The sequence below is a fragment of the Centropristis striata genome, chromosome 9, assembly GCF_030273125.1.
Source record: "Centropristis striata isolate RG_2023a ecotype Rhode Island chromosome 9, C.striata_1.0, whole genome shotgun sequence".
In the NCBI taxonomy this organism is placed as follows: Eukaryota; Metazoa; Chordata; class Actinopteri; order Perciformes; family Serranidae; genus Centropristis; species Centropristis striata.
Window position 1 is genome coordinate 5,224,941 of NC_081525.1, and position 237,954 is coordinate 5,462,894.

The window sequence follows — 237,954 nt, forward strand, 5'->3', positions numbered from 1 at the left end:
TGATGTCAAATGTAAGAACAGACACGGAGAGGGTTCACAGGTCTGAGATCAAGTACTGTAATAGTCTTTTTATCTTGTTGAGGCATCCGCCTTTTTAATGGTGTGTAAGACTGTGGTATGTAATAATATAGGGTTATAAAATTGTGAAAGTAGTTTGCTCTCTTCTTACAGGTGTGTCAGTTTAAAAGGTCATACAAGCCTGCACATTACAATATTCATATGAAAGAAAAAAACTGTAAGCAGGCTCACTGGTGCAAGAAAAACATTCATCACAACAACACATGACGAGGCGGAAAAAAGCCCCAGGTGTTGTTAACCATCCAACCTGAATGAATGAGTCAGTTACCTGATGCCCAAATGAGACTGAAAAGCAAATCCCTGGAATAAATATGTTAATGTGGGCAGTAATTATGACAGGCCGTATGGGCCATAATTCATTCTTTCCTCTCACATTCACAAAAAAAGGGGGGATGTGAGAGATAAAATTGTCAATGTGAGAGGTATTTTCTGCATGTGTGGGGGAAGAATATATTATGGCCCACATCATTAATTTATGATAAATGGTAATAATAATAAGTAGTGCACTGTAGGCCCCTGTGGCGCCGTGGCATAAGCTATTGTCCTTAATGGCATTTTTCCCTCTTCCATTATTTTTACTTTTATACTTTAGATAGTTTTGAAACCAGTACTTTTACAAATTTTACTTGAGTAAAAAGCTTGAGTTGATGCTTCAACTTCTACAAAAGTCTTTTTAAACCCTAGTATCGATTCTTCTACTTGAGTAAGGAATGTGAATACTTTTGACACCTCTAGTTGTAAGCGGAATTGAAGATGTGCGTTTTATACAGTCTATGGTTTTGAGGGATTTCTTGAAGGTGGAGAGTGAGGGGGAATCTCCATTAATAGCTATGTTGGCCCCGTACACTGCAAAAAAATGTTGGGTGAACTCAAAATTTCAAGGCAACAAACTTCGATAAAATTTTAAGTTGGACAATTAAACTAAATTTTTTAAGTTTTGTTTTTGAGTTTGCTCAACTCAGAATTCAGATTTTTGTCAACTCAACTGTAAATTGTACTAACTTATAATTTTACATTGTAATAACGTTTAATCCTTACTTCTGCTAACTTCTGCAATGGCCACTCTTGTAGCTGTAACAAGCAGCGCCGCTAGCATCGGTTAGCCGCTAGCATCAGTTAGCCACTAGCATCCGTTAGCCGCTAGCGTCAGTTAGCCGCTAGCTTTCGCTAATGACCGAATTTCACCGCTTTCCCACATTTCACAACAAAGAAATAAGAGTTAGCAGAACTATTGTCCCTTGTTGTGAACCCCAACTTATAGATATAAGTAACAACAACTCAACTTGTTTTTGAGCAGACAACTGGCTTCCTTTGTTGTGCTAACTTACATTATTGCCCTAAATGTCAATAATTTATATTTCAAGTTTTACCAACTTAAATCACTGTTTTAGGCCAAAAAATACAAGTTGCCTTATTTGCAGTGTAGGAATCAGCCGTTGGGCCCGTAGGAGCCAGACGGGTTTTTTTGTGCCTAAATCTTCTCCTCATGACGCCGGCTACCTATGGTAAAATCGCCTACATCCTCAGTTGATCAGATCATGTGATTTTACCCCTTTAAGATCATCACTTCTTTGACAATTTGCCACATTCATTGGTATCAGATAGGAACCCAGCAAAGAAGAGCTAGAGGGAGATGTTTAGTTATCAGTTTAGTTTATCAGTGTTTTATTTATTTATTACACTTTACTCTAAGGTGTCTACATAAGAGTGACATGAGCGTGTCATAAACATGACATGGGATGTGTCATGAACATTAATGACACTTTGAAGTAACATTAATGCTCATGATACTTGTCATGTCATGTTTCTGACAGGCTTGTGTGACTCTTATGTAGACACCTTCAAAATAAAGTGTTATTATATCTTTTAAGTCACAAAGGCATGTTCAAAAAATTGCCTAAGTCATTTATTTCTCTTAAGTTACATAATATACTCACGGTGTTATTACTATGCCAATAGCCATCCTTTGTTACATCTTTTTGCAAAACTTGAAAAAATGAGTTAGGCGATTATTTTAACAGGGTGATGATATAAGGAATACGTCTGTCAATTAGACTTCTATCAGTGAATTTGAAGAGGAAGTTGAGATTGGTTCCTTATCAGGAACCAGCCCAAAGGTTCACGCCTCCTGAGTGACTCCTCTTTCCTGCAGACTGAGAATGGAAACCTTATGTAATGAGTAATTCTGGTAAGTCCTGCTGAATCTGGTTAGTTATTAGATGGAGGGATTCTAAAGAGATAACGTGATCATCAAAACAGGCGTGGATTATTACTATAACATCACCAGCTTTGCTGTAAGTTTATTTTATAAAACAACTTTGAAAGGGAAGCAGTTGCACTTACAAGGTATGTGATTGATAGACACACGGTAAGAAATACATTTTTTTTAAATAATTTTTAAAAAGTCTAGCAACATAAGTTGCAATTAATAACTGTATTTTAATTATTTGTATATGTGTGTGTGTGTGTGTGTGTGTTTGTGTGTGTGTGTGTGTGTGTGTATTATACAGGCTATGGGTAAAAAATCAAACACATGAGTACAATTATCTGTATTTTAATTTTTTGTATATGTTATATATATATATATATATATATATATATATATATATATATATATATATATATATATATAATAGCTAATAACTTTTTTTTTACTTTAATATGACGGTAAATGTTTTTTTTGCTGGCAGACCTTTTACCTTTTTTATTAGATTTCTTTTTAGATTTTTTTTATACATAAAATTTTAAGTTTTACTGTAAAAAACAGAAAGTTGCCTTAATTTTACATTTAGCCAAATGATGTGTATTTTTACATAGACTTCACTGTAATTTTATGAGTCAATAATACTTAAATATGTTAATACACACCTACAATGCCATTGTATTAATCTACAGAATACAACTTCAATTTTATTGTTAATATTTTTAATGAAAGTAATTTACTTTTTTAATGGCATTGTTTGCACTTAATGTAGAAAAAAAGAAAAAAGAAAAAATCCTGTAATAATACAGTATATTTCTGGAATATAATAAATTTAAAAAAGTGATATTCATCATATTAAAGTTACTTGGCAGATAAAGCAAATTGGATAAATGTTGGGGTTTTTTTTTTTTGGATGATTAATATTTTTTTCCTGGAGACGGTTTAGAAGTGACTGACAGGGAACAAACAAGCATTAGAGGAAACAAATGCACATGGAATCGACTGCTTGAGTAAACACACCTTGTCCTTCACATAGTAATTTGGTCTTATGATTTTTTTCCAGGGTTATTCGTTATAAGGGCAATAAATCACGTCATCGTCTAAATATACCCGCTCCACATAGGAGTGCTGTGTAATGTTTAAACTTTAAGAGGACAAGTGTTGATAACCGTGTGTCAGCATTTCAGCTGACTTCATTGATGTAACTTATTACCATCAGTGGTGTAAGAGAATGTGTATATAAAGTAGAGTGAATATAATAAAAGTTTCCACATGAATCAGATTCATAGACTTACTTCACAGATACATTTTGACTAGCAGAAAGTTTTACACTTGTGTGTGTGTGTATATATATATATATATATATATATAATACAGTATATAATATTTTGAGAAAAAAGTTGCAAATTCACTAGATTAAAGCGGAAAATCTGCGCGAAAAAAGTTGCAGATTTACAAGAAAAAAAGTGAATTCACCACTTCAAAACTCATGAATCTGCACATTTTTTTCTTGTAGATTTGCCACTTTAATCTTGTCAATTTTTTTACCATTGATCTGAGATTTTTTGGTCACAAATTGGTCACAAAGCACACACCTTTTTTCTAAGTCTATTTAGCCTACCTATCTTTCGGAGTGTGCTACAAGGTTCGATTTCCCAATAATATTTGAATAGTTTTCAGCGAATATGAATGTTCAACGAAAAATCTACTTAATCTCCCACTGTACGAATACATACTTCCTACAGGCACTGCACTAGCTACTAGAAACAGAGAGAATAGATAGTCATTTATATTTAAATAAGATGAGACTGTAATCTCATTTTGTACTCTTCTGCCTCAAAGCCAAATAAATACAATCATCTTTGATTGATTCTCAGTGTATAAAGCCTTTCTTTATATACAAATGAACTACTCAATAGGATGTGACAGAACTATATATTCAACTTAACCCTCTGGAGTCGACAAAATCACCGGAGCACGACTTCTTCATGACGTCACAACGTAAAAAGTTTCCATGTCCAATTTAATGCATTAACCCTTTTTTAGCAAAGGTAAAAACATTTTTAAAAAACACCTCCAAGTGTATTAACATGATTTTTTCTAATTTAGCTTTGTGCATTTAGCATTTGTAATGTAATCTTTTGTGTTTACTGTTTTTTTTAAAATACTTTCTTTGTGTTTTCATCTGGGGTTTTTAGTAATTTATTTGTGTTTTTTCGTGATTTTTATGTGTTTTTTGTAATTTTTACATTTTTATTATGTTTTGGTGTGTTTTGAGTGTGTTTGTATGTTTCTTTTGTGTTTTGTGTGTGTTTTTGGTGTGTTTTTCATGTTTTATGTCTGTTTTTTGTTATTTGTTTTGTGTTTTTTTGTGTTCAAAATGTTGATCCAGTAAGTCAAAATGAAAAAAATAAAAAATAGCTTCAAAATCCAAAGGGTTAAGTAATGTGAATGCTTAGACTTCGAAGGATTAAAATAGCTTCTCTCTATAACTGAGAGTTCCTCTTGCTGTCAGCAGTGCCTCCTCTCCAGCATGGTTCAGAAGGTGGCGGTGATCGGTGCAGGGATTTCTGGTCTGACCAGCATCAAGGCCTGTTTGGAAGAAGGTCTGCAGCCCACCTGCTTTGAGAGCAGCCATGACATTGGGGGCCTTTGGAGGTTTAAGGTGAGGATCATAGCTAATTAATTTAGTGTGCCTGAAAAAGCACACTATATGTTATTCACCGGGCTTCGATTTTATTCTTCCGTTTCTTCCGTGTTTTTTCTTCCATTACAAACACCCATGACCCATCCATTATGTCTTTGCCATGCCTTTATTAGTCTTATTTTGTTTGCTTATTGATATTAAAATATACTTTATTGCTCATCTATTATAAGTTAACTATAAGTTAACTATGCTTTTTGCAACTATCGGATCTAAAGTGAGAACAATGCCTTATTACTTGTTAATTAATGGTTATTAAGGACCTTATTATAAAGCGTTACCGAATAAATTATTACAGTGTATGGAAGCCCTGAAGTCATGACAGCAGCATACTGAGTTGTTTATGTTCACCACTTAGTTAAAAAAAATAATAATTGTATCTCTATCTGTCCATTTTTTCCTCTGTCTGACATGGTCTGTCTGCAGGAGCAGCCGGAGCCTGGACGTGCCAACATCTACCAGTCTGTGATCATCAACAGCTCCAAAGAGAGGATGGCCTTCAGTGACTTCCCTCCTCCAGCTGAGCTCCCCAACAACATGCACCACTCTGAGATGCTGCAATATTTACGTCTCTATGCTCAGGCCTTCAAACTGCTGCAACACATACACTTCCAGGTTGGTGACCATTGTCAAGAGTAGAAGTTCCAGTTCAGAGGCTGCATCGTCATTCACAATTTGTCCATGCACATATATCAACCTGGTCTCACAGGAATCTGTGAAATAGCCACGGATTTGCTTAACTCAAAATCCGTGGAATAGCCACGGAATCACTCAAATTTCTGTGAAACTGACACGGATTTCGCTACAATGCAAGTTAATGACAGTCATATCCCGTGGCTATTCCAACATACAAAGTGATTATGTACATTCACTGAGTGAATATTTAGAAAATAAAACATATATTTCTCGCTAGAAATATGATCAAAATCCATTTTTATGCAGAAACTAAGTCAAAATATTGATTTTTTCACTAAAAATGAGAGAACTGTCCGCCATGTTTTTTGTTCTGACCGCCGGGACCTTGAAAGTCACGTGACTTGGAACAAACCAATAGGAACAAATATCCATGGAATAGCCACGGGATATGACTGTCATTAACTTGCATTGTAGTGAAATCCATGTCAGTTTCACGGAAATTTGAGTGATTCCGTGGCTATTCCACGGATTTTGACTTAAGCAAATCTGTGGCTATTTCACGGATTCCTGTGAGACCAGGTTCCATATATTCTATGTATTCTCTGGTTGTGCATGATTGTGTCAGACGTCCGTGGTCAGTGTGAGGCAGACGGCGGACTTTGCAGCGACAGGCCAGTGGGAGGTGGAGTCAGAGAGGAGAGAGGGTCAGAGGGAGACTCGTGTTTTTGATGCAGTGATGGTTTGTACCGGACACTTCACCCAGCCTCACCTGCCACTCAGAGACTTCCCAGGTACCAGATTTACTTTTTTGTGGTTAAAAATACTGCACAATAAAATGTGAAATTCTGTTGTAATTAAAATATTAACCAAATAGTATCAACATACGTAGACATTAACCAACACCCACTGATGTTTCTGTGATCCTTTTGTAAACCTGTTTGTAATGTTTTGAGTGTCCCAGTCTCACATCTGACACATAATCAGTATTACAGTTTTTCTCAGTCGCTTTGGTGCATTTCTCACATCACTATTAACATTTGCACAACAGTTAATGCATTTGGTAACACTTTACAATAAACAACTAAGTAATATATATAGATGGTTTATAAACCAATTATTAACCATTTGCAAAGTGCTATACATATTAAATCGTTGAATGTTTTCAACCAATTTCTTAAAGGTATATGAATCATTTCAAAATCATTAACATACTTAATATAGTGTTACAAATGTTATAATGAGTGCAAGTAAAACCATTTATGAACTATTAATTATAATGCAAATGATGTAGTTACTTAAACATTAATAAATTATGTATTTACCATTCTAAATGGCCTATATACAGTTTATAAAGTATGATTAAACATTAATAAACTATCTGTTTACCAATTATAAATGATGGTTATTGTAAAGTGTTACCATGCATATCTCAAAACAATTAGTACAAACTGCAAAACCTAGTTGATAACCTGCAAAAGCATGTCACTTGCTCAAAATGGATCACAGCTCACTCCTCAAAAGCAAGTATTCATGTCAATGAAAGTGTCAGTGACATCAAGATGAAAAGTCCTGACACCATGTTTATGAAAAAGATAGTCAAATGTCTCTGTCATGTTTTCATTATGACAGTTTACTCTGTAAATGTTTTCCAGTGCAAAAAAAAAGTCAGATCTTGGTGACGCTACCTGAAAATGCTCAAGACAGCACTATATGCTATTTGCACAGCCATTTGAAAACTACAGTACAGTTACACATTACTGTATTTAATGAGGTAACTGAGTACAACACACTGGATATGTATGTTTCATATTTTCATTGCATATGCTCTTTTCAATTCTAATTTGTTTACAGCATTGTGCAAAAGAAGAAAAACGCCCTTATTTACAACAAACATAAACACCCTTTGGGTAGAGCTGTGCACAACTGTAAACAATATTGCAGACATACAACATTTCTCTCTGTCTGGTCCACATAGTTTCATCTACAACACAGCCAATACCATGATTCACCATTTTTGTATGTAATGACTCAAGCAATGAAATGAGGACTATTAGTTTTATATGGAATGACTATTCAGCATTCACAAGTACACTGCAAAAACGCTACTTTGTATTTTTTGGCCTAAAACAGTGATTTAAGTTGGTAAAACTTGGAAATATAAATTATTGACATTTAGGGCAATAATGTAAGTTAGCACAACAAAGGAAGCCAGTTGTCTGCTCAAAAACAAGTTTGTGAGTTGTTGTTACCTATATCTTTAAGTTGGGGTTCACAACAAGGGACAATAGTTCTGGTAACTCTTATTTCTTTGTTGTGAAATGCGGGAAAGTGGTGAAATTCGGTCATTAGCCAAAGCTAGGGGCTATCTGATGCCATCGGCTAACTGATGCTAGCGGCTAACTGATGCTAGCGGCGCTGCTTGTTACAGCTACAAGAGTAGCCATTTGCGAATCAATGCTAACTCAAAAATTGTGGTCGCAACATTAGCTGACATTTCATAGCGGCGTTACAATTGTGCCAATTCAGCACATTGCAGAAGTTAGCAGAAGTAAGGATTAAAAGTTATTACAATGTTAAATTATAAGTTAGTACAATTTACAGTTGAGTTGACAAAAATCTGAATTCAGAGTTGAGCAAACTCAAAAACAAAACTCAAAATATTTTGTTTAATTGTCCAACTTATAATTTTATCGAAGTTCGTTGCCTTGAAATTTTGAGTTCACCCAACTTTTTTTTTTTGCAGTGTATAGTTAATTTTGACTGACATGACATAAGCAAATGATAATGTTATAAAACAGCAGAGAGTTGTATGGAAGCAATTGATGACCAAAAGCATTTGCAATTTGTTGGAAGGAGAAACTGCTACTATGATGAGCACAAATGACTAAATGTTGTGGAGGTTGAACTAACTGTTGTGCAAATGTTTATAGTGATGTGAGAAATGCACCAAAGCAACTGAGGAAAAACTGTAAGTTAACAGTTGAATCACTGGTTACATTACATTACATTACATGTCATTTAGCAGACGCTTTTGTCCAAAGCGACTTACAATAAGTGCATTGGTTAATTTATTGTACTTTAATTGCTCATTTCAGGTATTGAGAGCTTTGAAGGCAGATATTTCCACAGCTGGGATTATCGCAACGCTGAGGGTCTGCAGGGGAAAAGAGTGGTGGTGATCGGGATTGGAAGTTCTGGAGGAGACATTGCTGTGGATATCAGTAGAGTTGCTGAGAAGGTACACAACTGAACTAAAATTTCTGTTCTGTGGATATTGACGGGCCGCTGTGGCTCAGGAAGTAGAGCAGTGTCCTAGTGCAAGACACTAAACCCCAAATGTCTCCAGATGGCTGTGTGTGAACCAAGGTTATAATAGTTTGGGATTTTTTATTAGTCTTAGTTTTAATTTCGTTGTGAATTTTTTTTTTCAAATTCAGTTAGTTTTAGTTATTTTTTAGAGTGAGTTTGTTAGTTTAAATGTCAGCTAATGTTGCGATCACAATTTTGAGTTAGCATTGATACGCTAATGGCTACTCTTGTAGCTGTAGCAAGCAGCGCCACTAGCATCAGTAAGCCGCTAGCATCAGTAAGCCGCTAGCATCAGTTAGCCGCTAGCATCAGTTAGCTGCTAGCATCAGTTAGCCGTTAGCTTTCGCTAATGACCGAATTTCACCACTTTCCTGCATTTCACAACAAAGAAATAAGAGTTAGCAGAACTATTGTCCCTTGTTTTGAACCCCAACTTAAAGATATAAGTAACAACAACTCACAAACTTGTTTTCGAGCAGACAACTGGCTTGCTTTGTTGTGCTAGCTTACATTATTGCCCTAAATATCGATAATTTATATTTCCAAGTTAAACCAACTTAAATCACTGTTTTAGGCCAAAAAATACAAGTTGATGTCCATTTATTGTGATTGTGATGCTAAAAGGTTTTATTAAGGACATGGATATATTTCTCCTCTCTGTGCTGATCTGATATGCAGGTGTACCTCTGCATCAGGAGCGGAGCGTGGGTGGTGAGCCGTGTAGGACAGGGGGGGCTCCCAGTAGACATGTTAGGGACGTCCAGGATGGATAGCATGCTGCAGAAGCTCTTCCCCTCGTGGAGCGCCAGGATATCAGAAAAGAATGTGAACAAAGTACTTGATCATGAACTGTATGGCCTGAAACCAAAACACGGGTAAAAAGAAACATATTTTGGTCAGAAATACAATAATCCAAAAACAATTATATGATACATGAAGATAAGATTAAGCCTATATTAAAAATCCTCCATGACCTTCTTGAACAAGACGGCAAGCAGGTGCATTTGACCACTTCTTCTGAACATGTTAAATATTTTAGATCTCTTCAGACGAACCTGGTCTCACAGGAATCCGTGAAATAGCCACGGAATCACTCAAATTTCCGTGAAACTGACACGGATTTCACTACAATGCAAGTTAATGACAGTCATATCCCGTGGCTATTCCATGGATATTTTTTCCTATTGGTTTGTTCCAAGTCACGTGAGTTTCAAGGTCCCGGCGGTCAGAACAAAAAACATGGCGGACAGTTCTCTCATTTTTAGTGAAAAAAATAAATATTTTGACTTTCTTATATATTCTTATATATATTTTTATGTTTCTGCATAAAAATGGATTTTGATCACATTTCTAGCGAGAAATATATGTTTTATTTTCTAAATATTCACTCAGTGAATGTACATAATCACTTTGTATGTTGGAATAGCCACGGGATATGACTGTCATTAACTTGCATTGTAGCGAAACCCGTGTAAGTTTCACGGATATTTGAGTGATTCCGTGGCTATTCCACGGATTTCGATGAGACCATGTTGCTTTAGACTTAATGTGTCACTCCTTGTACATTATCCACGGTTCACTCTGATGCTCTGTTGGCAGGATTTTTGCACAGAATGCTGTAGTGAGTGACGACCTGCCAGCTCGGATCATCTCAGGTCGTGTTGTGGTGAAACCAAACGTTCAAGAGTTCTGTGGTTCCAGTGCGGTCTTTGTCGACGGGAGCATCATAGACAAGGTGTTTAGCACAGTAACATTGCTAAATCCATAAAAAAATATCAAGTCTGTATCGTATAACAAGAATGAAACTGGTATACTTGATCCTATAATACATATAACATATTCACCTTCTAATGCACAACATGGGTCAAAAATGACCTGCATTAATTTCCCATGTTTTAAACTATGTTTGTCTTATTTTTAAGGTTTAACTTTAAAAGAGTTGTTAGAACCACCAGATCACATTGGAAAATCACATATTTTAACATTTGAGACTTATTAGAGCCACCAAATAATAATTTCCATTGGAAAAACATCAATTTAACAAAAAAGGATAGTTAATATTTGTGTCTTCTTTGTCAGGTTTTAAATAGGTGACAACATATAAACACCTTCTAATGCACAACATGGGTCAAAAATGACCTTGTGCATTAGAAGCGTAGTGATAAAAAAAGGGGTTTTATTCAAAAAGTAAGAAATGAAAACAAAATATTAGAACGTATGATGATCAAAAACAACATATTTGAGGACAACCTGCAATACTGAATGATGAAATTAATTTATTGCAAAGATATAGAATATAAAAACTTATCGGGTCACTTTAGACCCATGTTGTGCATCAAAGGGTTAACAGAATCAATAACAGATATGTACAATCTTTTGATCCTTGGGCTGTGTGTGTGTGTGTGTGTGTGTGTGTGTGTGTTTGTGTGTCTTCCAGGTGGATGTTGTGGTGTTTGCCACAGGATACAACTACAGCTTCCCCTTCCTGCCTCCAGCTCTGCAGGCTAAATGTGGTTACAGGCTGCGTCTCTACAAGCACGTGTTCCCTCCCGCACTGACCCAGCCCACGCTGGCGGTGGTGGGCTTCATCCACGGCCTCGGATCTATAACCCCTCTGGCTGAGATGCAGGCCCGCTGGGCTACAAGAGTGTATAAAGGTGAATTTGATTCTAGTTTGTGCCTGATTTTTTTTTCTTAATCAATCATCTTAACAGAGCTATACTGACACCCACGGGGCAACCTCCAGGTCTAAAAAGTGAAGCCATTGCAGAAGTCCCTTAAACCTGCATTCTTTCTAATGGCCAGCAGGGGGCGACTCCACTGGCTGCAAAAAGAAGTCTGATTTTTGGCTGCAATCACAACATCCTGCTGCATAATCCATCTTGTAAAACTGCAAACAGTCAGCATTGAAACGCTTTCTGTCAAAATGAAAGACAGATAAATGCAGTTATTAAAGTAGAAAAGCCAAATAATCATGTTTTTAACGTGTTTTTCATGTTATTGCGACAGTAAATATATAAATGTGAATAGAAAATGCATTCAACAAGTGTTGCATTTCACTTATTTTGTTGTTAGGATTTGTTTTCATTTAGGCATTTTAAAGTGTTCAGATCAAAGGGTTTGACTTCAGTGTGAATGACAAAGGTTTTAGTTTCAGACTGATTCAACCCAAATTTTCTCTAGGGTTAACAAATTTACCGTCTGAAGAAATAATGCTAGAAGAGATTGCTAAGGACACAGCAGCCATGCATCAGAGGTAAGCAGTCAAGCATTTATAATATATTATGTAATATATTATATACTCTTTAACACTTGTGTTTTAAGGTGTGTAGAACCTGATAATGTAATAAATTCCCGATAATGTAATAACCCCAATAATGTAATAAAAATCTGCACTTGAGTCCATTGAAAATGTAATAAAACCTGATAATCTAATAACTTCCCGATAATGTAATAAAGTGCATTTCCCAATAATGTAATACACTTTTCACCAATAATGTAATAAAGTATAACACCAAGCACCTTTAGATTTCAAGAAGCTGTTGAATGCATTCGTGTGTCGTCATGGATACCTCGTTTGTGAAAAACGGATGAACGGGTCAAAAGTGAATAAACATTCAACTTTGACCTGTTGGTGGCGCTAGAGCTCTTGAGCTAGAGTTGATACACAGTATCACCACTTGAACCCAAGTAATGGGTGGTCTGCTGTTAAATTATTACAATGTTGGGGAATTATTACATTATCAGGACCTGTGAAATTAGGCTAACCTGATAATGTAATAACCTCCCATTAATGTTATACTTTATTACATTATTGGTTAAAAAAGTGTATTACTTTATTGGGAAATGCACTTTATTACATTATCGGGAAGTTATTACATTATCAGGTTTTATTACATTTTCAATGGACTCAAGTGCAGATTTTTATTACATTATCGGGGTTATTACATTATCGGGAATTTATTACATTATCAGGTTCTACAAGGTGTAATATAGCAACTTTTTAAACTCAATTGTTCATCTCTTTTTCCTTCTCTGTCTATTAGATATGCCTGCTCTGAACGCACCCCCATCCAGGTGGACTACATCCCTTACCTGGACTCTGTGGCAGAGGAGGTGGGAGTTCGACCAAACTTACTGTGGCTCTTGCTGAAGGATCCCAGACTGGCGCTGCAGGTTTTTCTGGGTCCCTGTACTCCTTATCAGTACCGCCTGACTGGACCGGGCCAGTGGGCCGGAGCCTGTCAGGCCATCCTCACTCAGTGGGAGCGGGTGCTTCAGCCTTTCAGGACCAGAGTGGTACCAGAACCAGAGACCAGACCCTCTTCTAGAAGGAGCATCGTGGTGATTTTCTCAGGTGCTGCGTTGCTGTGCTGCTTCTTCTACAATAAAAAACACTCCTCTGTTTTTTCTCCTCTATTCTGCAAATCTGCTTTCTAAAAGCAGAAGTGTCATAACCTTTGTGTGAAACCTCCTTTTGTTTTGATATGTTTTTGTGTTCAACCACACTGCAAGAAAAGAAAAGTTGGGTGAACTAAAAATTTCAAGGCAACAAACGTCGATAAAATTTGTCCAAGTTGGACAATTAAACTAATTATTTTAAGTTTTATTTTTGAGTTTGCTCAACTCTGAATTTCTCTGGCACGATTGTAACGCCGCTATGTCAGAAAATGTTGTGACCACAATTTTGAGTTAGCATTGATACGCTAATGGCTACTCTTGTAGCTGTAACAAGCAGCGCCGCTAGAATCCGTTAGCCGCTAGCATCAGTTAGCCGCTAGAATCAGTTAGCCGCTACCTTTCACTAATGACCAAATTTCACAACAAAGAAATAAGAGTTAGCAGAACTATTGTCCCTTGTTGTGAACCCCAACTTAAAGATATAAGTAACAACAACTCACCAACTTGTTTTTGAGCAGACAACTGGCTTCCTTTGTTGTGCTAACTTACATTATTGCCCTAAATGACAGTAATTTATATTTCCAAGTTTTACCAACTTAAATCACTGTTTTAGGCCAAAAAATACAAGTTGGCTTTTTTGCAGTGCATCATGGTCTATAATATAATAATAATAATAATAATAATAATAATAATAATAAAACAGAACAACATGGTAGCCCTCCTTATTCACTCTGAATACCCTACTACTGCCCTGGTACAGTCTGAGAACATCAGGTCCCAGTTTGATCTGGTTTGGAACGATCCAGATTCCAAAATCAGCTCCAAGACCTGCTAATCCATTTTACACTGTGTGAAGTGTATAGACTTTGAGGGACGTCTTTTAGTGGAAGTAAAGAAAAGAACTTTGATGCTGATCTCAGTGCACTGCAACTGCAAGTTAAAGTTGTCTCTGCTTGGTTTTAATGTTTTACATTTTATTTTGAAGAACTTTGCATGGGAACTCTAAAAATAAGACTCTTCTACAAACACTGGGTTTACAGTTCATATAAATATTTTTAGGTCTTTAAAGTTTTTACCACATAACATCAAAGTTTTATAAGAACCACCAAAAATATGAGTAGATGGCCCAAAAAAGTGAAGAGATAAAATACTGCAAAAATGCCCTGGGAACAGCAGGTGGTTTGAAATTTCAGAAATTAAATTGTTCCTCCTCTTAACCATGACAGTAGAAAAGTATTTCAGAGAATGTTTATTCACTGAAATTATTCATGTGAATTAATGTCAGTGAAAAAGCTTTTGTAGATTGAATGCTGTGTGTTGCCATATATTAGCAGTAAACAGACATCAGAGTTTCTAAATGTTGTACCATGTTGAGGTTGCACTTGTCTCATGTGGAGCCAGTTTTGCATCATCTTGTTACTAAATAAACAGGTGCCACTTTTCAAATTTACAAATATATATAAATATACAAATTTCTTTTGTATTCGAATGAAAAAGACATCATATTAAATTGCATTTTCTTTTTTTTGTCATTTATTTTTTATTGGTTTTTGAAATGAACAAACAATCAACATGAAGACCTATAGACAAACACAGAAAATATCAAGGAAAAAAGTAAAAGCATACAAAAGGGATTGGAAAACACCCAAAAATAAATGAATAAATAAAATAAAATGGGGAAAGGTACAAAGAAATGAAAGTATTCTGATCGTCCAATCTGAGATTACCCGAAATCCGGTTTTATGGTAGAGACATATGTAATCCATTTTTGCCAATTTTCAATAAATACCTCTTTTTGTGTTCTTAAATTGAAAAAAATTCTTTCCATTACAAAGATGCTGTACACAATATAGATCCATTCATCTGCACTAGGTGCCTCCCTCTTCAGCCATTTCTTCGTTATTGATTTCTTACAGGCCACCAGTAATATTCGAAGTAAATATTTATCTTTATTCCTCCACTCCAGTTCCTCTAGATCCACTAAATATAACAAATTGAAACAAAAAGTTATTTTTGTTGAAAACACAGTCATATTAAATTGCATTTTCAAATAATGAAAATAATAAATAATAAATAATTTGATAATAGCTTCAAAAATCATGCTTAGACTGAAAATGCACTTCCCAGGTAGGAAAGTTTGTGCCAAATTTCCTCGTGTCTTCATTTGATCTGAGGACCCACGATCGATCAATTATTAACCAGCCCTGTTTTTTATTATCAAACCTGACTGATAAACACATTTGAAGAGTGGAGCATTAGTCCATCATTCCTCTCTCGCTGTGTAGAAGAGGTAAGGCTGACTCCAAATTTTATTGCTGGTGTTGGTTTGTTTGTTGCTTTGTGTGGTACAAGTACTTACATGTTTCTCAGTTGCCGTTATTGTAGCTATTGTGTGGGTGAGTGAAGGTTGTGTTTGTGCATGTGTTTCTATGTTGGTGAGAGAGGTGCAATAGTCTAGTGAAATAATAAAGTCAAGCTGCAGATTAACTTCTCTGATATGATCATTTGTATGTTGGATTTTACCCGTCAGACACAAAACAACATTTGAATGTGAGTTTTCTTCTGCCACGGTGTTGCTTGTAAGCCCATTAAAAGTGTGAGACACACTGTTTTCAAAAGGAAAACTTTATTAAACAAACTGAGATTCATTAAATACAAATGAAGTATAGGTGGAAGTCAGTAGAATCAGTAGTGCAGGGTCTGCATGAGACTAAATAGAGTGTGTCAGTGTTGTGGGGTGCAAATAAACAAAGTAAAGAAAAGAGGTAAAGGTTAACTAAAGCTGCACATGATCCACTGCCAGTGAATAACTCTATATAAGTCCAATGGATGGGGGTTGGTAACATTCACATTCACCTTGTTGATATAAATACTTGATCTGCAAATCTGGAAGATATTTAGGTATGGCCAAGCCACTGTTGTATAAATCAGCTATTCTCAACCTTGGGGTCGGGACCCCAATTGGGGTCGCGAGATGATTTCTGGGGGTCGCCAAATCATTTTGGAAGTCAGCTCTGTCTCCACTGTGTTAAAGTGTTCATGTGTTAATGAGTTTTAGTCTTTTTTGTCATTTTGTGTCTTTTTTTTTGGTCTTTTTGTGTCTTTTTTGGTCATTTTATGTCTTTTTTTGGTAATTTTGTGTCTCTTTTGGTCATTTTGTGTCTTTTTTTGGTCATTTTGTGTCTTTTCTTTGTCATTTTGTGTCTTTTTTTTGTCATTTTGTGTCTTTTTTTAGTCATTTTGTCTTTTTTTAGTCATTTTGTCTTTTTTTAGTCATTTTGTTTCTTTCTGCATTATTTTGTGTCTTTTTTTAGTCATCTTGTGTCTTTTTTGTTCATTTTGCGTACTTTTTTGGTCATTTAGTGTCTTTTTAGTCATTTTGTGTCTTTTTGTGATCATTTTGTTTGTTTTTTGGGTGATCTGAACTGTGCATGTGAGATTCTGTTCAGTGAGCGGGGTCGCGGACAACATGCATGTTAAATTGGGGGTCGCGACTCAAAAAGGTGGAGAACTACTGGTATAAATGACATGATACTATAACCTTGTTTAGTTCTGATCAGTCACATACCTACACCTTTCTTCTTACTCCACGTCTAATAACTTTATCAGATCAGAGAGTTCCTCTTGCTGTCAGCAGTGCCTCCTCTCCAGCATGGTTCAGAAGGTGGCGGTGATCGGTGCAGGGATTTCTGGTCTGACCAGCATCAAGGCCTGTTTGGAAGAAGGTCTGCAGCCCACCTGCTTTGAGAGCAGCCATGACATTGGGGGCCTTTGGAGGTTTAAGGTGAGGAACAATGCTTTTACATAAGCGCTTGTACATTATGAGCTTTTTTTCTTCATCTATGCCAGGGGTGTCAAACTCAAATATACAATGGGCCAAAATTTAAAACTTGAATAAATTTGCGGGCCAACATTGAACAAATAAACCTTTTAATATATACCAAACATGTTTTGCTTTAACATTAAATATGGAACCAGCAATGCTTATAAACATACAATATATAACTTAATAGTGCAGACATGCAAAATCAAATTTCAAATAAAAAACACATCAGTGTCATTAATTTATTAAATAAAATTTTTATAAAAATCGTATGCCTCTTTTCTATTTGCATCCTTCTGATTTAAATATCAGAATAAAGTTTTTCAACAGGTTAATACATTTAAAAATAAAATAACAAAAATAAATCTAGTATTAGCGGTAAATGCGCCGTATAATACCGGCGGGTCAGCTTTTATAGTACAATAATAATATAATAATTTGGTATTGCCAAATTTGGCCCGTGGGCCAGAGTTTGACACCCCTGATCTATGCCATGCATCGCTGCCAATTGAAATGATAAAATGATGTCTACATATTGTAATGTGAGGGTTTGATGTGTGGTGGTTGGATCACAATTTATAAGGAGAGACAGCAAGATGGAGACAGATAACTTTCTTAAACAGCCTTTTTACTCAGTCACCAAACTTCATAACAACTTTACTTCCTGGTTTCTCACATCCCACCAGACTGAATTAACCAATCAGAAGCCAGTCCTAAACTGTCTTAAAGACGCAGCTGCAAACATTCAACATGTAAATATGTAAATAATAAATGTGCAACATAAATGCACAAACAGCCAACTGATGAAAATGATAACATTGTAAAAGCATCTTTTAGTAAATTAACTCAAATATAAATTATATTAACTTCTGAACCTTCTTAACCTTACAATATTGTCCTTCTTTAGGAGAAGCCAGAGCCTGAACGTGCCAACATCTATCAGTCGGTGGTCATCAACAGCTCCAAAGAATATATGTCACTCAGTGACTTCCCTCCTCCAGCTGAGCTCCCCAACAACATGCACCACTCTGAGGTGCTGCTGTATATGCGCCTCTACGCTCAGGCCTTCAAACTGCTGCAACACATACACTTCGAGGTCAGTGACCTTCAGGGTTGGTGATTAAAATATTAGGTACCTTTTCTGAATGGAAGGGCCAGAGAACACCCAGGATCATCCCAAAAGGGATGAGAACACGACCAACCACTCTCAAATGGTAAATGCTGATTTCAATTAAGAATATTTAACACTGTGTGTTTGTTTGTGTGTCAGACGTCCGTGGTCAGTGTGAGGCAGACGGCGGACTTTGCAGCGACAGGCCAGTGGGAGGTGGAGACAGAGAGGAGAGAGGGTCAGAGGGAGACTCGTGTTTTTGATGCAGTGATGGTTTGTACCGGACACTTCACCCAGCCTCACCTGCCACTCAGAGACTTCCCAGGTACCAGGAATCATTATATACAGACACACTGCAGCTGCTCCACAGAAGTTACACACTCAGTGCTTGTAGAACCTGATAATGTAATAAATTCCAGATGACGTAATAACCCCGATAATGTAATAAAAATCTGCACTTGAGTCCATTGAAAATGTAATAAAACTTGATAATGTAACAACTTCCCGATAATGTAATAAAGTGCATTTACCAATAATGTAATACACTTTTTAACAATAATGTAATAAAGTATAACACCAAGCACCTTTAGATTTCAAGAAGCTGTTGTCATGGATACCTCGTTTGTGAAAAACGGATGAACGGGTCAAAAGTTAATAAACATTCAACTTTGACCTGTTGGTGGCGCTAGAGCTCTTGAGCTAGAGTTGATACACAGTATCACCACTTGAACCCAAGTAATGGGTGGTCTGCTGTTAAATTATTACAATATTGGGGAATTATTACATTATCAGGACTTGTGAAATGAAGGCTAACCTGATAATGTAATAACCTCCCATTAATGTTATACTTTATTACATTATTGGTAAAAAAAAAAAAGTGTATTACATTATTGGGAAATGCACTTTATTATATTATCGGGAAGTTATTACAATATCAGGTTTTATTACATTTTTAATGGACTCAAGTGCAGATTTTTATTACATTATCGGGGTTATTACATTATCGGGAATTTATTATATTATCAGGTTCTACAGTGCTCTTTATCCAGGGTACAGCTATGAAAATAATAGACATCTTATTTATATGCAGCTGCTGTACATAATGGGCACCTAAGTAAGGGCATTAACCCTTACTTAAATTCCATTTCAGGTATTGAGAGCTTTGAAGGCAGATATTTCCACAGCTGGGATTATCGCAGCGCTGAGGGTCTGCAGGGGAAAACAGTGGTGGTGATCGGGATTGGGAATTCTGGAGGAGACATTGCTGTGGATATCAGTAGAGTTGCTGAGAAGGTACACAACTGAACTAGTGTTTGTAAATCTAAAAACCTGAGCACATGAATCTTAAGACTTTATGTGCTGCAGGTGTATGTCAGTACCAGGAGTGGAGCGTGGGTTATAAGTCGTGTAGGAGTGCGGGGGATCCCAGCTGACCTTGTTGGGGCTTCTCGAATGGATGTTTTGATCCAGAGGCTCTTCCCCTTGTGGAGCCACAGGACTTTGGAGAGGAAGCTGGATCAAGCGTTTGATCACAGACTATATGGTCTGAAACCAAAAGAAAGGTTTAAAATACTTTGGATTTACATCTTTATTTTAATGTGTGGTCAACGATTCAGTTAAACGACTTAGAACACAATGTTAAAGTCCATATCATATCTAGCAAGACCTCCAATGGCAATGACTTTCTATGTGTGCATGTGTCAATGTGTGTCAATTTTTTGCCTCTGAGACAAAGATCTGCTGTCCTTTTGGCAGTTATTTTACAAAGAACCCCGTTGTGAATGATGATCTGCCAGCTCGGATCATCTCAGGTCGTGTTCAGGTGAAACCAAATGTGAAGAAGTTCTGTGGGTCCAGTGTGGTCTTTGATGACGGTAGCATCATAGGTAAGGTGTGTATCAGTATAAGAGTTTGTGCCTGATCTTGCATATATATATATATATATATATATATATATAAAAGAAATACTAATGCATAAGAATTCAGCACCAAATGCAGCCATCACATTTAGATGCTCAACCAAAACTGTTTTACAGGAGGATTTTAAACAGCTGTTCTATTGCATCTATTGCATTTTTTTTTTTGTCTTTTCAGTTCTTTTTTTTTTGCAAACCTTGTCTTTACTCTCTAAAATAATCAAGCATCCACATAACTTTTCATTACATTTTTTTTATTTTCCTTATTATTTCAAGTAAACCTTTTACATATATTCTAACTGCTGAGAGGACCTTCACAGTCCCGTACAGTCCTCCTGCAGCAGTCTCTCCCAGCTGCAGTCACAGAACCAGAGGGGATGTTAACCCCACAGCGTCCAGTCTGCTATAGGCTAACAGTTAGCTCTGTAGCAGTACAGTGTGCTGCTGCAGGAGGTGTTCACTTAGCGATCTCTGTTTGTCTACAAGTACCGGACGCTTTGTGCACAGTAGCGATAGTTAATTCACGATCACAATGTTTATGATCAGCGGAGACGCTGTGCATAATTAGCCATGCTGGTTTGTTTATGATCAGCTGCTGACGTTGTGCACAGTTAGCGACGCTGCCACAGTTGCATCTCCCGTGTTTAATCCGTCGCATATGTGATCACGGTCGAAACTATCGCTAATCGATTAACCTACGATCAAAAACCAAACGTCACCTCCGGAGACTTGTAAATCCCTCTGGGGCCCTTTTTGTAATGGAGACACACTGAGTGAGTGGACATTTGAGAGGGCGTGGCCTGAGACTTTCCCAGCGGCCACTCTTCCCACTAAAGGAAACACGGCTATTGATCTCATAAGTGGCCTCTGTGAACTCCAAATGACGTAAATCCATCGTAGCAACAGAGAAATTTAATCAATGTTTATATTGTTGCATTCCGTACTGCATTCACTTTTGGTTTCTGCACACAGGACAAAGTGCAAAGTCTGGTTAGTAAAATGAATTAATCAAAAAGTTATTAAACATCCATCTAATCTTTCAGTTTCATGTGTGTCTTCCAGGTGGATGTTGTGGTGTTTGCCACAGGATACAACTACAGCTTCCCCTTCCTGCCTCCAGCTCTGCAGGCTAAATGTGGTTACAGGCTGCGTCTCTACAAGCACGTGTTCCCTCCTGCACTGACCCAGCCCACGCTGGCGGTGGTGGGCTTCATCCATGTCCGTGGGGCGATCAACCCTCTGGCCGAGATGCAGGCCCGCTGGGCTACAAGAGTGTTTAAAGGTTAAGTAAAGTGCTCAGAATAACTATGAGTTTAATGCCGAAGTGTAGTAGTAGTAAAAGCAGTAGTTGGGCCTGTTAACCCTTTATCAGGCAAAGAACTATAACTTCAGGTAATATCTCGAGAAAAAAGTTGCAAATTTACTAGATTAAAGTGGCAAATCTACAAGAAAAAAAGTCGCAGATTTAAGAGTTTTAAAGTGGCAAATCTGTGCGAAAAAAGTCGCAGATTTACGAAAGTGGGAAAAAAGCTACTTTCACCACTTTAAATCTCATAAATCTGTGCATTTTTTTCTCGTGGATTTGCCACTTTAATCTCGTAAACTTTTTTCTCAAAATATTATTTTCGTATGTTTTTTTACACATTCTGGCTGTATGTAATATCCTCCAATATTCTCTAGGTTTGAAATTTCGAATTTGCAAGTATTTCAGTGAGTGCCCTATTAAGGGTTAAAGTGGTGAATCTGGGAGAAAAAAGTTGCTTTTTTCCCACTTTTTTCTCGTAAATCTGTGACTTTTTTCGCACAGATTTGCCACTTTAAATCTCATAAATCTGCGACTTTTTTTCTTGTAGATTTGCCACTTTAATCTAGTGAATTTGCAACTTTTTCTCGAAATATTACCTGAAGTTACCAAATATTGTTCTCTGCCCGATAAAGGGTTAAAGGGGGACTTGGGTTTTTAGCACCCCAAATTCAACAGTAGGGTAAAGATTCCTGTAAAAATCTTTTTGTGTGTGTATTTCAAGCGGACTGCTTTATTCATGCAGGCTTGACTAACCTCCCCTCAGAAGACACCATGATAAAGGAAATTGAGAAAGACACAGCAACCATGCATGAGAGGTACAAAATAAGTGTGAAACTGAATTGTAGATCCATAATAAGATGCTGAGATCATCGCAAGTAATGCGTCCTTTGTTAGATTTGTCCTTTCAGACCGTAACCCTGTCCAGGTGGACTACATCCCTTACCTGGACTCTGTGGCAGAGGAGGTGGGAGTTCGACCAAACTTACTGTGGCTCTTGCTGAAGGATCCCAGACTGGCGCTGCAGGTTTTTCTGGGTCCCTGTACTCCTTATCAGTACCGCCTGACTGGACCGGGCCAGTGGGCCGGAGCCCGTCAGGCCATCCTCACTCAGTGGGAGCGGGTGCTTCAGCCTTTCAGGACCAGAGTGGTACCAGAACCAGAGACCAGACCCTCTTCTAGAAGGAGCATCGTGGTGATTTTCTCAGGTGCTGCGCTGCTGTGCTGCTTCTACAATAAACACTGCCTCTCCTCTGTCTTCTCTCCTCCATTATTCAGATCTCCCCAGTAAGCTGCATGATTATGTACATTAATGATAACATTATGGAGGCTGCAGTGAACTCATTCTCTATCTTTAAGGATTGCACATAAGTATGTTTTTAGATTGTACTAAATTGACCATTTTAATGGGAAACAAAGTCTGAGAGTATATGTCAGGACATCATGCATTTCATCACTTTTAATGTTGTTAATGATGTAAAATGTAATGACTTGTTGAATAAATGTTTATCTTCACTCTGTCTGATCTTGGTCCAAAGAAAACCTTTCCTTAGGCCCCGTTCACACGAGGACGGTCTGAACAGAAGACGCGAAAGTGGCGTCGCGTCTTCACTTTTTATTCCGCGTTTAGACGAGCATTTTCGGGAGGAAATCTGCGTGCACACGGTGACGCAAAAGTGTGTGAAATTCGATTGTATGCATGCCAGGCGGCATCACTTAAAGCGATAGGAGCATCTTTGGGCATGCAGAAGTTTTCACGCCACACATTTTCATCAGCTACTCCTTCCACAAAGTTCTCCACCATCACTAGATCTCCCAGGTCTCGTTCACAGCCGTCTGGCTCGCCTCCGACGAATTGCTGCATCCAAAATGTGATAGAGGTAATTCCAGATCCTTCTCTGTTCACTAATACTATCTCTACATATCCTGTACATTTGGTGGAAAGACTCCTGTAGGTTTATTAGAGCTGCCAGAGCAGCTTGAAGGTCCGACGCATGGAAATAATCCCACGTTTGTTTATTTTCCTGTACTGGAGCATGTATGTGACGTAAACACATACGTGACGTGAGCAGATCAGATCAGAGTTTTGTGTCTTGGCGTGTAGACGGACACGATACGGCGGAGCGTATTGATTTTTTCCACTTTGGAGGGTGGTTTCAGATTTTTGCGTCTTTAAGCTCCCAAAACGCCGTTACCGTCTAAACGAAAGGCACTTCTGATAAAATATTTTGTCGTTTTTACCCGCAAACGGGGCCTAAGTCCAGAAGTTTTATTGTTCCATGTGATTGCAGAGGGGTTCCACTATGATTTAGACAAAATGACTGGAATGCACAGAATCAAACTAATAAACCTTGTTGTGGCCTTTTAATTTCACAGCATTTTGGCTTTCATTCTCTATGTTTTAGACTGAACTGTACTAAATTGACAACTTGAATGAATAAACATACCAGTTTGGGCCAAGTCTGTACAGTTTTCTCAACAAGCTCAATGACTTCTTTGTGAAGGTACAGTTAGCTGGTAAACATAGTGGAGCATTTAGCAGCTAAAGAGAAATACATTTTCCTCAGAAGTTGGTGGAAAACAAAAACAGAGTAAAAAAGAGAGGCAGGAATTTAATTTGCCAGGTGGCCAAAACACGATGAATGTTAATATTGCTCCATTACTACTAGATGTGTAGATAAGAAACATGTTCACCAATCAGCTTAAGAGATAATTGTGATACTTTGTTTACAGCTTGTTTCTACATCCTTGAGATGGCCAAAATGGGATATTACAGGTTTAAAGGGTTGACAGAAAAACCCCCACAATTTAGCGGTTGCCAGACTTACCAGTAGTGAAGTTTGCATGTTTGCCCTGATGATGGCGCCAGAAGAAAGCTTAGCACATGACAGCAATGGTAGATGAAAGATCATTGTCAATTATTCCAGAAAGTGAAACTTGTATATTATATAGATTCATTACACATAGAGTGAAATATTTCAAGCCTGTATTTCTTGTAATTTTGATGATTATGGCTTACAGATAATGAAAACACAAAACTCGGTGTCTCAGAAAATTAGAATAATACATAAGATAATACATAAGCATATTTTAAACACAAATGTCAGGCTTCTGAAAAGTCTCTATCTTCATTTCTATACATCAATACTTGGTTGGGCTCCTTTTGAATCATGAATTACTGCATTAATACTTGGTGTCATGGAGGAGATCAGCCTACAGCACCATGTTGCTTTTATAGCAGCCTTCGGCTCATCTGCTTCTGGTGTGTCTCACCTTCCTCTTGACAACAGCCCATAAACTCCTATGGGGTTCAGGTTAGCCGAGTAGGTTTGCCAGTCCAGCCCAGTAACACCATGGTCACTGAAGCAGCTTTTGGTACCTTTGCCAGTGTGGGCAGGTGCCAAGTCCTGCTGGAAAATGAAAGCAGCATCTCCAAAGAGCTTGTGGAAGCATGAAGACTCTAAAATGTCCTGCTAGATGGCTGCTATGTTGACTGTGGACTTCAGAAAACACAGTGGAGCAACAGCAGCAGAGGACATGGCCCCAAACCACCACTGACCCAGGACGATCATATTGAACTCTTTCACAATATTCTAATTTTCTGAGAAACTGAGTTTTGGGAATGTAATGAACCTATAAATGTATGAGTTTCACTTTTGGAAATAACTGACAAAAAAATGTTGAACTTTTTCATGATATTCTAATTTTTTTAGATGTACCTGTACTGTCACTAGTTGTCAACTTTGCCCTTTACAGAAGTGTTAAGAGCACAGGTTTGAATGGCAAAAAGACAAACTGATACTGAACCACCTTCATCAAGGTCAGCAATTTTGAGATTTTTGAGTCTGTGGCCAGACCAAAAGGAAAACCCTCAGCACAAAAATCTTGGAAGACCCTCAAAGAGGTGGGTAACCTGGTGTACTGCCCCTCTCTCTGGAGGGCCACTACATCTTAGGCAACAGAAAGATTTCAACTTACTAAAGATGCATTGCTAATGTGATTAGACTGCTTTTCCTGGTTGGGTTTGTTTTTGTTTTTTACAGCTGTATACCCTGCTAGAACATATTATACAATATACTAGAGAAATGTAATCAAAATCCATTTTTATGCAGAAACTAAGTCAAAATATTGATTTTTTTCACTAAAAATTAGAGAACTGTCCACCATGTTTTTTGTTCTGACCGCCGGGACCTTGAAAGTCACGTGACTTGGAACAAACCAATAGGAAAAAATATCCATGGAATAGCCACGGGATATGACTGTCATTAACTTGCATTGTAGCGAAATCCGTGTCAGTTTCACGGAAATTTGAGTGATTCCGTGGCTATTCCACGGATTTTGAGTTAAGCGAATCCGTGGCTATTTCACGGATAAATAGTTGCAAAAACAAAGTATTTAATGATAGTGATAGTGGTTTCGCAGGAGCTTGAGCTGGAGCAGGGCAGAGGTGGTTGCTTGAGCTCAGGGGGGAGCAGGCACAGGCAGGAACTGAAAACAGAGAATGAAGTCAGGATTAGCAGGGGAAAATAATAAAAAAAAATATGTAGCAATTCCAAAACTACAGAGCCGAAATACATCACACTACCACAGAGGTAAGGCGACAATCTAGTGGTGAGTGGTGAACTGAAGCAGGCTTATGTCCAGGGAAGAGTGGCTGATTGTTGGCAGGTACGTGGCTTGATTGGAGATGATTGAAGGCTGATGGTGTGCAGATATATGGTAAGCTCCAGCTCCGCCCAGCTCCAGACAAACACACACAAGACAGGGGAAAACAAGACAAGACACGCCCACACAAGGGAAGGGAAAACAAGGAGATACACTAGGATCCTTACATTAAGTCAAGAATACCAAACGAACATTTGGAGAGGGTGGAGCACCGGACGCCAAATGTAAGTACTTCAATAATTTATGAGCTGTTATATTTCAAATGTGTTTCAGTCAGATTTTAATATACAAACAGGGCATTGATTGGGATCCCTTGCTCAGGAACTGGCAGGTTGTCAGGAGGGACTGGGAAAACCAGTTTTTGGCCTGCTAGCAAACTGCTAACAGGTACTTTTAACATATAGAAACGGATGATGAAGGCAGCAGTGAAACAGACAACCCCTTCTTTATCTTTTAAGAACTGTAGGCAGAGCATGTTGGCTGCACAGTGTTCTTTTGTGTTTAAAAACAAAACCAACTGGAAACAGGTTAACAGGTAGGAGGCTCTTAACATGTTGAAACTGTTAACGCTGCAAGTTCCAGCCATAGACTGTATATAAATAATGGACGTAGTAACAGGGACGTCACCCATTGGTTTGTGGACTGACCAATGGAAGCATCGAGTTCAGCGTTACACTCGTCGCCATCTTGCGCCGCCATCTTGTTTCCGATACGAGGAGCAGACCATATTTGGACTGTGGAGGAGGAGAGGGATCTGATCACTGACTACAGCCTCTCTACACCTCAACCTGACTGAGAGAAGCTGCTGCTAATTCATGTTAGCATTAACTGGAGCATTAACTGGGATGTTCATTTTGGCTAACAAAAACAAAATGTTCGTTACTGACCTCAGAAAACTGAACAGCGACTCCTTGGAGTGTCTGTTAGTCCAACCAAACGCTGAACAAGACATTTTTACTGAACAAAACGTTCAAATAAACTGTCATTAAGTGAAAATACAGTGAAAGGGTCAAAGTTATGAGACCAAACCGGTAAACGTCCTTTTTTATATCTATATAAAGTTATATATAACTTTATTGACAAGTTGCCGTGGATACGCATTGTTCTGCTTCTCTCCTGATGGCGGCTCGCCTTGTTAGCCACCTGTCAATCAAAGGTAGCCCCGCCCCAAATCATATGATTCTTTATCTTCTATTTTCTTCTAAATGTGGCCATTATATGAACTATTAACATCAAATTGTCTTGAAAAAGATTTTTTTACTAGCGATTGAGACCATAGTGTTTCTATTCTGAGGTAATAAATCAAGTGAGAAGTTTTCTCATTTTGCATTGAAATTAATGACCCGGAGGTTGCCCCCTGGTTCCAACAGGCACAAAATGCATTGACTCCATATGTGTGTTTGCATGATAAGAGTGTTTCAGAGCTACAAATGACTACACAAAACACTGGCTTTTCAGTAAGGTGCAGAAGAGAAACATCCTGGGTCTGCTGGGTGATCCCCAGTGCTTCTGTTCCTATTTGTTCCTCATCTTAACCACGATAGAAGAAAATATTTTTATGGGTAGTATGTAGATTTACATTAATTGTGTGAATTCAGTGACTGTTTTTCAGATTAGTCCTGGCCTAAGCTTTTATAGATTGCCATGTATGCAGTTTCTCAATGTTGTACCAATATAAGGTCGCACTTTGTCTCCTGTTTAGCTAGTTTAGCATCATGGTACTGATTAAACAGGTACCACTAACCACCATTGTCAGTCTTGTGACCCCCCATTCCTGGTCCTTCACCATGCGTTCCAACTTACTACAATATCCATATGAATCAGACATTATATTATATTGTATTTTCCAGTGACTTCAAGGATAATGCATGGTTAGCCTGATTATTCACATCCCATGAAGAGAAGTTTGCATTTTTTTTCTTGCATAAGACATCTTTTCTGGATTTGAGGACCCAGTTGATAAATCATCAACCTGACCTGTTTGTATGTTAAAACCTGGCTGAAACCCACATGAAGAGTGGAATTCATCATTTCTTCTCCCTGTGAAGAAGAGGTAAGACTGCATGTGTGTTCATGTTGGGGAGTGTATAGTTTGCAGTTAGTGTTGTACAAGTACAGGCGTATTGAAGGTTGTATTCTGATAAATTACTGTAATTATCAACTGCAATTATTGAAGCTGTTCTGTAGGTGAGTGAAGGGTGTGTTTGATGTGATGCGTTGGTGGGAGAGATTTGCAGCAGTTGAAGCACAAATGCTTATAAAGTACAATTATTAAGTCTAGCTGCAGATTTACTCCTCTGTGATAATCGTTGGTACATTTAATTTTACCCGTCTGTCATTTGAAATACAGTTAACACTTAATGTCTTCATTTAACTGAGAAAAGTCTCCCGTTTTGAGTGCAGTTGTTTTAAACACACAAAAAAATGGTAGTTCAACTGGTGTTATCTTGGGTTGGATTCAAACCCGGGCAGCTCTTTGGTGCATGCCATCCCTTTTTCTCCCTTTCTTGTCTATCTTTGACTGAAATATTAATAAAAGAAAAAAAACAAATCTTTATCTTTAAACAACAGAAAAGTTTGTGAAATGGTCAACTTTTTGGTAATAAATGCTGAATTTCTGACCACTCACCATGATTAGAGCAATCCAACCAAACTATTTAACGTATATATTTTTAATTAAATATTTATGTGATTGATAGGTTTATATACTCATTTTCTTTACATGTAATCTTAGATCCGTCGCAGCCTGGCTCCACCAGCCGAGACGAACTGAGACATATGCTGTGCTCAAAAGTTAATCATCAGTTTGTTAAATAAACTTTTTTTTTTTAAAACAAACTGACACGCATTAAAAACACAACAAGAGCACACGAAGAGTCCAGGTCAGTAGACTCAGTAGTGCAGGCAAGTAAAGTAAGCTGCAACATAACCAAATGTGTGCCTGCAGAGAAAGGCAAGAAATAGATTTAAAAGTAGGAGCAGGTCCAGGTGTTCCCACTTGGCATTAATGACACCTGCCATCAGATATCTATCTATAAACATAAAGTGTGTGTGTGTGTGTGTGTGTGTGTGTCTAGGGCATATCTCACTGACCGTTAGTCAGACTGACCTTAGATTTTGTATGTGTCTTGCGCATGGCACGAAGGTGTGCCTCCTTGATTTTGAAGATTTTTGAATTTATTTTTCAAAATATTTTTATTTACGTAGGACGTGTTGCGGCATTGCACTGTTTCCTATCGGACGACTTTTAGGGGAGCTCCTCCCCATTGTGTGATAGGCCTACACCTGGTCAGTAACACAATTCTCTCTGGATTTCCACCCTGACTCATCTCATCTAAGTCTATTTAGCCTACCTATCTTTCAGAGTTTTAAAGTGCGCTACAAGGTTCGATTTCCCAATAATATTTGAATAGTTTTCAGCAAATATGAATGTTCAATGAAAAATCTACTTAATCTCCCACTATACGAATACATACTTCCTACAGGCACTAGGATAGTCATTTATATTTAAATAAGATGAGACTGTAATCTCATTTAGTACTCTTCTGCCTCAAAGCCAAATAAATACAATCATCTCTGATTGATTCTCAGTGTATAAAGCCTTTCTTTATATACAAATGAACTACTCAATAGGATGTGAAAGAACTATATATTCATCTTAAAATAGCTTCTCTCTATAACTGAGAGTTCCTCTTGCTGTCAGCAGTGCCTCCTCTCCAGCATGGTTCAGAAGGTGGCGGTGATCGGTGCAGGGATTTCTGGTCTGACCAGCATCAAGGCCTGTTTGGAAGAAGGTCTGCAGCCCACCTGCTTTGAGAGCAGCCATGACATTGGGGGCCTTTGGAGGTTTAAGGTGAGGGACAATGCTTTTACAGAAACACTTGTGCACTTTTAAGCTCATGTTTTCATATATTTAATACCTTATGAAAGGGCCGTGTGGTTTGCTGATGCTGATATAACATGCACTGCAATCATTCTTTCATTTACAGTATGTTTTTAATGTAAACCATACAGGAAGACACATGTAAAATTAAAAGAAGATGAAATAAAATACAACTTCTAAGGATCTCATGTTGTTAGAAGATTATTTATGCATAGAAAAAAAGAAACACCAGAGCTGTCATTCAGTCCAACTTTAATTTTCCGTATTTGGGAACCCGGTATGGTTTAATCCAGTATGGTAAATATTTGATAATTGTTTTTATTTATTATCATTTAAATGCCAATTTATGGCAGCAACAAAATCCATACTTTGGATTTTGCCAGTAGCTGATAAGTGTTAGATTCTACACTGCAAAAAAAGAAAAGTTGGGTGAACTCAAAATTTCAAGGCAACACACTTTTATTTATAAAAATTAAAAGGACAAAAAATGTAAGTTGGACAATTAAACTAAATATTTTAAGTTTTGTTTTTGAGTTTGCTCAACTCTGAATTTCTCTGGCACGATTGTAACGCCGCTATGAATGTCAGCTAATGTTGTGACCACAATTTTGAGTTAGCATTGATACGCTAATGGCTACTCTTGTAGCTGTAACAAGCAGCGCCGCTAGCATCAGTTAGCCGCTAGCATCAGTTAGCCGCTAGCTTTAGCTAATGACCGAATTTCACAACAAAGAAATAAGAGTTAGCAGAACTATTGTCCCTTGTTGTGAACCCCAACTTAAAGATATAAGTAACAACAACTCACCAACTTGTTTTTGAGCAGACAACTGGCTTCCTTTGTTGTGCTAACTTACATTATTGCCCTAAATGTCAATAATTTATATTTCCAAGTTTTACCAAATTAAATCACTGTTTTAGGCCAAAAAAATACAAGTTGGCTTTTTTGCAGTGTATAACTGTCCTGAATTTGGGAACATACAGCAAGTGGAATTTTACTCTAATGAAACTATTATCATATATTTGCTGTTGGAAAAAAATAAAAGGAGCTAAGTGAAATGATCAAATTGTGTCCAATATTGTCCTTCTGCAGGAGAAGCCGGAACCTGGGCGTGCCAACATCTATCAGTCGGTGGTCATCAACAGCTCCAAAGAATATATGACTTTTAGTGACTTCCCTCCTCCAGCTGAGCTCCCCAACAACATGCACCACTCTGAGTTGCTGCTGTATATGCGCCTCTACGCTCAAGCCTTCAAACTGCTGCAACACATACACTTCGAGGTCAGTGACCTTTAGGGTTGTTTGAAAAAAGGGGAACTTAACCCATAAGATATATACCACAGACCAAGTGGACCACATAGAACACATTTATGATGGTTTTTTTTTTTATTAAACTCTACCCCTAAATGTCAAAGATCTGTGATGTGACATAAACGTTACAATGGGCGTTGATGGAATTTATGTTTATGATATTTCTTATTTTAAAATGAATAAACTAGACACCTTTTCTGCTTACAGAGACACAAATTTGCCTTTTTCTGACGCATACGTCACAGGGATATTTTTGTTACTTGTTTTATATTCATTTGTTCAGGAAATATGGTCAAAACAGGTAAAATGCAATACAGGACATTAACGGGTTAGAATTGTTAAATGGGTTTAAACTTAGCCTCGTAACAAAAAATACGCTTTTTGAAATTGGCTACATTTTCACATTTCTGTTTCCAGTCACAGCCACATTTTGGAGAAGTCACTTCTTGTCACAGTCAAACAGTCTCGCTAAGGGACTTAATGGTTTAAGGTGAAGCATAAAGCTGAATGTGGGAGATTCTAGAACATTTAAAGTATTTTTGACACGCGTGTCACGTTGGGTTCTTATGGGTTGAAGTAAAGAATGTGACAGAAAAATTTGAATATTACTGGAGAAATATTCAACACTGCTTGTTTGTGTGTCAGACGTCCGTGGTCAGTGTGAGGCAGACGGCGGACTTTGCAGCGACAGGCCAGTGGGAGGTGGAGACAGAGAGGAGAGAGGGTCAGAGGGAGACTCGTGTTTTTGATGCAGTGATGGTTTGTACCGGACACTTCACCCAGCCTCACCTGCCACTCAGAGACTTCCCAGGTACCAGGAATCATTATATACAGAGACACACTGCAGCTGCTCCACAGAAGTTACACACTTAAGCTGGGCTTACACCAAAAGATGTTCAGTGTCCCAGAATGAAACTGAAAGTCTTTAGTAAATTTAGGAGTTTTACTGGAGTTACAGCGCTCCCGTCATCTCCATGGTTAGTTTAAGGTAGTAATCTGCTCTGTTTCATATCAGTCTTTTCCTAGTCTTGGTTTGGATCATATCAAACGTGTTTGATACTATCTCAAGTCGCAGTGACTTAACACAATCAACAACCAATAGATGAGCGGGGGAAAGGTCCCTGGTTCCAGACCGGCCAGTAAAACCACTTCGGCAGGAAAAAGTAACATCACAATAATGCTAGTAAGCTCAGTCCTAAATCAAATTATAGTGATGTCATATATTTACGGCCACAAGCAGGATTTTGGGGGGCGCTGTTTCTTAGTAAAGAGAACAGTAAGAAGACCCAGTTAAAATATAAATAAATACATACATAAATAAGTAATTGATGATTAATGTATGATTAATTAAATGAAAATTGATAGAGCTGATAAATATAATTATTCAGTTAAACAAATTATAATTAAATAGGACATAAATGTATATCATGAATTAATTTCTAAATTTTCCTTTCCTTTATTCTTCCTTATATCTATTTTTACTGTAAAATAGTCAACTTTTCATGTCAGAAAAACAGAAACCCTTTTGCATCTTTGTGAGGGGCATTTTGTGGCGTCTTCTCCTCTCCTTTTTGTTGTTGTTGGGGTTTTTTTTTTTTTCAACACAAACCACTGCACACACTAGAGCAGCTGTAGCCAAAAGCTGCCTCTCCTCCATTTTGTAAGTTTTTACTAAAAGCATGATGGGGAAAAAATGCTAAAAGAATCTAGTTGTAGTCTTGTAAATAGTTTCCCTGCAAGATTGACAGTCCGTCTAAAATCTCAGTCTGAGACTAAAAACTCTAAACACTTGTCTTTAGATGTGAGCTGATAGTTTTCCGGGAGTCTTTTCCAAATCTTTTCAAAGTCTTCTGATGTCTAGGTAGCATTAGTGCTCTCCAAATAGGGTATAACTATGAAAATAATGTTTTTTTTTAAATTCCTATTATTCCAATACAGGTATTGAGAGCTTTGAAGGCAGATATTTCCACAGCTGGGATTATCGCAGCGCTGAGGGTCTGCAGGGGAAAAGAGTGGTGGTGATCGGGATCGGGAATTCTGGAGGAGACATTGCTGTGGATATCAGTAGAGTTGCTGAGAAGGTACACAACTAAACTAAAATTTCTGTTTTCAAATCTAGCATTTCATGTTAAACAATGTAACTACTGCTTTTGGCTGTTTAAAAAAGTGATGCAGCAACAATGTAAAAGCTCACCCTTATCTGCTGGCCTGAATTGCAGGTGTATCTCAGCACCAGGAGCGGAGCGTGGGTTGTCAGCCGTGTAGGAGAGCGGGGTATCCCGGGTGACCTGGTTTCAACCTCTCGAATGGCTGTGATGATACAGAAACTCTTCCCCTCATGGATCAGCAGAATGATCGAGAAGAAGCTGAACGAAGTGTTTGACCACAGAATATATGGTCTGAAACCAAAACATGGGTAATATGAAATTTTAGACTTTTTTTTTCTTACTGTGTGGTCAACATTTTCCACAACTAGTGTCCTCATCCTATGTTACACCCAGTTATATGAAAGCATGGGCAGAGTGCACACTCTCCAGGCTAAACAGAGTATTCCAGATGTCCCTTTTCCCAGCAACGACTTCCAGCTCCTCCTGGGGGACCCAGAGGCATTTCCAGGCCCAATGAGACACATAAGGCCGCGTTCAGACTGCAGGCAAATCTGATTCAAATCAGATTCCTACTCAAATCTGATTTTTAGGGCTGACTGTCCACACTGTTTTTAGCAAGTGTCCAAATCGGATATGGCTCTGTTTAGACTGGGCCACATTATTGACTGATCTGACAGGTTGCTATAGTAACGGCATCTGACGCCATATAATTGCGACAGCGACAACAACAACAAACATGATGGAGGCAGGTTACCTCAGTATATTGGCCTAATCACTGTCCAGATGCAGAACATATCAGACGCACCAGGGGAGAAACCGGACGGATGGACGCCCCCGTCTGGCCCGTATGAGTCGGGCGTGGCTGCCGGTGGACACCTCGTCTCCGCGTCCCCAAATGCGATCTGAAACCACCTCCCGAAGGTGGTTTTGATCCAGTCTGCAAAAAATTTTCAGATCGGATTTCATGTGATTTGTGACTGTTCAGACTTCAAAACAGCCATCCAGTTCCAATCTGGATGGGCTAAAAATCTGATTTTGGCTGGCAGTCTGAACGAGGCCTTAGTGTCCTCATCCTAAGTTACACCCCGTTATATGAAAGCATGGGCAGAGTGCTCACTCTCCAGGCTAAACAAAGTATTCCAGATGTCCCTTTTCCCAGCAACGACTTCCAGCTCCTCCTGGGGGACCCAGAGGCATTTCCAGGCCCAATGAGACACATAATTCATCCAGTGCATTCTGGATTGATCCCAGGTACTCTTAACACAAAAAGCCTCTAACAGGATGTACCTGAACCACCTCAGCTGGTTCCTTTTGATGCAGCTCTACTCTGAGCTCCCTCCAGCTCAGCTGCTCACTACAGACGCTGCACCAAACCAGCTGTCCATCTCATGCTCCATTCTACCTTAAGTCATGAACAAGACCACAAATTCCTTCACTCAACTACTCACTCATGACCTGCAGAGGGCAATCCACCGTTTCCCAGCAGAGAACCACAGCCTCAGACCTGGAGTTGCTGACCCTCATCCCAACTGCTTCACAACTGACACTGTTAAAAGGCCGCTCCTGTGTGCATGCACCACTCAATAGTTCCCCTTTCGGTGCGCCTCTGTAATATGCCATCTGGAGCAGAGTGGACCGGAGGAGTTCAGAGCGTTATGTGTGTGTGGTATTTCAGCAATGACGCACACATAACGCTCTGAACACCTCCAGTCCACACACTAACCGAGACATAATTGAGATCAGGGGCATACAATTATGAAATTTCCTCAGTTTATAAGGGTCCAGAAATTCAGAAACAGATGATCGCAGAATGATACCAATATGAGAAGCTCAAATTGATCTCAAGGGACGAGAGCTATGATGCGAATTCATCAAACCAAACACCTTCCTCTCTCCAGAATCGGAGAAAAGGTACAGCCCTGGCAGAAGCAAACACCCACTTAGAAGATGATTGATGCTGTGCCGAGTATACGGACACAGCTGGCACTTTGCTTTTATAACCGGATGGCTTGTAACAAAATGCATGGTGGCCCATACTCTCGCAGTACACCCCAAAGGTCTCCCCAGGAAAAACAGTCTTAAGCCTTCTTCAAGTCCACGGAATCTGAGGTTCAACTAGAAAATTTCCTCTGGGGAAATTTTGAAAGGGCCACGGGGGTTACTGCCGGTGTGTGTACACTATGATGAGAATCTTCAGAGATTTCAAACTATGCCCTTTAACCTCAAAATATGTGTGTGTGTGTGTGTGTGTGTGTGTGCGTGTTTGTAATTAAAATCACATTTAAGTTACGTGTGTGTGTCTGGTTGGATGTGAACCAAGTTGATGTGTGCACAGAATGTGTTTTTGTGTTTCTAAGACTCCACATATACTGTCGTTATCTAACATGGCTTTGCTGTCCTTTGGCAGTTTTTTTGCAAAGATCCCTGTTGTGAATGACGACCTGCCAGCTCGGATCATCTCAGGTCGTGTTCAGGTGAAACCAAATGTGAAGGAGTTCTGTGGGTCCAGCGTGGTCTTTGATGACGGGAGCACCACAGACGAGGTGTGTGTTAGAACAACTCTTAGGCTGTGTTAAATGTAACCTCTGCGTTGTGTATGAAGAATGTAGAAGAATCCACACTTGCTGTCTTTTAGTCAGATTTATTCTGGTAACGCAAAGGGGACATTTCTTCATTCATATTTCAGCGCTGACAGAGCGGACAGCGCTGGCTCTTCGTCGTATTTGACTCCGTACAGCAACAATAATGATAATAATAATAATAAGTGTGCCCCAGACCCCCCTACAGTGGTTCGGTTTGCAAGCATGGTGTGTGTTTAAGATAGAGCACTGGTCCCTACAGCTATTGCTGTATGGGAGCAGTGCTCGGTGCGATTGCCCCGAGGCCCTAATTAGCGACCTAGTATGCTAAGCTAACTAGCATGACCTAAGCACTTTCTGTACATTGGATTGAATAAGCATTTCTGACAGTGTAAATAGCGTCGCTACATTACACGGGAGCATGCATTATCACATTAACATTGTATGAAAATGAAATGTAATTACAATAAACAATCAAAATGTGCTTATGACTGGGTGCGATTCTGACACAGCTCAGTCACATACAAGGGTATATATTTACAGAGGAGAAACCCACTGACCAATAAAAATACAGAACTTTAATAAAACTTGTTGGTATTGGTTGATTAAATCATGGCAAGTGGAACCACCTAATAACTCTATTACATAAAGAATATATATATTAGTTTTCGTTAACTATAATAACCTTGCTTCCAGGTGGATGTTGTGGTGTTTGCCACAGGATACAACTACAGCTTCCCCTTCCTGCCTCCAGCTCTGCAGGCTAAATGTGGTTACAGGCTGCGTCTCTACAAGCACGTGTTCCCTCCTGCACTGACCCAGCCCACGCTGGCGGTGGTGGGCTTCATCCACGGCCTCGGAGCGATCAACCCTCTGGCCGAGATGCAGGCCCGCTGGGCTACAAGAGTGTTTAAAGGTTAAATACAACAAAAAAGGACTATTTTCTATGTGACATTTTATTCATTTTATTTGTATTCACATTGAGATCTACATAAAAACTGAAGCTGCATGATAGACATTTTGTGTCTTTTTTTTTTTTATCATTTTGTGTCTTTTTGTCATTTTGTGTCTTTTTTAGTCATTTTGTGTCTTTTTTTGGTCATTTTGTGTCTTTTGATCATATTGTGGTCAATTTGTGTCTTTTTTTGTCATTTTGTTTACTTTTTTGGTCATTTTGTGTCTTTTTTTGGTCATCTTGTGTACTTTTTTTTTGGTCATTTTGTATCTTTTTAGTCATTTTGTGTCTTTTTGTGGTCAGTTTTTTGGGTGATCTGAACTGTGCGTGTGAGATTCTGTTCAGTGAGCAGGTGTCACGGACAACATGCATGTTAAATTGGGGGTCGTCCATCCACTATGTTTGACCCTCAAAAAGTAATACTTCATTTTCTGCACTTGCCTTTTGATAGAGCAGTTCAAAATGCTCTAATTAAGAGTCATGAAGCATTGAGCAATTGAGCAACCCCAAACAGAACATTACGGTTAAGATAACTGTGTGTGTATTTCAATTTGACATTTTTTGTTTGTTTCACGCAGGCTTAGCCCCTCTCCCCTCTGAAGAGACCATGATGAAAAAAATTGAGGAAGACACGAAAACCATGCATCAAAAGTAGGAAATTATATATTTTTTAAAATGATTTACTTAAACATTACAATAATTAATATTGAGCCTAATATGCCTGTTAGCACCTACCTCCTATCAGACTTCAATTTTACCTTACGGCACTTACTCGTGTTGTTATCGTCAGACTAGATCATTGCTTGTGTCGTATAACTCTCAGATGAATAAAAGCGCCTGTTGTTTTTTTCCTTCCTCTGTTAGATTTGCCTGCTCAGAGCGTAACCCCCTCCAGGTGGACTACCTCGCTTACCTGGACTCTGTGGCAGAGGAGGTGGGAGTTCGACCAAACTTACTGTGGCTCTTGCTGAAGGATCCCAGACTGGCGCTGCAGGTTTTTCTGGGTCCCTGTACTCCTTATCAGTTCCGTCTGACTGGACCGGGCCAGTGGGCCGGAGCCCGTCAGGCCATCCTCACTCAGTGGGAGCGGGTGCTTCAGCCTTTCAGGACCAGAGTGGTACCAGAACCAGAGACCAGACCCTCTTCTAGAAGGAGCATCGTGGTGATTTTCTCAGGTGCTGCGCTGCTGTGCTGCTTCTTCTACAATAAACACTGCCTCTCCTCTGTCTTCTCTCCTCCATTATTCAGATCTCCCCAGTAAGCTGCATGATTATGTACATTAATGATAACATTATGGAGGCTGCAGTGAACTCATTCTCTATCTTTAAGGATTGCAGATAAGTATGTTTTTAGACTGTACTAAATTGACAATTTTAATGGGAAACAAAGTCTGAGAGTATATGTCAGGACATCATGCATTTCATCACTTTTAATGTTGTTAATGATGTAAAATGTAATGACTTGTTGAATAAATGTTTATCTTAAGTCCAGAAGTTTTATTGCTCCATGTGATTGCAGAGGAGTTCCACTATGATTTAGACAAAATGACTGGAATGCACTAGCCTGGGTATACCCAGACTGCCTTGCGCGCTCGAATTTAATTTCGAACTGCGGCGGAGTCTGGAAACCAGGAAGCATTCTTAGCCCTGTTTTAGGGATCCAATCACAGAGCGGAGAGGGACGGCAAGACGATGACGCGTACTACTCGGCACTTGGAAGCTTGTAGTTTTCCGGATCCAACATGGCTGCTGCAGACGCGAAACTCTCTTTAGCTGTAGATGGTGTTTTAAATAGTTTAGAGTGAAAGTTGAAAGGCGAAAGGTCTCTCGGCGGCACCGCTGAGATCACCGGCGTTATGGTAGCGGGGCTATTAGCGTCGCTAGCGGCTATTAGCGCCGCTACCGCGGACAGCGGAGCCGCCGAGAGGCCCGCAGCAGCCTGTTTATTGCCCATAAAATCAGTGGATGTGTGTGGCTGAATGACATGAGGGGGAGTAAAGCGTGAAAATAAATAATCTTGCAGAAAGCGAGAACTGGAGAAGCAAAGCAGCAAGCAACACTCTCTCACAGACACACACACAACAAACATCCATTTCTGTTGCTCTACTACGTCATCTGGTATAACTGATCTGATTGGCTAAGAGCTACCTACAGACGCTTTTGACAGACATTCTAAGCGCCCAATAAACGGCTCTGGAGGATCGTAAACCACACCTCCTCTACGGAGAAATCCATTGCTCGTTGCCAGACTAGACCTCATTTGAGAATAGTCTGGTGTTAGCCAGGCTAGGAATGCACAGCATCAAACTAATAAACCTTGTTGTGGCCTTTTAATTTCACAGCATTTTGGCTTTCATTCTCTATGTTTTAGACTGAACTGTACTAAATTGACAACTTGAATGAATAAACATACCAGTTTGGGCCAAGTCTGTACAGTTTTCTCAACAAGCTCAATGACTTCTTTGTGAAGATACAGTTAGCTGGTAAACATAGTGGAGCATTTAGCAGCCAAAGAGAAATACATTTTCCTCAGAAGTTGGTGGAAACCAAAAACAGAGTAAAAAAGAGAGACAGGAATTTAATTGGCCAGGTGGCCAAAACACGATGAATGTTAATATTGCTCCATTACTACTAGATGTATAGATAAGAAACATGTTCACCAATCAGCTTAAGAGATAATTGTGATACTTTGTTTACAGCTTGTTTCTACATCCTTGAGATGGCCAAAATGGGATATTACAGTTTTAAAGGGTTGACAGAAAAAAAAACACAATTTAGCGATTGCCAGACTTACCAGTAGTGAAGTTTGCATGTTTGCCCTGATGATGGCGCCAGAAGAAAGCTTAGCACATGACAGCAATGGTAAATGAAATGATCTTGGTCCAAAGAAAACCTTTCCTAACTCCAGAAGTTTTATTGCTCCATGTGATTGCACTGGAGTTCCACTATGATTTAGACAAAATGACTGGAATGCGCAGAATCAAACTAATAAACCTTGTTGTGGCCTTTTCATTTCACAGCATTTTGGCTTCGTACACCACAATGGATTTGAAATTAAACAATCCAGATGTGCTTTAAGTGGAGGCTTCCAGCTTTAATTTGAGGGTATTCACCCAAATCAGGTGAACAGTGTAGGAATTACAACACATTTTATATGTGCCCTCCACCTCTTTAAGGGACCAGAAGTAATTGGACAATTGGCTGCTCAGCTGTTCCATGGCCAGGTGTGTGCTATTTCCTCATTATGTCATGTACAAGGAGCAGATAAAAGGTCTAGAGTCCATTTCAAGTGTGGTATTTGCGTTTGGAATCTGGTGAGGTCAACTCTCGACTTGAAGTCCAAAGCGCTGTCACTATCAGTGAAGCAAGCCATCATTAGGCTGAAAAATCAAAACAAACCCAAAATACTAAAAAAAAAATTATTGCATAATCAGCAATCCAAACAGTAGTTCTGTATTGTCCAAACTGAGCTGAAGTACTTTGCTTCCCAACAGAGAATGCATGGGGACAGACATTAACTGATTTAATGAATCATTTATAAGGGGAAATCTATCTATCTAATCTATCTAGCTATCTAGCTATCTATCTAATCTATCTATCTATCGCTAGATATTAGAAGAAAATACTTGGTAAGCTTAATGTTTTTTGCAGTCAGTATGTGAATAAGCGTGGTGCATGCATAGCTGAGGCTTTCATGTCCCGGCAGCCTGCAGCAGCTTGTACTTTCTCACCAGCTCAGAGAGAATCATCTGGGTCCTTGACTCAAACTATCAAGCAAAATCACTTGTTGTTTTTCCCATTGGCTCAGCCAGCTGAAAACCGCTCCGGAGACTAAATAAGACAGGCTGACTAGCTCTGTGAAGACGTGTAACTGGACAATGAGGGTTGTTCTGTTGTTGCTGCTCGGCTTGTGGGGCTCAGGGGCTCAAGAGATAGCTCCCAGAGATGCCGCAAAGCAAACCACCCCTGACATCTGGGTGGAGGTGAGGGCACTGAGAGACATGGTTGTGGAGCTGAGAAACATGGAGACGAGAGTGAAGGAAAGCGAGAGTCAGATGGATGAGCTGAAAGCTGAGCTGATGATCACCAAGGTGCATGTTGCGCTGCTGCAGAGAGAGAATTCAGGTACAGGCTTTACTCTACTTTTCATGTTCAATGTTCATGATTTTGTCCTTTAACCCTTTATCAGGCAAAGAGCAATATTGGGTATCTTCAGGTAATATTTTAAGAAAAAAGTTGCAAATTTACTAGATTAAAGTGGCAAATCTACAAGAAAAAAAGTCGCAGATTTAAGAGATTTAAAGTGGCAAATCTGTGCGAAAAAAGTGGGAAAAAAGCTACTTTTTTCTCCCAGATTCACCACTTTAACCCTTAATAGGGCACTCATTTAAATACTTCACCCTATATAATATTGGAGGGTATTACGTACAGCCAGAATGTGTAAAAAAAAACATACGAAAATAATATTTTGAGAAAAAAGTTTACGAGATTAAAGGGGCAAATCCACGAGAAAGAAATTCACAGATTTATGAGATTTAAAGTGGTGAATCTGGGAGAAAAAAGTAGCTTTTTTCCCACTTTTTTCTCATAAATCTGCAACTTTATTCACACAGATTTGCCACTTTAAATCTCTTAAATCTGCGACTTTTTTTCTTGTAGATTTGCCACTTTAATCTAGTACATCTGCAACTTTTTTCTCAAAATATTACCTGAAGTTACCAAATATAGTTCTTTGTCTGATAAAGGGTTAAGAGTCAGATTAATTGTGTGATGTTGTGCTGATTATCACTTTGTAGTTGTATGTCTATTTGTTGTCTTTTTGTGGTTGTTTTATATCTATTTGTAGTCATTTTTATAGTTGCTGTGAGTCTCTTTGTGTTTCTCTGTATCTGTTTGGTGTCATTTTGCCATTGTTTCATTCTCTTTAGGGTCTTTGTGTCTCTTTGTAAGTGGTTTTGTAGTAGACATTTACAATAGTTTCTAGTACATTGTTTTTAATATTAATTCAGAGAATGAGTTGTTTAACAGGTTGCTCTGCTCATTGCATTAACTCCAGAGCTGCAGACCAGACTGAGCAGCACTGAGAGTGAGCTTCTCGTTAGCAAATCCAGGATTGACCAGCTGGAGAGAGAGAACGCAGGTTACGTTCATATTTTCCTATTCTCAACACAACACTTTTGGCCTGCCTGTCTGCGCACATTAGTATAATTAATAAGTACATTTTTAAGTATTAATTCAACAAATGAGTTGTTTGACAGTTCTGCTTTGTAAATCACTGTTGTTGCTTTAACTCCAGACTTTCAGACCAGACTGAGCAGCACTGAGTCCAGGATTGACCAGCTGGAGGAAGAAAATGCAGGTTACGTTCATATTTTCTTATCCTCAGCACACACCTACACACACACCACCTTGTACTTCGATCTTTGAGAGGACCCTTCACTGACACGATGCATTCCTTCGCCCCTTACCCTAACCCTCACCATCATAATTAAATGCCTAACCCTAACCTTTATCTAAATGTAACCTTAACCTTTAAACCAAGTCTTAACTCTCTCAACTAGCCAAAATGTCCTCACTTTCCAAAAATTAAACTTATTTAGTTTAACCCTTAATAGGGCACTCATTGAAATACTTGCAAATTCCAAACTTCATCCCTAGAGAATATTGGAGGATAATATAAGGGTAATATTTTGAGAAAAAAGTTTATGAGATTAAAGTGGCAAATCTACAAGAAAAAGATGCGCAGATTTATGAGATTTAAAGTGGTAAATCTGCGAGGAAAAAGTTGCTTTTTCCCCCACCTTTTTCTCATAAATCTGCGACTTTTTTCACACAGATTTGCCACTTTAAATCTCTTAAATCTCTTAAATCTGCAATTTTTTTTCTTGTAGATTTGCCACTTTAATCTAGTAAATTTGCAACTTTTTTCTCGAAATATTACCTGAAGTTACCAAATATAGTTCTTCGCTCGATAAAGGGTAAATGATTTTTAAAAAGTACTAAAAGGCCAAAGGTGGCCTTCTACAAAAAATGTTGGACCATACAACACAGACATCATACTGAAATACAGCAAAGTCTTCACCAACATTGGCAGTGCTTACAATCCATCTACAGGTAATACACTACAGCTGACATGAACATGTTTTGTTGTGTACATCACATTATTGGTAAAAAAAAAAGTGTATTACATTATTGGGAAATGCACTTTATTACATTATCGGGAAGTTATTACATCATCAGGTTTTATTACATTTTCAGGTTCTACAACAGATCTTGGTCTTATTGGCTATACTGTGTTTCTTTTTGAAATTCTGACATATCTGCAGCATTTCCTGGTAGACAAATGACAAATGTACACTTCCTGGCCACTTTAATAGCTAGCAAGGTGTACCTAATAAAGTGGCAGTGTGGTCTTTGCTGCTGTAGCCCATCTGCTTCAAGGTTGGACGTGTTGTGCGTTCAGAGATGGTCTTCTGCATACCTTTGTGGTAACAAGTGGTTATTTGAGTTACTGTTGCCTTTCTACCATCTCAAACCAGTCTGACCATTCTCCTCTGACCTCTGACCTCTGATCTCTGGCATCAACAAGACATTTTGTCCCAGAGAACTGCCGCTCACTGGATATTTTCTCTTTTTTCTGACCATTTTCTGTAATTCTAGAGATGGTTGTTAAATCAGCCATTTGTGAAATACTCAGACAACAACCGTGTCACGTTCAAAGTCACTTAAATCTCCTTTCTTCCTCATTCTGATGCCACTTTGAACTTCAGCATTGAGTTGCTGCCATGTGATTGGCTGATTAGATATTTGCAATAACAAACAGTTGCTTCTACCTAATAAAGTGGCCAGTGAGTGTACATTTACTGCATGTATCAAATAGTGTGGTTTTTAATCTGACTTCCCTCTTGTGCCATTACATGAAAACAACATTCAAATAAATTAAATACATTAAAGATTCAGTTCTTCATCTTTCAGTTCATCACAAGCATTTAAAATCAACACATCTGGAGATACGTGGTTTTCACTGACCAGGAAGAGGATTGAAAACTTTAGTCGGAAAAGTAACTTAAGCTGCCAGATAAATAGAGTAAAAAAAATAAGTAAAGTACAATATTTGCCTCTGAGATTTAGTGGAGTTGAAGTGTAAAGTTGTATAAAATGGAAATTGGAGGGTAAAAAGTACCTCAAACTCTTACTTGAGTACATCACTTGGGTAAATGTACTAGTTACACTCCATTTCTCCATATTTGAGAAGTGTGTCCATGATGCTGCTGTCACTGTGTTTGCACTTGCTCTTTAGCACATATACTACACAAAGGTTGCTGGCAGCCCTCATTGATACTCATTGATAGCTTTACAACAATCAGGATGGGGAAAAAGGGTTCCATTACATTAGAGAAGCAAAACAAAAAAATTAAGTAAAATATAAAGTTAACCCTCTGGAGTCCATCTATTTATTGAAAATACACGTTTTATTCACAGTAATAACTTTATTTATATATGATATGTAGACAAGCTGAGAAAGCCAGTTGAAAGTGCAATCATAGGAGCTTTCACAGTGTGACATTTATGTTTAAAAATGTGAATTTTCTTTCTACAATGAAAACTATTTTTATTATCTATTTATTATTTATTATTATTATTATTTATTTAATTATTATTAACTATTTATTATTTTTAATTTACATGCAAATAGACTGTTTTGTAGTTGTATTATTTATTATTTTATCTGCTGTTTTTGTGTATAAATGTTTTTTTAAAAAGGTGGTGCATTTCCATAGACACCTGTGTCTTTTGTTTGTATTTTCGGTTCCTGGCAGCTTTAAACTTTGTTGATTAAATAAAATGAAAAATCTGACTGATAGCCAAGTTTGTGTGGAGAAAAAGGAGCCATGCATGTGATGTAAGGACAGACTGAAAGATGCTGAACAGAGAAGAGAAAATTAATGCATAGGAAGTTGACAAATTTGAACCAAAATTTCCTGGACTTCAGAGGTTTAAAAAATCCTTTCCTTTATGTCCCAAAACTGTTTGTAGTTTGTAGGGAGAAAATGACAACCAAAAATGACTACTTGAATCCCTATGCAAATGTGAATTTATAGTTTTATTATTTATTTTAAGTTACTAGCAACCTGCAGCAAAATGTGGTTTAAATACTAGTTTAATTGCATGTCCACTACCCTCTAATAATGTATAATAGTATTTATAATTGGATGATCTTGGTATAACTGCAGACTTTGAACCCGTGTGATCATTGGTTCCCAGTCTGAATATTATCTATTTTGAATTATAGTTTAAGATAAAGCTTGTTAAAGCTTGCTAAATATAGCCTTGCATATGGTAAGTTGTTATCGATCAGATGTGCTTACTGTGTTTGCTTTTCCCAACGTTTTCCACTAGTGAAAAAAACAACCTCTGACACAGTTTCAGGGGTCATTTCAGGAATCAGGATACTGATAAATGTGCACAGCCCCTTTTTCTTTCACTCCGCCCACTGCTGAGGAACGTTCAGCACGGGGAAAAGCTGTTTTCTTCCTCGAATCGCAAAAAGGTAAGTTACATACTGCTACAGATCGCTAGTCTTAAATGCATGCATGTATGATTAAAGTCCTGTAAAAAGACAAAAAACATATATTTTTTTAAAAAGAACTCGACGACTGTTAGTAGTTGGAGATTGTTGTCACCGCGCGTGCAGGGCGTAAACTGTTTTTAATATGCATGTTCAGTGGCGCATTAAACAACAAAATCAAAGTTTCGTGGTCCGTGAATGCATCTTCTTGTTTACAGATTAACACTTTATCTGGCAAATAACTATATTTGGTAGTTATAACTACCAAATATAGTTATTATATTACTATATTTGGTAGTTATAACTACCAAATATAGTTATTTGGTATATTTATTTATATTTATTTGGTATAAATAAAGGGAAAGGGGATTTGCCAGATAAAGTGTTAATCTGTAAACAAGAAGATGCATTCACGGACCTGCAGCCTCCCTTTTCCTTGCTATAAAAATAAGGATACTTTTTGCTTTTTATTTGGTAGTTATAACTACCAAATATAGAAAATATTACCTTAAATATAGAAAATTTTGGGAAAAAAGTTGCAAATTTACTAGATTAAAGTGGCAAACAACAAAATCAAAGTTTGGTGGTTGCAATAGTAGGTTTGGTTTGGTTGGGTTTGCATGTAAAAACATCCCTCACAACAGTAAGAGTTGATTGTAACTAGCTACATATTAACTTGAGCTTTGATTAGGTGTGGCACAGATCAAACTTAAAGATAAATGTTCCCAACGCCAGCTTGGACTAAATTAAAGGACGCACTTGTGTCCTTTATGACAGTTTCTCCTCTAATTTTAGTCAGATATTCTGCAAAAAGTATCCTAATTTTTATAGCAAGGAAAAGGGAGGCTGCAGGTCCGTGAATGCATCTTCTTGTTTACAGATTAACACTTTATCTGGCAAATAACTATATTTGGTAGTTATAACTACCAAATATAGAAAATATTACCTTAAATATAGAAAATATTACCTGACTCTATAGAATCAGGTAATATTTTGAGAAAAAAGTTGCAAATTTACTAGATTAAAGTGGCAAACCTACAAGAAAAAAAGTCGCAGATTTAAGAGATTTATAGTGGTGAATCTGCGCGAAAAAAGTTGCAGATTTGCGAGAAAAAAGTGGGGAAAAGGCAACTTTTTTCTCCCGGATTCACCACTTTAAATCTCATAAATCTGCACATTTTTTTCTTGTAGATTTGCCACTTTAATCTCATGCATTTTTTTCTCAAAATATTATTTTAGTATGTTTTTTACACATTCTGGCTGTATGTAATATCCTCCAATATTCTCTAGGGTTGAACTTTGGAATTTGCAAGTATTTCAATGAGTGACCTATTAAGGGTTAAAGTGGTGAATCTGGGAGAAAAAGGTTGCTTTTTTCCCACTTTTTTCTTGTAAATCTGCGACTTTTTTCGCGCAGATTTGCCACTTTAAATCTCTTAAATCTGCAACTTTTTTTCTTGTAGATTTGCCACTTTAATCTAGCAAATTTGCAATTTTTTTCTCGGAATATTACCTGAAGTTACCAAATATAGTTCTTTGCCTGATAAAGGGTTAAACTTTTTGTGTGCCCGATCTGGTCCAGAGCTGAAGGATGACTCGTCGTGTGGCTGTGATTGGAGGAGGTTGTTCAGGTCTGACCTGTATCAAGACCTGTCTGGATGAGGGGCTGGAGCCTGTCTGCTTTGAGAGCAGCGATGACATCGGTGGACTGTGGAGGTTTAAGGTCGGTGTTAATAATTAATTCAGTTCAATTTTATTTATATACTGCCCTACAAAGCCTAACTGCAGTAACTACATTTTGGGTGAGATTGAGTTATAATTAAAAGTGAACTCCTTGATGTCTGTTTTAACTTGTGACAAAGTGTTAGATTTAAATTTTGCTTTATTTCAGAGAAATAATGATATATTAAAAAAAATATGTATATATATATATATATATATATATATATATATATATATACAGTACAGGCCAAAAGTTTGGACACACCCATCTCATTCAATGCGTTTTTCTTTATTTTCATGACTATTTACATTGTAGATTCTCACTGAAGGCATCAAAACTATGAATAAACACATATGGAATTATGTACTTAACAAAAAAAGTGTGAAATAACTGAAAACATGTCTTGTATTTTAGATTCCTCAAAGTAACCACCCTTTGCTTACTAGAATATAAGACATGTTTTCAGTTATTTCACACTTTTTTGTTCAGTACATAATTCCACATGTGTTCATTAATAGTTTTGATGAATCTACAATGTCAATAGTCATGAAAATAAGGGAAAACATTGAATGAGAAGGGTTTGTCCAAAATTTTGGCCTGTACTGTATATATATATATATATAGTCCATTGAAAATTTAATAAAACCTGATAATGTAATAAGTTCCCGATAATGTAATAAAGTGCATTTCCCAATAATGTAATACACTTTTTACCAATAATGTAATAAAGTATAACATTAATGGGAGGTTATTACATTATCAGGTTAGCCTTCATCTCTCAAGTCCCGATAATGTAATAATTCCCCAATATTGTAATAATTTAACAGCAGACCACCCATTACTTGGGTTCAAGTGGTGATACTGTGTATCAACTCTAGCTCAAGAGCTCTAGCGCCACCAACAGGTCAAAGTTCAATGTTTAATCACTTTTGACCCGTTCATCTGTTTTTTACAAACGAGGTATCCATGACAACGAATGCATTCAACAGCTTCTTGAAATCTAAAGGTGCTCGGTGTTATACTTTATTACATTATTGGTTAAAAATGTATTACGTTATTGGGAAATGCACTTTATTACATTATCGGGAAGTTATTACATTATCAGCTTTTATTACATTTTCGATGGACTCAAGTGCAGACATATGTGCCTTTTATACAGAACAATCAAGTTATTTTATTTCTAAAATGTATTCATAAAGTTGTGATGATTATTGCCTTGTTGTATTCTCCTGCAGGAGAATCCTGAGGCAGACAGGGCCAGCATCTACCACTCTGTCATCATCAACACCTCCAAGGAGATGATGTGTTTCAGTGACTTTCCCATTCCTGGACACTTCCCGAACTACATGCACAACTCTCTCATCATGGACTACTTTCGGATGTACGCTGACCGCTTCCAGCTCACCAAGCACATACGCTTTAATGTAAGTGTTATAAATTCCCTTTGTGACCAGCAAATACACCCTATTAATCTGTTAATTTGATTATATTGATAATGTTGATTTAAACAGGTTAATAATTTATTCAGGCACTTTTTAGTTCAGTCTGTTTGAGTCCGGCAGTTTACAGGGCAGCTATGTTTACGTTTAGGGGTCCTTAGAATCAGCATGTGTTGAACAATATGTGTGTGTACTGACGTGCTACTGGAGTACGCTCACGGGTGAAGAGTCCCAGCACAACACTTTCCCCCTATAGTTCTTTAATAGTAAACATGCTTCACTGACTTCCTGCCTAGAGTTGGATTTCTCTGCAACATTTTTCACCTAATGCTGGACTTACACCAAAAGATGTCCACAGTCCCAGACTAAAAACTGAAAATCTTTAGTAAATCTAGGAGTTTTACTGGAGTCATGGCTCTCCATGGTTAAGTTTAAGGTAGTAATCTGCTCTGTTTCATATCAGTCTTTTCCTAGTCTTGGGTTCGCAGTGACGTAACACAATCACCAACCAATAGATGAGCGGGGGAAAGGTCCCCGGTTCCAGACCGGCCAGTAAAGCCACTTCCACAGGAAAAAGTAACATCACAATAATGTTAGTAAGCTCAGTCCTAAAAAAAATATAGTGATGTCATATATTTACGGCCACAAGCGGGATTTTTGGGGGCGCTGCTTCTTAGTAAAGAGAACAGAAAGGAGACCCAGTTAAAATGTATAAATAAATGTGTACATGAATAAGTAATAAATAATCGATGATTAATGTATGATTAACTAAATGAAAGTTTATACAACTGATAAATATAATTATTCAGTTAGACAAATTATAATTAGATAGGACATAAATGTATATCATGAATTCATTTCTAAATGTTCCTTTCCTTTATTTTTCCTGATATCTATTTTTACTGTAAAATAGTCAACTTTTCATGTCAGAAAAACAAAAAAACCCTTTTCAGCTTTGTGAGGGGCATTTTCTGGCGTCTTCTCTTCTTTTTTATTCTTTTTATTTCAACACAAACCACTGCACACACTAGAGCAGCTGGAGCCAAAAGCTGCTTCTACATTTTGTAAGTTTTTACTAAGAGCATGATGGGAAAAAATGCTAAAATAATCTAGTTGTAGTCTTGTAGATAGTTACCCTGCAAGATTCACAGTCCGTCTAAAATCTCAGTGTGAGACTAAAAACTCTAAACACTTGTCTTTAGATGTGAGCTGATAGTTTTCCAGGAGTCTTTTCCAAATCTTTTCAAAGTCTTCTGATGTCTAGGTAGCATTAGTATCAAATGTAAAAAGTCTGTTTTAGCCTTTGTACAGTTAGCAAATTGTTGTCCGATTCTGCCTCTCTGTTGCTCAGACAAAAGTCCTGCAGGTGAAGCAGAGATCCGATTTCTCTCATTCCGGCCAGTGGGATGTTGAGACAGAGAACAAGGATGGCAAAAAGGAGAAGCACATTTTTGATGCTGTGCTGATCTGTATTGGACATCACTGCCACCCCAACATGCCACTACATGACTTCCCAGGTGACTTTTACAGGTTATACATCCTTGTAGAACCTGATAATGTAATAAATTCCAGATAATGTAATAACCCCGATAATGTTATAAAAATCTGCACTTGAGTCCATCGAAAATGTAATAAAACCTGATAATGTAATAACTTCCCGATAATGTAATAAAGTGCATTTCCCAATAATGTAATACACTTTTTACCAATAATGTAATAAAGTATAACACCAAGCACCTTTAGATTTCAAGAAGCTGTTGAATGCATTCGTTGTCATGGATACCTCGTTTGTGAAAAACGGATGAACGGGTCAAAAGTTAATAAACATTCAACTTTGACCTGTTGGTGGCGCTAGAGCTCTTGAGCTAGAGTTGATACACAGTATCACCACTTGAACCCAAGTAATGGGTGGTCTGCTGTTAAATTATTACAATATTGGGGAATTATTACATTATCAGGACTTGGGAAATGAAGGCTAACCTGATAATGTAATAACCTCCCATTAATGTTATACTTTATTACATTATTGGTAAAAAAAAAAAAAAAAGTGTATTACATTATTGGGAAATGCACTTTATTACATTATCGGGAAGTTATTACATTATGAGGTTTTATTACATTTTCAGTGGACTCAAGTGCAGATTTTTATTACATTATCGGGGTTATTACATTATCGAGAATTTATTACATTATCAGGTTCTACAATCCTTCAGCTTAAATCGTTGATAGTGCTTTAGCAATACGAAGAGGGAAGAGAGTAGCGTCACACGTCTTTGTCTTTTATCTTAATTTTTCAGGAATTGACTCTTTCAGGGGAACGTACTTCCACAGCAGAGACTACAAGACTGCTGAGGAGTGGAGGAATAAAAAGGTGGTCGTGATTGGAATAGGAAACTCTGGAGGAGACATCGCAGTGGAACTGAGCAGAGTCACCAAGCAGGTTTGAAGGAAATGCCTACATATAGAAGTCAGACAAAAAAATGTGCTGAATAAATCCACCGTACAGCAATAAGCCAAACAACCTGAAAGTTAAATTGAAGATAAAGGAAACACAGAAAGTATTAAACTTGAGTTTAGTGAAATAATGTGCCACTAAATGCATTTGACAGATATAACCCCCTATTATGAGTCCACTAAACTTCTATATTAATATTTCAAATACTTAATTTTTTGCAAACTATTGATATTACAATCCCAATTCCTAAAGATGGGACAAGGTCTGAAACGCAAATAACACAGAATATGATCATTTACTAATACCTTTTGGCATATGTTAAATTATAAACTGATATATTTATGATACAGTCTGATGTTTTTATTTATGTTGTACACTGTGTCCAAAAATTTTTCAGAATCTGGGTTCTAATGAAGATTTCTAATGTACCAGTTTAATGACCATGTGTTCTTTTCTCAGCTTTACCTCAGCACTCGAAGAGGAGCCTGGATTTTAAATCGAGTTTGGGACAACGGGCTGCCCCTTGATTTGGGTTTTAACAGAGTGAATACTGCTCTGCAGGATTTACTTCCCTTTGGTTTTGTCTGTAGTGTAGGAGAGAAAATCCTCAACCAAAGAGTTGATCATAGTCTGTACAACCTCAAGCCAAAGCACAGGTACTATACTCTTTATCCAACCTGGTCTCACAGGAATCCGTGAAATAGCCACGGATTTGCTTAACTCAAAATCCGTGGAGTAGCCACGGAATAACTCAAATTTCCGTGAAACTGACACGAATTTCGCTGCAATGCAAGTTAATGACAGTCATATCTCGTGGCTATTCCAACATACAAAGTGATTATGTACATTCACTGAGTGAATATTTAAAAAATAAAACATATATTTGTCGCTAGAAATGTGATCAAAATCCATTTTTATACAGAAACTAAGTCAAAATATTGATTTTTTTCACTAAAAATGAGAGAACTGTCCGCCATGTTTTTTGTTCTGACCGCCGGGATCTTAAAAGTCACGTGACTTGGAACAAACCAATAGGAACAAATATCCATGGAATAGCCACGGGATATGACTGTCATTAACTTGCATTGTAGAGAAATCCGTGTCAGTTTCACGGAAATTTGAGTTATTCTGTGGCTATTCCACAGATTTTGAGTTAAGCAAATCCGTGGCTATTTCACGGATTCCTGTGAGACCAGGTTCTCTTTATCTGTTTTTACAATTCTGTCTATTACAGCTGTAGCTTAGCTTGACACTGCAAATATGAGCCAAATCACACTTGCTGTAGTTATTCATGATTCTCAAGCAGTGGAGCGAAACCACCAATGCACTCCCTTGACATTTCCTCGGACCACCAACAGGAAAGGGAAGTGTTTTTGGGCTTATACAGGCTACGCCCTACTCCGCTCCACTAGACTCTATGTTTAATGCTCTCCTCCAATCACAAGCTTGCATTCTTCCACAGAAACTTGCATAAATGTAGCTGGCAAAATCAGGATGTACCTACCTTTATACACAGGGTACATCATGCAGCACTCCTATGGTTTTTCTCTTCAGTGAACAGCAATTTTCCCACTGATCTGCTTTCTCCACTGATGGTGCCACAGGTTCATAATTCCACTGCTTCAAGTGCCTCTTTGCAGACCATATACAGTACAGGCCAAAAGTTTGGACACACCTTCTCATTCAATGTGTTTCCTTTATTTTCATGACTATTGACATTGTAGATTCATCAAAACTATTAATGAACACATGTGGAATTATGTACTTAACAAAAAAGTGTGAAATAACTGAAAACATGTCTTATATTCTAGTAAGCAAAGGGTGGCTACTTTGAGGAATCTAAAATACAAGACATGTTTTCAGTTATTTCACACTTTTTTTGTTAAGTACATAATTCCATATGTGTTTATTCATAGTTTTGATGCCTTCAGTGAGAATCTACAATGTAAATAGTCATGAAAATAAAGAAAAACGCATTGAATGAGATGGGTGTGTCCAAACTTTTGGCCTGTACTGTACATAGGGCAGCTTTCATCTGGCCCCCTCTCCATCATCCCGGCAGCAGTTGCTAAAGACAAGAGCCCTGGTTGCATGTCTGTGGATTGTCTCAGAGTGTATGGTTGCATGGAGACATCCTGGTGTAACCCCATTGATGAAGGCCTTGCAGCTAAGGTTGTCACGATACTAAAATTTTCAACTTGATACCGATACTCAGGAAAATATTCTATACTCGATACCATTTTCGATACCACAAGGATAAAAACAAAGGTCCAAACATTTAACAGAAATATTTTCATTAACAAGAAAAAAAAAACTGCAAAAAACTACTATATATTAACAGAACCACAGGTTAAATATTTATAATAAAAAACAGTTATGCAAAAAGAAACTGCAACTATGATACGCTTCAGGTCTGAGGTTGTGCAAAAATAAATAAATACAATAAACAACAACAATTAGAATTTTCAGCTGTGTGTGTTGCTGTTTGGTTGCAGGTCAACTTTTCTCTGCTTCAGTCTGTGAAAATAACACTTTTCAGTCACCAACCAATTTATGTAAACTTATTAACTCTATGCTTATGTATACTGACACTGTGTATACTGGGGGTATCGATACTTTTGAAAATGAGTATCGTATCCGGATACAACTTTTTAGTATTGATACTTTTTTGAGTATCGATACTTTTGACAACCCTACTTGCAGCTCACCTGCTTTTTTGGTCATTATGCTGGCATTCCCTTGGTTAAATGGTTCAGCCAGGCAAATGGTTCACCACAATCTGCTTAAACCGAATTTCCCATTTCATGATCAGCACTGTTTGGTGTGCCCCAAATCAAACTGGCAATAGATCATTTGGCATATCTGTAATGGTGCCAAGTTGGGCCAAAACAGGGCTAAAGTTGTAGCCCACAGCGTGACTCAGATTCCAAAGAACATGATTATTCCCCAAAAGTACAACTTACAAAGCATGGCAGTAATAACTGTTAAAATCCATCAATATTTTGATCGTTCCTGTCAATATGGGGGGTGTTTGGGAGGCACTGTTGCTTAGTAAAGAATGCTAAATATAATAGACTGATTGTTGAACACATGTTAATGGCAGTCTGCACATTAGGATACAAGATGGTGTCGTCAGGGTGGTGCTGAAGAAAAACTCACATGCTGATTGGCTTGCTGCGTTTATGCATGCTCATGATTGAAGGAGAGTATTGCACACAGACTTCAGTCACAAACTACACCTGTCCTCATAGAACTAAGGTTTCAATACTGTCACTTGTGATGCCGTAGACTTTTGTTCTTGTTTTAATTAAAATAATTGCACTATTCATCAGGCTGTAGAGACATAACTAACCTGTTTGAATATGCATCTCAGGTTGTTCAGCCAGCATCCCACAATGAATGATGAGCTTCCCAACCGCATCCTATCTGGAACAGTTCAGGTGAAACCCAACATCCGCAGGTTTCAGGGGTCCAGTGTGGAGTTCGATGATGGAAGTGTTGTAGAAGATGTTGACCTGGTGGTAAGTTTCATGAATAAAAGTGTATATTCACACAAACACACACACACACACACATACTGGTTTTCATAAATTATGGGGACTCCAGTTTTAATCATCACTTGTGGGGACCACCCTTTCTAGAGGTTGTAGAGAGCTGAAAAAAAATGAGTAAACTTGCCATAGCTTAGTTAGCCTATACGCACCTTCAAACCTCTGAAATGATGAAGTGATGTTTTAATCAGGCTTTATGGAATCATCCGGAAAAACCAGTAAACATGCTTTCAGGGTACATCATTTACATTAATTAGCATATTTCACACAGATTACTTGGTGACTAATGGGGACCTACTTTTACATAAAACAATGAAAATTAGATACTTTTCTAAGAAGCCAATTCTATAATTGTGGAATTTGCAAAAATTGTAAGACTTCAATTCAAACCTTGAAGCAATCTCTCACACACAAACTCACACACACACACACACACACACACACACACACACACACACACACACAGCAGTATAGCTGACATTACATTACATTACATGTCATTTAGCAGACGCTTTTGTCCAAAGCGACTTACAATAAGCTGACCTGTGCCTGAGATGAGTCCTCTGTCTTGCAGGTGTTTGCCACAGGTTACAGGTTTTCCTTTCCATTCTTGGCTTCACATGTGGTCTCAGTGTCAGACAACAAAGCCTCTCTGTACAAGTTTGTCTTTCCTCCTGAGTTGGAGCGCCCCACTCTGGCCATCATTGGTCTGGTGCAGCCACTGGGAGCCATTATGCCCATCTCTGAGATCCAGGCCAGGTGGGCCACACGTGTCTTTAAAGGTAAAACAGGTTATCATCATTCAGTCCTTTTTAATAGAAGTATATTTTGTTGAACCTGGTCTCACAGGAATCCGTGAAATAGCCACGGATTCGCTTAACTCAAAATACCTGGAATATCCACAAAATCACTCAAATTTCTGTGAAACTGACACGGATTTCGCTACAATGCAAGTTAATGCAGACTTTCAAGGTCCGGGTGGTCAGAACAAAAAACATGGCTCATTTTTAGTGAAAAAATCAATATTTTGACTTAGTTTCTGCATAAAAATGTATTTTGATCACATTTCTAGCGAGAAATATATGTTTTATTTTCTAAATATTCACTCAGTGAATGTACATAATCACTTTTTATGTTGGATGTCATTAACTTGCATTGTAGCGAAATCCGTGTCAGTTTCACGGAAATTTGAGTGATTTTGTGGCTATTCCACGGATTCTGAGTTAAGCAAATCCGTGGCTATTTCACGGATTCCTGTGAGACCAGGTTGGTTTTGTTTGAGATGATCACTCTGGCACAATTTCTCCTTTCTAACAGGCTGCCTCAAGCTCCCCCCAATGGCCTCCATGCAAAAAGACATCCAGTGTAAGAAGGACATGATGGCTAAAAGGTACTGCACTGGATTAACTCAGAACTTTATGATTATTTACATATTTTGGGTTTAAAATGCTCCAATTCTATCAGGCACAACATGTTGAATTCAGGTCTCTCTTTCAGGTACGTCACCAGTCAGAGACACACCATCCAAGTGGACTATGTCAACTACATGGATCAGATAGCAGAGCTGCTGGGAGTTAAACCCAACATCCCAAAGCTGCTGCTGACTGATCCCAGGCTGGGACTGTCTGTTGTGTTTGGTCCCATTTCTCCGTACCAGTATCGCCTCAGAGGGCCGGGGAAATGGGCCGGAGCCCGCCAGGCCATCCTGACCCAGTGGGATAGGGTGGCTCAGCCCATGCAGACCAGGCCCTGTAATGATCCCAAACCCAAGAGGTCCTTTATGTGGCCTCTGATTCTGTCAGCTGTTGCTGTGGGCTTAGCTGTCTACGTTAACAGAAACAACCTTCCAGCTTTCCTCCAGGATCCAACTGCACTGTTGGACAAGATGAAGGTTTACCTGCCTTCATACTGATGTGCAATTTTCATTGCAACACAGATGTTGCTCTTTTTACACAGTATTCACTAATTTATGCAGTTTTTACACTATACTACACCAACCCCAGTAATGGACATATATAAATAAATATACATTAGTCAATGATGTCACCTCATGGTGGTTAAACATATTCAACATATCCCACTGTGATTACTTGGACCCTGGTCTGGGATCTCTTACTAACAAAGTTATATTCTCACACTAGTTATTGAATATCTATTAATCTACAGCTTTTATTCTTGTATTCATACTCATACAATCTCCAGATACGTGATCTTTGCTTCTCTCTGTAGTGTGGTGTTGAGATATCATAGTGACTTCATACAGCGCTCAAAAAATCAGATGAAGTTGGATGATACAGTGGCTTGCAAAAGTATTCCTCCCTCTTGGATGTTTCACCCTTTTGTTGCTTTTACACATGAAATCATGGTCAATATAATTTGGCCTTTTTTAAAAAAGAATGCAAAAAAACCTCTTTAATATCAAAGTGAAAACATATTTTTACAAAATAATGTCAATTAATTCAAAATATATAAGGTAAAATAAATTATTGTATAAGTATTCATCCTCTTTGAAGTAACTGAACTAATTCAGCAAATAATTTTGTCAGTAGTGTGTCCACTGAGTGTCAGTGGATATTAAAGAGCCACTGTAAATGCCAGCGTTTATAGTGCAGTACTCTCGGACAAAGATTGTCTAATGTTTTTAATTTGCATTGAAGATATCAGGGAAAAATATAATTGAAGCAAAATCCGATGAAGGAAAATCACAGATGACACTTTTTAAAAGATTTATTATGGCTTTAAAAGCAATGCTGGGAAATGAAGAAAAGGAAAGCTGAAAGGCAAATCTTCTACATTTCATGTTTTTTTTCGATTATCAGTTCTCTGTTTTAATATGATTGTTTAAGTTTAATTATTAATCCATATATAACTTGCCTTGCCTATTTGCTTTCTAGAGAAGGGATTGCTGTTTGCACACTCTGTTTTGACCAAAACTGATGCTCTATCTGAATAAATGTACAGTCCATGATTGGAGGAAGTAGTCCAACCATTTCAAATCACAGGACTGAAAACTTTTTCTGATTTCTAAATCAGTCAAGAGTTGTTTTTTTTAATTATGAATTGTTTTTCTAAAGCAGTTAAAGTTTATCTGTTTGATAATGGTGTTTGTAAACAAATTTTAAGAGAATAAAAAAGAATAATAATAATAATATTTGAGAGTAATACTAACATGTTTTAATTATGTATGAGGTTAAGTTAAACAGAAAAATACACCCAGACTGATATAGATAATGAATAACACAAAGCACTACATGATTGTGTAATCACAGCATGCTTGTTGACATATCACATTAACATTTAGGTTGCCAGGTTTGGCAGAGCTTGTAAAAGTTCACTCTCTCCTTTATTACCAATAAGAGTTACTTTAGTTCAGCAGTGTAGCCTGCATGATAATCATAAAATCATTAGATTTTTAGACCAAAAGTATCCCAAGTTATTGTCTGCAATAGTCATTGTAATGATAAAGACAAAGCTTCAGTAATTTTTCTGGTTTAAAGCTTTAAAAAATAGTTAATTCCTCAAAGTTAACTTTGATTTTCAATTAAAAACAATTGCCTTACAAACTTAATAAACCTATATTAATTATTATTGTCAATGTGTTACAATGCATTTTGAGGTAATCTCCCTTTTTTAATACTAGTTTTTCATTTTTATAAACACAAACGTTAGAAACAAACAAAAACAAACCAGACAAAAAAAACACAAAACTAAAACAAAAGAAGTGCTATATATTTCTATTTTTACATAAAATAAGTAAGTAAATAAAAAGACGATAGGAGACAGGTAAACGAAGAGCACATACATAAAATAAATGAAAGGGCAGTCCTGATCTTCCAGGGACAGATGAAGAGTTATAGCTTCTGTAACAAGGAATGCAATGGTTCCCAGATCCTCCAGAACTTGTCCGATTTGTGATTAAGGTCATGAGTCAACTTCTCGAGAGGAATAAGAGCAGAAATCTGTGATATCCACATGTCGACTGTAGGGATCTGGGGAGTTGACCACTGCAGCAAGACACATTTTTAGCCAAAAACAAAAGATTTATCGACAGAGATTTGGTGTCCATGCCCGAGAAATTGTCTGGAGCATGATTAAGTAGAAAGGAGTCAACAAAAACTGTTTACCAGTGACCTTACCAGTGATTACAGAGTGAACCCCCTTCCAGAAAGTCTGGATGCGGTCACATGACCAAAACAAGTGGATAAATGTACCTTTGTGAATATTACATTTATAAAAAAGGTTGGAAATGTTAGGGAACATTCTCTGGAGGTGAACTGGTGTGTAATAAGTTCAGTGAAAAAATGTAAAGTTCTGTTGATGCATTGAGATGGAAGTACATTTAGGGAAAATTTCTCTGTGTGGATGCTCCCACAGGTTGCTTTTTCCTCATCCGGATCCTCGGTGCCTTGCCATGTCTCTACACTGTCAATCAATATGTGCTGTGTGTGAGTCTGAGTGTGTGTTTGTGTGCGTGTGTGTGCATGTTTGTGTATGTGTACATACAGATCAAACTTTATTTATTTATATAGCGCTTTTCATACATAGAAATGTAACACAAAGTGCTTTACAAAAAATAAGGATAAAAACAGACAATAAAAATGACAGAACCCACCCCTCCCATCCCCACATACACATCTGTATGTACACACACACGCACATAGACACGCACGCACACAAGCACACACTCAGACTCACACACTCAGACTCACACACAGCACATATTGATTGACAGTGTAGAGACATGGCAAGGCACCGAGGATCCAGATGAGGAAAAAGCAACCTGTGGGAGCATCCACACTGAGAGGTGGCAGAGCCCACAGCCATAGAGGACGCCGTCACAGAGACCACCAGGACCCGGGTAGACCGGGGCGGACTCCACACATGGTGCAGAGCCGCCTAGTCCCCCGGGCCCAGGGAGTCTCCAAGACCACATCCCCACGGGCAGACTGAACACACACCCCTCAGTGAGGAGGCCCCCATGAGGAACACTGGAGCTAAAAACTAAAAGACTAAAAGACAACAGGACAGGATAAAAACTAAAAGACCAAAAGACATCAGGACAGGATAAAAGCTAAAAGACATCAGGACAGGATAAAAACTAAAAGACATCAGGACAGGATAAAAACTAAAAGACTAAAAGATGTCAGGACAGGATAAAAACTAAAAGACTAAAAGACAACAGGACAGGATAAAAACTAAAAGGCTAAAAGACATCAGGACAGGATAAAAACTAAAAGACAAAAAGACATCAGGACAGGATAAAAACTAAAAGACTTAAAGACGTCAGGACAGGATAAAAACTGAAAGACTAAAAGACATCAGGACAGGATAAAAACTAAAAGACAAAAAGACATCAGGACAGGATAAAAACTAAAAGGCTAAAAGACATCAGGACAGGATAAAAACTAAAAGGCTAAAAGACAACAGGACAGGATAAAAACTAGAGTAATCAGTTAAAAGCTAGACCAAACAGGTGGGTCTTGCGCCTCCTTTTAAAAACATCAACAGTCTCTGCGGTCCTGATGTCCTCTGGCAGGCTGTTCCATAGGCGCGGGCCGTAATGGCTGAATGCAGCCTCCCCGTAGGTTTTAGTTTTAACTCTTGGAATAATTAAAAGGCCGGTGCCAGAGGACCTCAGGACCCGCGAGGGTTGATATGATAAAAGCATATCCGATAGATAAGATGGCCCAAGACCGTTAAGACATTTAATGCAATTTAAGATGTGTATGTGGGGAAGGGGGTGGGTTTTGTCAGTTTCATTTATCCCAAGCTGGGAAATTACAGTGTAATGTGAAATTATTGTTTGTTTTTAATCTTATTTTTTGTAAAGCACTTTGTGTTGCATGTATATGTATGAAAAGCGCTTTATAAATAAAGTTTGATTGATTGATTGATTGATTGAACTATAGTGTTTTCCAGCTCTGACAGTCATGCGGATCACGCTTGTCCTCAAGAGAGACCCTATAGAGTGACTTATTTGGAGATAGGTAATCTCCCTTTTAATGTTTCCAAAAACTGCATTTTTTTTTCGCCTTAAGGGACCTGTGGGCGTGCTGCCAGCTACTGTATATGCTAAAGGTCAGATTGCAGACAAAGCATTGAACGGTCTTGAATTTGTGCAGTGTCCATTATTTCTTCGGCTGCTCCCTATCTGTGCTGCAAAACAGGTTAGTGATTCAGGAAAGACTGGAAAATGGGATCGGGCTTTGTAGTGTCCACTGAGTGTCAGTTTTCTTGATTACTTGTTTTGGGGTGAAACGGCTTTCAAGCTCAAAGTAACACACAGTTTAGACAGAAAAGAAATCTGTCTGTCTTCAAGAGGTATTTTGTTAAAGCAAAGTTGCAACAAGCCATTATTTAAACTTTTGCTTGTGACCAAATGCATTCAATAGCTCAGTGCATGTGAGGGCGACTGCTGCAGTTGTATATCCTGTTACTTTTCAGAGCAGCAGTTTGTAGAACAGAAGTGCTCGTCATCCAATCGCTGAAAATACAGAAATCTCCAAAATGACAAAATGAAAGTTTTTAAACCCAAACCTCAGCATTGATTCTTCTATGTTGTTCCAAAAGGTCTTTATATATTGATGTTATATTCTGGAGTTTTTCTCTGACCATTTTTATCCATTCTGGATATGAATAAAATTGCATTATTGAGCACCAAATGTGTGTAACAAATGGTATCAACCCAAAAATTGCTGCAACAACTTATGGGACACAGTTGAACCTGGACTGGATTTTAGAAAGCGAACCCTAATGTTATGACCCTTCTTCACCATAATAGGCTTCAATAAATAAATAATTAATTCATTAAGTTTTAATTAGATATTCTTGACCAGAACAACTTGACACACAGTGCTGAGCTTCATCTCAAATTAATCTTCAGGTTCACAGCTTTCAGATGATATCAATCATTTCTATGTGGCATTTATTGCTGCTATCTCCCCCGAAACATCCACTGCTCACAACCAGCAAAAAGGTATTTGAACAGTAACAGGATATTGACATTTTATAGCCATGGTCATATATTTTGTTGGGTCTAATTTAAATGAACTACTCTTCAAAGTATTGCCACACTTGCCATCTTTCTCTTGTGTGTAGGTACATGAATTGTTGTTTACACGTGAAACATTTTCCAGGCTAACGTGGGTCATCCCTCACAGAGTTTAAATATGACTGGTCGTGTGGCTGTGATTGGAGGAGGTAGTTCAGGTCTGGCCTGTATCAAGACCTGTCTGGATGAGAGGCTGGAGCCTGTCTGCTTTGAGAGCAGCGATGACATCGGTGGTCTGTGGAGGTTTAAGGTTGGTCACGTTACCTACATGTTGGACTTTCTTTTACTCATTAAAAATACATTGAGAGAGTGAGGATGAGTTCCCTTTTCCCGGCTGTTCCTGCAGGAGAATCCTGAGGCAGACAGGGCCAGCATCTACCACTCTGTCATCATCAACACCTCCAAGGAGATGATGTGTTTCAGTGACTTTCCCATTCCTGGACACTTCCCGAACTACATGCACAACTCTCTCATCATGGACTACTTTCGGATGTACGCTGACCGCTTCCAGCTCACCAAGCACATACGCTTTAATGTAAGGATGCTTCATTGACTTGCAGAAAATTATATAACTCTGTTCTTTAACCCTTTATCAGGCAAAGAACTATATTTGGTAACTTCAGGTAATATTTCGAGAAAAAAAGTTGTGAATTTACTAGATTAAAGTGGCAAATCTACAAGAAAAAAGTTGCAGATTTACGAGAAAACAGTGAGAAAAAAGCAGCTTTTTTCTCCCAGATTCACCACTTTAACCCTTAATAGGGCACTCATTGAAATACTTGCAAATTCCAAATTTCAGCCCTAGAGAATGTTGGAGAATATTACATACTGCCAGAATGTGTTAAAAAAAAAAAACATACGAAGATTACGAGATCAAATCTACGAGAAAAAAATGTGCAGATTTCTGCGATTTAAAGTGGTGAGTCAGGGAGAAAAAAGTAGTTTTTTTCCACTTTTTTCTCGTAAATCTGCGACTTTTTTTCGCAAAGATTTGCCACTTTAAATCTCTTAAATCTGTGACTTTTTTTCTTGTAGATTTGCCACTTTAATCTAGTAAATTTGCAACTTTTTTCTCAAAATATTACCTGAAGTTACCAAATATAGTTCTTTGCCTGATAAAGGTGATGCATCAACTTCATCTCAATTTCAAATGTAAAATGTTGCGCTATTTAAGAAGACAGTCAGTAAACGCAAATATATTTGCTTGTTTCATTGTGTCTGCCTCTCTGTTGTTCAGACAAAAGTCCTGCAGGTGAAGCAGAGATCCGATTTCTCTCATTCCGGCCAGTGGGATGTTGAGACAGAGAACAGGGATGGCATGAAGGAGAAGCACATTTTTGATGCTGTGCTGATCTGTATTGGACATCACTGCCAGCCCAACATGCCACTACATGACTTCCCAGGTATAGTTTACAAGCAATAAATCAACCTGTTCACTCACAAATGTTTGTGCAGCAGAACATGAGAGGAAGATTACACTGTAATCCATGAATCAACCTTTGGCACATCAGAAGCACCTTATGAGAGGTCACAAGACATACACGAAAAGAGCACTGCCCAGTATTTGTTGTTTGCACTCCCACCTCCTGTATGCCATGTCACAATAGACCATGGACCAAAGACATCAAGGCCGACACTTGTGAACGGTGGCTCTGTTATTAGTCTGTCTGCTGGCAAATCTGCCATCTTCTGAGCTTGTAATGCACCTCGAAGTTTATGACAGATGACACAGTTATGGATGACAGCAGAAATCAGACACTTGCCTCCGATGATCCAAAATCCTATACAGCCATACGGCCTCCGACCCAGAGCAACCCATCCTCATTGATAACAGGATTGAGCTTCTTTAGTGCACTGCAAAAAAGCCAACTTGTATTTTTTGGCCTAAAACAGTGATTTAAGTTGGTAAAACTGGAAATATAAATTATTGACATTTAGGGCAATAATGTAAGTTAGCACAACAAAGCAAGCCAGTTGTCTGCTCAAAAACAAGTTGGTGAGTTGTTGTTACTTATATCTTTACGTTGGGGTTCAAAACAAGGAGCAATAGTTCTGCTAACTCTTATTTCTTTGTTGTGCGGGAAAGCGGTGAAATTTGCTCATTAATTAAATCTGTCCTTCAGGAATTGACACCTTCAAGGGAACGTACTTCCACAGCAGAGATTACAAGACTCCTGAGGAGTGGAGGAATAAAAAGGTGGTCGTGATTGGAATAGGAAACTCTGGAGGAGACATCGCAGTGGAACTGAGCAGAGTCACCAAGCAGGTTGGCCAGTTATGGATCATAACAGGCACCATAGCACCTTTAAGGGGTGCATGCATGATGATTTACTTCCTCTATTTTATATATTTGCAGCTGTATCTAAGCACTCGGCGGGGAGCTTGGATCTCACATCGAGTTGCCAACAATGGTCTTCCCCTGGATATGGTTGGTACCAGGGTGAATCATTTCTTGCACCAAAACCTTCCCTTTGGATTATCCTGCAGCATGAGAGAGAGAAAACTCAACCAAAGATTTGATCATCGTCTGTATAACTTGCAGCCAAAGCACAGGTACGGCAGCAACAGTGTAGCTTGGTTCTTACCAAGATTTCTTTTAAAAACCTTCGATTTAGAAGTGTTAGATAATTGATGTTGTTTAACCCATTGACGCCTAAAACTTCCTGTAAAACCTCTGGGCAATTTTAAAATAAGCCCCTAAAACCTGAAGTTTTTCTGGAAATTCAACAGAAGTGTCAACGCTTCTACTAAATAATAGATTTTTCAGCCTCTGTAGCAGATACAAATGAAATTCAAAAAGTATTTGAGAGCTTATACAAATACTACAAAACGACGTATCCGCTTTCCAGGCTTCAATGGGTTAAAGAGTTAATTTCTTTTTTTAAGTGTTCAACATGCTTATTTCTAGATTTAACAAACTTAATTCAAGAAATCTTGTCAAGTGAAATTATCTGTCCATGCAGCAAGATAATTTCCCTTCAGATTTAGTGTTTTTATCTTATTTTTATACACACCTTTTTTGCAGTGTGGCTTTTTACATGTTTTATGACTGACGTGCTTGTGGTATTACTGATCATTGTGACTATAAATCTCAGGGTGAACAGCCAGCTTCCCACAGTGAATGATGAGCTTCCCAACCGCATCCTATCTGGAACAGTTCAGGTGAAACCCAACATCCGCAGGTTTCAGGGGTCCAGTGTGGAGTTTGATGATGGAAGTGTTGTAGAAGATGTTGACCTGGTGGTGAGTTTAATTATTACAAGTGTATTAGAACACACAGCAGTATGGCTGACCTGTGCCTGAGATGAGTCCTCTGTCTTGCAGGTGTTTGCCACAGGTTACAGGTTTTCCTTTCCATTCTTGGCTTCACATGTGGTCTCAGTGTCAGACAACAAAGCCTCTCTGTACAAGTTTGTCTTTCCTCCTGAGTTGGAGCGCCCCACTCTGGCCATCATTGGTCTGGTGCAGCCACTGGGAGCCATTATGCCCGTCTCTGAGATGCAGGCCAGGTGGGCCACACGAGTCTTTAAAGGTAAAACAGGTTTGTTTGTTTGTTTTTATTTAAGAAGTCGATGAAGATGTAACCAGGTCATCCGATAAACGATTGAATCAAGATTAACTAGACTTGGTTGAAGATACTTAAAGATGTTTCGCCTCTCATCCAAGGGACTTCTTCAACCAAGTCCAGTTGCCTTTGTTTCAACTCTGTCTCCAAACTTCTTTCAGAGAAATACATTGAGTTTTAAGATGTCAATTCACACACCATCCCTCTCATTATAAACAGACAGTATCAAGCTCCCCTCCGTGACCGCCATGCTAGAAGACATCCACTGTCAGAAGGAGGAAATGGCCAAAAGGTAGAATTGGGGATTTTCCTTACTTCATGATTGTCCTTTTAGGAACTGAAAGGCACCAAATCGTGTTATGCACAAAATGTATAGCTCAAGTTTTTGTTGCTGTTTTTTTTTTCAGGTACGTCACCAGTCAGAGACACACCATCCAAGTGGACTATGTCAACTACATGGATCAGATAGCAGAGCTGCTGGGAGTTAAACCCAACATCCCAAAGCTGCTGCTGACTGATCCCAGGCTGGGACTGTCTGTTGTGTTTGGTCCCACTTCTCCGTACCAGTATCGCCTCAGAGGGCCGGGGAAATGGGCCGGAGCCCGCCAGGCCATCCTGACCCAGTGGGATAGGGTGGCTCAGCCCATGCAGACCAGGCCCTGTAATGATCCCAAACCCAAGAGGTCCTTTATGTGGCCTCTGATTCTGTCAGCTGTTGCTGTGGGCTTAGCTGTCTACGTTAACAGAAACAACCTTCCAGCTTTCCTCCAGGATCCAACTGCACTGTTGGACAAGATGAAGGTTTACCTGCCTGCACACTGATGTGCACTTTTTCATTGCAACACACACTGCAAAAAAAGAAAAGTTGGGTGAACTCAAAATTTCAAGGCAACAAACTTTGATAAAATTTTAAGTTGGACAATTAAACTAAATATTTTAAGTTTTGTTTCTGAGTTTGCTCAACTCTGAATTTCTCTGGCACGATTGTAACGCCGCTATGAAATGTCAGCTAATGTTGCGACCACAATTTTGAGTTAGCATTGATACGCTAATGGCTACTCTTGTAGCTGTAACAAGCAGCGCCGCTAGCATCAGTTAGCCGCTAGCATCAGTTAGCCGCTAGCTTTCGCTAATGACCGAATTTCACAACAAAGAAATAAGAGTTAGCAGAACTACTGTCGCTTGTTGTGAACCTCAACTTAAAGATATAAGTAACAACAACTCACAAACTTGTTTTTGAGCAGACAACTGGCTTCCTTTGTTGTGCTAACTTACATTATTGCCCTAAATGTCAGTAATTTATATTTCCAAGTTTTACCAAATTAAATCACTGTTTTAGGCCAAAAAATACAAGATGGCTTTTTTGCAGTGCAGATGTTGCTCTTTTTTACACAGTATTCACACATTTATGCAGTTTTTACACTAAACTACACTAACCCCTGTAATGGACATATATAAATAAATATACATTAGTCAATGATGCCACCTCATGGTGGTTAAACATATTCAACATATCCCACTGTGATTACTTGGACCCAGGTCTGGGATCTCTTACTAACAAAGTTATATTCTCAGACTAGTTATTGAATATCTATTAATCTACAGCTTTTATTCTTCTATTCATACTCATACAATCTCCAGATACGTGATCTTTGCTTCTCTCTGTAGTGTGGTGTTGAGATATCATAGTGACTTCACATAGCGCTCAAAAAATCAGATGAAGTTGGATGATACAGTGGCTTGAAAAGTATTCCTCCCTCTTGGATGTTTCACCCTTTTGTTGCTTTTACATATGAAATCATGGTCAATATAATTTGGCCTTTTTAAAAAAAGAATGCAAAAAAACCTCTTTAATATCAAAGTGAAAACATATTTTTACAAAATAATGTCAATTAATTCAAAATATATAAGGTAAAATAAATTATTGCATAAGTATTCATCCCCTTTGAAGTAACTGAACTAATTCAACAAATAATTTTGTCAGTAGTGTGTCCACTGAGTGTCAGTGGATATTAAAGAGCCACTGTAAATGCCAGCGTTTATAGTGCAGTACTCTCGGACAAAGTTTGTCTAATGTTTTTAATTTGCATTGAAGATATCAGGGAAAAATATAATTGAAGCAAAATCCGATGAAGGAAAATCACAGATGACACTTTTTAAAAGATTTATTATGGCTTTAAAAGCAATGCCGGGAAATGAAGAAAAGGAAAGCAGAAAGGCAAATCTTCTACATTTCATGTTTTGTTTTTATTATCAGTTCTCTGTTTTAATATAATTGTTTAAGTTTAATTATTAATCCATATATAACTTGCCTTGCCTATTTGCTTTCTAGAGAAGTGATTGCTGTTTGCACATTTTTGAAACTCTGTTTTGACCAAAACTGATGCTCTATCTGAGTAAATGTACAGTCCATGATTGGAGGAAGTAGTCCCACCATTTCAAATCACAGGACTGAAACCTTTTTCTAATTTCTAAATCAGTCAAGAGTTGTTTTTTTTAATTATGAATTGTTTTTCTAAAGCAGTTAAAGTTTGTCTGTTTAATAATGGTGTTTGTAAACCAATTTAAATGAATAAAAAATAATATTTGAGAGTAATACTAACGTGTTTTAATTATGTATGAGGTAAAGTTAAACAGAAAAACACACCCAGACTGATAAAGATAATAAATACCACAAAGCACTACATGATTGTGCAATCACAGCATGCTTGTTGACATATCACATTAACATTTAGGTTGCCAGGTTTGGCAGAGCTTGTAAAAGAGAACTCGAAGGAGAGGAGTGTTCATATAACCAATAAAGTTCACTCTCTCCTTTATTACCAATAAGAGTTACTTTAGTTCAGCAGTGTAGCCTGCATGATAATCATAAAATCATTAGATTTTTAGACCAAAAGTATCCCAAGTTATTGTCTGCAATAGTCATTGTAATGATAAAGACAGAACTTCAGTAATTTCCTCAAAGTTAACTTTGATTTTCAATTAAAAACAATTGCCTTACAAACGTAATAAACCTATATTAATTATTATTGTCAATGCGTTACAATGCATAATGACGTAATCTCCCTTTTAAGGTTTCCAAAAACTGCCTTAAACACCTTTTAGGGTTTGTTTTTATTTTATTTATTTTTTGTTTTTGTTTGTTTTTGTTTTTTGTGGCTGTTCTGGTTCTGTGGGTTGTTCCGGTATGCAGCAATACTTCCAGGATCACTCTTGTTTTTTGTTGTTTGTTTTTTCTATAAGAAAAAAATGACTAATTTACTCTTTGTATGTTTTAATACTGTTGTACTCATCTACAAAACCCAATAAAAAAAGTTTGAAAAAAAAAAAATAAACACCTTTTAGGGACCTGTGGGCGTGATGCAGGAGGTTTTTCATGCATATGCCAACTACTGTATATGCTAAAGGTCAGATTGCAGACAAAGCATTGAACGGTCTTGAATTTGTGCAGTGTCCATTATTTCTTCGGCTGCTCTCTATCTGTGCTGCAGAACAGGTTAGTGATTCAGGATTGCATGGAAAGACTGAACAATGGGACTGGGCTTTGTAGTGTCCACTGAGTGTCAGTTTTCTTGATCACTTGTTTTGGGGTGAAACGGCTTTCAAGCTCAAAGTAACACACAGTTTAGACAGAAAAGAAATCTGTCTTATAGCTTCAAGAGGTATTTTGTTAAAGCAAAGTTGCAACAAGTATTTATTTAAAATATTGCTTGTGACCAAATGCATTCAATAGCTCAGTGCATGTGAGGGCGACTGCTGCAGTTGTATATTGACATTTTATAGCCATGGTCATATATTTTGTTGGGTGTAACTTAAATGAACTACTCTTCAAAGTGTTGCCACACTTGCCATCTTTCTCTTGCAACCTGGTCTCACAGGAATCCGTGAAATAGCCACGGATTTGCTTAACTCAAAATCTGTGGAATAGCCACGGAATCACTCAAATTTCCGTGAAACTGACACGGATTTCGCTACAATGCAAGTTAATGACAGTCATATCCCGTGGCTATTCCAACATACAAAGTGATTATGTACATTCACTGAGTGAATATTTAGAAAATAAAACATATTGTTATGACAAAGTGCCATGCATATGCCTTTTCACATAACTCTCTGAACATTTTCACATGACTTCATATCCCTTTTAATTAATTTTATATCATTTTCATGCGAACACAATCCGCCCTGTTCATCCTGTAAGATAACATGTCACAGTTGCTTCTACTTGTTCTTGCGTAGGATGCCTGCTATCTCAAGTCCTCAAGGTCGTAAGGCTGTACCTCCTTAACCAATACACACACACTCATTGTAACTCTATAAAAACTGTTAGCTCTCTTTGTCTGCAGATTCACTCTGTGCAGACCTTTTTGACTGTACCTTGTGCTCTCCTAATTGCAATTAGAATAAACCTTTTTTGCTTATACTCCAACGACTCAGTGATCTTTCCTCCTTATAACGATTTTTGCCACTACAACTTGGTGTCAGAAGTGGGATCGCCCGAGAGTCCGTCGGGATCGTCGGGACGTCGGGGGTGGCCACCTGATCTTCAGGATCATCCTCTAACTTCCAGTCAAAATTCAGAGAAGGGAGGACCGATGTCCTGGGGTCGACTGGCTGGCTCCGGCGCGATCCCCAACCGAACCTACACTCTCCTGATTTTGGTGAGATGTTGAATCTCCATTTTCTAAAAATTGTATGATTACTAATTCTGATAATTTTGGCAGTAATGATGAATTGAATGACATTGGTAACGTAGTATTTCTGAGTCTTTGGAGTAAAGCATTTAGAATTGGTCTGGTGTACTTCCCGTTCACTAAAACAATTTACTGCAGTCTAAGATTTACTCCTACTGAGACCAGGTTGAAATCCTGTGAAGTAGCCGGGTGTGTTTTATATTAAGACCAGGTTAAAATCCTGTGAGATATAAGGTTATATTACGACCAGGTTAAAGTCCTGTGAGATGTAAGGTTATATTAAGACCAGGTTAAAATCCTGTGAGATATAAAGTTATATTAAGACCAGGTTAAAAAATCCTGTGAGATATAACAGATACATTTTATATCAAAGACCAGGTTAAAGTCCTGTGAGATATAAAGTTATATTAAGACCAGGTTAAAGTCCTGTGAGATATAAAGTTATATTAAGACCAGGTTAAAAAATCCTGTGAGATATAACAGATACATTTTATATCAAAGACCAGGTTAAAGTCCTGTGAGATATAAAGTTATATTAAGACCAGGTTAAAGTCCTGTGAGATATAAAGTTATATTAAGACCAGGTTAAAGTCCTGTGAGATATAACAAAAGCAGTTTGAAAAATAAAATAAATACTAAATAAATAAATTGAAATAAATAAAATAACGGAAACTGAATAAAATAAATAAATTGAATTAAATTAAATACCAGAAACTGAATAAAATAAATAAATTGAATTAAATTAAATAACAGAAACTGAATAAAATTAAATAAATTGAATTAAATTGAATGAGTAAACAATGGGTTCCCGAGGCAGTAAAGCTGAACAATGTGATCCAAACAGTCCGATAATACAACAAATGAAAAAGAAATATGGCCCTGAATGTTGTGAATGCTTGCCATATTGGATAAAAAAATACAGGTTCCCCAAAGGGGGATCCCTGAGCAAAAATCAGTTGGAACAATTACGAACAAATTTACAGACAGCAAAAGATGAGTTGATGAAAAAAGGCAAAGTTAAAACTGAAAAAATCAAAGAACTTGAGAAACATGTGGAATGTCTGAATGTGTGGGAGGATGAATGTGAGCACAGGGAAAGAAAGCAGGGCTTTAAAACCATGACACTGTTAAAAGCTGAAGAGGGATCACAAACAGATAAAGTTGCAAAATCAAAGATTAAATCCAAGTCTTCTCTGTATCCTTCTCTAACAGGTCATGGTGGCGGGCCTCTGAGCAGCGACACTCTCCTCGATCTGCCCCCCCTCTACAACCCGCCTGCTGACGCCGCCTCCCCTCAAAGACAGCCTCCTCCAACCCCTCCAGTGACATCACCACCAACCAGCAGTGCCCCAAGCAGCGCCAGAGACCCACAATCACCACAGCTGCCTCTGACTTTGACTCCACACCCAGGCCCAAGGCTAGCTCTGTGGGACCCCAACAACCCACTCCCACAGCCTGCCTTCTCCCCAATCGCTGACCACACTAGGTCCCACGACAGGAAGGATGACACTGGCAGGGGAGGAGAAACATTCACACTCCCAGTGGTCAAAGTGATGGGACATGAAGGCGCAGCTGGTTATGTCTACCGCCCGTGGACTGTAGCCGACCTGCTCCAAGCAGCTGAACACCTCCCTAAAGCCACACAGGGAGGTCAAGTCCTCGGTGACGCAGTGATGGCCTTTATCAGAGACTTTACACCAACTTCCAGTGAAATGGGCCGCGTTATGATGAGGAAGCTGTCCGGAGCAGATTTTGCTAAGATCAGACAACACTTCACTGACCACATCCAGTCCCACCACTGGACATTGGGCTAGAGACTGTCCCTATCCCAAAGCCAACCGTGGGTGCGGACGCGGAGGACATGGAGGACCGCCTGGAGGCGACGGTGGACACCTCAGCCAGACACAGGCCTCAGACTGACCGTCCGGGGGTAAGGTGGAGGAGGAGGTGCCCGCTGACCAGACGCCCAGCCAACCTGCTCCAGAAAAGGGAAGTGAAAACATGCACACGTGCACGCTTACACGGCAGCAACAACACAAGATATTGACAGAGGCTATCACTCATTTAGAAAGGAAAATACAAACACAGCCTGTTGGTACATATGTACATCTTACTGATGAAAGTGTGCAAAAATTACCTACTATGACTTTAGAAGTCCAAGGCCAAAATGTTGATTTCATTGTTGACTCAGGTGCTACTCACTCTGTTTTAAAACAATCTGTGTTTCCACACATAAGGTATAGTGGCAGAAACATAATTTCCATTGGTGCATGTGGTAACAGGATCAGAGAACAGTTCACCATTCCCATTTCATGTGTACATCCTGTACCTTTAACCAAAATTAAACACTCTTTTCTCTTCTCTGCTGTCTGTCCTTTCAATCTGATGGGACGAGACCTGATGATGACTCTGGGAGTGGACCTCATCTTGACACCAGATGGCGTTAAAGCCGTGCAGAGATGCTCCTCCACCTCCCCCCTGCAAAGTGACCCCATGGTAACGTACCAATTAGCCAGTTGGCTACCTGAAAACCTGCTCTATGTGTACCAATGGAAAATCCCTATTGATGTAGCACAGCCACTGACAGCACGTGCACGTGCACTGGTTAACCCGGCTTTGCAGTTTTTGCAAGCTGAGGCTCTCCATGGCACGTCACACGTGGCTCATGACCATGACCTCGACTTTGAACACGTTTTCTTTGCTGACATCAATGACAACCTCATGACTGACACCCTCTACTGGTCGCAGACGAGATGTGCACTCTCAATGACGTTGACTGACGAACAGTTACCCTTTTACCATGTACCAGGTTCACATCCACATATTTCACTCTCCAAACCAAATTCTGATCAATGGAGAGACTTGGGCCCATGGGTAAATTTTTGCGCGACTTTTTCCGATTGGACACGAACTCCTGACCCTGCTGTGATGTATTCATCAAAAGGGGGGGTTTACAAATAATTTTGCAAACTCAGTTTCCCCTGCCTCAGATCAGTGCATGTACTGATTGATGCAGACAGGGTGGAAGGGGAAACTGCTGTGTTACTGTCTGCTACTGAGGTTCACCCTGCCTTAAAGGAAGTCTCTGACTCCTTATGAGCGAATGGCAAATATGATGTAGGCCTGATTAAAAACTGCGAACCTGTTGTTGTTACACCTAAATCTGATTACAGGCCCTTTGGAAGCATAGGGGCTTCCTGAAGAGTGATGGAGAGCCCATCCCACATCACTCTCTCATTGCTGACCTCCTAGAAGCTGTTTTGTGTGTTGCTGTGTGTAAATGTGCTGCTCACACTAACTCCTTTGACCCTGGTTCCACAGGAAATGCACGAGCAGGCTGCGTCTCTTCTTCTGCTCCCCCAGCAGGCACACACACACACACACACACACACACACACACACACACACACTCTCTCAGCTCCCTCTCTGTCCCCGACTCACTCTCTGCAGTACAGAGTCTAGCCTCTCCTTCTGACGAGAAGCAGTGGCAGTCTGTTTCCCCATTATGCTAAGTTGACACATGGTCTTGACCATGCGTAAAAAGGGGGAATGCAGGTTATGATTGATCAACATTGGTTCACTAAAGATTTTTCAACCTATGCTCAAAAACATTGCCAAGCCTGTGTCATTTGTGCCTACCACCTGGCCAGTGGTGGCGCTGTTGGGTGTGAGAACGGGACATTGAAGAACAAATTGGCCAAATGTTGTGAAGACACAGGCCTCAAATGGACACAAGCACTCCCTCTAGTGCTTGTGTACATGAGGATGCGCAAGCGACCTAATGCTAACCTCAGCCCTTATGAGATTCTTTTTGCAGCTCCTCCCTTTGTAGGTGTGGACGCCCTGAAGTTTCCAGCTCCATCTACCACTGTGTGAAGATGCTATGCTAATGTATTGTGCTAACCAAACACCTTGCAGACATTAGGAGACAGGTGACTGCTGCCCTTCCAACTCCAGCCACCAGTCCTATCCATCAGCTCCACCCTGGTGATTATGTGGTGGTGAAAGACTTCAGGCGAAAGTCCTGGAAGAATAAGAGGTGGCAGGGCCCATTCCAGGTCCTGCTGACAACCCATACGGCCGTGAAAGTCGTTGAGAGGGCCACCTGGATCCACGCAAGCCTCCAACTTTAAGGTCCCGCCTCCTCCGGACCCTCTGCAAGCCAAGGTTGAGGCATGCCAAGCCTCCTACTTTAGGGTGAGGTGAAATAGCGCTCCCCTGCGACAAGATCAGCCAGAGGTGTAACAAGCGCTCTGACTGCAACACGTGGTGCCAAGCCACTAGTCTAGGCTCTGTCTCTCCCCCCTCTCTCTTCAGTCCACAGATTTACACACCAACACACTGGACTCTGACACACGGTGTTGAGAGTGTTGTGATTAGCAGGTTGGCTTAGCAACCTGTGACATCACAAGTGCCAGTCCCAGGCATACGCAGTTACACTGCTCTCACACCCCACCATAGTTTCCTTTTGCGACACCTACGGCGAAGGACAGGTGACACATTTTTTCTTGTTGTCTTGACTTTCTCTTTAAGTTTTGTTTTAATTTGTCTTTCATTTATTGCTGTCTTCCTGATTCTCAAAGCCCTTAACCTTTAGGCTATGGAGTGCCACCACCCCTGGCATCCCTTTCGTGCCCCTGGCCTTTGTGGCCTCCGTGGTACCCTCTGTTGCTTTGCCTGCTCGCTTTCCTTATAGTGTTCCCCCTACTCTATTTCCTACACCCTCCTTCCCCACCTTACGCTAACTCCTCCCTCTCCCTTAACCACTCTTCCTCCTGCTCCCCACCTCCGTGTACGTCCAATTCTGACCTCTTCCGACTCTAACGTTACCTCTCTTGCCTGGCTCACACAGGGCTGCCTGTTAGGACTTTCTTCTGATGGCTCCAATTCTTCCTGTTTGTTACTTGTGTTGTCCCCCTGCTTAAAGGCTTTGTTTCCTCCATGTTCACTACTCAGCTCCTTAGGAATTAACTCATTCCCTTGCCTGACCCCACCCCACTTTCTCCTGCTTTCCAGTCTGCCCTTGCCTCTGATGACACTTTCTCTGAATCCTCTTTTGACTCTGACTCTGATGTTAATGATGATGCTGATATGTAGGTTGACTTTATGCCCCACTGTGCTTTGTTCATGACACGAGAAGACTGTCCTCCTTAAAAAAACAAACAGCGTTGCTCTCTCCCTTGAGTCTATTTCACTGTTGCCATTATTGATGATGATTGGTCTTAAACCAGTGCGGAATGTTCAGTCTGATACTGTTTAATGGTGATTCTTTTGTACATTCCTTTATGGGTTTTTTTTGTTTTCCTTGTTGGTTGTGTTTGATCTTCTCTGTAGTTGATCCTTACGGATCAAAAGGGGGAAATGTTATGACAAAGTGCCATGCATATGCCTTTTCACATAACTCTCTGAACATTTTCACATGACTTCATATCCCTTTTAATTAATTTTATATCATTTTCATGCGAACACAATCCGCCCTGTTCATCCTGTAAGATAACATGTCACAGTTGCTTCTACTTGTTCTTGCGTAGGATGCCTGCTATCTCAAGTCCTCAAGGTCGTAAGGCTGTACCTCCTTAACCAATACACACACACTCATTGTAACTCTATAAAAACTGTTAGCTCTCTTTGTCTGCAGATTCACTCTGTGCAGACCTTTTTGACTGTACCTTGTGCTCTCCTAATTGCAATTAGAATAAACCTTTTTTGCTTATACTCCAACAACTCAGTGATCTTTCCTCCTTATAACGATTTTTGCCACTACAATATATTTCTCACTAGAAATGTGATCAAAATCCATTTGTATGCAGAAACTAAGTCAAAATATTGATTTTTTCACTAAAAATGAGAGAACTGTCCGCCATGTTTTTTGTTCTGTCCGCTGGAACCTTGAAAGTCACGTGACTTGGAACAAACCAATAGGAAAAAATATCCATGGAATAGCCACGGGATATGACTGTCATTAACTTGCATTGTAGCGAAATCCGTGTCAGTTTCACGGAAATTGTTGTTTACACATGAAACATTTTTCAGGCTAACGTGGGTCATCCCTCACAGAGTTTAAATATGACTGGTCGTGTGGCTGTGATTGGAGGAGGTAGTTCAGGTCTGGCCTGTATCAAGACCTGTCTGGATGAGAGGCTGGAGCCTGTCTGCTTTGAGAGCAGCGATGACATCGGTGGTCTGTGGAGGTTTAAGGTTGGTCACACTACCTACATGTTGGACTTTCTTTTACTCATTAAAAATACATTGAGAGAGTGAGGATGAGTTCCCTTTTCCCGGCTGTTCCTGCAGGAGAATCCTGAGGCAGACAGGGCCAGCATCTACCACTCTGTCATCATCAACACCTCCAAGGAGATGATGTGTTTCAGTGACTTTCCCATTCCTGGACACTTCCCGAACTACATGCACAACTCTCTCATCATGGACTACTTTCAGATGTACGCTGACCGCTTCCAGCTCACCAAGCACATACGCTTTAATGTAAGCATGCTTCACTGACTTGCAGAAAATTATATAACTCTGTTCTTTAAGTCAGTGGTTCCCAACCTTTTTCTTGAGGGACCCACATTTTTACCATTGTAAACTTTGGCGACCTCCCCATTGTCCATTGATTCTATGAAGCCGAACTCAATGTGACTTTCATGGTACCCTCTCTTTTTCTTTTTGAGATATTCAGCATTTTTGTCTCCCTGACGCTTTGCCATTTTTCCATTAGCACTGTGTTTCTGTTGTTAGGAGAGGTTACCGTTAGGTGAGGTTACCGCTAGGTGAGGTTACCTCTAGGTGAGGTTACCGCTAGGTGAGGTTACCTCTAGGTGAGTTTACCTATAGGTGAGGTTACCGCTAGGTGAGGTTACCGCCAGGTGAGGTTACCGCTAGGTGAGGTTACCTCTAGGTGAGTTTACCTATAGGTGAGGTTACCGCTAGGTGAGGTTACCGCTAGGTGAGGTTACCTCGAGGTGAGGTTACCGCTAGGTGAGGTTACCTCTAGGTGAGGTTACCGCTAGGTGAGGTTACCTCTAGGTGAGTTTACCTATAGGTGAGGTTACCGCTAGGTGAGGTTACCTCTAGGTGAGGTTACCTCTAGGTGAGGTTACCGCTAGGTGAGGTTACCTCTAGGTGAGTTTACCTATAGGTGAGGTTACCGCTAGGTGAGGTTACCGCTAGGTGAGGTTACCTATAGGTGAGGTTACCGCTAGGTGAGGTTACCTCTAGGTGAGGTTACCGCTAGGTGAGGTTACCTCTAGGTGAGTTTACCACTAGGTGAGGTTACCTTTAGGTGAGGTTACCGCTAGGTGAGGTTACCTCTAGGTGAGTTTACCTATAGGTGAGGTTACCGCTAGGTGAGGTTACCGCTAGGTGAGGTTACCTGTGTATACTGCAGGAGTGATGTTACACATGTCCCTATTCTCACCTTATAGCCTATTTTTAAACTTTTCTATAGTGATTTTTCTATTTAAATAAATGAGTAAACGTTTAATGTAGCCGTTATTTAGTTGTTTTTGTCCCACAAATGAATTAAATGCTGACTCATCTATATTTAACACATTAGATTTATTACATCCCTTAAAATCAAGAGGGCTTCGCAACCCCCCATGGATCTTTGGCACCCCCCTGGGGGGGTCGGGCCCCCCCTGTTGGGAATCACTGCTTTAAGTGATGCATCAACTTCATCTCAATTTCAAATGTAAAATGTTGCGCTATTTATGAAGACAGTCAGTAAACGCAAATATTTTTGCTTGTTCAATTGTGTCTGCCTCTCTGTTGTTCAGACAAAAGTCCTGCAGGTGAAGCAGAGATCCGATTTCTCTCATAGCGGCCAGTGGGATGTTGAGACAGAGAACAGGGATGGCATGAAGGAAAAGCACATTTTCGATGCTGTGCTGATCTGTATTGGACATCACTGCCACCCCAACATGCCACTACATGACTTCCCAGGTATAGTTTACAAGCAATAAATCAACCTGTTCACTCACAAATCTGCAGCAGAACATGAGAGGAAGATTAAACTGTAATCCATGAATCAACCTTTGGCCCATCAGAAGCACCTTATGAGAGGTCACACCTTGTCATTGTGGTTTCATAATAATAAAAAAGTAAGTCTGGTAGTCACCACATAAAATAATTAGTATATAAGTCCTTATCTTATCTCCAGTCTTGTGTGAAATTTGTTATAGACGTTTTGGCTTGTGACTCCTTCAGATGAAGCAATGTTTTCTTTTTAGGCAATGTTTTCTTTTTAGGCCTTTTTTCTTGCAACCACTTAACCCATGTTAAGTGGTTGCAAGAAAAAAGGCCTAAAATGCCTGGAAAAATGCCTGGAAAACCTCTGGTCGATTTTAAAATAAGCACCTAGAACCTGAAGTTTTTCTGGAAATTCAACAGAAGTGTCAACGCTTCCTACTAAAAAATCGATTTTTCAGCCTCTGTAGCAGATAGAAATGAAATTCAAAAAATATTTGAGAGCTTATACATGTGGCTTTTGTAATAAGTTGGGTTTATTTGTCCAAACCTTCGCATTGCGACACTCCCACATGTATTCTGATGCATTTCATTGGCCAAGAGACCAGAAATAGGTGGAAAAAACTACAAATACTACAAAGCGACGTATCTGCTTTCCCGGCTGTAATGGGTTAACACAGGTTGTGAATGTCAATGGCTATTTGAGGTCTAAAATCTTCACTTTTTCCCTTGAAAAAGACCAAGACCAGGGACAAATAAGTATAACAACCTGATGAAACTATTATTGTTATTTAAATAACAGAGTTAATACAGTATTTCATAACATTAAACGCCACTCAATTGCTTTACAATTGAAACAAGACAATAACACGGGTATGAACAACACTAATGATTAATGATAATGAATAAATAAATAAATAAATAAATACAAGTCATGCAAAAATTAGGTTAATAAAGGTTAAAAAACACACAAAATATAAAAAATAAAATAAAATAAAAAGTAAAAAATGTCATGTTTTTTATTCTGATTAAATTATCTTAATACATCTACTTATATACATTTTTTAACTAGGCTATATAACGCCGCGCTGTGCCATTTACTCTTATTTTTTACTGAACTGTAGATTGTCTTTTAATCTTTGCACCTCTTATCTGCAATATTGCTGTTTTTATAAATTTTTAATTGTAAAAATTAATGATTCAATTAAGACCTGTGATTAAGTTTAACGGACCCAACATAAAAAAATAAGTACTTACTGATTTGAATAATAAGTTCTATTACAAATGTTTATCCTTTTTCTTTCATTAATTTCTAACTCTGTATTGTGTTTGATTCTTACTTTCTCTTTAAAGCACTTTTAAGTGCACTTGTGGATGAAATGTGCTATACAAATAAAGCTGCCTCGCCTTGATTGTCACAAATCTGTCCTTCAGGAATTGACACCTTCAAGGGAACGTACTTCCACAGCAGAGACTACAAGACTCCTGAGGACTGGAGGAATAAAAAGGTGGTCGTGATTGGAATAGGAAACTCTGGAGGAGACATCGCAGTGGAACTGAGCAGAGTCACCAAGCAGGTTGGGCAATTATGGATCATCACAGGCACCATAGCACCTTTAAGGGGTGCATGCATGATGATTTACTTCCTCTATCTTATATACAGGTACACTACTGGTCAAAAGTTTTAGAACACACCAACTTTTACAGAATTTAATTGAAAATGATGCAGTTTAATGTCTCAGTGTACTCTGAAATGAATGCACATTTGCAACATTTAAAATTCTTTATTGAGCATGATAGTGTTTTGAAAGTAAAAAAAAGATTTAAAATCACATTTTATGTGGACATTTTATGTGGACTAAAAAAAGACACAAAATGACCAAAAAAAGACACAAAATGACCAAAAAAAGACACAGAATGACTTACAAAGACATGAAAATAATTCAAAAATGGACAAAATAGCCCAAGACTCCATAGAGTTAAGTTGTTAACCCATTTCTTGTTCCCTGGAAAAGGCCTACTTGTATAATTCTGAAATGTACATTATTTTTCAGTTTTGGTTAAGCTTACCTTTTTTTATTTACCTCTGGCAGTTCACCACTTATCTTTGTACCCTTTCAAGCTGTTCATTTGACTTGAACTGCTTGAATTTCAATAAAAAACTGGGAAAATTGGGATGTTCTGAAACTTTTGACCGGTAGTGTACATCTCAAAAAAATTAGAATAACATGAAAAAGTTCAATATTTTTTGTCAATCATTTCAGAAAGTGAAACTTATACATTATATAGATTTATTATGCAAAGAGTTAAATATTTCAAGCCTGTTTTTGTTGTAATTTTGATGATTCTGGCTTAGAAATAATGAAAACACAAAACTCAGTGTCTCTGAAAATTAGAATATTGTGAAGAAGTTCAACATGTGGTTCCTGGGTCAGTGGTGGTTTGGGGCCATGTCCTCTGCTGCTGTTGGTCCACTGTGTTTCTGAAGTCCACAGTCAACATAGCAGCCATCTAGCAGGACATTTTAGAGTTTTCATGCTTCCACAAGCTCTTTGGAGATGCTGCTTTCATTTTCCAGCAGGACTTGGCACCTGCCCACACTGGCAAAGGTACCAAAAGCTGCTTCAATGACCATGGTGTTACTGGGCTGGACTGGCAAACCTAATCAGCTAACCTGAACCTCATAGGAGTCTATGGGCTGTTGTCAAGAGGAAGGTGAGAGACACCAGATGAGCTGAAGGCTGCTATAAAAGCAACATGGTGCTGTAGGCTGATCTCCTCCATGCCACCAAGTATTAATGCAGTAATTCATGCAAAAGGAGTCCAACCAAGTATTGATGTATAGAAATGAACATACATTTCAGAAGCATAACATTTGTGTTTAAAATATAATTTTTCTATTTTGATCTTATGTAATATTCTTATTTTCTGAAACTGAGCTTTGTGTTTTCATTATCTGTAAGCCATAATCATCAAAATCACAAGAAATACAGGCTTGAAATATTTCACAAAAATATTGAACTTTTTCACAATATTCTAATTTTTTGAGATGTACCTGTGTTTGCAGCTGTATCTAAGCACTCGGCGGGGAGCTTGGATCTTACATCGAGTTGCAGACAATGGTCTTCCCCTGGATATGGTTGGTACCAGGGTGGATAATTTCTTGCGCCGAAACCTTCCCTTTGGATTATCCTGCAGCATGAGAGAGAGAAAACTCAACCAAAGATTTGATCACAGTCTGTATAACTTGCAGCCAAAGCACAGGTACGGCAGCAACAGTGTAGCTCAGTCAGAGACATGGCTTTTTACATGTTTGATGACTGACGTGCTTGTGGTGTTACTGATCATTGTGAATATAAATCTCAGGGTGAACAGCCAGCATCCCACAGTGAATGATGAGCTTCCCAACCGCATCCTATCTGGAACAGTTCAGGTGAAACCCAACATCCGCAGGTTTCAGGGGTCCAGTGTGGAGTTTGATGATGGAAGTGTTGTAGAAGATGTTGACCTGGTGGTGAGTTTCATAAATAAAAGTGAATATTCACACACACACACACACACACACACACACACACACACACGCACACACACACACACACTGGTTTTAATAGATTATGGGGACTCCAGTTTTAATCATCACTTGTGGGGACCACCCTTAGTTAGCTTATACACGCCTTCAAACCTCTGAAATTATGAAGTGATGTTTTAATCAGGCTTCATGGAGACATCCGGAAAAACCAGTAAACGTGCTTTCAGGGTACATCATTTACATGAATTAGCATATTTCACACAGATTACTTGGTGACTAATGGGGACCTACTTTTACATATAACAATGAAAATTAGATACTTTTCTAAGTTGTGGAATTTGCAAAAATTGTAAAACTTCAATTCAAACCTTGAAGCAATCACACACACACACACACACACACACACACACACACACCTGCCTGAGATGAGTCCTCTGTCTTGCAGGTGTTTGCCACAGGTTACAGGTTTTCCTTTCCATTCTTGGCTTCACATGTGGTCTCAGTGTCAGACAACAAAGCCTCTCTGTACAAGTTTGTCTTTCCTCCTGAGTTGGAGCGCCCCACTCTGGCCATCATTGGTCTGGTGCAGCCACTGGGAGCCATTATGCCCATCTCTGAGATCCAGGCCAGGTGGGCCACACGTGTCTTTAAAGGTAAAACAGGTTATCATCATTCAGTCCTTTTTAATAGAAGTATGTTTTGTTTGAGATGATCACTCTGGCACAATTTCTCCTTTCTAACAGGCTGCCTCAAGCTCCCCTCAGTGGCCTCCATGCAAAAAGACATCCAGTGTAAGAAGGACATGATGGCTAAAAGGTACTGCACTGGATTAGCTGATAATTTTATGATTGTTTACATATTTTGGGTTTAACCCTTTGATGCACAACATGGGTCTAAAGTGACCCGACAGAGTTTTTATGTTCTATATCTTTGCAATAAATTATTTTCCTCATTCAGTATTCCAGGTTTTCCTCAATTAGTTAAATTTCCTTTATTCATTTTTGAATAAAATCCCTTTTTGTGTCACTACTCTTGACTCATATCCATTCTTTAGCTAAATAGCTTGCTAAGCTAACTACTTAGCTCACTTCTTGGCTAAGTATTAACTAAGTAGCTTGTTAAGCTAACTACTTAGCTAACTTTTTGGCTAAGTAGTTAGCTCAGCAAGCTACTAAGCGAAGTAGTTAGCTATGTAATCATACAAAAACTTTTTTTCTTCATAAAGTATGAGAAGCAAAATGGAAATAACGATCTGTTGTTATCAAAAACAAGATATTTAAATAATTATTGGAATATTCAATCATAAAATAAGTTGAAATCAAAAGATAGAGCACAGAAACACACAGCAGCATTAAATAACATGGGGAATGAATGAGGGTCATTTTGACCCATGTTGTGCATTAGAAGGGGTGTCAATATGTTGTGCATCAAAGGGTTAAAATGCTCCAATTCTAGTCAGGCACAACATGTTGAATTCAGGTCTCTTTTTCAGGTACGTCACCAGTCAGAGACACACCATCCAAGTGGACTATGTCAACTACATGGATCAGATAGCAGAGCTGCTGGGAGTTAAACCCAACATCCCAAAGCTGCTGCTGACTGATCCCAGGCTGGGACTGTCTGTTGTGTTTGGTCCCACTTCTCCGTACCAGTATCGCCTCAGAGGGCCGGGGAAATGGGCCGGAGCCCGCCAGGCCATCCTGACCCAGTGGGATAGGGTGGCTCAGCCCATGCAGACCAGGCCCTGTAATGATCCCAAACCCAAGAGCTCCTTTATGTGGCCTCTGATTCTGTCAGCTGTTGCTGTGGGCTTAGCTGTCTACATTAACAGAAACAACCTTCCAGCTTTCCTCCACGATCCAACTGCTCTGTTGGACAAGATGAAAGTTTACCTGCCTGCACACTGATGTGCAATTAATATTAAGTTCATATCTGATGTGATTTATAACTGTATAGCGCATGCTTACTTGCTGGTAGAGTTAATAATCAGCATGGATGGCATTTTTTTTTAAAAGGACAAGATCATTAGATGTTCAATTATTTTAAAGGGTTTAATGTTCCAGCTGGTCTAATTGGTCTGCTATTTCTAAATTAATTCAAAAATAAAGTGATGCATTACATTTCATAAGCTTATTAAGATAAATGGTTATCTATAAAAAAAAAAAAAGAAAAAAGATGGTAGCAGGAGTGCAACAGTGCTATATCATTCACAAGATATACTCAAGTTAAAGTGTGTTAAAATTGCATTAAATCACAGTGCATCAGCAAATGTATATTACTTTGCACCTTTGACAGTTTCTACAACCCCAAGTGAGACACTGTGTAAAATTTAAATAAAAACAAAATGCATCAAATTCAGAATGAGTGTATATTTTTACAAAAAAAAACATGTTTTTTCAGTTTTAGTATCACTGTGTTCAGTTGAATGTAGATTTGCAAATTATTGTTTGTTTTTATAACACAACATCCAGACCTTTTTTGGAATCAGGGTTGTATTACATTCCTCCAGGCTAGACCTTCAACTGGGATAATATCAATGATGCCACCTAATGGCAGCTTCAGAACGTTTGAAAAAAAATGTAATGACACAATGTATTGTATAGTCCTTTGTGTCTCACTGTATTATGCTTGGATAATATGATTTACTCTTATCCTTCCAACAAAAATAACATACCAGGACCTCCGACTGGGATTATTAGATGTTATTAGTTGTGTGAATAATGATATCTATCTAATATCATGAAGTCAAAGTCTGTGGTTGAGACTGTTTTTTCTTCAAGATGACATGCACCGTAAAAAAAAATAAAAAATTAAAAGTTGCCAAACACTTTCCGTCATATAACGGCAAACAACCGTAAATTACTTTACAGATTATTTCTGTAAAAAAAAAACACAGACAATATACATGAAATATCTGTATTTAAAAACAAAGCAAAACATATCTTTAGAATAACAAGTTGTTGTTTTTTACTTTTATATAGACAATAAGTGTGTGTTCTCAGTCATGTTTTTACATTAAATTTAAACTGTTTCCCTGTAATTTAACATTCAAGACTATTAAGCAATTAAATTATACTGTTTAAAAAGTATATTATTATTAAATATATTAGGCTATATTCATTTAAATATTTCAACTTTTACTTTTCGTTAAATATTTGTAAGTAAAGTAATTTACTGTTTTATTGACATTTACATCAAATGTAAAAGCCATTTCAATATCTGTAAAATAACTTCCCTTACTTTACAGTGTGATATGCAATGAATCAATTAAAAATCAACAATGTTGATGAATATGGAGCAGAAAAAATTATCATAGATTAGATGGATGGATGGACGGACGGACCGATAGATAGATAGATAGATAGATAGATAGATAGATAGATAGATAGATAGATAGATAGATAGATAGATAGATAGATAGATAGATAGATAGATAGATAGATAGATAGATAGATAGATAGATAGATAGATAGATAGATAGATAGATAGATAGATAGATAGATAGATAGATAGATAGATAGAAAGAAAAGGAAAGGAAAGGAAGAAAGTCTGTCTTCAAACGCCCCGCTACTCTAGAAACACCGGTAGACCCCGGAAGAAGAATCGTCCACGCGTGACTCGTTAACATTTGGGTTGCCAGGTTTAGGGACACCGTGGATATCAAACATTTCCCCACCGCGGATAACAAACTAACCTGTGAATGTGTCCGTCCGTTTTATTCAGGCTCACTCCTAAAGCAAAAACACGTATAGTGTATGGGAAACTTGCCAAATATTAATCAAGTTAGCCTGCTACTATTTATTAACAATATAATAGTCATATCTCGATGCATAATGTTTACAGAAGTCAGATAATTTGGTTCGCTTATTAGTAGATTACCTAGAAAACCACCTTAAATTCTGATGAGTAGCCTAAGTGTTGGTTTTAGACCTTGTTTTGATGTTTCTATAAAGAAAATATGTTGCCAAGAACAATACTTTAGAAACTTTTACCTTCAAACACACCCAAAAAAATTGTGTGCTTGTTTATTTATTTAATTTTTAAATTTAAGATTAAATCAATTTATCATATGTAACTAGTTAAATGTGTGATAAGCACAGATGTTTGTGTGTGTGTAACAATGTTGGCTTATTCTTGTGGCTGACTGATCTTTAATATATGTTATATACTTTATATGTGTCAAAAAAAATGTCTGTTATATGACTAGGTGGCACACAATGGCATAGTGTTTTTTCAGAAGGTATTGTAGGAACATGCTGCTTTCACTTCAGTAAAATGTCGAGTTAAAGTTAAAAAAGTTAATAAAATACAACACCATACAACCATTTAGGTTTATTGTTATAGCTGCAGTACCAAAAAGAGAATATCAACATGCACGCAAATCAGTGATTTTTCTAAATATGGCATTGCCAATCTTAGTTATCTCAGACAAATAAAAAAGTGTTGCTTCATGCAAAGGACAAATGTAGCAACAATGCAATAACATGTTTGTTGACTGTCAATATTGAAAGAGCCCAAGATGTAAAACCTTATTTGTCCCATTTTGCTTCAAGTCCCAAATTACCTGACTACTTTGCATCTCAATTTCTGTGTTTTTATCCGTTGTTATTTTTACTACTGCATATAGCTGCTGATATTAGGCTGATTATTGATACTGATTATCTGTTACTCTTACCCTGTGGTAAATCTTAGCTAAAACCACAACCACAAAACCAGCTGAATATATTTATAGGACAGATGTATTTTTGTCTTTAAATGTGTGCTTATCCACATTACAACTAGTAAATCTACATAGAATTGAAATGCCATGAATTTGTTAACAACATTATATTCATATCTGAATGCATAAAATTTATAGAAGTGTAGGCCTCTTCACTTGTTATCAAATTGTTATTGACTAGATAGTGAAGTCAGGTAATTTGGGACACTTTTTGGTAGATTTTTTTTTAAAAAACACCTGAAAGTATGAAAAGTATGTGTTGGTTTTAGAACTTAATATATACCTCTGATGTTTCTATGAAGAAAATATGTTGCCAAGTACTATACTGCATATAGCTGCTAATATTAGGCTCAATATTGATATTTTTTAACTTTTATCCTATTGTAAATATTTGCCAACAAACAACTGTAACCAGCTGCAGGACAATGTCATTAGATTAGATTAGATTTAACTTTATTTTTGTTGCGCATGTCACAAGTACAAAGCAATGAAATGCAGATAGCATCTAACCAGAAGTGCTTAAGCAGTAATTAAGTGGATCATAGTGCAATATATACAGGAATGAATTATATAAAAAAATGCAATATATACAGGTATGGATTATATTAAAAAATGCAATATATACAGGTATGGATTATATTAAAAAAAATGCAGATCTAATTCAGATCTAACTGTACTATATATATATATGTGTGTGTGTATATATATATATATATATATATATATATATATATAGATAGATAGATAGATAGATAGATAGATAGATAGATAGATAGATAGATAGATATAGATATAGATATATATAGATATATAGCAGCAATATGTGCGCTGTGGATGAACAAGGTGAAAGTGCAGTTTATTGTGTAGTGACGGTTACTGTATTATCTTTGGCCTTGAATGTTTTCTTATCAGTAATAAGTCCATATCGAATTTAAATGCCATCAATCTCAACAAGCAATGAGTTTGAAGAAAGCTGAATCTGGGTGGCTCATCCTTCTCTGAATGAGAGATGTTGATAGCAACAGATTTGTGGCTGAGCACCTGCGCAGGGGGTTCGGGGTTGAGAGAGGGGGATGCGAGCGGATAAATCTGGCAACTACAATCTGCCATCTTTGATTGTGCGACAGGCCGCAGCGCGAGCGGGGCCTCACACAAGTGGAGAAAACGGTGTGACACGAGATAACGGGTGGGCAGAGACACGGGACCACGGGACGACTGCGTACCGGTTCCCAAAGTGAAGGCCGAACAGAACCGGGACAGACTGGCGGCTTGAAACGGCGCGGAAGATCCAAAACCAGCCGCCGTGCATGTGGAGAGAGCGGCTCGGCAGCTAACGAGCAAAGGAGCTAGCCACCGTTAGCCGAGCTGGGCTAGCGGGCTAGCCAGCTTTTGTAATCCGCCGGCCAGACACATACTCGTCCACCGCGAACCGGGCCGAAATCGGATTTCAAGTCGGGGCTGCACAACAGCTGAAAAGACAAAGAAGGCACCAGCGGTGGCAGGTGGGTCCGCACGTCATTCACAGAGAAATGTAGAAGCTAATGTGTTGGGGTTAGCACAGAGCTAGCTGGTTAGCACAGAGCTAGCTGGTTAGCACAGAGCTAGCTGGTTAGCATGCCTTGGCCACCGAAGGGCTGCAAGTGAATGTGATGGCGACTAGTGAGAAACGAAACTATGCCTGCTAGGCGGCCTGCTGTCTTTATAGCTCCATGTTTTATCTAAAACCAGTGTTGATGGCTGTATTATAATGTTCTTTTTTTTGTAGACCACTTTAAGTGTTATCTGAGCCCGGTCTGGGGGAGCTTCAGGCGAAGAGGGCCTTTCTTTGCCGGTATTAGCCACCCAGCCCACCATATAGTTTGATCCATGATGAAGGATGGCCTGTAGACTCATCGGTGATTTTACATAAAAACTACCGTGTTATAAAATTGCCTGTCATCGCATTCGGTGTTCTCTGAATGGGTGAATGGTTTACCATGGTTTTAATCGTGGTCCTTCATGATATGGAGTCTTGTGTACTGATTAGCACCGTGCTTTCCTTCTCAGTCATTATACATTTCAGATCCAGCAGATGTGGTCTTAAAGGAGCACATTTTTAAGGTGTGAGTCTGTACATTCAGGAGCTTGGCAGCGTTGTGGTGTGAAAGACTCAAAAGTGTGTCATAAGCTCTATTTGCACATGTGGAAACCACCTTGGGTAATGGGCAGTGTAGTATTGTTGTATATTATATATTGTATGTATATATATGCTCCATAGTTGGACATGGGTCTGCATCTGGCTAGTTTCAGGGAGGCCATTCGCATATATTGATTGATGTAGTACATATTGATTGGCCAGTCAGTAACATGGCCTCATCATTGATCTGTTTCTGAAGATGGAAGTATCTTTTGGAAGGTTCAAGCAGTGATTTAAAGACAAAAACGATATTAATGGTTTCTGTGTTATGGTTCTCTTCGTAATAAACAGACTTTAACAAGGAGAGATATCAAACTTTGCATGTTATACACTGCATTGGTTAGTCCCTTGCATATATTTCAAACTGGCAATTTCAGGAACAACTGTTTCATTTGTCTCTTGAATGTAAGCATTTAAGCGTCCAATGAAAGTAAACACAACCACCCTCCAGTTTCTCCTGTGTTAAATGAAATTACCAACAAGTCCCAAGGGAGACCATCTTGGTGGTATTGATGGCCTGCTGTTGGGAGAACCGCAATAAACTTAAGTGCCTCCAATCCTCCTCTTATTTCATGCCTTTTTGTAAGAAGCCCCTTCCATTGACCCTGATCAAAATGATCATTAGTAAGTAGATGCTGAAAGTGTTCTAATCACTTTCAATTACGGATACATCAATATATTTCTCTATATGCATATTAAAAATGTTATTGCTGTAATGTTGGCTCCTACAGATTAATATAATACTCAACATTGTGACTGTAGAGATTTTGGACCACGGGTCAGCACTCCAGACAGTATTACAAGACAAACCAATAGGGACAATGAAATACAAGCCTCTACTGTCAGCTCCCATCATTTAGGCCATCTACAGTCAGTCCCATGAGCCACTGTAAACAAAAGATTGGGGTGCTTGATCACTGTACAGCTAAGTCATCTGAGCTGACCAGCAGGTTGAACCTGGAAGTAGATCCTACAATGCAAAATAGTTGTAATGGGCTATTTGGGCGCTCCCTTTTTGTGCGTGTATAAGCAACAGTTGTTCAGTCATTGTTAAAGTGAACATGCTGTACAGTGGGACACTTGACTGCATGCTGATATCGTCACCAAGATGGAAAAGTAAATTTACTGGTCACATTGTCTGACGGGTGGAGAAATGCAGCCATATTAGTTTCACTAAACAGCCAAAATCTCTTAGGTAAATTCTTAACGTATGAACACTACACATATAAACTAGTTCTTGCCTAGCAGAAACATCCAAATGTTGGTGTTCTGTGAGTATTGTAAAAGGGCTAACGTTGGTGGATGCACTGTGATGCAGAAGTAGTTGCAGGGGTGCTGGGTCATAATGGAGGTCGGGGTGAGCTGATTGAGGCCAGGAAACGGGAATGCTTTAGTATTTGGATTCTTTTTCTTGCGATCACTGGATACGAGCTTCTGAAAATACTTCCAATACAGAGTCAAGGGTGTCTCCCCTTTGCTGTTAGTGAACATATGTTGGCTTGAGAGTTTCAGAGATGGAGTCAGGAAATGTCACAATGTGAGAAATGCAGCAGTGCAATGCACGTCTTGTGCTTTCAGTGCCCTTGTCTGCCTGTATATTTACAGTGAGCCCCGAGAATAATGTGGCCCAGGATCCATATTTTTGTTTTATTTGGGGAAGAGTGCTAACAATTGACTTTGTCCATTTGTAAACTTGAGCCCAAATCATCTACTAGATTAAATTGACATGACCTGACCCCGGCCATACATTCACACTTGCTCCTCTCTGTGAAGTAGAAAGACAGACATTTCTCAGACCCTGTTTCCATTAAGCAGTAACATGTGGTCTGATTCATCCGAACACAAGTGGACAGCTCTGTCTGTGTGTTCTCACCTGACGGTAGCATGCGTCTCCACATGTGTCTTCAGTGACCACTTGTGATCCGATTCCACTTCCCCGCACTTTATGTAAATTAACGCGTACATCATTCCAAATGCGTCGCTGTTTTTAACCGTATATCGGCCAGTTGCGATACAAATCTTCCTTAGCCAAAATAAAGTTTGAGAAATGTCTGCATGGAGCACAGCTGCATAATAATAATAATAATAATAATAATAATAATATAGCACTTTTTTTTAAACGGCAGTTTACAAAGTGCTTCGACAGAGGGCAGTTAATCACAACGAGAATGACGCCATAAGGCTAAAAACAATTCAAAGAACCAGACAGAGCAGGAACAATCTCAAGACATTCTCAGATACAGAAAATAAAAGCTGAGAGCAGTGGTGAGAAGTGCAGCTTACAGTACCTCATCGCTCCCTGAGCCACCATCCAATCCTCCCTCACTCACGCCCTGAGTGTCCTGGATATATCCCGTGTTCTATGATTTTCCTCTTTTCATTTCTAACAGACCCATTTCAGTTTTTGCCCGTACATGCCCGGTGTCTCCTCTCTTTCTCCCGTCCATAGATGAAATTAAAACATTGTGATAATTGCTCAGAGCACAGCTGGACTCAAACGTCTGAGACTGTCTTGGCCGTTCGAGTGTACTGTGTACATGAGAAACAAGGCAGTTGAAAGTTGTTGTTCCCTGTTTATCACAGCACAGCTCGCTCGGAGCGTTCAATGACAGAAACATGGTATCAAATTGTTTATTTTAATCAGTATGCGCTTAGAGAGACGGGTGAGCGAGAGAGAGGTCCAAGTTTTGGGTCATTTACTTAATTTGTAATGTGTAGGTATGTTTCATGTTAAAACTGAAATAGAAATACTTAAGTAGTTATGTCTCGTATTAGTTTGTCCTCTCGCTATTGACATAATGTGCATGCGCATATATTCAAATTGTATTCAAATGTGTTGTTTTTTTTTTACAGCAAATATTTAAATGTAATTTTGGAGCAATTTGACAACCCTAATGAGTATGTACTTCTGCTTTGGCAGGGGCCAGCAGTTGAGTAGGCAGTCCCTAATGTGGACAAGAGTCACATACCCGATCTCAGTACTATCAATATGGACACATGTGGCCTGAACCACCTCCGAATTTGGTTTTTGACATCCGATCTCAATGCGTCCTGACAGTGTTTTCACCTGTATTTTGAGCTGTCCACTTGTGTTTGCATCACTCAGACCACATGTTACCGCTAAATGGAAACAGGGTCTGTGTGTGGGGCTCCGTAATGGTTAAGTCTTGACACCTCTACGCAGTAGGGGACTTTAAAAAACCCTCTGATTTGTATCAGCCATATTTAATATAATTTTTTGTGTGTCTTCTAGTACTTGGGTGTCCCAGTCAAACATCCTCAATCGCCACGAGAATATTACTTTGTAAAATGCATCACTGCAGCTGGACCAGCAAAGTACTTAAAGATGATTAAGTGTTCCTGCTGCATTCAAATCATTTTGCCTCCACAACTCCTGTCAAGCATCACTGTTGCACATGACAAAGTTGTACTCAAAACAATGATTATAATGATGATAAATGCACCTGTTTACCTTGTGGATTTCTCAAACTGCTGACCTTTGATCAGTTCCTGTCAAATTTAGCAACCACACTTTATTCCACTACACAATCGACAAGCATGTGGTCAAGGTGCTTTGAAGTGCACAACTTTAGCCCCTTCCATAGTGCGGTCCCGCAAATGTCCCGCTATATTGCCAGAAAGATCTGTGCTGACGCAAAAGGCGCGATATTCGTGCCCATTCATAGTGCAGTCCGGCATCGCAGAACGAGGTGGGAGAAGACGTTGGAGACGTGCGACGGCTGCACAGTAGCTAATATGTAGTGCTAATATGCTACACAGTGCTAAAATGCTACACAGTTAGCTCTGTAGCAGTACAGTATGTCTGTGCTACAGCAGGATGTGCTCACTTAGCGACCTCTGTTTGTTTACAAAGAGCACCGGGCACTGCACAGTTTTTCCGGTTTGTTTACAATCAGTGGCGCACACCACGTGTACAGTTAGCATGCAGATTTGTTTACAATAAGCGGCATACGCTGTGCACAGTTAGTGGCGGCGGCAGCAGTTGTTGAAGTGGGAGGCGTGTGTTGGACGTCACGCGCGACGTCAAATATTCCGCCTTACTGGGATGGCCCGTTCATAGTGGTCCCGCTTCCAACAGCCGTTTCATGCTGGGACATTTACGGCTCTGTAACATTTCACCTACACTATGAATGCGCCCGAATTGGGATGCCGGGATCAAATGATCCCACTAATTTTCTGCCTCCCAGAGGTAGTCGCAGAGGCGGAAAATTGGTGGGATAATTTGTTCTCATGGTTTGGGTCATTTAACAGAATTTTACAAAATAAGAGCCAGGTTTCAAACAAAGGGACTCTTAAGTGGATGTTCCTTTACAAGGTGCTCCAAGGCCAAGTTTCAGATAGAGCCTGAGCTCATCAGAGCTGTCAGCTCCCCCCAACACACATACACACTCACTGACACTGTTCCACCACTGCTCCATTAATAATAAATGACCTCTGTGTGACTTAGGAAAGAGACTGCAGTCCCGAACATGCTGTCTCTCTGTCCATGGTACTGCTCACTCTAATTCACTTTCTGCCTCAGGTTTCTAACTACCCCTCCCGAGTAGCCATCAGTGCCCCTAACAACAGCCAGTGTGTCTTGATCCTTTGGTAACTCAGCTTCATACTGAATACGCAATTAAAATGATCATTTTGACACTAGTGAACATGTCTAGGTTTGGACTGGTATCCTGGGCAAACTTATACGTTTAGATTTATTAGACTTCAGTCATGTGTGCAAGCCTCAATTAGTTTTGCACAGTTGAAATTTAGGGGTTTGCCAATCCGCCTGATGCAGTTTTCAATTGAATATATGCCAGAAAGACATGGCAAATTGTCATTCTTTTTATCTCCCAACTTCTTTGGAATCAGGGTGTTACTTTTTGTGTTTATCTACTTAAGGCTTACCTTTTCTTCCTAAACCACCTGTCTCCACAAAAGCAGCTTGAGGGTTGAAGTGTTGGTGGACATCACAGAGGGTTTGGATATCTCATAGCTTAGTGTCCAGAGCCAATAACCTCAATATTTTTGGTGTTTGTCTATAGGAGGCTGGTTCTGGGGGCGAGGCCAAAGGACCAGACTCAATGAGTTTCCAGCGACATGTCCGAGAAGTCAGGGCAGAGCACCAAGGCAAAGGATGGCAAAACAAAGTATGCAACCCTTAGCCTCTTCAATACCTACAAGGGTAAATCTCTGGAAACCCAGAAAACTGCAGGTAAGACCCCAGTATTATTCGCTGTTAGTCGTGCACAGTATTGCATGTGATAGCTAATGAGAGAACTGTATTTGGAGTATACAGTACAGGCCAAAAGTTTGGACACACCTTCTCATTCAATGCGTTTTCTTTATTTTCATGACTATTTACATTGTAGATTCTCACTGAAGGCATCAAAACTATGAATGAACACATATGGAATTATGTACTTAACAAAAAAAGTGTGAAATAACTGAAAACGTGTCTTGTATTTTAGATTCCTCAAAGTAGCCACCCTTTGCTTACTAGAATATAAGACATGTTTTCAGTTATTTCACACTTTTTTGTTCAGTACATAATTCCACATGTGTTCATTAATAGTTTTGATGAATCTACAATGTCAATAGTCATCAAAATAAAGGAAACGCATTGAATGAGAAGGTGTGTCCAAACTTTTGGCCTGTACTGTATGTGTATTGCTTGTTTTGTCTTTATTGATTTCAGTTATCAATGCTGTATAATATATCTCTAAGGATGATCAAGTGTGTTCCCGGGCCTCCAAAAATCTAATATTGCACTTCTTTCTTTTAATTCTTTCTTCATTCCAGTGGCTGCTAGACATGGGCTCCAAAGTTTGGGCAAAGTTGCTGCTAGCCGGCGCATGCCCCCTCCGGCCAACCTGCCCAGCCTGAAGGCAGAGAACAAGGGAAACGACCCCAACGTCAACATCGTCCCCAAAGACGGCAGCGGCTGGGCATCTCGACCTGAGGGAGGGGAGGAGAGGTAAATTCAATACCTTGTGCATAGACCAAGATTATAATAGTTTTGGATTTTTCCTTAGTTTTAGTTTTAATGTCGTTGTCAATTTTTGTTTTCAAATTCACTTAGTTTTAATTAGTTTTTAGAATGAGTCTGCTAGTTTTAGTTTAGTTTTTATTAGTTTTAGTGTTAGTTTTTTTTTTTTGTAATGGGGTATTTGTTGGGTGGGAGATTCAATAAGGTCATAATAAATGTTTCCTTTGTCTGATCCATCTCAGCCCCAATAAGTTTATTAAGTCATAAATCCAGATAGATGAAATTTATTTGATTTAAATAAAATTTGATTTAAATTTGATTTAATATCAACCAAAAAGGTTTATGTATGAAAAAAGTTGACAAAGACGAAAACTAAGGACATTTTCACTATATTAGTTAGTTTTTGAACTGCAAAATACAGTTTCAGTTAGTTATCATTTTTTAAAAACTCTCATTTTTATTTTTATTTCAGTTAACGAAAATGTTTTTTCAATTCTAGTTTTCGTTATTTCGTTAGTTTTTGTTAACTATAATAACCTTGGCATAGACGCACTAAAACTAAACACTAATCCCTTTTGTTAGCGTTCTTCTGCAAATGAAGGTCCATGTTAAGAAGAATATCTGAAAGTGTCTAAGTTTGAGAAGTCTGTCTTCTATATTTCAAATTATGAATGTTGTTGGAAATTATCCCATTTTATGTGCCACAGGCAACAGGAGACGCCCCCACCTCAGATCAAACCAGCAGTGCTCCAGCCTCCAGAGCCTCCTATTGGGGGCAGCCGATCCTGGGCCAATAGCAAACCACCACAGCTTGACGGTAAACTTGCTCTTAACTCGCTCCCTAAACGTTACACCTACTCATAAAATGCAGATTACCTATTGGTCCTTCTTCACATGTATGTAGGAGTTTGTGGAAATTATCCAGCACTTTTCCAACTTGTTTCCAAACAAACAAAAGCACACTCTTCAGTTGGTTTACAGCACTCCACAAATTGAATGACTGTGATTTTTACATTTTAAGCTGATGTTTGCATATGTGATCTTATTTAATGCATGTTGTACTGAGCTATTAGATAACTTATTCATTATGTGGAGCAGAAAAAACATACATACCTTGAGCCACTTCCCATATTGTCTGCAGTTTTTTCTCCATCTGATGTTGAAATTAAAAAAGGGGACATTTTCTGATTTGTATGATTAATATCTTGTCTTCTCGTTTGATTTACATGTCTTACACTTGAGGGCATCATACCAACTCTCTCACAGAATTGTGGCTGGAAGAAGAAACATGTTTCTATTTGTTTTTATACCATATACTTTGTTGAATAGAAATTTATTTCATCCCAATCGTACTGGGGTGTTGGCAGAAATCTCAATGGTGAAAATGTAAAAACCTCAACAAATAAAACCAAAACTATGTCCATGGCTAGATGGGTCATTTCCTCTTTTTTGTGCTGCAAAACTGACCACATGGACTTAAACCGATAATAATAAATAACAAATACACTGTCAAACTAAAAAAAAAAAAAAATTATTACAGCCTATATGGACCATTTGATCTCTACAAAATGTGATGTTGGGTTGCAGGGGGTGCTGTACACCAAATAAGGATTAGACCTTTCAATACTTCTCTGTAAGTCACTGCATTGTATTCCATTTTAGGATTTCTGTCCATTCATAATAATGTGCTTATATTGTACAGGAGCTCCACGTGTGAGCAGCCATTTTCACCAGGAGTTCCCCAGCTTACAGGCGGCTGGTGAGGCTGAGAAAGGGGACGGTCAAGAGGAGGAGCCTTATGGACCAGGCCCCAGCCTCAGACCTCAAAGTACGGCCACAGTCATGCTCATAAACATATTCAGTGTTTGCCGATTGCTCTGTTTTTCTGGTCTTACAGGTATTTTAAGTTAGCTGAACAATAAATATCCCTCCTTCTGTCTTGTTAGATGTTGGCAGTTGGCGTGAGGGTGGAGGCAGGAATTTGAACACTGCGCCCAGCCCCCCTGAGATGGAGAACAGGGCTCCAGAGGAGGGTAGTCCAGCCCTTGGGACCTCTACGCCACCAGGGGAAGCTGATGAGCCTGTGCGAAACGTCACCACGGAGGTTCTAAGGGAGAAGCGGGACAGCAGGGAGAGGTTGCCCCCCACTGCTCCCCCTCCTCAGCCTAAACTCAATGGGGGGCAGCAGCCTCCTGCTGGGGTGCCAACTCACTTTGACCCTGCTTTCAGGAGCATGATGCCACCCTACGTGAGTCACAGTTTGATGTTCTTGACAGACCACATTATCAGAGCTATCAAAGCTACAGTTTCAAGCTGTAATGGTTGTTTCTTCTTGAGCCTGCGTGATCATTGCTGTGTTTGTCTTTTTTAGATGTTTCACGCCTATCCTCAAATGACTTTTGCCCCGGGTCAAGGAAACTTCCGCTACCCTGTACCACAAGATGGAGCAAAGTGAGTTCCCATATTCATGACTAAGCTAAGATTACACAGAAGCACATTATTCATATCATTATATAACAAATGTTATTGCTCAGTTTTGAGTCCTGTGCACAGATTTGGAAAATGGCACATAACACTGCCTGTAAGAGCCATTTTGCTTTGATTGTTTAATTGTTTGTTTGTTTTGCGCCTCCCACCACCGGGTGGAGAAGAGCGCTCATTATGGGTTCTGATGTCACAAGTTAATAAATGCACCGGTGTATGACTGATTGTTGTGAGATGCCCGGGAGGCACACAGTTTTTTGACTTTTGTAGTGACCCGATTGCTACCGTATTTTCCGGACTATAAGTCGCAGTTTTTTTCTTAGTTTGGCCGGGGGTGCGACTTATACTCTGGAGCGACTTATGTGTGAAATTATTAACACATTATTACCGGTATATCATTTCACATGTTATTTTCACACTAAACCGCAAGAGGGCGCTCTAGGCTGAGTACGAGGATGAGTCTGACGTAAGCGACGTAGAAGAAGAAGCGCCGCATCTTCTACCTCCGGAGTTAGCGGAGTTGTTTAAAAGTGACACCGAGGATGCAGATTTTGGATTTTAGTTATTTGCAGTGACACGGATGGTTTGGTAAACTTCTTAGCATGTTATTTATGCTATAGTTATCTGAATAACTCTTAATATGTTATGTTAACATACCAGGCACGTTCTCAGTTGTGTCATGTAACGTAAGCATACCGTACAATTATTCAGCCTGTTGTTGCCTCTATTCTATTTTTATTTTAAATTGCCTTTCAAGATGACATGTCTGTTCTTGGTGTTGGATTTTATCAAATAAATTTCCCCCAAAAATGCGACTTATACTCCAGTGCGACTTATATGTTTTTTCCTTCTTTATTATGCATTTTATGGCTGGTGCGACTTGTACTCCGGAGCGATTTATAGTCCGGAAAATACGGTACTTGAAAAAGATGCCACTAGTATGATGAGACCCCTTTCAAAGTGTTTTACGTGCTGAAATGTGATGTATAAGTTGGAAGATATAACTTTATTTGTTTAAGAAGGAAGTATACCTTTGTTTGGAGACGCTATAATAAACTGAGTTAATTGATATACCGTAACTGGACATTTCATTTGTGCGCGTAAAACACTTTGAACGGGATCTCATCATACTAGTCGCATCTTTTTTCGAGTAGCGATCGGGTCACTACAACTGCCCTCATGTCTCAGTTCCTTGTATAGATTTGATTAGAGGTAATGATTATAGTACTACAAGGTTCCCATGGTCATGAAATTCCTGGAAAAGTTATGGAATTTAAAAAACAGAATTGAAAAGTTATGGAATAAATGGACTGTTTTGGAATTTTTTTGGAAATATGGCTATAATGTTTTGTCTAATGTTTAAAATGTAGTCTATAGTTACATTAAATTCCATTCCATTCCATTAATGTCCAGCATTATCGCAAAACGAATCGTACTGGTTCAAAGCTAAGTCATGGAAATTTGGTAAAATATCATGGAAAAGTTATGGAAAAGTTTTGAAAATTCATTGGTGAAAAAGTGTGGGAACCCTGGTACTAGACCAGATGCCATAACAACCTTTCCGCCTTTTTCGTTCTGTTGGATGGTCAGGTGTCCTCGCTCAGTACGACCCCAGCAGGCTCCCCCTCAGTCCTGGCTCCAGGACCCAGACAGACCCTCGATCATCAGCGCAACAGAACTTAAAGAGCTGGACAACTTGGACACTGATGCTGATGAGGGCTGGGCAGGTTAGTAGCAAAACCTGTAAATGTAAGCGTTAAACTTACAGTTGAAGTTAATTTCACTGTAATTATGGTTTTTCATCAAACGTGTCTGTTGGTTACTGCAGGAGCTCAGATGGAGGTGGATTACAGTGAGAAACTAAACTTCAGTGATGATGAAGAAAACCAAGCTGCTAAAGACAAAAGAGAAAACTGGTGAGTATTTCAATCAATGGTATCGTTTATACAGTACAGGCCAAAAGTTTGGACACACCCATCTCATTCAATGCGTTTTTCTTTATTTTCATGACTATTTACATTGTAGATTTTCACTGAAGGCATCATAACTATGAATAAACACATATGGAATTATGTACTTAACAAAAAAAGTGTGAAATAACTGAAAACATGTCTTGTATTTTAGATTCCTCAAAGTAACCACCCTTTGCTTACTAGAATATAAGACATGTTTTCAGTTATTCCCTTTTTTGTTAAGTACATAATTCCACATGTGTTCATTAATAGTTTTGATGAATTTACTATGTCAATAGTCATGAAAATAAAGGAAAAACATTGAATGAGAAGGTGTGTCCAAACTTTTGGCCTGTACTGTACTTAATTACATGTTTAGTGAATGTATTATATGTGTTGTGATATTCAAGAACAGGACAAAATATTATGTAAATTCATATATATTGCAGCTAGAACACACTGTGTAATAGATTATTTAACATATTACAATTGGCCTCACACCTGGTTGCTGAACTGGGGAGGTTGTCAGTTGAATTGAAACTTAAATATTCAAACTTTATTTTTCAGGGAGTGGATGGGTAAAGTGGAGCGTATGAGATCTCGACCACCAGATGGCCAGGAGGGCTGGAAGGAGGGTGCTGAGGACCGCGGAGGCAGTAAAACCTCATGGGCTGATGCTGATCCAAGAGCGCCATCACCTGGCAGTATGGGGCAGTACAATAAGGCAGCTGCTCCACAGGACTACCAGGTAGAGCTGGATACGTATTACACAAGCCTCACATCATGTCTGCACAGTTACCTTTAATGTGATGAGTCTGTATCTGTACAAATTTCTCTTTTCTCTAGGGTGGCAGTCGTTCTGTCGCTGGCGGAGCTCCACGTGGGGCCAAACCACAGGCTGTAGCCGCCCCTGGTCCAGACGAGGACCCTGAAGCCTGGAGACAGAAGCGAAAGAAGGCTCCCGAAGTCTCTGAAGCCGTAGAGCGAGCGAGGCGGCGGAGAGAAGAAGAGGAAAGGCGGATGGAAGAACAGCGGCTCGCTGCATGTGCTGAAAAACTAAAACGTCTCAATGAAAAGCACCGGCAAGCAGCCGAGGGCAAACCTGCCCTGCCTCAGACCACCAACGATGAAGCAGAAGCTGCCCAAGAGGAAGAGTCCTTATCAGTTCCTCCTCCTGTATCCAGTCCTGTACCTTCGATCCCAGTTTCACAATCACAGGCCCCAATCATACAAGCTCCTCTACCTGAGAGGGTGGATCTAGAAAGGGAGAGGATGGAACGAGAGAGTGTAGAACCAAGCATCGAGGAGGTGGAGGAGGAGGAGGAAGAGGTTCACTTGCCTCTGCAGCCCAGCCCTCCCGTCCAGAGACCAGTGGCCGTAGCTCCAGAGCCTCAGAGCGAGGGAGAGAGCCCCTTGGTTGAGGTGGGCCCCCTGATGGAGGAGAACCAGGCAGACAGGACAACAGTGCCTATCCGAGACTATTTCAACATGGAGGACAACAGAGGTTAGCATGCTCACTTTTTTTTCAAATCTGCCTGTAAATAATCCTTGTATCGTTTTTTTTTATTTATTTTTTAAACATATGTTTATTGCACACATTGCACATACAAGAAAAATAACAATAATGATAGCAATAATTATGATAAAGAATAAAGGGGGGGGGGGGGCATTTATAACCACAAAATAAATAAATGGGGAGAAAAAAAGTAAATATATACATACATATGTCTATATACACACACACACACACACACAGATACATAAACATTTCAGCAAAGCTCTAAATGTGTATGATAAATCAAGATAAAATAAAAAGATAAATAAATCTTCAGTTCAGCTCATCATTCCAGCCGTCTACTTCAATATCATTTTTCTCGAGGAAATTACAAAAAGCCTTCCAGATTTTCCAAAACTTGTCAAGCTTGTTTTTCGTGATGTAGATTTTTTTTAGTAGAAAGACATCCCTGTTAGCCGCTGCGAAGTAGTACAAGGTTTATCAATCCTTGTATAGTTGCAACTGACTTGCCATTTTCAGTCACAGACGCCAAATACTGTTGGTTTTGTTTTCCTGCAGTGGATGAGCCCCACCTGTCTCTGCCTCACATGGACACCCCGAGTGGTGAGGAGGTCCCTGTTGTACCACCACAGCTGGAAGGAGAAGCAGCAGCTGCTATGCGTCCCGCTCTCACCTCAGGCTATTCCAAACAATTTCAAAAATCTTTGCCACCTCGTTTCCTCAGACAGCAGGTAAGGATGTCCACATCAGCCATTTTTAGTTAATAACGGCTAGGGTGTGACTTGCTAAATCATAAAGTACTTATAGTTACAGTTCACTTATTGCACAGTAATACAAAGGTACTGGCACACATTTCTATATTTTAAAGCATTCTTATTTTACAGCATTTGTTCACAACTGCACAGTACTGTATATAATTTTACTTAATTTCTTATCATTTTTTAATCAAAATGTATGTTTAATTCATGTTTAATTGAACCTATGGCTAACACTTTACAATAACAACTAAATAATGTTTATAGATGGTTTATAAACCAATTATTAACATTTACAAAGTGCTATACATATTTAATCTTTAAATGTTTTCAACCAATTTCTTAAAGGTATATGAATCATTTCAAAAATTAATGATTAACAATGACATTTCGTGATCAGTGTTACAACCATGATTACAGTTGGGACACCTGAAAATGTAATGTTATAAAAGTAAATGCAATGATTTGCAAATCCTTTTTGACCTAAATTAATTTTAATACACTACAAAGACAAGATATTAGACGTGCAAACCAATTAACATTTGTTTTGTTGTAATTATTATACACTATTTGGGCGATTCTCATGAAGCTCTCTAAACTCTGTCTGTGAAGATTATAATGACATACTTTATTAAACTAAATATGAATGAACAATATAGCCATAAGGAGGCACAATTCATTGTTTTGTGTTAAAATAATCTATATTTTTAAACATATTCTTGATTCACAAATTAATTACCGTAATGGGTCCAGATTAAAAATGTCATGGATTCCCCACACTTGTATACAATAAATATTTAATAAACTTAAAAAATAAATATACATTTGTTTAAAAAATGTATAAATTAACAGAATATAATCAAATAGTTTTTAACAATGTATAAAGAACAAAATCTGAATGAAAATTGATGAGGAAAAAATGGTTAAATGTTACGGTAATGATAGAATTGTTTGCATTAAAATATGTGTATATTTTAATAAAATACCCTTGAGCATATTTAAGTGCTTGCCAAAGAAAAAAAAAAAAAAAAAACTTTTGTTTTTTTATTTAAAAATGTGTTATGGTAATGAATTTTGCTCAGTGTCTCTAAAAATGTCAGAAAATACCTTCACATTTTCAAATGGATTATAAAGTCATATTAAACAGTGACTTTGGATTGTATATGTTATAAAGGGTCAAAGAATTTTTGCTATGAGCTGCACCATGTTCATGAGAATCACCCATTTAAATGTTGCACAGCATCCCAACTAATTTGGATTTGTGTTTGCATAATGACAGCCACTTATGGAAATTGTCTTTGTTACTATTTCCTGTCGGACTTGTAGGAGCAGATGAAGCAGCAACAATGGCAACAGCAGCAACATCAGAGTGGAGGGTCTGTGTCCCCATCAGGTGGTGGCGGCGTGCCAGCTCCCCAACAACAACAACAACAACAACAACAACAGCAGCAGCAGCAGCAGCACCGCTCCATGTATCAACCCATGGGCCCCCACCACCAGCACCTGGCCTCCATGGGGTTTGACCCCCGCTGGCTCATGATGCAGTCCTACATGGACCCCCGCATGATGTCAGGACGTCCTCCCATGGACATGCCAACTAACATTCACCCTGGTAGGGATTTATGTGCTTATATTTTTAAGAGCAAACTGAAGACTTATCTTTTTAACTTGGCTTTTACCTGAACCATTTTTAGAGATTTTTCTGCTCATGCATCTTAGTGTTATTACATCTTCTTTTATTTATTCACTTATTTATTTGCTACTATTTATTAGTCTATTTCTCTCTCTCTCTCTCTCTCTCTCTCTCTCTCTCTCTCTCTCTCTCTCTCTCTCTCTCTCTCTCTCTCTCTCTCTATCTATATATATATATATATATATATATATATATATATATATATATATATATATATATATATATATATATATATATATATATATATATATAAATAAAAAATCTCTTTCCATTGTCATTATTGACTTTTACTTTTTTATTTTATTTTTTTATTATATATATTTTACTTTTATCTTACTTTATTTAATTTATTTCTAACCTGCCTCCAGTGTTTCCTCACTGCTCCATGTTGAGATGGCGCTTTCTCAGTTTGTGCTTTGTTTTTAATAAGATGGGTGGGGTGAAGGGTTGGGGATGGGCGGAGGGTGTTTGTTTCTATGTTTCGTTATCTTTTTATTATTATTATTTTCTCCTTTTTTTTTTTTTATGTAAAGCACTTTGTGTTGCATCTCTCTTGTATGAAAAGTGCTATACAAATAAAGTCTGATTGATTTATGTGGAATAGAAAAGGAAAATATGTGTTTCCTTGTGATTTATGTATCGACAAGCTGACAAGCAGGCAATCTGTTTAAAGTCGCTCTGTTTTGTCCTCTCCAGGGAGGATGCCTCCTAAGCAGATTGTGCGCAGAGAGCCTGGTGACAACTCCAGCTCTAGCTCCGACTCCTTTGACCATTTAACACGACCGATTCGTGACCATGGCCTGCCGTCAGACTCACGGATGGTATGGGGATCAGACCCTTACCCACAGTCGGAGCCGTTACCGTCTGTAACTCCTCCAAAAGGACGGGATGATAGCAAGGAGCCAAGGTAAAAAAATAATAATAATGACAACATAAGACAAAGCCGTTATTTTTTTCATATGACACAATAAATGTTTTGTTTCTCTAAAGGATGGACTCTGGTTTGGATCTGGATAGGGGTCTCCCAGCTATGTATCCCCAGGAGCACAGTGCATTGGACTCTCATAAAAGTAACTTCTTCCAGGACCCTACAGAGTCTCTTTCAGCATTTACCCAGGGTCCAGAGGATGTATCAGGGCCTTTAGACAGGGTCCCGGTAGGCTCAGCCTTTGATCCCGAGGAGCCAGGCCTTCCCAGTGGAGAAGAGGTAGAAGCTCTTGGTCAAGCTATGCTCCAGAGGAGTGTGTCTCAGGGCTCGAGTCACTCCCTCAAGCTGGATGAGCCCAGGTTTGATGGGCTGTCCCTGGGAACAAAATCACTTGAGCTACAGGATGCAGGAGAACGGGCTGATGATAAGCCCCAGAATGAACTCTACCCCCAATCTGCGGTGACTAGCAACAGGACTACACCTCCTGCTGATGGATTACACAAACAAGAGAAGCTGCCTCTGCCAGCCCCTAGCAAGCAGAAAGCTGAGCTGCGCTGGGGTGGAAGATCAGGAGCCGGGCGCAGAGAAGGACCAGGGGGAGAGAGGCCTGTCCGCAGGTCTGGGCCAATCAAGAAGCCTGTCCTAAGGGACATGAAAGAAGAGAGAGAGCAAAGAGAAGAGAGAGAAAAGCGTCACGAAAGAGGGGACAGAGGAGACCGGTCCAAAAAGGATCAGTCGTCCAAAGCTCCTTCTGCAGCTGCTGCTGTGTCTGAGGGCTCCAGACCTCAGGGCGAGGGGAAGAGAGAAGCTGCTGAGGCTGATGAAACACCGACGGGACATCCCAGAGTCAGAGACTCCCAGCCTTCATCTGGGCCTCCCACCTCCTCTTCTCAAGAGGAGAAAGCAGACAAACTGCCGAGCAATGACAAACATCCAGAACCCAAACTTCCCTCCAGGAAAGAGTCCAATCTTCCTCCACGTGCCTACCGACGAGAGGACAGGGAGAGGGAGAGGGACAGAGACAGGGACAGGGACAGGGAACGAGAGAGAGAGAGGGAGAAGGAAATGGACAAGGACCGAGAGTGGCCTGTTGACTCAAATTTCAAAGGACGTGGCAGAGGGGAGTATTACTCAAGAGGACGGAGCTACCGAGGGACTTACAGTGGCAGAAGCAGGGGGAGTCGTGGTCGGAGCCGGGCAGAGTTCAACTACAGAGAGCCTCGATCACGCTCCGACTTACCTTCTGCTGGAGGCGCTGCTGCCTTTCGCAACAGGGAAGAGAGCGAAACGCGCAGCGAGAGCTCAGACTTTGAGGTTATACCAAAACGTAGACGGCGACGTGGTTCAGACACAGATTCTGAAAGTGAAGGCGGGAGAGAGTCTGCCAGTGATACTGGGCCTTCTGACCGCGAACCTAGCACCAAACCTAGCCGTCCATTGAGACGAGAGCTCCCGGGGGAGGCCCGGTCTGGGCCTCACAAGCCAGGTTTTGGGCCTCCTCACATGGGTGATAGGGTCGGACCCAGAGGGGATGATGAAGGCAGACCCAAGCCAGGATTCCTTCCTAAAGGAGAGCCTTCTCGGCGAGGAAGAGGAGGGTTATACAGTAGACGAGGTGGTGCAAGGGAACGTGGCGGCCCTCGCGCAGGCCCTCTTCGGCGGCCAGGAGTTAGAGAGTCCTCTTCACAGTGGCCCTCTAAACCCATGGAGACATTCAGGCCTGAAGACACTGAGTCCGGACCAAGATATGACAATCCTGACAGACGACCCCTTAAGTCTGATGGCAAAAGATTTGGGGACGGGGCTCCTCAGAGCAGTAGAGAGAGGCCTCGTCGGTCCAGGCCGGCACGGCCTCCGAGGCAAGATAAACCTCCACGCTTTAGGCGATTGAAGGAGCGGGAGGCTGCAGTGTTAGCTAGTGGAGAAACGGCCCCAAGTCCACCTGTCCCTCTACTCCCAGTGCCTGCTGCTGCTGTCCCTAGCTCTGCCCCTGCCCCAATCTCCCTCTCCCCAACCCTGTCTAGAGCTCCAGGAACCCCTGTAACTGTGCCTGCAGAAGTGGCAGCCACTATGCCCGCACCTGACCTGTCCTCTTCTCTAGAAACACCTCTGCCTGAGACCAGCAGCCCCACCATCACTGCAGTCGGTACCAAGTCGCCTGATTTGTCCAACCAGAACTCTTCAGATCAAGCCAATGAGGAGTGGGAAACCGCCTCGGAGAGCAGCGACTTCAACGAAAGGAGAGAGCGGGAAGAAAGGAAAGGAGCCCTGGAGGCTGCTAATGAAGCAGCCACTGCCTCTGCCCCAGCACCGGCACCCCCACAGGGCACTCTGACCCCCAATAAAAGCCCTCCTGACGGAGGGGTGACTCCTAAGCGTGAAGCGGCTCCTGCAGCCAAGAGGAGTTTCTCAAGTCAGAGGCCTACAGAGAGACAGAACCGTAGAGGCAACAGTGGAGCCAAACCAGGCCGGAGCTACACTGGGGGCAAGGGGGAGAGGAGGGGAGGGGCCAAAGCCGGCCGCAAAGGGTGAGTTTGAACAATCAAGCTTTTGTCTGTTGTTACGCATTTACTTTGTCTGCCTACATTTGCACTTAGCACAATGAAGTTGACTCAATCAACAGTGTACGGTAGAATAATACTGTAGGTTCATTCACACACAATAAACCTTTTGTGTAGTGTTCTTACTAATTAATTGTTGCACTGCATTTCACTAAAGCACAATCTACATATTTCTGTGAACTGTTGGTATTGTCCATACAAATTGGCTTTGGCTGTTTAAGGATTCTCCACTTTGGTAGATTATACTACTCAAGTTTACTATAATTGGTCATCAAAGTGGTTGGTTAAAAATGGCTGAATATAGCATCAGTGTGGTATTTTTATACTCTAGCTGGACCTCGGAAGAGAACAGAGTGAAAACATTTCCTCCCTTCATCAGTGTATTAACACTCTTCCCTTCTTCAGAGGACTGATTTAAAAATGACAAGAGAGGCATAGTTATTTTGCACAAATCTTATGTCATTACAGAATTAATTTACATGTTAAAATTTATTACTGACTTTGGCTTCCATTGTTCTATAACCAACATATAAATGTGTCACATAGTTTTCCTATTTTGCCTCAGTTTTTTGTCTCCAACATGCATCTTTTTTTTTTTTTTTTCAACAATATATTTATTAGAGTTTTTACATAGATATACAAAGTACATAGACAAACATATTCAAACGCTATACAAACATTGGGTACATTCAATAAGAGCACTTGAGTCCATGAGAGTTCTTACAGATGATATAAAGCAATCTTCAGGATGCAGCATATGATTGTGGTCCTGTACAGGGAAAAATTATGCTGTCCCTGTTTCACACAGTACATCAGATAAATCTTTGTTCTTAATATACTGGATGTAGCACCCCCATATTTTCTGAAATATTTCTTGTTTATCTTTTAGAGTATATGTAATTTTTTCTAATGGTAAACATAAAGACATTTCTTTGAACCAATGCGTAATACTTGGTTTGCCAATATTTTTCCACGTTTGAGCTATCACTCTCTTTGCTTGTAGTATTCCCATATTTATGAAAATTTTTTCAGAGCCATTTATGTTATGTCCTACAGGATATAAGCCCAGTAGGAAAAATTTGGGTTCCCTCACTAGTCTAATTGATAAAATCTCTTGTATTATTACTCTAACCTCTTCCCAACCAACATGCATTTTTGATGCCAACAGCCCTGCAGCCCAGCAGAACTCAGAGGGGGCAGCACAAACCGCTGGAGGAGCATCCCAGAGGCCAACAAAAGACCAGTCTGGCCGTCGCAAAGATGAGTCCAAACAGGCCGCCAAGAAACCCAAAGAGAATGCTCTTTCTCAGTTTGATCTTAACAATTATGCCAGTAAGTAAACACGCTCATGCCCTTGAAACTTCACTCTTACTGATGAGCCAGGAATATATAGCTGTCTCTAGCAGCTCTTTACCTGAAAATTGAAAGTTAAATGTCTTCTGTCATCCCTGTAGGTGTTGTGATCATTGATGACCACCCAGAGGTCACCACCACAGAGGACCCGCAGTCAAGCACCAATGATGATGGCTTCACAGAGGTGGTTTCGCGTAAGCAGCAAAAACGCCTGCAGGACGAAGAGAAACGGAAAAAGGAAGAGCAGACTACTCAGGTAAGGGATAGCTTGTGCCACATAGTTTTTTTTAAAGTAGTTTAGAAAGGCATGGATAATGAGCTATACTTCTTTGATCTAGTATTACCTCCTCAAACTCATACTATGCTCAATCGATTCTGGCTGCCAAGTATTGATATTAAGCGTTTTGGTGGCGTCAGTATTTTCACAGTTTTTGTTCCTTTTTGGAGGTCGTAGCGGGCTCACTTTTAGGAATACTGGAGACACTGGTATCATATGAAACTACAAGATTTACGGAATCTAGAGGCAGGATATAATGTCAGAAAGTTTGATCAAATGCTGCAGTTGTTGTCGTCCATACATGTTTGATATCAGTTCAGTTTGACTGAATACTTTGTTGGTCAGTCTGTGGGTTTGACTCCCATTGTGGAGAAATAAAAAGACTGAAGTGAGATGAATGGACTGAGAATTTTTCCTGATTGGACAAAACAAATTTTGATTGAATTCAATTTTGTGGACAGAGAATTCAGTTAAAACAGTTAATTCTCAATATATTGTATCGCAATACTCACCATATTGCGAAATGCTTAAAATCACAATAAAATCGTATCGTAACTCAAGTATCGGGATTAAATCGTATTGTGGAGCCTTTGCTGATTCCCAACTCTAATGCTTCCACAGAATTGGAATAAAAAAGGCTCTGGTGAGAAGAGAGGTGCTGGAGGAAAGCTGCCACCAAGATTTGCTAAAAAGCAGTCATCACAACAACAACAACAACAGCAACAACAGCAGCAACAACAACAACAGCAGCAGCAACAACCGGCTTCACAGCCTCAGCCTCCTGTAGCCCCCACACCTCAGGCCCAACAGCAGCCCCCCATTTCTGCTCCTCAGCATCCTCACCTCGCCCCCTCACAGCCTGCTGCACCCCCGCAGACTCTGGAGGGAGCAGTGGCTCCACTGGCCTCCATCCCGCCCGCCACTGTGGACTTTACCTCAAAGAGCCTCCCCCCTGCAGCTCCACAGACACACAGCACGCTGGGTACAGAACTGTGGGAGAACAAGGTAGCAGGCTCTACTGTCCTTCCTGATGTCAAGAAACGTGAGTAGAAGTCAACTCTTGTTTTAAAAAAAATTGTCTTCACAATTTATCAGTAAGCACTAGGGTTGTCAAAAGTATCAAAACTCAAAAAAGTATCAATACTAAAACGTTGTATCCGGATACAATACTCATTTTCAAAAGTATCGAATATCTGAATCTTGTTATTTAAGTTGCAGTTTCTTTTTACACAACTGTTTTCATTATAAATATTTAACCTGTGGTTCTGTTAATTTATTTATAATTTTTTTTAATTTAAACAAAATACAACATAAATCACCAATGGACAAACACAGTAAAAAAAGAAAAAGAACAACAACAAAATCACAACCAACCTAAATAAATAAAAAAACAACAATAATAAATAAGAACTTTAACACATTAAATAACATTAAAACTAAAACTAGACACAAAAAAAACATCAAACATAATTACCACATAAAACATACAGTATATCAGTTCCTGTTAAATTTTGAGGTCTTTGTTTTTATCCTTGTGGTATCGAAAATGGTATTGAGTATCAAATATTTTCTTGAGTATCGGTATCGAGTTGAAAATTTTAGTATTGTGACAACCCTAGTAAGCAATTAAAAGTCTAAAATATGTCATTTGTATATTCCAGTTGGTCCAATCAGCCCTCCCCAGCCACCTTCTGTGAGTGCCTGGAACAAACCTCTTACCTCCTTTACTGGCACTGTCTCCTCTGAGGTATGTTGATTAAGTCTGTCTAATCGTTTGTTCAGTGTGCAATCCTTTTTGCTTAATGATAAACCATGAAAAACATTGTGTTTCAGGGCGTGAAGCCTGGATCAGAGGGCAGTGTGGAATTGGCGAGAGACACTATTCAGTTTGGAGCACCGTCATCTGCAGGCAGCACTGACAGTGATGGAATTCCAGCTTTGCTAGAAACTGTGTCTGAAAACAAACTGCCTGCCCCCAAAGAACAGAGACAAAAACAACCTCGAGCTGGCCCAATCAAAACACCGAAGGTAACTCAGCTTCCCTTTAAAAAGTTGCTCCGATGTCCTGAGATGACAAAAATGGCTGTCATTAGTATTATTTTCCACCTTCACTGAGTTAAATCTCTCAGACATCTCTCCTGTTCATAACTACCAGATGTTAATTTTCAGAATTTTAAAACTTGAATGCCACTTTGTTTACATTGTGCCACTGTTTTTTCAAAAGTGCATACACTGAATGTTTAATCTCTCCTTCTCCCCAGCTTCCTGACTTGGAACCAGTGGAAACCAAGGAGTACAAGCCAGGTCCCATCGGTAAAGAGCGTTCTTTAAAGAACCGCAAGGCCAAAGACATACGTGGAGGAGAAGGCGAGGGGATGGAGGGAGTCGTGCCTGGAGGAGGCGTCAGTAGAGCCACAGACTCAAGTCCTCCCACCAGTGATACCACAGTACCAGAGCTGGGCGGAGACATTGAGGGCATGATCACAGTCCCCTCAGCAGAGTACAACAGTAACTCTAAGGTACATCAGTGTCACATGACCACACAGCTAGGCTTGTTTTTTTTTAATTACACTTCTATGATGGTTGGATTAAGCTAGGCTGCTAAAAAACTGAGCCCGGACCCTTGTACAGAGAACCAGAGCCGGCCCAAGCCTCCATGGGGCCCTAAGCAGAATTCGATTTTGGGCCCTCTATTTCTGCCAATAACAACAATAACAATTTAATACCATAAATAATACCAATGCAATAATACTACAAATAATACCAATAAATGAATGATGTCCAGGGTGTCGCATATGGTTTTTAGTCTCAAAATGTAGCACATTCAACTATAAAAGCAACCTGGGATTATAAAAACAAAAATAATATATATTACATACATTTATGGCCCATTTCAGAATTGCGGGTACATTTGAAGTTTAGAAAAATTAAGAATTTTATTTCATTTTTTTCCATAAAACCTTTTTAATTCCCATAGAGAATACTTTAAATTTAACACTTCCAGCATTTGCCAAGCTTAAACATGTAAGATTTAAAATATTTAATCTGAAAATCATCGTAATGACAGTAAAATCAGTCAACTCTGTTGCAGACAAATTGGGGTAAATATGTATAGTACTCAAATGTAATACAGTTTAAAACCATGTCTTTCCTAAGAGAACTTTTGTCTTTACATCAGCTAATTCAACTTTAAATTTTCTAAGATAAAGATTCTTTTTTCAGGAGTAAAATCATTGACACATTTAATTGGAAAGTTGCCAAGACAGTTTGGATTTTCTCTAAATATTGCTCCAAAAATTAATGAAACGCTTTGAAATTTCATGTATAGTGAGAATGTTAATTATGACACAGCTTCTGGTTAGTTTGTCAACAATAAAACATATTTAATTCACATTTTTTTAAATAAAACTGTGAGAAACAGAGTTGACGCCTATGTAAATGGAGTTGACATGAATAACAGAGTTGACAAACTATGTGTAAAAGGCCAAAAACAATAACTCTGTTATCATTGAAATTTTGAAACATGTAACAGAGTTGACAATAACAGAGTTGACATTTTACACCATTTTGTGCTTTAGCTCCACATGCTAGCTTAAAACCAGATACCACATGTCATGAATAAAACCATAATTTTATGAATTTTCATCATATAATTGTTTTAAAAAAAATGACTGACAGATTCACTAGAATATCCTAGTAACAGATTTGACATTTAATTAATCTACTGTTGGTGTATTCTCAACATTTTGTACAAGTTAATGAGAGAGAAAGTTAACATCCCATAGTTCCCTCCAAATCTTCTCTGCAAGAGGAAGTGACATCACTGGGTGCAGGTCTCATGTTTTTATTTGAATGCTGTAGGGTTTTTTATGTGGTTTTATAACGGCGATAACAGAGTTGACCGGATCATAGGGACAGATAAAAAATATATATTTTTAATGTTGAAATCCCATGTATTACAGAAAATAAATACTCTGTGCAACTGTAAGTATAAGTATTTATAGAATTAGCACAAAAAAACTGCTAATTTTAATGAATTATTTTATGTTAATTCAATATGAACATGTGAATCACAAGCTGAAGACAGCCAATAATTGGTGGGTAGGAATCATTTAATGAATATTTTACATATAAATTGTGCCTAAAATACACACCAATCATTATTATTGGGGAACATTCAATATAATTAGCAATATTATTTAAAACAGATCCAGTAAATACTTTTTTAGGGGGAAATAATCAAAGGTTTTCCTGGGAGACGCGAAATGTACCCGCAATTCTGAAATGACCCTTATATACATATAGGCCTACATCAGCAGCAGCACTCTGTTGACACATCTTTGATCATACAGAAATTGCTCATACATGCAAAAAATAAAAAAATATGGTTTTTAGTCTCAAAATGTAGCACATTCAACTATAAAAGCAACCTGGGATTTTAAAAACAAAAATAATATATTACATACATTTATATACATTATATTATATTATATACATATAGGTCTACATCAGCAGCAGCACTCTGTTGACATATCTTTGATCATACAGAAATCACTCATACATGCAAAAAATAAAAATATATTATTGGTTTTATGATTGGTAATTGCTCTTGGGGGCCCCTAGTGGCCACGGGGCCCTAAGCAGTCGCTTAGTTCGCTTATGCTTTGGGCCGGCTCTGCAGAGAACCAAAAGAAACTAGTATTGCTGCAGTATAACATTTTAGTGCATGTACTAAATGTTTGTCTTTTCCTCTCAGGAGTCTGTCACTGACTACACCACCCCCTCCTCCTCAATGGCTGACAGCGTTCCTACAGTGGTGAACAAAATTGAAGAGAGTTTGGTGGCAAATGTGAGTGCGCATGTTTTTAATTTATTGATGATACATATGACACATCTGTGCCATACAGTCGTTCTAGTTGGTGAAAAAGCTCTAATCCCAAACACTGCTCTGCTGTGTTTCAGGTGGCGCTACCCCACTCATTGCCCCTCCCTCGACGAGAGACCCTGCAGCAGACCTCCAGCCTCAGCACTGTGTCTCCTGCTACTGTTGACCTGACACTAAAGGTGATAATAAATGATGCCTGGTGTGGGCTGTGCTTCCATGAAGAGTTTCAGTGGAACATTACCTAAACACTTTCTTCGTTCTCAGATGGAATCGGCTCGTAAGGCTTGGGAAAACTCCCCGAGTCTGGAGAAGAATTCTCCAGTCACTTCCTCTTCTTCCCCCATCACCTCCTGTGCATCCTCATACTCCACCTTCTCTTCAGCCTCGATGCCACAGATCCCTGTGGCCTCTGTTACCCCCAGCACCTCACTGTCAGGTAATATAACTCCCCACTGTAAATCTCCAACAGCATTGTGTTTCAACCCCGTGTTTACCTTCCTTCACACTGCTGACATTCTACAGTACAGACTGTTTGTTTTGGGATATCATGCATAGATGGATGGATGGATGGATGGATGGATGGATCGATTGATTGATTCATCCCCGAAGGGAAATTCGGTTGTCACAGCAGTCCGGTATTCAAGTACAATAAAATACAATAGAATAAAATACTGAGGTAGCATAAATAAAAACAATAGAAAAAAACACAGAATAGAACAAGGACACTTAAGAAGTTTAAAAAAAAGATCAGTTGGTAGGATGGTTGACAAGATGATGGTAATTATACTGGTGATATGATGGCAACAATGCTATAGTGACTAGACGGTATATAATAATAATAATAATAATAATAATAGTACAGTATATAATAATAGTAATAATAATTAGTAAGGCCGGTATAATAATAATAGTAGTATATTACAGTATATAGTAATAATAGTAATGGCAGCAACAGTATATATAATAATAATTATAATAGTAGTAGTAATAAGTGCATCAGTTGTATCCAGGCATCCATGAAGATCTCTGGTATTCACCATGCGTTTGTCTCCATCCTGCAGGTTCTGCCACCTATACAACGTCATCCCTCAGCACAAAGACCACCACAGCCTCTGACCCCCCTAACATCTGTAAGGTGAAGCCCCAGCAGCTGCAGGGTGGAAGTCTGTCCTCCTCCAGCAGTAGCAGCAGTAGCAGCAGCTTCTCTCAGTTGGGCTGTGTGCCGACCCTCCTGCCCCAGCAACAGCAGACGCCACAGGTGTACGTCTCTCAGTCTGCAGCAGGTGAGTTAGTCGTGCAATTCATGTTGCCTGCATTGAAGTTGTTGGGGTCACATTTGAACCAGAACCTCCTTGTTCTTTTATAGCCCTGATATGTTGACTGTTGACTAAGTTACAAATCACTAATATTCAAACCTATGTATGTTGAGGTTCTGCAGCTCAGATTCCAGCCTTCTACATGGACACTAGCCACCTTTTCAGTACCCCCCACCCTCGCTTGGCACCACCCTCGCTGGCTCAGCAGCAAGGCTTCCAACCCGGCCTCTCACAGGTTGGTTTTTCTTTTGGTCAGTTACACACTACAGGGATGTTTTTGTAACGTTGGAGGTAAAACTATGCGTTGGAGCCATTTTGTACATTGTGGAGAAGCTGATAAATTCAGATTTGTAGTTCATAGTTCTTTATTGAGGTTGTAGGAATGCCTATTGGTTAGTAGTAAGTGCACTCTTCTTATTGGCTGTGTGTAATGTCATAATTGCATACTTTGTTTTAACCCATTGAGGCCTGAAAAACCGCTGGGCGATTTTAAAATAAGCCTCTAATTTTCTGGAAATTCTGGAAAAATTCTGGAAAAAAAGTGTCAACTCTTCTACTAAATAATAGATTTTTCAGCCTCTGTAGCAGATAGAAATGATATTCAAGAAGTATTTGAGAGCTTATACAAAAACGACGTATCTGCTTTCCAGGCTTCAATGGGTTAATTAAGATTATGGAGACGAGGAGAGCACACTAGTTTTTGACCGTGCTCATAATTATTATTATTTTTTGGATTGCTGCAGTTTATTGTTTGTCATGCTCAAACGAAAGGTTTTCAATAAACCATAAGAAAGAAAATGTGGAATTTTTTCAGCTTAAGACACGCGCCAACTACATCCTCACGCTCCATAAGAAGTGTGCGTTTTAAAAGTAAAACTAGACGGAGCCACACTAACACTGTGTCTGTGATTTTGTTTTTCCCACCATTTATAGCCGACAGCAGTGCAGCAGATTCCCATCCCTATCTATGCTCCACTGCAAGGCCAGCCGCAACACCAACATCAACACCAACACCAACATCAGCATCAGCACCAACACCAACATCAACACACACACCAGGCTCAGCTAGGACTCAGCACTGGACCTCCAGTCTCGCAGCCACAAGACCTGTTCAGCTCCTCCCTGCAGCCTTACAGGTACACACAGCATCACAGGTATTCACTTAACACACCTGAAGCATCACTATTTTGAGGTACCGTTGTTTTGTCATCTGATCTGATCCTACGTCCCGATGTGTCCTCAGGTCTCAGCAGGCGTTCATGCAGAGCAGCCTGTCGCAGCCCTCCATGATGCTGTCAGGACCTTCTCTGCACAGCTATCCCGGCGTGCAGGCGCCTGAGCTGGGCAAGCCTCAGTCTAATCTGGCCTATCAGCAGGCCTCCTCCACCCAGCACATCCCCATTCTGTTTGAGCCGCAGCTCAACCAGCCCTCTGGTATGGGAGGCTCCCAGCTCATTGATACACACCTGCTGCAGGTAACCAGTTTTTCTCCAAAATATTGCACTTATTGGCTAGAGCACATGTGTCAAACTGATCCAGGAAAGGGCCAAGTGGGTGCAAGTTTTCATTCCAACCAAGCAGGAGCACACATGACTCCACCCATCTCATCACCTGGGCTGTCTTCACTCGTTTGATTTGTCGTATCAGGTGTGCTCTTGCTAGGTTGGAACAAAAACCTGCAGCCACTTGGCCCTTTCCTGGATCAGTTTGACACATGTGAAAGCACATGTGTCAAACTGATCCAGGAAGTGAAGACAGCCCAGGTGATTAGATGGGTGGAGTCATGTGTGCTCCTGCTTGGTTGGAATGAAAACTTGCACCCACTTGGCCCTTTCCTGGATCAGTTTGACACCCCTGGGCTAGAGTCTTGTCACACTAACCTCTGTATTAAATGTTTTTTTGTATATGAGAAGTTTGACATATGTCTTTGGCTCAGGCTCGCCAGGGGATGAGTCAGCATTCAAACATGTACTCGGGGCAGGTGCAACAACATGGCCAGAGTAGCTACTACAGCAACACTCAGTCGCCCAGTTCTGCAATGCAACAGGTAACTATATGCAAACAATAATAGACACTTACTGTTTATAAACCTCTTATATTGCTTACGGTATTTCCTCAATTTAAAGCCGGGCCTCTATTAATGACCGGCCTCATTTAGTAACCGGGTGTAAAAACAATTCTTGGTAAATAAAAGCCGGCCTCTTTTATAAGCTGGGTGTCTTACTGGTGTTATGTCAAAGTCTGTTCCCCCGTCGATATGTGTCCCCCTTACCTTAACCTGCACCAACCTGACCCCTGACCCCAACCAGTCCTCCTTTAACCCATTGAAGCCTGAAAAGCGGATACGTCGTTTTGTAGTATTTGTATAAGCTCTCAAATACTTACTGAATTTCATTTCTATCTGCTACAGAGGCTGAAAAATCTATTATTTAGTAGAAGAGTTGACACTTCTGTTGAATTTCCAGAAAAACTTCAGGTTTTAGGGGCTTATTTTAAAATCGCCCAGAGGTTTTACAGGCGTTTTAGGCCTCAATGGGTTAAGTTGTTACCATGACCCCAAGTTTACCTGAACCCCAAACAGTTCTCTCTACAAGGCCTAACCTTGGGTTAGGGTTAGCTTAAATCCTAACTCCAACCACGGAGGTGATGCTACGGAGAACACCATTCAGGAAACATCATTTGACGGGTTAACAGATTTCGACACACCTGTATTTTTTGCCACACGAGTTAGTACTGTAGGTAAATATGGTTGTTTCTCCCGCTGTCCTAGTCATTCTCTGTAAAGTCGAGCCGTTTACGCACGTTCTTCTGGGCTTTTTAGTAGTTTAGACATTTTAAATCCTGCTTAAAATGAACATTCAGCGTGCTGTTCATTGTTTGTTTACATCCCAGTACTTCCAATATGGCCAACATCCGGCTAACTGGCTACAATGCGCTGTGTAAAACACTCTAAAAAGTGCCGGTCAGGGCTGCTCTGATTTTCTTTTTTTAATAAAAGCCTCCTTCAAATAATAGCCTGACCCTATTATTAGCCGGGTCCCAAACTGATTTTTTATTAACCCATTGACGCCTGGAAAGCGTTTACGTCGTTTTGTAGTATTTTGTATAAGCTCTCAAATACTTTTTGAATTTCATTTCTATCTGCTACAGAGGCTGAAAAATCTATTATTTAGTAGAAGAGTTCACACTTTTTTTTCCAGAATTTTTCCAGAATTTCCAGAAAATTAGAGGCTTATTTTAAAATCGCCCAGCGGTTTTTCAGGCCTCAATGGGTTAATAGAAGCCCCAGCTACTATTTGAGGAAATACGGTATCTTGTTTTACATATATTCAGTTTCCAGTGGTGTGAAAAAGAGAGTTTTCTGAATCAGTGATTTGATGTTGTTAGTCTATAACACAGTGTCTCTCTTTAGGTGACCGTCCCTTTGCCCAGTTCTCAGTTGTCCCTGCCAAACTTCGGCTCGGGTGGAGGGCAGCCTCTCCTGGCGCTGCCTCCCACTCCTCCACAGGCGCAGCCCCCAAACATCAACAGACAGCCCCCGGTGTCCCAGCCGTACCGAGGCATCATGGGCCCCAACCACAGCATGATGCAGCCTCCGACCAGCAAGGTACTGTAGAGTGTGCATGCGTGACTCCGAGACACACACACAGGCTGATTCTGGTTTATAAAAGTGGAGTTGTTAGTTTTTTTGTGTTGACACTTTGCAGATGGACATGGATCTGAAACTCTTCGGCAGTGGGATGGATGTGAAGCCTGGAACCCCTCCTATAGGCGCCAGGAGCACCACACCCACCTCCAGCCATTACAGGTACAGAGGGGCGTAAAAGTAACTACATTTTCAATTATAAAAAATATTTGTATAAAATAAGTTTGTAGGGAAAAAAAAAACAGATCGAGGTCGAGGGGGTCAGGTGACAATTCTTATTTACATATTGACATTGATTTGTGTGTTTTTTTTTCTGTCAACTCTATATTTTACTGCATTTTATCCCTGATGTAAAGCACTTTGTGATTGTATCTATGAAAAGTGCTCTATAAATAAATTTTACTTACTTACTTACTTAAATTAATTTACATTCTTTACACCAGCTATTCTCAACCTTGGGGTCGGGACCCCAACTGGGGTCGCGAGATGATTTCTGGGGGTCGCCAAATCATTTTGAATACAACATTTTTTGTGATTTTGTGGGGTTTTTTTGTGATTTTGTCCTTTTTTTGGTCATTTTGTGTCTTTTTTTTTGGTCATTTTGTGTCCTTTTTTTTGTCATTTTGTGTCTTTTGGTCAATTTGTGTCTTTTTTTAAGTCAATTTATGTCTTTTTTTTTTCATTTTGTGTCTTTTTTTTGTCATTTTGCGTCTTTTTTTGGGTCATTTTGTGTCTTTTTTTTGGTCATTTTGTTACTTTTTTTTGGGTGACCTGAACTGTGTGCGTGAGATTGTGTTCAGTGAGTGGGGGTCGTGGACAACATGCATGTTAAATTGGGGGTCGCGACTCAAAAAGGTTGAACTACTGCTTTACACTACTTCAAAATTAATTTACTCAACTATAATTATGAGATACTTATACTTGCTTTCTACAGCTTTAGTTACTTTTCAACAATCCAACACATTAACACATTTAACCCATTATGTGTCATTTTGATGCAGCTTATACACATGATTTCATGTTGTCCCTCTCCTCTGCCTGCAGAGCCAGCTCCACGTCTCCGAGCAGCCAGTCCAGTAAGATCAACAGCATGCTGTACCAGAAGCAGTTCCAGGCGAGCTCTGCCGGCATGAGAATGACGCAGCATTTCCCCGGCCAGTTCAACCCACAGGTACAGCAATACTCTGAAAACCTGTTTGTCTAAATAGTGTAAAGGTGCTCCAACTGACCAATATATGCTCAAAATAGTTTGATCGGTTGTCTCTACACAGGCTGACCAGAGGAGCCGATCAGATAGGAAAAAAAAGAGACAAATTCTCTCTGCCCCGCTAAAATGCCTTCACTGGTGTTTGAAAAAGACATGAAAATTGTAACATCAGACGAGCAACTTGTTAAGTTTAAACAAATGGCTAAAAACGTATTTTTTATCATTTTAACTCCACATTTTCCCCCCAAACATTTTACCATTATCATTCTGTTTTTTAGAATGAGAACATTGTTATTGTTCCTTGTGTCTTCTGTTTTTAATACCCATCTTTCTGTCTTGTATCTTTTGTCTCTAAAAGTGCTTTTTTTTGTTATTATGAAAGGCTTAAATTTTTTTTGTTTAGGATATTTCCTTAATATTCATTTACTCCGTTTATCTCCAGCACATCAGGATGAATGGTAAATAAATGTCATATTATTGGATAAGAATAAAATAGAAATAAACAATGCTCACAGATAAATAGAGGGCTTCGAATTAGGGTTGTCACGATACTAAGATTTTCAACTCGATATTCGATACTCGATACCATTTTTGATGCCACAAGGATAAAAACAAAGACCCCAAAATTTAACAGAAATATTTTTATTAACAAGAAAAATGCAACATGTAAATATGAACTTATAATACTTAGAATAAAAAATAGTTGTGCAAAAAGAAACTGCAACTATGATAACAAGCTTCAGATACTTGATTAAAATGAGTATCGTATCCGGATACAATGTTTTAGTATCGGTACTTTTGACAACCCTACTTCAAATACAGTTGACCCTGTGATCTGTATCAGTTCATACGACTTCCTGCGATCAGTGATAGTTCTCAACAATCTATACTATACCATCTATTTATTTCTGTTTGTTCCTCTTCATTTCAGATTCTGTCTCAGCCCAACATCGTCTCTCCTCTGGTTCGACCTCCTCACGTTAACTCGTTTGCTGGAGGTGTCCAGCGCTCTCCCATGGGCCCTCCGATGTCCCCCAACGTGGGCGGTGGTCTTATGCCCCATCCCCGACCTCAGCACCCACAGCACAGCCAGCACCCTCCCCGGGGACCTCCTGTTCCCTCGCTCGCCCCCAGAGGCACACAGGCGGCTCTGAAGGCTGAACAGGACCTAAAGGTCTGCTTCTCTACTTAATCTGCTGTTTCTGTGCATCTGTCTGACTAGTGCAGTGAATGTATTCGTGTTGCGGTGCGAATTGCCATTTTGCCAAACAAATCCACACAGCGATGGTTTTGGCTAATGCCTCTTGCTAGTGTGACCTCAGATAACACAGGAACGCTATCTTTCCGTCTGTATTATGCTTAGCTGTCAGTTAATAAAGTTTTGTTTTCACTGTTTTCAATGGATCAAACTGATGCGGAGGAAAGGGCTTAAATATCCGCTTAGCATGCTAATCGTGAGATAGCACATTACGCAGTATGCTGCACTAAAAGTACATTAACATGAACCCAGTTAGCTGATATTGCATGTAAGTATCTCACATCTAACGATTTATAGGCATTGCGCTTAGCAACATGAATGTCATCCCTGAATTACATAGTAATGCAACATAAGAAGTGAATAAAGCTAAATTTCCGCTTGGCATGCTAACTGCAAATAACAGAATTTGCACATTACATGCAGATCACAACAACGTCTGCAACTCCATGAAACACTTACTTTTCATAAGGTACCACACCATCCAGCACATACACATTGAACATTGATATTTGCTGGAAACGTTTCAAATATTATTGGAAAATTGAACCTTGTAGCGCACTTTAAAACTCCTAAAAATAGGTAGGCTAAATAGACTTACAGATGAGATGAGTCAGGGTGGAAATCCAGAGTGAATTGTGTTACTGACCAGGTGTAGGCCTATCACACAATGGGGTGGAGCTCCCCTAAAAGGCGTCCGATCGGAAACAGTGCAATGCCGCACCACGTATAAGTAAATAATGATATTTTGAAAAATGAATTTAAAAATCTTGCACACCTTCGTGCCATGAGCAAGACACATACGAAATCTGAGGTCAGTCTGACTAACGGTCAGAGAGATATGCCCTAGACCAGCTGTTCTCAACCTTGGGGACGGGACCCCAATTGGGGTCGCGAGATGATTTCTGGGGGTCGCCAAATCATTTTGGAAGTCAGCTCTGTCTCCACTGTGTTAAAGTGTTAATGTGTTTTAGTCTTTTTGGTCATTTCATGTCTTGTTTTGGTCATTTTGTGTCTTTTTTTGATCATTTTGTGGTCATTTTGTGTCTTTTTTTTTGGTCATTTTGTGTCTTTTTTTTTTGGTCATTTTGGGTCTTTTTTTTTTGGTCATTTTGGGTCTTTTTTTTTGGTCATTTTGTTTACTTTTTTTGGTCATTTTGTCTTTTTTTTGTCAATTTGTGTCTTTTTTTTTGTCATTTTGTTTCTTTTTTGGGTGATCTGAACTGTGCGTGTGAGATTGTGTTCAGTGAGTGAGGGTCGTGGACAACATGCATGTTAAATTGGGGGTCGCGACTCAAAAAGGTTGAACTACTGATCTAGACACACACACACAGACGCTTCTTGCTTTTATAAATAGATGAGATAATCTTTTACTGATCGATGGTTTTGCTGATTTCGATTTTTTTTTTTCTGATCTACAGGCAAAGCAGCGGGCTGAAGTGCTCCAGTCCACCCATAAGTTCTTCTCCGAGCAGCAACAGCAGCAACTCAAGGCCCCGCAAGTCAACAAAGTGTCTCGGCTCGACCAGGGGGGGAAACCGCCACTCGACACCTCTGCCCCGAACCACCAGGCAGTCGGCGACCGCCCAGATTCTGACAAACCTCCAATCTCCACGGCCAAGCCCATACGGACTGGCCCCATAAAACCGCAGGCCATCAAACCAGAAGAGGGCAAGTAAAGCACTATCGATCCTCTTCGGATGATGAAATGAACGGATGGAAGAGAGGAGGAGAGAGAGAGAATCTGGCCCCATTCACTCAGTCACCACCTCATATCAGCGCTGGGGGGGACGGTGTGGGGGAGGAGGATGAGTCGACGGTAGTGGTTAATGCGTATACATAATCCTCTTCCTCTTCTTTCTTCCCCTATCTTGTCCCACTGTAGGTGACGGCGTTTGAGTTGGATTCTTCCATCACATTTAGATGCCGATAAAATGGCTGCACAAGTTGTTTCATAAAAAATCTACTGAGACGGTAGATAAGAGGAGAGCGAAGAATTGAAATGAGATTTGCTGCTGAGTTTGCCATTTTTTTTTTATAGCTCTTGATTTATGTTCCTTTTTAATTTTATCCCCAACCCCCACCCCCCGACCCCGAATAGGATCACGCATATTATAGGAGAAATCTGTTTTGTTAACGAAAGAATGAATCAGTTTTGTTTTTGTAGTCAAAACAATCTTGTTAAGGAGATGTCATTTAGTGAAGCACACTTTTTGTTGCCCTATCTCCCATCAACTAATCCAGAGATTTGTGCACGACGTGGAAATGCACCTCATCACCACACGCTCACTCGAACGGTTACCGCACAGAGACATGAAATCAGAAAATTCTTGTCATTTTTGTTTTTCTTTTACCAGAATGGAAATGTGAAAAATTACAGCAGTTGATTGATTTATTGATTAGTCTGCCTGTGAGCCTTTGCTCCTGCCTTCTGCTCTCATCTCCTTGCCTGAGAATTACTGATGTGTTGGGACGTGTGTGTGTGTGTGTGTGTGTGTGTGTCGGGTGTGTGTTTGTGGTATAAACCGGGGTGGGGTGGGAGCTTGAAGCTGGACTCTCCTGTATATTTAGCCAAAGGTTAAAGCAGTGCAGAGATGATGTCACAGCCTTTTAAGGTTGCTGCAGTTATGGCAGCAGAGCTTTTGATTACAGGATCACACGGATGATGTATGATCGCTACATGCAGCCGTTTCAGTTTCGGAGCTACCGTCACAAAAAACCTTTCACTGCTTTCTCAGCCATCCTTGCTGTCACACAAACACACACCGATACACACGTCACTGTAAAGCACCCAGGCCTGCTGCTATTGACTGATTTCAGTGCCCTTAGCTAGAGTAAAAGCAGGACAGGGCAACTTAGAGGAATAGGAACGGTGAGGAGTTGAAACAGTAGAAAACTTTTGAGCGTGTGCATGTCACATTCTCACCAAGAGGGCAAACAAGAACAGGACAAGGAGGAAAAAATGATGAAATGAGAAGCCTCAAGTTCAGAAGCGTTTGGGCAGAAAGACACTTATTGTTTTGTTGTGTTTTTTCTGATGAGAGCAAATCAGTGCTGTTTTCTGTCTCTGCCTCACCTCTTGCTGGCTGTCCCACCCACAATGCTTTCATCTCGGGGTTGTGGGCCAAGGGTCCTTCAGAAATGTACAGTAGTATGCACCCTGAGGTGGGGAGGGTCTCCTCCTCACCTCTACTCTAGCAGGGGGAAGAGTCCTTGCTTTGGAGGATGGATGAGGGAGGGAGGGTAATGATTTTTTTTTCTTTTGTTTTTTTTTGTTGAACTTGTACAGGGGTTTGATCGCTGTATTAAAATATGTACGGTCTTATTTACATTCTCTTGGTTTGGTTACAGAAACTAATAAAATAATATACTGTTGAGATGTTTTCACTGATGTTTGTATTTTAAGATGTCTTCCACAATTTTTCTCTTCATTTTGCTCTTGGCATGGATTTCATTTTACCACAAGGTGGCACTGCAACACTTGCCTACTTGAATAAGCATTTCCTTTTTTTTTGTCATTTACTTTTTATTGTTTTTTGAAATGAACAAACAATCAACATGAAGACCTATAGAAAATATCAAGGGAAAAAGTAAAGGTGTACAAAAGGGGATTGGGAAAACACCCAAAAATAAATGAATAAATAAAAAAAAAAGGAGAAAGGTACAAAGAAATGAAAGTATTCTGATCGTCCAATCTGAGATTACCTGAAATCCGGTTTTCCCTCTTCAGCCATTTCTTCGTTATTGATTTCTTACAGGCCACCAGTAATATTCTAAGTAAATATTTATCTTTATTCCTCCACTCCAGTTCCTCGAGATCCACTAAATATACAAATTGAAACAAAAACTTATTTTTGTTAAACACAGTCTCTAGAATTTGATGTACGCTCTGAATAAGCCTTTCTGATTGCTCTGCTATGGAAAAACGCACTCAAATGAGTGGGGGGCCCCTTTATCAGTGCTTGATGAATTAATTATTAGTGCTCTATAGATGCCCTGCAGTACACGGTCTTATTAGGGCTGCAGAGCATCTAGTCTACAATAAATGTATTAGCAATTTATTGAAAATTAAATCTTCAGACCAGGGTTAAGTCTAAAATACGGAAGTAGTTGAATCGAGTTGTTAAACACTTAAATACACTAACATAACACATTCCTTTTGAAAATGTTTATTTACTGAAAACAAAATATAAAAGCTGAAAGAAGACAACATTTTTATTCGAACCTTTTACAGCAATGCAAAAGCAGAGTGCAGTAACTAGATTTTTAGAGTCAAAGGTCAAATAAATCATGATTTTTGAGCATAAAAATGACCCCAATACATATACAAACAGGTGTCACTTACCTACCTATAACCCATTTGGCTGGCCAGTTTTAAAACGTTAAACTTTAAAGCAGTTTTTCTCTGTTTTACCCTTTGCGTAGTTACTGCAGTTAGACTTTGTAGGGCAGTATAAACATGCTAAATAATTTACTAAATGAATTAATTCATGGTCTATAACTGAGTGTGGTCTATAACTGAGACAGACATACATGATAATTTTCAGCTTAGTGACTGGAAGTGTTAGAACATATTCATACACTTGAGTATCACAATGTTGTGTTTTGTGATACTCTATTGATTTTAAATAATTCTGTATATTTTTAAATAATAGTTTACAAAAAGTACTACTATGATGTTGGACGATAGAGGGACTGATAAATGTGAAAGCACAAATTTTAGACTACTTTTTTACTAATGTACTGTTTTTTTTTTTTTATTGTTTCTGCAAAAAAAAAAAGATTGAAATCATGATATATTGCTTGCATACAGCATTGCAATATATAAACCCTGCATCATAAGTAAGAAGTTCTTAATCATCAGATCTAGATCCAAAATTCCTAGTTCACAAACCATTTATACAGTGGGGCGAAGACTTCTCTGAGGGATATAATACCATAAAAAAACCACAAACAGTTGTGATTTAGGAAAAAAGTTTATTTCATGATTTTGAACATTACGTCATTATGCTGACTACAGTGTACAAGTACATGCAATATTCAAAACATGCTGAGTGAGAGAGCCGTTTATTTAATAGGAGATGTGACCGACTGTAGGGAGTTTGTGTTGTAGATCGTATATTCATTTTCCCACTTAGCTTCTAAAACTCATCTATGCATTCCTCTTTCAGTCCTCAAACATATATAGCTTATCAAGAAAACAACAAAATTATACATCTGAATTAAAGGCGGTACAAAAATAATTCCTCTAAAAACATTTCTGTGGGCCATGCCACAGCAAAATCCCACCCATTGGAGAAAAAACAAACAAAATAAAAGCACACCTGTGGGGGACACTGTTCCTTAAATGTCTTCATTTCATTTTGGAGTTTGGTAGTAAGGGTCTTCTACATCAGTAGTTCTCAACCTTTTTGAGTCGCGACCCCCAATTTAACATGCATGTTGTCCACGATCCCCACTCACTGAACAGAATCTCACACGCACAGTTCAGATCACCCAAAAAAAGAAACAAAATGACCAAAAAAAGACACAAAGTTACTAAAAAAAGAGACACAAAATGACCAAAAAAGACACAAAATGACCAAAAAAAGACTCAAAATGACTTAAAAAAGACACAAAATGACCAAAAAAAAGACACAAAATGACTTTAAAAAAAAGACACAAAATGACCAAAAAAGGAAACAAAATGACCAAAAAAAGACACAAAATTACTTTAAAAAGACACAAAATGACTTAAAAAAAAATGCAAAATGACAAAAAAAAACAAACACAAAATGACTTAAAAAAGGAAACAAAATGACCAAAAAAAGACACAAAATGACCAGAAAAGACACAAAATTACCAAAAAACAGATGCAAAATGACAAAAAAAGACGCAAAATGACTTTAAAAAAGACACAAAATGACAAAAAAAAAGACTCAAAATGACAAAAAAAGACACAAAATTACCAAAAAAAAGACACAAAATGACTAAAAAAAACCCCAAAATGACCAAAAATGTTGTGTTCAAAATGATTTGGCGACCCCCAGAAATCATCTTACGACCCTAATTGGGGTCCCGACCCCAAGGTTGAGAACAGCTGTTCTACATGGTGATACTGATGGCTTCATAACTACTACTACCACACACATTAAAGCTCCTGGAAGCAGGAACAGGTGAGCTTTTTTAACAGTCACGTGTGGCGTCCTCAGTTGGCCTGCTGGCGGCCCAGCCTGACGTCATAGGACACCATGTGGAAGTTGTCCCAGGCGAACAGCTTCCTCTGAGCCAGGTTATAGTCGATCATGCTGTTGTAGCGGTACTTGTTCCTGAAGGGGATGGACACGGACTTCCCCTGGCCGGTTTCAGTGTCGTACACAAAGTTGATGAGGGTGTCGGGCGCCGTGTAGCTGGCCACCGTGTACATCCTGCCGCAGATGATGAAGGAGTTGGCGACCGTGTTCTTCCTGATGTTCGTCTCCCAGCTCCTCTTCACCTCCAGGTTGTGCGGGTCCAGCTGTGAGATCACGATGGCTCCTTTGGCCTTGGTGGTGGAGTAGACGGCCCACAGCCCGCTCTCGTCCACGGAGAGGTCGATGTCCGTGTAGCCGCCCCAGGAGTACGGGAACTGGCCGTGGAAGCCGGCGTGGGGGAGATCACGGCGGGCTGCGATGGTCTCGGAGGCCAGGTCGAAGCGGATGAGGGAGCGGCTACGGCGCCTCTGATAATACAGAGAGCCTCGATACAGAGTGGCCCCGGTGCTCTCCACCAGCTCCGGCAGCACCAGGACCTGGCAGGAGGAAGCATGAGCATGCATGTTGCTTTGAGTATGCACGACACAAACAACTGGCAAACAACAGATCTTAAAAGTGACACCAGTATACTGCCCTACAAAGCAAAAAGGCAGTAACTACGTAGAGTGCAGAACTGAGAAAAATGACTTTAAAGTTATCCTGTAATCCAGCCGTTTAGTTACTGTACAAACGACTACCATTTTTCTCCAAAATGACACACATTTGAGATAAGATGTTTTGTCACATAACAAAGGATGCCTTGAAAGTCATGAAAAGGATAATAACTCATTTTTGACCAAAAATGCAGTTACTGCCTTTTTGCTTTGTAGGGCAGTATAGAGGTGCTTTAAACCTGCATTCTTTCTAATGGCCAGTAGGGGGAGTCTCCACTGGCTACACAAAGAAGAATTTTAAAGGACTATATTGGTGCGTTTTACCTCTTACACCTTTATCAGGCAAAGAACTATATTTGGTAACTTCAGGTAATATTTCGAGAAAAAAGTTGCAAATTTACTAGATTAAAGTGGCAAATCTACAAGAAAAAAAGTCGCAGATTTAAGAGATTTAAAGTGGCAAATCTGCGTGAAAAAAGTCGCAGATTTACGAGAAAAAAGTGAGAAAAAAGCAATTTTTTTCCCCCAGATTCACCACTTTAACCCTTAATAGGGCACTTATTGAAATACTTGCAAATTCCAAATTTCAACCCTACAGAATATTGGAGGATATTACATACTGCCAGAATGGGTAAAAAAAAAACATACGGAAATAATATAATAGAAAAAAGTTTACGAGATTAAAGTGGCAAATCTACGAGGAAAAAATGAGCATGCACGTTGCTTTGAGTATGCACGACACAAACAAGTGGCAAACAACAGATCTTAAAAGTGACACCAGTATACTGCACTACAAAGCAAAAAGGCAGTAACTGCATTTTTGGTCAAAAATGAGTTCTCATTTTCATGATATTCAAGGCATCCTTTGTTGTGTGACAAAACATCTGATATCAAATGTGTGTCGTTTTGGAGAAAAATGGTAGTCATTTGTAAAAAAAACTGCAAAAAGCCCTAGTGAAGTACAGCTCAGCACTGTGAGACTTTAAGCAGCCGTTTCAGCACCAGAACAGCTTCCGGGTGGAAAATATTGACCTAAAATGGTCAAATTAGTTTGGGTTTGGTATATCCATGTTCAGGGAAACAAATGGTTCCAATTATTTCAAATACAGTGTATCTAACACACCCAGAGCCCAAGTTGTGGCAAAATAGTTTTTGGAGAATCTATACTGTATGGTGCCACGTTTTTGGTAAGTAATACAAAGCAAGAATACAGTAACTGCAAAATAGGGGTAAAATATAAAATTTAAATAATAATCTACCTACAACTACTTAGGCTGGATTACAGGATAACTTTAAAGTCATTTTTCTCAGTTCTGCACTCTGCGTAGTTACTGCCTTTTTGCTCTGTAGGGCAGTGTAGAGGTGCTTTAAACCTGCATTCTTTCTAATGGCCAGTAGGGGGAGTCCCCACTGTCTACAGAAAGAAGTCTGACTTTATAGAAGTCCAAGAGAAAATGACCCTAGTTCTCACTTGATTCATTACCTCACTCATTTTCCTAATGAGTTTGTGATCTCAATCGCTAGTTTTAAATCTTCCTTAATACAGCAAGATGTTCATTTTGTAAATTATGGTCCCATTTAGAAGAAAATAGATGATAAAGCAAGGTTTGCTTCAGGGCATGGCTACCTTGTGAGTGACTAGGTTTACATGATGTTGTCGGGTTCGGTTGCTGTCCAGCTCTATGTGCTAAGACCCTTTCAAAGTGTGCTTCTAGTTCATGAGAGTTAATTGTAACATTTTGGTCAGCTGTTCAACCCCATGAAACACTGCTTCATAGTGCTGCTAGAGGTCAAAAACTCCACAGGGTATCTTTAACTTATACGTATGAGCAAAATAAGCAACATTTCTTGCAGTCAGATTGTTCCTACAAGAACAAAATTTACATCTGCCTGACAACTGATATCAGGGAAATACTGAAACATGGTCTGCAAAATGGTTTAAAGTATGTTAAATGTTAGACTAAAACATTACATTTAGCCTCTACCTGTCAGGAGAAAGCATGAGACGATAACTAGGAAAAAATTTTCAACTTATTCCTGTGAACTGACATCATCCGTGGCGGACAGTTCTCTCATTTTTAGTGAAAAAATCAATATTTTGACTTAGTTTCTGCATAAAAATGGATTTTGATCACCTTTCTAGCGAGAAATATATGTTATATTTTCTAAATATTCACTCAGTGAATGTACATAATCACTTTGTATGTTGGAATAGCCACGGGATATGACATTATCATTAACTTGCATTGTAGCGAAATCCGTGTCAGTTTCACGGAAATTTGAGTGATTCCGTGGCTATTTCACGGATTCCTGTGAGACCAGGTTGCATCCGTGGGACACCGACCTTTGACGGGAAGCCTTTAGAGAGTTGCTCCATGTCTTCATAGCCAAACAGCTGCCTGACGTCTGAGCCAATGGTGTCGATGCGCCAGACCATGTTGGGTCCGTAGGGGGAGACGGCCTCAGGGTCCTGCATCCAAACCCCGTATTTACCTGCTATGCTGTCGGCCTTCCTGTGAGTGACCGGCTCGCCAACTGAAACTAACTCCCCACAACCTGCAAGCAGAAAGAACAGGAAACAACAGAGAAGTGAGACACATTCAAACAAGTGCAAATTTGCAATAACCATGTGCAGGTACATCTAAAAAAAGTAGAATATCATGAAAAAGTTCAATATTTTTTGTCAATCATTTCAGAAAGTGAAACTCAGACATTATATAGATCAATTCATCCATATCAAGCGTAGAGTGAAATATTTCAAGTCTGTTTTTCTTGTAATTTTGATGATTCTTGCTTAGAGATAATGAAAACACAAAACTCAGTGTCTCAGAACATTAGAATATTGTGAAGAAGTTCAATATGTGAGTCCTGGGTCAGTGGTGGTTTGGGGCCATGTCCTCTGCTGCTGTTGGTCCACTGTGTTTTCTGAAGTCCACAGTCAACATAGCAGCCATCTAGCAGGACATTTTAGAGTCTTCATGCTTCCACAAGCTCTTTGGAGATGCTGCTTTCATTTTCCAGCAGGACTTGGCACCTGCCCACACTGGCAAAGGTACCAAAAGCTGCTTCAATGACCATGGTGTTACTGGGCTGGACTGGCCAGCAAACTCCCCATAGGAGTCTATGGGCTGTTGTCAAGAGGAAGGTGAGAGACACCAGATGAGCTGAAGGCTGCTATAAAAGCAACATGGTGCTGTAGGCTGATCTCCTCCATGCCACCAAGTATTAATGCAGTAATTCATGATTCAAAAGGAGCCCAACCAGGTATTGATGTATAGAAATGAACAGACTTTTCAGAAGCCTGACATTTGTATTTAAAATGTCCTTTTTCTTTTTTGATCTTATGTAATATTCTAATTTTCTGAGACATTGAGTTTTGTGTTTTCATTATCTGTAAGCCAGAATCATCAAAATAACAAGAAATACAGGCTTGAAATATTTCACTCTATGTGTAATTAATCTATATAATATACACATTTCACTTTCTGAAATAACATATATATAAAATATAAAATATTGAACTTTTTCATGATATTCTAATTTTTTTGAGATGTACCTGTACATGCATTCATCCAAACGTTCATGCATTCACACAGGGCGAAAACTGGAAACCAAAGGTCAGAGACATATTTGTGGACTGACCAACTTCTCTCTGCTGTTACCATTATGTTTTCCTGTTGTATTGTGTATTTCTGTTTGCCTGTTTGTTGTTTTATGCCCTTGTAAAGCGCTTTTGACTTTTTGACTGTGAAAAGCGCTTTATAAATAAATTGACTTACTTACTAAAATCAAATCAGTGTTTTCTTCAAATCATTTTTCTGACTTAAGGTGACTTTAGGACACGAGTCATGTGATTGGTGGACCATATCACAGGGGATCTCCATGTACGTGGCTGAAGGGTGATGGAGGTAATCGGAGAGCTGGTCAGGGCGGTGTTAGGGTCATCATATCCCATCATGGAGGCAGACAGCAGGTCTAGAGATGCTGCCATGACATCTCTGTTAGCCTCAACTTTGTCTGAGTCACTGCCATCAGAGCAGCAACTGGCCTACAACCATCCTGGTCCAACTCTGTCTGTGCCGCTTGTCTTACTGTGAAAACGATAAGCCAGGCTGTATATTTACCACTTCCTAAAATACCCCCCTGCTCAGGTCCAGGACGTAGCACCGGATTAAGGGTTAGTTAGGAATATGTCTTATTATAAATACACCCATCACCATGTGGCTTCCCTGTGGCGCGGCCTCATCACAGATAATATGACTTCACGTGTTGACTGCACATGTTTTTGGTAACACTAAGTAATGTTTATAGATGATTTATAGACCAATTATTAACCATTTACAAAGTGCTATACACATTTAATCTTTAAATGTTTTAAAACAATTTCTTAAAGTTGTATGAATAATTTCAAAATCATTAACATACTTGATATGGTGTTAAAAATGTTAAAATGAGTGCAACTAAAACTAGTGATAAACTGTTAATTATAATTTAATTGTTTGTTAATGGTAAAGTAACTATAAACTTACATTAATATTCCATCTATTTGTCATTTATGAGTGATGTAGTTAGTTAAACATTAATAAATTATGTATTTACCATTCTAAATGGCCTATATACGGTTTATAAATGATGATTAAACATAAATAAACTGTTTACCATTTATAAATTATGTTTACTGTAAAGTGTTACCATGTTTTTTTATGATCTCCCAACCAATCAAACTTGCACAGAGCCATTCAATAACACAAGCTCTAGTGAGGAGGAAGTGGAAGGGTTAACAGTGAGTGTGACAGCCTTGATAGGGAGGTGCTTTCCCTTTACATTTACAAGCGAAACTCGGGCAGCCCCTCATACCTACGGGTTGGCATGACGGTGGTATTCTTGCCCCAAATGCTGCAGTATTAATAGCAGTATTTGCTTTGAGGCTGTCAGCAGGGGGGGGAGTGTCATGTTTGCCAGGTCAGATGGACAGAGGGGGGAGGAGGGAGGAGGAGGAGGGCTGTGAGCTGCCAGGACTGGATTTTAAAGGACTATATTGGTGCGTTTTACCCAGTGGTGGTTCTAGACCAGTTTTACTGAGGGGGCCAAGCAGGAGCCAGTGTATAATCAGAGGGGCACATTAGAAAACGGCAAAGATTATATTTAGGCATTCAAAACCTTTATTTTAACTCATTTAAAAATCTCATTTAAGTATATTTGGAAGATACAAATACACTGATTGAAACAATGAGACTTACCAACAATAATTATTTTTGCACGACAATGACATTTCTCATTTTTGTGCACAATTACTTTTATTTTTATTTTGAAAGTGCAGTATAGTGAGAATTATCTTTATATCTTTATATATATATATATATATATATATATATATATATATATATATATATACAAGCTTTTATTGCACAATTAAACGAGTATACAAAAGACACATTCTGTGTTCCTTTTGTGCAGAATGAGATATTGTTTGAACAAAAAGTAGGTAAGAATTGTTCTGTTGTTCATTGTTATAAATTGATCATTTTATTATTAATTTGACACAGGGGCCACAGCAGGGGCCAAGGGCTTCTTCACAGGGGCAGTGGCCCCTGTAGGCCCCTGTGTAGAACCGCCACTGGTTTTACCTCTTAAACTACAGAACATGTGTTTCGCTGACTGCCATGCAGTTGAACATATTTTTCTGACAGCTACAGGCAGCCTTTGGGCCTCCTGGGTCAATCTTAGAGTGACATGTTGAGTTTTCTTACAAACAACAACAACAATCATTCATTGTTTCTTACCAAAATGTGTCTTGTGTATTCTTTAGGCCCAGACAAATTCATTTGTGTCATTGTTTTGTATTATTTACATGCATTTAAGTCTATAAATCTGTGGAATACCATGAAACTGGCCCACTGGAATGTGTGTCAGATTGATGGCATACACGTGCATGCACGTTGCTTTGAGTATGCGTGACACAAACAAGTGGCAACTTCCACGTCTTAAAAGTGACACCAGTATAGAGGTGCTTTAAACCTGCATTCTTTCTAATGGCCAGTAGGGGGAGTCCCCACTGGCTACACAAAGAAATCTGGTTTTATAGAAGTCCAAGAGAAAATGACCCTAGTTCTCACTTGATTCATTACCTCACTCATTTTCCTATTCATTAATGAGTTTATGATCTCAATCGCTAGTTTCAACTCTTCCTTAATACAGCAAGATGTTCATTTTGTAAATTATGGTCCCATTTAGAGGAAATAGATGATAAAGCAAGGTTTGCTTCAGGGCATGGCTACCTTGTGAGTGACTAGGTTTACATGATGTTGTCAGGTTCGGTTGCTGTCCAGCTCTATGTGCTAAGACCCTTTCAAAGTGTGCTTTTAGTTTAATTGTAACATTTTGGTCAGCTGTTCAACCCCATGAAACACTGCTTCATAGTGCTGCTAGAGGTCAAAAACTCCACAGGGTATCTTTAACTTATACATATGAGCAAAATAAGCAACATTTTCTTGCAGTCAGATTGTTCCTACAAGAACAAAATTTACATCTGGCAGACAACTGATGTCAGGGAAATACTGAAACATGGTCTGCAGAATGGTTTAAAGTATGTTAAATGTTAGACTTAAAAAATGTGCAGATTTATGAGATTTAAAGTGGTGTATTTGTGAGAAAAAAGTTGCTTTTTCCCCACTTTTTTCTCGTAAATCTACAACTTTTTTTTTTTTTTGTAGATTTGCCACTTTAATTTAATAAATTTGCAACTAATAATAATATGCCGTCATAGTCAAGTTCTCCTCGTACAATTCATTGAAGAATTACTGTTTCATGAAGATTTTTTTCTAAATTGTTCATTTTTACATTGGAGTTCAAGGTCAATAAAGTGACACCAGTATAGAGGTGCTTTAAACCTGCATTCTTTCTAATGGCCAGTAGGGGGAGTCCCCACTGGCTACACAAAGAAGTCTGATTTTATAGAAGTCCAAGAGAAAATTACCTTAGTTCTCACTTGATTCATTACCTCATTTTCCTAATGAGTTTATGATCTCAATCGCTAGTTTCAACTCTTCCTTAATACAGCAAGATGTTCTTTTTGTAAATTATGGTTTAAGACTTAAACATTAAACTTAACCACTCATAAGGAATTTAACCCCTTAACGCCTGCTGTCGCAAATATGCGACAAACCGTTTGACTCAGTCAACCAGCCGAGATAGCGTCTGCATTCCCCCAATGCCGGTTGAATACCTGCTGTTGCAGGTTTATATAAATAAACTAGGGTGAATAAATAAAACATTGTTTTTTCACTGTTATGTTACTGTGTTATTGTTATCCTATTATTGACCATTATGCCTGCTGTAGCAAATTTGCAACATACCAAATTGACCCCAAATTGACCATTATGCCTGTTGTCGCAAATTTGCAACATACCAAAATTTCTATTTATTTTTTGTGCAAAAGTGAAATTAATAATCTCAACATTATTTACCATCTACTTAAAGGCAAAAACACACATAAAACATTTTTTTATGTACAGCTATATAAATTCAGGTGTTAAGGGGTTAAAAAAACGAGACTATTTCAAACCTGTGTTGTCCTCAGATCCATCAGGAGCAGGTACCTCTGTCACCTCAGCCTTCAGCTCCTGGAAGCCCGGGGGTCCGTACTGCCATGCTGAGTCTGACGGGGACAGATGGAGCCATGGAGTTAGGTGAATGAGAAACAGTGAAGCGGAGGTGATTCTGCAGAAAACATGTCCCTACCTCTCAAACTGCTGCTGTCTCCCTGCCTGTCGGGCCTGTTCACCAGGTGCGACATCTGACTGGAACCTAAACACACATGTGCAGAGTTTAATGCACATTTCACATGCATTTCACAGTGTTTGTGTACCCAAACGTGGCTGTGGCACTACTGAAAGCAGGGAATGTGACAGCAGGAAACAAACACCCCTGAATGGATTCCCAGCTGCTCTGGAGTCAGGCAGTCGGTAGATTCACCGACCACAACACACACATCCGACACCCATCCCACCCAGCACCGTCAGCGTCATGTCCTCACAACTTCAAACCCGTCGCTTGGCCCTTCCTCCCCTATATCATTGTCAGGTTTCCTCTCTTCTTTTCTCGTCTCTCTTCTTCTCCTTTATTCATTCCTCCTCTTGTTTCTCCCTATTTACCCCCTAGCCCTGTCCTTATTTTCCCATCTGACTCCTTCATGAAACCATTACTGTGAGAAGTAAACAGTGTCTAACAATGTCTGTGAGCTGTATATTCATTGTAGGCCCGAAAATACAAACATTGTGACTTGAAATGAGCTTTTCAAATGTATTTTAACCCTTAATAGGGCACTCATTGAAATACTTGCAAATTCCAAATTTCAACCCTAGAGAATATTGGAGGATATTACATACAGTCAGAATGTGTAAAAAAAAAAAAACATAGGGACCCGGGGGAGGGGGGTAATATTTTGACAAAAAAGTTTACGAGATTAAAGTAGCAAATCTACGAGAAAAAAATGTGCAGATTTATGAGATTTAAAGTGGTGAATTTGCGAGAAAAAAGTTGATTTTTCCCCACTTTTTTCTCGTAAATCTGCAACTTTTTTCGCACAGATTTGCCACTTTAAATCTCTTAAATCTGCGACTTTTTTCTTGTAGATTTGCCACTTTAATTTAGTAAATTTGCAACTAATAACAATATGCCGTCATAGTCAAGTTCTCCTCGTACAAGTCATTGAAGAATTACTGTTTCTTGAAGATTTTTTTCTAAATTTTTCATTTTTACATTGGAGTTCAAGGTCAATAAAGTTAATATTATTATATTATTATCATACTGATTGGTCAGATGTCATGGTGTCACCGTCTGTGACGTAGCCTGATCTTTGCTGATTATCTGGAAGAAATCCATGTGGTTCTACGACCTCACAGAGACACATGGGGACCCAGTTTTGATATCCACTGAAGTTACCAAATATAGTTATTCGCCCGATAAAGGGTTAACGAAAATAAGTGTATTTGTGTACCTGTGTGCTGCTGGGTGGCTGTTTGCATGAGCACGTGCCCGCTCTGTTCTTGCACGTGCAGCGTCCAGTGATTTCAGGCACATAATGACTGCTAATGATGCAGAGAACAATAAATGCTAGCATCTGGAAGCGGATGTTGATGAAGAGGAGGGAGGAGGCACATGGGAAAGTTTCTCCGTTAACGGTAATGGTTGAGCCTGTTTTGAAGTTTGTAAAGAAAAAGGTCAGAGTGGGTTTTGGGGGTTCCCACAGGAACACAGCCATTCATCATCATCACCACAGGTAAACAGCCACATTCTCTTACTGTGAGTGTGCGTGCCATATGTGCCCTCGTCTCCTGCCTCTTTGTTTGGGATGTCACAGAGCAGAATACCATAAACCTCTCAGACCAGACGGGTCTTAATTTCCCAGAGGAGGCTCAGCCAGAGGAGACAGCGGCCTGATCAACCCCTGCTTACAGGGTTCAGCAGAGTTGTTAGAGCTTATGTGAGACCACCACAAATAAGCTCAGTTCAGCTCAGGATTCCCATATTGTTGTTGTCACGGTACATTTTGCATCCAGGCATTTTTTTTTAAAACTTTCTATCACTCATTCAGTGTAGAAGAAGAATTTAAACATTTCCGTCCTTCTACCTACTGCATGATATTGCAGATTGATTGAAAAACATTTTTGACTGCATTTTCTGCTCGCTGCACATCCAGGAAATTGAAAGAAGGCACTGGCAAAACATGGTGAAGTTGTTGTTGGGCTTGGCCTCATCTACACTGTAAACTTGAGTAGTAAACTGCAAATACATGAACTTCTCTGTGATTGGCTATAAACTAAACTTTATGACACAGTAATGTGGTCCATAAAAGCTTGATCTTACCAAGCACAGACTATTTTTTAAAAGAAAAATCATACAGAGATTTATGATGATGTCATCCACTCTAGCCTCTCCATAGGGTAACTTTGGGGGGATTTTTTTGGCGTGTTTTTGCCGAATAATTTTAAAACCGTTTGCCAAAACCCTTAGAAAAGTCATAGCACTTGTCATGGCTGAGCCGGTCGATTTGATACCTTTTTAGTGTATGTGCGAGTAGTCGACCAAAACTAACACGGAAGATATTTTTTATATATATACCAGATGGTGTGTGTCCATGGTTTTTTTGATAATGATTTTGGTTATTATCAAGAAAACCATGGAAAATGTCTAGATATCAGCTCTTAAATTACACTCTTATGAGCTATTTTTGTTGTTATCATTATATTTGTTCAAACAAATGTACCTTTAGTTGTACCCAGCATTAAAATGAACAAGAAATTGAAGAAAACAAGGGTGGTCTAATCATTTTTTCCATGACTGTATATTGTGGGTTCTTATGAGTGCTTGCACAGCGGTGTGAAAAATTCATTCAAAGGAAAAAAATATCTGTATAGACCGTGATTTCAGCAGATTTCTGCATTACAGAAATAAATGTTTAGCCAATAAAATACTTTGGGTCAACTAACTACTGTCATACCTCCAGGTCAAAGGTCATAGCTCGCTTGTTGCCAACATCAGGCAATGTCTAAACAATGTCAACATCAAATATATGTCATAAATATATTGCTAAAAACAGCTTTAAATGTGACTTTAAAATAATTTTCTCTTAACCCTTAATAGGGCACTCACTGAAATACTTGCAAATTCCAAATTTCAACCCTAGAGAATATTGGAGGATATTAAATACTGCCAGAATGTGTAAAAAAAACATATGAAAATGAGAAAAAAGTTTATGAGATTAAAGTGGCAAATCTACGAGAAAAAAATGCGCAGATTTATGAGATTTAAAGTGGTGAATTGCCACTTTTTTCTCATAAATCTGCAACTTTTTTCCCGCAGATTTGCCACTTTAAATCTCTTAAATATGCAACTTTTTTTCTTGTAGATTTGCCACTTTAATCTAGTAAATTTGCAACTTTTTTCTCGAAATATTACTTGAAGTTACCAAATATAGTTCTTTGCCCGATAAAGGGTTAAGTGCTGTTAAATGTTGTCAGCCACACCTTCTACTGTTGTATTAGTTCTGCTTTGAGCACAAGCCAGGTCTTTATTTAAAACACTCGCTGGCTTGTCAGAGTAGAATTTTAGTCATGAAATAACATACTGAGGGTTATCACCACTGATTGAGTCGTAAACATGTAAAAAAAAAAAAAACCTCAGTCAATGTTACAAACTTTGCGTTCTGTCTTCTCTCTCTGCATCTGCTTGCCGTCTTCTCACTATGATCTATTCTACATCTGCCGCTCACCCTGAAGGCCCCTCTCCTCTCCCTGTGTATTTCAGTCTGCAGGTGCAAACATGAGGAGCTAAACAGATAATGTGCAGTATGCAGGAGAATATCTTGATGCAGAGGGAATAGGGATGTCTGCTGGACTAGGAGATGGCAGTGAACGGCAGATTTACTGCTTCAGGAAATCTCGGCTTTACGAGCAATACACTCTGAGAGCCAAGAGGGTAAACAGAGCGACAACTTCACTGAGAAAATAAAAAAAGGGGGGATGATGACGCGCAAAATATGGTGGGTGAATAGACGAGCACAGGAGACTAATTAGATGGATGTTTGGCCATTGTAAACACACAGAATACCAGAGCTTATCCATGCTGGCTCTAAGATGAGATCCCGAGCTCTGTGCAGCCCTTTAACCCCTGGAAGTATAGTGTTCTTGGCCCTAAGCCCTCTGTGGCCCCTCCATCCACCAGCCTTGACCCACCAGGCGTCATCAAAAGCCCTGAGATGAGACCCTGGCACGGAAACCACCACTTCCAGAGTGTGCATCGCATTTCAGCCCCCCTCCTCCTCTACAGCCAGGCTATTCGCGCCCTGCTCGCCATGCAGAGGGAAACACCGGTAATAAAGAAAGCAGGACCTGCTCATAAATACTGAGCCGACCCTCTTTGGCCTGCCACCATCACCACTAAAAGCAGGGTGCAGAAACCTGAGTGTCCCTGCAGACTAATGCAGCAACCAAAACATTATGCACACAAACACGGGGGTCCGTGCAACATTAGAGGATGCACACACATTATTGCCCTGTTGTCTTTAAGGGGATTTTTGCAGGAAGATTATGGTGTCAGTGTACAAAAACAGACACACCGGACCCCTGTGTCTGTGCAATGCACTGGAATGCATGGCTCTATATGTGCATGGTATTCCATACAAACATGGCATTTGTGTGTCATCACTTCTCTGCTCCAATTAACCTGTTATCCTTCAGTCACCAAATACATATAGGTCAGCAGAAAGACAAGTTGTCTGCAGGGAATCTAGTTGTGCATCTTACTTGCAGGATGGATAGGGAGGATTGGATGATACAATAAAAACATACACTGTAAAAAATGTCTGTAGATTTTACGGTGAAAAACTGCTAAACCATGTCAGTAAAAGTCCATAAAATGATAAATGGGTTAATTCAGTTTCAGTAAAAATGAAACACCGTAAATGTATATATCAGCCAAAACAGTTTTTTTTACAGTTTTTTTTTTTTAAATACATTACTCTACTCCACTGTGTTTGTTGCAAAAAAAATATACTGTAATATATATACAAGTCATCACTGTAATTTTTGCATTTATCTTTTGTACTTTTGTATCTTTTGTAACTGTTAAATGTACTAAACACCAGATCTCTAACAGAAATAGACTGTAATATTTAATGGTGAAATCTTTAATTTTGCGGCATTTATAAAGTATTTTCTTGTCAATTATATGGCAGAACAGCGTTTCTTTTAAAGGAAAAACCTTTTTATTCATACAATAAAAAATGTAATAAAATGGCAATCTTAAACGTGAAATCAACAGTGCTAATATCATTTTACCGTAATATTAAAAAAAGTTATACCGTATTTATTACAGTAAAGTTCTGGCAACCACAGCTGCCGGTTTTTTACCGTAAAAACAACAGGGTTTTTTTTACAGTGTATGTGTACAGTTATTTATAAACTGGGAAGTCCTAATAATTGAATTCTCAGAAGTAAGAATATTTTTATCTACAAGTGTCATTAAGCTTGGCACATTTTTGGAATAGCTCATAAAGTGTGTGGTGGTTTAGAGTGTATCTCTTACCCCCAGCAGGTCTCATCAGGCCACTGTCCTGCAGAGAGGGGTTAGGTTGAACCACGGGGGCCTGTGGAGGACAGGGTCTGTTCCTCAGCCTCTCCGTCTCCCTCCTCATCTCCTCCATCCTGCGCTGAAGCCCCTCCAGCTCCTGCTCCAGACGCCGTTTCTCCCCCTGCAGCAGGTTCCTCTCCCCCGTGACCCTGTTCAGCGCCTCCTGAAGCCCAGGCTGAGCTCTTGCTCCGGTCCCTTGGGTGGTCACAGTGTCCCCTCCAGTGAGGCGGGACACCAGCACCTCCAGCAGGCTGAGTCTAGCCTTCAGGCCCTCCACCTCGGGGCCTCCGGTCTGCGGGCAGCTGGCCTCTGCGGGGCTGGGGACCGTGAAGGTGTACTGGCATCGTCCACTCCGGTCGTTCCCTCTCCACAGAGCAGCTCGGTCCTGTGCGTCCCCTCGCAGCAGGAGACCACACACACACAACGAGAGAAGGAGGAACATTGTGGAGACGTTCCTTCAACACAGATCAGGACTTTAAATTCTGTCTCTCTGAAGAATCACTTTCTTTCTTCTGTCCAGTCTTCTTTTATCTGTCAGCTCTCAACTCAAATTCACCTTTAATTTGTTACAAATTCCCAAATTTCTACTTTTCTTATTTTGTCTCACTCTTTTCTCAGGTATCTCTTCTTCTTCTCTTGTTCTCTCTTCAGTGGCCAGGTCTGTGGCACTGAGCTCTCCCCAACAGCTCACAGATATTTATACAATCTGGAGGGGAAGGAAGGAGGGAAAGAGGGGAAGAGAGGAGAGGTGAAAGGGAGGGAGAGAGGGAGGGAGGCGAGAGAACTGGGGCGGAGGTGGGGTCAGAGGCAAATGGGGAGTGAGGGAAGAAGAAAACAGAAGTATTGGGATGCTTTTTGGGACAAAAACATCCTTTTTTTCCACATTAATGTGTACGTCTTTCTGCACAAGCTGTTTGTTTTTTATTTAAGGGTCCGAAATGACAGCTCTCTGTCTTTTTAATTTGTGCCATAAATTCAGCGCCTCCGATGTCAATTATTCACGTCTAATGTGTAGAAACATCTTAATATATGTGTGATGCAGACCCATGTGTCAAAGGGGCTTTGGTTGAGGTTTGGCCCCAGTATGGCAGGGAAAGCTGGGCCTCATTGGATACAATTACCTGCTGAGGAGCCGGTGTCCCCTTTCGTATTGGTAGGGGGCCAGAACGTGACGCAAAGAGCCGATAAGTCTCGTCATTAGAGCAGTAGTTCTCAACCTTTTTGAGTCGCGAACCCCAATTTAACATGCATGTTGTCCGCGACCCCCGCTCACTGGACAGAATCTCACATGCACATTTCAGATCACCCAAAAAACAAACCACAAAAATACACAAAATGACCAAAAAAATACACAAAATGACCAAAAAAGACACAAAATGACGCAGAAAAGAAACAAAATGACCAAAAAAAAGACAAAATGACAAAAAAGACACAAAATGACTAAGAAAAGACACAAAATGACCAAAAAAGGAAACAAAATGACCAGAAAGACACAAATTGACCACAAAATGATCAAAAAAAGACACAAAATTACCAAAAAAGACACAAAATTACCAAAAAGAGACATAAAATGACCAAAAAAACCCACAAAATTACCAAAAAAAAGACACAAAATGACCCCAAAAAAAAGACACAAAATGACCAAACCCCCCCGAAATGACCCAAAAAAGACATGAAATGACCAAAAAGACTAAAACACATTAACACATGAACAATTTAACACAGTGGAGACAGAGCTGACTTCCAAAATGATTTGGCGACCCCCAGAAATCATCTTGCTACCCCAATTGGGGTCCCGACCCCAAGGTTGAGAATAGCTGCATTAGAGGGGTCGAGGTTACAAGTCAATCAATGCACAGTTACTTGATGCTGACCCGGCATACACTGGGTCCTCTCAGCAGCAGAGCTTGTTTGTTGTGGACAGTATGTGTGTGTATTCATGCTGCAGCCTGACTCACTGCAGATTATAAAACTTTATATTTAATACAACATGAGTAGGCTGCCGGGAACCATTCCTCCCCAAGCTCACTTCCTGTCACTTGCTGCCATGGTGGATTTGTTGCAATCTGTCTCTTGATCTCCTCTCGTCTCTTTTAACACAATATCACGGACACGCTGCCTGCGAGGCTCACTTCTACAGTCATGTGATACGGAGGATGTTTATTTTCAGAGAGGCAGGATGAAAAGATTTAGAAGGGAGACACTTGCTCAGAGATGCACGCAACCAGGCAGGTTGTGCAGACACACGCACACCATCCAACCTCCACGATCCTCACTCTACAGGTCTCATCTTACCTTATATGCTGCTTCTTTGTTTTGGTTCCTAACATATGTAGTATGTTCAGGGTAATGAGAGGAGGAGAGACGTTTTTGGGTCCTTCATTGAGTCAGCTTCAAGTCAGTAAATTTGTTTGGCTGCACTGAGAATTTCATGTAGAAACTTATTTTATTTATGTAAATATGTTGGTTGTATGTATGTTGTCATTTCGTGTCTTTTTTCGTTCATTTTGTGTCTTTTTTTTGGTCATTTTCTGTCTTTTTTTGGTCATTTTGTGATGAATTTGTGTCTTTTTTGGTCATTTTGTGATGAATTTGTGTCTTTTTTTGGTCATTTTGTGTCTTATTTAAGTCATTTAGCATCTTTTTTGGTCATTTTGTTTCTTTTTGGGGTCATTTTGTGTCTTTTTTGATCATTTTGTGGTCAATTTGTGTCTTTTTTGCCATTTTGTTTCCTTTTTTTGGTCATTTTGTTGTTGGGGGTCGCGACTCAAAAAGGTTGAGAACTACTGGTTTACACTACATTTCATTTAAAAATGTTTAAATAAAACACATTTGGCTTCAGGCATGGAGTAGGAAAATAACTCATTGAGTTTAAATCATTTGCTGACAGTTTCATCCCCCCCAAGTTCAAAAATCCCACCTGCGCCCCTGCCTGAACCCTAAAACACCACCTGACCCAGATGCTTCACTCCATGTTGGGCTACAGGGCAAAGGTTGCAGAAGGGAAGTGTGCATACTCTTAGAAACACACGCTTCCTCATGCAGGTTGATGCCAGTGTGGACTGCTTGTTTACAGACAGCTGGTGGTACCTGAGACGCTTGTCGTGATTGATGAGGCAGGCCTATGACTGGTTGGACAGATGGATGACTGGATAAATGAGTTACAGGGTGTGTTGGATTTTTGAAAACACTGTATATTCACGGTGTGGGATAATCCTCTTACAGGAAATATCTTCACGATGAGAAACAAGACAGGGTGGAAGGTGAGACTCATGAAACAAAGCGGTGAAAAAATCATCAAAGGAGAATAAAAGATGAGAGTAAAACCATGTGTAAACACAAAAGAAAGTGAAGAAAGAAGCTCCTGTGAAAGTAGGAGGAGTGAGAAAGACACGAAGAATTGTTTAAGCACATGAACAATGTTTTATTCACTTCAATCCCATGTGAGAGTGAAAGGGAAATTTATTTTCTCCTTCCTCTCACTGTTGACACAGCCACCTCTGTCTGATCTCTCCACTGGACTGGGTGGGTGTGTGTGTGTGAGTGACTAATGCTGGTTGGCACATTTCCACTCCTCTCTCTTGTGAGTCAAATTCACTGTTTTATGACTCAAATAACCGCTGCTATGCCCGGAATCTGAAGTCATCCAGTATGAGCCCCTAACGGAGGACCAAAACATCTTTGGCTGCCAGTGTGGGTGTGTCAGTCAGAAAGGATAAAATAAAAAAAGCACAAATATACTGTGTAGTATAACGCTGAATTATTTTTTTCCCTCTGCATACAGCTGGACAACGTTCTGACCAGAGGCTAAATCGAACCTCCAGGCTCCCACTTTGTAGTTTAAGCTAAATGACTTGTGTCTGTTAGAGCTGAAAAGAGCTGTAACATTTTACAGCCACTTGTCCAACTTTACTGCTTTCACTGCAATTGAGCAAAAAACTCACGAACCGTCCAACTGCAGGCTTTTCACTGCAGCTACATCAAAATTCAAGATACAAGATGTTTATTGTTGCAATAAAAAAAACCTTGCAAGTAAAAAAAATGTTTTTTTTAACCTGTGGAAATTAGTTTAGTTTATACAATATAATTATTTAAAATAAGTGCAATGCAGACAGATTTACTTAATAAGTGTAAATTTACATCCAGCAATTTTGTGTCTTTGTTATAAATATACAATTGTTGCATTTATCAAACATAATTTTGGCATCGTGAATCGGTTGCCAAACTCGGCATTTGTCTTCAGCCATTGAAAAATCCATATTGGTCAATATGGACAATAAAAATAAATTAAATTAAATAAATGATATCTATAACATTTTTTATAGATAGTATATCAATCAATCAATCAATCAATCAATCAATCAAAATTAATTAGATAAAATAAATAAAAATATGTAAGGTAAGATAAAATAAAAAACAAAAGTAAACAACAATAAAAAGTTTAAAAAAAAAACCTAGATAAAAAAGATGAAAACAATAAATAAATAATTAAAAAGTAGAGAATTACGGAAACCCTAAACAGCCATGTATTCATATATTTTTTCCCTCCGTTTTCTCGTGATAACGAGTTAGTTTCTTTTTTCTCGAGATCTCGAGAAAATTATCTCGTTATCTCTGGAAATATATATATATATATTAGGGTTGTCAAAAGTATCGATACTCAAAAAAATATCGATACTAAAACGTTGTATCTGGATACAATACTATTACAATATTTAACCTGTGGTTCTGTTAATTTTTACATGTTGCATTTTTCTTGTTAATAAAAATATTTCAGTTAAATTTTGGGGTCTTTGTTTTTATCCTTGTGGTATCGTAAAAATGGTATCGAGTATCGAATATTTTCCTGAGTATCGGTATCGAGTTGAAAATCTTAGTATTGTGACAACCCTAATATATATATATATATATATAACATTAAGATGTGTATATATATTCAAAGCAAAACACATACTTTTCAAGGGAAAAACTTAGCTAAATGTAAAACGTTTTAACCTATAAATAACCTCAGACTAACACTTGGTAAACTAAAGTACTAATAATACAAATATGAAATCAGTAAATCAAAGCTGAAATAAGGCCATCACCCCCCACTGTGCGCTCCACTAACTAGTGTGGGCAGGAAGACCATCTGCCATAGATCTTGTGAAGAAAAAGCCCCCTGTGGGCCAGTTTAATATCCACTCCCTCAGAAGGTCTGCAGCGCTGGCTGAGCAGAGGGCAGAGCTGTCACTGTGTGTTTGTGTCTACTGTCCAGAGAGAACGAGAGCAGCGCGTCTGTCAGAACAATAACGCTTCCAGCCTCCACTCCCTCCAACTTTAGTGCCATCGTGGGACTGCACACTGCCAGTAAAGTCACCGAGCAATAAAAAGTTGGGTAATGAGAGTAGATAAAAGAAAGCTCGGGACAAGAATATCCAAAGTGGTTAAGCGTGGAGGGATGGCATGAGGATTAGTTTTTTCTCCATCTTTCTTTCCATTAACCTATTTAAACTTTTCTCTCCATTCTCACTCTTCTTTTCTATAAAAATTTCCTCCCAGGAAATCAGTTCAAACCAGATGAAACCAGACCAGCGCCCTTTAAAATCACTTTATTTCAGAGCAAAAAGGTTCAGTATATCACAGTCTTCCAATGCAATGCCAGAGTATTGTACATCATTACAGAATCAATATTTACAGCTAAAATAAATTACATTAAAAATAATAAAAATGACAATGAGTTTCAATTTATTATACAGATAATTAATCCAGACACAATGACACCTAAGTTTCACAGCTCGACTTTTAACTTGCATCACTTAAAAAAAGAACCCTGCTTAAAAAGTAATGTGACAGTACGGCGAGGACAAACCGTCCCGGCTGTGGCGGCGGAATAACCAGCATTCATACGAGCATCACATTGAGCGAGCAGCAGAAATAAGAACTTAAAAATAGTAGGGGGGGGGGGGGAGACAGACGGAAGCAGCATTAAAACCAAACAGAACCATCTGCAGAGTGAGAGACAGTTTAATGTCACGAGCGGGAAACTAGGACAGCCGTGACCAAACCAGCCCAGAGCCCGGCACAACAGCACCGAGGAGACATTCATAACCCGGATGTTTTGGTTTGACACGGTCCTGCTGCGGAGTATAACAAGCTACACTGCAAAAAAGCCAACTTGTATTTTTTGGCCTAAAACAGTGATTTAATTTGGTAAAACTTGGAAATATAAATTACTGATATTCAGGGCAATAATGTAAGTTAGCACAACAAAGGAAGCCAGTTGTCTGCTCAAAAACAAGTTTGTGAGTTGTTGTTACTTATATCTTTAAGTTGGGGTTCAAAACAAGGGACAATAGTTCTGCTAACTCTTATTTCTTTGTTGTGAAATTCGGTCATTAGCGAAAGCTAGCGGCTAACTGATGCTAGTTGCTAACTGATGCTAGCGGCTAACTGATGCTAGTTGCTAACTGATGCTAGCGGCTAACTGATGCTAGCGGCGCTGCTTGTTACAGCTACAAGAGTAGCCATTAGCGTATCAATGCTAACTCAAAATTGTGGTCACAACATTAGCTGACATTCATAATGGCGTTACAATCGTGCCAGAGAAATTCAGAGTTGAGCAAACTCAAAAACAAAACTTAAAATATTTAGTTTAATTGTCCAACTGAAAATTTTATCGAAGTTTGTTGCCTTGAAATTTTGAGTTCACCCAACTTTTCTTTTTTTGCAGTGTATCAAGAGGCAGACGGAAATGGAAAGCGGTGATTAATGAGAGAATGATGCTAGAAAGCAGGATGTTATCTAAACAAATGACTTTCTTTCTAGGCCCCTTTCCCCCATCATCTGTACTGATGAGGAAACATACCTGATAAGTGAAACCACTTTCCTGTCAGAAAGTCTTTTTGATGATTCAGAGAAGCCACCTCTGCAAGATGAACCTCAGATGTTCCCTCACCTTGTGTTTTTTTGAACGCCGAAATGTGCTTGAGTTCACAAAATGTTCCCTATAAACGCTCTCAGAAGACAGACAGCACACAAGGAATCATGGGTAGACATCTGAGGTTCATTCGCTAAATGTTATAGCAGCCTTTTATATGAGGCTGCTGCAGCAGATTCAGACCAGCTAAACTAAGAGAGAAAGCCAGCATGGATTCCCTGCCTTTACAGTGTCTATCTATATATGATGTAATATGCAGGACACGGAGTTTCCCTGTTGTCAACGCAAAGACAGGGCCCTGCACGTGACTTCTATCATGGCACGGAGCACTCCTTTACATTGACTAGAGGGTTGAGAGTCAGCATGTCCTCCTAAACTGCATTAAAATATCCCCACAAGTCTCCCGAGTCCCCTTTCTGTAGCTTAAAAACCAGGGATCAAACCGAGTCCTTAGTACTGATCTCACAGCAGATTTATGTGAAAATACCAATGATAAGATCTGTACTATGGGCAAGATCCTTGAGACGGACAGTGTGGAGCGCGTGGGAGGCTGGCTGACGCCCCCTAGCTGGAGTGGAGGACTGTGTGCAAGGGAGAGAAAGAGACAGAGAGAAAGAGAGAGGAAGAAGAGGAAGAGGAGTGTTCTCCCCCATCCTCCTCATCAGACACTAGCGATATCGCAGGATCACTGGAACTGAAAGAGAGGAAGAGAAAGAACATTTAAGGACAAGTTCTGCACATTATGGCAATTTTAAAGGAACATTTCAACGGCAAAATGATCATTTGTATATCTACTCCAGTAGTTCTCAACCTTTTTGAGTCGCGACACCCAATTTAACATGCATGTTGTCCGCGACCCCAGCTCACTGAACAGAATCTCACACGCACAGATCAGATCACCCAAAAAAAGACACAAATTGACCAAAAAAAGGAAACAAAATGACCAAAAAAAGACTCAAAATGACCACAAAATGACCAAGAAGACACTAAATGACCAAAAAAGACACTAAATGTCCAAAAAAGACTCAAAATGACCCAAAAAGAAAAAAAAATGCCAGAAAAAGACACAAAATGACCAGAAAAGACACAAAATGACCAAAAAAGGCACAAAAAAAGACACAAAGTGACCAAATAACACACAAAATGACAAAAACACACACAAAATTACCAAAAAAAGACATTAAGTGACCAAAATGACTAAAACACATTAACACATGAACACTTTAACACAGTGGAGACAGAGCTGACTTCCAAAATGATTTGGCGACCCCCAGACATCATCTCTCGACCCCAATTGGGGTCCCGACCCCAAGGTTGAGAATAGCTGGATTAATGTATGTAGGTTGGGCAGTGTAGATAGACTCACATCCTCTACACGTCGATGTTGTTGTGTTATGTGTGACGTCTCTTTTAGTCCTGAGAGCTGGCATGTTTTCTAACATTAAAGCAGGATCTTCATTACAGCAATATTGTTGGATCTGTGTAAAAGAGGCTGATGTTTTTAACTGGTGATACTCACTGATGATAATGAGCAGGAGAGCAACAACTACCAAGGCAATAATCATCTTCATCTGTGGGAGAAACAACACACATTACACACAATGTATCATAATACTGGACACCAATGTGAATAAGGAGACACAGTGAAGGTGTTAGACACACATAAAACAGTCAGACGGACGGACAGACAGACAGACAGACAGACAGAAAGACAGTAAGAAAGAAAGACAGACACTCAGAGAGACAGACAGACAGACAGACAGACGGACAGACAGACAGAAAGAAAGAAAGAAAGACAGACAGACAGACAGACAGACAGACAGATGGACAGACAGACAGAAACACGGACAGAAAGACAGACGGACAGAAAGAAAGACAGAAAGAAAGAAAGAAAGACAGACAGACAGACAGATGGACAGACAGACAGAGAGAAACACGGACAGAAAGACAGACGGACAGAAAGACAGAAAGAAAGAAAGAAAGAAAGAAAGAAAGAAAGAAAGAAAGAAAGACAGACAGACAGACAGACAGACAGACAGACAGAAACACGGACAGAAAGACAGACGGACAGAAAGAAAGAAAGACAGACAGAAACACGGACAGACAGACAGACAGACAGACAGACAGACAGAAAAACAGGCAGACAGACAGACAGACAGACAGACAGACAGACGGAGAGAAAGACAGACAGACAGACAGACGGAGAGAAAGACAGACAGACAGACAGACAGACAGACAGCCACCTTCATGTCTCTCCACCACATCCTCCTGTGCAGCTGTTTGGCTCGGCTACTGAAGGCAGACGCGTTGTCTGATAGGCTCTCTGGGACGTGACGTGACCGCAGCACAGACGAGGACACGTGAGGAGGGAAAAAAAAAACAAACACATCTGTTAATCACCATGTAAACAATCACCAGACTATTGTTTTGAGACTTTGATGCTGGATAAGGTGACTCAAAAGTACCTGGCTCTGAGTCGTGCATGTGCAGTTACGATGTGTTAAAGTTATGTAAGCCGTAGCTCTGCTGGTGACATCACACAGGGTTTTTTAAGAACTGGTATTAAATGGTGAACAACAACTTGTTGGATTTACACACAACAGAGCAAAAAGACATTTCCTCCCTTCTGTGCTTGTCGTGATATTCCTCTCCAACATGCTCACCCACACGGCTCTCTGTTTCTTGGATACTGTTGTTAACTTGATGTTTATGCATGTTAACAGGGAAGTTACGGCTCCCTAGCGTGCAGCACTGTGCTTGTCCAAGCCTCTGTCCCTCTTTAGAGTCTTTGTTTCTGTCATGTGTCTGCCGTTTCCACGTCCATGTGCCCGTTAACGACCCGTCACTACTACAAAGAGAAGCGCTCAGACGAGGCTTCTGAGAAGATGCTTGTTAATCTTAAAGAATTTAACGACAGGTTACCTGCACACGGATCAGAGAGCAAACTGCAAGTGTCAATCACAGGATATATATTGCTCACATAAAGACTCCTATTAAGGACTACACACACTGCAGAGACACGCAACCTGCAAAACTTGCATGTACACAAAGACATTTGTGTGTGCAAAACACACACAAATGTGTTCCAGATGTGCGTCATTGTCTCTGTTGGCAGGTTGACAGGACAGAGAGAAGCAGTTATATAACATCTGTGTGGATGTCGTGATGAGGCTTTTAGACGGGGAAGACGCAGAAGCACTAGTTTTTTTTCTCTGTGGAGAAGAAGAAGAGCTGTGCATGTCTTGTTGAAAGCTGTGCATGTGTGTGAAGTTGAGTAACGGAGCGAGCTAAACACATTCTACACACCTACTTGATATACGCCAAGTAAAAAAAAATGGAGCTGTGTGAATGAGAGTGTGAGACCTGTCAAAAGCTTTCAGACACACCTGGTAAAACACTAAATCTGGACATCACATTAACACCTTTGAAGTGTACTGAGCGGATTTACATGCAGGCACCCACTACTGACCGACAAAGTTAATGTTTCTGTGGTTTTTATAACTTAATGTTTCTTCTGCAAGGTTTAATCGAATGGAAATGGGAATTCTATGAGCATTTTTCACTATTTTATGACAATTTGGCGATCTTTACTTGTAGTCCAAGTTTAAAGGAGACATATCATGCTCATTTTCAGGTCCATACTTGTATTTGGGTTTCCACAATTACACATTAACATGCTTTAATGCTCAAGAAACACTGTTTTAGCGCCTGTCTCTTTAATTAAATTATTCAACAGACTGACAGAGAATCGGCAAATGTAACACATCTTTGAACACAACCGCCAAATATTATTATTGCTGATAATTTCTCTATTCTTGCTTGAATTTGGAATTCTAACATTTCTATGCAAAAAAAAAAAACCAGGTTGAGGGCATACCTGAACCTTCATTGCTCTATTGATTTTAAAATGGACAGAATCATTAGACCTCATGAACATTTCTTTTGAAAGTGGATTCACATTGTGAAAGTTTACCATTAGCATACCAAATGCACAAATACATAGAGTGAGGACAATAATCCTTAAATAAGCCTTAAACCATATGTGAGCACACAAGCACAAGCAAGGATGAAGTCGAGAAACATAGCAAGAGTAAGTGCCGAGGGTTAAGTTCGAGTCCATTAGGACACAAGTGCTTTATAGGTCGCAAGAGCAGTGAGATACTTGTCGTATTTAAACGAACGGACACAGATGAAAGAATCCCTGTAGAACCTGATAATGTAATAAATTCCCGATAATGTAATAACCCCGATAATGTAATAAAAATCTGCACTTGAGTCCATTGAAAATGTAATAAAACCTGATAATGTATTAACTTCCCGATAATGTAATAAAGTGCATTTCCCAATAATGTAATGCACTTTTTACCAATAATGTAATAAAGTATAACATTAATGGAGGTTATTACATTATCAGGTTAGCCTTCATTTCGCAAGTCCTGATAATGTAATAATTCCCCAATATTGTAATAATTTAACAGCAGACCACCCATTACTTGGGTTCAAGTGGTGATACTGTGTATCAACTCTAGCTCAAGAGCTCTAGCGCCACCAACAGGTCAAAGTTGAATGTTTATTAACTTTTGACCCGTTCATCCGTTTTTCACAAACGAGGTATCCATGACGACACACGGATGCATTCAACAGCTTCTTAATATCTAAAGGTGCTTGGTGTTATACTTTATTACATTATTGGTAAAAAAGTGTATTACATTATTGGGAAACGCACTTTATTACATTATCGGGAAGTTATTACATTATCAGGTTTTATTACATTTTCAATGGACTCAAGTGCAGATTTTTATTACATTATCGGGGTTATTAAATTATCGGGAATTTATTACATTATCAGGTTCTACAATCCCTGTAGAGTTTGCGTTAACTTGATTTACTTTGTAAAACTTTGTAAATCAACAACACACTTCGAACATGTGAAGAGACACAAAAACACGCCCTATCCCGCTGTAACTCACCCGACTTGTCCTGCAGGTCGTCGAGCCGCTCGCCCCTCTCTATCACCTTGGAGATGTTCTCCTGCATCACATCGATCACCTCATCAACCTGCGACTGCACCCTGAGGACACGCATTAGTGTGAGACATAGAATCAGAAATAACAGACACGAATCATACAGGTACATCTCAAATATCTCAAATCATTTTTGTCAATTATTTCAGAAAGTGACATTCGTATATTATATAGATTGATTACACATAGAGTGAAATATTTCAAGCCTGTATTTCTTGTAATTTGGATGATTCTGGTTTACAGATGATGAAAACACAAAACTCAGTGTCTCAGAAAATTAGAATATTACAAAAGATCAATAAAAAAAGGATATTTTAAACACAAATGTCAGGCTTCTGACTGTGGACTCTAATATTGAACTTCTTCACAATATTCTAATTTTCTGAGATACTGAGTTTTGTGTTTTCATTATCTCTAAGCCAGAATCATCAAAATTACAAGAAAAACAGGCTTGAAATATTTCACTCTACACGTAATGAATCTATATAATGTATGAGTTTCACTTTCTGAAATGATTGACAAAAAATATTGAACTTTTTCATGATATTCAAATTTTTTTAGATGTACCTGTATATGATTAAACTAAAGATTTGTCGTGGAATGATTTTCTGTTTTTTTTATAAACCCGCTGCAGTCCAAACACCTGTTTTTCCCCCACAATATTCTCCTCTCTATATCTAAACTTGTCCAGTTGGCAGCCAATAAAAAGCCTGTCGGATGGTTTTCAGCCTCATGGTGACCTGTCTGCACCTGTTCAGTCTCTGCAGAATTTTTGCTCAAATCCTTGCTTCATTCACGGTACTCATACCTGAGCATGGCATGACTAGTCCAGATTACCCTTCCTCTTCTTCATCTTATTTCAAAGTCATTCTTGGAGGGATGCAGTATTAGAGTGTGGGAGGACATTGGCAACAAACAAAAAAGAAGCAGTGATGCTCATATGGGAGATACAAGACAAAGGAATTTGTTTTCTCTCACATCTGATCACATTTTCCAGCACTATTACACTGATTGTTTCAGACAAGGACCTGCAGGGAATTATCAGTCTTGGACCTCAGCTTGATTGCAGGTTGAAGATGGTATTAATTAATGTAAAAAATCCTAGCCGGAGCAAAACACAATCAGTTCAGTTCAGGGGTTCAGACACAGAGGTGAAGAGACTGAGCAATGTGCAAACAACATTCCTAGAATCTATATTGATGGCGTCTAGTTTCAGGTGTTTATAACAATGACAATCCGTCAAGTATGAACCAAGGCTATAATAGTTAACGAAAACTAACAAAATAATGAAAACTACAATTGAAAAAATATTTTGTGGTTACAAAACTAACTAAAACTAACTAAAATTATAGTGAAAATGTCCCTCGTTTTTGTCTTTGTCAACGTTTTTCATACGTAAACCTATTTGGTTGATATGAAATCTATTTCATCTATTTATTTTTTTTATTTTTTTATTAATTTAAACAAAACACAACATAAATCACCAATGGACAAACACAGTAAAACAAACAAAAAAACGAACAACGACAACAAAATCACAAAACCAACCTAAATAAATAAATAAAACTACAATAATAAATAAGAACTTTAACACATTAAAACTAAACAAGACACAAACATACATCAAACATAATTACCACATAAAAAATACAGTATATCAGTAAACTTCATAACCTAAGAGAAAATAATAAAGGGTTAAGTTAAATGCCAGCATCTATCTGGTTTTATGACTTAATAAACTTATTGGGGCTGAGATGGATCAGACAAAGGAAATAAAGGAAACATTTATTGTGACCTTTTTGAATCTAGCACCCAACAAATACCCCATTACAAAAAAACTAAAATTAACACTAAAACTAAAACTGAACTAAAACTAAGCATTTCCAAAAAAAACAAACAAATTAAACAAAAACTAGCAAACACGCTGTATAAACTAATTAAAACTAACTGAATTTGAAAACAAAAATTGACAACGAAATTAAAACTAAAACTAATGAAAAATCTATTATAAAATTATTATAACCTTGGTATGAACAGAGTGTGGGTGCCGGACTGTTTCACAATAACCTCTTCTGTTCTCTGTCCGTCTCTGACTGAAGGTTAATGTGGAAACAGACTGCAGAGGGGCCGGGCGTCTTGGGAAAGTTACACAATAACCTGCACACTCTCTTACACAATCTGCTATAAACCTGCAGCTTCTGGTAAACATGAAGGGCCACGATTACATAACACCAACACCAAAACTCAAGAGTGCTGGAAATACTACTGCCACCTCCGGCTTTAAGTTGTTGTTATGTGCATTGTGGGCGAACTTACTGCTTGAATTTGTCATTCTGAGGTCCAAATCTTGGTCCCGTGGGTCCTCTCCTGAAAAACAAGGATGAAGACAACTTATTTTGCTGCTGATTTTCTGTTAAATCTTTAGTATTATTTCTCTCATCTAGGGCTGGGCGATATGGCCCTAAAAGAACATCACGATATTTCAGGCTATTTTTGCGATAACAATATTCTTGACAATATTAGGAAATACTTAAAAAGATATAGAAAATATGATTATTTTTTTTTAGACTGTATAAATAAATAAAAATCTAAAATGTAGTTTGAAGTGCAAATCTCAACAGTTGCCAAGTACAAAAAAAATTACTCTTGAGTATGAGCAAATAATAAAAATAACCATTTAGGGGTTCCGGGGGGCATATTTTAATGAAATTTTGTAAAGGAGAATAAAAGTTCTTTTATGTTTTATTTAAGGCATCTTATTTTGACAGTCTTCTTGTAAATTCTGTGGTGGATTCTGCTAACACATCCATGTGCTCTTATTTTGAAAGCTGCATGTGTTTAGCTACAGGGAGTAAGTAGCTTTTTGTGATTAAAACAACTTTAACCACTACATCATGAAGTAGGAACGTTGCCAATATCATGATATACATTTTTTTTAACAAAAAAAAAAATATATACCGATATTATCGTGAACGATATGATATGGCAAATTTCATAATTGTGCTTTTAATATATTTCATTTATTTATAACCACCACATACTGTATAAGGGTGTTTAGATGCTGCAAGTCAATGAAAGCAATTTCCGTTTGATGATTTATCAGCTATAATTTCATTATGGAATAATGCATGATAATATACATTTCCCATTGCTGACTTGATATACATTGTGCATCCGTGATATGGAATACAAACAAACTCACAGAAAGAAGTCCTCCTCCTCATCAGAGTCCTCCTCCAGTAGGTTCCTCTGTGAAAGAGGAAAAAGGTCAGAGCTCAGATAAGAATAAGTTCTGGATAATGAATGACAGTTATTTGAATGATCTTGGAATTGGTTCAGGAACAAGGTCCAGTAGCAGCATTTTGTCAGCTAAAAGGCCTAAACAAAGTACATCCCTGGCACTCAGAACTAGTCTTGCTGATGCAGAGATTTATAACTGACTTCCAGGGACACAGATAGCTGCTGTAGTGATCAATAAATGCCTTTTCTGTCTGTCTTGAGAGAGCAGGTACCTCCAAATGCACTTCTATCACAGTTAGGGTTGTCAAAAGTATCGATACTCAAAAAAGTATCGACACTAAAACGTTGTATCCGGATACGATACTCATTTTCAAAAGTATCGAGTATCTGAAGCTTGTTATCATAGTTGCAGTTTCTTTTTGCACAACTGTTTTTTATTATAAATATTTAACCTGTGGTTCTGTTTATTTTTTAATTGTATTGATTTTTTATTTTTTATTAATTTAAACAAAACACAACATAAGTCACCAATGGACAAACACAGTGAAAAAGAAAAAAAAAGAAAGAAAAAGAGCAACAACAACAAAATCACAAAACCAACCTAAATAAATAAATAAATAAATAAAACAATAATAAATAAGAACTTTAACACATTAAATAACATTAAAACTAGAGACAAACAAACATAATATACAGTACAGTATATCAGTAAACTTAATAACCTAAGAGAAAATATTCTGTTCTGTTAATTTTTACATGTTGCATTTTTCTTGTTAATAAAAATATTTCTGTTAAATTCTGGGGTCTTTGTTTTTATCCTTGTGGTATCGAAAATGGTATCGAGTATCGAATATTTTCTTGAGTATCGGTATCGAGTTGAACATTTTAGTATCGTGACAACCCTAATCACAGTGCACTTACATTACAATGACTTACTAAAAACTAAAGGACTGTTGTTGCTCTGCTGCTCTGCTTGCCAAACCTGAATAAAAACTCTTCATGTTGGGCTCTCTAAGTCTCCTCAACATCTGCTCTGACAAGGACGACCAGTTTGTGGGGAAAAAGCCAAAATGGACCTGAGCAGATGCCGAGAAAAGAATCGAGGTACGTTTCTGGGATCTAAAGGTAGAATATCTCACAAGAACACAGCCATAATCACAACCATGCCTGAACGACTGATGGTTTTAATAGGGGCAGAAAGTGCCCTGTGTAAATGCTATTCATAGAGAATTAGTGAGGACAGCAACAGTAAATTCTCACAGGAGAGTTGGTCCAAGCAGACAGTGAGTCTGTTTCTCATTGGAGGGCAGAGAGGGGGGACTGTATCCCCTGCTACTGGGAAAGGAAGATCTTCATCTTTATTAGTTTACTTTCTAAGCAAAACGTTTGAATTACAGTATCCAGAAGTAGTTAAGTTAAGCAGTCATGGTCATCACCTTCTAACAATCATGACACCCTGCTACTACAAAGAGCTGAGAGAAGGAAAATTCATGGCTGCCCTGTAATGTTGACAGCTGCAAGCCAATGCCAAGCCAATATATACATTTCATTTTCTTGTAAATACACTGGCATCTGCAAAAAAAGCTGAGGGAATGGTGGCCATATGATAATAATGAACTTTACAAGTTGAGCCACTAACAATGTCCTTCTGTATGTCTTTCTTTCTTTCCACTGTGAGACATGAGGAATAACTGGTAGTAATTATCAGAGGGCAGGAGGTAGGATACTGAAGGGAAAGCATGCAAGGTGGAAGGGAGCGATTTCTTTTGCAAGTCTCCCCTTAAGCTTCGCTTTGATCCCAGTTCAACGCAATAGCAAACAGGATTTCACAGAGAAACAGAGGACTGAGCAAAGTAAAGACTCAGGGGGAGGACAGGGAAAGTGGAGGTGGGTCGGAGGAGATGGTCACTTTGATGAGAACCAGACATTTGGCTCCAGGAGTTTCTGCACTATACTTCCTTCAAAGGTCCGCTCTCTTTCGTGCATTCCCTCACTTTTCCTTCAGCTTTTCCACTAATACTATTTAAATCAACAACGTACAGCGAAATCTGCATCTTCTGTCAACATCTGTTTTGGACTATATTGAACATTTCAAATAAAACTGTATCCTGATTACAACAAACTAACTTGTCAGTTTCTAAATCACCAGGTGCTCCCCTGTCCCAGCCCATTCTTGACTATTGGTGCTTTCACTAAATATTTACAAAATAATATTTTTGATTAAAAAAACTAGATATAATGGCCAATGCAAATAATAGAGTAGCTAGAACAGTCAGGTAAGTACTGTAATGTAACCTTTAAAGCCAAATCATAATATTACCCATCCCTACATCTTGATAAAGGTAATAAACTAGGGGTGCACTAATCGATCGGCACCGATTTCCTTAATTTTGCAGGATCGCCGATTCTTTTCATCAAACCGATCTTATCTAGCGATATTATCTACCTCCGCAAAGGTCTGAAAGTGCGTCTGCACGTACGCATATTTCTGCATGACTGTGTTGTGTATGTTGTACTATAACGAAACCAAAAACTCAGGACACTTTATTTATGGTTGCAGTTCTTTTGTTAGTTTGTCCTGTAAATTGTTGCTATTTATTTTAAGTTCAGTATTTTATTAACTACCTGAGACATTGTGATTTCCTTTATTTGTTAAAGAAAAATACTGCTGTGTTATTGTTTTTCAATAAAATAAGATTCAAACATTGAAGCTGTGAGTTATAAAAAAATTGGTATCGGCCAAAATCGGAATCAGCAGGTCAGGCTTTTTAAAAATCGGTGATCGGACATAATTACCACATAAAACATACAGTATATCAGTAAACTTGATAACCTAAGAGAAAATAATAAAGGGTTAAGTTAAATGCCAGCCTTCCACTTCAATAAACCTTTCCCACCTTTCCAAATACCGTCCAACATCACCATTCCTATTAGCAATATAACCTTCCAAAACAAAATAACGTTTAATAAGCAACCTAAATTGATTAATATTCAAATTCACTGTATGTTTTATGTGGTAATTATGTTTGATGTTTGTTTGTGTCTTGTTTAGTTTTAATGTGTTAAAGTTCTTATTTATTATTGTAGTTTTATTTATTTATTTAGGTTGGTTTTGTGATTTTGTTGTCGTTCTTTTTTTTGTTTGTTTTTTGTTTTACTGCGTTTGTCCATTTGTGTTGTGTTTTGTTTAAATTCATTTTTTTTTTTTAAATGAATAAAAAAAATTGTTAAAAATCGGTGATCGGCAAGAAAATTGCAATCGGTGCACCCCTATAATAAACTAAAAACTCAAACAGCACCACTCCCTCGCCTCCATCGTGTCTCACCCTCTCGCTGCGAATGGATCCCGTGACCTCATCGTCGTTGAGGTGTCGTTTAAATTTGGGGGGCATGTTGTCTTCAGGCTGCTCCTCCCGATCTGGCTCCCTCTGTAGGACAGGAGAAGAAGAAAATCATAACAAGGACAGTCTTCGATACACAAGCACCAAGCCATAATGGTCCTTCTAAATGAGAGTACCGGTACTCAATAGGCGTAGGCAGAAGTGAGTGATTTAACTTGCAGGCAAAACCACAATAAGGACAAAGCATTAAGTGTATGAAGAGAGTGAGACCCGAAATCTAAACTTGCTCAGTGATGATTGCATTAATGAGACCAACACCGCCTGGTAACCAGCGTGACTTCATTATTAGTCACAGGGCTGATTTAATTAAGTTTCCGTGCAATCGAATATTTACTTCTGGAACATGTTCTTCCATTAATCCAGCTGTGAAATAATGTTCCTCTCCACTCCTATGCCAGAAATAAATATTAAGATATCCTGTTGAGATGTCTTAATGTCTGGTATTTCTGGTGTGAGCAGGCACAGAGTCTCACTAGCTTTGAAAGGAAATGTCATCATTGCTTTGTGTGCCTCTGGGTGAAAAACTCCAACCATTTCGGATGTGGAAAACATGCTGTTCTTCCAATTATACCCCCTAGAGTCTGTGTTTGGGTGTTACTTGTTCCCAGCACTGTATGTAACAAAACACAACAGCGCCTCAATAAAGTGCCTTTGTGACTCTGAAGTGAACAACATGCGACCCTCAGGTCCCTCTGCAACCATTGGGGAGGGGAAACACAGCAGTCTCACTGGTACACACACACAAACCACCTCTCAGTCCAACAATACAACTTATACCATTGAATCCAGTTCAGTCTGACACTGTGGATTTCTCAGCAGCGTCCTTTCCTGGCACTGCGATTGGAAAAAGGCCGTTCAGTAGCCAGGAGAGGAGAGGAACTTTCCAGTAAACAGAGGTGAAGAGAAGCAGGGGACAGGGCTTGCTCTGAAGCAGCGACAGCGTGAAGAGACACAGAAAGAGAGAGAGAGGAGAAGCCAACTCTAACATGTTAGGGTTGCAGAAGAAGGTAATCTAGTCTTCTAAAGATGCAATTCATAAGAATGAGCACTGCTGGATTCAAATCGTCACACTGTTAAAAATAATCGCCTAAAAGTCATTTTTTGTCAAAATTGGATTTTTATTGCCTAAATCATCTCCTCATAGCCACCTATGGTAAACTCACCTACATCCTCAGTTGATCAGATCATGTGATTTTATTTTAAGATCATCATTTCTTTGACAATTTGCCACATTCATAGGCATCAGATAAGAACCCAGCAAAGAAGAGCTAGAGGGAGATTGTTTAGTTATCAGTTTAGTTTATCAGTGTTTTATTGTTGACACTAATATTGGTAACACTTTATTTTGAAGGTGTCTACATAAGAGTGACATGAACGTGTCATAAACATGACATGGGATGTGTCATGAACATTAACCCATTGACGCCTAAAACTGCCTGTAAAACCTCTGGGCGATTTTAAAATAAGCCCCTAAAACCTGAAGTTTTTCTGGAAATTCAACAGAAGTGTCAACGCTTCTACTAAATAATAGATTTTTCAGCCTCTGTAGCAGATAGAAATGAAATTCAAAAAGTATTTGAGAGCTTATACAAATACTACAAAACGACGTATCCGCTTTCCAGGCTTCAATGGGTTAATGACACTTTGAAGTAACATTAATGCTCATGATACTTGTCATGTCATGTTTCTGACAGGCTTGTGTGACTCTTCAAAATAAAGTGTTACCATATCTTACATAATTACATAATTTACACACAGTGTTATTACTATGCCAATAGCCATCCTTTGTTACATCCTTTTTGAGTGAAATGATCAATAAATGTCATATGTTACACTTTTGGTGAAGTTTTTTTGTGTTTCCAGCAAAACTTGAAAAAATGACTTAGGCGATTATTTTAACAGGGTGACGATATCAAAGTTGTGATATAAACATTAAACAAAAAATAAAGGCTTAGTGTCAGGTTTGGACAAAAGAACAGAGGAAATTGCATCATGATAACCACTGGGGATTATTAACGATAGCAATCAATGTATTGATTGGAATTTCTCTTAGAGGAAAAAAAAGGTTGCTGCTTTCATTGAGTCAAGTTACAGCTATTTATTTTTACAACTGATATAATGACTGTAACAAGGAATCCTTAAAGTAGCCAGTATTGAAAATGGAATTGACATCTCAGAAGTACATATGCTATCAGGAATATTAGCTAATTAGCCAACGTTATATCGCAGCCTTTAAATCACTTTAGCTGTTTGTTAGCATACATTTAAATACGTCAGAATGTCTGTCACACTTTTAACTACGACATTATTACACCGCAATAATTCAAGTGGAACGGGCCAATGTAAACGCCAGCACAGCTAGCTACTAAAATAGCTAATCCAGCTAGTTCATTGACAAATTTAGCTGACGTTACCCATCTAAGCTAAGCTAAGGATGCTAACGTGGCTAGCTACCTGCTGGTTTCCTCAAGATCCGACGCTGGATGCTGGTGATACACAGACACACAGATGCTCAGGTGTTATTCCAGGGGGTTCAGGGCTCGAGGTGGCTTTACAGTTGTGTCACTTTCATTTCAAACGCTGTCCGGACGGGGAGACAGGATTATCATTATAGGATGCTAGCGGTCCTCTTGTCTCTTCTGCGTCTGGATCAGCTGACCAGGAAGTGAAGTCAAACAGCTGGAGGAGAGGGACCGCTGCAGATGTTTGACACCATAGATGTCTATGGGAAAGGCGGTATATATATATATATATATATATATATATATATATATATATATATACATATATGTATATATATATATATATATATATATATATATATATATATATGTATATATATGTATATATATATATATATATATATACATATATATATATATATATATATATATATATATATATGTATATATGTATATATATGTATATATATATATATATATATATATATATATATATGTATATATATGTATATATATATATATATATACATATATATATATATATATATATATATATATATATATATGTATATATGTATATATATGTATATATATATATATATATATATATATATATATATATATATGAAAAATATTTGACTTCATCGTCATTAGTGTTATTTACATATCGTCACCCTGTTAAAATAATCGCATAACTCATTTTTTCAAGTTTTGCAGGGAACACAAAAAAAATTGTTAAATGAAATGAAAAATGTTATAACATATAACATTTATTGATCATTTCACTCAAAAGGATGTAACAAAGGATGGCTATTGGCATAGTAATAACACTGTGTGTAAATTATGTAATTTAAGAGAAATTAATGATTTAGGCAATTTTTTTAACATGCCTTTGTGACTTAAGCAAGATATGGTAACACTTTATTTTGAAGGTGTCTACATAAGAGTCACACAAGCCTGTCAGAAACATGACATGACAAGTATCATGAGCATTAATGTTACTTCAAAGTTTCATTAATGTTCATGACACATCCAATGTCATGTTTATGACACGCTCATGTCACTCTTATGTAGACACCTTCAAGATAAAGTGTTACCATATCTTGCTTAAGTCACAAAGGCATGTTCAAAAAATTGCCTAAGTCACATTTTATTTTGACTTAGGCATAATAAATCCGCTTAAGTCACACACTTGACATAGGCCATTATCTTAAAGGGGTAAAATCACATGATCTGATCAACTGAGGATGTAGGCGATATTACCATAGGTGGCCGGCGTCATGAGGAGATGATTTAGGCAAAAAAAACAATTTTGACCAAAAAAAATCACTTAGGCAATTATTTTAACAGTGTGACGATATCAGATATAGCTACCAATCCCTAATTGAAAAAAATATGAATATTAATATATTACATAATATATAACTCTTTGGGACTTCTACAAATAAATGCATACATGTAAATTCAAGTGAACCATTTCTTTTTTATTTTATTTGAGTATTGAAATGTTCTGCTACTTTTTACTTCTACTCTAATACATGTCAGAAGGAACTGTTGTCATTTTTTACACCCAACTTTGCCATTTTGTGCCACAAAAAATTCAAAAAAACACTCAAAACTTAATTTTCTGGCCCTTTTCCATGTGGAAAACTATATATTCCTACTGATAGATGAGTAAACCGTTGTGATAGTTTTGATACACTTAGACTGTTTAAAAAGTTCCTTTTATAATGTTTTTAAATTTAAAATGTTATGTATTGTACCCTGTTGAAGCTACTGAATCCTTTACACATGTTTATTCAATAAATTATGTTAAAATTAATTTTAAAAACTTTCTTTTTCACTTGTGCACCGTTGTGGGACAATGTTGCCTACGGGCAACAAACCCCCAAAATTTTATTTTAGATTATGTCTATTTAGTCTATTTTAAGACAACAAAAAACACTCACATTTTTTTCCTAACTGGCATCATAATGCGTATCATAGAGGGTTAACTTTGAACTTCACCACTCTGTTTTCGGCTATATGTCTGCCTCACCGGTAGGTGGCAGCAGTGCGCATGACAATCATGTAGCGTGCCTAAATTTGAAGACGAAGAAGAAGAAGACAAACTTCAACCGGAAAAGAGTTTTGGTTTAGTTGGTGAGGATTATCACGCTTTGTGTACACATATATTATTACGTTTTTCTGAGTCAGAATTGTTTTTATAATAACTGTTTCAATAACGGGAGGTAGTTAAGACTCTGTGTTTGTCGCTGTTTGTCTCCAGCTGTTCACAGTCCTCCCAGAGAGATGCAGCGTGCTGATCAGCCTCATCCTCTGTTTGGAGGAGCGCTGTCAGCCGTCCTCCCTCACAGCGCCAAAGACGTCAGTGAGCTGAGGGAGATCCCGGACAACCAGGAGGTGTTTGCCCATCAACACACCGACCAGAGCCTGATCGTGGAGCTGGTGGAGTACCAGGGCCAGGTGGCAGACCAGGACGCCGCCAGGTATCACTTTGAAGACATCGCAGGCAGTAACAAGGCTTTAGAGCCAGGTGCTTTTGAGGTGACCACTGTTGTGTCTCTGTCCAAATCCGAGCTGTCCCTGTCAGACTGCAGCTCAGCCTGGATGCTGACTGGGACACAGTGTGTGTCCAAATTCAACGAAGAGGCGAGGAATACAGTGACCCTTCACCTGGGTCTGCTCCGTCTGCCACAGTTCTCCACAGAAGTCCTGATCACCTTCAATGACCCGCAGACAATCAGCCCCCACAGCAGCAGCGCGGCCTCGTCGGAGACACACAGAGAGCCGTGGACAGTCCAGCACTTCCAGCGCCTGTTGCAGACTCTGACTCTGCACAACCCGGGGCTGTTTGGGTAGAACATCGGATACTTTCTCAGCATGGGACACATTTAGACACATTGGGACTAGGGTTGTCACGATACTATAATATTTTCAACTCAATACTGATATGGCTGTGTTCTTGTGAGATATTCTACCTTTAGATCCCAGAAACGTACCTCGATTCTTTTCTCGGAATCTGTTCAGGTCCATTTTGGCTTTTTCCCCACAAACTGGTCGTCCTTGTCAGAGCAGATGTTGAGGAGACTTAGAGAGCCCAACATGAAGAGTTTTTATTCAGGTTTGGCAAGCAGAGCAGCAGAGCAACAACAGTCCTTTAGTTTTTAGTAAGTCATTGTAATGTATGTGCACCGTGATTAGGGTTGTCATGATACTAAAATTTTCAACTCGATACCGATACTCTGGAAAATATTCGATACTCGATACCATTTTCGATACCACAAGGATAAAAACAAAGACCCCAAAATGTCACAGAAATTGATGATAAGCTTTAGCTCTGAGGTAGTGCAAAAAATAAATAAATACAATAAACCAGGGGTGTCAAACTCAAATACACAATGAGCCAAAATCTAAAACTTGAATAAAATCGCGGGCCAACATTGAAGAAATAAACCTTTTAATATATACCAAACATGTTTTGCTTGAACATTAAATATGGAACCAGCCACCCTTATAAACATACAATATATAACTAAATAGTGCAGACATGCAAAATCAAATTTCAAATAAAAAACACATCAATGTCATTAATTTACAATAATAATATAATAATTTGGTATTGCCTCGGGGGCCAAATAAAATTACACTGCGGGCCAAATTTGGCCCGCGGGCCAGAGTTTGACACCCCTGCAATAAACAATAACAATTAGAACAATATTTTGAGGTTGTATGCTGTGCACAATATTAGGCAAGCTTGATAAAAAAAAACAAAAAACAATAACTTAACTTAAGTGTTCCTTCCTTGGCTATGCTTTACACACATAACAATAAACTAAATGACACTAGCCAAACCAGTTAACATGAACATTACATTGTTGAAAAAGCTCTGTTTATTTTCATAGCTTCTGGGGACTTGGCATCATATTTTCGTTGTTGGTCAAACACAGACGGTAAAGTCGATACTTTTGAAAATTAGTATCGTATCCGGATACAACATTTTAGTATCGATACTTTTGACAACCCTAATTAGGACTGTGTTTTACCACAGGAATCAGGCCCACAGCATGCTTTGGGTCCCGAACTTGAAAGTTCTGGAAGCAATTCCTACAAGCAGGGGTCCAGTTGCTGCCAGGACATACACGTCCTGTTTTGCCATTGATGTTGACTTTATCTGCATATCTAAAAATGAATTTAAAAACCAAACATGTCATAAGAATATAGTTTTTGTCATATTAAATTTTTTGGATAAAAAATCTTGGACCATTTTATTGTTTTTGTATCACCTGATAAAGATTTATTTGTAGGTTAAAGATGCTCTTAACCCTCTGGGACCCCTATGGACATTTTCAGCCATATTTGTCATTTTTCACTTCTGTTTTGCCAAAAATTTTTGGCTGTGATACTGCAAATGACATGATTTTTGGAAGTTTTTTTTTCTTGATATATTTTTACATTTTAATTTTAATTTTTCTAATGGGTCAATAATACACTGTATACAAATTTACTACACTTTCAGATCCTTCGGGCTGAAAATGTCCACTTCCAAAAAAATGCCATGAATACTTTAGAGATTAATATTTTTTTCTATTTTTTTCTACGTTTTTTGCATAAACCTCTTCAACAACTTCCCCCCTGCTCAAAACTACCAAAAATTTTTTAAAAAATGAGGATTTTAACCCTTAAATGCCAGTTTAATTATATGATGGCACTGTTTTTCAAAGAAAAAACAAAAAAAATTGAGTTATTTTTTATCACAGCCTTGGATATGTCAAAGATTTTGATAGATCAGAGTAATATCTTCCCGTTATTTTTTATTGTAAGGCATTGCTGTTTTATGTAAAGGTATGCATAAGAGATGGAACAATTAGTTGACTAATCGATGGGTCAATATAAATAGAATATAAATAATTGCAAACTATTTTGACAATCGATCGACTGAGAAGGATGTTTTTCACTATTTTATAGACCAAACAATTAATTTATTAATAAAAAAAGTATCTGAGAGATTAATCAGTAAGGAATAATCATTCATAGACGTATTATACGTCTATATATATATATATATTAGGGTGCATCAAATTTGAATGGGAATTTTTAATTTCAAAATATCAATTTGGCTGGCTTTGCATTTTGTTCCACTTAACATAAAAATGACTTTTGCAAAGTTTTGAGGAATTCCATTGAGATTTAGGGGTGCCACCTAACACATGAACTTTGGTGAAATTTCGAAAAATGTGCAATTTTTGGTCTAATTGCCAAAAGGTTGACCTGGAAATGTTGAGTACAGTGAACTTTTATACACTAACATGTTCTATAGGGTTATCAAAGTAAAAGTTGTTTGTTTGCCCTTTGGGCAACAAGGGCATTTCCCAGAATTCAACTTTCAAGATTCTCCATTCATTTGTCCAATAGACGAAATGAATGGAAGTCAATGGGACATGTTCACATGGCTTTACCCTGAATTTTGTGCAGCAGTGATGGATGTTGGACACACATATAAAGTTTAATTGACTTTATTGCTTAACACAAGGGACGTTACTGAGACACCCTCTCTAGTGGCTAACTCACTGGCAACTAACAGGGCCTAATGGTAAGAGCTGACACGAACTAAACTTGTGCCAGAGTCTGCTCCACTGAACAACATCACCAGGGAGAAAGAGAGAGGAAATGGAACCTGAACTCTGAACCTAGCCAGTGCGTCTCCCCCCAGATATGTCTCTCCACCCGCCACCCAAGAGTAACCGTCCTACCCAGGGATTAGCTTGCATTTGCAGCAGCAATGTTTGGCTGTTGGTTGGTCATGCTCAACTGCCTGCTGCACTATATAGTAGTAGTGGATAGTAGTAGTGTACAAGGATGGTGATAGTAGTAGTGGTCTAAATGGTAAATGGATGGACTGCACTTATATAGAGATTTTATCCAAAGCGCTTTGCACTACAGATGGCGCATTCATTCATTCATTCATTCATTCATTCACCCATTCACACTAGTGCCACCTGCCACCATTGGGAGTTCATTCACTGATGAACGCAGCATCGTGGGCCTTTTGGGGTTCAGTATTGCCCAAGGATACTTTGACATGTGGCTGCCATGGTCAGGGATCGAACCACCGACATTCGTGGGCGATTGCTCTACCAACTGAGCCACAGCCGCCCCTGGTCTATGATGTGATAGGAGTACTGGTCTGTGGTGATGTGATAGTAGTACTAGTCTGTGGTGATGTGATAGGAGTACTGGTCTGTGGTGATGTGATAGGAGTACTGGTCTGTGGTGATGTGATAGGAGTACTGGTCTGTGGTGATGTGATAGGAGTACTGGTCTGTGGTGATGTGATAGGAGTACTGGTCTGTGATCATGTGATAGGAGTACTGGTCTGTGGTGATGTGATAGGAGTACTGGTCTGTGATCATGTGATAGGAGTACTGGTCTGTGGTGATGTGATAGGAGTACTGGTCTGTGGTGATGTGATAGGAGTACTGGTCTGTGATCATGTGATAGGAGTACTGGTCTGTGGTGATGTGATAGGAGTACTGGTCTGTGGTGATGTGATAGGAGTACTGGTCTGTGATGATGTGATAGGAGTACTGGTCTGTGGTGATGTGATAGGAGTACTGGTCTGTGGTGATGTGATAGGAGTACTGGTCTGTGGTGATGTGATAGGAGTACTGGTCTGTGATGATGTGATAGGAGTACTGGTCTGTGGTGATGTGATAGGAGTACTGGTCTGTGATGATGTGATAGGAGTACTGGTCTGTGGTGATGTGATAGGAGTACTGGTCTGTGATCATGTGATAGGAGTACTGGTCTGTGATGATGTGATAGGAGTACTGGTCTGTGGTGATGTGATAGGAGTACTGGTCTGTGGTGATGTGATAGGAGTACTGGTCTGTGGTGATGTGATAGGAGTACTGGTCTGTGGTGATGTGATAGGAGTACTGGTCTGTGGTGATGTGATAGGAGTACTGGTCTGTGATGATGTGATAGGAGTACTGGTCTGTGGTGATGTGATAGGAGTACTGGTCTGTGGTGATGTGATAGGAGTACTGGTCTGTGGTGATGTGATAGGAGTACTGGTCTGTGATCATGTGATAGGAGTACTGGTCTGTGGTGATGTGATAGGAGTACTGGTCTGTGATCATGTGATAGGAGTACTGGTCTGTGGTGATGTGATAGGAGTACTGGTCTGTGGTGATGTGATAGGAGTACTGGTCTGTGATCATGTGATAGGAGTACTGGTCTGTGGTGATGTGATAGGAGTACTGGTCTGTGGTGATGTGATAGGAGTACTGGTCTGTGATGATGTGATAGGAGTACTGGTCTGTGGTGATGTGATAGGAGTACTGGTCTGTGGTGATGTGATAGGAGTACTGGTCTGTGGTGATGTGATAGGAGTACTGGTCTGTGATGATGTGATAGGAGTACTGGTCTGTGGTGATGTGATAGGAGTACTGGTCTGTGATGATGTGATAGGAGTACTGGTCTGTGGTGATGTGATAGGAGTACTGGTCTGTGATCATGTGATAGGAGTACTGGTCTGTGATGATGTGATAGGAGTACTGGTCTGTGGTGATGTGATAGGAGTACTGGTCTGTGATGATGTGATAGGAGTACTGGTCTGTGATCATGTGATAGGAGTACTGGTCTGTGGTGATGTGATAGGAGTACTGGTCTGTGATCATGTGGTAGGAGTACTGGTCTGTGGTCTGTGTGATGGCAATAGTAGTAGTGGCCTATGGTCATGTGATAGTAGATACTCAAATTTTAACTGTACATAGTCTAAATACCTATAAATATGACTTAAATGACTTATGATAAATAAGTATACAAAGACACAACTACAGATATGATGGTAATATGTAATAATACATACCCAACACAGAAAGATCACCTCAAACAGAAAGATTACCTCAGTTTTCTTGAGCTCTAGTATTGTTTACCTTAGATCTCCATGGCGACCATTGAGCACTGTTAACCACTTTATCCAACAAAAACAGATGTGCGGTGGCACCCCTAAATCATCATGTACTGGGAAAATATTTTGCATGTGTTGTTTCTACATATATTGGAACACTTTTAGCACCCAGCCATATCAAAATTCAAGAATTGTGTTTTTTGATGCACCCTAATATATATATATATATTTACAGTACAGGCCAAAAGTTTGGACACACCTTCTCATTCAATGCGTTTCCTTTATTTTCATGACTATTGACATTGTAAATTCATCAAAACTATTAATGAACACATATGGAATTATGAACTAAACAAAAAAGTGTGAAATAACTGAAAACATGTGTTATATTCTAGTAAGCAAAGGGTGGTTACTTTGAGGAATCTAAAATACAAGACATGTTTTCAGTTATTTCACACTTTTTTTGTTAAGTACATAATTCCATATGTGTTCATTCATAGTTTTGATGCCTTCAGTGAGAATCTACAATGTAAATAGTCATGAAAATAAAGAAAAACGCATTGAATGAGATGGGTGTGTCCAAACTTTTGGCCTGTACTATATATATATACATTATTTGTTGGCACTTTATATTTTCTACTGCAGATATGTACGTACACGTGTATATGCAATGTGTAAGTATGGATAAGTAAATGTTAACTTCAGCATAGGTTGTTGGTGAGCTATGTGTAGGTGTATGCTGTGTATACATATGTATTTATGTCTAGGTGTGGTCTGACCATGTAAATACTGTATATTTGCATCTATTATAGTGACTCTATGTGTGTGCTTTTTGTAGGTCTGTCATATTAATGTTACTGACCAGTCATTATACACATGTTGTTTTGTTTTATTGAGTGCATTAGAAGTGTACTGATACAAAAAGTGATATAGTGGGGCGGATTAGCTCAATATTTCATAACAATCGTTCACTTTGTGATAAAAGCATGAAATTTGGTAGATGTGTTGGTGAATATGTTTCGAACAAATCTGGATATTGGGCCACCTCAAAAGCGCCCCCTAGTGGCCGTGGCAGGCATTTGTTATCCAAATAAATCAATTATGAATAAAAACTGCCCTTTTAATAATACCAACTGGTGATGAATTGTATATTGTTGGAAAGCCTGATTAATCACCTTTACAACGAGGTACAGCTTGTAAGGATCGTGCATTCATGGAATGAGCAACGGGGCTAAACGTGTGGGTAGCACCCCCCAAAAATGTGCATCCCCTGTGGGGCGGATTAGCTCAATAAATCACAAGAATTGTTTATTTTGTGATAGAAGCACACAATTTGGTGGATGTGTTGGTGGATATGTTTCAAACAAATCTGTATATTAGGCCATCGCAAATTCGCCCCCTAGTGGCCATAGCAGTCATTTTCTTCGTTAAAATTACAAAAAATATTTAAATTATTTCTTAAAATATTTAAAAAATGTAAAATAAATATACAAACGTATTTACATTTTTTAATTTACGTTTGTGTATTTATGCAACATATTAAATTAACAAAAATCAGTTAGACACTCTTTCAGTTATTTTTCAGTTATTCTGCCCCACCACAGACACTCTTTCAGTTATTTTTCAGTTATTCTGCCCCACCACAATCAGGCTAGCCATCGAGCTGTGCAAGTGGACTGTCTATCAAGGTATGTCTAAATATTTTATTTCACCTGTTATAATTATGAATAAAATATGCTATGAACATCATAAAGGCTAAAGAGAAAAACAATCATCATGGGCCTTGGCGGAAAAGTAAATTAGCAAGATAGCAAAAATAGGTACTTAAGCTAGCTAGTTAGCTTGGAACATGTATCAGTGGCTGTTGGGTGTGAAAGCTTAATAAGACACTGTTAAATTATGTCCTGTGGAATGTGGACATCTCTCTCTGCGCACGCACACACACACACACACACAGGCACACACACGCACACAGACACTATATGTCATTTTATGTCTCCTTTGCCCATGTGGTTCTTTTTTTCTTTTTTTAAATGTATTTTATAACTCCATCACAGTCACACACCTCAGTACAAGGATTTTGCCAGAAAGAGTCACCTGCTACAAGTAGCCCTAGTATAATTTTAGTTTTTTTTTCTCTGTCTAAATGTGTTTTGTTTTTATTGTTGCAGGTCATACAATATTCAAAAGATAGTGGTGGATAGTAATTGACTATGTCAAAGAAGTTTCGGCTAAAAGAATCAGGGCGTCCAACACCCTCAACGTCTAAGAAGCCTAAAAAGGATATAAATTGGGTACTGTGTGCCCTCTGTCAACAACATCGTAATGACATGCTAACTGACCCAACACTGACAAAGAGAAAGGATGCTGGGAGTGCATACAAGTCATTAGCTGAAAGTCTCCTGAGAATGAAAGAACTGAATGAACTACCCAAAAATATACAGATAAATAAATTAGATGAAGATGGACTTGAAGCTGCTTTTGTTACCAACAGAGCTAGGTGGCATCAGTCTTGTAGACTGGCCTTCAACAAGACAAAGGTTCAACGAGCCGAGAAGAGAGCTCTGAAGAGATCTAGCATTACAGGCAATGAAACCATTGCAGGCTCAAGTAAACACACAAGGAGATGTTCTTCTAGCACTGAGAAACCATTACAGGAAGCACTATGTTTTTTCTGCTGCAAGCCAGCTGGCACTGATGGTTTTCATGAGGCAGCAACGTTTCAACTAGATAAGCGAGTTCGGGAGTGTGTGGCGCTCTTACAGGACACAGAACTGCTTGCACGACTTAGTTCAGGAGATTTGATTGCACTTGAAGCCAAATACCACACTAAATGTTTGGTGGGGCTCTACAACCGTGTCAGAAAACACAAAACTCAAGAAAGGAAAGACACTAATGAGGAAGAATTTCTATCGGGAATCGCTTTTGCTGAAACTGTCATGTACATTGAGGAAGAACGGTTGGATGACGGCACTGCACCAGTCTTCAGACTGGCTGATCTGGCTCAACTGTATAGCTTGAGGATGGAGCAGCTTGGCACTAAGCTTGATGTCCGAGTGAACACTACAAGACTGAAGGAAAGACTTTTGGCACATATCCCAGACCTGCGAGCTCAGACCCATGGGCGGGATGTCTTCCTTGCATTTTCTGAAGACATTGGTGAGGCCCTGACTAGGGCATGTGAATGGGACAGTGACAATGATGCCATGTGCTTGGCCCGCGCTGCAAACATTGTGCGTCGCCACATGTTTGATGAGTTAAAACCTTTCACTGGATTCCAAGAAACATGCCAAGGAGCTTCTGTACCAAATGCACTGTTGGCACTGGTAAACATGGTCCTTGAGGGTCCAAGTATCAAAAACCGGAGTGCATATCCATCGTCATCAGCAGCCCTAACCATTGCACAACTTTTATGCTTTAACAGTGTCAAGCACAGTCGGCATGAAGGACCCACACCTATCAGACATAGCACTGCTCAGGAAAAACCTGTTCCAATGTATATAGGCCTGATGGTCCATGCCCAAACCAGGAAGAGGGAACTTGTGGATCGGCTTTCACATCTGGGTGTTAGTATCACATATGACCGTGTGCTTAGTCTGTCAGCCCAACTAGGAGAAACTGTCATACAACAGTACCACAAAGAACAGGTGGTGTGCCCTCATAGGATGCATGGTAGTGTTTTCACAACTGCTGCAGTTGATAACATTGACCATAACCCTAGCTCAACTACATCAAAAACGTCCTTCCATGGCACAGGCATCTCGCTTTTTCAACACCCTGCTTTTTCAGGTCAAGGAGTTGACCGCAGCATAGCAATTGTTGGAGGTTCTGCAAGACAGAAGACAATAGGCCATTTGCCAAGCTACTACACAGAAGTTCCACCGGTTGTCAGTAGCACCACGAAGGCACCTATACCACCTAGCACTGTGGAAACTCTGAGCAGGAAGAACTCCAACGAGAACACCAAGGAAGAGTACTGCTGGCTAGAAAATGTGCGGAAGATTATAGAGTATGCATCTAATGATGGAGAAACCTCTGTGAATCAGAGTGAGGACAACATGTCTTGGGCTGCATACCATGCATATCAAAACCCTATAAAGAAAAAAGTCATCTGTCCGAGTTCCTTACTCCCTTTATTCCAGGAGAGTGCCCACACATTGGCAATGATAAAACACTCACTGGATATTGTCAAAAAGGCAGTTCAGCATCTGAATGTTGGGCAGACACCAGTAGTAACCTTTGATCAACCCTTGTATGCCATTGCCAAGCAGATCCAGTGGAAGTGGCCAGAAACATATGGAGAAGACAAACTGGTTGTGATGTTTGGTGGCCTGCATATAGAGATGGCAGCTCTGAAGACTCTGGGTGACTGGTTGCAAGGCAGTGGCTGGGTTGAAGCACTGGTGCAAGCAGAGATCACAACTGCAGGCACTGCAGACTCCCTTTTGCGTGCAATGCATGTTACTCGTTCCAGACGTGCCCACCAAGTCACAGCAGCTGCATTATATATCCTGCAACATCGGGCCTACAATAACCGTGACACAGATACAAAGGATGAACCTTTGAGCTTTGATGAATGGTGTGCAAAAAGGGAAGAGAGCTGTCCTCAGTTCCAGTACTGGGCGGCAGTCATGGCACTGGAGCTGTGTTTACTGATCTTTGTGCGATCCCAGCGTCAGTCCTCCTTCAGCATGTACCTTGATGCTCTGACAGAGCTTGTACCATGGTTCTTTGCTCTGGATCACACCAACTATGCTCGCTGGATCCCAGTTCATCTCTGTGATATGGCTGAACTATCAGCAAGACACCCGGATATTGCCAGAGAATTTAATGCTGGTAATTTCACCATTCAGAAGACCAACCGTGTCTTCTCAGCAATCCCTATCGACCAGGCACATGAGCAGAATAATGCTTGGATCAAGAGTGCTGGAGGGGCTATAGGTCTTACAGACAATCCCAGTGCCCTACGGCGGTGGATGGTAGCTGGCCCTGAGGTTGCAACACTGATTGAACAATTTGAAGATGCTCACCAGCTCATGGGGACAAGAGGGCATGCGGTTCTCCACCATGACCAGTCAGCAAGTGTGCAAAAAGCATTTAAGAAAGATGTGTCCTCACTTGTCAGTGTATTTGAAGAAATGGGCAACCCATTTGAAGAGGAGAGCACTGATCTGATTGTTCTTCACAGCAAAGAGATTGCAGATCCATTGGCAGTGGAGACTGTTAAGAAGGCACAGAAGATTGGACAACAACAGTTTGAAGCATTCACAAAGGAACGTCTTGTGGAAAGAACAAAGCCCATTGATGACACAATCCATCGCAACCGTCTGAAATTGTTTGTTGGCTCGGCCAAAAAAACTGCAAAAAAGGAGAAGCAACAGTTGGCATTGATGAAAAGTGATGTCGAACTGTTTGCACGTCTCTACATCAGCTGTCAAACAAGAGATGGAAACCTGGAAGACTTCTTTCAGCATGAGAACCAAGCATGGCCACCTGCACTCTCTGATGGAGGAAGATTACGACTTGGGACTAAGAGTGACCTTCTGACATGCCTTGAGGACCTGTCTCCACCTCAGACCAAAGCCCCAGATGTCACCTGTGTAGTTCTTGATGGAGCTGCCATCGTTCAGATGATTAAACCAGGAGGTGCCAAGACATTTGATGAATATGCACAACATGTATTCATCCCACATATATCTTCGCAGCTGCGCAGTGTGTCACGTGTGGACATCATTTGGGATAGTTACAAAAATGATTCCCTTAAAGGTACAGCAAGAGCCAAGCGTGGAAAGGGGATTAGGAGGTATGTTGTTGGGAAGGCTGCCATACCAGGAAACTGGCAGAACTTTCTGCATGTTGACAGCAACAAGACAGAACTATTCAGTTTCCTGTCCAAGGCTCTTATTCAGGCATTCTGTAAGGAAGAAAAGGAAGTCGTTGTCACTGATGGACAGGGGGTGCTCAGCACCCAGCCTCTGCCTGATCTCCACACCCTGGCCCCATGCAGCCACGAAGAGGCTGACAGCCGTATGCTACTGCATGTGTCACATGCTGCAAAGCATGGTCACCACTGCATACTGATCCGCACTGTTGACACTGATGTTGTGGTCTTAGCTGTGTTTGCCATAAATCAGTTACCGTCCGGATGTCAATTGTGGTTAGCATTTGGAACTGGCAAGAGCTTTCGCTACCTGGCAGCCCACCAAATGGCTGCATCCCTTGGACCAAAGATGTCATGTGCACTTCCCATGTTCCACTCTTTGACAGGTTGTGACACTGTTTCCAGCTTTGCTAGACATGGGAAGAAGGCAGCATGGTCTACATGGAAGTCACTGCCAGAACTGACAGATGCATTACTGATGCTGGCAAGTGGACCAAAGGAGATTCCAGATAATGCAATGAACATTATCGAGAGGTTTGTCATACTGCTGTTTGACAGAACCAGCACTTGTACCAAGGTGAACGATGCAAGAAGGAAGCTCTTCCCACGGAAAAACTCAGTGCAGCAAATACCACCTACCCGAGCTGCTCTAGTGGAACATGTGAAAAGAGCAGTCTACCAGGGTGGTCACATCTGGGGGAAGACACTGCTACCAGACCCTGTGCTTCCATCACCAACTGAGTGGGGGTGGGTGAAGACAGAAGGAATGTTTGAGCCCCACTGGACAACCCTGCCACAGGCATCAAAATCTTGCCATGAACTGATATCTTGTGGTTGCAAGAGTGGTTGCAAAAAGCTCTGCAGGTGCAAGAAGGCTGCTCTTCGGTGCACAGGCCTCTGCTTCTGTGAGGGAGAATGTGAGAGCTAACCATATCTCTCATTAACTCAAAGTTAAAGGTCAGTGTTTCATCTATTTTGTACATTCAGTATACTGCAAAAAAATAATCTAGCAATGTAATCTGGCAAACTCTTTTTTTCTTTTTAAGGAGCAACAGAAGAATAGAAGCCAAAGAGGAGGCCGTAGCCTGTGAATGGGAATATCAAGATATATAATAAATTATATTATATTATAAAATGTTTTACAAAGTTAATGTTCTTCTCTATTAGACTGTAATAAAGCTTTTGTCACTTTAACATGTCTCTAAATTATATTTGTGGTGCTGAAAACATGAAACAGCAGCTGTAGGGTAGGAAAAGCATTCCACGCCAGTGACCACCGGCGGCCATTTTTAAAAATGGCCGCCACAGCCATCAGAATTTTTTTTTGCGATGGCCCAATATCCAGATTCATTAAACATGTATTCAGCTATGAGTGTACCAAATTTGATGCTTTTATCACAAAATGAACGATTGTTCTGCTAATCCGCCCCACTAATACATTAAATTAATAATTTGAGTATATGTTTAACTATGTTTGTCTTGTTTTTAAGGTTTAACTTTAAAAGAGTTGTTAGAACCACCAGACTACATTGGAAAATCACATATTTTAACATTTGAGACTTATTAGAGCCACCAAATAATAATTTCCATTGGAAAAACACCAATTTAACAAAACAGGATCGTTGATATTTGTGTCTTCTTTGTCAGGTTTTAAATTGGTGACAACATATAGAAACCTTCTAATGCACAACATGGGTCAAAATGACCTTGTGCGTTAGAAGTGTAGTAATAAAAAAAGGGGTTTTATTCAAAAAGTAAGAAATGAAAACAAAAAATTAGGATGTATGATGATCACAAACGAGTTATTTGAGGAAAACCTGCAACACTGAATGATGAAATTAATTTATTGCAAAGTATAGAACATAAAAACTCTGTCGGGTCACTTTAGACCCATGTTGTGCATCAAAGAGTTCAGGATGGTGGCAGTACTTTGGAATAAAATCAAGGGAGCGAGGCATGAGTTAGGAAGGAGGAAATGCTTGAGGAATAGGAGAAGGGGAATTTGGTGGAAAACAGAGGAGCGTAAACTTGCATGAGACATTATGACGTTATGTCTCAAATCTCACATTTCTCACAGGTGCATACTAGGGCTGATCTGAGGTCTGCCCAAACGGTCAGCTCCTTTAAATCAGGACTGAAAACACTATTGTTTACTGCAGCGTACTTTTTAACTACGCAATGTTTGACCTGTGCTTTTTATTATTTTATCTATTTTCTTATCCTGCTGTATCTTATTTTATCTTATTTGTATTTTTATTTCTATTTCCCTGTTTTAATTGACTGTTTTTGATTAGGCAATTTTTTGAACATTCCTTTGTGACTTAAGCAAGATATGGCAACACTTTATTTTGAAGGTGTCTACATAAGAGTGACATGAGCGTGTCATAAACATGACATTGGATGTGTCATGAACATTAATGACACTTTGAAGTAACATTAATGCTCATGATACTTGTCATGTCATGTTTATGACTCTCATGTAGACACCTTCAAAATAAAGTGTCACCATATCTTGCTTAAGTCACAAAGGCATGTTAAAAAAATTGCCTAAGTCATTAATTTCTCTTAAATGACATAATTTACACAGTGTTATTACTATGCCAATAGCCATCCTTTGTTACATCCTTTTGAGTGAAATGATCAATAAATGTTATATGTTATGAAATTTTTCATTTCATTGAACAATTTTTTTGTGTTCCCTAAACACTATTGTTTACTGCAGCATACTCTTAACTTTAACACTTATCTGCTCTACTCTACTGCCCTTACTTTTCAACTACGCAATGTTTGACTTGTGCTTTTTATTATTTTATCTCTTTTCTTATCCTGCTGTATCTTATTTTGTCTTATTTGCATTTTTATTTCTATTTCCCTGTTTAAATTGACTGTTTTTACTGTTTTCGATTGTGTCTTGCTGTTTTAATGTGTATGTAAAGCACTTTGAATTACCTTGTGTTGAATTGTGCTATACAAATAAACTTGCCTTGCCTTTCCTTGCCTAGGGCTGAAGCTAATGATTACATAGACACATATATATATATATATATATTAGGGTGCATCAAAAAACACAATTCTTGAATTTTGATATGGCTGGGTGCTAAAAGTGTTCCAATATATGTAGAAACAACACATGCAAAATATTTTCCCAGTACATGATGATTTAGGGGTGCCACCGCACATCTGTTTTTGTTGGATAAAGTGGTTAACAGTGCTCAATGGTCGCCATGGAGATCTAAGGTAAACAATACTAGAGCTCAAGAAAACTGAGGTAATCTTTCTGTTTGAGGTGATCTTTCTGTGTTGGGTATGTATTATTACATATTACCATCATATCTGTAGTTGTGTCTTTGTATACTTATTTATCATAAGTCATTTAAGTCATATTTATAGGTATTTAGACTATGTACAGTTAAAATTTGAGTATCTACTATCACATGACCATAGGCCACTACTACTATTGCCATCACACAGACCACAGACCAGTACTCCTACCACATGATCACAGACCAGTACTCCTATCACATCACCACAGACCAGTACTCCTATCACATGATCACAGACCAGTACTCCTATCACATCATCACAGACCAGTACTCCTATCACATCACCACAGACCAGTACTCCTATCACATCATCACAGACCAGTACTCCTATCACATGATCACAGACCAGTACTCCTATCACATCACCACAGACCAGTACTCCTATCACATCATCACAGACCAGTACTCCTATCACATCACCACAGACCAGTACTCCTATCACATCATCACAGACCAGTACTCCTATCACATCACCACAGACCAGTACTCCTATCACATCACCACAGACCAGTACTCCTATCACATCACCACAGACCAGTACTCCTATCACATCATCACAGACCAGTACTCCTATCACATCACCACAGACCAGTACTCCTATCACATCACCACAGACCAGTACTCCTATCACATGATCACAGACCAGTACTCCTATCACATCACCACAGACCAGTACTCCTATCACATCACCACAGACCAGTACTCCTATCACATGATCACAGACCAGTACTCCTATCACATCACCACAGACCAGTACTCCTATCACATGATCACAGACCAGTACTCCTATCACATCACCACAGACCAGTACTCCTATCACATCACCACAGACCAGTACTCCTATCACATCATCACAGACCAGTACTCCTATCACATCACCACAGACCAGTACTCCTATCACATCACCACAGACCAGTACTCCTATCACATCACCACAGACCAGTACTCCTATCACATCACCACAGACCAGTACTCCTATCACATCACCACAGACCAGTACTCCTATCACATCATCACAGACCAGTACTCCTATCACATGATCACAGACCAGTACTCCTATCACATCACCACAGACCAGTACTCCTATCACATCATCACAGACCAGTACTCCTATCACATCACCACAGACCAGTACTCCTATCACATCATCACAGACCAGTACTCCTATCACATCACCACAGACCAGTACTCCTATCACATCACCACAGACCAGTACTCCTATCACATCACCACAGACCAGTACTCCTATCACATCATCACAGACCAGTACTCCTATCACATCACCACAGACCAGTACTCCTATCACATCACCACAGACCAGTACTCCTATCACATGATCACAGACCAGTACTCCTATCACATCACCACAGACCAGTACTCCTATCACATCACCACAGACCAGTACTCCTATCACATGATCACAGACCAGTACTCCTATCACATCACCACAGACCAGTACTCCTATCACATGATCACAGACCAGTACTCCTATCACATCACCACAGACCAGTACTCCTATCACATCACCACAGACCAGTACTCCTATCACATCACCACAGACCAGTACTCCTATCACATCACCACAGACCAGTACTCCTATCACATCACCACAGACTAGTACTACTATCACATCACCACAGACCAGTACTCCTATCACATCATAGACCAGGGGCGGCTGTGGCTCAGTTGGTAGAGCAATCGCCCACGAATGTCGGTGGTTCGATCCCTGACCATGGCAGCCACATGTCAAAGTATCCTTGGGCAATACTGAACCCCAAAAGGCCCACGATGCTGCGTTCATCAGTGAATGAACTCCCAATGGTGGCAGGTGGCACTAGTGTGAATGGGTGAATGAATGAATGAATGAATGAATGAATGCGCCATCTGTAGTGCAAAGCGCTTTGGATAAAATCTCTATATAAGTGCAGTCCATCCATTTACCATTTAGACCACTACTACTATCACCATCCTTGTACACTACTACTATCCACTACTACTATATAGTGCAGCAGGCAGTTGAGCATGACCAACCAACAGCCAAACATTGCTGCTGCAAATGCAAGCTAATCCCTGGGTAGGACGGTTACTCTTGGGTGGCGGGTGGAGAGACATATCTGGGGGGAGACGCACTGGCTAGGTTCAGAGTTCAGGTTCCATTTCCTCTCTCTTTCTCCCTGGTGATGTTGTTCAGTGGAGCAGACTCTGGCACAAGTTTAGTTCGTGTCAGCTCTTACCATTAGGCCCTGTTAGTTGCCAGTGAGTTAGCCACTAGAGAGGGTGTCTCAGTAACGTCCCTTGTGTTAAGCAATAAAGTCAATTAAACTTTATATGTGTGTCCAACATCCATCACTGCTGCACAAAATTCAGGGTAAAGCCATGTGAACATGTCCCATTGACTTCCATTCATTTCGTCTATTGGACAAATGAATGGAGAATCTTGAAAGTTGAATTCTGGGAAATGCCCTTGTTGCCCAAAGGGCAAACAAACAACTTTTACTTTGATAACCCTATAGAACATGTTAGTGTATAAAAGTTCACTGTACTCAACATTTCCAGGTCAACCTTTTGGCAATTAGACCAAAAATTGCACATTTTTCGAAATTTCACCAAAGTTCATGTGTTAGGTGGCACCCCTAAATCTCAATGGAATTCCTCAAAACTTTGCAAAAGTCATTTTTATGTTAAGTGGAACAAAATGCAAAGCCAGCCAAATTGATATTTTGAAATTAAAAATTCCCATTCAAATTTGATGCACCCTAATATATATATATATATATATATATATATATATGTGTGTGTGTGTGTGTGTGTGTGTGCAGTATTCAAGTACTCCTGGGGTTTTTTTTTTTCAATTCTTTGTTTTGACTGATTTTTTTCTTTTTTTTTCTTCTTTAACAGGAGTTGTAAACGCATTATGAAATGGTTTTTTTTTTTTCAAATAAAGTACAAAAAGGCAACACAATAAGAAACTTATCATAAAGCCTCAATAGGGAACAAAGAATGAAGCAAAAGAGGAGCAGAGGGTGATTGAGGTGAGAAGGTTAAAGGTGAATTGAGATTCCACCATATGAACTCCCTGTGGAGCAGTTAAAGTGCAGTTAATATTCACAGCCCTCAGTGTCTTCAGTGGGACCTGACTTTAGTCACAAACAGTGAAAATTGAGAGAGAGAGCGTCCCAGCAGGAATATATATTAGGTCAACTGTTTCCATCATTCACTGGAGTGGCCTCATGGTGGAATAATTCATTAGCACGAACTTGGAAAGACTTCATTCAAGTTTGGTTAAACGTAAAATTTATGGAATGGAAATTGACCCTCATTTACTGTTTCTCTTAACTTAAAAACAAGTTAAAACTTTCCCTCCATTACGTGTGCTGTTATTCGAGGAAAAAGTTGTTTTCACTTGCTGTTAAAGAAAACTCATCACAGCGGAGGAATGCAGGTAAGTCTTGCATAACAAATAAGAGGAAGTACAGTCTGTCTCCCCAAAGCCACATCAAACCCTTCTTATCCTCCGGGGCAATCATGATGGGCTAAAATCTCATAAAGTCAGGCATCCTTTCCTTAGTGATCACACTGCAGTGCATTCCTCCACTGACCACAACATCCACAGTAGCACAGCAGTAATGCCTCCTACTGAATACCCTGGAAAAACATGCTGTTATTGCTTCTCTTTATAATAAAGTCTGAAAACAGCCTGTCCTCCAGACCTCATGAGTGTTTTGGAACAGGCACCTGAATTAAAGGTCATGTCAGGAGACAGTTTCTGAGACTTAAAGACTGAGGGCTTAAAGCTTTTTTCCAGGCCCCAAACACAGAGTAGCTAATAGGTCGCTGTAGTGCAGTGGTCTCAAATGTTTCACCTCGTGATGCAGAGTGGTGAGCAGTTTAACAAAAGAATGATTGTCTTGGTTGTTTCATTTTATCCTCCTCGCCTCGATTATAGGAGGCAATCAGTCAGATTAGATTAGATTAGATTAGATTCAACTTTATTGTCATTGAACAGAGTACAAGTACTAGGACAACGAAATGTACTAGGACTAGGACAACGAAATGCAATGGCAGAGGTAAAAAATAGGGTAACGCTTTATATTAAGGTCCTTGTAATAACCATTAATTAACAAGTAATAAGGCATTGTTCTCGCTTTAGATCCCTTTAGCTGCAAAAAGCATCGTTAACTGTTGTTGCAGACATAACATGAGCATGTATGAGGATTTAACCCTTAGATAAACACTCACCAGCCACTTTATTAGGTACACCTGTTTGACTGCTCGTAACGCAGATATCTAATCAGCCAATCACACACTGTAAAAAAGATAAACAATAGCTACTCAATAAAATTGAGGCAACAGATTGCACACAATATTATTAATAAAATCTAACTACATTACAAGTTGAGTTACTAACAACTTAACAGGAAGTGCCTGTCAATTAAAAAAAGATTAATTTTATTGTGTTGGAGTCATTTAAAATTTTCTTGATTTAGGATTACAGACACATAAAGATTATATTTAATGTGATCAAAATAAGTAGATTCTATCTCAAACATTTTTATATTAAAGTTACTTATACAACTACCTCAAAATCAAGGACGCATTTATATTTAATACATTTTATTAAATATATTAAGTAAAATGAAATGACTACAGAATAATTTATTACAGTGCATGGCAGCAACTGAATGCACTGAGACCTGTAGACATGGTGAAGACGAGCTGCTGAAGTTCAAAGCGAGCATCAGAATGATGAAGAAAGGGGATTTAAGAGACTTTGAACGTGGCACGGTTGTTAGTGTCAGACGGGCTGGTCAGAGCATTTCACAAACTGCCAATCTAACAACCATTATCTCCAGTTTTTCTGGGCTGAAATGCCTTGTTGATGCCAGAGGTCAGAGGAGAATGGTCAAATAGAAAGTAAGGCAACAGTAACTCAAATAACCACTTGTTATAACCATTCAGAAGACATCTCTGAACACACAAGTCGTCCAACCTTGACGCAGATGGGCTGCAGCAGCAGAAGACCACATCGCCACTTTATTAGGTACACCTTGCATGCTAAGAAAGCTGGTGAGTATAAAATGTGTTTCATGCAATTTCAAGCACTTTATTCAAATTTTTGGTTTGAAAATTTTATTTTGAACATGTAAAAGTCAAAAACACTAACCCTTACCCACTTAAATGTAGTGTTTCTTTTGTAATTACCAAACAACATGATATTTGTTTTGTCCACATTTAATACTAACTTATTTATATCAAACTATTTTTTTTAAATTTTGCCATTTCCGATGTGATTTGGTATGTGTTATTTTAAAAGCCTGAAATAACCAAAAATTAAAGTGTTTTCAAATAATTGTAGCAGCCTTAGCTGACATTGTACATCTTAAACCTTAAATGCATAGACAGTAGCTTGGGAGCCACACAGAATGCTGCAGCACTGACAGGAACAGTGTTTACCTTCAGTCACAGAGGGGAGAAAAGGGAAAAAGGACGGATGCCTTCATAGCGATGTCTTTAACCTCTGGTGACCTGAAGTCTGGCACACATCTTCAATATCCTGTTAAAAAACTTGACTGACAGGTGAGCTGAAGTCTCCCCGATGAAGACAAATATTGCTTTCCTGTTCCCTCTCACAACAACTTCCTGGCAAATCCCAAAACAAAACTACAGGTTTGAGCTAACACTGTGGTCTTGTCATTTCAGGAAATAGAGCACTTTTTTTCTCAAGAAGTGTCAGTATCACTGTCCATAACCAGTTGGAAAAGTTTTCTTGGACAAAATTAGAAATATTTCATATAATATAAATAAGGAAAGTGTGCAAAAGTGCCATTAAATGTATGTGGAAGACAGTAGATGAAATATTTGTGGAGTAGTAATTTCATGTTAAACATTAATAGGGCACTCATTGAATACCTGCAAATTCCAAATTTCAACCCTAGAGAATATTGGAGGATATTACATACTGCCAGAATGTATACTGTGAAATGTGTAAAATTTAACCAAAAAAAACATATGGACCTGGGGGAGGGGGATAATATTTTGAGAAAAAAGTTTACAAGATTAAAGTGGCAAATCTATGAGAAAAAAAATTGTCGATTTATGAGATTTAAAGTGGTAAATCTGCGAGAAAAAAGTTGCTTTTTCCCCACTTTTTTCTCGTAAATTTACAACTTTTTTCTTGTAGATTTGCCACTTTGATCTAGTAAATTTGTAACTTTTTTCTTGAAATATTACCCCCCTCCCCCAGGTTTTTATTTTTATTTATTTTTTCATACTTGGCCCTAATATGCCGATATGCAGATTTTTTTTCTAAATTTTTCATTTTTACATTGGAGGTCAAGGTCAATAAAGTTAATATTATTATATTATTATCATACTGAATGGTCAGATGTCATGGTGTCACTGTCTGTGACGTAGCCTGATCTTTGCTGATTAGCTGGGAGAAATCCATGTGGTTCTATGACCAAACAGAGAGACATGGGGACCCAGTTTTGATGTCCACTGAAGTTACCAAATATAGTTCTTTGCCCGATAAAGGGTTAACAGTAGTTGTTTTTACTTTCCTCTGGTCTCATTCAGGATATGTGTATTTCTACATATTTTCAGTACATCTGGGAGGCATCAGTCACAGGTGTATGCATAGTTCCTGCTCTGAGACTTCCAGCTCCAGGGTCATTTATTATCCAAACTCCCCTGTTATCACTGTTGTTTGTACTGAACACCCCCCCCCTCCTCCTCCAGAGACCCTCTCCCCTCTTTCTTTAGACTTGAGCCTGAACATCCTTCCCTCTCCAAATCCAGGAGCCAGTCTCAGCCTCAGAGTGGTCTGCTGCTCTCATCAGCTCCTCTTTTTATGATTTATGCTCTTCTCCAAGTCTACCTTTGTCTGTTTTTGGAAGCAGGAACTCCAAAAGTTGTCTTTGAGTATCCACTATGGAACAATGAAATAAGTCTTGCAACTATTTCCGCTATCTCCCTGCATTATCTGGAAGATATTTTTAACATGCTGAATTCTTCAACTTTCCAAACAGTGACACATGGAAATCTTCAAGAATAAAAGATAGAAGGGGGTTATATAGTGGAGAGACGTTAGTTGTTGTTTTGTTTTTTCTATTTTTTTTTATTTTTTTCTAATTAAGTAACTGAGATGATTGTGAGAGATGATTGTAACCAGAAAAGGATTAGCACTGATGGTGATGGTGTTTGGTTGTTGTTGTTGTTGGGGGGTGGGGGGGTGTATATATTTTATTTTTTTTATTTTATTGTTGTACAATGAAAATGGAAAATAAAAAATGTTAATCACAAAAAAGAATAAAAGATAAACAATTTGTTCAAAAATATGTTTATTAAAAATAACAGAAAACCGATTTCATGCAGCAGATTGTACATGTAGACATTGTGATCTTCCATACTTTTCTGACCCAACAATAAAACAGTAATAAGGAGTACGTTCTGAATTGTCAAATCTAATGACTTGAGCTCTGATACATTTCACACCTAAAATGACTCTTTAACCCCTTAATAGGGCACTCATTGAAATACTTTCAAATTCCAAATTTCAATCCTAGAGAATATTGGAGGATATTACATACAGCCAGAATGTGTAAAAAAAAACATACAGACCCAGGGGAGGGGGGTAATATTTTGAGAAAAAAAGTTTACGAGATTACTGTGGCAAATCTACGAGAAAAAATTTGCAGATTCATGAGATTTAAAGTGGTGAATCTGCGAAAAAAAAGTTGTTTTTTTCCCCACTTACAGTACAGGCCAAAAGTTTGGACACGCCTTCTCATTCAATGTGTTTCCTTTATTTTCATGACTATTGACATTGTGATTCATCAAAACTATTAATGAACACATGTGGAATTATGTACTTAACAAAAAAGTGTGAAATAACTGAAAACATGTCTTATATTCTAGTAAGCAAAGGTTGGTTACTTTGAGGAATCTAAAATACAAGACATGTTTTCAGTTATTTCACACTTTTTTTTGTTAAGTACATAATTCCATATGTGTTCATTCATAGTTTTGATGCCTTCAGTGAGAATCTACAATGTAAATAGTCATGAAAATAAAGAAAACGCATTGAATGAGTAGGTGTGTGTCCAAACTTTTGGCCTGTACTGTATGTCTCGTAAATCTGCAACTTTTTTCGAGCAGATTTGCCACTTCGAGCACCTCCCCCCCCCCCCCCCCCCCCCCCCTTTTTATATCTATTTTTATTCATACTTGGCCATAATATGCTGTCATAGTCAAATTCTCCTCGTACAAGTCCATGTGGTTCTAAGACCAAATATGGGGACCCCATTTTGATATCCACTGAAGTTACCAAATATAATTCTTCGCCCAATAAAGGGTTAATCCTCCTGCTTCTTCTTCTTGTTCTGTGGTGAGGTGTTGTTGGTGTTGTTGGTTTGAGAGAAGTGCTCAGACATGGCAGCGAGCGCCCGGTAGCGGTGAGAGATAGTATTCTTCACGTCTTTGGGCAGTTCAGCATAGCTGCAGGTTAGAGGACAGTAGGTTCAGTCACTATGGATATTTTTCATGCTTTGAACAAAATTAATAAATAATCTCTAATGCACAGCATGAAGTAAAAAGAGATCATCACAATGATACAATTTATTGCCTGCTAGAGCTGCAACGATTTGTCAACTAATAAATTAGTAATTCAACGGAAAAATTTTTTCAAATATTTTGATAATCGATCAATCATTAATGTAATTTTTCATGCAAAAATGGCAAAAAAAATGCTGTTTTCAGTTTATCAAATAGGATGATTTCCTGCTTTTCTCTGTTTTGATAACATATTAAACTGAACATCTTTTGGTTTTGGACTTCACCTTGAACTTGGAGAAACCGGGATAGATTTTTTTCACTATTTTCTGACATTTCACAAGCCAAACTATTGATTTAGAACATAAGACAGATTAATGGATAATAAAAATAGTTGGTAGTAGTGTCCTTATTGTATGAAGTCATCTGCTCAACTAATTTCTAAGCTGAAAGTTAAGTGTGTGGCCTCTGGCTCCCCCTTGAGGTATGAACATGAAATTTCAAGCAGTTCTTGTTTACGTTTTGTCATATCCGTTTGGCTGGAAACAGGGATCCCATCCAAAGTCTCGAGGCCCCCTGGGTTCCACAATGTGTCCCTTAAAGTAGGAAGAAAAAGAGTGTCAGGAAAATAAAAATTACACACACATGCAAACACTGAGGCAGTTTTAGAGTGACTCTTACCTCTGTTTTCCCTCTAAAGAGCTGGACTGGTTCATCTTTCCCAGCAGAGTAAGCAAAAGTGCAGAGAGCCCACGCTGATTTATCTTCAAACCCAGCTAAGAGTTTGTGCAAGCCTACAAGAAAACATACAAGCTCAGGGATGATGTATTCACTTTTTCTACCAAGTTCTAAATCTCTCTGTTAAAAGTATCTCAGCAGTGTCTCATTGAGTACAATACTTACCTTCTGGATGGAGTTTATCCAGGAACCATTTTCTAGAAAGAAAAAAAAATCAATCAATCAATCAGACTTTATTTGTATAGCACTTTTCATACAAGAGAGATGTAACACAAAGTGCTTCACATTAGGAGAAAATGATAATAGAAAATTATATATATTACTACTACTACTACTACTAATAATAATAATAATAATAATAAAACATAGAAACAAGCAAACACCCTCCATCCCACCCTTCCCATTAAAAACAAAGCACAAACCGTGAAAGCGCCACACAGTTTGTTAGAAATGAATTAGATTAAATAAATAAAAATAAAACAGTAAATAATAAAAATTAAAAAACAAAACAATAAAAAGTAAATAATAACAACAATAAAAAGTTTTTAAAAACTAGTTAAAGATGAAAACAATAAATAATTAATTAGAAAGTAAAGCATGGTGTTGGTGGTCGGTTTATATATATATATATATATATATATATATATAAATAATAGACTAATAAAAAGTAGCAAAAATAAATAAATAAATAAATGAATAAAAGAGAACATGTTGTAACACTAAGATGCATGATTATAAAAATCCTTAAAAATGGTAAGTATTAAGTTTGTTTAAGACAAGGATTAGTTTAAATTATTACTGTTTATCACCAATATTAAAGATAAAATGGCCAACACATGTGGAAGTTATACTAACATGTAAGGACCAGGCAGGCCTCCCAGAGCCTTGAAACAAAGACAGGTGTCTTCCACGATGACTGGCCCATCAACCTGAGGGTGAAACGCAAACAATACATCCATTTCAATCATTCAGTATGTAAATACAGAGTATTCCTTTGCATTACAGTATAGTTAAGGTACCTGCCGTGCAGCCTCCTGACACTTATGTATGGAAATCTCATCTGGCTCTCCTTGGTATTCAGGCACTGGATAAAGAAATTGATAAATGAGTGATGATGAAAGAAAAATGTTTATTCTACTGGTGGTCAATGTGTTGATACTCACAGTCGATCTTTTTCGACACTAGTTTGTAGGGAAACTTGTCTCCCAGGATCTGAATGACCTAAAAAAATATGACCAAAACAAGAATCAAGCAAAAATCTAATAAGACTGATAGAAAGCATTCTTCAGCTTAGCATAGCTGCAGAGAATAGTAGCTAGACTCAGTATGTTATATATTTTCTAGCTTGATGCAATAGTAAATAGTGAATAATCGTTAATGCAGGGGATAAGATAAACGTGATCATTACAAAGTGCACTTTTCAGAATTGCTTAATCATTGCAGTAATTTTTCCATGCAAAAATAACCATTGCCATTTTCAGTTCCTCAAGTGTGGAGAGTTCCTGCTTTTCTCTGATTTTTGTTTTGGAGTGACAAATCAAGTCAGAGGATGAGGAGAGGACATTTACTACTGACCACTACAGGTACATCTCAAAAAATTAGAATATCATGAAAATGTTCAATATTTTTTGTCAATAATTTCAGACAGTTAAACTCATACATTATATAGGTTCGTTCTGCATATAACCATGCCATTTGTGTTTTAAATATCCTTTTTTAAATTAATCTTATGTATTTTCTGAGACACTGAGTTTTGTGTTTTCATTACCCGTAAGCCATAATCATCAAAATTACAAGAAATACAAGCTTGAAATATTTCACTCTATGTGTACTGAATCTATACAATATACGAGTTCCACTTTATGAAATAATTGACAAAAAATATTGAATTTTTTCCACGATATTCTAATTTTTTTTTGATGTACCTGTATTTTCTGACATTTTGTAGACTAAACAAAAGACCAAAGCAGATTCATGAATAATGGAAATAATTTGTATTCTATTGTATTTACTAATCTTTAATTCTTAACTCATTTAACTCTAACAGGAAGTTAAGTGTGGTGGATATGACCAAAAAGAGAGTTAAGTAAGAACAGAAAGAAAAAAAACAGTTCCTGCTCACTGTCTATATTTAACTGCCACAGTCTGGAACAGATTAAAGGCGATAAGTGTACAAATGTCCTGCCTGAAACGGTTCAGACAGGAGAGCAAGACCGTGAGCACACCTTCTGTCTCAGGTGTATAATGTTTGACTCTTACCTCTTCGAGTTTCTTTGCGTTTCCAGTCACGAAGACCACAGACCTCCCAGCAGGCACAGCCATGTTGAATAACACCCGGAGGACTAACAGTATCGGACCGGATACTTCCGACTCAGCGGCGGCCAATCAAACCAGCTCTGAGCGCCTCAGCGAATCACCGTGCAGTATGTAGCCCCGCCTTCAAATAAACCATCCAATCAGCGAGCGGTGCTGTCAATAATGTTGTCCGGGCTTGAAAAGTCAGAGAAGTGCCATGTGGACAAGTTAACACACTCTGACACGCTAAACTGAAACATTTTGTAACAACTGCAGCCGACAATGAGTCTTTTACCTCGCACTGCCGAGGAGTTCAGCTCGGCAGAGTACTGGGAGAGGTTTTTTAAAAAGCGCGGGGAGAAGGCTTTTGAGTGGTATGGAGACTACAACAAACTCTGCGGCGTGCTGCATAAATACATCAAAGTCCAAGATAAGGTAAGAGCACTAGTTGGGGTGTAGCGATACACAAAATACCCGGTGTGGTTGACAGCTGTGTAGAAGTGTCACTACAATACATGTCATAGGCAGCCAGGTAGCAAAGTGGAGTTATTCTGGTAAGCTGAAAAACAGATTTTCAGCGAATAACACGACCCTTGGTGGATCCTCTGCAGTTTGCAGGTCAGTGGATGATGAAGTCCACATTGGAGTCCCCAAGGACATCTACAAGGATCCTGTTTCTGTACTTAAGCTTTGCGTTTTACACCATCATCCTAGAATTCCTCTACTCTAAACTCAACCATCCACTGTAAGTGGATCACAAACCTGACAGACAGGAGGTAGCAGGTAAGGCTAGCCACTGCCATCCCAAGGGATGCTCTCTTCACCTGTCTAAATTTGCAGACGACACAAAAATCGCTGTTGTCATCTGGGAAAGGGGGAAGTTTGAACGGCTGGCCTTCTGGTGCATTCAGGTTTCTGGGATCCACCATCTCCCAGGACCTCAAGCTGGATGTCCAACATTGACATCATCAGGAGCCAGAGGATGTGGTTCCTCCATCAGCTCAGAAAATTCAACTTGCCCCTAGAGCTGCTAATACAGTTTTACACAACAATCATCCAGTGTTCTCTGCACATCCATCATGTTGCATCTACAAAATGCATAATGCATATTATTTCAGAAGTGCATCATGTGTTTTACATATTAAATTTAAATCTGCAATGTAACGAGCAACTTTAGCTGTCAAAAAGTCAAGTGAAAAGTCTAATATTTTGCATTTAAATGTATTGGACTAGAAGTATAAAGCATCATAATAATGGAAAGTGTATCAAAACTGCACTTACAATTCTAAATGTAAATGTTGTTAGTTATTTTCCACTGCTCTAAATTAAAATAACTGATTAATTATCAGTGTTTTGTATTTCTGTCCTGCAGGTGTTGGTGGTGGGTTGTGGTAACTCTGAGCTGAGTGAACAGATGTATGATGTTGGCTACAAACATCTAACTAATATTGACATCAGTGAGACTGTGGTGACTCACATGAACCAGAGGAACGCTGAGCGCCGGCCAGGCCTGACCTTCCAGCAGGTGGATGCTACACAAACTCCATATGAGGAGGCCAGCTTCAAGGCTGCTCTGGACAAGGGCACGCTGGATGCCATGGCATCAGAAGAAGAAGGAGCACTGGCCAGAAACATGCTAACTGAGGTGAGGAAACAATAGGTCAGGGTTGATGTGCCATTGCAGCTCCAAAACTTTGGAATGAATTGCCGCTGCACATCAGACAGGCCTCCTCACTGTCTCATTTTAAATCTCTTCTTAAAACCCACCTCTTCTCGTTGGCTTTTAACACCACGTAGAGCAGGGGTGTCAAACTCAAATACACAATGGGCCAAAATCTAAAACTTGAATAAAATCGCGGGCCAACATTGAACAAATAAACCTTTTAATATATACCAAACATGTTTTGCTTGAACATTAAATATGGAACCAGCCACCCTTATAAACAATATATAACTAAATAGTGCAGACATGCAAAATCAAATTTCAAATAAAAAACACATCAATGTCATTAATTTAATATAATAATATATATATAATATATAATAATAATAATATAATAATTTGGTATTGCCTCGAACAGTAAAAATGCAATAAGATAAAATAAATAAAAAATGGGATAAAAATAAATAAAATAAAATGTAAAATGTACTGCCCGCACAAAATAAAATATGCATGTATACAAATAAAAACAAAAAATCATAAAATCAACACTCTACGTCAGGGGTGTCAAACTCTGGCCCGCGGGCCAAATTTGGCCCGCAGTGTAATTTTATTTGGCCCACGGGCCAGAGTTTGACACCCCTGACGTAGAGTGTTGATTTTATGTTGATTTTATGATTTTTTGTTTTTATTTGTATACATGCATATTTTATTTTGTGCGGGCAGTACATTTTACATTTTATTTTATTTATTTTTATCCCATTTTTAATTTATTTTATCTTAATGCATTTTACTGTTCTATTGTTTTCTACATCTCTTTGTATTGTGTTATCTATTTATTGTTTGTGCAGCACTTTGGAAACCTTGTTTGCTAAAATTGTGCTATATAAATAAAGTGGATTGGATTGGATGTGGATCTTCTTTGGACTCCTCAACATACTCTTTGAATCTTTCTCACAGCAGTGTTGTTGTGTGTGCAGGTGGGCCGTGTCCTAAGTGTCGGTGGCCGGTATGTCTGCGTGACGCTGGCTCAGGAGAGTGTGATCAAGTTAGCTGTGGAGCTCTTTGTTGAGCTGGGGTGGGCTGTTAGGCTCCACTGCCTGCAGGAAGAAACCGGGAAAGAAGAAGACTCCTTTGCTCTGCCTGTATTTGTTCTGGTCTGCACCAAGTTTCGCCAGCCGATGCCCACGCCCATTCTGGAGATGTGTCTCGGGGAAGATGGAGCCCCTACTCGTCTCACAAAGGTAGCAGAGTTGTTGTCGACTGTGAGGGAGCATCAGGCTTACTCTGTCCTGAAAAAGAGGCTCCGTACAAGCACAGACGCCACCTCCAACCTCTCGCTCACTCTCTGCCACGCCAACACTGGCCTCCCCAGATACACTCTCACAGTACAGGACTGTCCTCCAGGTGCCAAGGTGCCAAGATCAAACCAGTTTGCCATTTTTATAGGTGAGTAGCCGGGAAAGCGGATAAGTCGTTTTGTAGTATTTGTAGTTTTTTTCCACCTATTTTCGGTCTCTTGGCCAATGAAATGCATCCGAATACATGTGGGAGTGTGGCAATGCAACATGGGACTTTTCCAGAACTTTGAAATCATCACCAAAAAAAGACACAAAATGACCAAAAAGGACACAGAATTACCCCAAAAAGACACAAAATTACCAAAAAAAGATACAGAATTACCAAAAAAAGACACAGAATTACCAAAAAAGACACAAAATTACCAAAAAAGACACAGAATTACCAAAAAAAGACACAAAATTATTTACAAAAAGACACAGAATTACCCCAAAAAGACACAAAATTATTTAAAAAAGACACAGAATTACCAAAAAAAGTCATACAAGTACTAAAAAAAACTTCCTGTTTTAGGGGCTTATTTTAAAATTCGCCAGAAGGTTTTACAGGCATTTTTCCCAGGCGTTTTAGGCCTAAATGGGTTAATGATTTTTCTCCTTCTGCTTATCCTGTCAGTTCCTCAAGGCAGTGAGACTGCTTGGCTCTACAGCTCCAGTGAGGGGCGAAGGCAGCTGGCAGCCAGCGCTAACTTCCGGCGCCTTGTCGTTGTGGCAATGCACAGGAATCAGGAGTACACAGACATGCAGGGTGTCCAGTCAGAACTGTCACCAATGGTGATGGACCTGGCTCCCCCGGGTATGCCAGCCAACCAGCAGGTAAACACACACAAATATTACTTATAGAAATGCTCTTTTGCACTATAAAACATTAAACGTCTCAAAAATGTGCCTTAGTGTATTCATTTAAGCTCTCTGTCTACGTTCAGGTGCCGTTTTTATCAGTTGGAGGTGACCTGGGTTGGCGAGAGGAGGTCAGCAGGGGTGTGAGTGAGCTGAGCGGGGAGTACTGTGTGGAGAACGTCAAAGGAGAAGATGGAGAACTTTATCGGAGACTCGTTTTCCTGTCCAATGCTGCCCTCGTCCAATCAGAGAGCCGTCTAGTCGCTTTAAATACTGGTCAGTTTTTTTCCCTTATTCACTGTAATTTGTTAACTTCTCTTTTACTTTAGAATAAACAACATAAAAGCCAATTAAAAGGGAAAATTGCCACCTTTTATGTGGATGTCCAATCAGTTCATAGGGTAAATGTTGTCAATTTAAGAAATAAATTCCTATATTGACTGAGAAAGCTGATTTCTCCTGCCCATGGAGCCATGCCGGTCATGCAGTGTATCATTGTCTGCTTTTATGTATTTTTTTTATTTTTCATTTGTGCAGCTTTGATGCTGTGATTGTGTGTGTGTGTTTTTTTTTAGTTAAAAGGGTAAGCCATGAAACAAACAAAAAGTTGGCAACACTTTCTATGAAGACTACATCTATAGTGCATTATGAGCGCATTCATAGTGAATTATAATGCTCATTATAATCAATCATAATGCATTATGATTGCACTCATAAACACATATAAAGCTTCATGATGCACTATATCAACAGTTATAAATATAGCTTATAATGACTTATAAATCCAAGTGTCTTATGAGTGCTCTTGACTGGTTTATAATACATTACAACTACTCATACCCCTCTATACACACACCTCAACAATCAATTGTTATAAGGACTCATAGGATGCCATAAGTATAAATAAATGATCAATGTATGCTTTAAGTAAAGTGAGGTTCATATAGACGCATCTATAATGCAGTATAGCTAATCATGATGTTTCATTGTTGGCGTTAAGTAAAGTGTAACACATTTTCATTAGCTATACTGCATTATAGATGCGTCTGTATGAACCTCACTTTACTTAAAGCATACATTGATCATTTATTTATACTTATGGCATCCTATGAGTCCTTATAACAATTGATTGTTGAGGTGTGTGTATAGAGGGGTATGAGTAGTTGTAATGTATTATAAGCCTCATCAGTCAGCCTGTAGTTTATAACCAGTCAAGAGACACTCATAAGACACTTGGATTTATAAGTCATTATAAGCTATATTTATAACTATTGATAAAGTGCATCATGAAGCTTTATATGTGTTTATGAATGCAGTCATAATGCATTATGATTGATTATAATGAGCATTATAATTCACTATGAATGCGCTCATAATGCACTATAGATGTAGTCTTCATTATAATATTCTAATAGATTATTATATTGTAGAGGTCGGTTTATGATGTGTATGAATATTTATGTCTGTGCAGCGTCAGGTCACAAGAAGAAAAACAAAAAGAAGGTCAAGCCGACAGCTGCTCCAGCAACATCCTCCACCTCTCTGTCAGTGGACAGTGGCTTCCTCTGCTGCGCTCACCATGAAGTTATGGTGGCGGGCCTTACCATGCTGGGAGTGGGCACGCCACAGAACAAAGGTCAGTTCACACCTGTTTTATGGGTCAATGACGTGATCTAACCCAGTGTCAGTTGGTGTAACCGGTCATTTTTTCCCCATAAAAATCTGATTATATACAGGAAAATAAATGTGAACTAAAATGAGAAAAAAAATACAATCCACGTTTACATTGCAACACTATGGTATATAACAAATTTTACATGAGTTGTCAAAACTTTTGAAGAAAAAAAAAAGGTTGTTTTTAGAATATGTTCTGCTCAATATTGACGAAATGTGTAAATGTAGAAATACTAAAAAGTTTTTTTAATTTGCTGTTTTCTAAAATGGAGTAATTATATGTATAAGTCCACTTAAATACACTGTAGGTGGATAAAGTATTTAATATTCATCATTCTTTCGTGGTTACACTATTTGGCATCTGGCCAACCCTTATTTGTCACTGACCCTTATACAATCTTGCTGTGATTGAGGAGAATGGCATTAGTAATAGATAGATAGATAGATAGATAGATAGATAGATTACTTTATTCATCCCCGAAGGGAAATTCGGTTGTCACAGCAGTCCGGTATTCAAGTTCAATAAAATACAATAGAATAAAATGCTGAGGTAGCATAAATAAAAACAACAATAGAAAACAAAGCACAGAATAGAACAAGGACACTTAAGAAGTTAAAAAAGAACATCAGTTGGTAGGATGGCAAGATGATGGTAATAATTAAACTGGTGATATGATGGCAACAATGCTATAGTGACTAGACGGTATATAATAATAATAGTACATTATATAATATATATAATATAATATGTAATAATAGATAATAAACAATATAAAAATAAAATGAAAAATATAAATAAAGTCATTACAAGTAAAATAATATAATATATAATAATAATAAATAAGGTAAATAAGTGCTAATAATAAATAAGTACATAATACTGATGTACCAACCGCGGCCTTCTAGCTTCTTGCATAAAATATCACACTTTATTGGTCTTTTCCTGTGACTTTTTCATCCCCTCTCTCTTTCTGCCCTCTTAGACGTCCCAGTGTCAGTGCTGCTGGTGGGGCTTGGTGGAGGAGGCCTGCCTCAGTTCCTACGGGACTTTGTGCCCAATGTTTTTGTTGAGGTTGTAGAGCTAGACCCTGTCGTGATGCAAGTGGCAAAGGAATGGTTCGGGTTCAGACCAGATGATCGTTTGACTGTCACTGTTGGGGACGGCCTCAAACGCATCTGTGCCTTAGAGAAAGAAGGTAAGTGAAGGATGAGTCAAAGGGAGGGCAGATAAAAGTAAGACTACGACCCCGTTCACACGAGGACGCTCGCGGGTGAAAACGACAAAATATTTTATCGGAAGTGCCTTTCGTTTAGACGATGACGGCTTAAAGACGCAAAAATTTGAAACCACCCTCCAAAGTGGAAAAGTTAAATCCGCTCCGCCGTAGCGTGTCCGTCTACACTGCCAAGACACAAAACTCTGATCTGATCTGCTCACGTCACGTATGTGTTTACGTCACATACATGCTCCAGTACAGGAAAATAAACAAACGTGGGATTATTTCCATGCGTCGGACCTTCAAGCTGCTCTGGCAGCTCTAATAAACTTACAGGAGTCTTTCCACCAAATGTACAGGATATGTAGAGATAGTATTAGTGAACAGAGAAGGATCTGGAATTACCTCCATCACATTTTGGATGCAGCAATTCGTCGGAGGCGAGCCAGACGGCTGTGAACGAGACCTGGGAGATCTAGTGATGGTGGAGAACTTTGTGGAAGGAGTAGCTGATGAAAATGTGTGGTGTGAAAACTTCTGCATGCCCAAAGATGCTCTTATCGCTTTAAGTGATGCCGCCTGGCTGCATACAATCGAATTTCACACACTTTTGCGTCATCCTATGCACGCAGATTTCCTCCCGAAATGCTCGTCTAAACGAGGAATAAAAAGTGAAGACGTGACGCCACTTTTGCGTCTTCTGTTCAGACCGTCCTCGTGTGAACGGGGCCTACACCAGTAAATATATTGGCCACGAAGTGACTCTAGATACTTGTTTTTCTCTGTAGGAGGTCAGTTGTTTGATGTCATCATGTTCGATGTGGACAATAAAGATAGTTCTGTGGGCATGAGCTGTCCACCTGCTGCCTTTGTAGAGTCCCCCATCCTGCAGAAAGTCTGCAGCCTGCTAACACCCAGAGGTACAGTATTTTTAACAATTTATTTCTCTCCGTCTGCTGGAATCTGTCATGTTTTCGATTAAATAATGGCAATAAATGTAAAATTGCCATAAACAGACAGACATGTATAAGTAATAACAGACAGACATGTGCACACATGATAATATAAAACTTCTCCAAAAACTCCCGTTCCTTAAAAACAATCCAGAAACAACTTTAAAAAGCAGAAATGCATCTATTACCACCATAAATAATAATAAATGTATACATATCCACTATAATAGAAGTATTCAGAGATTTTTTTCTTTTGCCCAAGGAAACTACTTCAAATAAAAAATATGTATTTTTGATTTCAAGGCAAACTGTCCCTTAAAGAGAAAGTGTCCTTATGACATTATGTTATATATAATATTTTTTATTAAATTGCACTGATTGGCAATGTCAAAACACTGTTATATTTCAGTATCTTCACCATATTTTCTCAAACAGTCTTGACACATGATTAAATCCCATCCCATACATGTCTGTCTGTTATTACTTATACAATTAATAGGCATATAAATTAACTGTTAATAAACAAATGCCCGTTTTTGTTTTCATTTCACATTTAAAAAAACATTTCTCAAAACGTATCATTATAGTTGTTCAATTTATTTATATGTACCTCTCCTCTGTGTGTCTCTCCCTGCCTTTGGACCAGGTGTATTCCTACTGAACCTTGTGTGTCGTGACTCCGTCTTGAGGAAAAGTGTGTTGGAGCGTGTGAGCGCCGTGTTTCCCACCATCCTCTCTAGAAAGATTGAAGGAGAGGTCAACGAGGTCCTTCTGTGCTCCCGGGGAGAAAAAGAGACAACGGACCCCGCTCGCATCCTTCCATCTCTGAGCGAAGCAGGCAAAAGTCTACAAAGCGCACTGAGCTCTAACAGGACTGGAAGCAACAGCAGCCCACATATAGACATTGCAGAGTTGTTAAAAGATCTAAAAGTAGCGTAAACTTTGTTTGAGACCAGAGGAGATGGGATTTAATCATGTGTCAAGACCGTTTGAGAAAATATGGTGAAGATACTGAAATATAACAGTGTTTTGACATTGCCAATCAGTGCAATTTAATAAAAAGTATTATGTATAACATAATGTTATAAGGACATTTTCTCTTTAAGGGACAGTTTGCCTTGAAATCAAAAATACATATTTTTATTATATATTTTTTATTTTAAGTAGTTTCCTTGGGCAAAATAAAAAAAAAGCTCTAAATACTTCTATTATAGTGGATATGTATACATTTATTATTATTTATGGTGGTAATAGATGCATTTTTGCTTTTTAAAGTTGTTTCTGGATTGTTTTTAAGGAACGGGAATTTTTTTGGAGAAGTTTTATATTATCATGTGTGCACATGTCCCGGGACAGCTGATGATCAATCTATATTTTTTTTTTTGTGTGTAAGCTGCCAGGTGTTGGAGATATCGGCCATAGAGCCACCTGCCTTCTCAAAAAGTTTTACTTGTACTTCCTTCATTAAACTGCACACCACAATGTCTGGGAATTATTGATGCATGATTCCTTGAAAGAGACATTGTTGGGGTTTTTTGCACTTTGAGCACCAAAAACCTAGTGCCATATAGTTTCATTATATTCAAGGGGGGGAAAAAGGAAGACGAAGACGGCCGATATCTTTAACACTGCAATTAACTCCAAGGCTATATAGATTAATAAATAGCACTACAGGTATGAGATATAAATTTTTGATTTTGGGGTGAACTGTCCCTTTAATGTGCTGCCTCTCCAAAATCCTGTTGGATAGCTGAACCTGCATTATTATTATTATTATTATTATTATTATTATTATTATTATTATTATTATTATTATTGCATTAAAAGCAGCCTTGAGTTGTCTTTCACTTGCTGCATGTTTCTAGTGTACTACATGGTGGTCACTCCCTCATTGCCAAAGAATGCAGCAGTGTTATTTACAGTAGATGAATCTTACTCTCTGGTTCCAGTTGCAGTGTTTATAGGACGTGCAGCAGGGCCGTACCCACTCTAGATGTGTGGGATTTTAAATAGCTGTCGGCTGGAGAAGTGAATGCTTGGTGTCTGATAAGTCAGGGTAGCCTACTTTCATATTGGCTATGAGGTCTGTCCTCTTCTGCATAAAGGGGATTGCCGAGTTAAAGTTTGCTGATTCTGCGCATGCGCGGTAAACTTGATTCCGTTAGCTGTCAGTAGAATGTTTTCCTTCTGTCCATGGACCAAAGTCAGCGCGGCGAGCTACGATTAGCTTCTTAAAAGTATCCAGAGGCATGGGAAACTACATACTGCCGCCATTTGGAGCTTTAAAACAACAAAAATGACAATAGCGGACTGTTTTCAGAGACTCTGGGACTGTGATTACCAAATTGGACACTCCTATCGTTACCAGACGCACTAACGGTAACGTACTATTAGCTACTAAAGTTGGAGCTGTTAGAAGTTAGCACCGTACTTCAAGAAGACTATTTTTGCATTTTGTACATATCAAAAATGAAAATAACGTACTTTTAAGTAATTATTAACTATGATACCTACTGGTGTAGTCTAGAATCGACGTAAAACAAGGTTGATAAGGGGCTGGGTGACGTAGCCCGGCTGCCCTGTTGCGATGGGCAACCGGGGGATGGAGGAGCTGATCCCGCTGGTCAACCGGCTCCAGGATGCTCTGAGCGGCGTGGGGCAGAGCTGCAGCCTCAACCTGCCGCAGATCGCTGTGGTGGGCGGCCAGAGTGCAGGCAAGAGCTCCGTGCTGGAAAACTTTGTGGGCAGGTAAGGCACTGTGAACTCTGAATGAACTGTACAGAGGGACATTATCTACTTTCACAACTCCTTTTTAACTGTGGATACGATTCATAGATGCCAAAAAATGTGTCATTTTCTATTAAGGCAAGGCAAGTTTATTTGTATAGCACAATTCAACACAAGGTAATTCAAAGTGCTTTACATACACATTAAAAACAGCAAGACACAATTGAAAACAATAAAAACAGTCAATTAAAACAGGGACGATACAGCAGGATAAAAAAAAAGAGATAAAATAATAAAAAGCACAAGTCAAACATTGTGTAGTTAAAAAGTAAGGGCAGTAGAGTAGAGCAGATAAGTGTTAAAGTTAAGAGTACGCTGCAGTAAACAATAGTGTTTTTAGTCCTGATTTAAAGGAGCTGACCGTTGGGGCAGACCTCAGATCTACAGGTAGTTTGTTCCACAGGTGAGGAGCAGAATAACTGAGTTCTTGTTTTTGGGACACGCAACAAGCCAGTTCCAGATGACCTAAGGGGTCTGGATGCTTCATAGAGAGGGAGCAGATCAAGCATGTAATTTGGTCCGAGACCATTCAGAGTTTTGTAGACCAGCAGTAAGATTTTAAAATCTATCCTCTGACTCACAGGAAGCCAGTGTAGTGATTTAAGGACCGGTGTAATATGGTCCAGTTTCCTGGTGTTTGTGAGGACTCTAAGCAGCCTTTAACGACAGGAATAGCTTTTGCTTTTTTTTTTAAGATTGTGAATATTCCCTTTAACTATTACCTGTCCTGGAACGAGATCTATCAACAACTAACAAAGTGTATAACTTCAGATATCGAAAGCAAGAAATCAGTTCACCACCTACATTAAGATTTCAAAAATATTATTCCCATGGCCTAGAAAAGTTCAAGCATTGTTTGTAAACATGAGCTACTTTCTCAGAAGTCAGAAACCAGAAAAGTGAGTCTCAAATTTGTGATGCCATAAAATATGAAGTGAGTCAATACAAGGGAGACTGTTGACACATGTAATATTTGCTTTCTTTTGCTTTCCTTTTTGTATCAGATCAGATGTTTAGATCACATGAGCTTTATTCTGTTATAGATCTCAGTTATGAAACTGAAAAACTTCCCACATTTTTTTTTTAAATTCCCCTGGGTGCTTCCCAAGTCATTGTCTATGCAGTAGTTCCACGCTTTATATTTGTGAGTCTGAACGGTGAAGTCACCCTAAATGACTGAATGACGGGTAGGACAGTATTATTAGAAATGATTGCCAATAAAACCATTATGTAATCTTACTTGACCTGGATAATGTTAATAAAATACTTTTAAATTAATCAATTATCAGTAAAAATATTAATCTTATGTCTATTGTTTCATGAGTTAGAATTTGTAATATACTGCTGAAAATACAGCAATGGCTCCTGTGATTACGGGGCTGGGACATGCTAAATACATAATGATCTGCTGTGTTCCACTGTATTGAAACCAGTTCTCGAGCAGGTCTTGAGGTAATAACTGTAACCAATTAAAATGCACTGTTGAAATCACTGTGTTCAGATATCATGGCCTCCACCCAGCACTCCACCCAGCACTAGCAGTTGGAGTTGCTTATCTGAAGTGGTGGATGCCGACAGTCATGGTGCCTGTATGACAGTAAGCAGTGCAGCACCTTATCTCATTGACAGGATGTATAGGTGATGGGGGGGGGGGGGGGGGGACTAACAGGCTTCTGAAAATGTAATGAAATCAGCATCCTGTTATTAGTTGTGTTTCATATTTTTATTGATGTGTACACAAAAAAAAGCAGAGGACATACCTACATCAGGGTACATTGGTGTCGACATTAAACATGTTGTACACATCCTTAGATTTAAATTGTATGATATATCACACAAAACGAAACCAAATAGACTATACAGTATTTAGATATTTAGACATAGTCTGTTTAAAATGAATAAACTGAACACATAAACATAACAGATAAAATACATAAATAATAATAAAAGAGAGGGGAAAGAGGAAAAAATTAAGAAAAAAAAAAAATATATATATAATAATAAATAAATAAATAAATAAAAAGGGACAAAGAAAAGAAAAGAAAGGAGTGTGGAGGGGGGGTTACATCGTCACAAAAAAGTCCATAAACGTTTGCCATTTATCGTAGAATTTGTTCAAGTTTCCCCTTCTTGAATATCTAATTTTCTCTACTTTTAAAAAGGACATAGCCTCTTTAATCCATTGCGTGCTGGAAGGAGAGCATCCTGTTATTAATTCACCCTCAAGTCCTCCAGTCAACCCAAACTGAGCTCCACAGAGCTTTGTTGAATTAACATTTTATGATGACCTTTAGCCGACTTCCAGGGCCTTAAATAATGCAGTGTACCTGTGAGTACCAGTGTTTTTTGCGTAAAGTTTAAATGCAAGTGCGACACTTTGGTTTGGTTTGTGGGGGGGAGATAAAAGTATTTCCATCCTGTCAGATAAGAATGCTGGTGAGTAAGTGAGTAAGTGAGTCGTTTCCGACTTTTTTTTTTTTCCGACAGTGCGGTTCTGTTAGCTAAAAGACACGTATGCATTGTCCACAGCAGTAGAACGCGAGGCATTGCCAGAAACTATAGAAGGCTAATAATGTTTGCTTTCCTGAGCATGTAATGATATTTTAACACACGCCTCAGTTCTTTGTCTCAGCCATGATTATGTCATGACACCCCTTTTTTGGGGGTCTGTGCCAGCTGTTTCATCTGGGACAGGATGCAGTAAAACAAACTTCCTGAAACTGATTTTAATAGGAAAGAGGAGGATATTTTCCTGTGCATTCTGTTTCCCTATCAGTAACACTAAATTTAGCTTTTAGTCTTCATATATATATCACGTAGGGTTGATCATATAGCAAATGCTGATGTTTTTGATAGTATGGCAACTAAAATACAACTTATGTTCAGCTGACTGTTGATGCTCACAACCCTTCGCTAGGTAATATTAGCAGGGTATGCAAAGTTTTAGGACAAATCAAATCAAATCAACTTTATTTATGTAGCCCTTTAAGACAGCGTTAGCTGATACAAAGTGCTGTACATGGCAGGACAGACCAACAATAAAAACAATAAAAACAAAGAACAAGCAAAAACAACTAAAACAAAGCGAGTCTCATGCTGGGTAAAACAGAGAACAGTAAATAAAAGTGGGTTTTAAAATTAATCTCAATTTTAAAATTAATCTTAATTTAAAAAAAACCACAAAGAACAAATAAAAACAAAAAATAAAACAGAGCAAAGGCTCATGTTGAGTGACAATGGTTTTATCGATGCATTACAATATGTAATGTCATCTAAATAGTGTGTCAAACTGTGTGTCAGGGCAAGATGCAAGTTTGCATTGACAGCAGATACAGTGGCAGTTTCTATCTGTGCTGTCTGTGTGTTTGTGTGTATGTTGCCCTTTTCCAATTCAGTTTTTCTTCTCTTGACAGAGACTTTCTTCCACGGGGTTCAGGAATTGTCACTCGAAGACCTTTAATCCTCCAGCTGCTTAGTGCTAATGCAGGTAGGTAAGGCACACCTCACGGTCAGTCGTATGGTGTCATTGTTAAACTGCCACCAGATGGCAGTATGATATTTTACTATGGCTGAGCTCGACTTGCTGACAGTGCTGACATTGTCACATTATGTGCTGAACTGTTAGGTTATTTATGTGCTTTTCCTGCAGAGAAGCAAGTGACAGGATGTGTAGATTTCTACTGATCTAACACAATCTCAGAGGGCTTTTAGGAAAACTTCAGATGAGTTCAATCAAAAGCAAATCAAATGTATTTAATTAAACAGATTTTGTGTGTCCTGTTGCATTATATAAAAACTTTTTTTTATTTTTTTTATTAATTTTTATCCCACGATTTTGTGGGATAATAAAAACAAACAAAAACTTTTAAAGATCTGATTTTGGTGCAGTGGATGGGCGTGATATTCCATACATTCTTCATTGTATCGATCATTGTATGTCTTTCCAGAGTACGGTGAATTTTTCCATTGTAAGGGAAAGAAGTTCACAGACTTTGAGGAGATCTGCAAAGAGATTGAGGCAGAGACACGCAGAGTCACAGGATCCAATAAAGGCATCTCTCCTGTCCCCATCAACCTACGGATTCATTCACCACATGGTAACAAAATGTTTATTTGTGTGTGTTCAATATGACATATACATTAAAGTGTATGTTTATTTAGGGTTGTCACGATACTAAAATTTTCAACTCGATACCGATACTCGATACCATTTTCGATACCACCAGGATTAAAAACAAAGACCCCAAAATTTAACAGAAATATTTTTATTAAGAAGAAAAATGCAACATGTAAAAATGAACATGCACTTATTGTAAGTCGCTTTGGACAAAAGCGTCTGCTAAATGACATGTAATAACAGAACCACAGGTTAAATATTTATGATAAAAAACAGTTGTGCAAAAAGAAACTGCAACTATGATAACAAGCTTCAGGTCTGAGGTAGTGCAAAAAAAAAAAAAAATACAATAAACATTAATAATTAGAACAATATTTTGAGGTTGTATTCTGTGCACAATATTAGGCAAGCTTGATAAAAAAATAACAATAACTTAACTTAAGTGTTCATTCCTTGGCTAGGTATCGATACTTTTAAAAATTAGTATTGTATCCGGATACAACGTTTTAGTATCGATACTTTTTTGAGTATCGATACTTTTGACAACCCTACTTGTTTATTACACATGTATAACCTGTCCGTATGTTTGTCTTCTTATACACATGCATGTGTGTGCTTGCAGTGCTGAATCTGACTCTTGTGGACCTGCCTGGCATCACCAAGGTGCCTGTAGGTGACCAGCCAGCAGACATAGAGTACCAGATACGAGACATGATCATGCAGTACATCTGTAAGGACAACTGTCTCATCCTGGCTGTCACACCAGCTAACATGGACCTGGCCAACTCTGATGCACTCAAACTGGCCAAAGATGTTGACCCACAGGGTAGGTGTTTGCTGGGCTTTTAAAATCTGTGTGATTTGATTACGACTTGACAAAATGGCTTTACACACTAATGTCTTTACGGGGATTAATTGATCATCACATTGTTACAATGAACATGTTGGTGTAAAAGGTTGAAGGTTGACATACACTACCGGTCAAAAGTTTTAGAACACCACAATTTTTACATTTTTTAATTGAAATTCAAGCAGTTCAAGTCCAATGAACAGCTAGGAAGGGTACAAAGGTAAGTGGTGAACTTCCAGAGGTAAATACAAAAAGGTAGGGTTAACCAAAACTGAAAAAGAATGTACATTTCAAAATTATACAAAAAGGCCTTTTTCAGGGTACAAGAAATGGCTTGCAGCAACGGAGGTTGATCAAGCCTTGAAAGTTGCTAAGTTGCTACCAATTCCTACAGGTGTCCCAACTTTTCTTGATCACTTACAACCTACAAGTTGCTCCACATTTAAGGGAACTTCTGCAACAGAGTTGGGAAGAACTTTCTGAAGAATATTTGATTTCCATTGTAGAAAGAATGAGTGTGTTCAGCTGTTCTATCTGTTAAGGTGGCTACTTCGATGAGTCAACAGTTTATAATACATTTTCCTTTCTAAATTGATTCTATGATTTATTTTTTAACTTCAATTGTTTATTTGTTATATGCATTGTTTTCAGAGTACACTGAGACATTAAACTGCATCATTTTCAATAAAATTCTGTAAAAGTTGGGGTGTTCTAAAACTTTTGACCAGTAGTGTATACTATTCATACTTCCACAGACAAAATTTCCTCTTTTCTTCGTATTCTTTTCAGGTCAGCGCACAATCGGTGTAATCACTAAGCTGGACCTGATGGATGAAGGAACAAATGCCCGGGACATACTAGAGAACAGGTTGCTTCCTCTACGCAGAGGTGTGCCATTTGTGATTGTGGGCATGTGTGTGTATGTGTGTTGAACTGTAATCTGCAGCTGCGGTCACACTGCACCCAATACAGGCTCTTTGAAGAGGACTGACATTATGATTGTGTTTGTTATCAGCAGCCAGAGGCGCAGTCTCTTTTTTTTCTCTTTCTCTGACTCTTTCTTTCTGCCTCCTTTGTTTACTATCTTTTTGTTTATCCATGTGCAGTACCTCTTTAGCTTGTGCCATGTGTTTAAAGACGGCCATGCACTTTGTATGACATCAGACAGGGTCTCACATTGCAAACAGAAATCAGTCAATTGTGAGAAAACATTTTTGTTGTTTGCGTTTAGCAGGTCTGTCTCTGTGTCTGTGTGGAACCACATCCTTTTGACATCATTACCTTAAAACCATGAGTACCACAGCTTCACAGAGAGAGAGATGATAATACCTATAGCACCTACCTATAGCACCTACTTACCTCAAAGAACTCATCCCCCTATAGTCTACCACCCGCACCCTCAGTTCGACAAACACCCTGCTCCTCCAAGTCCCCAGTACCAGACTCTCCACCATGGGAGACCGAGCCTTCTGCTCGGCCGCACCACGCCTGTGGAACAGCCTCCCCACCCAGCTGAGGGCCACTCAGAGCCTAGACTCTTTCAAGACAGGCCTGAAAACGTTTTTATTCAGAAAGGCCTACAAATGACAAACTTGAAACCGACTTTTTAACCTACCTCTATTGAGTTGTTTTTAAAATTATTTTACTTGTTAAGCACTTTGAGATCTGCTGATAAAAAGTGCATTAGAAATTAAATGTATTATTATTATTATTATTATTATAATGATTTGTAAAAGTGTTTGTGTATGTGTGTGTGTGTGTGTGAAAGAGAGAGAGGGGCAGGGAGCTCTTTTGGAAGCGTACAGACTACCAGGTGCTGGCTCCTTCATGCTTCTCCTGCAGTGCTAATGCATTAGCCATGGAAGCCCAGTGAAATAACTGCACTAGTAGCAGCATTAGATATGGAGCCTGGTGCTATTACATCTATTACTGCACTAAATAGGGGATTTAGCCCGCTTTATTCCACATGCTCTGCTGTTGAACAAACATATTCATTTCCTGCTTGAATGCTACAGTCTTAATGGAACAAATGGCAGTCTTGGAAGAGTTCCCAAGGACAAGTCAGAAAATGCATGTTCAATCTGTGTAATATCAATGTCCTTCATTGTTCCTTCCTCTTGTTGCGTATTGTCTTCCTCACAATGATCACATGCTCTTCATTTCCCTTCTCGTCTCTTCCTCCCCAGGTTACATAGGGGTGGTGAACCGCAGCCAGAAGGACATTGACGGGAAAAAGGATATTCAGGCAGCCCTGCTTGCAGAGAAGAAGTTTTTTCTGTCCCATCCGGCCTACAAACACATGTCTGAAAGCATGGGCACCCCATATTTACAAAGAATACTTAACCAGGTTAAAATGCATACCTACATGTGTAGAGAAGAAAATATATTGTGTGTATGTATTGTAACCAATAATGTTTATTTGCAGCAACTGACAAACCACATCCGTGAAACTCTGCCAGCCTTCCGTAGTCATCTGCAAGACCAGCTGCTGAGTTTGAACAAAGAAGCTGAAGAGTGCAGACAGTATAGTCCTGATGACCCTGCACGGAGGACCAAGATACTGCTAAAGTCAGTCAGTCAGGCATTTTGGATGTGTGTGTGTGTGTCTGTGTGTGTAGGTACCCATTTGTTGTCTTTAAGATGGATCAAATGTCAGTGTTTCTCCTGGTCTGTCTCCTGTCCTCCAGGTTAGTTCAGCGCTTGGCTGTTGACTTTGAGAAGTTCATCGAGGGCTCAGGCGACAAAGTAGACACAGTGAATCTGTCAGGAGGTGCGAGGATCAATCGGATCTTCCATGAGCGCTTCCCTTATGAACTTCTCAAGGTGTGTTTGTGATTCTGAGTATGTTTTCTTTGAAATATTGTGCATATATAGCACTTGTCATTAGATTAGATTAGATTAGATTAGATTTGACTTTATTAATCCCACAGCGGGGAAATTTCTTTGTTACAGCCGCAGAAAATCACACAATTTTAAGATAAGATAAAAAAACAATCTAAGAAAAGACATTTAACAATATACAAAATAATAATAATAATAATAATATACTATATACAACTTAGTGCAAATTAAGTGGAGAATGTATGTATGAGAATGGATGTGTATGAGTGCAGATTATATGCAAAAATGTTCAGATTGTGCAGGTGTTGTACAGTCTTATGGCAGCTGGAATGAACAACACCTGCACAATCTGAACATTTTTGCATATGTATACAGTCATACAGTAGTTTGTGAATACTGTATATGCATTAATAACTGTGTTGCTAAACTATAATGCTCCTCAGCCTCTTCACATAGTGTACTGTGTTTGCCCTCAGATTACATCAGATGAGAGGAAGCTGCGGCGGGAAATCAACTATGCCATCAAAAACATCCATGGTGTCAGGTAGGATAGTGTTCTGAGCAAACACAAAATGTTTTTTGTATTTAATATTTTCATTTTTTGTCATTTACTTTTTATTGGTTTTTGAAATGAACAAACAAACAATCGACATGAAGACCTATAGACAAATACAGAAAATATCAAGGAAAAAAGTAAAAGCGTACAAAAGGGGATTGGAAACACCCAAAAATAAATGAATAAATAAAATAAAATGGGGAAAGGTACAAAGAAATGAAAGTATTCTGATCATCCAATCTGAGATTACCTGAAATCCGGTTTTATGGCAGAGACATACAGTATGTAATCCATTTTTGCCAATTTTCAATAAATACCTCTTTTTGTGTTCTTAAATTGAAAGTAATTCTTTCCATTACAAAGAGCTGTACGCAATATGTATTTAATATTTTCAATATTTGGTTAAAGACATTTTGTTTGCTGCAGCCAATACACTTCTTTTGTTTTGTTTCCCTCTCTTTCCCTACAGGACAGGTTTGTTCACTCCTGATTTGGCCTTTGAAGCCATAGTGAAGAAACAGATATCATTACTAAAAGGACCATGTATTCAATTTGTTGACATGGTCAGTCAAGAACTAATCACCACTGTGTACCAGTGTATCAACAAGGTAATAATGTGCGTTTGTGTAATGTATTTGTATAATCTGCTGTAAATTTCAGGGTGTCCATACTGTATTATATCTTCGTCTAACTTCTGGTCTGTATTCCTCTTTATAGCTCAGTTCCTTTCCCAAACTGCAAGAGGAGACAGAGAGAATTGTAACTACTGAAATACGAGAGCTAGAGAGTAAATGCAGGGAACAGGTCATTCACACACAGCTTGACATTGCATTCACAAATTAGTGTCGTAACAGTTATTCTTAATTTTTTGTGTGCGTTTCTCTAGTTAACGGATGTCTGTTCTGTTCAGGTCTTGTTGCTCATTGACACACAGCTTGCCTACATAAATACCAAACATGAAGATTTCATCGGCTTCACTGCGTAAGTAAACTCTTGGATTTTAAACAAATTTTAATTCCAACATGCCAACAGAGTAAATGAAATAAGTTTCTTCCTCTGTCTCAGCGCCCAGCAGACGTACAACCAAAGCAATAAGAAGAATGCTGCAGCGATAGCAGGAAACCATGTAAGACTTCAATAACTGCATTTATTCACATCCGTCTGTCCATCTCTCCATCTATTTATCTGTCTAAACCTGGAGCATACAGCAGAAAATACCTTTTTACAGTTTTTTATGGTGATGATGGCAACAGATGGACTAAGTTAGCTCTCCCATTGGTCCATCACTTTGGTGAGAGTAAAAGATCTCAACAACTACTTTCTAAATTGCGATTAAATTGAGTTAACACACCCAAAGCAAGGTTATTATAGTTAACGAAAACTAACGAAATAACGAAAACTAGAACTGAAAAAACATTTTCGTTAACTGAAATAAAAATAAAAACTAGAGTTTTTAAAAAAACAATAACTAACTGAAACTGTATTTTGTGGTTACAAAACTAACTAAAACTAACTAAAATTATAGGGAAAATGTCCTTAGTTTTCGTTTTTGTCAACTTTTTTCATTCATAATTCAGTGTTTCTATTTGAACATGCAACACATGGTAAATATGTTTACTGAGACTGGGATGTCTACACTAGAACCAAAATTCAAAACCCCCAGAACTGTAAGAGTTAATAACCTTATTGGGGCTGAGATGGATAAACCAAAGGAAATAAAGGAAACATTTATTATGGCCTCTTTGAATCACGCACCCAACATATAGCCCATTACAAAAAAACTAACACTAACACTAAAACTAATAAAAACTAAACTAAAACTAAGCATTTTCAAAAAATAAAAACTAAACTAAAACTAGAAAACTCACTCTAAAAACTAACTAAAACTAACTGAATTTGAAAACAAAAATTCACAACAAAATTAAAACTAAAACTAATGAAAAATCCAAAAAAAATCCACTATTATAACCTTGACCCAAAGAGGATGCATCAGAATTACTGATCTACACTCGTGTCACCAGAAGGTTCAACTGCCAACTAAACACCCAGCTATATCCAAAAATCTCATACAATAAGATTCTTGTTTTAGCATAATCACCCTTTGGCCAAAACATAAAAAATAAGGCTGGTAATGCAATTTCAATCTTGTTTTCCCTCCGATTTAATTCAGAGTCATCTTTGTCAAAACAAACACAAGTCTATATTTGTTGATGACAGCTTGGTTCTCTTAATATTGGTTCTCTGCACTGCAACATTTGAGTGTGCATGATTGTGAACTTTTTTCCCCTTCCGTCTTACATTTTGGTTTGCTTTTTATTTTCAGTAAAGTCACCATCCCATGTGTTACGCATTAATCAGCACTGATTAAAATTCATAGCTGCAGATGAATTAGATATCTTATGATTTTATTGGAGGAGATTTAGGGTCCAATCATGCAACCAGAGTTGATCTTGGCTCCTCATAGGAATGCAGGAAGGCAAGGAAAAATTAGGCTTTTTCTTTTTGGTCTTGATCTGCTATGATTAATTTGTAACACGATATGTATGAGACACACTTGAAAGCAGGAATAATTAAAAACATGATCCTAGTATGGCTGTGTTTAGACTGGCGTCTTGATGTGTGATGATGAGATTTGTTGAACACCAGTACATTTTAACCACAGCTTAGGAAATTAAAAAAGTGGTGTCAGTTATTTACACAACCTCCATCAATCATGTTGCTTATATAGTACCTAACTATTTGATCATCAATATTGCCGTCAAAAGACATAATAACCCCCTTATATAACAAAAACATTAACTACATCTTAAAATCTTTACATCTTTAAATCTCCTGTTTTTTTCCAGGTTGTGGTCCATCCTTCAAGACGAATAGTAGGAGTCTCTTTAAGCCTTCTCACTCTCTGCTGCCTCTTCTGGAAATATTTATGTGCAGGATTCAAGCTTGAGGGTCGTGGGTTGGCATGCAACTGGTGGCCGCAAACATGCTCTATGGCAAATGGCTTTTTGTAGCTTTAATAATCTTTTTATTTTTAATTTTATACACTGTTAATGTTTCAAACTCTTTTCTTCTTACAGTTGCAGTTTGTAGTCTCCTCTCTTTACGTCTGTAATTCCGCTCGTGTCTAACCTGTGAAAGTTTTGTTTTTCCTACAGTGTCAATTCTTATTTTCAGCAAGATTCCTCTCTCATTGTGTGTCCTGCTTTGTACATCTCTTTCTTGCTGTCAAATTTTCTATAAAAATGTCCTCTGAATGTCATTTTGATGGTCCAGTCTGCCCTGCCACCTGACCTTGTTACCCTTGGTTGTTGTGCAGGTCATACGCAAGGGCTGGCTGACCATCAGCAATATTGGCATCATGAAAGGTGGACCCAGGGAATACTGGTTCATCCTCAGTGCAGAGAGCCTCTCCTGGTTCAGGGATGATGAGGTGAGGCACTCACACTCACACTTGAAATGAATAGATTGCACCAAGGTGTTTTATGTGCTTAATAAATAAGGAAACAGTGAAATCAAAACACAGCAGCACATTGTTTATTAACACAAATTTATTCATACACATCTCAGCTTGAAACAGTATGTTAATTTGGAAGTAATTAAGTAGAAGGGGAAATCCGTCATCTGTTGATATTGTTGTCACAGTTTCAGTAACACTCCTGCAGTTTTGTTAAAGTAAATCGAAGAGCTGGTGGCCCTCTGTTCTGGTGTCTGTGGGGCTGCCATCTGTCTGCCTGTCTGTGCCTGCTGTACAGGAGCAGAAGGTCTGCACAGCAAGTGTAGACAGGCAGACACACCACAACAGTCTCATCCTGTCACAGTTGATGTCATGGGAAGAAGGAGGGGCAGAGTGCAGGAAGTGAGATCAGAAGAGGGTAACACATTGCAGCAATTGTATATGGATAGAAACAAGTACCTGTAAACAGTCCCATCTGGATGAAGGCACTGTAGATGTTGTGGATGAAATTGAGTTGTGTATTGTTTGACAGACATAATAGAGTGGTTGCTAGGGCGCTTTTACAAATAAGTTATTGTTCTTGGAAACCACACTTGAAGGCGGTGTTGTGGATGAATCTAAACACACAGTGCCTTTCTTTATGGAAGCTTTGTGACATATGACACCATTAAAAGCAGAACTAAAAGAGCCTCTTGAACTCTTTTTCTCTGTCCAGCTAAACAGTTTTCTTTGCTTTCCTCTCCTGCCACCTGGACCTGCTAGTGAGCCCCTCCATTTCCCCCATTCATTCCTCTCTGACGCCCCCCCTCCCCATTCGTCCTGCTCACTCTTCCCCTTACTCCCCCTTTTCTTCCTCTTCTGGGAGTTCAGGCATTTGGAGCGGCTCACTCTGACACAGCTGGAGCTGCACCAAGCCAAACTTAGATACACACACATACACACAAATGCACGCACAAACACACATAGTGGACAGACTTTGTGTATACAGTATACAGTACACATGCAGAGGCTGATGTAAACAAACTGGCATGCAAATAGTGGAGAAAAATATACAGTCACTCAGACAGACACATGGACACTTTTTAGATAAACACTAAATCTGTTGAACACAGTGTTCCCTGACACAGCCCCAGGCATGCATCTTGTACACACACAGTGTTAAAGGTTCCCTCTCACTCTCATCTCCTTAGGATCAAATCAACTCACACATACACACAGACCCTGCACATCTGCAATAAATAATACAAACACAGGCAAGCAAATATCTGTTGACCACATCAGAGGAACAAACCATGGCTGTCTGCAGCTCATGATGAGCCTTGCATGTTTCACCACAAGGTTTTTAAGCTAATATGAAAGTCTAAACCTGGAATTAATTTTGGTTCAATACTCAATTGCATTAGTCAGTGTTTAATGCTTGCACGTCCTCACTACGTTGGAAGGTTTATCTGCTGTGTTTGGGAGGCCTGAGCGCAAAATCAGTCACCCATATTATCACAGAAGATCAGATCAGATCTAGGGCCTTTCCACATGCATGTGTGTGTGTGCGCACACAGTCACACCAGCCAAGCTTGTGCTTCTTCTCTCTTGCAGTTCCCACTCTTACTCTCCCTGCCCACACTACCTTTCACAGACATTTATTTTTTCTTCGACTACTAACCCCCCCCCCCCCCCCTTTTTTTTATTTTCTTTCTTTACCTCTGTTGCCTTTTCCTCCTCATTTCTCTCTCTCTCCCCCCCCCCCCTCTCTCTCTCTGTCTGTCTGTCTCTCTCTCTCCCCCTCTTTCTCTCTCTCCCCCTCTCTGTGGTTGGCAGTCTCCCTGGGACTGTGCACATTCCTGGCTGGAAAATCTGAAGCTTTGTCCAAACACCAGCTTCCAAGATCTGCCCAGAGAAATCCCACATGGCTGTTTCTACACTGCAGACCTCCCCTTTTCGACTCCCCCCCCCCCGCTCTCCTCTTAACTCCTCCACAGTCTCTCTCACAAATACCCCCCCCCCCCTTTCCCCTCACCCCTTCCAGCCTCCTCTCTCCATCCCTGTCGATTGCTTCTGTACACTCCAAATTTTTAGCGTCTTTAAGGCTACACGGTATCATCTCCTTTCTGTGTGCCTAAACACTTGTACCCTCACACTGACCTCACACTGAGAGTGCAGCATAATAGTTCAGAGTTTAATCTCCACAGCACACTGAACAGACATACATTCCTTCCCCCTGCGACTGCCAGGGCTCCACCAGGCAAGTCTGAAGAAAAACAGACGGCTCATGCACATACACTTAATCTACATGCTCCCCTCTGTGTGTAGGTGTGTGTGTGAGGCCTGTTCCATATCTCAGCTCCATTAGTCTAGAGGAAGAGGAGACACAGCCGCTTTGATGTATGATACTTCACGACCACCCTTACACCGCTGGGAATATGACACACACTTGCATATACAAAACAGTGCCATGATGTCTGTGAACACAAGAGTTATTATATTGCAACATAGATGCACATGCAGAAACTCAAATACCCAATGAGAGGCACTCCGAAAAACATCTGTTAGTTTTGAGCTTCTCTTCAACTAATGTGTGTAAAAGCAGCTAAATTATTGACCTAGTTTATAGCTTTTCTGCCTTAGTTATTGATTAAAATAGTCAATCACAGGTTATGGTTTCTCATCCTTAAATAAACTTTTCTGCCTTGTACGTAGGTATTACTCGGCATTAAGACGGAGACAATTATTAAAAAATGGATGTCAGTATGCTTGACTTAATATAGAGCTAATAACTGCATTTTGAAGTGTTGAAAGCTGGTGATAGCACCCATTAAAGCAAGAAACATCAGAGAATATTAGACCCTAGATTTGCCTCAGCGTAGAGTAGAGTTTTCAACGTAGTCATGCATCTTGCTGCTGAAGCACTTCCTTGCACAGTCTAACCAATGTGCAGACTACTGTACACCAGTAAGATCCTGAACAGGTAGTCTGAACACTGGGATGACGGAGCAGGACCCTTTCTTACGTTCTCTATGGCCTCCGCTTTTTCCCGCTCTGGCTGCTTGCTAGCAGTCCTGCCAGTGGCGCAGGCGTTTCGGAAAAAGATTTCCTCTGTTATTTCGTATCCTGTGTCCGTGCGGGGTCGTGAGGCGAGGGGTCTCACACAGATCAGACATCCACTCCTATTGGTGTCCTTCCTCCGGAGGTGTATCTTGGGTCGGGCGTCCGCGGGGCTGTGTCCCGGCGTAGTATCCAGTCTTGACGTGGCACATTCACTCATTCAGCTGGGGATCTGCCTGCTCACTCAGGGAAGGCATAAGGAAATACGGGGAGTGAGAGAATGAGAGAGAGAGTTAGGGAGGAACTTAGCAGCCATATATGGGTTGATGGGACCCATGGGGAATCAACTTTTGAGTGGTCTGCAGTTTCTCCCCACTTCTCCTGCACAGTCTCTCCTGCTCTTTATGTTCCTCAACCCTTCCTCTTCTACTTTAGCAAAATTCACCTCCTTCTATCCCTCTATCCACCTCTATCCCTCCTCTTCCTCTCTTCATCATCCCTACTTTCTATTTCTACCCCATCAGAGCACCCTATACTCTCTCCAGTCTCCTCCCCCTCTGTCCAAAGCGATCCCAGATGTTGCTGTATGAGCGCCAATCCCGTCCTGTCATTTTTTTCAGCCTCTGTTACAGGAAGTGGGCCCCTTTTGAAAAAAATAAAAGAGGAAAGAGGAACGTAGGGAGAGAGTCGTAGGGTTCAGGGGAGCACTGACAGAGGGAAGACCAAAATGTACTACCAACACACTCACGTCTCGTACCACATGTGTGCGCGCTCCCTGATGCAGCGCGTGCACACATGCATCCACACACGTACAGATGACAACATTCAGGATTTTTTCGGATGCCGTCATTTGAAGGCGTGCTTTAGTTCTTTCTTCTATTTCACACTTTTCTGTTTCTTTACCACCATTTCTGGAATCAACCTTTCTGGAAGCCCCCTTCTCAAAGGTTAGAAAGAGGGAGCAGGTCGAGGAAGAGGGATGAGGGGGAAGGGCTTCACTTTAGGAGAAATGTTGTGTTAGAGCTCGAGTCTGAGTAATGACTTTCACATGTGGGCCCGGCCTCTCTCCCTCTTTTTTTTTTTTACTCCTTCTCTCATTCCCTCCCTCCCGCTTCACTTCTCTGTACCCTGCCTCCATACTGTCTGGTTCTCCTCACGCTGGCCGCTCTACTCCTCCAACTGTTCTCTGTCATTCATAAGTCCCTGCGGTGATGACAGACTATAGACTTATGGCCCCTTCTCTCTCCCTCTCCCACTGTCTCTCTTTCCCTAGTTAGTGGGCTGTTAATGTGAGGCAGTCTGACAGGCAGACACATCATCTGATATGAACTCAGGTGCTCTGCTAGCACAGTGTTTGACATCTTCTGACACTTTTTCTTCTTCACTTTAAGTCTCTTGCCCGCCCCTCTTTCCTCTCTAGGGGCAGGCTGACAGATATTTACGAGCAGACATACAACTATTTTAGCTAAAGCCCCCAACTGAACTGTCTTCAGTCTCTGTTGTCTTTTGCTATCAACACCTGTGTTACCTCTATGTGATGTCATATTTTACTCGGCATACCTCTGTCAAACTTTATCTCTCTGTATTCTGTCTTTTTCAGGAGAAGGAGAAGAAGTACATGCTTCCTCTGGACAACCTAAAGCTCAGGGATGTGGAGAAGGGCTTCATGTCCAGCAAATTTGTCTTTGCTATCTTCAACACAGAGTTAAGGTTTGTTTGAGTGTGGCTGGAGGGCCTGTGTTTGTGTGTGTGTGTGTGTGTGTGTGTGTGTGTGTGTGTGTGTGTGTGTGTGTGTGTTGTGTGTGAGTCAGAAAAGGGAGTTCTGTTCTTGTCACCTGCTTGCTTGATATTTTACAAGGGTGGACATGTCAGAGGAGGAAAGGGAGGAGATGTCAGAGCGGTATTTTGCCCTTCCCTTGACCTCTTCTTTTCAACTTTGCCACCGGAACTGAAAGGATATCCAGTGGGTACTGCAGCAGGTTTTTTCTCTATCTCCAGTATGTATGCCAGGCCCTTGAGGGTAGGGCTGGGTTTGTTAAGTTTATGTTTGTAAAACAGATTGAGAAAGACAGAGACACAAAGAGGGAGCACAAGAGGAAGAGAGAGAGAGAGAGAAAGAGTGTTTAGGAGCTGGATCTGTCCCAAAGCCTGGCTGATTGTACCAGAGCATGTGGGCTTTGTTTATAATTCTGTGCTATGCTGCATTCAGACACACAAAATAGATTTGTGTGCGCATGTGTGTTTGCGTGTGTGTATGTGCCTTTGCCAGTGAGTGTGTGTGTGTGTGTGTATAGACCACAGCATACCGACGGCAGGCTCATTAAGCAGCTAATCAAAGCCAGAGAGCTTGGATCAGAGATGAGGCTGCTCTTGTTTGGAAAGAATTGCTCGACTCACCACAAAAAGGAGGGAGAAAGAAGAATTGGAAGGGCTGAGAGGAGAAAGAAAGCGGGAGAGAGAGGATCAGCCATCAGCCAGGAATGTGTCAAAGTCTGTCCTATGGCGCCCCCCCCCCCCTCCTTTTCCTGCGCCTCACTCTCTCTGTTTCTCTTTCTGTATTTGCATTTGTCCGTGTATGTGTGTGTGTGTGTGTGTGTGTGTGTGTGTGTGTGGCAGACATTGCAGTGGTTTTGTCCCTGTCTGACAGTAATCAAAAACCTCAGGAAACTCTACAAATCTAAAGCAGTGAAGGATCTGCCGAGAAATTCCTTAAGATGAGTTAAAAAACTCACACTGGCTGCAAGCTGAGGAGAGGAAAGCAAAGGGGACGAGAGAAAAAAAAATGTTGAAGCAAGTGATAAATCAGCTTAGAGAACCGTTTTTAATGTGTGCTAGCTTGTGAATACAACCGTTAGTGTCCTGATCTTAATGTAATAGCACTCTAGTATTGTCATCGTTGGCCTGGCTCCCCGTCTGTTAGCCACCACGCCCTGACTTATTAGCCTCACCCATCCTAGCCCAGCCATAAGCTCACAAACTGACTGCCTATTTCTTGATCTTTCTGTATCGCTCTCTGTTGCTGCAGTCTGTTCTTTTTCCATTTCTGTTGTGTGTCTCTCATTCTCACACACAAAAAGGTTTCGCATATTTGAGGTTAATTGCTATGTGTTCTGAACGTGAGAAGGGAACAACAAAAGGAGGAAAGAAACAACTGAGTGATTAAAGAAAAATGTTTAACAGATGGGCCACAGCCTGCTACAGATCCTTTGCTTGTTTCTTGCTTTGCTGTAACCGCTGCATCAGCCAAAGAGCAGAGATGGTGTGATGGTGTGAAGAGGGAAGTGAGAAAGATAATGGAGGGGAAATAGAGGTTGCGGAATGAATAGCATGGAGAGCGTAGATGATGAAGATAAGAAGATAAGTTGCGGTTTGGGAGGTGATGTCAAGCACCGCAGTTGAAACTGATGAGTCTTTTTTGTGTCTGTCAGTATGCATATCGTTAGCCTCATAGCATATTTGCCTAAGTCATATTTGAACGTTTTCGGGAAACAAGTAAATACACAGTTTCTAGTAAGCCCATTGGTATTCTTAATCAATATTGTAACAGTAAATTCAAATAGAAGTGTGAACAAGTTTGCATAAAAAATTAAACACATCGATTTCATAACAGATAAAAGTGACTTAGGCAGAATATCCCCTGACTAAGACAATTTTTCTCTTACATATAAATAATGTCATTTTTTGGCCAAATTGGGATATCTGCCTAACTTTTCTCTCCTACCACTGCTGCATCTTTCTGCCTTATTGCCTATGTTCTCATCAGAACACTTGTTAGAGTCCAAAATCACTTTCTGCCTTAGTCATCTCTTTGACTTAGGCATTTTTGCGGCTACATACAAACCAAACTACATTATTTATATGTAAGAGAAAAATTGTCTTAGTCAGGGCATATTCTGCCTAAGTCACTTTTATCTGTTATGAAATCGATGTGTTTAATTTTTTATGCAAACTTGTTCACACTTCTATTTGAACTTACTGTTACAATATCAATTAAGAATACCAATGGGCTTACTAAAAATTGTGTATTTTCTTGTTTCCCGAAAACGTTCAAATATGACTTAGGCAAATATGCTATGAGGCTAACGATATGTGTGTATCTGCCGAGTTGCAAGTGCTCGTGTGTGTCTCTCCGGGTCAGTGAATCATTTATCGTTACATTCTTTTTGTTTGTTTATATGGTATGGCATTTAAAGGAGCGTAACAATAGTTTTTTCGAAGACTAGCCCAAACCCAATGACTCATGTTGCCCCTGCATCGAGTCATTTACACAAGACGAGGGAATGGGTCACAGGTCAGCTAGTGCACCACTTAAATAGGTGGCCAGTGTTTACATACTGTACATTAGACCTGGCTGGGACAATTGTTCTATTAATAACTTTGAAGCCTGATAGAAATACAAAGAAATGTTTTGGCTGGGACCCATTATGCTCTTTGTCAGGTTAATAGTAGTTTTGGGGGTTTCTACCAGAACATGTTGGCCTGCTAATTTTTTATTATTTTTTTCATACTGCCCGTGGCTGCTGCACTTCTATCCACCCTCCTTTCTCTTTAAGCCCCACCTCCTGAAACAGTCTGCACAGATTGGTCGGTATTTCTTGTTTTTTTTTACATCTTTGCTCCCACTATCTCTGTCACATTGTCATCGTGGTCAGAGCCACAGAAAGAATGAGTGCAATGGAAAATTGGAACAATTTTTACTGTAAAAAAAAATCACCAATAAAGGCTACTTCTTGTGGGAATGTGAGCTGAAATTGGGATGAAATAAGCAACAAGGTCATTCAAGACTGAAGTTTTTCTTGACATTAGCATGTCTACCTTTTTTACACACATGAACCACATTATTTGAGACTTTGTCCATAGTTATTATCAACATCTGACATTGTAACATTCTATATGCAGGGTTGCTCTTAAAGTTGGAATAAAATATATATTTTTTACCTCTTTATATATAGTGTATATCTTCTCAAAACTTATAATAATCAATATAATAATAATAATAATCAATATTTTTTTGTCAGGATTGTGTCTGAAAACAAAATTATTATTATTATTATTATTGTTATTATTATTATTATTATTATTATTACTATTATTATTGGTAACCGTGTATATGACAGGAAAATAAGGAAAATCATAAAAATGTCCTCTTTGATAAAATTCTCTTTTATATTACATTTAATTTAAAGCATTTTGTAGCATTTAGAATTAACAATGGCAATTCAGTTCCACAATTTATTATTATTTTCATGCAAACACAGGAAACTTAACATACAAAATCTTGTCTATGAGCCAATATGAAGATGTAGGAGAGAAATAGTTCTGAATCTAAGACTGCATCTTATATTTTTTTTCAGTTTGTGAGTTCACATGATACAAACAAAGGCATATTTGTTCCAACAGCATTTGACTTGTGTACAAAGTGGGTCAAGAGGGGGAATTAAGAAACACAAACACCACAACCATCCATGTTTTCTTGGTACATTCTTTGCTCTGACGTCCTTTTTAAGTTCACACAAATGATAATCATCTCACAAGATAAGTGGGTGATGCAGCATGTGGTTGACAGTAGTTTGCAGGAGATGCTTTTTTTAGTACTACAAGATACTACTTTCCTTTCTTCTCACAAAACATGGCTTGTTTTGTTTCCACTGGATGTGAACAAGTCAGAAAGAGGAGACAGCGGAAAGTTATAAATGACTGAAAACATGTTGCCCAACTAAAATTATCCCACGCATTGGAACTTACATTCTGCTTACATCACCTATACAAAGAGAAACCAGTATTAACCTGTCATTACTAAAAGGTCAGGTTTCCTGTTTAAGGTCTTGGTTTTCATATATGAAAATACAGCACTTTGTATTCAAGTTAATTCAACCCGGGATGATTTCAACATTTACAACCAGATTCCAAAAAAAGTTGTGACGTTCTCTTAAACATAAATAAAACAGAATGGAAAACTTTGTTAATCCCTTGCATCATATATTCAATTGAAAACTTTACAATTAAAATGTATTTTATGTTTTTTATGCATTCAAGTGTTATTTACATTTCAAGCATCCCAACTTTTTTGGAATCTGAGCTGTATAATATTTTGGTAACGCTTTATATTAAGGTCCTTGTAATAACCATTAATTAACAAGTAATAAGGCCCTTGTAAGTCCTTACAAGATGCTTATTAACATTATTGTGTGTTCATAAGCTTATATAAGTGTTAATAATGGCATTACAAACACCCATGACCCACCCATTATGTCTTTGCCATGCCTTTATTAATCTTATTTTCTTTGCTTATTGATATTAAAATATACTTTATTGCTCATCTATTATAAGTTAACTATAAGTTAACTATGCTTTTTGCAACTACCGGATCTAAAGCGAGAACAATGCCTTATTACTTGTTAATTAATGGTTATTAAGGACCTTATTATAAAGCGTTACCAATATTTTTTCAATGGTTTCGTCTCCCCACAACTGTTGTTTAAGGTATGTACATTATGTGTTTAATACTCTGTATGGAGGAAAGAGTGTTATTAGAACAAACAGACTCAAGAACAGCTTCTTTCCCAAGGCCATAATCACCCTAAACTGCAGTATGAACTGATCTTCCCTCTTGTGCAATACCTCCAAACAAGTGCAATATCTCTCGTGTATATGGACCATATTTATTTTTCACTGCTGCAATTCAAAAGTGTGCACCTTATGTCCTTATGTCTGTTTGTATATTATTTGTATATTATTATTTCTGTCTCTCACACTGACTTGGTGATTGTTTATTGTTTATTAATCTCATTGTACCCAGGTACAGTGGCAATAAAAGTGATTCTGATTCTGATTCTGATTACTGGCCAGGAAGTGTAGTTTTTGCAGATGTCTGACAATGTTGCACTGAATTTCAGGAACGTGTACAAGGACTACAAATGCCTGGAGTTGGCCTGCGACTCTCAGGAAGAGTTGGACAGCTGGAAGGCGTCTCTGCTGCAGGCCGGAGTCTACCCTGAGAAAGTCACCGTTAGTACTCTGACCCCTAATTCAACCTAATTAAACCCAACCCTGACCTTAGCTGTGGGGAGCTGCACCTGTCTGCACCTTACCTTTGTGCTGCATGCACTCAAAGACCTCAAACCCGGGCCGTAACCCCTTACCCTTCTCTCCATGTTCCCCCTTCTCTTCCCCTGCCAAAGCGAAAAAGCAAGTCCCCCACCCCTTCCATCTCGCTCTGTCGTTGGCTCTTCAGCACAGCATTCTTGGGCCATGATGTCACTACAACATGTGTGTATGTGTATGTGTTCTAGTCTGTTTCTAATCAGCAGTTCCTCGTCCCTCACCCACTCCCCCTTTTCTTTCTTCTGCCCACTCCCCCTCTTTGTGTTCCCTCCATTCTGCTCTCCCTGTTCCTAACACAGTGGCTCTATACTTTTTTTTTATCATCGCTAGCATATCATAGGTAACGAGATATGAAAATACACATTAGACGGATCTTAATTGCTTCACACATCCTTTGTTAAAACTACAGGGATGGGCGCCGTGCTAGCTGACTGGGTAGAGCTCATACCATTAAGGCTGAGTCCTTACCGCAGCCGCCTGGGTTTGAGTCCGCTCCAGGGCCCTTTGTAGTGTTGTCACAATACTGGAATTTTTAACTTTGAGACAATACATTGAAAAATATCAATATTCAGTACCATTTTCCATACCACAGGGAAAAAATTACACAACATTGAGAGCATGAATAAATATAACGACGTGATAACGACAACTTTTCTTTTCTTGGCTAAAATCAGAAAACAGTAGAATGATTGTTGTCAACATTAACAATAGTTTAATTTTTTTTTCCCTCTGCCATATGTAACACTGTGGGGAAAAAGTCAGGAGATGTTTTTAACATGGCGTGCAGCACAGGATAAAGTTAAGTGTGTGAATAGAAGTTATTGAACATAACATCACCTTTAATGAGCTAACGCCATATTAAAACCAGATATTATTATATCAATCCGACTAGAAGACAGCACTGGGACTATGTGCACACTGCAGCACACTGTGTGTGTGTGTGTGTGTGTGTGTGTGTGTGTGTGTGTGTGCGTGTGTGTCAACTTACTGTCTCAGAGAAGAGAAATAAGAAAGCAGCGTTGGTACCTGTATATCAATACTGACAAAAATGAGTATTGAAACCATTTCAAATATTCAGTATCGAAAAAATCCTTATATTTGACTTTAGCCCTTTGTTGCATGTCATCCCCTCTCTCCCTCTTGCCCTCCCTCACTGTCTATTAAAACAGAAATGTCTAAAAAATAAAAAATTGAAACGCAATTTGCTGCAATTTACTCCCAACTCCATCTTGTCTGCGTCACCCAGGTGGAGGACCAGGGAAATGGAGCTCCTGAAAACTTCACAGACCCCCAGCTGGAGCGTCAGGTGGAAACCATTCGCAGCCTGGTGGACTCCTACATGAGCATCATCTCCAAGACCATCAAGGACTTAATGCCAAAGACCATAATGCACCTCATGATCAACAGCGTAAGACATCCAGACAAGAATTGTAACTTTTTTTTCTCCTTTTCTTATTAAAATTGTTTATCAGTTACCAGCCAAAAGCCCAACAAAACCTGCTCTTTCCCTATTTATCCCAAACAAAGTGACTTCTTTTAGGACATAAAAGAACTTGGTTATTATAACTTGGTTATTAGAATGTGTATTTCCCCTGTCTACCATACAGGTATTCACCATTTGATACAGTATTTGAACATATACCAATGATTTGAATGAAAAATGAAGAAAGAAAGAAATAGATTCCATTTGAACTGTCACTTTGGCGGTAAAATAATAGGAGCATAATTTAGTGTGCGGTTTCTGTTTCTTCATCTTTAACATGTTCCTCCGTCCAGCAAGCAGTATCATGTGGATGTGCATGCTTTTGTAATCTTTTTTTTGCAAAAAGAAATGAAAGTGCATAGGGAAAAAAAAACACTTTCACCTTGGAGCTGTAATCCCAAATCAGAGTAAAAAAATATCACTTTACAAAGTCGAACATTTCTACTTGTGACAGCTGTTAATAATCCCTCTCTGTAGGTGAAGGAGTTCATTAGCTCGGAGCTCCTGGCCCAACTCTACGCTCTGGGAGAATGCTCGGCGCTGATGGATGAGTCACCGGGGCAGCAGCAGCACCGCGAGGAAGTGCTCCGCAAGCATGCCGCCCTGAAGGAGGCGCTCACTGTCATTGGAAAGTTCTCTGCCTCCACCTGCACCATCCCTCTGCCTCCACCTGTAGACTCCTCCTGGATACAGCCCTCCAGGTACGTGCACCGTCACACTACAGCGATGCATAGATGCATGCATCCCCATTAGGGGAAGCTTAACAGATTTTGTACCACCTAGAGTTAAGACAAACATGGGTAAAAAGTCCTTTCTTTATGCTGGAACAATTCTTTGGAACAGGTTGCCTGGCCCACTTAAATCAATCAGAAGCATATGCAGTTTTAAACAAAACTTGAAAAAATGGTTTAAACACCAATCTTAGAATGTTGGCAATCTGTATCTGTCGCGTGTATTTGAAACTGTAATTTATGTTTTTATGTGGCTTATGAATGATTGATGTATGTATGTATGTATGTATGTAAGAATGGTACTTGTTTGATTTATGTAAGATATGCTGCTACTTGCCCCCGTCTCCTGCGTTATAGGGACCACAATGGAAATAAGCCTTAGGGCTTTATTGTGTCATCCCCGACTATTTTTTATCTATTTATATTACGTATGACACAGGTTGCTGTTTCATATTTTTTATATCAAGAATGGTCAAATAAAATCAATCAATCAATCAATGCAGTGACATCACTAAAGGTTCTCTCCTCCATACAGTCCAACACTCCCTAAAAACTCAGTGAGCAGTGGTAAAGCAGTGGCTCGTGGCCATGCCCCCTCTGCCCCTCGGGTACCCACTCATGCCCACACTGCCCCCCCGAGCAATGACGGACTCCATCGGTTTGCTGGCCAACCCCACCGTGCTCCACCTAGCGTGCCAAGGTGACTCTGACTCCACACAGCCTGAAATCTGACCTGCAACATTATGATGAGCTGCCACTCAAACATGGCATATATGCATACACTGTGATACACACACAATCAAACAAACGGTGCGCTACAGAGGCAGAGGGAGTTATTTGAGCTGGGTGGGGGTCTGCTGGAAAATGTGTTTCTCATATTCTCATTCCCATCAGCCTCAGCAGACAGGACTTCTCTCTGTGCAGCTTTCTCCTGGAGCCAGAGACAACAGGCTGAGCGCTCTGTCAAGTTTTCATCTTTCCCTCTGTCCTTCATCCCCCCTTTTCCCTCTTTCTCCTAGCATGCATTTGTTTTATTGCCCTCCCCAGTTTCCCTCATGCAATAACCGTTATTTTCCCTTTTTTCCCCCCGACTTCTTTTTCTTGTACATTTCTTCACTTCTCCTCTTTCACTGGTTCCTCCCCTGCTTTTGGCCTGGCTCTCCTTTTTCTCTCTGCCTCATTTCCTCTGTGCTCTCCAATGGTTCTTTAGGTTCTTTCCCGCATGGTCTCCCTCTTTTCTTTCCTGACTCTTTCCATCCAACCTTATGCCTCTTTTCCTTACTCCATCTCTCTTTCCCCTATAGATATACAGTACGTGGGGCATGAGCTGACTTCTATGAGTCTATTTTTTTCTCCCCCGTTTTTTATTCAGATCATGTGAAGTTGAAACTACAGGTCATGAATTGTGTAACAATCAAAACATGTGGAATTATGGCAAATAAAAGTTGCTAAATAAAGATACATATATATATGTATATATATATATATTGAGAAGGGAGCTATGAACCCTGAATCACAGTGTTGCAACATTTGGATTAGCACCTTGAAAATCTCTCCAATCTTTTATTTCTGGGGACCGACTGCTGTCTCAATTATACTACAGGAATCTTTCATAATAATAATAATTTATTCACCATTTTTTCCTCTGAAGCCATATAATTCTCCTTGTAATAATAAAATGATCATTTGGCTCTGGATAACAACCTCCCGAACAATAAACAGCAATCATGGAAAAGAACCACAACTCCCATGATCCAAAGCTACTTCAAGAAGTTTGTCTTTTGTTGATATCTTGATTGAAAGAGCCATAGCAGCAACAAATTACAAATTTTGCTTTTAAGAAAGCTACAGTTAAATCATGCAAATGAAAGGTGGATAATTAAAAATATAATTTAAGCGCTTTCCATATAACAAAGCACACTGTTGCATTTCATCAGTCTCTCCTTGAAACATATTGTTCAATGGTAGTATACAGTCATTTATTAGGAATTTTAGTAGTTGTTCTGTTAATATTGTTATATCATATTGAACCTTATATTCATTTCTTTGATTCTTCTGATTTTGTCTGCAGGAGGCATCCTCCAGCTATTCCAAACGTCAAATAACAGGCCTTTCTGCTCAGAGCTTCATTACCCATCTATCCTATTGATCCTTCCAGCTGCAGCTTACTGTTGCTCAAAGACATCTAGGACCTGTGTGATGTGTAATCCAGCTGAAACTCTACGCTGGGCTTCTCTCTGTCTCCTCTGGGAGTTGCTGTCTGCAAAATTCACTGAGTCCTGAACCTGTTTTGTACATAATATCTTCGGATATAAAAGCCGGAATGTGCTCGACTGTCTGCGGAAATTTTCTCAAGGGCCTGAACTTTCTGTAAATAGAAATACCAATATTGAGTTATTCAAAAAGATATGAGTTATTGTAAAAGAGAATACTCATACACTATTTTCACTGTTTTTGAATAAACAGGTTTTATTTTTAAACATCCTGTTGTCTCATTGTTTCAGGTTTCCGTGGCAGTCATCAGTTTATTCACTTTATTACATTATTTTTCCATTGCATTTTCACTTCCCTGAAATGTATTTTCGTCACTCTAGCAGTGATTTGATGATAACTGCTCTGTATTTCGAAAACAAATCTTGTGTTTTTTTACTCCACTACATTTATTTGACTATTTTGGGTTGTAGTTTTTGGGGGGATTTGTATTATAACTATAAAATATAACTCAACTAATAAATGATGATGTCTAATTATAGGTCACAGTTCACAGCAGTGATATTTATTAATAATATATAAAAAAATGGTTCGACATCATTTACCAGCAGATACATTAAAGTGATAGAAACATTAATTTATCAATAATCATAATCCAGTGATAATACATATATTATTCAGGACTTTAGAGTACAGAGTATTTTTTTTACACTGTAGTGTTGTTATTTTAAACAGGTAAAAAAAATCATATAATGTCTTCCACCACTACCAAAAACAAACTAGCCTATATCAAGGTTTAATGGGTATCTTTTGTGTGTGTATGGGTGTTTGCGTGTGCGTGTGTATGTATGTATACCTCTTGTAACAAATTTAAAATAAAGGTAACTCGTCATTTTAAAATACACAAATATATAAACTGATATTATCATTTTTAAGGCATTTAGTAGCCTCAGTGTGGGTCTGACCTGAACCGCCCAAAAGATAAGCTGTTAATTTCCTATAATACTTGCATTTAGCCACAGAATGTGATTAAGCTAATGGTTGGATTTGTTTTTTCCTAGTTTAAATCTGGGAATAAACCAGTGATATAAATTAGACTACATATTAAATAATATCTGCCTATTTTAAGTATTTGAAATACATAAGTGCAAGCTTAAAGAAACTTGTTGTATTTATATTGTCCTAATTAACCCTCTGAACCCAAGTTTATGAGAGTTTCCGTAACCAACATGTGAAATTTCTGTAAAAAAAAAAAAAAAATCAAGTTATTCTACATGTCTCATTTAAATTGACAAAAATAAACCGTTTGGAGTAACTAGATCCTGTTTAAAACATTGAACTGAGACGAACTGTCACGTGAAAAATATTAACTTAAAATCTGTTTACACAGAGCAGAGAGGAGAGGACAGGAGAGGTTGTAAAATGCAAATAGTTCAGTATAGCATGTGGAGACCCATTTTTTTCTCCAATATTCATGACATGTGTGGGTGTGGGCACTTGGAAAAGTGTTGTATATATCAATTCCATCTTATTCCAACTAAAAATTAATTATGTTAAGTTAGGTAGGGATTTGGAAAACTTCATCTTGTGAAACTTACCCATCAGAAGCATAACATTTATTATAAAGCATACTGTTTTGTTATTAGATTCAAATTTTGAGATAATATATTTAAGTTAAAAAATGATGTGCTGTCCAGTCTTATTGAGTATGAATTTTTACATATCCCTCCAAAATATAGATGACAATGGGCAAACAAAATAAATGTAAAGTTGTCTCTGCACAAAAAGTGCATATTTCGCCTACATTCCCACCCGTGGCAGTTTTTTTTAAGATATATATATATTTTATTTCACATTAATTAGAAGTAGCAGGGTAAACATTACATTAATAATATTTGAGAAACATCTAAATAATACAAAAATAAATACATAAATAGAAAATGAAAATAATAACAATAGTAGTAAAATAATAATTTATATATATATATATATATATAAATTATAGAGGGTTAATTAGGACAATATAAATACAGTAAATTACTTTAAGCTTGCACTTGTGTATTTCAAATACTTAAAATAGGCCTATATTATTTAATATTTAGCCCTGGCAATCTTTATATATATATATATATATATATATATATATAAAGATTGCCAAAGAAAAATTAAATTGAATCAAAAATACTGAAGTGGGAGCATAATGTCACAGTTTTGATAACTTTGACTTGAAGTACATCTCCAGTTCTTTCATAAAAACACAAAAGAAAGGTTTCACTTTGGCAAATTTACATTTATGGATGTAAAACTTTGCAAGGATTATAATTAGATTAATTAAATAATATTCTTTTTCAACTGAAATGTTACTCATTTTAAAACCAAAAAGTACATCTTGCAAGAAGAGCCGGAAGTCACAGGTGATATTATCTGTCTGTGGCAGTTACTACGACACACTTGATGAATGTCACGTCATGAACTGATAGTTTGTGGTTCTGAGAGGAGAAGGGAGGCCACATAGCGACAGGCAGCTCCGACTGAACCGGGTTAAAGTCGGGCTTCATCTGCTGCTGCATGGCGCCTCCACAGCGGTCCAAACCACCTGCAAAGCCCGCAGTCACATACCGCCGCAAGCCGGGCAAAGGAGAGGTGAAGGTACGACACCTAGCGTCCACTACACATCCTGCCAGGCTTTCCTTTCCGGTGACACACACACACACACACACACACACGTAACATATTTTCACGTTCACGCCCTGGATTTCTTAGAAAGCAGCTCCCAAATCAGTAGTAGTGTTTTTTTATTTTGTTGGAGTGAAAGCCAAAATCTATTTTATACAGTCTATGGTGAAGACATGTATTGTTAGCAGCCCTTTTAAATGTATTAAAACAAAAATAAACAAAAATGAAAAATAAACAAAAAAGGTGACAACAATTCCAGTTATCTTTACACTGAAAAATGAACAAAAATAACACGGGAGGTTGGCGACATGGAGTTCAAACATGGTACTACTCTGGTTAAATCAACAGTGGATCTGACAGGGCATAGAGGTAGCGCTGTGCTGCTCTCTGAGGGCGCACAGCGGTTATAAGCAGCATTACAACACGTGTTTTTCATCAACTGGCAACCATGGCAGCGCCTGTGTGACGTCACTGGCCTGGGTGTTTCCGGAAATTCCGCAAAACATTGTTGACCTTTGACATTTCTTTTTTTCTTTTTTTTTTATGTAGATATGAAAAAAAAGGAAGCAAGTGGAGAAATAATAAGCCCTCCTTAGTTTGATTTATAAATTATCTCAATATTTTTTTTAATCAAAAAATGTGTTCTTTTAAATAGCTAACGTTAGAAGGACTTGTTAGGAAACATCTTTTTTAATGTATTTATATATGTTTAGTTGTTTTTTTATTCTTATCTATTCCTAGTTATTAACAAATGAATGCTTATTTATATATTTCAAGATATTTTTATAAATCCCCCTTATTTTATTTTTTGTACTTATTTATTCCTTGTTATTAAGAAATGACTGTTTGTTCTTATTTATTCATACTAATGAATTTAGTTAATTTAAATATTTCTATATATTTTATATAAAGCAAGTTTATATTGTATTTTATTGTGTGTATTCTCAATGAGAACTTGTGTTTTGTCTATTTATTTTTTTTTTTTTTTAAACATGTTTGATAGTCCTGTGAGAGCAACAATGCAAGACTCTTCTGCCCTGTATGATGATCAACAGGAGCGGGTTATAATACACTGTTCTGAGGTTTATCTGGGTAATATTACATTATTAGAAACAAGCCGTCAGGTTTATTCACAAAAGCTTTAATCTTTATTAATTAATAAAAAAAACTGGTAAACATTAAACATGTGACAAGATGCTGGTCTAAAATTAAGATAAAATGAGCATTACGTACCATTGACAACACATTTGAGGTTATTATTTATTTACTGTTGCATCACACTCGCACTGTAGTCCAGGTGAAAATTACCTTCTGGTTATCCCAAGACACTTTTTTCCATACCATGGAGAAAAAAACCCAAAAGTCTGTCAAAAGTCTTAAGCACACAAAACAGGATTTTTGAATTATTCTTGGGTTGAAAATCAGATGATATAGACATTGTTTTTTCTTATAAAATTGGTACTTTCGATACTAAATTTATGTATTGTTTTTAACTCATGGTGCTGTAAAAGTATCAAGTTATTGATACATCTGACAACCTTAGTTTGCATTCCACTGTGATAAACATTCTGCATCCATCCATTCATACACAACAAACTGCCTGCAATAATAAAAAGATACAACTCCCACAGATTATTAAAGCATCACTGACATCAAATGAGTGCATAGCATCAGACTGTTGTCCAGTAAACTGAGTCAGTGTCATATGTTAGTTGACACCTTTCATAAAAATTGTGAGGTCAGCACTTTAAGACAATAGCAGCACATTAAAAACATCTTTATATTCTTTGTAATAGTAGTTGTCATGGCTGCCCAATGATAAAAGAGTTAAGCATGTCAGTTTAACTAACATAATACAGAAACCGGAAAGGAGAGTAGTTCATATGAAATCATCAGTTGGTTTAAATATCCGGTCAGCAGCATGTGCTCCTGTTAGCTCTGTCTGTTAGCGAATAAGTGGCTGAGGTCCTCATGAATCTCAGCCTCGTCCCAGGGTCCTTGGATGTTGTCCTTGTGCCTCTGCAGTCTGACGAGCAGCAGGGGGCAGAGTAACGTAACACTCCCTAAGGCGAGGGCTAAGAGCACGGCTCCTCCGGGCCACTGGGACCCCAGACCACCCACCCCTCCGACACACACGCCAACACACACCCCGGTGAACTGGCAAGGGGCGTTCTCCCTCAGCCTCTGCAGCAGGCAGGGCCACAGGGCAAACACCAGCAGGGCACAGCTGAGCATGGCGAAGGTGTGCAGAGCCCCAGGTAACCTCGAGGCCAAACACACCGAGGCAAACAGGGCTGCGTTTAGGGAGAGGCTGCCAGGCGGCGAGGGCTGGGCGTAAGGGAAGAAGATCAGGTGGGCCAGCAGCATCACAGCAGACATGGCGTACACGGTGTCAGTACTCACAGACTCTGTTAGTGTCTTTAGAACTGGCGAGAAGCCAAAGGTGAAGGAGAGAAAAATAGTGGCGCTCTGTAAATCGGCCAGACGAGTCCGGGGCTCACAGCCTGATACGACTTGAGACGTCAAGGCTCGGTGCAGTCCGTAACCCAGCAGGGCGCAAACAAGGCTGGTCCACAACAACCTCTCAGGGGACAGCAGACCCTGTAAGGACAGCAGAGAAGTGTTAGATGGGTTTTACTAAAAGATGCCACATTCTTTTTTTTAAATTATTTTTACTGGATTTTTCTTTTCAAACAATAAAACAAGACAGCCATTCAACAAACAACAGATACTTCAATCAGAAAGGAAAAAAAAAACAAAAAAAAAAAAACATACAGACTAAGGCTACGTTTACACGAGGACGGTCTGAACAGAAGACGCAAAAGTGGCGTCGCGTCTTCACTTTTTATTCCTCGTTTAGACGAGCATTTTCGGGAGGAAATCTGCTGCATACGGTGACGCAAAAGTGTGTGAAATTCGATTGTATGCAGCCAGGCAGCATCACTTAAAGCGATAAGAGCATCTTTGGGCATGCAGAAGTTTTCACGCCACACATTTTCATCAGCTACTCCTTCCACAAAGTTCTCCACCATCACTAGATCTCCCAGGTCTCGTTCACAGCCGTCTGGCTCGCCTCCGACCAATTGCTGCATCCAAAATGTGATAGAGGTAATTCCAGATCCTTCTCTGTTCACTAATACTATCTGTACATATCCTGTACATTTGGTGAAAGACTCCTGTAAGTTTATTAGAGCTGCCAGAGCAGCTTGAAGGTCCGACGCATGGAAATAATCCCACGTTTGTTTATTTTCCTGTACTGGAGCATGTATGTGACGTAAACACATACGTGACGTGAGCAGATATAGACGGACACGGTACGGCAGAGCGGATTTAACTTTTCCACTTTGGAGGGTGGTTTCAGATTTTTGCGTTTTTAAGCCCCTAAAACGCCGTCACCGTCTAAACGAAAGGCACTTCTGATAAAATATTTTGTCGTTTTTACCCGCAATCGTCCTTGTGTGGGCTATAATGGCTTAAATAAATAACAGTAGTCGCATATTGCAGGCTTGGTCTGGAGATACGTACAGGAAAGTGGGAAGGTTAAAGCTTGGTTTCAATGTAATCCATAAATGGTTTCCAGGTATTCTCAAAGTTATCTGGGGAGCCTCGTAACATAAATCTCAATTTCTCAAATTTAAGGTGTTGCCTCACATCTCTCAGCCACTGAGTCCAGCTAGGTGACTGAGGATTCTTCCAACTGAGGAGGATCAATCTCCGTGCTAACAGGGTGACAAATTTGGTTATTCTGAGTTTATTTCCAGAAAGATTCTCGTTCATCCCTCCCGCTATACCTAAAATAGCTATGAGAGGATCTGGCTAGGACCACAGGTTTTCTAAAGCTTTACCTGCTCCATGTAGAACCAGAGGGTGATAAAAATAGCAACACAGGACATCTGCTCTCCGACAAAGCCTGCCTCTTTCACCACAGCCCAGTAGCGGTACTGACGAATGCCTTCATTCCTCCGTAATTCCTCCAGAAACCTTTGGTCCACATAGTTATCAGGGAATGGCTGGCGTTCCCACAGCACCTTCCGCCAGGGCACAGCTGGACCCGGGGCACCGTCTGGCCCCATCACCCTGACCACATACACACAGACACAAAAACAAACAGACAGATTTGTGAGCAGTGGAGAAAGACAGGACTTGGGATCCATGAATGACTTTCATACATTTTTATTTATGACTTTTTAATCTCTGTATCCCTATTCTGTGGGGTGGGTGAGATGTTTGATGCAAGACAAAACATTCCTTATCCTAGCACTAGTTTTATGTTGTTTTTTATTTTTTATTTTAGTTTATTAAGTCTATTTCACCAGGAATATTCCCATTGAGATTCAGAATATCTTTAACATGGGAGTTCTGGCAGAAAGTGTACGTTAAAGAACAAGCAACAGACTTTAAAACAACAAAAAGTTAACATCAGCAAAATTTAAAAGTCGTATGAAAGAGGAAAAAAAACGAATTTAAACAGCAAATTACATAAAATAATTACTTTTTGCACTGTGCACCTGTACAACACTCCACTCCAAATACTGGAACATATACTTCACATCATATGTGATATGTGTTAATACTAATCATATTGATATTATATATCACATTTATACAATATTCTTGTCCTTTTGCACATTCTACTTATTTACATATTCTTATACTCTTAGTATATTATCTATTGTATGTATATATTGTATAGTCAAGTATTTAAATTTTAATGCCGGTACAATATCTTGTGTGTGTGCATATATATATATATATTATGTATGTATGCACACCCTGCACAGGCTAAATATATGACACATTGCTATGTTATTACTACTACTACTACTACTACTACTACTATTATTATTATACTGGCCTTATTATTACTATAATATATATATATATATATATACACTGTACTATTATTATATACTGTCTAGTCACAATAACATTATTACCATCGTATCATCAGTACAATTACCATCATCTTGCCACTGTACCTTACCTACCAACTTATCTTCTTTTTAACTTCTTATGTGTCCTTGTTCTAGTAAGTCAGTCAGTCAGTAATCTATCTATCTATCTATCTATCTATCTATCTATCTATCTATCTATCTAGTGTTTTTTGCTGAATTGCGTTCAGTGGATAGATTGTCCTTAATCCCCCATATAATAATATAGTCATGTCAGTTTGTTATACTGTGAATGTGGGGGGAACAGTTAACAGAGGTTTTATTATCTTACCAGTCATGTAGGGTTAGCTTCACAGACAATGCTAGACTTTGTGTAAACTGGTTTGTGCTAATTTATTTGAGCTTTTTTTTTAATAATCTGCTTAAACTAATGACCAATCTATAATGCAATTGAATTATTATATTAGTGATTTTGTCATTAACCAGAATTCGCCTTGAGTCATATTAGGGTTGTGTTTACTGTCAGGTGGATGAATCTGTTCTGAACCGGTTTTAACTGTTGACAGGTGATGCTAGCATGAAACTATCTGCACTTCCGGCTTTGACACGACAATAAAACCAGACATTGGTATATGTACACGTGCGTTTATGAACACTAACACGTCCACGATATAGTTAACGATCTACAGAAAGACTTAAGAAGATTTTTCTGCCTACCTGAGATGGATTTTTGATTAGCGCCGATGCTACAATCTCATCCTGTCATTTTGCCGGAAGTGAAGAGCTTCTTCTTCTTCTTCTTCGGGGTTTTATGGCAGTTGGCATCCTTGTGTTGCATTACTGCCTCCTTCAGGATTTAAACAGTCATTACTTCTTCTTCCCTTGGGTTGTTTTAGTCACAGTTTATTGATTGATATTGATTGATTATTGATCACCTTCACCTTCCTCCCTTCAGCTTCACATCCACATTCCAAAATGTCTTTGAAATTTGATATATTGATTGATATTCGACATTTTCTCTGAAGTTCAGTCATCATAATTCTCCTTTCTGTTTCATATTTCCTGCATTCAGTTAGCACCATAGACTGTATAATATGTATTAGCACGTGGTTTACTGTTTCCTTCTCCCACACTGACAGTTATGAATAGGCTGCTATTGAGTTTACTGGGCCCAATTCTCATTCTGCTCAAAGTAATTTGTTCTTTCCTGATGTTTCCTCTGTTTACCCTTCTTCCTATTGAGTGTTACGCAGGTGCCTTCCCTTAGTTTCTCCATCCCAGTACTGTTGCCGTTTCCCCCCAATTCCCTCCAGATTATGCTTTTTCCCTCTGATTTTGAAAGTTTGGCCCTTATTTCTACATCTTCCCTGTTTACTGCCTCCTTCGCCAGCTTGTCTGCTTTTTCATTTCCTGGGATTCCGGACTGGGCTGGGACCCACATAAATACAATATTTTTCCCTTGTTCTATTAATCTAGTAATTTGGCTGCTTTGGTTTTGACAGATGACAGTGCTGAAACTGGGTCATGACAGATGAGTATTTTGAGTCTGAGTCTGACTCAGATGAGTCTGTTTTCCACCCAATTGACTGTTAAAAGGAGTGCACATAATTCCACAGCACACACGCTCAAATAATCTGAGCGTAACACTGTTACCACATGTTCTACTGTCTCCCCACAATTATACTGACCAGTTGCATGTTTTCCTATTATATTAAGTGTGTTATTTAACCTACTGTGCCCTATTCTTAGTCTACTTTTAATTACCTGTTCTGTTCTATTATCACCATAACACCCTGCCTCCCCTACTACACTTTGCATTTTGTATAAATGTCTCCATTGTATCTCCCTCTTCCAATGATGGTTCCACTGATTCATTATTTCTTTCCAGATTAGACTTTTCCCCTCTGCTTTTGGTCATTTTACTTTCATATCCACCTCCTCTTTTTTTTACTTCTTCCTTAGCCATTTTGTCTGCTTTTTCATTTCCTATTAAACCTTGATGAACCCACACAAACACCATTTCCCTCCCCTGTTGTGTCATTCCGGATGTTTTTTGTTTTTAACAGTATTTCATGTAACATTTGAGTTTTGGAGCTTTGCTTCTTCTTCTTCTTCGTCTGTTATGGCGGTTTGCAGAGAGCTTTTAGGTGTATTACCGCCACCTTCTGAACAGGAGAGGGGATAGGAATTAATTTCTGAATACTATAATAAAAAGAAAACATTAAATTATTTTTTTAAATCCTATTTATCAGAAAATTATATTGTTTGTTAATGTAGTTCCTTAAACTCGAATTAGATTTTTTAATTTGGTTTTCCTTTTCCAGAATATGTCTTTCCTGTTGATACTTCAGACCAGACAAAAGAGCCATTGTTGGCCAAGAAAGAGAAATGTCGGAATGGAGCCGCAAACCTTATCCTGAGCCTTAAAATGAGGATTAAACTGCATACTAAATCTAAATTAGCCTACCAACGTTATCAATAGGTCATATGGAGCATTTAATAATATGACTTTCTCAGAATGCAGCAAGGACACAAGTGCAAATAAGAGGCTGGACACCGAAGAGATATCTCAGCAGATTTGGAATTGAAAGCCAACAACTTGAAGTTGTTGCAAAATTTAGAATTCAAGGCGTCGGGCCGGAGACTTTCATAAGCTATAATGCACAACTTTTGAAGAATTTGAAGAATTGCTTTTTGCCTACACCAATGATAAATGAAAATTTAAATGTGAAGAAATAACTCTTTCATTTTGTATAATTTTTCTGTCATAGCCACAGAAAGCCACATACCAGTTTCGTGATAACCCATTATCACAAGTGTTCTATTGTGCCCAAATGTCATGCTTAACATGGTGTCTTCTTTATTAGTTCTGATAGTTTTTCTCATTTCTCCTACTTTCTGTTGAATACCAAAGCAACGTTGACCTTTGGTTTCCCTGTTTCATTTCTCCTGCCATTTCTTTCTCATTTCTGCTTTGATTATGCTTTTTAACTTCAGCCTTACTATAATTATCTGTCATATGTACTTTTAATCTCTTAGTTGCATCTTTGGCATATTTGTCTGCCAGTCAGTTCAACTCTACTCCTCTGTGTTGGTATACAGATACATTTCACTATAACTCTGTAATTTTTGAGTTATTTCTGGTATGATGTCCTGTCCTGCAAACACTTTAAACTGTTTAATGCACGACTGGAATCTGAGCTGATCAATACTTTGTTTGGTTTCACAATTTCTGTCCAGTTCAGTGCTAGATTAATAGCCAACAGTGCCTTTGTAAATACTGATCAATTGTCAGTAAGTCTCCGAACCTTTATTCAGCAATTCAAAAAACGAAACATGCATTATCTTCGGTAGTTACCAATATTTATATATAACAGTTGTAGAAATGAAGAAAATATACAAATTAAACCCCAAATTATCAAGAATTCACTGCAAGGAAAGAAACCGTTCTTTCTTTCTATATCCTGATTTATTTTCTCAATACACCTGTCTATAGCTAAGAATATGCTG

General features: G+C 39.0%; 14 protein-coding genes across 26 annotated transcripts; 10 read left to right on the forward strand and 4 right to left on the reverse strand.

Annotated features, from left to right (window-relative positions):
- Nucleotides 1–4,672: 4,672 nt before the first annotated feature.
- On the forward strand, nucleotides 4,673–13,442 carry LOC131977291 (flavin-containing monooxygenase 5-like). Its single transcript, XM_059340526.1, has 9 exons — nucleotides 4,673–4,946; nucleotides 5,412–5,600; nucleotides 6,247–6,412; nucleotides 8,717–8,859; nucleotides 9,609–9,805; nucleotides 10,530–10,665; nucleotides 11,368–11,587; nucleotides 12,114–12,186; nucleotides 12,977–13,442. The coding sequence occupies exons 1-9, from the start codon at nucleotides 4,815–4,817 to the stop codon at nucleotides 13,368–13,370; spliced, it is 1,650 nt and encodes a 549-aa protein (XP_059196509.1). The 5' UTR covers nucleotides 4,673–4,814; the 3' UTR covers nucleotides 13,371–13,442.
- Nucleotides 13,443–15,589: 2,147 nt separating this feature from the next.
- Nucleotides 15,590–22,997, forward strand: LOC131977290 (flavin-containing monooxygenase 5-like). Of its 2 annotated transcripts, XM_059340524.1 has the most exons (10): nucleotides 15,590–15,621; nucleotides 16,941–17,115; nucleotides 18,062–18,250; nucleotides 18,425–18,590; nucleotides 19,416–19,558; nucleotides 19,631–19,827; nucleotides 20,021–20,156; nucleotides 21,244–21,463; nucleotides 22,230–22,302; nucleotides 22,382–22,997. In XM_059340524.1, exons 2-10 carry the CDS (start codon nucleotides 16,984–16,986, stop codon nucleotides 22,773–22,775), a joined length of 1,650 nt encoding a protein of 549 aa, XP_059196507.1. In that variant the 5' UTR covers nucleotides 15,590–15,621; nucleotides 16,941–16,983; the 3' UTR covers nucleotides 22,776–22,997. The 2 variants fall into 2 exon arrangements, with proteins under 2 accessions (XP_059196507.1, XP_059196508.1); XM_059340525.1 differs by lacking the exon at nucleotides 15,590–15,621 and having other exon boundaries at nucleotides 16,894–17,115.
- Nucleotides 22,998–26,237: 3,240 nt separating this feature from the next.
- On the forward strand, nucleotides 26,238–38,468 carry LOC131977289 (flavin-containing monooxygenase 5-like). The gene is made up of 10 exons (XM_059340523.1): nucleotides 26,238–26,373; nucleotides 29,856–30,002; nucleotides 31,123–31,311; nucleotides 31,987–32,152; nucleotides 33,280–33,422; nucleotides 33,561–33,757; nucleotides 35,857–35,992; nucleotides 36,725–36,944; nucleotides 37,562–37,634; nucleotides 37,848–38,468. Exons 2-10 carry the CDS (start codon nucleotides 29,871–29,873, stop codon nucleotides 38,242–38,244), a joined length of 1,653 nt encoding a protein of 550 aa, XP_059196506.1. The 5' UTR covers nucleotides 26,238–26,373; nucleotides 29,856–29,870; the 3' UTR covers nucleotides 38,245–38,468.
- Nucleotides 38,469–45,057: 6,589 nt separating this feature from the next.
- LOC131977286 (flavin-containing monooxygenase 5-like) lies at nucleotides 45,058–57,031 on the forward strand. The gene is made up of 10 exons (XM_059340519.1): nucleotides 45,058–45,533; nucleotides 47,134–47,274; nucleotides 48,510–48,698; nucleotides 50,065–50,230; nucleotides 51,011–51,153; nucleotides 51,628–51,824; nucleotides 54,542–54,689; nucleotides 55,294–55,501; nucleotides 56,037–56,109; nucleotides 56,217–57,031. Exons 2-10 carry the CDS (start codon nucleotides 47,143–47,145, stop codon nucleotides 56,629–56,631), a joined length of 1,671 nt encoding a protein of 556 aa, XP_059196502.1. The 5' UTR covers nucleotides 45,058–45,533; nucleotides 47,134–47,142; the 3' UTR covers nucleotides 56,632–57,031.
- A 4,705-nt stretch (nucleotides 57,032–61,736) lies between these two features.
- On the forward strand, nucleotides 61,737–83,528 carry LOC131977287 (flavin-containing monooxygenase 5-like). Of its 2 annotated transcripts, XM_059340520.1 has the most exons (10): nucleotides 61,737–62,020; nucleotides 62,117–62,305; nucleotides 63,008–63,173; nucleotides 63,894–64,036; nucleotides 64,127–64,323; nucleotides 64,866–65,013; nucleotides 65,095–65,302; nucleotides 65,555–65,627; nucleotides 65,743–66,142; nucleotides 83,416–83,528. In XM_059340520.1, exons 1-10 carry the CDS (start codon nucleotides 61,889–61,891, stop codon nucleotides 83,428–83,430), a joined length of 1,671 nt encoding a protein of 556 aa, XP_059196503.1. In that variant the 5' UTR covers nucleotides 61,737–61,888; the 3' UTR covers nucleotides 83,431–83,528. The 2 variants fall into 2 exon arrangements, 1 of the variants encoding a protein (XP_059196503.1); XR_009394875.1 differs by lacking the exons at nucleotides 65,555–65,627; nucleotides 65,743–66,142; nucleotides 83,416–83,528 and having other exon boundaries at nucleotides 61,745–62,020; nucleotides 64,127–64,198; nucleotides 65,095–65,234.
- Nucleotides 75,901–83,528, forward strand: LOC131977283 (flavin-containing monooxygenase 5-like). Of its 2 annotated transcripts, XM_059340515.1 has the most exons (9): nucleotides 75,901–76,227; nucleotides 76,324–76,512; nucleotides 77,805–77,970; nucleotides 79,429–79,571; nucleotides 81,062–81,258; nucleotides 81,361–81,508; nucleotides 81,969–82,176; nucleotides 82,267–82,339; nucleotides 83,016–83,528. In XM_059340515.1, the coding sequence occupies exons 1-9, from the start codon at nucleotides 76,096–76,098 to the stop codon at nucleotides 83,428–83,430; spliced, it is 1,671 nt and encodes a 556-aa protein (XP_059196498.1). In that variant the 5' UTR covers nucleotides 75,901–76,095; the 3' UTR covers nucleotides 83,431–83,528. The 2 variants fall into 2 exon arrangements, with proteins under 2 accessions (XP_059196498.1, XP_059196497.1); XM_059340514.1 differs by having other exon boundaries at nucleotides 81,062–81,508.
- A 3,832-nt stretch (nucleotides 83,529–87,360) lies between these two features.
- On the forward strand, nucleotides 87,361–123,611 carry prrc2c (proline-rich coiled-coil 2C). 8 transcript variants are annotated; one of them, XM_059340505.1, is made up of 34 exons: nucleotides 87,361–87,745; nucleotides 93,465–93,634; nucleotides 94,222–94,396; nucleotides 95,116–95,225; nucleotides 96,111–96,236; nucleotides 96,355–96,656; nucleotides 96,780–96,859; nucleotides 98,474–98,619; nucleotides 98,721–98,808; nucleotides 99,412–99,592; nucleotides 99,691–100,348; nucleotides 100,919–101,091; nucleotides 102,442–102,727; nucleotides 103,505–103,715; nucleotides 103,799–106,264; nucleotides 107,466–107,629; nucleotides 107,752–107,906; nucleotides 108,549–108,969; nucleotides 109,589–109,674; nucleotides 109,761–109,955; nucleotides 110,189–110,446; nucleotides 112,684–112,776; nucleotides 112,890–112,991; nucleotides 113,077–113,248; nucleotides 113,874–114,095; nucleotides 114,242–114,363; nucleotides 115,062–115,282; nucleotides 115,372–115,603; nucleotides 116,065–116,175; nucleotides 117,541–117,735; nucleotides 117,812–117,936; nucleotides 118,819–118,945; nucleotides 119,913–120,155; nucleotides 121,658–123,611. In XM_059340505.1, exons 2-34 carry the CDS (start codon nucleotides 93,520–93,522, stop codon nucleotides 121,913–121,915), a joined length of 8,619 nt encoding a protein of 2,872 aa, XP_059196488.1. In that variant the 5' UTR covers nucleotides 87,361–87,745; nucleotides 93,465–93,519; the 3' UTR covers nucleotides 121,916–123,611. The 8 variants fall into 8 exon arrangements, with proteins under 8 accessions (XP_059196488.1, XP_059196493.1, XP_059196492.1 ...); XM_059340510.1 differs by having other exon boundaries at nucleotides 117,836–117,936; XM_059340509.1 differs by having other exon boundaries at nucleotides 115,062–115,264.
- A 2,634-nt stretch (nucleotides 123,612–126,245) lies between these two features.
- myoc (myocilin) lies at nucleotides 126,246–140,695 on the reverse strand. The gene is made up of 5 exons (XM_059340527.1): nucleotides 140,209–140,695; nucleotides 134,863–134,928; nucleotides 134,687–134,779; nucleotides 129,467–129,678; nucleotides 126,246–127,005 (listed from the first exon to the last, which is right to left on the reverse strand). Exons 1-5 carry the CDS (start codon nucleotides 140,693–140,695, stop codon nucleotides 126,424–126,426), a joined length of 1,440 nt encoding a protein of 479 aa, XP_059196510.1. The 3' UTR covers nucleotides 126,246–126,423.
- A 5,133-nt stretch (nucleotides 140,696–145,828) lies between these two features.
- On the reverse strand, nucleotides 145,829–161,509 carry vamp4 (vesicle-associated membrane protein 4). 2 transcript variants are annotated; one of them, XM_059340534.1, is made up of 9 exons: nucleotides 161,292–161,506; nucleotides 159,615–159,762; nucleotides 158,763–158,864; nucleotides 155,399–155,445; nucleotides 154,513–154,563; nucleotides 152,143–152,243; nucleotides 149,416–149,495; nucleotides 148,692–148,743; nucleotides 145,829–147,866 (listed from the first exon to the last, which is right to left on the reverse strand). In XM_059340534.1, the coding sequence occupies exons 2-9, from the start codon at nucleotides 159,615–159,617 to the stop codon at nucleotides 147,841–147,843; spliced, it is 462 nt and encodes a 153-aa protein (XP_059196517.1). In that variant the 5' UTR covers nucleotides 159,618–159,762; nucleotides 161,292–161,506; the 3' UTR covers nucleotides 145,829–147,840. The 2 variants fall into 2 exon arrangements, with proteins under 2 accessions (XP_059196517.1, XP_059196518.1); XM_059340535.1 differs by lacking the exon at nucleotides 159,615–159,762 and having other exon boundaries at nucleotides 161,292–161,509.
- Nucleotides 161,510–163,416: 1,907 nt separating this feature from the next.
- rangrf (RAN guanine nucleotide release factor) lies at nucleotides 163,417–165,702 on the forward strand. Its single transcript, XM_059341296.1, has 2 exons — nucleotides 163,417–163,441; nucleotides 163,569–165,702. Exon 2 carries the CDS (start codon nucleotides 163,592–163,594, stop codon nucleotides 164,159–164,161), a length of 570 nt encoding a protein of 189 aa, XP_059197279.1. The 5' UTR covers nucleotides 163,417–163,441; nucleotides 163,569–163,591; the 3' UTR covers nucleotides 164,162–165,702.
- A 20,914-nt stretch (nucleotides 165,703–186,616) lies between these two features.
- itpa (inosine triphosphatase (nucleoside triphosphate pyrophosphatase)) lies at nucleotides 186,617–190,046 on the reverse strand. Its single transcript, XM_059341563.1, has 8 exons — nucleotides 189,966–190,046; nucleotides 188,870–188,927; nucleotides 188,726–188,790; nucleotides 188,562–188,635; nucleotides 187,872–187,903; nucleotides 187,650–187,762; nucleotides 187,488–187,564; nucleotides 186,617–186,914 (listed from the first exon to the last, which is right to left on the reverse strand). The coding sequence occupies exons 1-8, from the start codon at nucleotides 190,026–190,028 to the stop codon at nucleotides 186,773–186,775; spliced, it is 624 nt and encodes a 207-aa protein (XP_059197546.1). The 5' UTR covers nucleotides 190,029–190,046; the 3' UTR covers nucleotides 186,617–186,772.
- Nucleotides 190,047–190,197: 151 nt separating this feature from the next.
- Nucleotides 190,198–199,453, forward strand: mettl13 (methyltransferase 13, eEF1A lysine and N-terminal methyltransferase). Its single transcript, XM_059340458.1, has 9 exons — nucleotides 190,198–190,436; nucleotides 191,374–191,646; nucleotides 192,642–193,110; nucleotides 193,636–193,835; nucleotides 193,946–194,135; nucleotides 195,331–195,495; nucleotides 196,517–196,729; nucleotides 197,539–197,670; nucleotides 198,350–199,453. Exons 1-9 carry the CDS (start codon nucleotides 190,284–190,286, stop codon nucleotides 198,640–198,642), a joined length of 2,088 nt encoding a protein of 695 aa, XP_059196441.1. The 5' UTR covers nucleotides 190,198–190,283; the 3' UTR covers nucleotides 198,643–199,453.
- A 367-nt stretch (nucleotides 199,454–199,820) lies between these two features.
- dnm3a (dynamin 3a) lies at nucleotides 199,821–227,158 on the forward strand. 2 transcript variants are annotated; one of them, XM_059341122.1, is made up of 21 exons: nucleotides 199,821–200,451; nucleotides 203,904–203,977; nucleotides 204,438–204,587; nucleotides 205,230–205,433; nucleotides 206,247–206,345; nucleotides 207,644–207,804; nucleotides 207,883–208,025; nucleotides 208,145–208,280; nucleotides 208,775–208,842; nucleotides 209,324–209,462; nucleotides 209,572–209,658; nucleotides 209,765–209,835; nucleotides 209,920–209,980; nucleotides 211,701–211,727; nucleotides 212,171–212,284; nucleotides 216,948–217,057; nucleotides 222,244–222,355; nucleotides 223,698–223,859; nucleotides 224,412–224,635; nucleotides 225,201–225,365; nucleotides 226,737–227,158. In XM_059341122.1, exons 1-21 carry the CDS (start codon nucleotides 200,291–200,293, stop codon nucleotides 226,768–226,770), a joined length of 2,502 nt encoding a protein of 833 aa, XP_059197105.1. In that variant the 5' UTR covers nucleotides 199,821–200,290; the 3' UTR covers nucleotides 226,771–227,158. The 2 variants fall into 2 exon arrangements, with proteins under 2 accessions (XP_059197105.1, XP_059197106.1); XM_059341123.1 differs by lacking the exon at nucleotides 211,701–211,727.
- Nucleotides 227,159–230,672: 3,514 nt separating this feature from the next.
- On the reverse strand, nucleotides 230,673–235,227 carry pigc (phosphatidylinositol glycan anchor biosynthesis, class C). Its single transcript, XM_059341420.1, has 3 exons — nucleotides 235,162–235,227; nucleotides 233,398–233,629; nucleotides 230,673–232,153 (listed from the first exon to the last, which is right to left on the reverse strand). The coding sequence occupies exons 2-3, from the start codon at nucleotides 233,623–233,625 to the stop codon at nucleotides 231,485–231,487; spliced, it is 897 nt and encodes a 298-aa protein (XP_059197403.1). The 5' UTR covers nucleotides 233,626–233,629; nucleotides 235,162–235,227; the 3' UTR covers nucleotides 230,673–231,484.
- Between the last annotated feature and the right edge of the window lie 2,727 nt (nucleotides 235,228–237,954).

Bases quoted from the DNA above. Each gene is read 5' to 3' on its own strand.
- LOC131977291 (XM_059340526.1), top strand. From the start codon at position 4,815: ATGGTTCAGAAGGTGGCGGTGATCGGTGCAGGGATTTCTGGTCTGACC. The intron at 4,947-5,411 runs GTGAGGATCATA...GTCTGTCTGCAG, and splicing joins GGGGCCTTTGGAGGTTTAAG to GAGCAGCCGGAGCCTGGACG. The intron at 9,806-10,529 runs GTAAAAAGAAAC...CTCTGTTGGCAG, and splicing joins GGCCTGAAACCAAAACACGG to GATTTTTGCACAGAATGCTG.
- LOC131977290 (XM_059340524.1), top strand. From the start codon at position 16,984: ATGGTTCAGAAGGTGGCGGTGATCGGTGCAGGGATTTCTGGTCTGACC. The intron at 18,591-19,415 runs GTACCAGGAATC...ATTCCATTTCAG, and splicing joins GCCACTCAGAGACTTCCCAG to GTATTGAGAGCTTTGAAGGC. The intron at 21,464-22,229 runs GTTAAGTAAAGT...TTATTCATGCAG, and splicing joins GGCTACAAGAGTGTTTAAAG to GCTTGACTAACCTCCCCTCA.
- LOC131977289 (XM_059340523.1), top strand. From the start codon at position 29,871: ATGGTTCAGAAGGTGGCGGTGATCGGTGCAGGGATTTCTGGTCTGACC. The intron at 32,153-33,279 runs GTACCAGGAATC...ATTCCAATACAG, and splicing joins GCCACTCAGAGACTTCCCAG to GTATTGAGAGCTTTGAAGGC. The intron at 36,945-37,561 runs GTTAAATACAAC...TGTTTCACGCAG, and splicing joins GGCTACAAGAGTGTTTAAAG to GCTTAGCCCCTCTCCCCTCT.
- LOC131977286 (XM_059340519.1), top strand. From the start codon at position 47,143: ATGACTCGTCGTGTGGCTGTGATTGGAGGAGGTTGTTCAGGTCTGACC. The intron at 47,275-48,509 runs GTCGGTGTTAAT...ATTCTCCTGCAG, and splicing joins GTGGACTGTGGAGGTTTAAG to GAGAATCCTGAGGCAGACAG. The intron at 51,154-51,627 runs GTTTGAAGGAAA...TTCTTTTCTCAG, and splicing joins TGAGCAGAGTCACCAAGCAG to CTTTACCTCAGCACTCGAAG.
- LOC131977287 (XM_059340520.1), top strand. From the start codon at position 61,889: ATGACTGGTCGTGTGGCTGTGATTGGAGGAGGTAGTTCAGGTCTGGCC. The intron at 62,021-62,116 runs GTTGGTCACGTT...CTGTTCCTGCAG, and splicing joins GTGGTCTGTGGAGGTTTAAG to GAGAATCCTGAGGCAGACAG. The intron at 63,174-63,893 runs GTATAGTTTACA...TCTGTCCTTCAG, and splicing joins GCCACTACATGACTTCCCAG to GAATTGACACCTTCAAGGGA.
- LOC131977283 (XM_059340514.1), top strand. From the start codon at position 76,096: ATGACTGGTCGTGTGGCTGTGATTGGAGGAGGTAGTTCAGGTCTGGCC. The intron at 76,513-77,804 runs GTAAGCATGCTT...TCTGTTGTTCAG, and splicing joins CCAAGCACATACGCTTTAAT to ACAAAAGTCCTGCAGGTGAA. The intron at 82,340-83,015 runs GTACTGCACTGG...TCTCTTTTTCAG, and splicing joins AAGGACATGATGGCTAAAAG to GTACGTCACCAGTCAGAGAC.
- prrc2c (XM_059340505.1), top strand. From the start codon at position 93,520: ATGTCCGAGAAGTCAGGGCAGAGCACCAAGGCAAAGGATGGCAAAACA. The intron at 93,635-94,221 runs GTAAGACCCCAG...TCTTCATTCCAG, and splicing joins GGAAACCCAGAAAACTGCAG to TGGCTGCTAGACATGGGCTC. The intron at 108,970-109,588 runs GTGAGTAGAAGT...TGTATATTCCAG, and splicing joins CCTTCCTGATGTCAAGAAAC to TTGGTCCAATCAGCCCTCCC.
- myoc (XM_059340527.1), bottom strand. From the start codon at position 140,695: ATGTTCCTCCTTCTCTCGTTGTGTGTGTGTGGTCTCCTGCTGCGAGGG. The intron at 129,679-134,686 runs GTTTGAAATAGT...TTCTGCTTGCAG, and splicing joins TGGATCTGAGGACAACACAG to GTTGTGGGGAGTTAGTTTCA. The intron at 127,006-129,466 runs GTCGGTGTCCCA...TCCTCCTGCCAG, and splicing joins CTAAAGGCTTCCCGTCAAAG to GTCCTGGTGCTGCCGGAGCT.
- vamp4 (XM_059340534.1), bottom strand. The intron at 148,744-149,415 runs GTGGCTGTCTGT...TTTCTCCCACAG, and splicing joins TGTGGTGGAGAGACATGAAG to ATGAAGATGATTATTGCCTT. The intron at 147,867-148,691 runs GTGAGTATCACC...CCTCTCTTTCAG, and splicing joins TCTCCTGCTCATTATCATCA to TTCCAGTGATCCTGCGATAT.
- rangrf (XM_059341296.1), top strand. From the start codon at position 163,592: ATGCAGCGTGCTGATCAGCCTCATCCTCTGTTTGGAGGAGCGCTGTCA.
- itpa (XM_059341563.1), bottom strand. From the start codon at position 190,028: ATGGCTGTGCCTGCTGGGAGGTCTGTGGTCTTCGTGACTGGAAACGCA. The intron at 188,928-189,965 runs GTAAGAGTCAAA...ATATTTTTTTAG, and splicing joins ACGCAAAGAAACTCGAAGAG to GTCATTCAGATCCTGGGAGA. The intron at 187,565-187,649 runs GTAAGAGTCACT...TCCTACTTTAAG, and splicing joins TCTTTAGAGGGAAAACAGAG to GGACACATTGTGGAACCCAG.
- mettl13 (XM_059340458.1), top strand. From the start codon at position 190,284: ATGAGTCTTTTACCTCGCACTGCCGAGGAGTTCAGCTCGGCAGAGTAC. The intron at 193,836-193,945 runs GTAAACACACAC...GTCTACGTTCAG, and splicing joins GTATGCCAGCCAACCAGCAG to GTGCCGTTTTTATCAGTTGG. The intron at 196,730-197,538 runs GTAAGTGAAGGA...TTTTCTCTGTAG, and splicing joins CTGTGCCTTAGAGAAAGAAG to GAGGTCAGTTGTTTGATGTC.
- dnm3a (XM_059341122.1), top strand. From the start codon at position 200,291: ATGGGCAACCGGGGGATGGAGGAGCTGATCCCGCTGGTCAACCGGCTC. The intron at 203,978-204,437 runs GTAGGTAAGGCA...ATGTCTTTCCAG, and splicing joins GCTGCTTAGTGCTAATGCAG to AGTACGGTGAATTTTTCCAT. The intron at 211,728-212,170 runs GTAGGAGTCTCT...GTTGTTGTGCAG, and splicing joins TCCATCCTTCAAGACGAATA to GTCATACGCAAGGGCTGGCT.
- pigc (XM_059341420.1), bottom strand. From the start codon at position 233,625: ATGGGGCCAGACGGTGCCCCGGGTCCAGCTGTGCCCTGGCGGAAGGTG. The intron at 232,154-233,397 runs GTAAAGCTTTAG...CTGTCCTTACAG, and splicing joins TCTGGTTCTACATGGAGCAG to GGTCTGCTGTCCCCTGAGAG.